Source organism: Oncorhynchus mykiss, chromosome 8 (assembly GCF_013265735.2).
Source record: "Oncorhynchus mykiss isolate Arlee chromosome 8, USDA_OmykA_1.1, whole genome shotgun sequence".
Lineage (NCBI taxonomy): Eukaryota > Metazoa > Chordata > Actinopteri > Salmoniformes > Salmonidae > Oncorhynchus > Oncorhynchus mykiss.
The window spans coordinates 56111488-56399845 of record NC_048572.1 but is presented as its reverse complement, the minus strand read 5'-3'; the positions used below and the strand labels follow the sequence as shown (position 1 = coordinate 56399845).

General features: G+C 42.9%; 3 protein-coding genes and 1 long non-coding RNA gene across 9 annotated transcripts; 2 read left to right on the top strand and 2 right to left on the bottom strand.

Annotated features, from left to right (window-relative positions):
- The first annotated feature begins 13290 nt into the window (after positions 1-13290).
- LOC110530186 (TLC domain-containing protein 4-B) lies at positions 13291-25258 on the top strand. Of its 3 annotated transcripts, none has more exons than XM_021613053.2 (7): positions 13291-13346; positions 15777-15943; positions 16179-16268; positions 16389-16447; positions 16552-16646; positions 22470-22543; positions 23529-25258. In XM_021613053.2, exons 2-7 carry the CDS (start codon positions 15789-15791, stop codon positions 23842-23844), a joined length of 789 nt encoding a protein of 262 aa, XP_021468728.1. In that variant the 5' UTR covers positions 13291-13346; positions 15777-15788; the 3' UTR covers positions 23845-25258. The 3 variants fall into 3 exon arrangements, with proteins under 3 accessions (XP_021468728.1, XP_021468726.1, XP_021468727.1); XM_021613051.2 differs by having other exon boundaries at positions 13307-13671; XM_021613052.2 differs by lacking the exon at positions 13291-13346 and adding an exon at positions 13694-14158.
- Positions 25259-94835: 69577 nt separating this feature from the next.
- Positions 94836-106254, bottom strand: LOC118965531. 4 transcript variants are annotated; one of them, XR_005052916.1, is made up of 3 exons: positions 106135-106254; positions 95628-95774; positions 94836-95515 (listed from the first exon to the last, which is right to left on the bottom strand). It is a non-coding gene; the product is annotated as an uncharacterized LOC118965531 (long non-coding RNA). The 4 variants fall into 4 exon arrangements; XR_005052915.1 differs by having other exon boundaries at positions 106139-106248; XR_005052917.1 differs by lacking the exon at positions 106135-106254 and adding an exon at positions 105404-105558.
- LOC110530183 (polypyrimidine tract-binding protein 2) lies at positions 105469-124755 on the top strand. Its single transcript, XM_021613049.2, has 14 exons — positions 105469-105579; positions 106276-106306; positions 106398-106449; positions 107610-107785; positions 109897-110040; positions 110223-110498; positions 110675-110870; positions 112888-112965; positions 115428-115543; positions 118958-118991; positions 119549-119641; positions 120982-121198; positions 122991-123068; positions 123233-124755. The coding sequence occupies exons 1-14, from the start codon at positions 105572-105574 to the stop codon at positions 123360-123362; spliced, it is 1629 nt and encodes a 542-aa protein (XP_021468724.1). The 5' UTR covers positions 105469-105571; the 3' UTR covers positions 123363-124755.
- A 24895-nt stretch (positions 124756-149650) lies between these two features.
- Positions 149651-285892, bottom strand: LOC110530943 (dihydropyrimidine dehydrogenase [NADP(+)]). The gene is made up of 23 exons (XM_036985742.1): positions 285527-285892; positions 275184-275294; positions 269565-269647; positions 242248-242335; positions 241865-242026; positions 230120-230316; positions 229546-229627; positions 228211-228298; positions 217506-217613; positions 216973-217142; positions 212542-212752; positions 209300-209484; positions 208844-209059; positions 193999-194163; positions 191697-191765; positions 179010-179093; positions 167527-167647; positions 167029-167148; positions 161471-161613; positions 159915-160094; positions 151632-151781; positions 151132-151272; positions 149651-150742 (listed from the first exon to the last, which is right to left on the bottom strand). Exons 1-23 carry the CDS (start codon positions 285554-285556, stop codon positions 150572-150574), a joined length of 3075 nt encoding a protein of 1024 aa, XP_036841637.1. The 5' UTR covers positions 285557-285892; the 3' UTR covers positions 149651-150571.
- Between the last annotated feature and the right edge of the window lie 2466 nt (positions 285893-288358).

The following is a 288358-nucleotide window of genomic DNA, read 5'->3' as shown; positions in this document are numbered from 1 at the left end:
CGGAAGGCCATGAATTCTGAAAACATTCTCGATGATGATCTGTGCCGTCTCTTTAGCAGAAGGAAGCTTAGCAAGGGGAATAAAATGAGCCGCCTTAGAGAACCTGTCGACAACCGTAAGAATAACAGTCTTCCCCGCTGACGAAGGCAGTCCGGTGACAAAATCTAAGGCGATGTGAGACCACGGTCGAGAGGGAATGGGAAGCGGCCTGAGACGGCCGGCAGGAGGGGAGTTACCGGACTTAGTCTGCGCGCAGACCGAACAAGCAGCCACGAAGCGACGCGTGTCATGCTCCCGGGTGGGCCACCAAAAACGCTGCCGAATGGAAGCAAGCGTACCCCGAACGCCAGGGTGGCCGGCTAACTTGGCAGAGTGAGCCCACTGAAGAACGGCCAGACGAGTAGGAACGGGAACGAAAAGAAGGTTCCTAGGACAAGCGCGCGGCGACGGAGTCTGAGTGAGTGCTTGCTTTACCTGCCTCTCAATTCCCCAGACAGTCAACCCGACAACACGCCCCTCAGGGAGAATCCCCTCGGGGTCAGTGGAGGCTACTGAAGAACTGAAGAGACGAGATAAAGCATCAGGCTTGGTGTTCTTAGAGCCCGGACGATAAGAAATCACGAACTCGAAACGAGCGAAAAACAGCGCCCAGCGCGCCTGACGCGCATTAAGTCGTTTGGCAGAACGGATGTACTCAAGGTTCCTATGGTCAGTCCAAACGACAAAAGGAACGGTCGCCCCCTCCAACCACTGTCGCCATTCGCCTAGGGCTAAGCGGATGGCGAGCAGTTCGCGGTTTCCCACATCATAGTTACGTTCCGACTGCGACAGGCGATGAGAAAAATACGCGCAAGGGTGGACCTTGTCGTCAGAGAGGGAGCGCTGAGAAAGAATGGCTCCCACGCCCACCTCTGACGCGTCAACCTCGACAACGAACTGTCTAGTGACGTCAGGTGTAACAAGGATAGGTGCGGATGTAAAACGATTCTTGAGGAGATCAAAAGCTCCCTGGGCGGAAACGGACCACTTAAAGCACGTCTTGACAGAAGTAAAGGCTGTGAGAGGGGCTGCCACCTGACCGAAATTACGGATGAAACGACGATAGAAGTTCGCGAAGCCGAGAAAGCGCTGCAGCTCGACACGTGACCTAGGGACGGGCCAATCAATGACAGCTTGGACCTTAGCGGGATCCATCTTAATGCCTTCAGCGGAAATAACAGAACCGAGAAATGTGACGGAGGAGGCATGAAAAGAGCACTTCTCAGCCTTCACAAAAAGACAATTCTCTAAAAGGCGCTGGAAGACACGTCGAACGTGCTGAACATGAATCTGGAGTGACGGTGAAAAAATCAGGATATCGTCAAGGTAAACGAAAACAAAGATGTTCAGCATGTCTCTCAGGACATCATTGACTAATGCCTGAAAGACAGCTGGAGCGTTAGCGAGGCCGAAAGGAATAACCCGGTATTCAAAGTGCCCTAACGGAGTGTTAAACGCCGTCTTCCACTCGTCCCCCTCCCTGATGCGCACGAGATGGTAAGCGTTACGAAGGTCCAACTTAGTGAAAAACCTGGCTCCCTGCAGGATCTCAAAGGCTGAAGACATAAGAGGAAGCGGATAACGATTCTTCACTGTTATGTCATTCAGCCCTCGATAATCTATGCAGGGGCGCAGGGACCCGTCCTTCTTCTTAACAAAAAAAAACCCCGCTCCGGCGGGAGAGGAGGAGGGGATTATGGTACCGGCGGCAAGAGCTACAGACAAATAATCTTCGAGAGCCTTACGTTCGGGAGCCGACAGAGAGTATAGTCTACCCCGGGGGGGAGTGGTTCCCGGAAGGAAATCAATACTACAATCATACGACCGGTGTGGAGGAAGAGAGGTGGCCCTGGACCGACTGAACACCGTGCGCAGATCGTGATATTCCTCCGGCACCCCTGTCAAATCACCAGGCTCCTCCTGTGAAGAAGAGACAGAGGAAACAGGAGGGATAGCAGACATTAAACATTTCACATGACAAGAGACGTTCCAGGAGAGGATAGAATTACTAGACCAATTAATGGAAGGATTATGACAAACTAGCCAGGGATGGCCCAAAACAACAGGTGTAAAAGGTGAACGAAAAATTAAAAAAGAAATGGTTTCGCTATGATTACCAGAAACAGTGAGGGTTAAAGGTAGCGTCTCACGCTGAATCCTGGGGAGAGGACTACCATCCAGGGCGAACAAGGCCGTGGACTCCCTTAACTGTCTGAGAGGAATGTCATGTTCCCGAGCCCAGGTCTCGTCCATAAAACAGCCCTCCGCCCCAGAGTCTATTAAGGCACTGCAGGAAGCTGACGAACCGGTCCAGCGTAGATGGACCGACAAGGTAGTGCAGGATCTTGAAGGAGAGACAGGAGTAGTAGCGCTCACCAGTAGCCCTCCGCTTACTGATGAGCTCTGGCTTTTACTGGACATGAAGTGACAAAATGACCAGCAGAACCGCAATAGAGACAGAGGCGGTTGGTGATTCTCCGTTCCCTCTCCTTAGTCGAGATGCGGATACCTCCCAGCTGCATAGGCTCAGCACCCGAGCCGGCAGAGGAAGATGGTAGTGATGCGGAGAGGGGGGCAACGGAGAACGCGAGCTCCTTTCCACGAGCTCGGTGACGAAGATCAACCCGTCGCTCAATGCGAATAGCGAGTTCAATCAAGGAATCCACGCTGGAAGGAACCTCCCGGGAGAGAATCTCATCCTTTACCTCTGCGCGGAGACCCTCCAGAAAACGAGCGAGCAAAGCCGGCTCGTTCCAGCCACTGGAGGCAGCAAGAGTGCGAAACTCAATAGAGTAGTCTGTTATGGATCGATTACCTTGACATAGGGAGGACAGGACCCTGGAAGCCTCCTCCCCAAAAACAGATCGATCAAAAACCCGTATCATCTCCTCCTTAAAGTCCTGATACTGGTTAGTACACTCAGCCCTTGCCTCCCAGATTGCCGTGCCCCACTCACGAGCCCGTCCAATAAGGAGAGATATGACGTAGGCGACACGAGCAGTGCTCCTGGAGTAAGTGTTGGGCTGGAGAGAAAACACAATATCACACTGGGTGAGGAACGAGCGGCATTCAGTGGGCTCCCCAGAGTAACACGGCGGGTTATTGATTCTGGGCTCCGGAGATTCGAAAGCCCTGGAAGTGGCCGGTGGATCGAGGCGGAGATGGTGAACCTGTTCTGTGAGGTTGGAGACTTGGGTGGCCAGGGTCTCAACGGCATGTCGAGCAGCAGACAATTCCTGCTCGTGTCTGCCTAGCATCGCTCCCTGGATCTCGACGGCTGAGTGGAGAGGATCCGAAGTCGCTGGGTCCATTCTTGGTCGGATTCTTCTGTTACGGTGCGTGAATGAGGACCCAAAAGCGACTTAACGTAAACAGAGCTTCTTTAATAACAAAACAAACGTAGGCTCAGATGGACCGGCAGATTCCGACAGGACAGGACAAGGTTGCAGCAAACATGACGATAGTCTGGTTCAGGCATGAACAACACAAACAAGAATCCGACAAAGACAGAAACAAAAACAGAGAGAGATATAGAGGACTAATCAGAGGGAAAAAGGGAACAGGTGGGAAAAGGGGTGACGAGGTAGTTAGGAGGAGACAAGGAACAGCTGGGGGAAAGAGGGGGAGAAAAGGTAACCTAATAACGACCAGCAGAGGGAGACAGGGTGAAGGGAAAGGACAGAAACAAGACACAACATGACATAATTAAGGTAACACTTCATCCGATGTACCTCATCAGATGTGTGGCCCCATTTACAGTAATAACAGGTTCAAATCAAATTGTATTTGTGACATACATATGGTTAGCAAGATGTTATTGTAAGTGTAGCGAAGTGCTTGTGCTTCTAGTTCCGACAGTGCAGCAATATCTAACATGTAATCTAACAATTCCACAACATATACCCAATACACACAAATCTAAGTAAAGTAATGGAGTAATAATATATACATATAAATATAAGGATGAGCAATGACAGAGTTGTGTAGGCAAGATGCAATAGATGGTATAAAATACAGTATATACATATGAGATGAGTAATGCAAGATACGTAAACATATTAAAGTAGCATTATTAAAGTGACTAGTGATCCATTTATTAAAGTGGCCAATGATTTCAAGTCTGTATGTATGCTGCAGCCTCTGGGTGTTAGTGATGGCTGTTTATCAGTCTGATGGTCTTGAGATAGAAGCTGTTTTTCAGTCTCTCGGGTCCCAGCTTTGATGCACCTGTAAAGACATCGCCTTCTGGATGGACGCGGGGTGAACAGACAATGGCTCGGGTGGTTGTTGTCCTTGATGATCTTTTGGCCTTCCTGTGACATCAGGTGCTGTAGGTGTCCTGGAGGGCACGTAGTTTGCCCCTGGTGATGCGTTGTGCAGACCTCACTACCCTCTGGAGAGCCTTGCGGTTGTGGGCGATGCAGTTGCCGTGCCAGGCGGTTATGCAGCCAGACGGGTACTATGGTGGGTACTATTGCGGTGAATGCTGAGCTGTAGTCAATGAACAGCATTCTTACATAGGTATTCCTCTTGTCCAGATGGGATAGGGCAGTGTGCAGTGTTATGGCGAATGCATCGTCTGTGGACCTATTGGGGCAGTAAGCAAATTGAAGTGGATCTAGGGTGACAGGTAAGGTGGAGGTGATATGATCATTGACTAGCATCTCAAAGCACTTCATGATGACAGAAGTGAGTGCAAATGGTCATCTAGTTCAGTTACCTTTGCTTTCTTGGGTACAGGAACAATGGTGGCCATCTGAAGCATGTGGGGACAACAGACTGGGATAGGGAGAGATTGAATATGTCCGTAAACACACCAGCCAGCTAGTCTGCGCATGCTCTGAGGACGCGGCTGGGGATGTTGTCAGGGCCGGCAGCCTTGCGAGGTTTATCACGTATAAATGTCTTATTCCCGTCTGCCAGGGAGAAGGAGAGCCCACAGTCCTTTGAAACGGGCCGTGTTGGTGGCACTGTATTATCCTCAAAGCGGTTGGCCTGTAGAACATGCAGAGTTTTTGTAATATGGTTATTACGGAACATGCAGAGAGAGATTTTTGGAATTAGTTTGGTTAAATATTATCCAGAACAAATCAAGGTTTCTGAATTAATACTGTAAGCCAGTTGATGCTATTAGTAATTAGCCTCTTGGAATGCTGATTTGTTTTTGTAACGGAACATATTTATTTTGTGAGCATAAACCATCGGCTAGATTAATCAGTAGTCATATACTTCAGCTCATGGCATAACATTGGATATTAAACCATGTTCAAATCATATTCACTTACGTAGAGGAACCTCAGGTAGCCTAATTGATGAAGGAAATCATGCATGCAGTAGCCTATTAATCATACATGAAGCAACACATTATTAGAGTGTTAGAGTGTTGTAGAGTGTTGTTGAGTGTTGAGTGTTGTTGTACTTTAATTTGATATAATATCACATAAGCTAGCTATGTCATGTAAAAATTCCTCAGCTTGCCTTGAGACTACTCAAGAAAGTGTAAATACTGTATCCGTCAGTGGGAAAGATTTGTGTTGGTGAAAGAAAGCAGGTGAAAAACAGAAAGGGAATCCCACCATCTAGTGGTGATTGTAAACAGCTATATTTTGTATGAACTTCTATTTAACCAGGGTAAACACATTGAGCCCCAGGTCTCATTTGCAAATGTGCCCTGTGAACAATACAGAAAATACAATTATTCACAATTTAAAACACAACATGTATTAAATTATAATATTATAGAAACAATCAAACAAACACATGTATCAATATAAAAATTCCTAGTCTTTCTTCATAACTGACCCAGAGACAACAACATATCCAAATGAAACGTTGCTTGGAGATTATTCCACATGATTGGGGCCTGGTAGGAAAAGGTGGATTTACCCAACTCTGTGGATACACGTGGAGTCTCCTTAAATAACCAATCTTGAAATCTAGTGTAGTGTTCTGAGTTTCTATATTTCAACAATGATGTTAAGTAAATTGGAAGTTTATTGAGTAAGTCTTTATAAACAAAAACAGAATAATGATGTGACCTATGCGTTTTTAGTGAGGTCCAACCAACTTTATGATAAACGATGCAGTTGTGTCAAAACTGTCAGATGTGATAATACAAAGTGCGCTGTGATAAATTGTGTCCAAGGGCTTCAAAACACTGTTACTGTAGCTGGATTCATGTATATAATATCGCCATAATCTATAACAGGAATAAATGTAGACTGAATTATCTGTTTTCTACTATTTAATGAAAGGCAAGCCCTATTCCTATAGAATAAGCCCAACTTAATTCTTCATTTCTTGACTAACTCTTCCAACATGCTTTTTAAAAGATAGCTTTTCTTCAATCCAGATGCCCAGATATTTATAGGCGGGGACACAATCAATGAGGGCACCATCTAACGTAGTTATGCACAAATCAGTTACATTATTACATGATTTGGCAAAAAACATGTACTTGGTTTTACCAGCATTTAGTACCAACTACAGGTCAACCAATGCTTTCTGCAAGGTAGTAAAATCAGATTGAAGAGTCAGAGCCTGAGCCTCCGTAGGTGTAGTAGCATATACAACAGTTTCATCTGCATTCTTGATGAAAGTTAGTTTTGTACAAATAGACCAATGCTGTTACTTTAAATAGTGTAACGAACTGGACGAATAATCGAACCCTGTGGGACACCTTTTGTTATGTTTAGAAATCTTGATTTAACACCAGTAAGTACACACTGATCTGTCTTTTAAATAATTCTCAAATCAGCTACAAGCAGCCCGATCTAAGCCAATCGTAGAGAGTTTCTGAATAATGAAGGTGTGATCCACAGTGTGAATGCCTTGGACAGGTCAATGAAGAGGGAAGCACGGTATTTCTTCGTATCTAAACTATTTATGACATAATTTAAAACCATAGAAGTAGCAGGGATGGTACTATGACCTGGTCTGAACCCTGACTGTTTTACATTCAGAAAAGATGTAGCAATTAAAAGGGATCTAAGCTGAGTATTAATCAATGATTCCAGGATTTTTGCCAGGCAAGTGTAACGGCCGTTGGTGGAAGAAGGTGAGGACCAAGGTACAGCGTGGTACATGTTCATCATCTTTATTTAACTGAACACTGAATAACCAAAACAACAAAAGAACAACCGAAACAGCTCCGTCAGGTGCGAAACAGAAAATAAATACCCACACCACACAGGTGGGAAAAGGCTACCTAAGTATGGTTCTCAATCAGAGACAGCGATAGACAGCTGCCTCTGATTGAGAACCACACCCGGCCAAACACACAGAAAAGAAGACATAGAACCCACAACATTGAATGCCCACCCCAAAATAGAGACATAAAAGGATCTCTAAGGTCAGGGCGTGACAGTACCCCACCCCCCCACCCCACCCCCCCAAGGTGCGGACTGCGGCCGCAAAACCTAAACCTATAGGGGAGGGTCTGGGTGGGCATCTGTCCGCGGTGGCGGCTCTGGTGCGGGACGTGGACCCCGCTCCACCTTAGTCTTGGCCCACTTAGGTGGCGCCTCTGGAGCGGGGACCCTCGCCGCCGACCACGGACTGGGGACCCTCGCCGCGGGCCCCAGCGGCTGGCGGCTCTGGCAGCGCCGGACAGGCGGGCGGCTCTGGCAGCGCCGGACAGGCGGGCGGCTCTGGCAGCGCCGGAGTGAAGGGAGAACCTGGAGGGAGGAGACGGAGAGACAGCCTGGTCCTTGGAGGAGGCACAGGATAGACCGGGCCGTGGAGGAGCACTGGAGGTCGTGAACTAAGGGCCTGCACAACCCGTCCTGGCTAGATGGTGATTTTAGCCTGGCAAGTGCAGGGCGCAGGCACGGGACGCACTGGGCTGTGCAGACACACAGGAGACACAGTGCGCAGAGCCGACGCAGGATATCCTGACCCGAGGAGACGCACTGGCGTTCTGGAGAGCAGGGCTGGCACCATCCGTCCTGGCTGGATCCTCACCCTAGCCCGGCAGATGCGGGGAGCTGGAATGTAGCGCACCGAGCTCAGAGCACGTATTGGAGAGCTGTAGCGCCGAGCTGGCACAGGACGTTCAGGGCTAGGGAGGTGCACAGGAGGCCTGGACGAGTATGGAGAGTTGACTCAGGTGACATCAAATCGTGGACACGCTCCGTCGGGTGGATGTCGTGCCTCATGCACCAACACAGCAGCTCTCTCAATGCTCTCTCCTCCAATCTCCCCATCAACTCCTTCACAGTCTCGGCTTCGCTTCCTTTGCTCACCTCCAATTTCACCCCATAGCCCGGGGCCTGACCAGTCCCATGATCACCACGGTAAGCACGGGGAGTGGGCATAGGTCTCCAACCTGACTCTTCCACACTCCCCGTGTGCCGCACCCAAAAAAGTTATTGGGGCTGCCTCTCGGGCTTCCTTGCCAGTCGTGTTCCCTCGAATCTCCGGTTCCCTTCTCCTGCTGCCTCCACCTGTTCCCATGTCCAGTCCTTTTCTCCACGCTGCTTGGTCCTTTGGTGGTGGGTAGTTCTGTAACGGCCATTGGTGGAAGAAGGTGAGGACCAAGGTGCAGCATGGTACATGTTCGTCATCTTTATTTAACTGAACACTGAATAACCAAAAGATCAACCGAAACAGCTCCGTCAGGTGCGAAACACACTAATCAGAAAATAACTATCCACACCACACAGGTGGGAAAAGGCTACCTAAGTATGGTTCTAAATCAGAGACAGCGATAGACAGCTGCCTCTGATTGAGAACCACACCCGGCCAAACACGCAGAAAAGAAAACATAGAACCCATAACATAGAATGCCCACCCCAACTCACGCCCTGACCAAACCCAAAATAGAGACATAAAAGGATCTCTAAGGTCAGGGCGTGACAGCAAGAGAGTTTGGAAATGGGACGATAATTATTTTAATCACTCTGGTCGCCACCTTTATGTAGAGGAAGTACATGGACCGCCTTCCAAACTCTAGGGATAGTACTTGATATAATTGTCCAGTTTAAAATATGTGTTAATGCTTCCGCAATCAATGGAGCAGAAAGCTGTAATAAGAAGGGATCAAGCATATCAGCCCCAGTTGATTATTTTTACATCAATCATGAGTAGCTGTTGCAACACATCAGAAGTAGACAGTTGCTCCAGAGAGCACAAGGATTCACTGGGGGTTGTCTGGTCCTTTATCAAGTCGACTAGCAACTGGATAGAGGACAAGAGAGCAACTGAATATGTTGGTCATATTGTGGCATTAGCGTTCCCACAACACTGTTTACTTACAGTGCCTTGCGAAAGTATTCGGCCCCCTTGAACTTTGCGACCTTTTGCCACATTTCAGGCTTCAAACATAAAGATATAAAACTGTATTTTTTTGTGAAGAATCAACAACAAATGGGACACAATCATGAAGTGGAACGACATTTATTGGATATTTCAAACTTTTTTAACAAATCAAAAACTGAAAAATTGGGCGTGCAAAATTATTCAGCCCCCTTAAGTTAATACTTTGTAGCGCCACCTTTTGCTGCGATTACAGCTGTAAGTCGCTTGGGGTATGTCTCTATCAGTTTTGCACATCGAGAGACTGAAATTTTTTCCCATTCCTCCTTGCAAAACAGCTCGAGCTCAGTGAGGTTGGATGGAGAGCATTTGTGAACAGCAGTTTTCAGTTCTTTCCACAGATTCTCGATTGGATTCAGGTCTGGACTTTGACTTGGCCATTCTAACACCTGGATATGTTTATTTTTGAACCATTCCATTGTAGATTTTGCTTTATGTTTTGGATCATTGTCTTGTTGGAAGACAAATCTCCGTCCCAGTCTCAGGTCTTTTGCAGACTCCATCAGGTTTTCTTCCAGAATGGTCCTGTATTTGGCTCCATCCATCTTCCCATCAATTTTAACCATCTTCCCTGTCCCTGCTGAAGAAAAGCAGGCCCAAACCATGATGCTGCCACCACCATGTTTGACAGTGGGGATGGTGTGTTCAGCTGTGTTGCTTTTACGCCAAACATAACGTTTTGCATTGTTGCCAAAAAGTTCAATTTTGGTTTCATCTGACCAGAGCACCTTCTTCCACATGTTTGGTGTGTCTCCCAGGTGGCTTGTGGCAAACTTTAAACGACACTTTTTATGGATATCTTTAAGAAATGGCTTTCTTCTTGCCACTCTTCCATAAAGGCCAGATTTGTGCAATAACAACTGATTGTTGTCCTATGGACAGAGTCTCCCACCTCAGGTGTAGATCTCTGCAGTTCATCCAGAGTGATCATGGGCCTCTTGGCTGCATCTCTGATCAGTCTTCTCCTTGTATGAGCTGAAAGTTTAGAGGGACGGCCAGGTCTTGGTAGATTTGCAGTGGTCTGATACTCCTTCCATTTCAATATTATCGCTTGCACAGTGCTCCTTGGGATGTTTAAAGCTTGGGAAATATTTTTGTATCCAAATCCGGCTTTAAACTTCTTCACAACAGTATCTCGGACCTGCCTGGTGTGTTCCTTGTTCTTCATGATGCTCTCTGCGATTTTAACGGACCTCTGAGACTATCACAGTGCAGGTGCATTTATACGGAGACTTGATTACACACAGGTGGATTGTATTTATCATCATTAGTCATTTAGGTCAACATTGGATCATTCAGAGATCCTCACTGAACTTCTGGAGAGAGTTTGCTGCACTGAAAGTAAAGGGGCTGAATAATTTTGCACGTCCAATTTTTCAGTTTTTGATTTGTTAAAAAAGTTTGAAATATCCAATAAATGTCGTTCCACTTCATGATTGTGTCCCACTTGTTGTTGATTCTTCACAAAAAAATACAGTTTTATATCTTTATGTTTGAAGCCTGAAATGTGGCAAAAGGTTGCAAAGTTCAAGGGGCCGAATACTTTCGCAAGGCACTGTATATGACTGGTTCAATGACATGCTATGGGTGAATGGCATACAGTAAAGTAGTACGATACTCCACACGGTTCTTATTTCCACGTTCAACACAACTAAAAACGTGGAAACTCCGAAACCGACCAGTGGAGCAGGCTCCTCAGAGGAGGAAGGGGAGGACCATCCTTCTCAGTGAATGTAATTTGTAAAAAAAAAAGTAAAACATTGAAAAAGTTATCATTTTTAGATAAACCTATACTAAATATAGTCACCAAATAATTAATTAAAACACACTGTTTTAAATTGGTCTACAGTAGCCTCAACAGCATTCTGTTTGGTAGCACCATGGTGTAGTCGGAGGACAACTAGCTTCCATTCTCCTCTTGCTACATTGACTTCAATACAAAACCTAGGAGGCTCTTGGTTCTCACCCCTTTCCATAGACTTACACAGTAATTATGACAACTTCCGGAGGATGTACTCCAACCTATCAGAGTTCTTGCAGCATGAACTGACATGTTATCCACCCTATCAAAGGGTCAGATAATGAATTTAGTACTGATAGTATAAGCTACAGCTAGCTAGCACTGCAGTGTATAAAATGTGGTGAGTAGTTGACTAAAAGAGAGAGAAAGACAATAGTTGAACTGTTTTCAACAAATTCATTTCTTCAAAAATGAAGAAGCAAGAGAGAGAGAGAGAGATTTTAATATTTTTTCACTTTCAGTTTCACTTACTTAGCTAGCAAATGCAGCTGGCTAGTTTAGTTACTCGAACACCTGGCTCAAACAGAGGTATGCTATGTTAGCTAGCTGGCTATGACTATCCAACACAACACCGGAACTCTTCTTGGAAAGTTTTTTTCGCCTGGTCACATACAGCTGATGTGTTGTTCATTGAAGTCCACAAACGAAGGGAAAAGGTGAGAGGAGGAGAGTGCATTGAGGAGAGAAGGAATGCAATGTGGTTGCTATGAAAGTGAACTGTGTTTATGCGTGATCAGAGTATTCATTCCGCCGAATCTGTTGCAAAACGTTTATTAAACGGAAGCAAACGACACAGGGATAAAAAATATCTGAATTTTAGACTAACTGTTGGACTAATGATTACACCCTGGATAAGCTAGATGCAGGCATGAGTGTGCAAGGCGGTATTGAATGTGCCACTGTCTGTCCATGCCACTGCCAATGTCTGTCCAAAATTCACAAATCTATTGGAGGAAGGGGCAGTAGAAGAGCAGCCATCTTGTGAGAAAAGCTGGTACCTCATCGATGGGGAATTCAAGAGACATAACTAGCAGGCCTTGCGCCGTATCTTCGTATGATCTGGTCTTGTGTGAATTTCACAAAAGATTCGTATTGTTCTGCAAGTTTTGTGTTGAGGATCTGTCATCAGGATATAGTCTGTCATCTACATTTTTTCTCCCAACCTGTGTGCACCTACATTGAAAACTTTAATTCATAGGCTAGTTTGTAGCAAACTCATGATGGGTATAGGGAAAACCTATCGATGTGTTACATTGAACTGAATGGAATATGAATGACAGTCATCCATCATGCTGTAATAGAAATAAGGTCATGCTCATGAAAAAAACGATTGTCCTGCCTCATCATAAACGGCTCCGGCCGCAACTGGAATTGACCAATAGGAAACTCTACAAACAATAATGTATGTATGTAGTGGATGTGAAACGGCTGGGTAACGATGCTTCGTGGGTGACTATTGTTGATTTGTGCAGAGGGTCCCTGGTTCGCGCCCAGGTATGGGCGAGGGGACGGTCTAAAGTTATACTGTTACATTGATGCTGTTGACTGGTTGCTGCGGAAAAGGAGGAAGGTCAAAAGGGGGGTGAGTGTAACGGATGTGAAACGGCTAGCTTAGTTAGCGGTGCGCGCTAAATAGCGTTCACTTGCTCTGAGACCTTGAAGTAGTAGTTCCCCTTGCTCTGCAAGGGCCGCGGCTTTTGTGGGGCAATGGGTAACGATGTTTCGTGGGTGACTGTTGTTGATGTTCGCGCCCGGGTACGGGCGAAGGGACGGTCCAAAGTTGTACTATTACATGTACATTTTAACTCTGAGATTATAACAATATGTTTCGTCACACAATACGCACACGCACATTACGGATGTTTTAGGAAGAGCTACCGACGCATATAAAGTTGGGGTATATAAAATACGCCGGAGAGCGTTTGTGTACAATCCACTGCAATGCCAGAATTGTAAAAAGTTTGGACACGTGTCAAGTGGGAACAGGCTGAATATGTTTGTGGCTGAATCCATTTTTTTTGTTAAAGAGTTATAGTCGAAGCCTTCCCTGTTTCTGGTCCACACTCCAGTCCAGTTGGTGGCGGTAATGTACATTAAAGTTGGTTGCCAACCGCCATTAAAAAAAAAAATCCACAAAAGAAGAAGAAGAAGCAGAAGCATAAGCAGAAGCAGAAGCGACATACAGGGAGAGGTGCGAAATGGAGGGAGGAAGATAGATATCTGACTTTAAAAGACAATAGACTGTAAAAACTATTGTTAAAAAAAAAAAAAACAAGAAGTAGCTTACATCTGGGTGCAACTGTCAAACATCAGATGAATTCATCGCCTAACAGTGGCTTTCAAAACAGGCTTAGGCTAAATCTTTTCGGGGAAAAAAAGCCACAAAGGAATAGGCCTAGTCAATCCAAATATAGCTAACTTGTATTAACTTGAGCATCATTTTTCTTTAAAATATGGAAAGTCAGCGTTATGATTAGGCTATTTCAAAGCCATTTCGTGACTATGTGAAAAACAAGGTAAGTTGACGGCGTCACTAGCTAAAGCAAAAGAGTCACAAAACAGGATTGTTTACATTTTCTCCTGCATGAACAAATGCTGAAGTCATTCTAGTCATTTCAGCCCAAATATTTCGCGCTACCAGTTTTACGCGTTTACCTTTTAGTCAATATAAAAATCTCAGCCTAGGTGTAAAGCGGTTGTCCGTATAGCGACCAACTCCTATTGTAGAGCTACACAGCCTGCGTTGCGATGTAGTCATTTTTCCTAAATATGTCGGGCAACCAGTTTTACGGGTACTCTCTTGTACACAGCCTGGGTTTCGACATCACGGGGGATATTTATATATTCGGAAATTATCCTTGAAATGCACTTGTCCTTACTCGCACTCCTGTAGCGCACGTTGACGGGACGGTTATAGGGTGTCATTGCCAGTGCAAGTTACTCCATGTAGCACCTCTACTCGGGGGAATAGCATTGCTTAGAAACTACGACAGTGACTTGAGGGTAAGTACAGTATGCTTCTGTCAATGGTGTGCGATATGCTTGCCTTGTATCAGTTGTCTGCCTGTATTGACCTATCATTATCACACTTAAGTGATGCTATTGTCTTATGGACTGCTGTCAATACAGGAGCCTCATAACCCAGTACTACGGTATACGGTACTCGGTGTCTACTGTAGAGATAATGTTGTATTGTACGGTAGTTATTCGTGCTTTAGTTTGAAAAAGTATGCTGTCTACTTTATCTTAAAACAGGTCAACTGTTCAGATTTCTGTCTGACCACAATTTAGGCTATTCCACAATTTCTTACATTTCCTCAGTCATTGGCTAGTTCAGACAGGTTCACTTGTGATCAACAACTGCCTGACCCAGACACTTGAGAGCTTGGCGAGGTTCCCCATGTTTCCTTTCATTTGTGGAGGAGGGTTGGGGTTTAGGGCTGTGGGGACATGTAGGGGGATCTGCTTGTGTCCCTGTATTTAGTTACAGACCATCAGCGATTTTGACAAAGAGCCAGATGCGGTCAAAGTGTTGATTACAAGTATGATTGGTCGGCCCACTCCTGTTAGCTAAAGGTGAGGTTTGGTTCATTCACCGATTTTCTTAAGGGCACTAGGAATGTTTCTCACCATTTTGAGCAATCCACACTTCTACATGGACATGTTATTCTTAGTAGGGAGTCGAGCAGAATTTGAGTTGTTCAACGATTGAGAACCTCAAAAAACAAGAAATACAGAAACGCTTCAAGTAACTTTTAGGAATGCAGTTTGCCATACAGTTTCACTTCCTCCCAAAATGCCTCCCGCCAAATAAATCCTTGCGTAAAATATGTTCGATCCAGCTTTAGTAATGACAGGTGAACAGAAGATCAGGGCCATCTACTACGCCCCTTCACCCTTGCTTTTAAAATAACGGTTCTGCTCCTGAACAGTGTAGGTCACTTTTGTTTCGGGTTCAGGTCACACTGAGTTTGGAATAATACTGTGATATTGTAAAACTGATAATGAGCTTTTATTGTAAGAGCTGTTTGAAAAGACTGCCTCAAATGTCAGCCTCTTTTGGCAGGATTTTTTTTGGGCTGCTTGGTTACAGGCTGTAAATGAGTTAATAGACCAGTAAGACAGAGTTTCAAACCTCTCTGCCAATAACAGCTATTTTAAAATGTTCCCCTCCCCACTTAGACCACTCCCAGACAGTCCTAGCAAAAGTATTGCATGAGAAATGTTTCTTTGCTAAGAAGCCCCAGTATTTGTATTTTTGCATGATAGTTTTTTTTATTTAAAACAATCACAGTAAGGTACTTAATTGTTACCCAGAAATGTTTTGATGTAGAGATTAAAAATGGCTGCATTTGACCTTTTTTTTTAAGGTGAAATTAATTTTAAAAAGTTGAAAATGAATTCAGATTTTATTTTATAAGAATCTTTAGGGGTGCCAATAATTGACACCTATCCTTTTGAGAGATAAACTATTGCATCTCTTTCTCTGAGTGAGTGTATTAGTATAAAATATCAGTTGATGTAGTCTTGACTTACTGTGCTGTATGTTTTCATATCTCACGCTCCTATTTGACACTCTATGAACTCACATTCCCCTGTCTGTTTTTTCTATCTCTCTCAGTAACGAGTGATCATGGAGAGCTTCTCTCCGCTGGTCCTGTCCATCGCCGCCACCAGCTTTGTGACGTTCCAGTGTCTGTTCCACTTTGTCAGCCCCTGGATCTCTGCTCAGTTCTTTCCTGGGTACCACCGTCTCAGTCCCAGACACACCATAGAGTGGAACTCCAGGTACAGCATCTGATCCTCTGAGAAATGATATTATTGACTATTCATTCTAAGCTCCTATCAGACAACCTATTGTATTATAATTTTCCCAGTTGAAGCATATTTCTGAGCGTAGACACTCTCAAATATCGTTGTCGAGAATTGTCCATATGCGTGGAATCCCACCGCTGCCGCCAAATGTTACGTTTAAGGAAGTATGCTTTTATGAGTATTTGTGTCTGTTTTTTGTGTTTCCTAGAACTGTGTCTACATTGCACGCCTTCATAGTGGGGCTTTTTTGTCTCTACATATTACTTCATGATGATGCAGTCAATGAAGACCCTGTCTGGTAAGAATCTCCCTGACTACTAAGTGTGCAATCCTTGGTAGAATAGTCATATTTTGTACATTTGACGCCATGCTTTCTTATCATCTTTTCAACATGTGCTTTGTGCTATCTTGCCTATAGGGGAGATCCGTCACTGGTGAAAATAAATGTGGCCATAACCTGTGGCTACCTCCTATCAGGTGGGTCTACCACTTCAGACATGTCTAACCGTTGTATTACTTTGCATATTCCCATGGATTATGTTGACCCATACAGTGAGCTATCTCCCTTGTCTGTCTTGCAGATATGCTGCTCATATGTTACTATTGGCGGGCGATAGGGGACAAGTTTTTTGTAATCCACCACCTGGCAGCACTGTATGCTTACTACTATGTACTGGTGAGTTCCTTACTGACCCAGAGCAGAATGTGCAGGCAAGATGGGGAAGGGACATGGGCCAAGGGTGAACACACATGTAGTTTGATGGGATGGGTTAGAGTGGATAACAAAGGTCTGGTCAGTGATGAAATAGTAGAGTTCCACTTTAGTCAGCATTGTATTTGGAACACTTTGATTTACAGTGTTGTTACTGTGTAATTGACCTACAAGTACATTGCTACAAGTGTTATTACTCAGTTTTAATAATTGCAAAACGTGTTTTACTGCAGTATTACCCAGTAATGGAACACTGTAAATTGTTTCCTTCCCCTCTTTGGAAGGTGCAGTGTAAGTAGCTGCAGTTGTCAAGCACTTTTGATATGTTGCTTGTTCAATTGTATCTGTATGATATAAAAATCGCTAAGGATAGAGTTTAAACTAGGCATTGGGCTGACAATTTGAGTTGTATTGAGGAAGGACACTTTGCACTGTCTTTTGTGCATGTATGAGTCAGAAGAAATATCTGGAAGCTAGTTGGATTGAACATCTTTGTTTTTGTTGCGTTTATTGCATATCTTTCTTTATTTGATGTACCACCGAAAGCTAGACAACAGTGTGTTTAGGTAGATAGGTAGGTAGATAGATAGATAGATAGATAGATAGATAGATGACGGTTCACTCTTGGTCCTGTCCTGTGTAGGTGTTCTGGGCCATCAGGTTCAGTGGCTGCTAAGACTAACGATGATGACAATTGGGACCATTTTTTGCATGGAATGTGATGGCTTGTAGTGTGGGTTTCCAGGACACATTCAGCCTAGTCCTGGACTAGAAAACATGCTCAATGGAGATTCGCCATTGAAAGTGCTTTTTTGTACCAGACTGGGCCTAATCTGTGTCCCAGTAAACCATCCTGTAGATTTTCTGTCTATACTGCATGAAGCCTTCTCTTCACTCAGTCTGTAATAGTGATTGGTGCATGCTGCCTTTTTTGCTTGTTTTGACCTTTCAACCCTACAACCTATACAAAGAAAGGGACCTCTCATATATTTCCAAATGACCACTGACTTATTTTAGTAAACTCTACTGGCTAATTACTGGTCCCTTTTTGAGGTAATGTTAGAATGGATTGTAGAGTAAAGGTTATGAAATTGATCATGACATTAACTTATGTCATCCACATAGGTAGTCCATACATTTTTTATTTTCTCTAGAGTGTTTGTTCTCTTTTTCAATGTTGGGATGGGGGCTTTTAATTGTGCCAGTTCTCACTAGTTGCACTTCTGTTTTGTTTAGGTATGTATTTTTTCTGTCTCTCCTCCACTAACGTGTGTGTTTCTGTTAGTGATGCACCGATATAACATTTTTGGCCGATACCGATATCCGATCTTTTCCTTGCCCCCCCCCCCCCCCCCCCCCCCCCCAAAAAAAAATTGTGCGACCTTTTAAGCATTCTAGTACAGTTAAATAGTTAACACACACACATGGACGCAGCGGTCTAAGGTACTGCATCTCAGTGCAAAAGGCATCACTACAGTCCCTGGTTTGAATCCAGGCTATCACATCCAGCCGTGACTGGGAGTCCCATAGGGCGGCGCACAATTGGCCCAGCGTCGTCCAGGGTAGGCCGGCATGTAAATAAGAATTTGTTCTTAACTGACTTGCCTAGTTAAATAAAGGTTACACACACCCAAAAAGTTATTTTGTTGGCATTTACGTATGTCCTCATTACCAGTAAAACATAATCAAAACCTATTTCTTTCACTTACTTGCTGTTTGGTTGTTCATTTGTTCAGTCGTTTCATTCTCAACCAGGATTTCTATGGAACTCTGTTTGGGTCTTTGCATGTCAAAAAGATACACGTCAAATAACACTATTTGACGTGTCAAATAAGCTTGTTGACCAATCAAGACCTGAATGTGACTGCACGTCACATAATAATTTAACGCATTCATGAATTTCGTATGTAGTTATTACACTATCACTCGTATTTCATATGTCACAACGATTCATCGATACGTATGCTATGATGCTGGTAAAGTTGTCTCGCGCACCTACAGTGCTGGTCATAAAATTAAAAAAGAAGCTAGCTAGCTCATGGATGCAAACATAGCAAAACGACAATCTGTTTCAGTAGCTATAGTTAGTTAGCTAGCTAACTATATAACTAGGTGTCATCCTCTAAAATAACCGTAATTTACAAGACAGTTCTTATTTGATTAATTAATGGTGGGCGGACCCATCTATATGAAGCTAGCCACAATAAGGATTAGGCACAATAGTGGACTTTGCAGTTAGCCTTCAAAATAAGAGTATATCATTGACAGTGATGCAAATGAATACAAATAGTAGAATTATGCCATAATTGAATAGATAATGCTAAACGAGGTTGGAATGTTATATAAAATCAACAAAAGACAATCAATCAATCAATCAATAAAATGTATTTATAAAGTCCTTCTTACATCAGCTGATGTAACAAAGTGCTGTACAGAAACGCAGCCTAAAACCCCAAACAGCAAGCAATGCAGGTGTAGAAGCACGGTGGCCAGGAAAAACTCCCTAGAAAGGCTGGAACCTAGGAAGAAACCTAGAGAGGAACCAGGCTATGAGGGGTGGCCAGTGCTCTTCTGGCTGTGCCGGATGGAGATTATAACAGAACATGGCCAAGGTGTTCAAATGTTCATAGATGTCCAACAGGGTCTAATAATAATAATCACAGTGGTTGTAGATGGTGCAACAGGTCAGCACCTCAGAAGTAAATGTCAGTTGGCTTTTCATAGCCAATCATTCCTAGTATCTCTACCGCTCCTGCTGTCTCTAGAGAGTTGAAAACAGCAGGTCTGGGCCAAGGTAGTCTGGGCCAAGGTAGTCTGGTGATCAGGTCAGGGTTCCATAGCAGCAGGCAGAACAGTTGAAACTGGAGCAGCAGCACGACCAGGTGGACTGGGGACAGCAAAGAGTCATCAGGCCAAATAGTCCTGAGCACAGCCCCCACACCACTAGAGGGATATCTTCAACCACCAACTTACTATCTTGAGACAAGGCCGAGTATAGACCACAAAGATATCCCCCACGGCACGAACCCAAGGGGGGGGGGTCGCCAACCCGGACAGGAAGATCACGTCAGTGACTCAAGTGACGCACCCCTCCTAGGGACGGCATGGAAGAGCACCAGTAAGCCAGTGACTCAGGCCCTGTAATAGGGTTAGAGGCAGAGAATCCCAGTGGAGAGAGGGGAACCGGCCAGGAAGAGACAGCAAGGGCTCCAGTGCCTTTCGTTCACCTTCACACTCCTGGGCCAGACTACACTCAATCATAGGACCTACTGAAGAGATGAGTCTTCAATAAAGACTTAAAGGTCGAAACAGAGTCTACGTCAGTCACATGGATAGGCAGACCATTCTCTAAAAATGGAGCTCTATAGGAGAAAGCCCTGCCTCCAGCTGTTTTCTTAGATGTTCTAGGGACAATAAGGAGGCCTGCGTCATACATGTAGGTATGTACGGCAGGACCAAATCAGAAAGAAAGGTAGGAGCAAGCCCATGTAATGCTTTGTAGGTTAAAACCTTGAAATCAGCCCTTGCCTTAACAGGAAGCCAGTGTAGAGAGGCTAGCACTGGAGTAATATGATGGATTTTTTTTTGTTAATTCGACAAAAATCTGTTGAAATCACACTGGATGTATTATTATTTTTTTGATTTGCATTGGGGGCATACTTATTTCACTGTACAGCCTTACCTATGGATTGTGGATCAATGACATGAGGTATCAGTCTACTCAGTGACACCCAGAGAACATTAGCATCGTGGCTCTTATTGCAGGACTCTGAAACAACTGTGAATTGAGACATTTATTGTCAACCTATGTGTATTGAACAATATTCAAGACGAAAAACAATACTGTGTGGATGTTTTTGGAGTCTGATAACTCTGAGGAGGACGTTGAGAAAAAAATATCTTGGGTATTGAGTAGACTGTTACCCCATTTCATTGATCCCCAATCCTTAGGTAAAGCTGTACAGTGCAATATGAATGTCAATACACAATATGCTGACTGGGGAGGTGATTTCCCACAGTCACAGTCCCACGATAAGAGCTGCAACGCTAATATTTGCATAAACTCTTCACAGTTGTGTTCTGTGGGTGTCACCGAGTAGACTGAATCCCCATTCCATTGCTTCACAATCCAACCTTGTTTAACATTACCTAGTTTAAACATGGCATGATTCCACCAATTGTGACCTGCATCACTTTCAAAGGGGCACTTTTATTTTGAAGGCGAACCGCAAATTCCACGATTGTGCCTAATCCTTATTGTGGCTAGCTTCACGACACATAACCTAGTCCAGTCGACCCTCACTAGTCAGATGAAGCTAGCTGGCTGCTTATAACGTTAGCTTTGGGCAACAGGGTTAAGTAGCTGGCTAGCTATTTATTTTCATGAACTGAAGTTCAATTTCAATAGGCGAACAACAACTGGCTACCTAGCTAATACTTACTCACAAGGATTCCTAAATCATTGCTAAGAATAGTGAAAATGACGGCAGTTTCTATTGGTCATTGTTTTCAGGCTGGTTGTATTGGTGCTAGCTAGGTACCAACCTAAAGCTAGCTAACTACCCCAGAAGTTGCGGTCAAACAAATAATGCTTTATTACCAACGCGGTATTGTAAACACATCGTTTGTGGCCGGTGTTTGCTCATTTGCAGACTTTTTTGTACAGCTTTGACAGTGCTACTAATAGTATTGGTGGCACATGGCTTGCACGTGCATATTCAAAACACACAACATTCTCTAATAGAACTGTGTTATTTGACGTGTCGAATTTAAAGCTTATTAACCGCAAATAGTGTTATTGTCAAATAGTGTTATTGTCAAATAGTGTTATTTGACGTGTGTATTTTTTGACACGCAAAGACCCAAACGGCATTCCATAGTATGTTGTGAAGCTAATAGCAGTGTTTAACTCCGGTAGAGCAGCATCTGAACAATAACGTACTTGGTAACGTTAGTGTGTACCGGTGCTCGACCAGTCGCGAAAGCCAACATCACCCAAGACAGAGACCGGTTGATTATCAAGGGCAATGAATTCCATTATCTTGGCTTTAATGGATTTCGCCTGTAATTTTCTTACTCTTTCAAATGACTGCTCGACTTGTTGACTGCTCCATCCACACAGCAGACGTTGTGGGCTAGGTTAGGAATGCTGTGTTGCAGGTGTAGCACAACATTTTATGCGGCGTCATTACATCATGTACCTACGTTATATAGGTATACACATCAGCTTTGACATTGGTTTTTCACATCGGCGTTAAACTAGACATTGGGCCGATACTGATGTTGGCATTTTCTTTTTAGCTAATATCGGCCGATTCCGATATGTTCACCGACATATCGTGCATCCCTAATGTGTGATCAATTAACCTAGTCTTGTGTCTCTAACATGCTAACTATACAGTACATGCAAAAAATGGCCTAAACAAAGAACAGGCCTGTGTCAATTGGCTAGGTACAGAAGGGGGGCCCTTCCTATCTTGTCTGTAGTGGATTCTGTTGTGGTACATTGAGCACATGTTGCCTAATAACAGTATGGACTTACCAGTACTTAGAGGTATGAGCATGCACTGCTGGAATGTTCACCACCACCACTTTTTGTACACATTTTGAAAATGTCTGTGACCCAAGTTTATTAACTGTGTCATAACCCCAGTAAGTGCACCTCAATTTTTCCTTCTTAGAGATCGTACAGTAAGTTTTACGATCATGATTTATCCTGTACTCAAATATTATTGTGAGTACTTCTCTTGCCATTATTTTCTTTGCACTTTGTTCTTTCTCTTTTAGAGCATAGGAATGTTGCCTTATTTTGCTAACTTCCGTCTGGTCGCAGAGCTTTCCACTCCTTGTGTGAATCAGCGGTAGGTAACTTCAATGCCAAACAGACTCATGCACGTGCGCAAACTCGCACGCACAACATTACCTGGGAAGTGGCGGGAACCTTGTAAAGTAACCATTTGGTGCCCTGAATGTATTTGCAGAAGGGTTTTTGCCGTTGGTAGTAGTGCATTTAACCATTTCAGAAACCGTATCGACCCTTAATGTTTAACTACTTATAATAAGTCAGTCCAGACACACCCAGCCAAAAGCTTGTATCGGACAGCATTATTAGAGACCCATGTTTCATACTTAAACACATTTGAGTCACATTTCTAATTGTACACTATTATCCTGATTTGAATCCAACAAAGACAAAATACAGATGCAATGTTAAAGAATTGTACTTCAAATCTTTCAAGTGCTGGGTATATGTGCCTTCAGAAAGTGTTCACACCCCTTGACTTTTTCCACATTTTGTTGTGTTAATTACATTTTTTTTCATCCATTTTTGAATTCAAACAAAAAATAATCACCCATATACACACACAATACCCCATAATAACAATGTCAAAACATATGTTTTTAGAAATGTTTGCAAATGTATTGAAAATGAAATACAAAAATCTCATTTACATAAGTATTGCATAAAATGTCTAAATATGTTTTCACTTTGTCATTATAGGCTATTGTGTGTAGATGGGGGGCCGGGGATCTATTTGAAATAATTTTGAATTCCGGCTGTAACCCACAAAATGTAGAATAAGTCAAGACAGTAGTACAATGACTTTTACCATGTCCCCTCCCATCATGGTGGAGGATTGTAGTGTAGTGATACACATTTTACATAGGGCTGGTCATTGAATACTGGGGACTCTTTCTGAAGGCACTGTATATATGTGTAATGTAGGTGACCTTTCTGGAACAATGCCAGTTGATATCCATGACTCCCATTACAAAGTGAGTTCATATTCAACTCTTATCTCACTCTGTCACCATCCATAACTGTACTAACTATCTATCTTTCAGCTGGTTCTTTGAAGTGCTTGGTTATCCAAAAAGATCATTACCAAATATGGTCAACGGCATTGCCATGACGGCATCCTTCTTCCTGGTGAGGATAGCGGTCATGCCGCTGTACTACAGCCGGATGTATGCCGTGTACGGGACGGAACCCTTCTACCGGGTGACCTTTGGTGGCCGCTGTGCCTGGATGGGCCCCAGTTTCTGTCTAGACATTATGAACGTGATGTGGATGCATAAAATGGCCCGTGGCTGCATTGGTGTCCTGCGTTCTCCTGGAAAGGTGAATGTGGAAAAGCTGCAGAATGGGAAAGTGCACTGAGGGATAGAAAAAGGCAATGGTGGTGTTATTTTATTGTATGTCTGCTTCAAATGGTTCATGGACGTTTTTGGATCAAATGGTTCATGGACTGGAAATGTCATGAGAGTCCCTAGTATCCCGTGACCAGCCCTAGGTAAATTGCCTACCACTACACTTATCTGCCCAGAATACTTACAATTAAACAAGCGCTAAACTCCTCCACCATGATGGGAGGGGACATTGTAAAAGCCATTGGACTATGTCTCCTCTTGGTCATTACAGTTCGAGAGTAAGTGAATGGACGGTGTGATATCATGGATGGAAACAGACAGACAAATACTCTTGTCTGCTGGACCCTTTTGTTTCTAAATTGTTTGTGTCCACTCAAAGGTGTCTTGTGCATATTGCCAAAATGATATGATATGAACGGACATGGACGAGAATGGAAGAGGACCTCACATATTTTTCTAATGTTTATGAAGCTGTAAAGATGGCTCTTGCACAAATATCATGAGATATATATATATATATATATGAACAAAAATAACATATTTACTTACCTAATTACTCATTAAATCTGTGTTTTCACCAGCATTAGAATGTAAAATATGTATATTAATCAGACTCCTACTGAAGTCTCTCTGCTCAGGAGCCTGCTCATGTTTGTAACATACAGTAGGCCTAGGAATTATCAGTCATGTGCATAAATTATCAGGGTAGAATAAGACAAACCATAGCAAACATGCCAGATTGTGTCATTTTATCTCTAGAAGTGACCTTACTGAGTGATTTATGATATCAGCCATGGAAGTGCACTTATGTCTAACCGACACACACACAGTAGAACTTCACACAAGCAACTTTGCAGAGTTAACAAATGATTGATCATACTTCATTATTAACTGTTGAAACAGAGCTTCGTCATGTGAAATCCCTGTTGGATTTCTGGATGAGAATATGTTATTTATCGTGACATTTACAGCCATGGTAGTTTTAATATTTCATTTTAAAAAAACAACACATTTTAGTAATGTACTCTTCTTTGAGTAAGTGATAACTAAATGTCCATAGCTGCTTTAAATAGACTTCAGACCAGATACGTGTTTGCTTGTGTCTGCTGTTGAGATGTCCTGCTCTCTTGTGGAGACAATGCGGGACTGCAAACATTGTATTTCCCATTTTGCCAAGACTGAAAGTACTCGAAGGGAGTACAGTGGGCAAGGCGCATTGAGCAATATTCATAAACAAATGATTGATGTTAACCTTGGTTTGGTGTAATTCGGTCATCACATTGTTTTGTCTATACTTATGGCTACTTTGCCCACCATTATTACCTCCATCTGTTGTAAAAAATAAAATGTAAAAACGTGCTATTATGCATGCGTGTATTTTTGGGGGAATTTGAATTACATTAAATACTTTGATTCACTCACAATCATTTAAACGTTATCCAGAAAACATATGTTTATTTACTGCAGGGGATGTTGGCACGTTTTTCTCATTGGGAGAATCTCAATTGCATACTCGTCGCGTATTCTCTCCTTCTCGAAACCCATTTGAGTAGAAGGTCAGAGGGGTGGGACCTCTGGCTTTCTCATCCAATGGGTTTTGAGAAGGAGGCAAGGAGAGGACGAGAGGAGAATGCAATTGAGATATATTTTGGGGCGGAAGGTAGTTTAGTGGTTAGAGCGCTGGGCCAGTAACTGAAAGGAACGAATTCCTGAGCTGAAGAGGTAAAAATCTGTTGTTCTGCCCCTGAACAAGGCAGTTAATCCACTGTTCCTAGGCCGTCATTGTAAATAAGAATTTGTTCTTAACTGACTTATAAATAGGCATATGTTGCACGTCACTACTTCACAGGAGAAACATTTGAACATTATTTGTTTTAATCGAAATGCTTTCTTTGGCAGAAATGCCTTCTGGAACATTTGAACTTTCATGTGCCTTAATAACAAACGTGTATGCCATCTGTAAGTATGAAGACAATTTTTAAATTACGAGCCTAGTTGAACTTCATCAACAACTATGAAAAGGATAATGCAATAGTATTACCAGGACGCCACCCAGGACAAAAACACTTTGGTGGAAAGCTGCTGCCATGTCATGTGACAAAAGCAGTGGTGTGGCGTCTCTATAAGGAATAGATGACAACACTTGGTATGTAAAGCATAAACAACCATCTTTTGATTATTTAATTTACTTCTGACACGATTGGCACTATTATTAATCTCACGTGACTTGTGTATTTTCAGAGGTATGTGTACTGAGGCTGTCTTCCTTTGGGAATCTGTGGAGAGATTGCTGGTGGTTAAGGACAGAACTGTAACGGGTCAACATCCCACAGCTGGTTGGACTGAATTGAGGTGGTCAGTCACAAATGTAGTCAATTGGATGGGACTTCCAACTTCATTTGTTGATCCCTCTTGGTGACCCTGTTGGAGTCAAGAAGAAGACAATTGACTACTTCAAAATTGAGATTGCCTCAATCGCGCTGTACATGCTGTCACAAACGCTATAATGGTACAGATACAAAGTTGAGTACCCTATCTCTATGGTCCCAGCTCGCTGTGTAGTCACGTGGGCCGCGCGTCAAACAGGCTATTGGCGGACTGCTGTGAGCAAGTTAGCCAACTGTTTATATTTATTACTGTAAACTATAATAAAATAGTTTGTTTCAGAGGATTGACTTATTAAAGGAATAGACAACTATTTCACATAGCCAGCTGTTTTTAAACAAACGTCAAACCGACTTGTGTGCTGATGGGATGGGAGTCCTAACTCCATATAGCACGTTGGGGCGATGAAACGGGAAGCCCACTCTTTTTTTAATTTATTTTTATTTTTTTTAGGAAGCCCACTTATTTTCATGAAGGAAGCGTAGTGGGCGTGAGACCGTTGAACAAGCGTGAACAGGGCGAGACCAAAGCTGGGGAAATGTTTACTTTTGTCACATACACTGCAACATCGCGTTGCTATTGAATAATTGAAGCTCACTAGTTTGCAGACCCTATTGGATTGGTTGTTGATACCTAGCACTACCTAGCCTGCTTGCTATTACCAACATGACGGCAAATCAAGCTTTGCTATTCGGGTTTCCCTGTGGGGGTCTGTTGGCATGGCCCAGGAATTTATTGTACTACTGTGAGGTCACTTCTGCTGATTTATTTAAAGGACAATCTACTTCAAAATGCATGAACATTAAATTATGTTCTCTTCCTTTGAATCGAGGACAGTTTAATTTTATCTCCTGATCTCAATTTCATCACCAGCCAATTCTATGTTAACCCCCAAAATAATTTAGATAGTGTAACATTACTGTATCTTAGCTAACAATTATTACACACATTTTATGAATAGGGTTGGCTTCCGGGATTACAATATGGCTATCTAGTTACCTTGGAGGTTACTCAGATGATTTGATAAGAATCTGAGGAAGATATGTCATTTGTTGCCACTTGTCACTCTGATCTTAAAAGCTTGTTTCAGCAGACATTAAAGAATACAAAATATATAGGGGAAACACAGCTGAATCAGGTTGTTACTGTTTGTAGCCAATAAATCATACAACTAGTCCGAAGATATGTAATTTGTTGCCACTTGTCACTCTGATCTTAAAAGCTTGTTTCAGCAGACATTAAAGAATACAAAATATATAGGGGAAACACAGCTGAATCAGGTTGATACTGTTTGTAGCCAATAAATCACACAACTAGTCCGAAGATATGTAATTTGTTGCCACTTGTCACTCTGATCTTAAAAGCTTGTTTCGGCAGACATTAAAGAATACAAAATATATAGGGGAAACACAGCTGAATCAGGTTGATACTGTGTGTAGCCAATAAATCTTACAACTAGTCCGACGTTAAGTGTTACAGCTTGCGGACTGCCGTTGATACGACGCTGCTAATCAGAACATTTTTGACCAACCTTTACTTACCGATTTTACATTTTCGGAAGACACCGTTGTTTTATAAATGTGTGTCTAGTTGCAAGTGGTACTCCAAAAAAATATTTTGAATATTCTACTTTTTGCACGGTACGAGGTAATCTTAGCTGCCGTATTTCTCGCATTTCCAAACATCTTTGCAGGAACTAGTCATTTCTAAGCACCAGGGTCTCGGCCACATGAAGAAGAGGACACAGTGCGACCCAAACAACACAAACAAATATTTTCCTATTTTCCACACACACAATATGACATTTGTCCCTCAGTACAAAACATGGATTCTACGTTTTTTTTAAAACAAAAGTTTATAACAAAAGAGAAAACAGAAGGTAAATCGAAAATCTTCTGATAACAGACACAAGCTTTAGCTCTGCCACGGAGGGTCAGTTTACAAGTTGATGGTGTTTGCATTTGTCTATCCGTTCTCTGTTGTCTGTTTATAGGCTGTCTTTGTCCCATGTTGCGAGACAAAGCTACTTATAGGCCTACCCCTAGTGTAAACAGTACAACTTCAGACCGTCCCCTCGCCCATACCCGGGCGCGAACCAAGGACCCTCTGCACACATCAACAACTGACACCCACGAAGCATCGTTACCCATCGCTCCACAAAAGCCGCGACTACTACTTCAAGGTCTCAGAGCAAGTGACGTCACCGATTGAAACGCTATTTAGCGCGCATCGATAACTAAGCTAGCCGTTTCACATCCGTTACACTAGCACCATTAGTTGTTCAACATCTGATTCAACAGTTTCCACTTTCAGGGGTGAATGCTTCTGATTGTACAAAATAGGTTCCACCATCGACACACTGTATAACATCAGTGCTTTCATTTGTTTGTTGTAATGTATTTTGGCCTTTCATCTCAGGTGCAATAGCACCACCACCAGAATTCCCTGTGCACAAGGGGTCCGCCCCATCCCAAGTCGAGACCACCACAACCCCCCCCCCCCCCCAGCAGCTCCAGCAGCAGGATCAGCACATCAGAACCGGGCCTATGAGTTTGTGGAGTGCCCCATGAAGGCAGAAGACAGAGAAATGTGTGTCTGACATTGAAATGGCAAACGTAATACGCAAAGCAGATAAATGTTTTTTTAGATGCACTGTGTATTGTTCTTAATACTGTATAATTACAGTACTTGTTACTCCTATAAGTATAATAACTCGGTAATAAGAACACTAACGTGTTATAGACATAAAAAAATAAAAAAAACTGAGGTACTGAATATTGGCATTTGGTGTACTTCCTCTTTTTTTTTATCCAGGAAGTTGTTGGCTAATGGCTAAAATGTATTTAAAACCAGTCAGTTACAAGATAGGAGCTACTACAGAAATAAATACAGAATTGTTACATGATATGCAATGCTTCCATACACCGTTACAGCGGTGGTAATGGAAAGTCAGACAGCTAATTTTCAACAAACCTTTACATGGTGATACTTCCTTAGTTCTCAACTTGGAAGGCACCAGTGTCTCTCCCTTCGCATGTTGCAGGTGGAATGTTGGAATTTATCAAATATTCCTTTATTAAATTAAATACATTTTTGCTTCATGAAGTAATCCAATAATGCATAGGAAGCCATTTTGTCTATTTCTTGTCCATTGGTCAAGACAGGTGAGGTGTCCACCCCAAAGTGCTGCATGTCATGAGCATGACACAGAAATGAAGCATTGCTTTGAATGACATACACCTGGTGTAACTGGAAATTCTTTAGGCTACATCGCATGTGGATAAAGAGAAATAACAGAAAACGATGCGACGTAGCCTACAGAGTTTCCAGTTACATCAGGTGTATGTCATTCAAAGCAATGCTTAATTTCTGTGTCACACTCATGACATGCAGCACTTTGGGGTGGACAACCAGCAACACGCCCTAGGTCAGCCTTTTGATCTGTCAGTGTCCCAGATCCCCTGGGCGGTACAGGTCAGAACTGGGTCTACCCCTCGGAACAGTTCTGGAATGCCATGGTGAGGAAAGGGTGAGTGGACCAATCACAACACTGCTAGAGGAAGAAAAGGGTTTTAGTGCACCATGTAAATGGGTATAGCCAGGCTCGTGTTTGTTTGGCACTGAAAATGGACTGAAACAGGGAGGACTTATGAACACTAAACTTTTTGTTTTGTTTGAACACAATCAATGTACTTTTAACTGAAACTTCAAATAACCTCTGAATGACCAGTACTTGTCATGATATGTGAAATGTATTTTATTGATTTCTTTCTAGGGACTGTCCCTATGGACCCTCCCTGTTATGGTTAGTGGTGGAAAAAGTACCCAATTGTCATACTTGTAAGTAAAGATACCTTAATAGAAAATGACTCAAGTGAAGTATCAAAAGTAAAACATAAAAATAAAAAATCACATTCCTTGCATAAGAATGATTTTCTTGTTTTTTTTAATCAAAGGATAGCCAGGGGCACACTCCAACACTGACATTATTTACAAACGAAGCATTTGTGTTAACTGAGTCTGCAAGATCAGAGGCAGTAGGGATGACCAGGGATGTTCACTTGATAAGTGTGAATTGGACCATTTGTCCTGCTAAGCATTCGAAGTGTAACAAGTACTTACATTATTTTTTAATATATATATTTTTTTCACCTTTATTTAACCTGATAGGCTAGTTGAGAACAAGTTCTCATTTGCAACTGCGACCTGGCCAAGATAAAGCACAGCAGTTCGACACATTTAACAACACAGAGTTACACATGGAATAAACAAACATACAGTCAATAATACAGTAGAAAAAATAAGTCTATATGCAGTGAGTGCAAATGAGGTAAGATAAGGGAGGTAAGGCAATAAATAGGCCATGGCGGCGAAGTAATTACAATATAGCAATTAAACACTGGAATGGTAGATGTGCAGAAGATGAATGTGCAAGTAGAGATACTGGGTTGCAAAGGAGCAAGATAAATAAATAAATACAGTATGGGGATGAGGTAGATAGATGGGCTGTTTACAGATGGGCTATGTACAGGTGCAGTGATCTGTGAGCTGCTCTGACAGCTGGTGCTTAAAACTAGTGAGGGAGATATGAGTCTCCAGCTTCAGTGATTTTTGCAGTTCGTTCAAGTCATTGGCAGCAGAGAACTGGAAGGAAAGGCATCCAAAGGAGGAATTGGCTTTGGGGGTGTCCAGTGAGATATACCTTCTGGAGCGCGTGCAACAATGCAGTTTTAAGAAAATCCTCCCAAAATTACGATAAGATGAACAAATTATTAAAGAGCAGCAGTAAATAACAACAATAGAAGGGCTATTGAAGTGGGTACCGGTACAGAGTCAATGTGTGGGGTGCACCGGTGTCGAGGTAATTATGTGCATGTAGGTAGAGTTATTAAAGTGACTATGCATAGATAATAACAGAGAGTAGCAGCAGCGTAGAAGCGGGGGGGGGGGGGGGGGGTCAATGGAAATAGTCCGGGTAGCCATTTGATTTGCTGTTCAGGAGTATTATGACTTTGGGGTAGAAGCTGTTTAGAAGCCTCTTGAGCCTAGACTTGGCGCTCCGGTACCGCTTGCCGTGTGGTAGCAGAGTGAACACTCTATGACTAGGGTGGCTGGAGTCTTTGACAATTTTTAGGGCCTTCCTCTGACACCGCCTGATATAGAGGTCCTGGATGGCAGGAAGTTTGGCCCAAGTGATGTATTGGGCAGTACGCACTACCCTCTGTAGTGCCTTGCGATTGGAGGCCGAGCAATTGCCATACCAGGCAGTGATGCAACCCGTCAGGATGCTCTTGATGGTGCAGCTGTAAAACCTTTTGAGGATCTGAGGACCTATGCCAAATCTTTTCATTCTCTTGAGGGGGAATAGATTTTGTCGTGCTCTCTTCACGACTGTCTTGGTGTGCTTGGACCATGTTAGTTTGTTGATGTGGATGTCAAGGAACTTGAAGCTCTAAACCTGCTCCACTACAGCCTTGTTGATGAGAATGGGGGTGTGCTCAGTCCTCTTTTTCCTGTAGTCCACAATCATCTCCTTTGTCTTGATCACGTTGAAGGAGAGGTTGTTGACCTTGCACCACACGGTCAGGTCTCTGACAACCTCCCTATAGGCTGTCTTATCATTGTCGTGATCAGTCCCAGAGTCCTTAGCTTAGTGACGCGCTTTGAGGGCACTATGGTGTTGAACGCTGAGCTGTAGTCAATGAATAGCATTCTCACATAGGTGTTCCTTTTGTCCAGGTGGGAAAGGGCAGTGTGGAGTGCAATAGAGTTTGCATCATCTGTGGATCTGTTGGTGCGCTATGCAAATTGGGTGGGTTTCTGGGACAATGGTGTTGATGAGAGCCATGACCAGCCTTTCAAAGCACTTCATGGCTACAAACGTGAGTGCTATGTTTTGGGAGTAATTTAGGCAGGTTATCTTAGTGTTCTTGGGAACAGGGACTATGGTGGTCTGCTTGAAACATGTTGGTATTACAGACAGACAGGGAGAGGTTGAAAATGTCAGTGAAGACACTTGCCAGTTGGTCAGCGCATGCTCTTTCGCATCAACTCAACCTGCCGTGTTTGGAGGAGGAGGAATGCTGCCTATGACACCAAGAACACCATCCCCACCGTCAAACATGGAGGTGGAAACATTATGCTTTGGGGGTGTTTTTCTGCTAAGGGGACAGGACAACTTCACCGCATCAAAGGGACGATGGACGGGGCCATGTACCGTCAAATCTTGGGTGAGAACCTCCTTCCCTCAGCCAGGGCATTGAAAATGGTTCGTGGATGGGTATTCCAGCATGACAATGACCCAAAACACACGGCCAAGGCAGTCTCCAGACCTTAATCCCATAGAAAATCTGTGGAGGGAGCTGAAGGTTCGAGTTGCCAAACGTCAGCCTCGAAACCTTAATGACTTGGAGAAGATCTGCAAAGAGGAGTGAGACAAAATCCCTCTTGAGATGTGTGCAAACCTGGTGGCCAATGACATGAAACGTCTGACCTCTGTGATTGCCAACAAGGGTTTTGCCACCATGTAATAAGTATTGTTTTGCAGAGGGGTCAAATACTTATTTCCCTCATTAAAATGGAAATCAATTTATAACATTTTTGACGTGCATTTTTCTGGATTTTTTTGTTGTTATTCTGTCTCTCACTGTTCAAATAAACCTACCATTAAAATCATAGACATCATTTCTTTGTCAGTGGGCAAACGTACAAAATCAGCAGGGGATCATACTTTTTCCCCTCATTGTACGTGCTCGTCCCATTTATTATTTTTGAACATTAGCTAGCAGAACGGAAGGCAAGGGCAGGTTAGCCACTCGTTGCCTGATCCTCATAAAGCATCCTGATCTCTTTCCGCAAAACCTACGTTTCCTTTTCCAGTGAATCATGGGGATCTGGGCCTGGTCGGGTGTCCGTAGTATATCCGTCACGTCCGACTCATTGAAGAAGAACTCCTCGTCCAATTTGAGGTGAGTAATCCCAGTTCTGATGTCCAGAAGCTCTTTTTGGTCATAAGAGACGGTAGTACTGTGTGCTATTTGTATCCAGTATTATGTGTAGGAGCCGTTTTGGCCTGTTTATATGTTGGGGTTATTTTTTTTACTTGTTTTGTACACTAGAGGGCACTATACGATGGGGGGGGGGGGGGGGGGGGGGGGGGGTCTCTCTCTCTCTCAGGGTTCGATCATGTGAGAGGAGAACACATACAGTTGTTACGTATCACAGATGCAGCTTATAGAATGCATCTCTGCACATTTTCTTTAGGAATGTGTTTTGGAGCTAATGATATTTTATATGCGCAATGAATGGGAACTACACCCAAAAAGAGTAGCTGATCTTTGTGGACGTGTTATGGACAGCTCTCTCCTGTGCAAGTGGCTTTTCATAAGAAATCGGCACTAAATTTTGCGTAAAATAGATGTTAGTATGGAGTTGTTTTAAGTTAAAGGGAAGGAGGGTCAAGATAACAGTACAGATCCTGTAATTGTGGGCTTCTAACATGTATTGAAAGTGTCAGCTCAATGACTAAACGCATGAAGACAATATGAGAAATCATTTGTTCCATAGAAAACAGGTTCATGGTATCATTTGGCTTGACGTTGTACAGTGCAACACTAAACTATGCTTTGTCATAGTTTAGTTAAGTTCAGGGCAGAAGTAATGCTTTTGAACGTGAGTGACCCGGCTCTACGTTTTTAACTGGTTTGGGACTCTGACACCGCCCCCAGTTAGACGGAAATAAAGCAGCCCAAGAGTTAACACACAGGAGTTTTACTTAAATACACTGAGGAAGATGGACATAGGGATGTACATGGGAATGGACATAGGGATGAAAAGTGGTAGTGGAATAGTAGTGGCTAACTATGAAGAACAATATACAAATGTCACACAACTCACTTTGGGCACGCACACCAAGTCCAGAGATATGAGTGAGTCCAATTGTTGATGGGCAGAGCCAGAGATGTGTTGCTCTCTGCTACTTGAGGGAGACTGCAAGTATTGTGTGACCTGCAGAGTAAAGACAATGGGCAGATGTCTGGCCCCCTAGTAACCTATCAGGGCACAGGTCAGAGAGAGTTTGAGAGGAATGATTATGGTACTCCCTAGGCTCTGGTCGTGGGGGAAGGGGAGTGGAGTGTGCAGCTGAGGGTTGTGAAGTGCTGATAGCTGTCACTGGCAAGGAAAGTGGTAACAGCTTTCACAAAACATTTCAACATCTAATTTATTTATATAGCCCTTCTTACATCAGCTGATATTTCAAAGTGCTGTACAGAAACCCAGCCTAAAACAGCAAGCAATGCAGGTGTAGAAGCATGGGGGCGCCAACCCAGACAGGAAGATCACGTTAGTGACTCAACCCACTCAAGTGACGCACCCCTCCTAGGGACGGCATGGAAGAGCACCAGTAAGCCAGTGACTGGGTAACCCTGTAATAGGGTTAGAGGCAGAGAATTAAAAAATATTTTTTATTTTGATAAAACACTTCACAGCCTTGGTTTGTAGAAGTCGGTTGTACATTTCTGTTTCATTCTGCTCTGAAAATGAAGGTTATTGTTCATCATTCCCAGTTTCATGTTAAAGCCAGTAAAATGTATTCATTTTCTGTACTCTTAATTTTAGGTGCTCTGTTGTACTTTTTGATGGATATTTAATATAATATGCAGAAGTAGTTTATTTTGTGCACAACAAACTTGATTTGTGTAGAATAATGTATGTACCAAATTGTCTAATAATTTGCCATGGACCAAAGTTTATAGCTAGTCTAGCAGCCACAGGGAAAATATACATAAATGAGGGTTACAAGCTCAAGTATGAAAGTCAACTCTTTTGACAGAGGTTTTGGTTTGCAGGTGTGCAGAACTAAAAATAGGAACTTGGAGCACATCGGCATATAAACACGAAGAACACATTTAACTGGGTGCTATCTGGGGTCCTTGGAACGTCCATACCCCATTGAAGTTGATCATTTAAATGATAAGGGTTCAGTTAAGGGTTTAGTGTAGGGACTTCCCAAGGACTTGAGATTGCGCTGACCACGAGTCGAAGAACACAGATTTATTTTCAACATTTTGAACGACAGTTGTAATTTGACGTGTCTGAGCTGGCATTGGATGAAATGTCAATTTTATCAGCAATATACTATGAAAAAGATGAATTTGACCTACTTGAGGATTGAGGAACGTTAATGGCTAGCCTAGATGCTAGCTAGGTAGCTATTAGTATTTCACATGTGACGTGTGGTTTATGAGTTACTTGAACACCTGTGCAATACCTTGTTATTTTCACAGCTAACAATAACTTGTATTCCCCATCCAGACTGTGAGGGTTGAAAATATGCTTGGCCTATCATGAGGGTGTTTGTGTCTGCTGGAAGTAACATTTTGCAACATATGGTGTGACTAGTGGGAAGGCTATGGCTAACCTTGGGTGTAGGCAGTTATCATGAGTTGTGGGGGACACATACAGAACGTAGTGTAGCAAACAACAGACTGTCTTTTGTTAGAACTCAAACTTGGCAATAACGGGAAACAGAGGTGTGGGCTCATAAGATATTCTGCCCAGCAACAGCCACACCTATCAACTGGAGCGCCTGGGGCTGGGACCAGCCTGTGCGCCAACGATAGGCTGAGTGAGTCTAAACCACGCTCAGCCTCTACTCTGACAGGCCAGCTCATCAGCGGGAACTACTTCTGTCAGAGTATATTAGAAGAACTTTGTCAAGAACTAGTCAGTTCTCTGTTCTGCCCTGCGTGGTGTTACAGTGAACCCGCATATACGAAAATTGCATTTACCATTTATTGCTTGACTAATAATTTAAAAAACATAGAATATTCTCGGGGACTCCGTGTCACCTTCTGTCCTGATACCAGATTTGATTGACGCAACCATAACAATTGGTGACCCAGAACATGATCTGGGAACCGGACTTCGCTGGAAATTGTCCGGCCGATAGGCCATTACTGGCGTCGGTCGGTGTGCCTCACAAATCCTGACTGGTCAACTAAGAAAGGTAAGCAGACACCTATTGTGAATAACTAAAGTTCTGCATATTGGCATTATCCAAATGTAGTTTTGTGAGACACCTGTTTGATGTAAGTTACCAAATTATGTCGATTTAAAGTTTGGAATACAGACAACATGTGTGAAGTATACGATGATGAATGCAATTTTGAAACTGATCAGATCATTTGTGATATGACAGTAAAGGTAATGTACTACATACTAGGTATCAAGTTTGTTTGAAGTTAATAAGTCAGGGACTATTAACAAGTGTGAGTGTGGGTAAACGTAGGTATAACAACGAATGTAATGTACTAGGTACTGGGTGCCAAGTGTGTATGTGGTGGGTCGGCGAACCTACTGGTATGTATGTGTAAACGTAGGTATAGCAACGAATGTAATGTACTAGATACTGGGTATCAAGTTTGTTTGTAGTTAATAAGTCAGGGACTATTAAGAAGAGTGAGTGAAGTTCTGGGGCTACTCAAGTGTGAACGAAAGTGTGTATGTATGTGTGAATGGGGTTAACAAATGTATGCGACTGGTCAGAACGTGTGAATGAAGTACATTAGATATTAGTCGGCGTACTAATATCAGTTTGGATGATCTGCGGATAACGGTACAGGCAAGAGACCTGTGTTATACTGAGAATGGTTTACTGACTGATTGTAGTACATTGGGTATTAAGTCGGAGCACTACTGCCAAGTTTGAATGACCTGTGGGTAGATTAGAGTGATTTTACATTGGAATGAATCCTAAATTCACATGACAATTTAACCCTAATTTTGTTTAAGTTAAATAAAATAGAACGCAAAATAAACGCTAGAAATGACTAGTCAGGAGGCTGAAAAGGTATTGAAAACATTAAAGTCCACTCTGGAGACCAACAGGGGCAAAAATGGGAACGATTGGAAGAGGCGGGGAGAAAAGCCAAACAGGGAATGGATAGAAGAGGAGAGAGAGAGAGAGAGAGAGAGAGAGAGAGAGAGAGAGAGAGAGAGAGAGAGAGAGAGAGAGAGAGAGAGAGAGACGCTAACTAAACTCTGTAGTGGTGGGGCGTAAGGCAGAGTTGAGTGAAGCAGCTTCAACTGTAAACTTGACCCCCTCCTTATCAATCAAAATCAGGTATTACAGCTAGCTGTAAAAGGCGAAAGGTTGCTGGCTCGAACCGACTAGTTGAGGAATCCGTCAATGTGCCCTTGACCAATTGCTCCTGTAAATCGCTCTGGATGAGAGTGTGCTAAATTACTACAATGTAAAGCTAGAATCCTTAACTGGTGGAACGGCCAAGTCTGTTTGGGATATTACAACAACAAAGAAGTTACTGCAAACAACGAACACAGTTTTCCCCAAGACATCATTGTACATACAATAGAACAGCAGAATATGTACAGATTATTCTTTTTTTTTGACCACACTGCCGGACACTCCTCTCCTCTGTTTCAACAACAAAACAAAAACAAAGGCGCTGGGTGAACAGTGGCGCTGTTTCCTCAAATGCTGATTTGATCTTTAAGACGCATTTGATGTCATTTTATTGATTTTAGACCATTTTAAAGCGGCCAGTAGCCCAAATTTGGCTCACGTCTCTAGAACCCAGAGGGTCATGGAGACATGCACGTTACCATACCACTACAAGGTACCAACTCCAGAAGTGTAGATTTAGACACAGATTTCATGACAATGAAATTCCACACATTTGTGGTTGAGCTCTCCGCAGGTGGACTGTCCTGGGAAGGGGATGTCTGCTGTCGGGTCTCAAGCCTAGAAGAAGCTGTGACAGTGATGTTCAATGTTGAAAAAGTGTTACTCAATTTCATCACAGAATCGTAGAGAAATTAGTTACAGTACTTGACTGAGTGAACAAGCTAACCACCTTAGGCCGTCATTGTAAATAAGAATTTGTTCTTAAACTGACTTGCCTAGTTAAATAAAGGTTAAATAAAATTAATAAAAGGGATGTGTGGTTATTCATAAACCTTAATTAAGTCCTTCACCAATAATTGTACTTTTTCTATACAAGCAAGGTGTCAAATTGTCTAGTTTCTTTCATTTCAACATACAGAATCTGATTTACTTTTTAGAAATTACTCATAAAGGTGGACCATCTTCTTTAAATCTTTGTGTGGTACCACTTGAACTGGACCCAAGGCTGTGACAATGTCAGCCACACACTGCTCATTACCATTCCTGGTCTCCTTCCCCATTAGCAGGACGGGTTTATAAGCAAGTTCATGCAACTCCTGCACCTGAAACACAAACATTAACACACTACACATCTGATCTTCACAGAGAATAGAAAAGTAAGCCAGTGTTTGTATGAATGGGCTCTAGAACCGTATGCTCCAACTGTAGGCCTATACAAGCATCCACCCGTCCAATGATGACAGCTCATTTAATGCTGTCCATCTGCCCTTTTGTTAAATTAAATTAATTCATTTCATATAGCCCTGGTGCGCTAATTTATCTGTATTAGATGCTGTATGCTCTGTTTTATCACAACACATTCTGGTAACATCAAATGATCAGTAATTCAATAAGAACATATTCAAGCAACCCATCTCAAAAACTGCAGAGCCATCTAAAAATGTTCTTGAATGTACAGTTTTGCAGCAGGTATAACTGTCATGAAACATACTAATGTTGCAGAATTGAAATAGGTCTCGCGCTACATTCGAGTCCGCATTTTGAGTGTCTTGGTCTCGTCTCAGACACATTTGTACCCGTTACAGATAACTTAAATGGTCTCGAATTGAGTAAGTCCGAGATCAGGGGCCATATGTACCATATGTATCAAGCTTCTCAGAGTAGGAGTGCTGATCTAGGATCAGGCCCCCCTGTCCATGAGGTCCCCTGGTCCATGAGGGCCCCTAGTCCATGAGGGCCCCTAGTCCATGAGGTCCGCTTGTCCCGATGTGACGGTTCTATCACTTGCCTGGTAGACCCACATCCTCTCTGTTTCCTCGTGTCAAAATAGAAGTCCTGTATGTGTGCCGCCATATGTGCACAAACAAGCGATAAGTTGTGGGGGCTTTTATTTTGACATGAGTAAGTGGGTCTACAACAGACCCTCGTTTGTCTGTTTAATAATGCGTTCCTTTGGATATTTTGTCTAACATTCCCTAAGGTATAATGTCAAACTCTTCTGAACTGTCACCTTGCAGTGGTGGAGAGGCTTGTATATACCAAATATACCCCCGGCAGATGCAACCATGCCGTACTGGTCGAAGGGTACGAGGCAGACAAAACAAGCTAATCCCCCCCACCACTTAAAAAAAGAGCTTGTTACTGAAACCTTTACAGGCCTTGTGTTCCTTGTGAACAAAGATGATTAAGTAAGTATAAGGGACAATCGGTAGAGGATGTTCAAATGTAATTGTAATCAACATTTGTAATAGACAAGGGACGTTTAGGTTTTTGTGTATGTAAAAATGCGTGGCGCTGCTGTTCATGCAAGGGGTAGATAGTATTGTCACGTTGGAACTAGAGGTGCCACTGACCATGTCATCTTATTTGTTTTTGATCTAAAAGGCAAAACGTATCTTTAAGCACTCCTACTCTGAGTTGCTTGATACTGTACATATGGCCCTCTGACTTGACTCTGTCAAATGCACTTGTATTTGGGCAGTTTCCCCCTTTCTACTCTGCAGATCCTCTCAAACTCTTGTCAGGTTGGAAGTCGAGTGTTGCTGCACAGCTATTTTCCGGTCTCGCCAGAGATGTTCAATCAGGTTCAAGTCTGGGCTCTGGCTGGGCCACTCAAGGACATTCAGAGACTAGTCCGGAAACCACTTCTGCGTTGTTTTGGCTGTGTGCTTAGTGTCGTGAACCGTCGCCTCAGTCTGAGGTCCTGAATGCTCTAGAGCAGATTTTCATCAAGGAGCTCTCTGTACTTTCTTCTGTTCATCATATAATTGCAAAAGGGAGTGATGGTTGCTGATAATGGGCCTCTGTACGCCTATGTGAATATTCCATAAACAATTTGCCGTTTCCAGCTAGAATAGTCATTTACAACATTAACAATGTCTACACTGTATTTCTGATCAATTTGATGTTATTTTAATGGACAAAAAAAAATGCTTTTCTTTCAAAAGAACATTTCAAAGTGACCCAAAACCTTTGAACTGTAGTGTGTATGTTTTTTTAAATGAGAAATTAGCAAACATTTCAAAAAACAGTTTTTGCTTTGTCAATTTGTGCTACTGTGATGAGTTTATTTTATTTAAACCATTTTAGAATAAGAATGTAACGTAACAAAATTTGAAACAAGTCAAGGGGTCGGAATTCTTCCCGAATGCACTGTATATATATATATACAGTACCAGTCAAAAGTTGACACACCTACTCATTCATTCAAGGGGTTTTTATTTATTTTCACTATTTTCTACATTGTGGAATAATAGTGAAGACATCAAAACTGTAAAATAACACACAAGAAATCATGTAGTAACAAAAAAACATTTGAGATTCTTCAAACTAGCCACCCTTTGCCTTGATGACAGTATTGCACACTCTTGGCATTCTCTCAACCAGCTTCACCTGGAATGCTTTTCCAACAGTCTTGGAGTTCCCACATTCTGAGCACTTGTTGGCTGCTTTTCCTTCACTCTGCTGTCCAACTCATCTCAATTGGGTTGAGGTCGGGTGATTGTGGAGGCCAGGTCATTTAAATTCAAAATTATGGAATTCAAATACAATTTCTGTTGGCACTGATATCGCTCCATAGACTTGTCTGAATGGTCAAATCGGATTGATTTGGTTTTGGTTTTTATACTGTTATTTGGCATATCTTGTTGCTTGCTAGCTACTCTTGACAGTTTCACATGAAACGGTGGTAGCTAGCTAGCTTTGTAATTGTTTACAAAAAAATGAGTGAATGTGCTAGAAAGCTGCTGTGGCAAGCCATTATGAAAGTAGGATTATTTTATTATTCGAGGCTTAGAGATCTGAATTATTTTGTTGAATATAAGAAAATGGGGATACCTAGTAAATTGTACAATTTAATGCATTCAACTGAAATGTGTCTTCCGCATTTAACCCAACCCCTCTGAATCAGAGAGGTGTGGGTGGCTGCTATAATCAACCTCCATGGTGTCCGGGGAACAGTGGGTTAACTGCCTTGCTCAGGGGCAGATGTTTACCTTCTCAGCTCGGGGAGTTGATCCAGCAACCTTTCGGTTACTGGCCCAAAGCTCCTACCTGCCGTCCCATGAAACTTTGATGATACTTGAAATGATCATTTGTACACTTGACACACAGACAATGGACACAGTATTCAAATCAAACTTTATTTGTCACATGTGCCGAATACAACAACTATAGACTTTACCGTGAAATGCTTACTTACAAGCCCTTAACCAACAGTGCAGTTCAAGAAGAAGAAAATATTTACGAAGTAGACTAAAAATAAAAAGTCACAATTAAAAGTAACACAATAAGAATAACAATAACGAGGCTATATACAGGGGGAACCGGTACCGAGTCAGTGTGCGGGGGGACAGGCTAGATGAGGTAATCTGTACATGTAGGTGGGGCCGAAGTGACTATGCATAGGCAACAAACAAACAGCGAGTAGCAGTAGTGTACAAAAATGGGAGGGGGGTCAATGTATATTATAGATAATACAGTGCCTTGCAAAAGTATTCGGCCCCCTTGAACTTTGCGACTTTTTGACACATTTCAGGCTTCAAACATAAAGATATAAAACTGTATTTTTTTGTGAAGAATCAACAAGTGGGACACAATCATGAAGTGGAACGACATTTATTGGATATTTCAAACTTTTTTAACAAATCAAAAACTGAAATATTGGGCATGCAAAATTATTCAGCCCCCTTAAGTTAATACTTTGTAGCGCCACCTTTTGCTGCGATTACAGCTGTAAGTCGCTTGGGGTATGTCTCTATCAGTTTTGCACATCGAGAGACTGAAATTTTTTCCCATTCCTCCTTGCAAAACAGCTCGAGCTCAGTGAGGTTGGACATGGTGGTGGCAGCATCATGGTTTGGGCCTGCTTTTCTTCAGCAGGGACAGAAAGATCACGTCAGTGACTCAAGTGACGCACCCCTCCTAGGGACGGCATGGAACAGCACCAGTAAGCCAGTGACTCAGCCCTTGTAATAGGGTTAGAGGCAGAGAATCTAAGTGGAGAGAAGGGAACTGACCAGGCAGAGACAGCAAGGGTTTCCACGTCATCTCCTGACGTCCTCAGACATGGATAGACTAATAGTCTAATACTGACTTGTATCAGAGGTGACCTGGCTGGTAAATATTTGATCTAAACCTAAATGAATGACTATCAGTCCCCAACATCATGTCTGTGTTGTTTTCTACTTTTCTTTTGTTCATTGATTAACTGCATGTAAATCGACTTGTACTGAATATCGAAGTTGCGAGACCTCAAACGCAACATCCGTTTTAAATTTCGCCCTGTTTGCCATTTGTTTCCCCTCTGTAGGAATACAGTACACCCATCTCCAGAGAACTGTGAAAGTAGACGTGGATTCATCAGCTAAGAGATGCAAAGAGAAGATGAGGAGAGAGTCTTTAGACCTCAAACAGTTGAATTATGTTCTCAGCTGTTCTGTATGAATGTGTGTCTTAACTTGGCAGTGTGCAATTGGGAATTGTAAAGGTCTTAGCAGTAAATGTGGTCAAGGTATCCGAGACAATAGCCAGCCGACACATGCTCTTCTAAGAACTGTCTCTAATGGTGTGTCCTTGGTTCATTTTATACTGCTCCTCGTCACTCCGTCATCCTTCATTGTGTTTCTTTCTCTCTCTCATTCATAGGATCTCAGCTTTTAAAGTCAAGTAGGTTTTGTCCCTCAAGGAGCTGAAGAGAGTTTGAGCAGGTTGGAGTATTAGAACTGTACCTAGAGTAATTGCCGACGTTGCTGTAGCAATCATGGCTTTGACATGCCGTGCTTTTCCAGACTGGTGCAGATTGTGTGAACTTTTCATATATTTTCCATATGACAGACAACATACGGGACGACCCTAAACATCTGATTAACATTAAGTGATGGGTTACAATTGTGCATTGAAGGTAGTAATTCATTCATTGTTTTTGTTGATTTGATTATTTTGTCATCTTTGACTTTTATACAGTATACCATCCACAAGATGGCGGCAAAGTCTACCATATCAATCAGAGATTTGTAAAGTTGTTTATCTATTCCCTAGTTAAAAAGTTGTGCCTTTCCAATCCTGACAGATTTGGCCCTCCCTCATGTACCTCTTCAACGTGTTGATGATGCAGTTTGATGGTAAATACAATAATGTTAAGGTCGTGTAGAAAAATATTAAGTGGTGGGCAAAACCATGACGTAAGATAGAAGTAACAACATATACCATTACGCTATTCATGTAACTGCCTTTTAGCGCTACTTAAAAGTACTGAACTGAAAGGTTGTTGCAAAGTTTATCTTAAACTGTGGGAAGTACCACTCATCATATATTCCTGCCTCCATCAGCCATAAATAAAACAGAGCCCACAACACAACCATTACTCAGAGTTCTGCGTATGTCAATATCAATTGTTTTTCTCCTTTACAGAAGGCCTGCAAATGAGGCCATTTAAATGTTAGGCAGTGTTTTATAGTTTTATTGATCTCATCTTAAAACAGCTGCGTATTGGAAGATGGATGTCTTTTACATTTCGGAGGCACAACCAATAATATCAGTTTATTCCTGTCCTGCCCAGCCATCGAGTTATTATAATTAGAAATCAGAAGCAGAGAAGTAGTCATGTTGGCTGTTGTACCTATTAACCAGCTGTCATGGGTATCTGCACTGAATACCTCCGGTTGTTGTTAGGAAACCGACTTTGAGGGATTCATAGTGTCACTATCAATGGAACAGGTATAGAATGTTACAGAATACATACGTGTTATTAAACAATGTATAGGTACAGAATGGTATAAAAGTCTTTATGAAGGGTATATTATATAGGTATAGAATTGCACCGGAGAGTGTCTGTATGAATGGTAGATGGGTACAGAATGGGACGGTCTGTAGAATGGTATACCATGGTATACAAGTCTCCTTGTGAATGGTATAGGTAGAGAATGTGTGTCTCAATGAATGCCATACAGGTATAGAATGCTGTAGGAGAGATTGTGCTAGCGAATGGCGTAGGGATACAATGTCTTTTGTTTTTCTCAGTGATTAAACAGGCCTTAATGAAACCCACTCACTCCAGCACCTTTATACCACCTCCTGCCCTGGACAATCAATCCACCTGGCCTGCCCTTTTCCCTGACACACACTCTCAAAATAACACTGCTTAAATGTCACTCAACTACTGGCATTGAATTGGATAAAACAGGGCTTAGAGCAGAGACCGCAGGGCCAGCCGGTTATGAAATAGAGATGATGACAAAAACACTCCCCTAACCCGGACGATGCTGGGCCAAAATAATGATTGATTTATACATTCTTAGAAAAAAGTATTCCAAAAGGGTTCTTTGGCTGTCCCCATAGGAGAACTATTTTGGGTTCCATGTAGAATCATCTGTGTAAAGGGTTATTATTATAAAAACGTTAAAAAAAAAACTTTTACCCCTTTTTCTCCCCAATTTTGTGGTATCCAATTGGTAGTTACAGTCTTGTCTCATCGCTGAAACCCCGTACTTACGGACTCGGTAGAGGCGAAGGTCGAGAGCCATGCGTTCTCCGAAACACGAGCCTGCCAATCTGCACTGCTTCTTGACACAATGCCCGCTTAACCAGCCACACCAATGTGTCAGAGGAAACGCCGTACACTTGGCGACCGTGTTAGCGTGCATGCGTCCGGCCCAACACAGGAGTCACTATAGTGAGATGGGACAAGGTCATCCCTGCCTCCACTAACCCGGACGACGCTGGGCCAATTGTGCGCCGCCCCATGGGTCTCCCGGTCGCGGCCGGCTGCGACAGATCCTGGACTCAAACCAGGATCTCTAGTGGCACAGCTAGTAAGTAACAGCTAGTAACTGTGATGCCTTGGACCACTGTACGTCCCCTGTACTGTGGACAGTTGCTACGATGCAGGTGCAGTCCACTGTTCTGTGGACAGTTGCTACCATGCAGGTGCAGTCCCCTGTACTGTGGACAGTTGCTACCATGCAGGTGCAGTCCCCTGTACTGTGGACAGTTGCTACCATGCAGGTGCAGTCCCCTGTACTGTGGACAGTTGCTACCATGCAGGTGCAGTCCCCTGTACTGTGGACAGTTGCTACCATGCAGGTGCAGTCCCCTGTACTGTGGACAGTTGCTACCATGCAGGTGCAGTCCCCTGTACTGTGGGCCTTTGGTCAAGAGGGTAATACATAACTTTCCCCTGAAGCTGTCTGCCATGAGAGAGGCCTTCAAGGTGAATACTTCAATATTGGAACTATTACGATACCTATAGTAGCAGTATACCAATAACATGCATGTTTCTAGTCGTTACTGGTATACAGCTACTATAGGTATCGTAATAGTTCCAACATGCCATCTCATTTCCTTCTCTGTCCCATATACCCTCCTGAGCAACAAGGAGTTCATTAACTTCCGCCATGACTGGAGCAATGTAACTGGGTGGATAGGCCATTGCTGGCAACAAGGTAGATATAACCTCTGACCTGTAGTGGTCTCAATACCTGTAGTGGTCTCAATACCGACCTGTACTGGGCTCCCGAGTGGTGCAGCGTTCTACGGCACTGCATCTCAGTGCTAGCGGCGTCACTACAGACCCTGGTTCGATCTCAGGCTGTATCACAACCGGCCGTGATTGGGAGTCCCATTGGGCGGCGTACAATTGGCCCAGCGTCATTCGGGTTAGGGTTTGGCTGGGGTAGGCCGTCATTGTAAATAAGAATTTGTTCTTAACTGACTTGCTTAGTTAAATAAAGTTTTTTTTTTAAATGTATAATTCAACTTGAAGGGTAACAACATACTGTACACTCAAGGCTCTATTCAATCCCTAGTGCTGAAGTGCCGCTTTATAGCGCGATTGACAATTAAAGGCAGTGTTTCCGCGGAGACGGCATTCAATACAAATTACCTTTACATTAATCTCGCTCAATCTGTAAAGCTTCAGTGATACAGATTGAATGGAGCCTTAATACTGACTTTGTTATGAATTGCTGTCCCCCTTGCTTCCCCTGAAACAGAACAGGAGAGATTTCTACTCCCTATATGAATAGCTGCTGAAGTAAAGCCAGGGATTAAACAAATCCTACCTCAATCGCTCAGGAGTTGGCCGACCATGGAGTAGTTTCACCACATTTCTTGGTCTATTTACTGTATGTTCAGTGTGTACATATGAATACCATATGGCGCAGTAGTCCCAAACTGAATGACGCCTTACAGATCCAACATTTCAACTTTGCGGACGTCACCGTCACCATGCATCGTGGCAGAGGTTCATTACAGATGTCGCTAAATCTTATCAAGAACTTGAAGTCAGCCCTGGTCAACTCAACACCAACACCTTCACATTAGTCCCATTCAACAACCCATAGGTTTTCAAGATGGTAGGTAAAGATTTAAAACGCCCCCAAAACTCACCCAAACTGTAGGCCATCCCATTCAGATAAGGTGAAAGTCTTTGCAACCCGTCAACAGCCCTCCTCTCTCCTCCCTCTGTTTCACCCTCTCTTCCCATTGAACCTTTACTTTAGAAATAAATAAATATTCATTCATGTACTTGACTGTATGTGTCTGCATTCATTTAGTCTCTCGTGAAGAGATCGACGTAAACATAACTGGTACCATAGAATCTGTGGGGAAAGAATACGATGCGTGGAATAATGAGCAGCAGGGCATTCGGCCTGTAACTTGCAAAGAGAGGTAGAGATCCTCGTTCCGGTCCAGCTCCACATTCTAGCTCTTAATCCCTTCTCTTAACATGTATAGACCCAGAATTTAATCGAGCAGCTGACCAATTACGCAAGTTTTTAGTTCTGGGTTAACCGAGATTAAACATTCATTCAATTCCTCAACATTTTCCAAGGATTAATTGTGTTGCCCATAAAGCAAACCGCACACACATACAGAGTTCTTCAATCTTTATCAGCCTAATGACTTAGTGAATGACAGTGTCATCGGATGTGGCATTTCACCCTGCACTGACTGTGTTGACGCTCTAATCGTTCTCATGACCTGCCCCTCACGGTGGTTCTGATAGCGTGGGCACACACACGCACGCACGCACGCACACATACACACACACACACACACACACACACACACACACACACACACACACACACACACACACCTGCCTCAATTACCCTGGCATTACTGCTGCTCTCCCCATTATTGAGCTGGCTTCTTAATTATCCCTAACTCGTTAGCATGCAGCCGCACGCTCCTGAGGAACGCAGCGAGAGGACGCTGGCCTTTTTAATTAAAGTGGAGTAGTTGTTTTTTACGTGAGAGATAAACGTGTTATTGGCAATTACGCAAAAGGAATTTAAAAAAAGTAGTACAGGACGGGACATAATGCTTCTGATTGTTGGAAAGGGGACATAATGCTTCTGATTGTTGGTAAGGGGACATAATGCTTCTGATTGTTGGAAAGGGGACATAATGCTTCTGATTGGTGGAAAGGGGACATACTGCTTCTGATTGGTGGACAGGGATGGATGAGAGAAATGTTTTTGGATGTCTGTCATACAGTATTGTCTGGCTATGTGGCTTTACATTATGATTCAAGGCTTAGTTTTTGTTAGTTGGTGACTACTGTGACTTCAACTGTGAGAGAAATGGTTATTTTCAATGTTTGCACTTCACAGATTAAGGAAGTCTTATTCCATTCATCCAAACAAACAAGTCATGATTTCGTTGTCAAACCAAGGTTGGCATTTTGCCCTATTGTAAGCTTTCTGCCACCAAAATCTATTTTCCAACACTGTTACTCAATCAAACGCAAAAGCAATCTTATTTTCCAGGAGAAGATAAGACAGCTGCCATGCTTGAGAGGGGTAGGCAAAGATTAGAGAGTCAATTAGGAGAGCGCATTATACCCAAACCACCACATGAGGGGAATGCACTGGTCTACACTGAGTGCAGTGGAGGCTGCTGAGGGGAGGACGGCTCATAATAATGGGTGGAACAGAGCAAATGGAAAGGCATCAAACACATGGAAAATATGTGTTTGATGTATTTGCTACCATTCCTCTTATTACGCTCGAGCCATTGCCACAAACCCGTCCTCCCCAATTAAGGTGCCACCAACCTCCTGTGACTGAGTGTACAAAACATTAAGAGCGCTTTCCTTGACAGACTGACCAGGTGAATCCAGGTGAACGCTATGATCCCTTATTGATGTCACTTGTTAAATGCACTTCAATCAGTGTAGCTGAATGGTAGGAGACAGGTTAAAGAAGGATTTTTAAGCCTTGAGACAATTGAGACATGGATTGTGTATGTGTGACATTCAGAGGGTGAATGGGTAAGACAACAGATTTATGTGCCTTTGAACGGGGTAGGGTAGTAAGTGCCAGGCGCACCGGTTTGTGTAAAGAACTGCAACGCTGCTGGGTCTTTACTGCTCAACAGTTTCCCGTGTGTATCAAGAATGGTCCACCACCCAAAGGACATCCAGCCAACTTGACACAACTGTGGGAAGCATTGGAGTCAACATGGGCCAGCGTCCCTGTGGAACGCTTTTGACACCTGTCCATGCCCCGATGAAATGAGGCTGTTCTGAGAGCAAAGCCGGAGGGGGGCCAACTCAATATTAGGAAGGTGTTCTTAATGTTTAGTGCACTCAGTGTGTTTGCGTGTCCCGTGTGCCGTGTCCCACGTCTCATTGTTAATGACACATAAATATGCGGGTGAGTAATTTTCTGCGCAGTCCTCAATGACTTCTCTATGGGACTCCATTTTGATGAAGTCTTTGATATTCACATGAAAGAGCTGGAATGAAAAAAATAACACAAGTATTCTGTACATAGACACAGTGAGTCGATAAATATTTTAATAGAGCCTGTATCCCTTGCCCCCTTAGCTCCGAATTAATACCAGCTTTAAACTTGAAGGCGATGTGGTGATGCTGGGTAGGGGTGATTGACAGCTTAGGCCTTGAAAAACACATCTATTGATATGTGGTGTGTGTGTGTGTGTGTGTGTGTGTGTGTGTGTGTGTGTGTGTGTGTGTGTGTGTGTGTGTGTGTGTGTGTGTGTGTGTGTGTGTGTGTGTGTGTGTGTGTGTGTGTGTGTGTGTGTGTGTGTGTGTGTGTGTGTGTGTGTGTGAGTGAGAGAGAGATACACATTGAGAGTGTTAGAAAGATAGAACTTGCATGTTTAAACTCTCAGACCGGAACGGTATATGATCTTTAAATGACAACCACCAGAGGACACTGTCGTGCTATACCAAGTGACTATTCCCCCCACAGCCACGGTCACACATATTTGAATTCTGATGTAAATTGAGACTATGGATAATTATGATCATAATGTTTAATTTGGTTTCCTTCAAAACTAAAATGACATCAGACATTACAGTTAATGTAATGAGTTACATCAACGTTATATTTCACATCCGGGGTGATCAGGTGTTCTACCAACCATTGAAGAGGTCTGTGTGTGTGTGTAAGGGTGTTAAAGAGGGCTTATCCCCTCAGTTGTAGTTTTATGTCCCTATATAAAAATAGCTACAAAGTTCAAATGATCTTCGCTGTGCTGTGCCAGCTCAATGGACAGGGCGCGCAAAGGTGTGTAGGTGGGCTATGGAAAGCCACTGGGCGGGAAGAGAATGCTTCTCATCTCTCATCTATGGGGTAGGCTTAGTGAATCATGTGATATGCCTCCGCCTGTAATATTTGATTTTGATTTATAAGGGCGGGGTCTAGTTCACTTTCGAAGCTGCTTCACTCAACTGTGCCTCATGCCCCACCACTACAGAGTTCAGTTAGCTTCTTAGCTAGCCGTACAAAGTGTCAGTGTTATTAGCATTAGCCGATTTAGCTATCTCAAACCAGCTAATCTGTCACAACGGCTATCAGAAATTGGCTTTGCCAAAGTACCCAAAACAAAGGCGAGGGAGAGCAATGAGCAGCAGCAGCGTCAAGCAGCGATGATTCTGCCGAGCTCCTGCTAGCTCCATGTGCAGAGCCTACCCACCTTTCCATAAGCGCCACCAGGATAATGGCTCCACAGTCCCCTCCACCTCTGACGGTTCCTGATGATCTTGGAACAGAGGAGCCAGCCCAGGTTAGCCTTGAATCCTACCCTAGCCGCAGGTTTTCTGTCCAAAAACGTTCCTTTAATAGCAACTGCTTAATAGGAAGAGAATGGCTGGAATACTCGGTTACTGCAGATGCGACATTTTGTTTCCTATGTCGAAAGTTCTGTGCTGGGTCCAATGCTAACGCAGACAAGGCCTTCACCAAAGGCGGGTATTCTAGCTGGAAGCATGTTATTTGATAGTACCAAAGGATTCACCACCACCAGATCCAAGCAAAGGACGACATTATGTACAGTAAGTACAAATCTCCAACAATACATGGTGGACTGTAAAGTGTGCCAGCAGGACAGAGAAGAAGAGACTGAGTTTAAAATACTGTTCTTCAGCACGTTGGATGCTGTCATTGGTGAAATGGCAGAAGGACTCAACGAACACAACAGCCAACTGGTGGAGGCCATGTGTGCCCTTGACCCAGAGAGCCATGACTTTCTAGATGTGAAAAAGGTGAAACCACTGATGGATTTAAGACAAACAGATTTGGTGAAAGCTGAGTTTAGTGTCGCTCACCAGTTTTTGCAGACTGAAGTCGCCCGCTCTGATTCCAATGTGGACAAATGGACCCTATTTGATATCCTGCAACAATTCTCTGGGCCTCTCTCCACTATGCTGACCGTGCTTACTGCACTGAAACATGAACGGACTTTTGGAGTGTTCACAACTACATGCAAGAACTCATTTTCCACTTTGAAAAACGTCTTCAGTCAGCACGGAAGAAGCATGCTACACCTGAGGAAAGCTCAACTAAGAGGATCTTACAAGAAGATTTTTGGGAGAATGAAATGATCGATTACTAAGGAAGTTTCACAGAGCATCAAGGAGGCTGCAACTCTTTGAAAAGTTATGATTGAAACAATATAGCTGGTTGGTTTTTATTTAAAAATATCTTGCTTAGTGTGTAGGGCACTGTCCATGGTGCTGATAGAAGGCAGCAGAGATTTCATGCCATTAAACCTGTTACTTCTTGGTCAAAAGCATTTGAACTTTTGTGTTTTCTTGTGGTATAGCGTGATATAAGCAGACCGATTTACCATGTTTGAAGCAGGCCTTTATAGAGTGGTGAGGAGGAGTCTACCGTGTCCGGAAGCAACTTCAGCCTTCGTTTTCTGGATTCAGGTCCACTCACACATCGTTTTAAGCTTTGTTTTACTATTGACCATTACAGCTGATTTCGGGATTGTTTATATATTAGCTCTCCTTAAATATTTGTAATCTGATGTATTAGTTTCAGTCTCAGAATTTTTTTATCAAACTGATATCAGGGCATAAAAACTACAACCGGTGTCCTGAATTAGCCTAGTGCGCATGTGTGCCCAGCTATGCTCTGAGTTTGTTTTCCCCGGTTTTCCCTGGCTAAACTATGCACGTTTTGGTCCTCATTGCCAAACTTCATGAATACTGCAACCTCAACATCAAAACTCCTTTGCTAGTTATACAAACATGTAACTAAGAAATTTACTGGAAATAAACTTGAAAATGTATTTATTATTTTGTTGAATAGTCATAACACGTTGGAGCTATCTTCCGTGTCGTAAGACAACGGTGGCGAAGGATACATTTCTACTTAACACGGATCCAAGTTCAGTTTTGAGATACACTGGAGTAATTTGCGTAAGGTTAACTGGGCGTTTCTGACTGGTCTTGGAACTGTGACAACAGGCGGCCTCTTCCCGCTTGGTTTCGATGGGATATGTAGTGATTTTGCCAACACAGCCGGATATGTACAGTACACAGCCTTTTACCATTTTAACTGACTATTGTATTTGTTGATTAAATCAGACTTTTTTGGTATAATGAGTAATACTGGAATGTCACAAATTAATTGATACGAGAAAACCTGAGAAAATAGCAACTCTGTTATGGGTGTGCCTCTGGCTCGTCATTTAACATTCAAACAAACTCTACAGAGTGCCAATGGCTACTATGATTGGTTAAATGACTTCCGGACACAAAGGGTTCGCGGAGCTCCTCTTCCTCCTCACTACTCTATAGGCCTATTTATTTGACAAGACGGCTGTGCATGGCTGCATCTCACTGTAGTAGACTGTAGGCAATATTGTGATCATTTTGGATCTTCATTCACCTTTTGTTTACTGCGTTTGTTTACTGTTACTGTAACCAGCCTACATATACAGTTGAAGTCGGAAGTTTACATACACCTTTTTCACAATTCCTGACATTTCATCCGAGTAAAAAATCCCTGTCTTAGGTCAGTTAGGATCACCACTTTATTTTCATGTGAAATGTCTGAATAATAGTAGAGAGAATGATTTATTTCAGCTTTTATTTATTTCATCACATTCCCAGTGGGTCAGAAGTTTAGATACACTCAATTAGTATTTGGCAGCGTTGCCTTTCCTCCTGACAGAGCTGGTGTAACTGAGTCAGGTTTGTAGACCTTGCTCGCACACACTTTTTCAGTTATGCCCACAAATTGTCTATAGGATTGAGGTCAGGGCTTTGTGATGGCCACTCCAATACATTGACTTTGTTGTCCTTTTTGCAACAACTTTGGAAGTATGCTTGGGGTCGTTGTCCATTTGGAAGACCCATTTGCAACCAAGCTTTAACTTCCTGACTGATGTCTTGAGATGTTGCTTCAATATATCCACATCATATTCCTGCCTCATGATGCCATCTATTTTGTGAAGTGCTCCAGTCCATCCTCCAGCAAAGCACCCCCACAACATGACCCACGTGCTACACGGTTGGGATGGTGTTCTTCAGTTTGCAAGCCTCCCTCATTTTCCTCCAGACATAATGATGGTCATCATGGCCAAACAGTTCCATTTTTGTTTCATCAGACCAGAGGACATTTCTCCAAAAAGTATGATCTTTGTCCCTATGTGCAGTTGCAAACCATAGTCTGGCTTTTTTATGGCGGTTTTGGAGCAGTGGCTTCATCTTTGCTGAGCAGTCTATCAGGTTATGTCGATAGAGGATTCGTTTTACTGTGGATATAGATACTTTTGTACATGTTTCCTCCAGCATCTTCACAAGGTCCTTTGCTGTTGTTCTGGGATTGATTTGCACTTTTCGCACCAAAGCATGTTCATCTCTAGGAGACAGAACGCGTCTCCTTCCTGAGCGGTATGACGGCTGCGTGGTCCCATGGTGCATACTATTGTTTATACAGATGAACGTGGTACCTTCAGGCATTTGGAAATTGCTCCCAAGGATGAACCAGACTTGTGGAGGTCTACAATTCTTTTTCTGAGGTCTTGGCTGATTTCTTTTGATTTTCCCATGATGTCAAACAGAGGCAATGAGTTTGAAGGTAGGTCTTGAAATACATCCACAGGTACACCTCCAATTGACTCAGGCTAATTGACATCATTTATCAGAAGCTTCTAAAACCAGTGAAGAAGGAGGGCCATTTCTAGATTGGTGCCAGATCAGATCTGGATGTGCCATGTATGACATGACTACGATAGTAGGACTAATGTACCGTGCTCATCATTTATACTCAGCAGGTGATTACAGATGGTAAAGGCACATCCCTAAGTCTGCTTCTCAAATGACAGCATATAGTGCATCACTTTTCACCAGTCACCCTATTTCCTGGCTTATACTATATAGTCCACTTGTTTTTACCAAGTAGTGCACTATATAGGTAATAGGCTGTAATTTCAGAGGCATCATATCTCTTCATTACTTTGGACAAATGATCATTACCCATGAGGTCACAGTCAGTCAAACGACTGCTGAAACAATCAATGGCAATAACATGAGGTCTGTCTCATTTCACTAGCCTCCATGCCAGGACAATCCCATTTCCTTGCCCCTTTGGCAGATAGAGAGTGTGATAAAACTAATACCTGAAATGTGCGGTATACTGCGAAACAACTTGGCATCAAGTGTTTTCTTGCTTTTCATACTCAAGCGGGCATGCCATATACAACAAGTAATTTTTATTAAGGATGACGTGATATTGGGCTCTCGAGTTGCGTAGCGGTCTAAGGCACTGCATCTCAGTGCTAGAGGCGTCACTACAGTCCCTGGTTCGAATCCAAGCTGAATCGCATCCGGCCGTGATTGGCAGTCCCATAGGGCGACGCACAATTGGTCCAGCGTCGTCCGGGTTTTGCCCGGGTAAGGCCGTCATTGTAAATAAGATTATGTTCTTAACTGAATTGCCTAGTTAAATAAAAAATATATAATTAAATATTGTGTAGGTGTACTTGGCTTGAATTGGCATTCAAAAGCAACTAGAGAAGTTTGTTTGAGGCGCATTGGGTGCTACTGACCCTTCCAAAAATCTGCCTGCTCTCCGTGGCTATTGCTATATATTTTTAATTGATCAGTTCGCGAAAAAGACCTCGGCTTGTTCCTGTAAAGATGGGACAACCTTGTTTCCCTGGCCCCGCTCTGACTAGACAAATCTAATCGGAGAAAAACACATCATTAACTGTGCAGACTGAGAAATACGATTCCCTCTCCAATGTTGTCTGCCACGGAGAAGGTGCAGGACAAAAGTGGGCGGTGCAGGGAAGGTGCTACTTCTCTGTCTGTGGTGGCAAATGAGTTTAATATCTATTAGATAAAAGTCTTAACAAGAAGGGTCTTAAATGCCCCTGTAGTTACATGATAGTTACAAAGGCAGACACAATTTATGCTGTCATTACACTGCAACTACCTATGTAACTGCCGTGTGAATACCTAGGTAGGAGGGACATGTTTTGTGCGGCCAAAAGTGGGAACAAATTAGAACTAAAAAGTCTTTATCCTATATGCCAGGCCTACTTGTACCCAAAACAAATAGCATTTTGTTCCCCTTGCCCAAAAATTACACTATATGCATACAGAGCTGTGAACAAATGGTAGAAGCCATGGTCTAACAGGCTCAGCGCTGCTGAAAAACAAGCAGGATAACAGATTTGCCCTTGAAGATGACGATGTGTTGTGCCTAATTGCTGGGAAGAGGATAATTGAGCCACCTGCCGGCTTAATGAAACATTTTCCCATGTTTCACCTTGCCTCACAGAGACGCACAAATACACACAAATCTGTCATGAAAATGGGATGGAGGGATGCGGAGGAGTAGGAGGGAGGTACTGTGGGCTTTGTCTGAAAAAAAAATCTAATCTGTTTCTAATGCCCTGGCCCAAAATAAAGGCTATGATCCTGATGCTCATGTTCACTCATAGTGGATGAGGTCCTTCTCATGGCTAGACTCTACTGTATAGAAATCTGTTCTAATGTTAATCCTTCACTTTGACAAGCATAATTAGTTTTTGAGCAATTTGAATTGGCCAGGATACAGGTTGCAGTGGGCCATTTCAAACCTCAGGTTATGCAAAAGGACTGCTGTTGTGCAAGTCTAGCTTCTGACATAAAGGTTGCTACCTGTTCTCAATTAATGCAGCAATATGGAGACATATCTCAGTGTTTGTAACTGCTTCCTTGGTCACGACATCTTAAAGCCTTAGTTTACCGAGATTAGATGCTGACTGGATCATCACGCCTCTCTGTCTTTGATGTGTCACTGCCACCCACCAGTCAGCTTAATTGTGGATACCTGGGAAAAGAAAGAACGGAAGAAAACAAAATGAAGACTACTGTCATTGGAGTGGGTTGTATGCCTCAAGAATAAAATGAACGAAAACACATGCCCGCACACACTCACGTGCACCCACACACACAGACGCATGCACGCACATACACACTTAAAACAACCCATTTCACTACACCGATCTGGTGTATGTGACAATAAAATATATACAGTACCAGTCAAAAGTTTGGACACACTCAATCAAGGGTTTTTATTGATTTACTATTTTCTACATTGTAGACTAATAGTGAAGCCTTGAAAACTACGAAATATCACATATGGAATCATGTAGTAACCAAAAAAGTCTTAAACAAATCCAAATATATTTTATATTAGAGATTCTTCAAAGTAGCCACCCTTTGCCTTGATGACAGCTTTGCACACTCTTGGCATTCTCTCAACCAGCTTCATGAGGTAGTCACCTGGAATGCATTTCAATTAACAGGTGTGCCTTGTTAAAAGTTAAATTGTAGAATTTCTTTCCTTCTTAATGCATTCGAGCCAATCAGTTGTGTTGTGACAAGATAGGGGTGGTAAACAGAAGATAAAAACCATCAAGCGCTATGAAAAAACTGGCTCTTATGAGGACCATCACAGGAAAGACCCAGAGTTACCTCTACTGTAGAGGATAAGTTTATTAGAGTTACCAGCCTCAGAAATTGCAGCCCAAATAAATAAAGTAACAGACACATCTCAAAATTAACTGTTCAGAGGAGACTGCTTGAATCAGGCCTTCGTGGTCGAATTTCTGAAAAGAAACCACTACTAAAGGACACCAATAAGAAGAAGAGAATTGGGCCAAGAAACACAAGCAATGGACATTAGACCGGTGGAAATCTGTCCTTTGGTCTGATGAGTCCAAATTTGAGAGTTTTGGTTCCAACCACCGTATCTTTGTGAGACGCAGAGTAGGTGAACGGATGATCGCCGCATGTGTGGTTCCCACCGTGAAACAAGGAGGAGGAGGTGTGATGGTGCTGGTGACACTGTCAGTGAATATTTAGAATTCAAGGCACATTTAACCAGCATGGCTACCACAGCATTCTGCAGCGATACGCCATCCCATCTGGTTTGCGCTTAGTGGGGCTATAATTTGTTTTTCAACAGGACAATGACCCAACACACCTCCAGGCTGTGTAAAGGCTATTTTACCAAGAAGGAAAGTCATAGATTGCTATATCAGATGACCTGGCCTCCACATTCCCCCGACCTCAACCCAATTGAAATTGTTTGGGATGAGTTGGACCACAGCGTGAAGGAAAAGCAGCCAACAAGTGCTCAGCATATGTGGAACTCATTCAAGACTGTTGGAAAGCATTCCAGGTGAAGCTAGTTGAGAGAATGCCAAGAGTGTGCAAAACTGTCATCAAGGCAAAGGGTGGCTACTTTGAAGAATCTTAAATATAAAAAATACTGTTTAACACTTTTTATAGTTTTGATGTCTTCACTATTACTCTACAATGTAGAAAAAAGTATAAATAAAGACAATACCCTTGAATGAGTAGGTGTGTCCAAACTTTTGACTGGTACATTTGTGTGTGTGTGCATGAAGTGTAGATTTTTTTCACACTTCACGCACACACACAGACGCGCATAGACATGCATAGACACACAGATACACATATACACACACACATACTGTAGACACGCTTAGACAGACATAGACACACACAGACACACATAGAAACACAGACACACGTAGACACAGACAGACATACATGTAGACACACAGATACACATAGACACACATACTGTAGACACACGTAGACACGCATACACAGACACACACACTTACACTTCTTAAATGAGCTGTTGGAGTGCCTCACAAATGCAATTTGTCAGCTTATAAAATGGCAGGTTGCTGCAAAGTGATAGTGAATGCGGTGTGTTCACTCTACCTCATCTGAGAATCTAACTAAACAGATACATCACTCTGGATCATTGTCAAACCCTCCAGCCTGCTACTCCCCACGGGGCTTCCTCAGACACTGCCCTTTTAAATACAGCAGCAGCAAATACCAGATAACCACTTCTTCATACGGCACTGGTGGTTGACCTGTTGGTGGGAATTGAACCGTCTATTGGTCACTTGATGGTGAAATGCCAAAAGAAGGAATTTTGCACAAAGGGAAAAAAATGGTTTTGAAAAAACAAAAAATCATGTGTCATACTTTTCAAGCCATCATGTTGACCACGGTATAGACACAGCGGAACAGCCAGCCCAGTTGCACCAATCAGGAGATGTATTACAATTTCGGCCACCATTAACAAGCACTCTCTTTTAAACTGCCAGGGGTACTTACTGTCGGAACCACCAAACAAATGCTGTATTACGAATCTGGCAATAGAACAGGCTGGTAACAGCGGGTATTCTCTGCTTTTACTTCCAACATACGTGTGTATGTGTGTGGTTTTACCATTTTAATTGTTGTTCCTAACAGCAAGAAAGCCATTTTAAGTGTTGTTCACAGTTCATGTAATCTAATTGAGAGTGTAGTTGCATTTCTTTAAAGTAAGATAAGGGACAGCGAGCATGCCAAGGTTTTACTTATTCAGAACCAATGAGACATCTTACTTTAAGTAATTGGTGTGTGACAAATTAGGAAAGGCAAAAGGTTGAGAGAAAAAGAGGACACACGCCAAGACATGATTAAAGTTCATATTTGCCATTTTGAAAAATAGGTATAATAGGTTCTCGGGTTTAAAGGTTTTATAGGGAAGTGAATTGGATCTCTTTGGTATTAGCACGAGGCCCGTCTCTCCACATTGACTCCACTCGATATCGAAAAGTATTAAAAGGCACATTTCCTCATGAATGATCAATAATATGACTCATATAATATATTTCACACTGAGACCAGAAGATCATTCAACACTAAAAAGTTAGCCTTAGAATATGTTAGGTCGGTTTATTTGGAGCAGGGCGTCAATAACTCTTCTACTGAACTCCATGAGATGTTTGCTACTTTCTCACCACCATACCTGTTCAGAAATACACAACTTATTCAACATATTTTATAGTGATGAATAATCTGTGGATATGAGGCAGCAAAACACATGAGAAATAGTACGTTAGCTATTTTACCTGAATATCAACAGCCACTTGACTTGGTTGTTTTCGGGCCAAAGTGCAATAATTATACACAACCAACTTCTTCTCATGAGCAGCAATTCTTAAGAAGAGGTCAGAGGTGAGTAGTTAAGAGGTTTGAGATGACTTCAGTAATATTGTGGTATAGAAATAGCCACACACAGTAGGGCTGCTAGAAACATTCTGTTTACACAGATAGTGAGACCGGTATATATTAATCATCCGTGGTTTGATCTGGCCCGTCTTGACCTCTATGCGAGAGCTCCTTCGAAGCCACAGAACCACCCATATGTTATGCAGACAAATGTGTGTGTGTGAGATGCAATTTGCCTCAGTGGGGGAGCTGGCAATAGGCCAAGTCTCAGCGCACGGCACACTCACCTCTCGCTAAGAGATACATCTCTATTCTGTACTGTACTTTTATCTGTCCGTGAAAGTATATTTAATTTCTTACCGGTATGGGACCTACTATGTGTGCACGCAAAAAATATATATATGGGTCTCATCATAGAATTCCATATAAATATTGTATGGTCTCTGTGGGCCTAGTAAAGATTTGTCATATAACTTTTTAATGTGGCATAAACACAACCAGTTATGACACAGTGTTCCTGTTGGCTACCCACGCACGTTTTGTCAAAATAATTTCAGCATCCAAAACAGAGCACTTTGCACCTGCAATTTGATGAATGGAGAGAGATATCTGTTAGCCGACAAGTAAGCTAAAAGTGTAATGACATTCGGGGATTGTCATTAGGCCCACTTCACTTATAGCCTGAATTGATGCGTCCGCTGTTGTACGGGCGCGTCTCGGTCGATCTCGGCCACTTATCTCCGCCTTGGCAGAATGTTACTCATCAAACAACAACACAATTTGGAGAGGTATACCGCCCATTTTCAAGTAAATTCGCTCATTGTCGTGCAGCTGACAATGTTCAATAATGGTGCCGATAGTTTTCTTGGTATTTTGTTTTAATTGTTGTGATAGGCTCAGGTATGGGATGCAGTACTGGACCATAGCGGATTACTTTCACCCCTGCTGTTATCTACCCTACACTGCAGTTTAAGCGTAGCTTTTCAGTTTACATTTAAGGACTCGTTACAGTAAATGCCTTGCATATGAGCATTTAAACTACATTGAGACCAGATTGTACGGTATGGCAACAGTAGTCAGAGGAATTGGCTAAAACACATTCCGATCTGGGACCAGGCAAGTGCAGTCGGCAAATTCCAAAAACAGAACGTTTACAGAGAGATTCGTTGTTCAGCTTTTTATGAAGGATGGAGAGTCAAATCTATGCATAAAGTACTGTGACGATCATCTCAGCAATCACATTCAGTTGTGCCACAGGCTCATTACATTTCAGTGGACTCTTCAGTTGTTCCACATCAGCGTTGTGCGTCACTCATGATACACATGAACTGGAAGATGAGATGGCATGTGAGACCAGCTCAAAGTAGGTTAACCATGCCAAATGCAATAGCTATACACTAACACACCATCCCCTGTACTGTGGCAGACAGGGAACGTGTGTGTGTGTGTGTGTGTGTGTGTGTGTGTGTGTGTGTGTGTGTGTGTGTGTGTGTGTGTGTGTGTGTGTGTGTGTGGGGGGGGGGGAGGGGGGAGGGGGGGGGGGGGGGGGGAAGCTGTGGTTCACTGAGTGAAAAGATAGCTCTGAGTGTGACTGTGTGAGGCTTGAAGCGGAAAGCTGATGTTTGACAGGCGCTTCGATGCATAGCAAAATTGTAATTATCGTAAACCAACGACAGCGCTTCATTACAAATATTCTCTGTAAAACGCAGTACAAGTGATTTACTCTGTTACTCAGCAAACATGTTAAGATTGCAGCTCCAACGCCAATGTTATTTCTGACGCCATATCGCTGTATACTTTCAATCTGCATTGGTTGTTGAGGACTATCAATTATCGTTGTAGAGAATACATGTGTCCACAGTTTCAGTGTGTTTGCGTGTGCATGTGAGAGACTATTGTCTGTGCGTCTGAATGCGTATCCTGCATATCCGTGTCTTACATTACAATAGACAAACCATCCTCTCTCTCTTTCTATGACAGTTGGCTTGGGTACTCCCATCTCACCATGGGCTCGGTAGTCATTTCTACACTCTAAAAAATGAGGGGTTCAACAAGGGTTCTTCTAAGATCTTCAAAGTTCTTCGAAGAAAATTGCCCCCAAAAAGGTTCTTCCAAGAACCCCGTAGGAGGTGGGGTTCATTGAGGAACCTCCTTAGTTGGTGGGGGTTCTTGCAGGAACCTAACTGCCCAACTGAAACATTTGGATTTGAATGTGAAAGGAGAGCAGGTGCAGGCACTTAACTGAAAAATGTAAAGATCTCCTCAATTTAAGGTAAGTTATGTCCCTTGTATGATCTAAACGTATATTGTTTTATGATGATACCATCTATCTTTTCAGATTTGTGCAAATCTTTCTAAAACTGAAAATGGACAATTTAAAGGATATCAAATCAACAAAGAGGTGAGACTATGTAGGCTATAGGAATATGGTGAAGGCTGTATTGGGTGCAAATGACTGACCTGCTGACTTTTGTGTCTGTGTCTGCAGGTTTACAGACGAGGAGGCATACAAAGGTATGTCAATTGGTATTGGTATGTAATGCAGATCACATTTACCATCCTCCTCCCTTTCCTCTTCAATGAATATCCCATAGGCCTCTACATTATGGACAAGGTATGTGTATGAAAACCATTATCAAAACAGTTTTATTTATTTACCACAAAAAACAGGGTATAAATACTGTCGTGTGCATATTTTGTTAATCATCTGTATAATTACTATTTGGTGGGATTCACAGACTTCACCCTCCCTACACCTCTGATGAATATAACAGGAAACCTATTCGATCACCATGTCCTGCAAAATCATTCTGGCTATGGATACGGAGAACATCAACACATTAACATCAACACGCCAGAGGATATACCCATTGGACTTGGGGCTCTGCTGGGATTTTACCTCATATTTAGATTTTTTATTCTGCTATGCCACTAAAATCATAATAAACACTGAGAACTAAAATATTGTGTTATTGTTGTTATGCATATTATTATTATTATTATTATTAGTAATCTTAACTGGGGGGGGGGGGGGGGGGGTGTATTCAAAAACGAACCCCAAAAAGTTATTCAACGGGTTCTTCGAGGAGCCATTAAAATGAGTTCCTTTTATAGAACTTCTAGGGGTTCCCCCACAGTTTCAATTTGAAGAACCTCCAAAGGATACTCCAGGAACCTTTTCAGAGAGTGGTACAGGGCCTTATGGCTTAAATAAACACTGACAACTAAAATATTGTGTTATTGTTATGCATATTGTTATTAACAATCATAATAGAAGAGGGGGGTAGTTCAAAAAAATGTACCCCCATAGGGTTCTTCAAAAGGTTCTTAGAGGATCCATTAAAAGGTTCTTTGAAGATCATATAAAGGGGTCCCCCATAGTTTCAATTTGAAGAACCCCGAAAGGATACCCCAGGAACCTTTTCTTTTTAGAGTGTATGCCATGCACACTACTACGGCCAAATGGGATAAAAGCCAATGATGGGGTACTTATGAGCCATAAGCCTTCCTTTTTCATAATTCATGTTTATTCTCCTCCTCTGCCAAGCCTCGCTTGCCTGGTCTCCATGCTCACTGTGACTCAGTGAACAAAGATAATGTTAGGCGATGTGTTCAGACAGTCAGTGATTATTAGTCCAGGTGATGGGCGGTAACGTGCAGGTTACTAATGAAATCATATCAGGCTACCTGGATACCGGCCTCTGGTGAGGGATTATGAATTGATAGGCCTAACAATTAGCATATATGCTCAAACATGACTGGCATGCATTCATGTGTGGAGCGCAACACACACGCGCGCACACGCAGCTTTGAACCCGAGGAACAAAGATAGGTTATAAATGTGAAGCATACCAATAACTATAGCTAACAAAAACATTCCTGTTGAAATGGATTTAGAGTCATTTTATACAGTAGAGTAATCCAAGAATCTGAGCTTCCGAATTTTAATAATGAAAGCTATCAGATATGTTTAATTCTAAGAAGCAAAGACAACTTAATAAACTTAATTTGTCAGGCGGCTGCACCACAACGAGATTTTGTTGCTGAGAGTGAAACGTTTCATTTCAGCTAATTCAGATTGGCAGGCATATTAATCTTTCTCTTTTCGACTAAAATCTGCCTCCTTATTTGTGATTCACGCATACTAAATATTTAGAATGTCTCTGAAAAAATTGTCCCACACAATAAATCCTCAAAAAAGCGGGTTTCTGACTGAAAAGTCTTCCCTAAATAATACATTTCCTAATTTATGACTTTAATAATTTGCAAGCACTAGATAAAGCTAAATTATAAATAACTATACTGAACAAAAATATAAACCCAACATGTAAAGTGTCGGTCCCATGTTTCATGAGCTGAAATAAAAGATCCCAGAAATGCTCCATATACACAACAAGTTTATTTCTCTCAAATTTTGTGCACAAATGTCTTAACATCCCTGTTAGTGAGCATTTCTCCTTTGCCAAGATAATCCATCCACCTGACAGGGGTGGCATATCAAGAAGCTGATTAAACAGCATGATCAATACACAGGTGCAAATTGTGCTGGGGACAATAAAAGGCCACTTCAAAATGTGTAGTTTTGTCACACAACACAATGCCACAGATGTCTCAAGTTTTGAGAGAGCATGCATTTGACATGCTGACTGGAGGAATGTTCACCAGAGCTTTTGCCAGTGACCTGAATGTTAATTTCTCTACCATTTGGAGAATTTGGCAGTCCAACCAGCCTCACAACAGCCGTGTAACCATGCCAGCCCAGGACCTCCACATCCGGCTTCTTCACCTGCGGGATCGTCTGAGACCAGCCACCCGGACAGCTGATGGAACTGTGCATTTGCACAACCGAATAATTTCTGCACAAACTGTCAAAAACCGTCTCAGGGTAGCTCAGGGAAGCTCATCTGCGTGCTCGTTGACCTGACTGCAGTTCGGCATCGTTACCGACTTCAGTGGGCAAATGCTCTTCAGTGGGCAAATGCTCTTCATGGATGAATCCAGGTTTCAACTGTACTGGGAAGATGGCATCATGTGGGCGAGCGGTTAGCTGATGGCAATGTTGTGAACAGAGTGCCCCATGGTGCCGGTAGGGTTATGGTATGGTCAGGAATACGCTAAAGAAAACGAACCCAATTGCGTTTTATCAATGGCAATCGAATTCACAGAGATATCGTGACGAGATCCTGAGGCCCATCGTCGTGCCATTCATCCTCCACCATCACCTCATGTTTCAGCGTGATAATGCACGGCCCCATGTTGCAAGGACCTGTACACAGTTCCTGGATGCTGAAAATGTCCCAGTTCTTCCATGACCTGCATACTCACCAGACATGTCACCCATTGAGCATGTTTGTGATGCTCTGGATTGACGTGTACGACAGCGTGTTCTAGTTCCCACCAATATCCAGCAACTTCGCACAGCCATTGAAGAGGAGTGGGACAACATTCCACAGGCCACAATCAACAGCCTGATCAACTCTATGAGAAGGAGATGTGTCATGCTGCATGAGGCATATAGTGGTTTCAACAGACACGGACTGGTTTTCTGATCCACGACCCTACTTTTAAAAAAAAGGTATCTGTGACCAACAGATATATATCTATATTCCCAGTCATGTGAAATCCATTGAAAGGGCCTAATTTATTTATTTCAGTCACGATCGTTGTTAGAATGACTGGACCAGGCGCATCGTGCGTAGAGTTCCACATGTTTTAATAAATGAAACAATACCGAACAAACAAAACGTGAAGTAAATGCAGTGTTCACAGGCACTACACAAAAACAAGATCCCACAAAAACCCAGTGGGAAAAGGCTGCCTAAATATGATCCCCAGTCAGAGACAACGATAGACAGCTGCCTCTGATTGGGAACCATACCAGGCCAACATAGAAATGAAAAAACTAGACTACCCACCCTAGTCACACCCTGACCTAACCAAAATAGAGAAATAAAAGGATCTCTAAGGTCAGGGCGTGACAATTTCAATTGACTGATTTCTTTATATGAATTGAAACTCAGTAAAATCTTTGAAATTGTTGCATTTTGCATTTGGATTTTTGATCAGTGTATTTAACACTCCTATCACTGCATAAACTATGGTTATTAGTTATGAGTAGAAAATCCCCAGTTCATTGTTACTGTTACCCATGTTACTCTTTGTCACGTTCTGACCTTAGTTCCTTTGTTTTGTCTTTGTTTTAGTATGGTCAGGGCGTGAGTTGGGGTGGGCAGTCTATGTTTGTTTTTCTATGTTGGTTTTTGTGTTCGGCCTAGTATGGTTCTCAATCAGAGGCAGGTGTCGTTAGTTGTCTCTGATTGAGAATCATACTTAGGTAGCCTTTATCCACCTGGGTTTCGTGGGTGTTTATTTCCTGTTTAGTGTTTTGTCATTCACCTTACGGGACTGTTCGTTTGTTGTTTATTGTTTTTGTTCAGTGTTCATTTTTGCTTCATTAAATTATGGACACTTACCACGCTGTGTTTTGGTCCTCCGATCCTTCTCGCTACTCCTCCTCAGAAGAGGAGGACGAGATCCCTGACACTCTTAGTTCACCTCACGTGTCCATGGCATGTCAATCATTTGACCACCTAGTGGTAATGGAGTGGACGGGGCACCAAAGTGGACACAGTAGCTCACCCTCAAACACCTCCTCAATGAAACATACTTAAAAAGTGGTCTTCCCCCTACCTTCACACCCTCTCATGACACAGGTCTTGACTCTGAGTCTTGAGGTGAAGTGCTATAACATAGGAGACACACAGTGTACCATCCGGCAGCTTCCTCAATAATTTATACCAGCAGCACAAGCAGTGGGGGGTGGGGGTGGGGGGGCTGTAGTAGGAGACACGCCCGGGGCGACAAACAAACCCAGGCCTGGTAGTTACAGTTGTACTCTCCCTGTAGAGCTCCCTTCCCCTCCCCTTGCCCTCCGTCACTCAGGCCCCCGCCTGGGCCATTGTTCATTAAATGCTGCCTACCACTGTTTCCATGGCACCCTGAAGTGTTCTGTAGAGGAACGATCAAACAGGAAGATGATCATGACAGGTTGAGGCCGGGGTCTGGGAGATGGTCAGTTGACCCGGGTCCTTAGAAAATGCCATAAAGTGAGGGTGTGTGTATGTGTGTGAAATGTTAGATACTAATACTTCTAAAACGAAGCGCAGAGATCACAACATCTGGGTGATTGGTACATTTCTGTGTTAAATTTAATAGAATTTTGACACAGGGTTCATTGTAAAACTGATTTTATATTATGCATAGAGGACATTCAGTAATTTCACTCTTTTTCATTATCATGGGATTTCTAAATTATAAGAACATAAAATAAACCAAAGCAAAGTTGGTAGAATGATTGAATTTAGAATGTTTGGTTGACAATAGCAACAGTGTTGATCTGATAACCATTCTATTTTGTTGCCATGGCGATTCTATTTATATTTAGGATACATTTAAACATCATGATACAACAATTGAACAACAACAATTTTAGTATAATTGAAATTGTTTGTTTGACATGGCCCAAGACTTGCTTCTAATATCCAAGATTATACATTTTTCAACAATGAGCTTCAATACCCAGCGATGGGGGTTGATGCCAGCTGCTCCGCATAGGGCTACCTGCGATGACAGCATCTGGCTCCGAGGATCATTCCTTGGCGATGAGGCCACTACCCAAACTATTTTAATAAGCGTTCGTATTGCATTTAGTCTCCGTTGTTCAGTCAGTTGAGCCTTAAACTCGATGGAAACAGTGATGAAACAGAACATCCATTATTTACTATCTCCACTGTTCACTAACATACTTGATGTGAATGTATCTGTTTGGAGCTAGCTTACAGTATACTGTACTCCTTGCTAGGTACTGAGGCATAAGAAATCTTGAACCCAGATTTACCTTGATTTCGAGTGGCATGCAATTCAGTTCCATGTTCAACAGCACAACATCAGTTTACAGTACAACCCCAACCCAGCCGCACTCAAATCACCCTGGTTTTTACATCCTTTGCTTCTATCTCCGTCTCTTATCTCCCTGTCTTCAAAACGGGCTTATTGGAGCTTTACGGGCCAAACGAAACCCGCACCTTTATTATTTCAGTTCATCGTGGAACCTGTGATAGCTTATCTTGTTTTATGGGGCTAATATAATTTACAGACTTTAAAGCACACCCACCGGTGTCATACTTTAAAGCTTGACTGTTGCAATCAAGCCGTGTGACATGTTGTGATTTAACAAGCCACGGGAGACCCCCCAAGGAAAATGGAGGAAGCGGGGAAATGAAAGGGGAAAATACAAAACCGCATAGAGAAAATCGAGCCGATAAACAGCTGGAGCTACAGCCCAGGCAGCGAAGCCTTTGACGAGCGTTATAGCTTGAGGTAATTATAGAGATATACATCAACCTCGACCATATATTGTGGAACTGCCATGAGCAAAACACACAAAGGGTAAATCAACCTGTCTGCAGAAAAGTTGTCACTAGCCTTATTGAAAAATACTCCGTACATTTTTCTTTGAGTGGGTGGCTGTATTTCTAATCGTCTCTATCAGTCTTGATGGTATCCCCGAGACAATGCCTGGGCTTTAGCTCGGAGGACTAACAAGATTTTCAGATCCCCAGACAACCTCAGGATAACATTTCAGCACTGGACAACAACTTATCATTGCAATTGCAGTGTCGAGTTCAGCTAGCTGCTAGACCCAATGTGTCAATAGAAGAGAGAGAGAGAGAGAGAGAGAGAGATAGAGAGAGAGAGAGAGAGAGAGAGAGAGGACAATGAGGGAATTGCGTTGTTTTGCTTTACAGTGTGCCACAGAGCGATGGCTCCCTTCTGTCAGTCAAGGGAAACGTATTGATCAGTGGGAGGTTCAGAGGGGGCAGAGAGATGACTGGATAAGAATGCCTTTTAGAGAGAGGGGAGGGGAGGGAGAGGGAAAGGAAGGCAGAGAGAATCGGGGGAGAGGAGACGTATAGAGAGGAAGGGAACAGGGTGAGGAGAAAGAAAGAAGAAAGAGAGAGACAGCAAGAGGGAGAGAGAGAGAGAAAGAGAGAGAGAGAGATACTCCACTCAAGCAGACACAGCACCAGTCTGACCTGCCCACTTGATCACAGACCTTTAACAGGAAGTGGCAGCTTGCAAGAAAAACTCATGGTGCATGATGGGAGAAACCAGGCAGACTGGAGCATAGCAGAGCCTCATAGATACGTACGTATACTATATTCATATCTTTAGCTAGAGTATCAGCTCTCTCTCTCTCTCTCTCTCTCTCTCTCTCTGTCTTTCTCTCTCTTTCTCGAGGACAACCTATATAACTCTTTTTTACTACAGACTAACATTATACTGTTCTTTAATGCCAATGGACTATGATATTGAGGAGATGTATTGCGTTCTCATTGCATAATGCTGTGGTATTCATGTGAATCCTCTGCAGCAAAAAGAGAAAATCAATTGTCCAACATTTCATATCCCGACTCTGTTACACTTTTGACGTAATGAGCTAAATCATTTGGGATTCGGCTCGGCCTCTAAATCACGTTTTTATGGTTGTCACAATGGATTTAGGGGAGTGTCCCATGTCCTTTCTCCCTGAATACAAGATAAGGCCTATTCACTCAACATGCAACGTGCCTTCAGAAAGTACTCATACCCTATGACTTATTTCACATTTAGTTGTGTTATAGCTTAAATTCACAATGAATGAAATATATTTTCCCCCTCACCCATCTACACACAATACCCCCATAATGACAGAGTGAAAACATGTTTTAGAAATTGTAGCACATTTATTGAAAATTAAATACAGAAATATCTCATTTACATAATGAGGAACTAACTTACAATAATTTGTCAATAATTTGTAGGAGCACCTTTGGCAGCGATTACAGCTGTGAGTCTTTCTGGGTAAGTCTCTAAGAGCTTTCCACACCTGGATTGTGCAACATTTGCCCATTTATTATTTTAAATATTCTTCAATCTCTGTCATATTGGTGGTTGACCATTGCTAGACAACCATTTTCAGGTCTTGCCATAGATTTCAAAGTACATTTAAGTCAAAACTGTAACTCGGCCACTCAGGCAACTCCAGTGTAGATTTGGCCTTGTGTTTTAGGTTATTGTCCTGCTGAAAGATGAATTCATCTCCCAGTGTCTGGTGGAATACAGACTAAACCAGGTTTTCCTCTAAGATTTTGACTGTGCTTAGCTCCATTACGTTTCTTTATCCTGAAAAACTCCCCAGTCCTTAATGATTACAATCATACCCATAACATGATGCAGCCACCACTATGCTTGAAAATATGGAGAGTGGTACTCAGTAATGTGTTGTATTCGATTTACCCCAAACATAACACTTTGTATTAAAGTTAATTTATTTTACACATTTTTTTTGCAGTATTAATTTAGAGCCTTGTTGCAGTGACTGGGTCTATTGATACACCATCCAAATGTATAATTAATACATTCACCATGCTCTGCTTTTAAAAGATTTGAACCCATCTACATGCATGTGCCCTTTTTTGCGAGACATTGGAAAACCTCCCTGGTCTTTGTGGTTGAATATGTGTTTGAAATTCACTGCTCTACTGAGGTACCTTAAAGATAATTGTATGTGTTGGGTACAGAGATGTACTCATTCAAAAATCATGTCAAACACTATTATTGAACACAGAGTGAGTCTATGCAACTTATTATGTAACTTATTAAGCACAGTTTTACTCTTGAACTTATTTAGGCTTGCCATAACAACAGAGTTGAATACTTATTGACTAAAGACATTTCAACTTTTCATTTTTAATTAGTACAAACGTTGAAAAACATAATTCCACCTTGACATTGTGGGGAATTGTGTGTAGGCCAGTGACAAAACTCTAAATGTTATCCATTTTAAATTCAGCCTGTAACACAACAAAATGTGGAAAAATTCAAGGGGTGTGAATACTTTCTGAAGGCACTGTATATCCAGGGGACTAATACATAGTTACAACTGTACGTTCTATCTAGATTCAGGGGGGATTGGCCTGGGTTGCTGATAAGCACTTTGTCGCAAATGTATTTGTAAAAAGTACTATGCAAATACAATGCGATTGATTCGTTCAGGCATTGAGATTAATATGTACTTCGTAATTCAAGGGGTAGAACCATGGCTAGATAGTCAACTACTTCAACTCACACCCACACTAACACCTACCGTATCAGGTGTGTGACCCCTCATATGTGGAAGCCGTGTAGCACACAGCAACATGGCAAATCGGCCCGAAAATGTAAATGTAATGTCAATTTAAATATATGGCAACTCCCATGCCGGGTTTCCAGGCATCCCAATAGTCTTTGATCTCTGCTGAATTATTCCCCCCGTCGGAGAGTTACGCTTTAACTCTCCTTTCCTACCCAGCAGGTTAGACATCTGTCCACACTAACCGCTGTGTGTTTCCTCCTCCATAAGACCCCACTTCCTCTCTCAATGGGTCCTGAGGACCCGTTTGAGACCATCGAATCCAGGGCCGCAACACTGTAGCTCCTGGCCTCTGAGGTTCCCCTCACTTTGAAGTCCACCGAGCTCTCTCTCTCTCTCTCTCTCCCCTCCAAACCCCAAAACGTATCAGTATTTTACAGAGGGACAACAGCATGGGTAATATGTGCGGTTGGACCTGAGGCTTTGCTTTAACCTTGTTTGCTTTAAAGAGAATATTTAGAGTAGTAGGAAAAAGGATGTGGAGATCCCGAATTTACTGTACACTCACATATTGGCACGTGTTGTCTTACTTGTGTGTTCCGTGGCAGGTTTGATGGGTGTTCGGTTCAGCTTGTCCAATACTCTTTCAGTGTGTGTCTCAATTTTCAAACATTTTATCATGCTTTCTCCTATCTAACAAAAGGCGGAATCAACAAATGCCTATACAACATTACATTTTTTTTAGGGGGGGAGCAGAAAAGAGGAAACTAATCAGTCCAGTATCTCTCCAAAAACACCTGCCTTGCCTGGTTTTCTACTTGTCAAACCAATCCCAGCGAAGAATACGAGAAAATCCTAAGCCCTGTAGCCTGTAACATGGAACAGCATTTCCGCACTGAATGAGCCATTTTGCCACAGAGCATCAGAGAGGTAATAATGCCATTAAGAGCCATTGGGGAGAAAGGGACGAAGGCAAGTTGATCTATTTCAGCATGCAGGCCAGACTGCCTGTCATCTCCTATTTTCTGCCCAATTGACAACAGCTTCTCCGGGTGGCCTTTCTATTCTGGGTTCCTGTCACTCTCCTCTCTCGCTGTATGGGGAGATACATGACCTGAACCAAACCGAACAACGCTGCTGGAGTTGACTGTGAGTCAGCCAGAGCCTCCCTCTGTGAAAGACAGGGTAAATAGAGGAAAAGAGAGGAGACGAGACTCTGATCTCATTGCGATGGTGGTTGGTTGATCTCTGTCTCACGAGGCAAATGCTTTTGTACACTAGGAGATCTCTCGCCTGATTGGACAGAGGTTCAGGGAGGTGAATGTGAAAGTGTATCTTTGAAGAGAGGCTGTGGAGAAGCAGGTGACAATAGGTCGACTGGACTGGGTTGTTCTACAAAATATGCACAAAGCGTATCTTTGTTATGGAGCTAACTTAGTTTGCGCTCATGAAATCTACAGTAGCACTTATTTTTTGCCATTCCCCATTCACTCGTTTGAAGTGGTACATGGATATCCCGAAAGTTACTTCTGAAATAACACACAGGACCATGCAGTGTTGTTGCAGTCCTACACTAAAGAAGTACAATACGACACAAAGGTAGACTTTAGTAGAGGGGGCATCAGGTGGGAGTTGCTGTGTGGATGTGACAAGCACCTGCAGTATAGCTCCTGAATCTTCACCTCCCATCAGTCTTTCAGTGACTAGAGAACCCTGACCTTTAAAGTGGAGCTTTGCCAGGAGGGAAACAGGGACGCAGTCAACGTCAGTCGCATATGTTTACATTGTGTTGTGGTGACAGACCTAAATGTAGCAGGCTTGGTTTGGCAGGGGAGAAGCAATAAAGCGTATAGAAGTGAGAGAACCAGTGAAGTGGACTTTTGTCTTTCTTTCTGCGTTGTCTTTTTCCAGTGTTTGGCATGTAGTTTCATGTAGTTAGGCTTTCATCAGAACTAGTAACATTTTTTTTGCACATCTACATGTAGGATATCAATGAGCAGGAGAACCCTTTGAAGAACCCATTTTGGTTTCAGGTAGAACCCTTATGGGTTCCATGTATAACCCTTTCCCACAGGGTTCTACCTGGAACTAAAATAGTTATCCTATGGGGACAGCTGAAGAACCTTTTTTTTGTAAGAGTGTAGATTCATTCACCTCAGTCGATCTACAAACACATAGCCTAAGAGCTATACCATTGTAATGGTATACCCCTGAAAGGGGGGAAATATGAGACATGATTCACACTGACACATAGCATCAGTGACGAAGCGAAAAAGTATATAATTTTTAGAAATGTATTGTTTGCGATTTGATAGCATTTAAAAGTAGGCCTATAGGGAAGATAGGCTATGTGGAGATGTTTATACTGAAACATATTTTATTTTTTAAAGTTCCTAACTTGTTTGATAAGATTAGTACAGATTTTCTCAGGGGACCCCAAATGGGGCCCGGCCCCAAGTTTGGTAACCACTGTACTAAACTCTCTCTCTCTGCTTGCTTCCTTTCTCTCTCTGTCTCTACTTCCTCCTACATGCATTGCAGGAGGAAGTATATACAGTGGCTTGCGAAAGTATTCGGCCCCCTTGAACTTTGTGACCTTTTGCCACATTTCAGGCTTCAAACATAAAGATATAAAACTGTATTTTTTTGTGAAGAATCAACAACAAGTGGGACACAATCATGAAGTGGAACGACATTTATTGGATATTTCAAACTTTTTTAACAAATCAAAAACTGAAAAATTGGGCGTGCAAAATTATTCAGCACCTTTACTTTCAGTGCAGCAAACTCTCTCCAGAAGTTCAGTGAGGATCTCTGAATGATCCAATGTTGACCTAAATGACTAATGATGATAAATACAATCCACCTGTGTGTAATCAAGTCTCCGTATAAATGCACCTGCACTGTGATAGTCTCAGAGGTCCGTTAAAAGCGCAGAGAGCATCATGAAGAACAAGGAACACACCAGGCAGGTCCGAGATACTGTTGTGAAGAAGTTTAAAGCCGGATTTGGATACAAAAAGATTTCCCAAGCTTTAAACCTCCCAAGGAGCACTGTGCAAGCGATAATATTGAAATGGAAGGAGTATCAGACCACTGCAAATCTACCAAGACCTGGCCGTCCCTCTAAACTTTCAGCTCATACAAGGAGAAGACTGATCAGAGAGTCAGCCAAGAGGCCCATGATCACTCTGGATGAACTGCAGAGATCTACAGCTGAGGTGGGAGACTCTGTCCATAGGACAACAATCAGTTGTATATTGCACAAATCTGGCCTTTATGGAAGAGTGGCAAGAAGAAAGCCATTTCTTAAAGAAATCCATAAAAAGTGTTGTTTAAAGTTTGCCACAAGCCACCTGGGAGACACACCAAACATGTGGAAGAAGGTGCTCTGGTCAGATGAAACCAAAATTGAACTTTTTGGCAACAATGCAAAACGTTATGTTTGGCATAAAAGCAGCACAGCTGAACACACCATCCCCACTGTCAAACATGGTGGTGGCAGCATCATGGTTTGGGCCTGCTTTTCTTCAGCAGGGACAGGGAAGATGGTTAAAATTGATGGGAAGATGGATGGAGCCAAATACAGGACCATTCTGGAAGAAAACCTGATGGAGTCTGCAAAAGACCTGAGACTGGGACGGAGATTTGTCTTCCAACAAGACAGTGATCCAAAACATAAAGCAAAATCTACAATGGAATGGTTCAAAAATAAACATATCCAGGTGTTAGAATGGCCAAGTCAAAGTCCAGACCTGAATCCAATCGAGAATCTGTGGAAAGAACTGAAAACTGCTGTTCACAAATGCTCTCCATCCAACCTCACTGAGCTCGAGCTGTTTTGCAAGGAGGAATGGGAAAAAATGTCAGTCTCTCGATGTGCAAAACTGATAGAGACATACCCCAAGCGACTTACAGCTGTAATCGCAGCAAAATGTGGCGCTACAAAGTATTAACTTAAGGGGGCTGAATAATTTTGCACGCCCAATCTTTCAGTTTTTGATTTGTTAAAAAAGTTTGAAATATCCAATAAATGTCGTTCCACTTCATGATTGTGTCCCACTTGTTGTTGATTCTTCACAAAAAAATACAGTTTTATATCTTATTTTTGAAGCCTGAAATGTGGCAAAAGGTCGCAAAGTTCAAGGGGGCCGAATACTTTCGCAAGGCACTGTATATATATATATATATAGATAGCACCTCTCTCTGTCTCTACTTCCTCCTATATATATATATATATATATATATACTTCCTCCTGCAATGCATGTAGGAGGAAGTAGAGACAGAGAGAGAAAGGAAGCAAGCAGAGAGAGAGAGTTTAGTACAGTGGTTACCAAACTTGGGGTCGGGCCCCATGTGGGGTCCCCTGAGAAAATATATATAAGGGACTATTTACCAGTTGTGCACTCTCAGAGAGTCTGTTGTTTGGGGGATGTCTGTAGACACGGCAAGAGTCGCGGGACAGTTTTAAAATGTCCTTTCATCTGAAATCTCGCAAACACACTGTCATCAGGGTCTCTAGATCGCACTCTCTAGTTGCCTACTTGAGCCGACTGGGTGCTGGGGCAGTTCCTTTCACATCTCAGGCCCTCGGCCCGTGCCGCACGAGGGCGGAGTTAGCCATTTGAGAGAGTGGTGAATGTGCTGCTAAAAAGGCGAATCCGGGAGGCAAATCTGAGGAACGCATGCAAATATAACGAACAAACCACCGTTCATGATTCAACTCATTTCTCAAAGAGGCAGGCACGATGAAACTCAATCAGAATCATTCTGAGCTTTGATCATTGTTGGGAACAATATTTAGATGTTGGGCTGGAGTTGATTTTCATAATTGTGTACAACATATATATTTGTTTTATTATACATTTTTTCAAATTAAACCGGACCTCAGTGTCCTCACATGCAGTTACAGCCATGTCTGTTAGAAAACACGATTAGTCCAAAACTTCTTCATACCACAAGTATCGATTCAGTCAGAGTCCACTGTTTAAAAGGATCGACAATCTCGATCCATCCTACTTTGAGATTCCCTTCCTGCTCTTTTCCTCTCTCCATCATACAGCTGTAAATTGATTTCACACTTAAGTGATAACCTGGCCAATGCCTAGCTGCTGGAGCTCCCATTGTCTGCAGGCAATGCAAATTAATTACTGCAATTAGCTGATGGAAGAGGAGTGGACTGGAAGGGAGGACGAGGGGAGAGAGAGCTGGCTGTACTCTCTCTGCGTGCTTTTGTCACTGTGCTCTCCGTGACTTGAGAAGGATGGCTAAAATTAGCATCCATCTTGTCAACGTTGGAAGGTTCCAGTTGTGACAGAGGTGGAAGCTATACTGTAGGTATTTCTGCTGTACAAAGAGAAAACAAGGAGCTAAGAATGGATCCCTGCTGGACCCCACATATACTTCAGGTTGGATCTAATGTCCAGAATGTTCATTTCCTTGAAAACCAACAATGACACATTATTCCATCACTTGCAGGTGTTATCTCATGCCCACTAGCTGCTGTGCTTAAGTAACTGTTATATTTAAAGGCTTAGGCAGCCTTTCCAAAGACAAATATGTCCATCAGAGGGAGGCCTCATTTGAGACCGAGACGTATTTTAAGCAGTTTCCTGGAACACAATGTGCCGGAGATTTATTTTGATTTGAATTGCTCCGGTGGTACATCTTTCTAATGGAGCTGTGAGCGGTGTGAGTTTGACAATTATCTCTGGCAGCTAAAGAGCGACAACATTGTTTGTCTCCCAGTGGCCTGCAACCATACAGATGACATCAGTCGTTCTGTAGAGAAAATGAGACAATCTCGAAATTACATTCTGTTATGCTACCCCTTGTACAAATATACAAGCATGCATAACACAAGCACACATTTATGGGTTGGGGCTTTAGCTACTATGTAATAAGTAGGTAACAATATAGAGACAACATATCTCCTATTTTATTTGTACAATTTGTATTATGAGTCACACTCAGGATTTAACAATTCAATCTATTTCCCCCCATTGTTTGGAGCATATTTCTTTCTCACTATGTTTCTTTTACATTTGCATGCTCTCTCCCCTCCCCCTCTCCCTGTGTTGTTCTCTTTAATTTCGTTAATCCACAGCTCTCGGCTGCTAATCTCCAAATTAAACAGAATGGTTGAAAGGTCAGCCCAGAACAATCTGCTGAGGCATTATGGATCCCCTGAAGCCTCCTTCCTGGGTGGAACTAATCTCTCTGTGGCCCAGCAGCAAGGGGAGCCCTGGCCCAGCGTTGCGCCCACTCCGTGTTACAAATGACACGCTCCCGACGAGCCAGCCACACTAGGTTAGCCATTAGCAAGAGCGTGGGTGGAGGTCTCCGGGCCTCCTTGACCTCCCTGTGCTAAATGTATATTAGCATATTCCCACCTGTGGCAACCATTATGCTCCAGCCTTGGTTACATGAATTAAGCCTTGTTTGCTGTTAATATTATGCCAAAAGTGATACCTTGGGAACGTTAAAGCGCATTGGTACCATTTTATGTCCTTTAGTGCTTGTCCAAATCCATCTGTATTCATTAGTAGCCGATGCATGATGCTACTGAGTGAACTAAGACTCAAATAATCCATTAGGTTGAAGAATGTTCAGTTAGAATTCCTGTGTTAGGATATTTGTAAAATGATAGGCCAACTACTATTGGGCAATGTCACTTGTTCTAGGCATAGGGATCGATTTTCCTTTAACTCTGGACTGTAATTCTAGTGCTATTAAAACTCTATCGGAAAATCACATAAGCCTCTAACTCCCATTTCCTCCCCTTCTCGCCTTACCGTCTCTTTCACAGTTTCAATTAGAACAAATTGAACAAGAGGGAGAAAAAACGCAAAGACGAACATAAAAAATACACAATTGCTCTCACTCCCTTAGAATTGCCTGTGATGGAGATTGCACTGTAAACCTGCAAGGTACTCCAGAGAAAACATACTCATATAACAGCCACTGAAATCTTGCCATTGTGATTGACATGCCACAAATTTACGCAATTGTTCTCCGTGCCTTCGATGGCGTTGAGTTCTATTAAGCACATTAGGAATTCATGAAACATCAGATCGTAGGTGCATCTGACTAATTACCTGAACACCGTAGTTGGTAAATATAATGTTTTTCCTCGTTGACAGCATATTTTAATCAAGCACGTAATTTGTTAGCAGGAGTTAACATCAACCTGCTTCACCAAGATAAATATATGATGGCGTAACTTTGTCTTCATGGTCAGTGCTCGTATTGACAAAAACAACTCTCTCCTTAGACAACATTTTGCCACATTAGTTATCCCAGACGAGCCCCCCAAAAATCTGGAACATGTGTAACATGATACAATGAAGAGAACCAGAGATGTCACCTTATTTTTGGTTGGCTTCTCTTCCACTCATCAATGTGAACTAACATCGCCTACAATTTTGGATGATGTACAGTTTATTCGGAAAGTATTCAGACCCCTTCACTTTTTCCACATTTTGTTACATTACAGCCTCATTCAAAAATGTCCCTCATCAATATACACCCAATACCCCATAATGACAAAGTTAAAACAGGTTGAAAAATTTTAGCAAATGTATTCAAAACAAATAACTGAAATATCACATTAACATAAGTATTCAGACCCTTTACTCAGTACTTTTTTGAAGCACCTTTGGCTGTGATTACAACCTCGAGTCGTCTTAGGTATGACGCTACAAGCTTGGCACACCTGTATTTAAGGAGTTTCTCCCATTCTTCTCTGCAGATCTTCTCATGCTCTGTCAGTTTGGATGGGGAGCGTCGCTGCACAGCTATTTTCCGGTCTCTGCAGAGATGTTCGATCAAGGGCATTCAGAGACTTTTCCTGAAGCCATTCCTGTATTGTCTTGGCTGTGTGCTTAGGGTTTTTGTTCTGTTGGAAGGTGAACCTTCAGCCCAGTCTGAGGTCCTGAGTGCTCTGGAGCAGTTGTTCATGAAGGATCTCTCTGTACTTTGCTCCATTCATCTTTGCCTTGATCCTGACTAGTCTCCCAATCACTGCTGCTGAAAAACATCCCCACAGCATGATGCTGCCACCACCATGCTTCACCGTAGGGATGGTGCCAGGTGTCCTCCAGACGTGACGCTTGGCATGCAGGCCAAAGAGTTCAATCTTGGTTTCTTCAGACCAGAGAATCTTGTTTCTCATGGTCTGAGAGTCCTTTAGGTGCCTTTTGGCAAACTCCAAGCGGGCTGTCATGTGTCTTTTACTGAGTAGTGGCTTCCGTCTGGCCACTCTACCATAAAGGCCTGATTAGTGAGATGGTTGTCCTTCTGGAAGGTTTTCCCATATCCACAGATTAACTCTGGAGCTCTGTCAGAGTGACCATCGGGCTCTTTGTCACCTCCCTGACCAAGGCCTTTCCCCCTCAATTGCTGAGTTTGGCCGGGCCCCCAGCTCTAGGAAGAGTCTTGGTAATTCCAAACTTCTACCAAGAATGATGGAGTTCTACTGTGTTCCTGAGGAACATTAATGCTGCAGAATTTTTTTGGGACCCTTCACCCAGATCTGTGCCTCAACACAATCCTGTCTCAGTACTCTATGGACAATTCCTTCATCCTCATGGCTTGGTTTTTGCTCTGATACATCTGCGCCTGCCACGCCCTCTACTGCTCATCTTGTGTCTCCCTAACCTGCCGCCGCTCCCCCAGTGCTCTTTCCCTCTTTCTCTCTGTGTGTGGGTGTGTGTGATTTTGTGGGCGGAGGCAGGTGTGTTGGAGTCAGAGCAGATCCCCACCAGCTGCAACCTGTTCCATAATCAAAGACCTCTACAAATATTCAGCCCTGCCATTTCCATGCTGCCAGATCATAACCTCTGCTCAGTCAGTCTGCATTTTTAGCCATTTGTTCCTGCATACATCCAGTTTCCGTGTTGCGGCTGTTTTCCCTTGCCTGAAGCTGCTTTCCTCTCCACTACAGTTCTGTCCTCTCTGACTCTGGTCCCTGTCTCCAGTCCCACATCTCGTCAGTCCTGCTACCCTGTCCTGGACCCCCCCCCCACTCTACCGCTTCCTTGGATTCCTCCCCGGGACCTGCTTACCCAGCCCCAACTCCCCTCGCTCCAGCCTCAGCCTCAGCACCTGGCTCCCTGCAACCCGCCCAAGCTTTCCCTGGCCTGCATCCCATCTTCACCCGTTTTTCAATAAATACCTTGGTTACCTTATCCCAGTTTCCTCGTCTGTCTGCTCTTGTGTTCACCTGCGCCACTCAGCGTAACACTGTCAACTGTGGGACCTTATATAGACAGGTGTGTGCCTTTCCAAATCATGTCCAATTAATTGAATTTACCACAGGTGGACTCCAATCAAGTTGTAGAAACATCTCAAACATCTCAACATCTCAATGCACCTGAGCTCAATTTCAAGTCTCCTAGCAAAGGGTCTATATTTATGTAAACAATATTTATGTAAATAAGGTATTTCTGTTTTTTAAATTCAATACATTTGCAAAAATGTCTGTCCAAACTTTTGCCACTGTGGGGTATTGTGTGTAGATGGATGAGGATTGTTTTTTATTTAATCCATTTTAGAATAAGGCTGTAACATAACAGCATTTGGAAAAAGTCAGGAGGTCTGAATACCTTCCGAATGCACTGTCTCCGTCCATCAGCACTGATGAAAACTATGTGTGGTCCATAGACAAGTTCTTAGAATGAATGTAGTAGCAAATCAACCCACTCATATGCGGTAGTGACAGGGACATACAGAAGCAAATCCCACACACACACAACCAAAACTCCTACCTCCATGCTCGAGCTGATTGTTTTTGAATGTGATGGATAAATACCCAACGTGTTGAACCACTTTTGGCAGACAAAACTACCAATTTCAAATGAGTCCAAGTGGCACCCATTTCCACTCAAACTCTAAACACTCTTTGGGCCACAAATCTCTGTTTTTCATCTAAGAAATAATCACTCTTGCTCCCTCAATCTCTGAATAGTATTTCCTTGCATGAATCACTTGTAGGCTAGGCACACATATTTGAACTGTATTGTTTAATAGGATTTTGAAGAATGTCTTTTAAATCGTATATGCCCATGATTTAAATATATATCGTCAGTGCGTGCCGACCTTTAATAAACTCTGTGTGAATGGGATACATGAACAGTATAAGGAGTAATGGGAGATATTGTGTGTGCTGTGGGTATTGCTCCTCTCTCCATCAGCAAGGTGGAGTCCCCTCATCATCGTGACCTTTCTATTTCACTGGAAGTGATTGCTTCCTCTGCCGCGATGACTCACACAGCTAATGCACCCGCTAAGTGTGTGTGTGTGTGTCTGTGTGTGCGTGCGTGCATGCGTACGTGCGTGCGTGCATGCATGCATGCATACATGTGTGTACGAGAATAGTACATATGTGGTACATTCTGTGAAAGTCAGCTCTTGTGCACGTGTGAATATGTGTGTGTGTTTTCAGGCGTCCTCTCCTGTGTGTGTGTATCCAGCATCGTCTGTGTGAGTGACACAGGAGCTGATGTGACATGGACTGGCTTGAGGGGCTGTTGGAGGTGTGAGGTGTGAGGTCTGGGTGAGAGGACCGCAGCAGTCAGCCTGCCTGGCAGGACTCAGCCACTGAACACACTCGTTAGAGTCCAGGCCTGGTGAGATGATGTGTGTGAGGCAGAGGATTGCATGTGTGCATGTGTGTGTGTACATATACTGTACGTGTGTGTTCGACTTTGCATGTGTGCGTGCATGTATAAATTCACGGCGCGTGTGTAGGTGTGTGTGTGACAGCAGTGAGGCCCAGTATGACTTTCCTCCACAGTGTCCACTAAGTCAAGGAGGACAGTGACCCCATTTCTCAGGCTGATCTCTATGTCCTCTCTCTCTGTCTCTGCACAGGTTGGAAAACCATAATGAGAGGGAGCAGAGCAGAGGGGGTTGGCTTTGGCTTTATGGGCAGGGTTATGGTGTTATTCACATGGAGTGTCGTGTGTGTGTGTGTGTGTGTGTGTGTGTGTGTGTGTGCGTGTGCATGCACCAAGGGCCACATAAGCATTTAATTTGATGACATTGTGGTATTCGACATCGATGTTGAAATTATGGCCCTTGGTGCGCAAATACAAATCATGTTTATTACTATGCAGCTTGTGCTGTTCTGTAAAACACACTTCAAAGGACCAGTGCAGTCCAAACATATTTACACTACCGTTCAAAAGTTTGGGGTCACTTAGAAATGTCCTTGTTGTTGAAATAAACCAACTTTTTTGTCCATTAAAATAACATCAAATTGATCAGTTATACAGTGTGGACATTGCTAATGTTGTAAATGACTATTGTAGCTGGAAATGGCTGATTTTTTATGGAATATCATAAAGATCATTAGAAAACCCTTTTGCAATTATGTTAGCACAGCTGAAAAATGTTGTGCTTATTAAAGAAGCAATAAAACTGGCCTTTAGACTAGTTGAGTATCTGGAGCATCAGCATTTGTGGATTCGATTACAGGCTCAAAATGGCCAGAAACAAAGAACTTTCTTCTGAAACTCGTCAATCTATTATTGTTCTGAGGAATTAAGGCTATTCTATGCAAGAAATTGCCAAGAAACTGAAGATCTGGAACGCTGTGTACTACTCCCTTCACAGGGAGGCCCCGGTGCACAACTGAGCAAGAGGACAAGTACATTAGATTGTCTAGTCTGAGATACAGACACCTCACAAGTCCTCAACTGGCAGTTTTATTAAATAGTACCTGCAAAACACCAGTCTCAACATCAACAGTGAACAGGCGACTCCGGGATACTAGCCTTCTAGGCAGAGTTCAGCTGTCCAGTGTCTGTGTTCTTTTGCCCATCTTAATATTTTTATTTTTATTGGCCAGTCTGAGATATGGCTTTTTCTTTGCAACTCTGCCTAGAAGGCCAGCATCCTGAAGTCGCCTCGTCACTGTTGACGTTGAGACTGGTGTTTTGTGGGTACCATTTAATGAAGCTGCCAGTTGAAGCTAATTTTTCTTTCTTTTTGACAATTTTAATAGAAAACAATCATAGTTACATACTTGTTACCCAGAAATGATTTGATATTGAGATAAAAACATCTGCATTGGACCTTTAAATAGAGAGGTGTTTTCTTCTTTCTCTGCAATAAAAGGATGATATTATCAAGAGCAATAACCTTACAGTATATGTGACTTACTTACTTCCACAGAAGCGCTGGTATAAACTGTAGTCATATGAAGTTAGTGTTAGATTCTCCTATGACCATAATAATAAAAGGCATGAGGAAGTACAGTATATCTACCATGTTCATGGTATCCTGCCACCAATAGCAAATATTGTATTCCCCTGTGATTGGGTCTTTCTTGTGATAGCCTACAAAGATCTAGTGGACAAAATTACCTTATTACCAGTCAGAAGACAGTTCTGTCAAATGGCACTGGTTTCATGGCAAATAATTCATTTGATACTCCTTGGGGTCCTTAGATCGATACTATATCTAATCAAGTGTTCAGCAGAGATAGGTTTGTTCAAGGTTGTTATGCTATGCTCTTATGTATCACTTCAGTTTCAGTCAAATAGACGCAAACCTCTGCACTGGACACAGGAAGCTGTCTACCCTGCTGTCTTGGTGCTGAAACCGAGACAAAGCTGAACTATTCAACAGAGCTGCTTAGTTTTTTTACACATATTTTTGATATAATGATTCTTACTTTTCCAAAGGGGTGATTTAGTACAATAGTACATTGTAGTAGTACAATGCTGTAGTACATTCAAAGTACATCAAATAAATAAACAAACATGCAAAAGGAAGAAGTCACAAACACTTGCCCCACACTGTCGATAGTTTCCAGATAATCTCAGCCTGAAGCACAATTTCATCCCTCCATCCATCTTTCCATCCATCCCTCTATCCATCTATCTATGTATGGATCTGCCTTTTTCTGCAGCAGATGGGCCTCTTAGGCAGGATGGGGAGGCATTGCGGTAACACTGAGCTCCTAAGTCACTCCAGTCAATCACCCTGCCACTCAGCCAGCCTGCCGGCCAGCCACCAGAGCCCATTTCTGCTTCTGTTTCTGCCCTACTCCAATCTTCCACCGCCACCGCAAGGGCCTGGTGGAGAGATAAGGGCCCCAGCGAGCAGACAGACTCATCAACACTGCCTCCCAATTAACTGTAACATAACACCGTGTGTGTGTGTGTAAGGTGTGTGTGTGGAAGGTATGTGTGTGCATGTGTGTGGGCGTGCACCCCTCCCCCCATCCCTAAACCCATCACCGTTCACCAAAGACCCCAGTCAAAACAAATCCAACTTTTGGGCTGCCCCAAAAAAAACAAAAAGCCACAGCACTGATTTAAGCCCTGACAAACAACAGCAGGATATATCAGGACCACTTCAGATGGAGAGATACAAGGCAGAAAGGAAATGAAAGAAGAGAGGGGATGGTGTTTTTTGTTTTGTTTACAACAGTACCTGACGTTTATTAAGAAGTGAAGGCAGGGCTATTGATTCATGAAGACAGAGATAATGTTTGGCACAAAACAACCCTGATATAGCATTACAACTTTATTGACATTGCAATCGATCTATATAAATCAGTGTTTTCTTTCCAAACTGCTAGTTAAATAGTAGATATGCATAACACAGCCTAGCTCAAGGCATTCAGTGAATGTATAAACTGACAAACAGCTGACTGTGAAACGTATGTTTTGCAGGTTTTGCCTGAGGTCGCTGAAACTGTGAAACATGGGGGAGAATGGAAAAGCATTAACTGCTAGGCAACAGCGGAACAGACTGATTTAAATCTCAGGCCCACTAATCAACCATATGTCATGGATTTTACTCCATAAGCTTTAATTAACATTTCCCTCATCTGTGGGTTACCTCCCAGATGCCGGTACATTTCCCTAGAGGCCCAGAGAGGTGCTACTGTTATTTGTTCAGTCTGTTTGGTCCTGGACTTTTCTCTCTGGTGGTTGATTATTATCTACACTACAGCTGTCCATCCCTTGGGTGTCCCCTCCATAAACCCTAACCAACAAACGGAGCACTCCCGCACTCATTCAACAATGATTACGTGTCTGCGTGTGTGTACTTTGGCTAAAACAAATACCCCCAAAAATATACAGTACACAGCCATCTCCATTGTAAGGAAGATAACTTCTGCCATTGCCTTCTACACGGAACAAAACTAGAAGCGCAACATGTAAAGTCTTGGTCCCATATTTTATGAGCTGAAATAAAAGATCCCAGAAATGTTAATTTTTCTATCAAGTTGTGTGCACAAGTTTGTTCACATCCCTGTTAGTGAGCCTTTCTCCTTTGCCAAGATAATACATCCACCTGACAGGTGTGTCATATCAAGAAGAAGATTAAACAGCATGATCATTACACAGGTGCACCTTGTCCTGGGGACATTAAAAGGCCACTTTAAAATGTGCAGTTTTGTCACACAACGCAATGCTACAGATTTCTCAAGTTTTGAGGGAGCGTGCAATTGGCATGCTGACTGCAGTAATCTACACCAGAGCTGTTGCCAGAGAATTTAATGTTTATTTCTTGTTTTAGATCATTTGGCAGTACGTCCAACTAGCCTCACAACCGCAGACCACGTGTAACCACGGCAGCCCAGGACCCAGTGGGTGGGCCTGGCTGCCAAGTGTGTGCGCCTATACCCTCCAAGGCCCACCCATGGCTGCACCCCTGCCCAGTCATGGGAAATCCATAGATTAGGGCCTAATGAATTTATTTCAATTGACAGATTTCCTTATATGAACTGTAACTCTGTAAAATCTTTGAAATTGTTGCATGTTGCATTTATATTTTTGTTCAGTTTAGAAATACTGTAGGGGTTTGGGGTCTCCAGAGGTATCCTATTAAGGTCGCCATTAACTCTTCCTGCAAGATCTTTGGAGTTGCATGAGTCTACAGGCTAAATGGGCTTTGCAATGAGCTGTGGCCATGTTGGTGTCCCTCCAGTGTAGGTGTCAAACACTAAAGTGTGTCTACGGCGATCTGGACCTGCCCAGAAGAATGTTCCTCCAATTAACTCAACTTCCTGGACCTTTATATCCATATATTTCATCCAGTTCCCCACTACAGTGCTAGTGTTTTCATCCATACAGCAGCTCACAAAGAGAAACCAGAAACCGCCCATGCTTTGTGCAGCAATTCAAACCCTTCATTCATCTACTAAACGTATAATATGTGTTTTCAAGGGGAGGATGGGTCATCACTGACTATCAGTGGCAGAATTATGACAAAGGAGGCCTGGCTCTCTGCCTTGCCTTACTGATTTAGGGGCCAAGATGTATTCCGAAACTCCCTAAGGAGTGTATGTCACCACGGCAGCTGAGAGTTCGCCCAGGCATTAATGGGTTTCCTCGAGCAAACAGGATTGGCCACAGCATCAACGGCCATGGGCACAGCTCCTGGGAGATTATGGGATGGTCACAACAGGATAACAGGCAGGCAAAGCAGCTTAAAGCTCAGGGTTTCCCCTCTCTGGGAGAACCACTGACCTGTCGTAGGGATGTGGAGATGGGGTGTGTGTGTGTGTGTGTGTGGGGGGGGGGGGGGGGGGGGGTAGGCCAGGGATAGCGGGGGAGTAGGCCGTGTCTTCTTGACTGTGCAACTCCCATTCCCCCTCTGTGCAAGTGCATCACAGGAAACCTTGCCTATACGGGTTAGTGTTTACACCTCATCACACAAACAGATATTCCCCCGCTACTCTCTCTCTCTCTGCCTCTCAAACACGCATGAACACACACACACACACACCCGTGTTTGTGAGGACTCATCTACTTCAGTGTCTGTGAGGACGCAGAGACACCTTAACAGCTCCTGTTAACAATGATCCTTTATTCCTAACTCTTTTGTTTGGCCGGCTGTGCTTCATTAAGTCTTTGTGGCCCCCGTGGCCCTCCTTAACAAGCTGCCTCGTGTAGCAGGATCACAGTGTGTCACAGCGCAGCTTTAGAAAACCTATCAATGTGGCCTTGAAGGGTTCTCTCTCCTTTCCCCCCTCAACACTCAATGGTTCATCTCTATAATCTATTCTATAACACCACGTAATCATTTCATTTTTGCTGACTGTCATTGGATTCCACAATGCTGTGCAGTATTTTATTTAGATTTTTGTTCTTTAATTCATAATTATCCTTCGATATTATAGGTATCATCTACATTTCTGTCCTTATTCAACCTTTCCAAAACTGTCATTAATTAACTACTGACTTACAACTCTGGGTGTATACTGTAAAGCTCACTATAGTTAACAGGGACAGATGGGGGAGCAATTAGCTAGGTTTCCATCCAATTGGCGAACAGATTCTCATGCGAATATTCTAAAATCTGCTTAAAAACAAGATGCGCATTTTCCCACCAGAGGTGTGTTTCCATCAAATTGACTTGTTGCGCATGATGATGCAGTGCACGTAAAAATAACTTTAGGTTTTACTGCTCTGGGGTTTGATCACTTACATCTTGTGGTCTTGACTCTCAGATGTGCAGAATTGAAAAGCTTATAGCTGGCTAGCTTATAGCTCGTATAAGCCAAAAATATAGACTTTTCATCCCAAGTCCAGGTAGCAGATAATAATCACATATTTATGTAGTTGCTGCTGCATATAAAAACCATGAAGTCTGCCGGAAAGGCCCGAACCTAAGATCATAATTTTGATGACTGACACAGTGAGCCTACTGTAACCTACTGTACATAAACTGGTGCGCACCAAGTTGTACTTCACGTTATAGTATGGAAAGCGGCTCGTGAGGATTTTTCTACAACATTCACAGCATATTGACACAATTACAATCTTTATAGAATAAAAATCTAATTGAATCAATTACACGCGGAAAAACGTATTTGAGTGAACATTATCAAGCCAGCAGCAGATTAAACAAAGTGAATTCTCTCCTCGCTCTCTCCCCGGTTTTAGCTTGCAGCTATAACTGTCTAGCTGGCTAGCTTTCGGATATTTACTAGCCCATACCAGTGACAAACTATGTTATTGATATATGGCAGTACATAAACAAAATCTACCTCCCCTCCAAAGAAAGCCTGTCTCCGGGACTTCTCCAAAATGACCCTAGATCCCCGATCAGAACCATGACCAAAGCTTCGCATTTGAATTTTGCCTGCAGGCAGGCTCTATAGAAAACTCTCCCGGCGCCACAGACACCATCCAACGAGCCATCCACACACACACTCACACACAGAAAACCCAAGTGCAGACAGCCAGCGGCTTCCAAAACACAACTCATGAGGCAAGCTCCAGAAATAAAACGTTCCCATTGAGCAAAATCCACAATCCACCCCTCTAAAGAAAACCTGTCTCCTTTCTCTTAAATGCCACCAGATCCACGATCAAATACATGGCTGAAGCATGTCTGTTTAGCCAGCCATCAACACACATAGACACGCACACGCAGTTTCGGCCCCAGCCACAGGGCTCTATATAGAAACATTGACCTCCATCACGACCAAAACTACTCTTTTCCTATAGGCTTATACTATCTATAGTATGACAGCACCAGCAGTTAGCTACCAACAGCTGGCAGACATGTTAATATGGTTACTTTAGCGTTCGTTAATCAGTGCTATTTAGATGGAAGACGTGAGCTAAATGCAGTAGCTCTACAGCTAGCTAACATTAGCATAGATGTAGCAAACTAGCTCTTTCACTTAAATGGTGACGCCCTGATAATGTTGTCTCTACTGATGCTTCTGGCTGTTTGTGATATCAGCCACGCTGTTGGTAGGAACAGAATCCACTTCGAAAAAAGACAGTTTGATGAAGCCCTCCTTCCATTGTTTATACATATAGAAGTTCTCTAGGATGAAATGTGCCCCGCAGATTGACGAGTAGTCCAATTCGGCCGCATGACTCTCAAAAATGGAAAGGGGGATACCTAGGCAGTTATACAGCTAAATGCATTCAATTGTACAAAACAACGTAATCAGCAATTGGATCATCTCTAACCATTCAGAGTAGCAAAGCCAATGACAAACATCCGCTTGACCCACATGTCTTCTGGCTCTGGCCCAACAACACATCGGTTTATGGGACGAATCAGAATGGTTAGAATGATTTGCTATTCTAGAATTCATCATGGAGGTACGTAGATCCAGACTAATTGCGGAGAAGAAACTAACATCCGTGGGTGTGTCGTAGCGTTTGGCTGGAGCAAGGAGTTTGGGTAGCCAGGCAACTGATGAAGAGCTCCAGCCTGTTTGTCAGACTGTCATTGTTTCTTCCTGGCTTTTACAACCCATGCCCTTGCCACTGATGCTACACTGCGCTTCCAATCCAAACTACCTCAACTCCCAACCTTTCCAGCATCTGAAACCCTTACTGACATTCAACCCACTGGGCACACACTGGTTGAATCAATGTAGTTTCCACATACATAATTTCAATGAAATTACATTGAACCAACCTGGAATAGACATTGAATTGATGTCTGTGCCCAGTGGAAATCTTCATCATCTAAATTCACACCTGTTGTTTGTTTGCATTTTGAGATGATTTTTGAGATTATTTTGTGTAATGAAAAGCGCCATGCAAATTAAATAAAGAATTAGAATTGTATGTACCGAATTAAAAATACAAGTAAAATGGGTTTCTATCACTTTTTCAACTCTACTGATGGTTTTGTCACAAAACATTTAGTTATAGAAAGAATGTGTCCATTCTGTTCTTGGTATGTGTGCTCTTACCCAACAGCTCACAGATACAGTGCAGGTACAGTGGAGCCTACATTATGAGATTATTATGAACAAAAGAGTGAGATCATTTTTATTTGTCAAACGTCATGCAACCAAGCATTGATCATCTTGTCACCAGAGTAAAACCCTCAATGAGCATCAAGCTTATCACCGTGCTCTTTTGGACCAAATCAAATCAAATGTATTTATATAGCCCTTCTTACATTGAGCTGATATATCAAAGTGCTGTACAGAAACCCAGCCTAAAACCCCAAACAGCAAGCAATGCAGGTGTAGAAGCACGGTGGCTAGGAAAAACTCCCTAGAAAGGCCAAAAACTAGGAAGAAACCTAGAGAGGAACCAGGCTATGTGGGGGCTATGTGGGGTGGCCAGTCCTCTTCTGGCTGTGCCGGGTGGAGATTATAACAGAACATGGCCAAGATGTTCAAATGTTCATAAATGACCAGCATGGTCAAATAATAATAAGGCAGAACAGTTGAAACTGGAGCAGCAGCACGGCAGGTGGACTGGGGAGAGCAAGGAGTCATCATGTCAGGTAGTCCTGAGGCATGGTCTTAGGGCTCAGGTCCTCCGAGAGAGAGAAAGAAAGAGAGAAAGAGAGAATTAGAGAGAGCACACTTAAATTCACACAGGACACCGAATAGGACAGGAAAAGTACTCCAGATATAACAAACTGACCCTAGCCCCCCGACACATAAACTACTGCAGCATAAATACTGGAGGCTGAGACAGGAGGGGTCAGGAGACACTGTGGCCCCATCCGAGGAAACCCCCGGACAGGGCCAAACAGGAAGGATATAACCCAACCCACTTTGCCAAAGCACAGCCCCCACACCACTAGAGGGATATCTTCAACCACCAACTTACCATCCTGAGACAAGGCCGAGTATAGCCCACAAAGATCTCCGACACGGCACAACCCAAGGGGGGGGGGGGGGGGGGCAACCCAGACAGGAAGATCACATCAGTGACTCAACCCACTCAAGTGACGCACCCCTCCTAGGGACGGTATGAAAGAGCCCCAGTAACCCAGTGACTCAGCCCCTGTAATAGGGTTAGAGGCAGAGAATCCCAGTGGAAAGAGGGGAACCGGCCAGGCAGAGACAGCAAGGGCGGTTCGTTGCTCCAGAGCCTTTCCGTTCACCTTCCCACTCCTGGGCCAGACTACACTCAATCATATGACCCACTGAAGAGATGAGTCTTCAGTAAAGACTTAAAGGTTGAGACCGAGTTTGCGTCTCTTACATGGGTAGGCAGACCATTCCATAAAAATTGAGCTCTATAGGAGCCCTGCCTCCAGCTGTTTGCTTAGAAATTCTAGGGACAATTAGGAGGCCTGCGTTTTGTGACCGTAGCATACGTGTAGGTATTTACGGCAGGACCAAATCAGAGAGATAGGTAGGAGCAAGCCCATGTAATGCTTTGTAGGTTAGCAGTAAAACCTTGAAATCAGCCCTTGCCTTGACAGGAAGCCAGTGTAGGGAGGCTAGCACTGAAGTAATATGATCAAATTTTTTGGTTCTAGTCAGGATTCTAGCAGCCGTATTTAGCACTAACTGAAGTTTATTTAGTGCTTTATCCGGGTAGCCGGAAAGTAGAGCATTGCAGTAGTCTAACCTAGAAGTGACAAAAGCATGGATTAATTTTTCTGCATCATTTTTGGACAGAAAGTTTCTGATTTTTGCAATGTTACGTAGATGGAAAAAAGCTGTCCTTGAAATGGTCTTGATATGTTCTTCAAAAGAGAGATCAGGGTCCAGAGTAACGCCAAGGTCCTTCACAGTTTTATTTGAGACGACTGTACAACCATTAAGATTAATTGTCAGATTCAACAGAATATCTCTTTAGTGGTCCTAAACAATAGTGGTCCTAAAACGGAACCTTGAGGAACACTGAAATGTACAGTTGATTGTCAGAGGACAAACCATTCACAGAGACAAACTGATATCTTTCCAACATATAAGATCTAGACAAGGCCAGAACTTGTCCGTGTAGACCAATTTGGGTTTCCAATCTCTCCAAAACAATGTGGTGATCAATGGTATCAAAAGCAGCACTAAGGTCTAGGAGCACGAGGACAGATGCAGAGCCTCGGTCTGATGCCATTTAAAGGTCATTTACCACCTTCACAAGTGTAGTCTCAGTGCTATGATGGGGTCTAAAACCCGACTGAAGCATTTCGTATACATTGTTTGTCTTCAGGAAGGCAGTGAGTTGCTGCGCAACAGCTTTTTCTAAAACTTTTGAGAGGAATGGGAGATTCAATATATGCCAATAGTTTTTAAATATTTTCTGGGACAAGGTTTGGCTTTTTCAAGAGAGGCTTTATTACTGCCACTTTTAGTGAGTTTGGTACACATCCCGGTGGATAGAGAGCCGTTTATTATGTTCAACATAGGAGGGCCAAGCACAGGAAGTAGCTCTTTCAGTAGTTTAGTTGGAATAGGGTCCAGTATGCAGCTTGAAGGTTTAGAAGACCATGCAACATATCATCGTGTGGCTCGAAGTTTACTTTGACATGATGGTTATTTCTATCAATATTTGTGCAAAAAGGCATTTCCACCGCCATTTCTCTCATAATTAATTTTACAGACACAACAACAAAAAATCTACCTTGTCTAGCATATTTTGTTTCCATCAGGCCATTTATTTGATTTCTTATCCCGTACTTTACTTGCATAAAAATGTTGGATGGAAACCTGGTTATTGAGCAGTGGTGTAAAGTACTTAAGTAAAAATACTTTAAAGTACTACTTAAGAAGTTTTTTGGAGGTATCTGTACTTTCCTATTTATATTATTAACAACTTTTACATTCCTAAAGTAAGTAATGTACTTTTTACTCCATACATTTTCCCTGACGCCCAGTAGTACTCGTTATATTTTGAATGCTTAGCAGGCCAGGAAAATGGTCCAATTCACACACTTATCAAGAGAACATCCCTGGTCATCTGATCTGGCGGACTCACTAAACACAAATGCTTTGTTTGTAAATTATGTGTGAGTGTTGGATTGTTCCCCTGGTTATCCGCCAATAAATCAAACAAAGAAAATGATGCTGTGTGGTTTGCTTATTATAAGTCATTTTAAATGGTTTATACTTTTACTTGTACTTTAGGTACAAATACCACTTTTACTCAAGTCGTATTTTACTCAGTGACTTTTACTTGAGTCCTTTTCCATTAAGGTATCTTTACTTTTACTCAAGTATGAGAATTGAGTACTTTTTCCACCACTGCTTTTAGACTTTTACTCAAGTAGTATTTAACTGGGTGACTTTCACTTTTACTTGAGTCATGTTCTACTAAGTTATCTTTACTTCTACTCAAGTATGAAAATTGGGTACGTTTTCCACCACTGTTATTGAGACAGAGAGACTGCTATTTATTGAAAGAAATGTAGGAGCTATCATCTCGCGGCGTGCCCTGCTTATGACTTACTGTCTTGCTGACTGCCGTGCTACAAACTTAATTCCCCTGGAGACAGGATTCAGAACCTCTCGTAAATTAAATAAATTAGCACAACATAAAATGCTTTCAAGGTGGCATAATGAGAATAACATTTGAGATGTGGTAGGGACAGCGTTAAAAAAGAAATACCAACAGGTTTGAGGAGTAACTGATCCCTATATGTAATCGGTTACATTTAATCTGATGACCAATTATGTTTTAACTGTAATCAGTTACATGTAATCTGATGACCAATTATGTTTTAACTGTAATCAGTTACATTTAATCTGATGACCAATTATGTTTTAATTGTAATCAGTTACATGTAATCTGATGACCAATTATGTTTTAACTGTAATCAGTTACATGTAATCTGATGACCAATTATGTTTTAACTGTAATCAGTTACATTTAATCTGATGACCAATTATGTTTTAACTGTAATCAGTTACATGTAATCTGATGACCAATTATGTTTTAACTGTAATCAGTTACGTTACCAGCAAAAATACTGTAATCAGATTACAGAAACTTTTGAAAAACTAGAAGATTACTTCATGGATTACCTTTAAATTCAAAAAGGATGTTTGTGAAAAAAATACATTCCCACCTTTCTGTTTTCTCAATGACTTTCAATTCAGTTTTGAAAAAATGCACAAGTTCATGGTTGCTCCACCGGAGTGAGTCTGACCGCTTGTCAGGGACCACAATGATGACACAGTAAATGCATTTGATTTATCGTTTTTGTCTTCTTCTAATGCCTCTTAAGGGGAAAGTAACTGAAAGTAATCAGATTACTTTAATGAGTTAGGGTAATTCAAAAGTTATGTTACTGACTACATTTTTTGACAGGTAACTACTAACTGCAATGGATTACATTTAGAAAGTAACCTACCCAACCCTGAAAACCAAGTAAAAAGGTCAAGAACACATTCGCTCTTAATAAAATAAGTCCTAAAGATATCGAGTTCAGGTTCTTGTAAGAATAGCCCTCATTACCTCGTCATGGCAGAGAGGATCACACCACTCATACTGAACACTGCTTGCTGAACCTAGAAGCATAAGTGAACACTTATGTGTAAATTAGATATTTAATTAACTGAAAAGGTTACAGCATTTGTCTATTCAACTAAGCATCCTTGGTATCTTTTGACCAAAGCCGTCTAAAAATCACATTATGTGGCTGTGAAGATTGCATACATATTTCAGTCTGGTATTGACTACAATAGCTACAATATATACAGTGTTTATTGGTTTAGACGGTGCACGCTTCTTTTAAAAGCAAATAGGCTGGCAGAGACCGTGGTGAATGGACACGTGAATGATGTCTGACATTACTGGCAGACTTTTCAACCTTGCTCTGAAAAACAAGGAAAAATGCTTTCATTCCTAGACATGACCTCACAAAGATATAACCACATCATGATTCTAACTATTGACTGGTATCATCAGTCTGATCTCTTGGCTCACAATGCCACCGAATAAAGAAATATCTGGGAGAGAAATAGCTCTGGATGATATGATAGACACAGTACAAGTCAAGATAAACTTTGACCAACCCCAGCCCAGCTCCAAGATCCATTTGCAGCCCTTGAGCAGAGCTGCAAACCATCAAACACTTCAAGCCGTCATGGCTGGGGGAAAGTGAGTGGCCATAAGAACAGAACTGTGGACAAAGTGGAATAAGAAGGCCAAATCTCTATGGGCACATAAAACAAGAAGGCCAGTAACCTAGTGTCCTTTTCACACACTCGGCCCACTAAAGGAATCAGGGAGGTAATAAGAGTGGTGCCCTGACATTTTAAAACAGACACTTCACTGACCGAGAGTCCATTTCAAAGGCCACTTGGCTTTGCAAAAAAGGAATGGTTTGTTGACTGTAGTTACAGAGGTCTTCTAGAGAAGCCCTTATGTTATTTGGGAAATGTGTGTTTAATTGATCTAAGGACTGGCTTTGTTCCATTTTGCTTTATTGGTATCTTTATCAATTTGCACCAGCAGATTTCGCCTAATGTTTTGACTCGCTTCTTAAGAAATACTGGCGGCCATGACAGAAGCCAAATGTGAGTTGACTTGGGGGTGTGGTTTGATGTGTGTGTTTCTTGGGTGTATCCTTGCCAGACCCATCTGTTAGAACCTTGCCCACAGCTGTTTCCCCCCAGTCAATAACAACAAACAAACCCCCTGCAGATTTGAATAGGTTAGGGAGCTTTGAATTGGTCAGTAGCCTACAGAGTCATGAGAAGAATGCAATTGATCAATTTATGTAGATATTCTAAACTAAATGTAGTAACAGGTCCATGTAGAATAAACAACCCTTTACATAATACCATAGAAGCAGGGTTCTGCTAATATAACACTTTGTATTGTCATTCTCAGCCGATACTATGATTATCTGCATTTTGTCTGGTGGTAATGAGGCTACATGTACCTTGGCAAACATGTCAGAGTGGTCATACCTTCCTGTGTGGTGTCCCAACCTCCCAAGGCAATAGCAAAGTCTAGAATCAATACTATTCATCAACAGCTCTCCTGCATTCACTAACGACACAAATTAATATACCTGCCTAACGACACACATCTGTGAAGCAAATTCAACAAATACTTGTCGTACCTTAAAATGGGGGGACCATGTACAAAAGGTGCTGTCATTTCTAAAAGGTTCATCCGATTTGTATGAAAATACCCTCAAATTACAGCTGACAGTTTGGACTTCACCCTCATTGTCATTGTATCCTTTCAAACTCAAAGTGCTAGAGTACAGAACCAAAATAACAAAAAATGGTCACTGTCCAATGAATTATGGTGCTCACTGTATAAGAAATAAATTCCCTGATCCTCGTGAATACACAGGGTTTCTCCCTCCCCATATTGACCTATACAATTCAATAACAAAAAAAGACAATACAAGTAAATGTTGTCTAGTAAAAATGAAAGGTCTCTCCATTTAGAGACTTTAGTATCAAGCCTGTCACTCCGGACACCATCTTGCAAGTCTCCAAGTGCTGGCTCCATAAATGCATCTGTGAACACATACACAGTCACTGTTCTATTACCAATGGCAGTTAAGATAGGTGATATTTGACAAACAAACATGTACTATGTTGAAGTTTGAACAGGTCAGACTAAACCTACCCAATTCTGGTCTCCCAATCAACGACCGTTGGTGAGCAGGCAAGAGGTGAGGCAAGGTCTTTGCTAACGCCCCATCTGATGCAGCACTCCATCTCCCTCTTGGTCAAACAGTCTTTACACAGCCTGGAGGTGTGTTGGGTCATTGTCCTGTTGAAAAACAAATGATAGTCCCACTAAGCACATACCAGATGGGATGGAGTGACAGGATTGATACTAAAGACTGTTTGACCAAGAGGGAGAGTGATGGCGTGCTGCATCAGATGACATGGCCTCCACAATCACCCAACCTCAACCCAATTGAGATGGTTTGAGATTAGTTGAACTGCAGAGTGAAGGAAAAGCAGCCAACAAGTGCTCAGCATATGTGGGAACTCCTTCAAGACAGCTGGAAAAGCATTCCAGGTGAAGCTCGTTGAGAGAATGCCAAGAGTGTGCAAAGCTGTCATCAAGGCAAAGGGTGGCTACTTTGAAGAATCTCATATTTGGTTACTACATGATTCCCTGTGTGTTATTTCATAGTTTTAAGTTATTCACTATTATTCTACAATGTAGAAAATAGTAGAAATAAAGAAAAACCCTTGAATGAGTAGGCTTGTCACAACTTTTGACTGGTACTGTAGGGCGTCACTAGTTACCACAGTCACAAAGCCCGGCTATTTCTACAATTTCTCTTTTTAAAATGTGATTTTAAACCTAACCCTAACCTTAAATTGCAATATAGCCTTTTACAATATTCCCATAATTATATGCTTTACAGATGTACTGCAGACTGACTGTAGCTCCAGATTGGATTACATTCCGTTACGGTTTGTTGCTCCTAGTTCACTATATTAGTCAGATTTAAATTAGCTACCACGATAGCTGCATCCATTATTTAGTTTCCCCCTAGACAATACAGAATACACTTGTATGAGTGACGAACTAACTACGCTAACGTTAGCTAACTTGCATCACTATCAAAATATATCTACCTACATAAACAGCAATAACGTTATCTAACATTGTCGTTAGCTAAAATATACCAGAGGTATATCCCAGTTTCTCAGGTTATACTCCCCATAAACGGTTGTTGCACACCAAACGCTAGCATTACTGGTGCAGACTTGGGGACCGACACACTCCAAGCATCTATTCTGCATACTAGATAAGGTCCTTCTTCGGCAGGGCATGCAAACCACAGAACTTTGGCTGTGGAGTCATGATCAATCCGTATAGGGTCCGTTGTCCTTTGAACGCATTGCGGACGATGAAACAACAGAGCCCCCATTCAATAAAGGGAAGTGAAATGGGAGGAGGGGAGATTTGCACGTGGATCTTTACAAAAGGGGGCATGATTTGTTAGACACGGAATTTCTAACAAATATTATCCTATTTATACTTTGTAGACAATTTTGACACTAGAATAAAAGTTTGACTCATATCGATGCCACATTTGCCGTTTTGAAATTGATTAGTTGCTTTTTAGGGGTAGTTGCTCTCTAATGAAAAACAAAGTTCAGTATAGATTGGAGCAAACTAGTGCTATTATTTAGAGATTGAAATTACCCAGATCAGAAATGAATAATGACCTATCAAATTGAGAAAAATGTGAGCCTAAACTAATGCCTTAATTTGGTCATCAACTCCAGGGCTTTGGAAATGATTACTTAAATGGGTAAAGCCTTAGTTTTATAAAACACCTTCTGAGGAAAGGGGGCTAATGTAATTGGATAGAGAAACTGCCTGGATGAACACCTCTCATTGATTAATGTAGCAATGCTATCTAATCATATACCCACATCACTAAAAGACAACCCTGTGCTGTTTCCCAGTTTAACAGTTCTCACAAAAAAATGTAATAGCTCAGAAATGATAGATTAAACACTTCAACATACAGAGCCACAGCCTATATTCTTTCCTTTGTGGGGAGTGAATTTGCCGTTTTCTGGTAAAATAATTTTAAAAAAAGTGTCATACTAAGTGTGTCACGTAAACATACAGTGCTGTAAATCATTAACAGGTCTGTGAATTCTCAGCAGTGAAGGTTTATTTGAGGACATTAATCCACTTGACATTCTCCAGTCCCGTTCATCTTCCCTGGATAAAGAAGTAATCTTCAGCAGTGCCCTCTGAGGTGAGCTGGGGAACCAATGGAACAAAGACAGTGTGGTTTTCGTGAGGCAATAAATGAGAGAAAGCTGTAAAAGGAACTGTGAAAATCTAAATTGGGATAAAATATTAAAATGGTCCAACTCATGAAATGAAAATAAAGCAAGCGAATGGTTTGGAAATTCTGTTGATAAAATATGCATTGTATTTGGTTATTTTATGTAATATTATTTTTATGGATTTAGATCACAATAATCAATCTATATTTCCTTGAGTATAATCAGTCTCAAGGTGCATTTTCTGTATCTTGGTAATTAAAACAGAAAGACATTGATTACAAAAAAAATACTGATAATCAATGAAATCCTATTAACCCAGTAAAATGTATTGTTGAGTGGAAACTCCTTCAATTTCTAGGCCTATATGATGTACACCTCTCAGCCTAAAACCTCCCAAGTGACAGATTGCATGGGGGTGTAGACGTAGTGTGTGGGTTTGTATTACTATCTTCGAGGGTACCAGAAATTCTCCCTCGTGGGGACATTTTCCAGGTCCCCAGGAGGACAAAGGCTATTTTAGGACTTAGGGGTTAGAATTAGGGTTAAGGTTAGGGTAAGGGTTAACGGTTTGGGAAAATAGGATTTTGAATGGAAATCAATTCTAGGTCCACACAGGGATAGTAAAACATGGTGCTTTCAATACACCGATTCAGAAACAAAAAAGGGTGGACAGAAACAAAAGGGGTGGAATTGCATACTCCCTGTTCACTTTGTGACTCTGCCCCATTGCAATGAGTGTCCTGAAAATTGGAAATCTATTGGATATAATGACCAATGACTTATACACACACACATACACACACACACACACACACACACACACACACACACACTGCTGTAACCATTGTGGGCTAGGCCTGGGGTGGTGAGAGAACCCATGGCCAGAAAATGTCAACCAAAGAAAAACAAGTATTATACACTGAACAAAAATATAAATGCAACAATTTCAATGATTTTACTGAGTTACAGTTCATATGAGGAAATCAGTCAATTGAAATAAATTCATTTGGACCTAAACTATGGATTTCGCAAGACTGGGAATATAGATAGGCATTTGTTGGTCACAGACACCTTAAAAAAAAGGTAGGGGCATGGATCAGAAAATCAGACACTATCTGGTGTGACCACCATTTTCCTCATGCAGCACGACACATCTCCTTCGAATAGAGTTGATCAGGCAGTTGATTGTGGAATGTTGTCCCACTCCTCTTCAATGGCTGTGCGAAGTTGCTGGATATTGTCAGGAACTGGAACGTGCTGTCGTACGCATCTATCCAGAGCATCCCAAACATGCTCATGGGGGACATGTCTTATGAGCTATTGAAGAACTGGGACATTTTCAGCTTCCAGGAACTGTGTACACATCCTTGCGACATCAAATCGAATGTTATTTGTCACATGCACCGAATACAACAGTGAAATGCTTACTTACAAGCCCTAACCAACAATTCAGTAAAAAAGAAATAAGAAATAAAAGTAAAAAATAATTAAAGAACAGCAGTAAAATAACAGTAAAGGCTATATACAGGGGGTACCGGGACAGAGTCAATGTGCGGGGGCACTAGTTAGTCAAGGTAATTTTTATTTTACCTTTATTTAACTAGGCAAGTCAGTTAAGAACAAATTCTTATTTACAATAAGGAACAGTGAGTGAGTTAACTGCCTTGCCCAGGGGCCGAACGACAGATTTGTAACTTGTCAGCTTGGGGATTCGATCTAGCAACCTTTCGGTTACTGGCCCAACGCTCTAACCACTAGGCTACCTGCCGTAATATGTAGGCAGAGTTTTAAAGTGGCTATGCATAGATAATAACAGAGTAGCAGCAGTGTAAAAGGGTGGGGGGGGGGGGGGGGGCAATGCAAATAGTCTGGGTAGCCATTTGATTAGATGTTCAGGAGTCTTATGGCTTAGGGGTAGAAGCATAGGGACGTGCATTATCATGCTGAGACATGAGGTGATAACGGTGGATAAATAGCATGACAATGGGCCTCAGGATCTCGTCATGGTATCATTAAAATGCAATTGTGTTTGTTATCCGTAGCTTATGCCTGCCCACAGCATAATCCCACTGCCACCATGGGGAACTTTGTTCATAACGTTGACATCAGCAAACCGCTGTCCCAAATGACACCATCTGCCCAGTTGAAATTATTAATCCCTGAAGAGTACACTTCTCCAGCGTGCCAGTGGCAAGGTGAGCACTTGCCCACTGAAGTCGGATATGACGCCAAACTGCAGTCAGGTCAAGACCCTAGTCAGGATGAGGAGCACACAGATGAGCTTCCCTGAGACGGTTTCTGACAGTTTCTTCAGAAATTCTTCAGTTGTGCAAACCCAGTTTCATCAGCTGTACTGGTGGCTGGTCTCCGAAGATCCTGCAGGTGAATAAGCCAGACGTGAAGGTCCTGGGCCGGTGTGGTTACATGTGGTCTGTGGTTGTGAGGCCAGTTGGACATACTGCCAAATTCTCTAAAACGACATTGATAGAGAAATTTATATTAAATTATCTGGCAACAACTTAAAATTTGAGAGAAATAAGCTTTTCGTGGATCTAAATGTTTTCCTCATAATCCTGGACTATCAGACCACCATCTTATTACGTTTGAAATCGCAACAAATAATCTGCTCAGACCCCAACCAAGGATCATCAAAAGCTGTGCTATAAATTCTTGGACAACCCAAAGGTTCCTAGATTCCTATTTTTGATACTGCCGCAAAGCTAACTAAAAGCAGCATTCCCCAAGAGAGGATGGCTTTCACTTCAGCAGTGATGAATTCATGAACTTCCTTAGATAGCAAGTTACGGACTCCTTTTTGAATCTACGTATTTCTCCAAACTCAGTTGTCCTGAGTCTGAACAGAACTGCCAGGACCTAGGATCAATGGAGAAACTCCAGTTTAAAAAAAAAAATCTTGACACATTCATAAAAATAGCAATGTCCTCTAAACCAGAAAGCTGCATACTGCACCCTATTCCAACTACTGAAATAGCTACTTCCTGTAGTTAGCCCTCCTATGTTGAAAATAATAAATGGCTCCCTATCCACCGAATGTGTACCGAACTCACTAAAAGTAATAAAGCCTCTCTTGAAAAAGCCAAAACTCCCATTCCTCTCGAACAAAATTGAAAAAGATGTTGCGCAGCAACTTACTGCCTTCCTGAAGAAAAATAATGTATATGAAACACTTCAGTCTGGTTTTAGACCCCATCACAGCACTGAGACTGCACTCATTAAAGTGGTAAATTACCTTTTAATGGCATCAGACCAAGGCTCATCTGTCCTCGTACTCCTAAACCTTAGTGCTGCTTTTGACACAATCGATCACCACATTCTTTTGGAGAGATTGGAAACCCTAATTGGTCTACACAGAGAAGTTCTTGCCTCGTTAAATCTTATCTGCTGGAAAGATATCAGTTTGTCTCTGTGGATGGTTTGTCCTCAGACAAATCAATTGTACGTTTGGCGTTCCTCAAGGCTACATTTTAGGGCCACTTGTTTTCACTATACATTCTGCCTCTCTGTGATGTCAAATATATCTGCTGTTGGATCTGACAATTAATCTTGATGATTGTACAGTTGTCTCAAATAAAACTTTGAAGGACCTCAGATTTACTCTGGACCCTGATCTCTCTTTTGACCAACATATCAACAGCTTTTTTCCATCTTTGTAACATTGCAAAAATCATAAACCTTTTGTCCAAAAATGATGCAGAAAAGCTTATCCATGCTTTTGTCACTTCTAGATTAGACAACTGCAATGCTCTACTCTCCGGCTACCCAGATAAAACACTAAATAAACTTCCATTATTGCTAAACACGGCTGCTAGAATCTTGACTAGAATGTATTATCATATTACTCCAGTGCTGACCTCTCTACACTGGCTTCCTGTTAAGGCTAGGCCTGATTTTAAGGTTTTACTGCTAACCTACAAACCATTACATGGGCTTGCTCCTACCTACCTATCTCTCCGATTTGGTCCTGCCATACATACCTACATATACTCTACGGTCACAAGATGCAGGCCTCCTTATTGTCTCTAGAACATCTAAGCAGCTGGAGACAGGGGCTTTCTCCTATAGAGCTACATTTTTATGGAATGGTCTGCCTAGCCATGTGAAAAATGCAGACTCGGTCTTGACCTTTAAGTCTTTACTGAAGACTTATCTCTTCAGTAGGTCCTATGATTGAGTGTAGTCTGGCCCAGGGGTGCCAAGGTGAACGGCAAGGCACTGGAGCGACGAACCACCCTTGCTGTCTCTGGCTTGCCGGCTCCCCTCTCTCCACGGGGATTCACTGCCTCTGACCCCATTACAGGGGCTGAGTCACTGGCTTACTAGTGCTCTTCCATGGGTGCGTCACTTGAGCGGGTTGAGTCACAGACGTGATCAGACGTTATATCCTGCCTGGTTGGCCCTGTCCGGGGGTATCGTCCCCCGACCCCCCCCCCCCCCCCCCCCCCATCTCAGCTTCCAGTCTCTATGCTGCAATAGTCTATGTGCCGGGGGGCTAGGGTCAGTCTTTTATATCTGATGTAATTCTCCTGTCCTCAAATCACATTTTATTTGTCACGTGCGCCGAATACAACAGGTGTAGTAGACCTTACAGTGAAATGCTTACAAGCCCTTAACCAACAATGCAGTTAAGAAAAATACAAAAAAATGAAATAAAGTAACAAATAAAGAGCAGCAGTAAAATAACAATAGCGAGGCTTAAAAGAGTAACAGTGACTTATAAAAATAGTAGCAGCCGTGTAAAAGGGGGGGGGGGGGCAATGCAAGTAGTGATTTGATTAGATGTTCAGCAGTCTTATGGCTTGGTGGTAGAAACTGTTTGGAAGCCTCTTGGACCTAGACTTGGTGTGCCGGTACCGCTTGCCATGCAGTAACAGAGAGAACAGTCTATGACTGGGGTGTGTGACAATTTTAGGGCCTTCCTCTGACACCGCCTGGCATAGAGTTCCTGGACAGCAGGAAGCTTGGCCCCAGTGATGTACTGGGCTGCACACACTACCCTCTGTAGTGCCTTGAGGTCAGAGGGCGAAGTAGTTGCCATTCCAGGCAGTGATGCAACCAGTCAGGATGCTCTCCCTGGTGCAGATGTAGAACCTTTTGAAGATCTGAGGACCCATGCCAAATCTTTTCAGTCTCCTGAGGGGGAATAGGTTTTGTCCTACCGTCTCACGACTGTCTTGGTGTGCTTGGACCATGTTAGTTTGTTGGTGATGTGGACACCAAGGAACTTGAATCTCTCAACCTGCTCCACTACAGCCCGTCGATGAGAATGGGGGCGTGCTCGGGACTCCTTTTCCTGTAGTCCACTATAATCTCCTTAATCTTGATCACATTGAAGGAGAGGTTGTTGTACTGGCACCACACGGCCAAGTCTTTGACGTCCTCCCTATATGATGTCTCGTCGTTTTTGGTGATCAGGCCTACCACTGTTGTTAAAACAGCAAACTTAATGATGGTGTTGGAGTCATGCCTGGCCGTGCAGTCATGAGTGAACTGAGCACGCACCCCTGAGGGGCCCCCGTGTTAAGATCAGCGTGGTGGATGTGTTATCTACCCTTACCACCTGGGGGCGGCCCGACAGAAAGTCCTGGATCCAGTTGCAGAGAGGAGGTGTTTAGTCCCAGGGTTCTTATCTTAGTGATGAGCTTTGAGGGCACTATGGTGTTGAACGCTAAGCTGTAGTCAATGAATAGCATTCTCACATAGGTGTTCCTTTTGTCCTGGTGTGAAAGGGCAGTGTGGAGTGCAATAGAGATTGCATCATCTGTGGATCTGTTGGGGCGGTATGTAAATTGGAATGGGTCTAGGGTTTCTTGGATAATGGGTTTGATGTGAGCCATGACCAGCCTTTCAAAGTACTTCAAATCAAATCAAACTTAATTTGCCATGTGTGCCAAATATAACAAGTGTAGACTTTACTGTGAAATGCTTACTTACAAGCCCTTAACCAACACAACTCTCTAGGTAGATAGTGTGGTCTACAGCTTATCATGAGATACTCTACTTCCAGCGAGCAAAACCTTGAGACTTCCTTAGATATTGTGCACCAGCAGTTTACAAATATACATAGACCCTCACCCCTTGTCTTACCAGAGGCTGCTGTTCTATCCTGCCGATACAGTGTCATCGTTCAGCCATGACTCAGTGAAACGTAAGATATTACAGATTTTAATGTCCCTTTGGTAGTATATACATGCTTTTGGTTTGTCCCATTTATTTTCCAGCGATTGTACGTTGGCCAGTAGTACAGATGGCAAGGGCAGATTAGCCACACAAGGCAACCCGATCTCTTTCCGCAATATCTTTTCTGTCTCATCTCTTTCTGGGACGAGGGCCTGTTTGGGTGTCTGAAGTCAATCCCTCTCGTCCGACTCATTAAAGTGAAATTCTTCGTCCAGTTCAAGGTGAGTAATCGCTGTTCTGATTTCCAGAAGCTCTTTTCGGTCATAATAGATGGTAGTAGCAACATTATGTACCATATAAACGGTGAAAAAACAAACAAAATAGCATTGTTGGTTAAAAGCCTGTGAAAACAGCAGCCGTCCTCTCCGGCGCCATTTTACACTTATCTGGTGTCCTGTGAGAATTTAAGTATGCTCCCTCTAATTCTCTCTCTCTCCCTCCCGAAGGATCTGAGCCCCAGGACCATGCCTCAGGACTACCTGGTCTGATGACTCCTGGCTGTCCCCAGTCCACCTGGTTGTGCTGTTGCTACAGTTTCAACTGTTCTGCCCACAGCTATGGAACCCTAACCTGTTCACTGGACTTGCCATCTTGTCCAGACCTACTGTTTTTGACTATCATCTATGAACGTTTGATCATCTTGAAGAACAATCTGGCCTTAATGGCCATGTACTATCTCCACCCGACTGGCCACCCCTCGGAGCCTGGTATCCTCTCTAGGTTTCTTCCTTTCTAGGGAGTTTTTCCCTAGCCACCGTGCTTCTACACCTGCATTGCTTGCGGTTTGGGGTTTTAGGCTGGGTTTCTGTAAAGCACTTTGTGACATCTGCTAATTTTAAAAAGGGCTTTATAAATACATTTGAATGATTATAAATACATTTGATTGATTGTGTATATGGACAATTTCAGCTCATGAAACATGGGTCCACTTTACATGTTACACTTATATTTTTGTTCAGTGTAGTTGTACATTGATGAAGGATCTGAAGTTGCATACGTCATGAATAAGTACTGGTAGTGAGGTCCAGTGGCTTGTGATTGAGTTTTTTGCAGATGGTTTTATTTAACTAGGCAAGTCAGTTAAGAACAAATTCTTATTTGCAATGACAGCCTAGGAAAAGTGAGTTAACTGCCTTGTTCAGGGGCAGAACAGCATTTTTTTTACCTTGTCAGCTTGGGGTTGTTAGCTCGGGGAATCGATCTAGCAACCATTCAGCCCAACACTAACCACTAGGCTACCTGCCAGCTAACAGCTGAAGCTATTGTTTCCCTTATTTTGTTCCCTTGTTTTCCTTATAATGACAATAAATGCAAGTGCAGGAATGTTTTGTTCAATAAAATGCTTTTAAAAAGCTAAGTAGCAAACAATAACACTTGCCTAAACTCATATTCAAAGAAAGTATATCTTTAAAATGTGGAATTAAGCCATACCCACTGATGCACTGTAGATAAGTGGAAACTCGGTTTTGTTCGGCATTTTCCGTCTCTCGGCACACTTCATGACAGCATTTGCGACCATTTTGCTGACGTGCTTGTGTGTCTGAGTGGAGCTGAGGTTTAAAGAATAAATATATACACGAAAATAAACCTAATTCGGCAATGGACGGGTATGTGTTCACGTTTGCATGTTGCTCTTAATTAGATTCGCTAAAGGTTTTAATGTTGCATGGAAATAGCTATTCAATAACGTTAGCAAGCTAGCTAACTCACTGGGCCACGTTTGCCTTCGTTCTGGACATGGTGCCCGTCTGCCACCCATCTTGTTAGAATTACACTAGCTAGCTAATGCGAGTACAGTAGAATTTGACATCGTGTGTCGATTGGTTTAACTAGCTCCCCAGGAGGTGTGATGACTACGCTAAAATTGAGTAGGGTCAATATTTCTGCAAGTTCGTTTGGCTAACCATTCACAATGTCGTGTTGTTAGTCTCAGTATGTTCGCTACTACCTAGCTAGGCGTGCAGGCACCCCTGCGCTTTGTTATGGTAGAATGGCAGGTTTCCTTTGTCTCTTCCGATGAGTTAGGTGGGCACTAGCTATCGTGTACCGCAAGGTCTGATACTCGAATATACTAAAGTAGAATTGGCAATGCGCTTTTATATTCAACCTGTAAATACGATGAATACACATTTAGCTAAATATAACTGAAAGCCAAAACTCACGCACTCTGGAAGCTGGTTTTAGCCTGGATGGATAACGTTAGCAAACCGGTTGGATAGTAGGCGTAGCTAACTTGATTATTAATTGCACACACCCTAGCAATATATATTTTTGTTCCGTTAATTTTCATGTTTCTTATTCAGCATTGCCACTGATGTTGCAGTTGGCGTGAAGGTAAGTTTGCACTTTAGCACCTGACAGGACACTTTCATCAATTGGGAAATGATGTACCAAATATATTAATGTATGCATTCTTATTTTACAGAGAGGCTCAGATGAATTAAATCTCTACAGCACCAGCCCTAACTCTGTGACTGGTGAGCACTTTTTCTCTCCCACCCAGGCATATAGGAAAGTAAAGCTAGAGCCATTCACATTCTAACATATTACCCAGTCAATTGTCATTGACATGTTTTAAAGGCTCAATGCAAACAAAAATGTGATTCCTTCCCCTGTGTTTTACATATATATTTCCACATTGCGGTTGGAATAATACTGTGAAAATTATGATGCCCTTTTTGTGTAAGAGCTGTTTGAAAAGACCGCCTGAAATTTCAGCCTGTTGTGGTGTGATGGAGTGGCTCCCGAGTGGCGCAGCGGTCTAAGGCACTCCCTGGTTCAAATCCAGGCTGTATCACATCCAGCTGTAATTGGGAGTCCCATAGGCAGGCGCACAATTGACCCAGGGTCGTCCAGGGTAGGCCAACATTGTAAATACAAATTTACCGCCTGAGGCAGTAAATTAGTTAAACTAATAAGAGAGTTCCAAACTGCTCTGCCAATAACAGCTAGTTTCCCCCTCCCCACTTGTTGCCCAGAAATGATTTGATGTTATGTTATGTTTAGTATTGTTGCTGCATTGTTGGGTTCAGGCCACTGTACTTGCAGTAGAAATAAAGATACCTTAATAGAAAATGACTTGAGTAAAAGTGGAAGTCACCCAGTAATATACTACTTGAGTAAAAGTCTGTTTTTACATATACTTAAGTATCAAAAGAAAATGTAATTGGTAAAATATATTTAAGTATCAAAAGTATAAATAATTTCAAATTCCTTATTAAGCAAACCACACGGTACTATGTTTTTATTTAATTTACAGATAGCCAGGGACACACTCCCAACACTCAGACATCATTTACAAGTGAATCATTTGTGATTAGTGAGTCCGCCAGATCAGAGGCAGTAGGGATGACCAGCAATGTTCTCTTTTTAAGTGTGTGAATTGCACAATTTTCCTGTCCTGCTAAGCATTCAATATGTAACTAGTACTTCTGGGTATTGGGAAACTGTTTGGGGTAAGCAGTACATTTATTTTCTTTAGGAATGTAGTGAAGTAAAAGTTGTTCAAAATATAAATGGTAAATTACAGATATTCAAAGTATTTGTTCTTAACTGACTTGCAAGTTAAATAAAAATTCAATTTAAGGGCTGAGGACAGCTGATGCGATATATTCATGCATGATGCTTGATTTCACAGCTAACGGCAATGACAGCAGTAAAAAACTGAGAGTAGAGGACAGGATGGAGAGTCCCCCATCCCGGGTGCTCCACATCCGGAAGCTGCCCAGTGAGGTGTCTGAGACGGAGGTCATCGCCCTGGGCCTACCGTTCGGCAAGGTCACCAATATCCTCATGCTGAAGGGCAAAAATCAGGTGAGGTTTGTGGCGGAAATTGTCTTGGGTATTTTCTTTTATGCCGTTATTGTAGTGGCATGATTAAGGCCAGGAGTTTGTCCTTACCATAAAAAGCAGGGGTATGCAACTATGGAGCGGATGTTCGGGGTGCGGAATAATATTATAAGTTGTTCACTGCAAATTGACCATAACTATGCACAAAAATGAGATTTTTTTTTTAAATATACAGAACAAAAATAAGAACGCAACATGTAAAAAGATCCCAGAAATGTTCCAACTTATTTTTCTCAAATTTGGTGCAAAAATTTGATTGCATCCCTGTTTAGTGAGCATTTCTCTTTTGCCAAGATAATTCATCCACCTGACGGGTGTAGCATATCAAGAAGCTGATTAAACAGCATAATCATTATACAGGTGCACCTTGTGCTGGGGATACTAAAAGGCCACTCTGAAATTTGCAGTTTTGTCACACAACACAATGCCACAGATGTCTGAAGTTTTGAAGGAGCATGCAATTGGCCTTCTAACTGCAGGAATGTCTACCAGAGTTGTAGCCAGAGAATTTAATGTTTAATTTCTCTACCATAAGCTGCCTCCAACATCGTTTTAGAGAATTTGCCAGTACTTCCAACCGGTCTCACAACTGTGTAACCACACCAGTGTGTAACCACACCAGCCCAGGACCTCCACATCCTGCAAGATTGTCTGAGACCAGACAGCTGATGAAAATTCTGTCTGTAATAAAGCTCTTTTATGGGGAAAACCAATTCTGATTGGCTGGGCCTGGCTTCCATGTGGGTGGGCCTGTGCCAACCCATGGCTGCACCCCTGCCCAGTCATGTAAAATCTGTAGATTAGGGCCTAATGTATTTATTTAAATTAACTAATTTCCCTATGATCTGTAATTCAGTGAAATCGTTTACAATGTAGCATGTTTAGTTCATATTTTTTGTTCAGTATACAATCATTTCATACATTGAGACACGAGCACATATTTTTTTCTAAACTTTTATGGGAAAACTTGGTGAACAGATATCATAAATGGAACCCATTTTTTGCTGAATTCCTGGTGATTTTAGTCTTGAGTTTTTTTTAAACCAAAACAAACTTGGGGCTGGTTTTCGGTTTGTGGTCCGCCTGTTGCCGATCCCAAATGAAAAGGGATTTTTTTGCATTGATTTTGGCCCTTTGCCTACTTCCGCAGAGTTAGAAACTTGTGTATATACCATTTGTATGTGTCTGCGTCCAGTATGAAGGGAGTTTCGAGGTAGTTTCTCGTACCAATAACTAACTAATGTTAGCACGATGACTGGAAGTCAACAGCAACAGCTAGCATGACTTTTGCGCTACTGCTAATTAGCAATTGCGCTAACCCTAGTTAGCAATTGCGCTAACCCTAGTTAGCAACTTCCTTCAAACTGAAGCAGAGCGGGAACATGGTATGAGTTTCTGACTCATCTAGATGAAGGGCTTCATTGACAATTTTGAAGTTTCCCTTAGCCTCACAATTGTTTTACCATTTTCTTTTCAAGACAACCAGGGCTACAAGTAGAACACAAAACATTTTGACAAACGGTTGCATTCATGACTTTTATTTACAAATAAGGTCCACCAAATCAAAAACTGATGGAAATGGATTCATATGAATGCTGTAAGTACAGAAATTGTTTGCTCACTGGAAAATGAATATCCAACTACTCAGTAACAACTGTGTGGAGTTTGACTGCAACTATGTGAGATTAGTACATTATAGACACTATGTCCTAAGATTTATGTAGAATAACCCCTTACCTTCTCTCAAACCCTGCTCTAGCTAAGCCCTCGTTAATCAGAGGCTAATAGTTGGTATCTACGGATGCAGTAGAAATGGACAAATCCAATTAAATCTGTAGCTCAAACACACAGTTTAAAAGGAGTTAAAGACCAAAATGCGCCTGCGTTACGGTGGGACTCTTGTGTTAAACCTCGCCCGAGCATTCCCTGTTCAGGACAAATGGTCAGGAACTCCTGACCCTAAGGTTTTTTTTTTTTTTTTTTTTTAACCAAGCAATTTAATATTTTAATACTGGGTATAGAACAAATGTTTCCTCTTTTGTCTTTCTTAAAATTTTCCTTTGACCATGTGCAAGGCGTTCCTCGAGCTGGGTACAGAGGAGGCGGCCGTTACAATGGTGAACTACTATACGGCAGTGACGCCTCAGGTCCGCAACGTCCCAGTGTTCATCCAGTTCTCTAACCACAAGGAGCTCAAGACAGACAGTGCTCTCAACCAGGTGAAATTCTGTCCTTTCCCAGAAAATACACCTGTGCATGACTAGTATTGAGTCTCTAGTGTAGACACACAGAAATGTTGTACTAGGCAGCCTTGGCATTTGCGACTAAATCTATAAAAGTGCAGACTGCCATCTTAATTTCTTATTTTCTCTCTTCCTCTCTTTCATACATACCCGCCCAGCGTGCACAGGCTGTCCTCCAGGCAGTGTCGGCGGTTCAGGAGGGTGGCTCTCCCAACTCTGACACCAGTGCGCTGGATAGTGTTCTTGCGCAGGCCCCGAGCCCCGTGCTCAGGATAATCATTGACAACATGTTCTACCCCGTCACTCTGGACGTCCTCCAGCAGATCTTCTCCAAGTTTGGAACAGTCATGAAGATCATCACGTTCACCAAGAACAATCAGTTCCAGGCCCTGCTTCAGTTCAGCGAACCAGTCAACGCCCAGCAAGCCAGGCTGGTGAGCAGGCATTCAAACAAGTAGTATATTCAGTTCTCAGTCAATTTACCTGTTAAAATGAAGGTTGATAACAATTCCGTTTGTCTCCTGGGCTCTCTCTCCAGAATATCACAATGTTGAAAACAAAAATTATAAAAACAAAAAGCTATTTATATTTCATTCATCACTTTTTCCAGTCCCTGGACGGCCAGAACATCTACAACTCATGCTGCACACTGCGGATCGACTTCTCCAAACTGGTCAACCTCAATGTCAAGTACAACAACGACAAGAGCCGCGACTACACCCGGCCCGAGCTGCCCGCTGGCGATGGCCAGCCCTCCCTAGACCCTGCCATGGCTGCCGCCCTCAACAAGGACTCCTCCCTGCTTGGTAAGACCTGCCTCCACCTGTCCAACCATCTTCTCTCTTCTCTTTCCCTCTGTTCTCTCCTCTTTTTTCAGACCTGTCCGGTCAGCTCTCTCCTCTGTATAAAAGTCAATACCACTAAGTGTTTTCTCTCAATGGGAGGCTGGGTATATGCAGTTGAAGTGGGAAGTTTACATGCACTTAGGTTGGAGTCATTAATTCATTTTTTCAACCACGCCTCAAATGTCTTGTTAACAAACTATAGTTTTGGCAAGTCAGTTAGGACGTCTACTTTGTGCATGACACTAGTCATTTTTCCAACAATTGTTTACATACAGATTATTTCACTTATAATTCGCTGTATCACAATTTCAGTGGGTCTGAAGTTTACATACACTAAGTTGATTGTGCCTTTAAACAGCTTGGAAAATTCCAGAAAATTATGTCATGGCTTTAGAAGCTTCTGACAGGCTAATTGACATCATTTGAGTCAAATGGAGGTGTACCTGTGGATGTATTTCAAGGCCTACCTCCAAACTCAGTGCCTCTGTTTGACATCATGGGAAAATCAAAAGAAATCAGCCAAGACCTCAGGAAAAAAAATTGTAGACCTGCACAAGTCTGGTTCATCCTTGGGAGCAATTTCCAAACGCCTGAAGGCACCACTTTCATCTGTACAAACAATAGTACGCATAAACACCATGGGACCACGCAGCCGTCATACTGCTCAGGAAGGAGACTCGTTCTGTCTCCTAGAGATTAATGCACTTTGGTGGGAAATGTGCAAATCAATCCCAGAACAACAGCAAAGGACCTTGTGAAGATGCTGGAGGAAACGGGTACAAAAGTATCTATATCCACAGTAAAACGAGTCCTATATCGACATAACCTGAAAGGCTGCTCCGCAAGGAAGATGCCATTGCTCAAAAACCGCCATAAAAAAGCCAGACTACGGGTTGCAACTGCACATGGGGACAAAGATTGTACTTTTTGGAGAAATGTCTTCTGGTCTGATGAAACAAAAACAGAGTTGTTTGGCCATAATGACCATTGTTATGTTTGGAGGAAAAGGGGGGGGGGGCTTGCAAGCCTAAGAACACCATCCCAACTGTGAAGCACAGGGGTGGCAGCATTATGTTGTGGGGTTGCTTTGCTGCAGGAGGGACTGATGCACTTCACAAAATAGATGGCATCATGAGGCAGAAAAATTATGTGGATATATTGAAGCAACATCTCAAGACATCAGTCAGGAAGTTAAAGCTTGGTCACAAATGGGTCTTCAAATGAACAATGACCCCAAGCATACTTCCAAAGTTGTGGCAAAATGGCTTAAGGACAACAAAGTCAAGGTATTGGAGTGGCCATCACAAAGCCCTGACCTCAATCCTATAGACAATTTGTGAAATAGCGTGTGCGTGCAAGGAGACCTACAAACCTGACTCAGTAACACCAGCTCTGTCAGGAGGAATGGGCCAAAATTCACCCAACTTATTGTGGGGCGCTTGTGGAAGGCTACCCAAAACGTTTGACCTAAGTTAAACAATTTAAAGGCAATACACTCAATTCGTTTTTGAAAGCATGTAAACTTCTGGCCCACTGGGAATGTGATGAAAGAATTAATAGCTGCAATAAATAATTCTCTCTCTCCTATTACTGACATTTCACATTCTTAAAATAAAGTGGTGATCCTAACTGACCTAAGACAGGGAATTTTTACTAGGCTTAAATGTCAGGAATTGTGAAGAATTGAGTCTAATTGTATTTGGCTAAGGTGTATGCAAACGTCCAACTTCAACTGTACATATCTAATACTTTGTAGAGCTAGTAGGTGGATAATAGAAATCTCTACCAGTCCAGTAACACACCACGAAGTGACAAACAAAAGGAGGAACGAGAACAAAATGGGTCACTATATTATCAGCAGTCTGTTCTAAGCCATAAAAGGGCCTTGTCGATTTGCTTAAGCTTGTCTACATTATAACTACTCTCATCCTGCCCTACCCAACGTCTATATTTTAGCCTTTTCCTGTACACTCTGTAGGTACCCCCTCAGGAATGGTAGCTCCCTACTCTAGCGGTGGAGGGTTTCAGTCTTCTCTTTCCTACTCGCAGGGCGGAGGTAACTATGCTTTACATTATCTTTTCTTTCTTTCACTCTCAAGTCTTACCTGGTGTGTCTTGTCTCGGGGCGAAAGAGACAGAAATAGCTGGTGATATAGCAACCACTCCTGTCAGACCAAGGAAGAAGACAAAATGTCTACTAGCATGTTTGACTTGTTTGAAATACACTGAACAAAAATATAACCGCAACAATTTTTATGATTTTACTGAGTTACAGTTTATATATTTGGAAATTGAGAACTTCATTAGGTCCTAATCTATGGATTTGATATGTTTGGGAATACAGCTATGTATCTGTTGGTCACAGATACCTTTTTAAAAACAAAAAAAGAGAACCAGTCAGTGTCTGGTGTGACCACCATATGCCTCATGCAACGTGACACATCTCCTTTGAGTTGATCAGGTTGTTGATTGTGCCCTGTGGAATGTTGTCCCACTCCTTTTCAATGGCTGTGCGAAGTTGCTGGATATTGGCAGGATCTGGAACACGCTGTCGTACATGTCGATCCAGAGCAACCCACACATGCTCAATGGGGGACATGTCTGGTGAGTATGCAGGCCAGAAGAACTGGGACATTTTCAGCTTGCAGGAATTGTGTAAAGATCCTTGTGACATGGGGCTGTGCATTATCATGCTGAAACATGAGGTGATGGTGGAGGATGAATGGCACGACGATGGGTCTCAGGATCTCGTCACGGTATCTCCCTTGCATTTAAATTGCCATCGATAAAATGCAATTGTGTTGGTTGTCCGTAGCTTCTGACTGCCCAAACCATAACCCCACCGCCACCATGGGGCACTCTGTTCACAATGCTGACATCGGCAAACAAGCATTTCGCTACACCCACTATAACCGCTGCTAAATATGTGTATGTGATTTGAAACCACTCGCCCACACAACGCCATACACGGTACGCTGTCTGCCAGGTACAGTTGAAACCAGGATTCGTCTGTGAAGACCACACGTCTCCTGCGTGCCAGTGGCTATCGAAGGTGAGCATTTGCCCGCTGACGTTTGTTATGATGCCGAACTGCAGTCAGGTCAGGACTCTTGAGGACGACGAATACGCAGATGAGCTTCCCTGAGATGGTTTCTGACAGTTTGTGCAGATATTCTTAGATTGTGCAAACCCACAGTATCATCAGCTGTCCGGGTGGCTGGTCTCAGACGATTCTGCAGGTGAAGAAGCCAGATGTCTCGGTCCTAGGCTGGCATGGTTACACGTGCTCTGCGGTTATGAAACCGGCTGGACTTACTGCCAAATTCTCTTAAACTACGTTGGCGGCGGCTTATGGATGAGAAATTAATATAAAATGATCTGGCAACAGCTCTGGTGGACGTGTCTGCATGACAATTGCACGCTCCCTCAATTTGCATCATCTGTGGCATTGTATTGTGTGACAAAACTGCACATTTTATTTTGTTTAAAAAAATATTTTTATTGTCCCCCGCACAATTTGCACCTGTATAATGATCATGCTCTTTAATCAGCTTCTTGATATGCCACACCTGTCAGGTGGATGGATTATTTTGGCAAAGGAGAAAAGCTCACTAACAGGGATGTAAACCAATTTGTGCATAATTTGAGAACAATTTTTTTTGTGTATGGACATTTTCTGGGTTCTTTTATTTCAGCTCATGAAACATGGGACCAACACTTTTACATGTTGGGTTTTCATATTTTTGTTCAGTGTATATGATAGTTGCTTGAGAATAACCAAGGATGTCGTTATGAACGGACTTAGAACATGTGGAATAATGAAAGGTTAGCTTTAGAGTTGACTAACCTTTCGTGTGTCTTGAATATCTTTTGACGGGGGTTGTGTGTGCGTGAGCACGTGTCTCCGTGTGAGTGCACGTGCTCCTGTGAGCGTGTCCGGCCCAGCTGATGATACTGTGGGCATGTAATGCACACTAGCGCATCGATTCCCAAACTAGGGGTTGCAACCCCACGTGGGGTCGCCTGGTTTGAAAATGGAGTCGTGAGAGAAACTCGACAAAAACAAAGTGCTCGGTTCATAGAACCTCGGTACGTCAGTAACCTCTGGTACTAGCCGCTAGATGCGGTTGTAATAAACAGTGGTGCCTGTTTTCCTACTACCAATAGGAGGGGGGGGGGGGGGGGGGGGGGGGGGGGGGGTGTATTCCCTATTGCCTGATGATCTTCTAAACTTCCCAGTACCTTTCTGGTGCATTTCAGTCATTTCAAACCACACTTCCTTCAGATTAGAAAAAAAGCCCCAATTTAAAAAAGATAACATTGGCTGTTGATTGCTTTAGTTTTTTCTTTAATTATTATTATTGATTTATTTACATGGCGGGGTTGTGAACAATGTTTATCAAAATTGGACCAACCCCTGCTGTAGCAGATGGTTGTGTGGTGTGCTTTGCCTGTGCTTGCTCTCTTGTGTCCCCATTTACCATGTTAACGTGCCTGGCTCTCTGGCCATTCCTCCAGGAGCCATCAGTCCTCTGAGTGCTGCGGCCGCAGCGGCGGCTGCTGCGGGGAGGGTGGCGCTCTCCGGACACTCTGGCTGCAGCGGCGTGCTCCTGGTCAGCAACCTCAACGAAGAGGTCAGTAACATCCCCCTTTTCTCTCGCTCTCCTCATACAGGAGGATCTCATGCTTCGCTGGCGTTACACACTTGTTCATTGTTTCTGACATGGACTTAGAGCAGACATTTATTATGGTTGGTATGACTGGTGTTATTTCATGAGTGGAAAGGCTCAGAAGTCTGGCGGGAAATATCCCCATCTGTACAATTTGGCTATTTAGTCCACCCTCACATTTAGTTGCACAAGTACTCAATACCTGCATGGCATTATCTATTACACCCCTTGATCAGTACACAGATCTGAAAATAAATTTTATAAGATGGCTACGACTTAAATGACTACTATATTCAGTGTTGCTCAGTATTCCTTGACTGTTATTCTATAAAGCTCTGCTGCACACACATCTAGTTTAGCCCTTAGAAATGGAGACCCAGTTTTCCTTGCATAACATTTTAAGTGATTAAGACTGTCAAGAGACCCCTAATAACCTATTTCTGGAAAAAAAGTATAATTGACCTGATTTTTGCCATGCAAAACACATTTTGCAACGATTAAAAAATATATATATATATATATATATATATTTTTTTCCCTGCATAAAGACTGACATACACGGGTTAGCTGACAACAAATAAACCTCACAAACGATGCGCACGATTCAATGGGCAGAAGTCTGTGTTGTGATTCTGGAGGAACGGATAGTTAGCAACAGTGACAATAAGTGGCTCGTCTTGGATAGCATATATTGTTTAGACGTCACGTCTATGCAATAATTCGCTAGCTAACCAACAACTTTATCAATGTGTTTTGAGACAAGTGCTCATTGTGCAAATGTATTTGTTTTCAATAGACATGGGCGACAAATATAGTTTACATGTTGTCAACAATCGAACAGGCTAATAACTACACCGTGCGTGAGCGTTGCAAAATACATTTTGAAATCTGTTTAATTATTGCACTAACACTGCTCGCGCACGCCAACGAGCGTCTGCGTTGCCAAGGGCTAAAATAGAAGTCAGTTCTATTTCTGAAGCAGATCGTGCTGCAAGTTCTGCCTCTCCCATCTCCTCATTGGTTTAGAGAAGCAGGTACCCACGTGCCATCTCCTCATTGGTTATACCCACGTGGGTGATTGAAAGACGCATTACCGCCACTGACCTCATTCATCTAATTTATTAAATTTGCCAATCGCAATATAAAGTCAAGAGAAGGAAAAGGCCTGGAAGGAAGAGAGATGACTAGAAACAATCCGGTTGACCGTTTTGTGTGTGGATTAATTGGCGGAGTAGAAGACCTTGTGCATTTCAGGTAAAATAACAACTCAATGTTTATATCCCAGGACAAATGAGCTAGCAACAGCAAGCTAGCTAAATAGGACAAATTAGCTAGCACGTGCAAGCTAATTAGCTAAATTGCCATAAATGTTTAATGCTTCTTGACCTGTCCCCAAATTAATATAATTGGTTCAAAGTTTGTTTTTGATATTTTAACCTGCATGTCGTGATCGCGTTTGGTGTAGGGGGACAAAATACATTTATGCATGATGGCACACGCGTGCAGCCGGTTTGGGTTCCGTGTAAACCAACCCAGTCTGTTTTGCCCCATAGTTGCGCACACTGTTCTGTTGCTAAGCAACCAATCCATCTATATAGACAGGTTAGCTTACAACGTCATGAAAATGATGCGTGCGAATCAGTGTCCAGAAGCCGCACGGTATGATTCTGAACGGTCAGATAGCTAGAAACAATGACAAACAGCCATGTGGGGAATCGTAGGTGTCTCGTTTCAGCTCCTTGTATCCTGTTAATGATCTTGTTTTTGACTGATTTCATGTCAATGCTAATATGGCTAAAAATTGCTAGCTAGCTAATCAACAAAGGTAATGAGGTATTTATGCTTTCAATAAACATTTGGCGGCAACAGTTAACATGTCAACAGTCGATAAGCCAACCCTGTCTGTTTTGCCCCATAGTTTCGCTGCTAAACAACCAACCCGTCTGTCTATAGGACATCAGGCTTTAATTGAAGGGTTAGTCTGAGGGTGTAAGTACCAAGATGAGTGGATTGTGTTTCTCTGTCAAGCGTCATTCACCATGAGGAAAGACCGAAGGGTGGGAATGAACGAGGTTGCACATCCAGTCAAGAGATGTAATGCGAGGGATGATGATAATGATGATGATGCATTCTCACATCGGTGCTCATTTATGTGAATTTTATGTTAGCCTCAGTGCTTGCATATGTTTTTTGTCTCCATAGCCTAAGTCAACTGAACTGCAGTTACTTCTCAGGCTCTGTCTTAGTGAATGGAAGGGCTCCGTTCACTCTCTCTCTCTCTCTCTCTCTCTATCTGCTATGCATTCTGTGCAAATTTTAACCACTGTCTCCTAAACTCTTTCTCTCTTTCTCTCCCTCCCTCCCTCCCTTTCTCCCTCTTTCATGTCAAGTGATAGTCCTTCCTAACTGTCGTTCTTTTCTTTCAAGCCCCCCCTCCTTCACTCCTCTCTCCCAATGCCTTTCTCTAAGCTATGTCAAGTTGGTATGAACTGTGGGGGCTGTACCAACCACTCCCACCCCAAATTTTCTCAGCCACTGTCTCTCTATCTATGCTATATCTATAAATTCTCGACAGAAGTAATATTCTCTGATCATTTCTCTCTCCAAACACTGGGTTTGTGGACTTGAACATGATAAGTTCTGTTTATGCCATAACTTTGTAAGGTGGTTTTCATGTCTTTACCTGCATGCCCCAAACGCTCCTCCTTTGGAAATTGATAGAGGGTAGCGCCCCTGCCACCCGCTTTAACCAATATTCCTGCATTTCATATGCTATCAAGCCTACTTACGTTACTAAAACCTTAACTTGAGACTCTTCTGCATGCCCAATCCATGCCCCCCCTCATCACTATTGGCCACAAACTAGGCTTGGGTGTAAATGTACTCTGCTCCCCCTTTGGTCTCAGGTGTTGACATTTGGCACTATTATTTCCTTGTATGTTTGGGATTAAAGCCCCCCACAGCAAAACCAAATCCAGCCATTTTCTGACCAAACTCCTGCATTTCCAATGTACTGACCTGTTTTTATTTTTGTCCCCCACCCCAACTCTTTGTTTTTGATTTACTCCGCATTGCTGCCCCCTCCCACCCCCCTTCCCCTCGTTCATTCCCACCCTTCCGTGTTTCCCCCTTTGTGTCCTGTCCGCACCCTCCTCCTTTCCTCCCCCCTCCTTCCACACGTTCATGCTTTGTGCCTGAACAAAAATGTTCCTCCTCGGACCAACTTCCCCAATTAACTGCCTTGAACCCATGCTCCATGACCACCTCACCATTCTACGGGAAACCACCCTCCGTTATGGATGATCTGTCCATCTCCGCTCTACCTCCGACTCTTCTCTCTACCTGTCTTACGCTGCTTGCTCTTCTCTCCTTCTAAAGATGGTTACGCCCCAAAGTCTGTTTACCCTCTTCGGTATGTTATCGTTAGCACTCTACCTTTTCCGTTTTTAGTTGTTTGTTCTTTTTACTCCATGTTTTTTGTTTTCTCTATCTCATTTGATTTATGGTTAGTATTTCCATAGTTGAGTAACTGTTTCATGTTTTTCTTTCACGTTTTGTTTAATCGCACATATTGATTCAGTTGAGTACAGATTTTGGCCTTCAAGGCCTCTAGTCTCATCTCTCTCCATCTCACTCCATGAAATAATTACGCTAATGCATGGTTGATTATTTGGCATGTTTTTATTTTTCATTTCACCAAGCTTGTTTTTTGGAGGGATTTTATCAGCATATTCTCTCTATTCTCTCTCTCTCTCTCTCTCTCTCTGTTATAAGGCTATTGTTCGAAGACTCTCTTTTGATTGGTTTAAATCATATGGATGATTGCTCCATCCTGTTTCACGTCTCATATTTAAACTCCCTAAAGCACTAACTTTGTCCTTCATGGTTCACTCCTCCCTCTCCTCTGCCTGCCTTTTGCTCTCTCCTCCTCTCTCTTCCTCCCGCCGTCTGCCTATCATTATAATGAAGGGGTGTACGGTGATGCTCAGCGCGTGAAGATCCTCTACAATAAGAAGGACAGTGCTCTCATCCAGATGTCGGACGGGAACCAGGCCCAGCTCGGTGAGTGGGTTCCCATTTGCCTTTCACATGCGTAGGCAACGGTTGGCAGGCTTCAGAGCATCAGGCATCATGCATCTTGAAAACACGTCATTTAAAAAACTGATTTCATATTATGAGGCGTCTTACCTTGCTTGAAAGTAGCATAAAGCCAAAATCCGACCATATCGTGGAGGCAATTATTGACTTCCATATGCCATTGCAACCAGTAGCCTCTCTCTTATGTTCTATTGGTTTTCAAATCACCTTCAAATCTTTCATTGTCCGGTAGTCATATTAGTAACCCGTGCTAGTTGTTGCATCTTTACTTGTCCTTTATTTTAATAAATATTTTGAATAGATATTTTTATCTGTCAGATTAAACCCCTCCCATGTGCGGTGTGCTGTTGACAAGTGTTTTCCTGCTAACTGCGTTATGGAATGAACATTTGCGCGGCGTAACCGATTGCTTTTTGCGCATTGCCTGCGCTTATAATGTGAAGACATTAAGCTAAATGTTCTGATCTGTTGCATCAGCCTCAAAGCTTTTTAAAGTTGTTTTGTATGTATCCTAGGCCTGCCTACTGGTTGTTTTGAATTTGGATCTATCGTCCCACGACTGTCCCAGAGTCTGTTAGGAATAGTCATTCTTTCTCGCACAGAATGACTCGTCTTTGCTCATCTTGTTGTCTGAGGAAGAATAACGGTCCACATTTAATTTATCAGGTGCGCATCGAAATGTCGTAAGGACGCACACCGTTGCATCCCGTGCATCTTCGAGTTGCATGTTCTGTTAAAATGAATTTCCACAATTTAAATGTAATTAATTTCTGTCATTCTGAGCAGCACCCCTAATCAGGTTAAGTACCCAATGCATATTGATCCGATACATTTCTCAAATTTCCAGTGAATTCAAATCCTGCTGGTCAAATGTCCGGGGCCACATTTTCCTGACGGAAACCCTGTTCCTAACTAATCAGTTAATGAATCAATCAAGTACGAGGGAGGAGCGAAAGCCTGCGAACACTCGGCCCTCCGTGGAATGAGCTCGACATGTCCTCCTAGGTGGATCCTAAAGCAACTCTTAACATTTCTAATACATGGTAGATATAAAGGATATAGACATTTGTATACTGTTAAAATGTTTTTTTCTTTTCTTTTTTCGACAGTGTGCAGGCATCTATCCTTTCTATTAGGCTGTTTTTTTTAAACCTACGCACTTGTGATTGACATTATTTTGAAATAAGGACTATAAAAGAGCAGACGGCGTGTCATGGTTCTCTGCCATTAATTAGAAACAATCTCCACATTAACCACATGAGAAACATGTCACTGTACCATGTTTCCTATGTGCTTTTCCTCAGCAATGAGCCACCTGAACGGCCAGAAGATGTACGGGAAGATAATCCGTGTGACGCTCTCCAAGCACCAGACTGTGCAGCTGCCCAGGGAAGGGCTGGATGACCAGGGCCTAACCAAGGACTTCACCAACTCCCCCCTGCACCGCTTCAAAAAGCCAGGCTCCAAGAACTTTCAGAACATCTTCCCTCCGTCCGCCACGCTCCACCTCTCCAATGTCCCGTGAGTTTGTCTTGTGGTTTGGCTTGATTCTTGTTTGATTCTGTCTAACATTTCATGTTTGTTGTGTGCTAGCTAGTGCATTAGCATGGTCTATGGAGTTCCTCAAGGTTCTGTTCTCGTACCACTACGGTTTTCATTATATGCTGCCTCTGTTACACTACATGACCAAAAGTATATGGACACCTGCTCTTCAAACATCTCATTCCAAAATCTTGGACATTAATATGGAGTTGGTCCCCCCTTTGCTGCTATAACAGCCTCCACTCTTCTGGGAAGGCATTTCACTAGATGTTGAAACATTGCTGCGGGGACTTCATTACATTCAGCCACGAGCATTTGAGGTTGGGCACTGATTTTGGGCAATTAGACCTGGCTCGCAGTCGGAGTTCCAATTCATCCCAAAGGTGTTCGATGTGGTTGAGGTCAGGGCTCTGTGCAATCCAGTTAAGTTATTCCACATCTATCTCGACACAACATTTCTGTATAGACCTCTTTGTTCACGGGGGAATTATCATACTGAAACAGGAAAGGGCCTTCCCCAAACCTTTGCCACAAAGTTGGAAGCACAGAATTGTCTAGAATGTTATTGTAAGCTGTAGCGTTAAGATTTCCCTTCACTAGAACAAAGGGGCCTAGCCCGAACCATGATAAACAGCCTCAGACCATTATTTCTCTCCCACCAAACTTTACAGTTGGCACTATGCATTGGGACAGGTAGCGTTCTGCTGGCATCCGCCAAACCCAGATTCGTCCGTCGGACTGCCAGGTGGTGAAGCGTAATTTATCACTCCAGAGAAAGCGTTTCCAATGCTCCAGAGTCCAATGGCAGCAAGCGTTACACCACTCCAGCCAACGCTTGGAATTGCACATGGTGATCTTAGGCTTGTGTGCAGCTGTCTGCCAAGGAAACCCTTTTCATGAAGCTCCCGAGAAAAAGTTATTGTGCTGGCGTTGCTTCCAGAGGCAGTTTGGAACTCGGTAAAGTGTTGCAACCGAGGACACACAATTTTAACGCGCTTCGCGCTTTAGCTCTCGGCGGTCCCGTTCTGAGAGCTTGTATGGCCTACCACTTTACAGCTGAGCCTTTGTTGCTCCTAGACATTTCCACTTCACAATAACATCACTTACAGTTGACCAGGGCAGCTCTAACAGGGTAGAAATTTGACTAACTGACTTACTCGAAAGGTGGAATCTTATGATGGTGCCACGTTGAAAGTCACTGAGCTCTTCATTAAGGCCTTTCTGCTGCCAATGTTTGTCTATTGAGATAGCATGGCTGTGTGCTCAATTTTTATGCACCTGTCCACAACGGGTGTGGGTGAAATGGCAGAATCCACTAATTTGAGGGGGTGTCCACATACTTTTGTGTGTGTGTATATATATATATATATACACACACACACACAGTATGTTATTTGTTTGTAGTTTTGCTACTGTATTTAAAGGGATACTTTGAGGTTTTGGCAATGAGGACCTTTACTTCCAGAGTCTGATGAACTTGTGGGTACCATTTTGTATTTCTCTGCGTACAGTTTGAAAGATGTTGCTAACTAAAGTTAGCGCATACTGGATACAGAGACCTAAAAATGGTATCCACGAGTTCATCTGACTGGGGAAGTAGATAAAGGGCCTCATTGCCAAAATCCAGAAGTATCCCTTTAAGGGAGGGCTGTAGTGCTGGTTAGGTCTTGCAATACAAGTAAATTGAAGTAGTTTAAAGTGTATCATTGCATTGACATGGCTGAATGTGCTTGCGTTGAGTTTCGCACACTGTTGATTTTGGATTCGACAGGGAGGACGTGACTGAGGAGGATCTGAGACAGCTGTTCTCTAACGCAGGTGGCACTGTGAAGGCATTCAAGTTTTTCCAGTAAGACACTATCTTTTAACTGCCTGTAACTTCTTATCAAATTTAGTCCCAAGGCTGGACCTTGGAACACCATTTGGAATATGCCATCATAATTTTACCACCTGTGTGTGTGTGTGTGTGACTTGATCGTGGTTATCTGATCACGTTCTTCTCCCCCAATATAGAGGCCACAAAATGGCGCTACTCCAGATGTCTACAGTCGAGGAGGCCATCCAGGCCTTGATGGACCTCCACAACTACGACATGGGCAGCAACCACCACCTGAAGGTCTCCTTCTCCAAGTCAACCATCTAGATGAACCACGCCATCACAACCCACCCCAACCCCTTCTCTGACAAATCTCAATGTGTGGTGCTCACCTGTTCAGTCCCCTCGGGGAGACCACAATGATACTCACCTCCTAGGGAAAACATTTGAACCAGTCATTCCTTTTTAGACAATATTGATTATCAAAAGCCCCCCACTCTAGATGTGACTGTAGTTTCTACGATGTCATTGTCGTAAAGCATCACCTGTCTAGGTCCCCTTATCCCTCTCCGCCTTAGTTTGTGTGGTTGGCAAGCTCCCTCCCTATGTTCTTCACGAGAATGAATTGGATTCCCTCTTTTTCTTAGAATGAATCAGCGAAAATGTGCCTTACTCAGCAAAATATTCTCATCGTTTTGCCTCCTTAAGTTTCTAAAAGTGATAGAGGTCTAGGCACATTCTGTTTGGTTGTGGTTTCTGTTTTGTTTTCCCCTCCCCTTTTACGTTACTTGATGTTCACCCATTTGAAATGTAGATTTAATAGTTTTGCTTTTGCGCTTTGTTGATGATTAACCTGATTTAGCGGACTTAGATAAGGAAGCCCATCTCTATTCAGTTGGTTGGGTTGTTTAATCCCAAACAAGTCAAGGCAAGGCCATTTTGTCCGGGTTGAGAATGATTACTGTAAAGGCTGTTGACGCCATTGTACACTTCACCTGCTAAGGATGACTGCTTAGATGTTCCCTTACTGACTGTAAATGCTGTCTAAATGTTTTTCAAACCTTACTTGCGTATGTCAATGTTCCCCTTTTTTGGTCATTTTTTTTTTTTTTTTTCTTTCTTTGATTGAAAATGGCAGTGAATCTTTTTGAGCATGTACTAATGGGTCATGGTAGTAGTGAAGAAATGTTGCTGTTGCATGCGTCCTACATCCAGATGGGCAATGTGTTCACTGGTCAAAGTGAAGTATGATTTTACATGAGGACGGACTACCTGTTGGGACCAAAGTAAATGTGCCTATAGTCCTACTTTACAATTTAATTTAAAAGAAACTTATTTTACAAAAACAAATGTGGATTATGTGTTTGAGAGGGGGAACAATACAAATCAAAGTCGAACCCTCGCAGAATGTTTCTCCTTGATTTCAATAATCTTCTGTGGTGTTTTTTGGTCAAGAATTACCCTTAAACTACACAGCTTCAGTTGAAGCAACAACGACAACAAAAAGATTGGAATGTGTGGGGAAAAGTTATCAATATTTTCTACATGGATTGAGTTTTTACATCTTAATTGTAATTATCAATATAGTTTGGAAAAGGCACGATTAAAAGCTCATTTTCTACCGAGTGAGTCCATGTTTGATGGTTCCTGCTGTGTGTACCTACTCTGATTTACATCTGTAGCATGCTCAATAAACTTTCCTGTAGCTCTATTCACCCTCTTCTGTCTCTATGCTCTCGCTTTCTTTCTCCTCTACACCTCACTCTTACTGTTCTGATTTTCTCTGCCCAGGGTGGGAAATCAAAATTAGTTTGTGGCACAAAACTGCAAACCAGAAGATAACTACATTTTAAAACATATTTACTCAATTTGAATTTCCCACCCTGCTTTCCACTCTTGCTTTACTGAGGTCTCTCTGACTCGACTGTCACTGTATGTTCTCTAACCTCTACATTTTCAGCATGATCTCCTGTCTTTTGCTCGCTCTTTTATCTAAATCTCTGAAATTAATATTATATTCGCCTATTTTAATTGAACTGTACAGTCCTGGCACGAGTGTCATACTGGACCATACTCAACCGTAAGGGATGGAAATCCATTCTCTAACATTGTAATCTAAAGATGTGCAAGGAAATGACCTACACCTGTGGTCTTCAACCATTTCTTGCCCAGGGACCCCCTTCATGCGTTAATAAAATGTCTCGTCTTGTCAGGTCAATGATAATGGGAAGGAGAAGTAATCAACATTTTAAAATGAATAGATGTGGTATATAGTTTATCATTATTTTCACCTCCACATAATTGTAAGTGGAAGTGTAAACTATTAGCTAGAAAGGTAATTCCAAACCATAGAGATAAAGGGACTCATTATAGACATAGTGTCTGACGGCATGGGCAGCGCCATTGAGGCAATTTTGAAGTAGTCCATTTTCTTCACGATTGGTTGATCCCTCCTGGTGATCACGTTCGAAGTCCCACCCAGTTGACTACATTAAAATGATGGAAGACCTCAGTGGCACTGCTCAGCTAGTACATTCATTCTCTATGGTCAACACATTTTCTCTAACAGGAGCTTCCTTGCTCATTAATCCATAAGAGTCTATTCTAAGTAACATTAAAATAAAGTTAACTAGAGATATGTTTTTGTTGTTGCATGGGCTGTGTCTTAATCCACCGCATCTGCCTATGTCGGCCTTCCATATCTGCGGTGGAAGGTGGCCGAGCTACAGCGGAGTTTGTCAGACCAGGAGACATCCCGAAAATCAATCAGTCTTCTCACCTAAACCTCTAGCGTCCGAACGGTTTGGCTAAACTAATATGAGCACTCTATTGAAAGATGAGACTCGCGAATACAACGGTGTTCTCCGTTTTTCACTACGACTCCCACAAGCCTCGGGACTTGTCTGACGATAACACATACAAATGAATGGAAGAATGGTGGTAGTTTTGTGCTGAGACAAATATGTATCCAAAAAAACATTTTCTGAGCTTTCTTATATCTCCTTCAAAATCTTATTCCTTATGATTTTTTGAATGTCTTTTTTACCATTTATGAATGTGTTAGTCAATTTGTTTCTATGGGCTATAGTAGTAAAGCCTATAACCCTATTTGGATGGGATTCATTTTAATCTGAGAGGTAGGTAACATTATGTGCACGAGCCCAAAACACCACATCCTTCATTTTTGTCACTTGCTAATCTGCCATGTCAGTAATATTCACATGGGAGAGTAACAATTCCAGCCAGAATAGCTTACTGTTTTTCAGCAAACATAGGTCCTCTGATAGTACTTACTGCGTGTAAATTCAGTGGCCTTGTGGTTAAAGTGTCAGCCCTGAGATTGGAAGGTTGGGAGTACGATCCCCGGCCGAGTCATACCAAAGACAAAAAATGGGACCCAATGCGTCTCTGCTTGGCACTCTCCATTAAGGAGATACTGTAGATTGGGGGTATGGCCCTTCGATAGATTAGCATCCTGTCCAGGGGTGTACTTGTACATCAAGGTGCCTCATGCTACAGAAACAAGTTATACTGTTGTACCATTGAGAGCATTGTGACTGGCTGCATCACTGCTTGGTATGGCAACTGCTTGGCATCTGATTGCAATGCGCTACAGAAGTTAGTGTGTATGGTCCAGTACATCATTTGGGTTGAGCTCCCTGCCATCCAGGACCTCTATACCAGGTGGTGTCAGAGGAAGGCCTTCACATTTTTTCAAGACTAGCCACCCAAGTCATAGACTGTTCTCTGCTACTGCGTGGTACCAATTCACCAAGTCTGGAACCAATAGGACACTGAATAGCTTCTACCCTCAAGCCATAAGACTGCTAAATATTTAACAAAATTGCTACCTGGACTATTTGCACTGACCTCCTCTTTGCACTAACTCTTTTGCAATAACTCATAAAATATGCCGCTGCTACTGTTATCTTGTTGCCTAGTCACTTTACCCCCTACCCATATGTACATATCTACTCAATTACCTCGTAACCCTGCACATCGAATCGGTACTGGTACCCCGTGTATTTAGCCAAGTTATCGTTGCTCATTATGTATTTATTCCTCAAGTTATCTTTCTATAATTTTTCTATTAGCATTGTTGGGAAGGGCCGTAAGTAAGCACGCATGTGACAAATACATATGATTTGAGATAGGCTCCTGCTACTATAAGCCGTTTTGGCTCGCACAAGTCAAGGCTCGTGCAAGGCTACTTACAGAATTTAACAGGCACTGCTCACGGTTTGGGTAAGAACATGGGAACAAATTGATCACTCAAAAATTTGTTGCAAAAAAAACTGTGATATGAATGCAGCCGACAAATGAATGATCTGTGCTGTCATATATCAGCTTTACAGTGCCTATTTCTCTTTTAAAAGATGAAGCTGATGACATTGTGGCAATGAATTGATAAATTGCCAAATACATCAGTTAATTAAATGTCTGCATACAGTTCATGGTTCTTATTGAAATAATTTGGACTTTCTCCAAATATTCACATCTAGAACAGCCTCCAGGCTTCCGTCGTCACGGTCAATTTTGAATGAGACATTTTCTGGGGGGACGGGTGAGTTTGGTAAAACTAATCCCGTCCGAATTGTCCTCTGGAAAAACAGATGAGCTGGGGTAATAATTAAATAACCAACGTTCTATAGTAATACAAGTCCCACATACTCCAGTGAGTGTAATTTGCTCAATATTAGGAGTTGAGAATTAAAGTTGATATCATTACAAAGAAGATATTCTCATATTTTCTACTGTAGGTATGTCATTCAATATGTGTTTATTTTGTTGTTGCTAGCAATATTCATATAAACTTTTGGACCCCCTGCAATACCTCAGACCCCCGGTTGAATACCCTTGATGTAGACACACTCCCAATGGACCTCCAGAATTGTAATCTGGCGGTCCAAGAAACAATTCTAGAAACATCCAATGGACCCCCAAAAAGGTAATCTCGATCAATGACTAGGGGCTCTTTTCAATCTGTAGAGCTGAAGCATACAAATTCTGCGATAGAAATGTAAATGTTATTTCCGATTGAGCCGATATAAGAAGCGTTTGCCGTGAATACAAACCCCTCTTTAACGATGCGGATTGAATAGAGACTTAAGTATCAACTGTTAAGCAACCCCCCAAGAGGTTTATCCAAGTCCAAGAAGTGTGTCCTAAATCTAGCTATTGGCTACTGTAAGTGATAGCAGGTGGACGTTTATGAGTCTTGTCCTGGAGGCAGAAATGATCGATTTCCCCTCAGATAGACCAGCTGTACAGTCAAAATGGTCTACATTTGCTTTTTGGTCATAATTTAATGTTAGGGTTAGGCAATACGGTTAGCAGTGTGGTTAAGGTTAAGTTAGAAATCAGATTTTATGACTCTGTAAAACGTTAACTTGCTAAGTGGTATTGCAATAATTTGGAACCGTGATTTTTCAAGATTATGCAAATTGCAAATATTTCTTCATCGGTTTTAAACATGGTTTAAAAATCGAATACACGTTTGTGGAAACAGCGCCACTGTTTGCTCGAGCGCCTTTGTTATTGTTTTTGTTTTGTTGATTAAAATGGAGAGGAGTGTCCGGCAGCATGGTCAAATAAATGGAGGAGCACTAAAGCGCTTTAGATACATACATGTGCGCAGAGGTTGCTTAAAGTAAACTGCATTCTAATGTCACCTTTTATGGAAAACAAGCCAAGAGTTTTACACATGCTCTGTTCTTGGGTCTCCAGTGCTGCGTGAGTGAAAAGTTGAAATGGAAGTTATGGACTCCCTCGCTTGCTTCTTTTATGGGAAAAAGTCCACAATGAAACTGACATTAAATGTGGAGAGTTATACCTTTGCATCTGTTGGCCAGCAAGTAGGCTCATAATTTTGATGCCATTGTAGGCTACTGTAGCCTACCATTTGATGAAATGACGATATCACTGGAGTCATTGTGAATCAATTTGTGCCACTTGTGTAGCATATCTGGAGCAGGCAAACGGATAAAACAAATTGCCTATAACTTCAGTTTGTTGTTGTTGTGGCCTTGTGTTATTATGCTATTATTAAGGGCCATGTTTAATTAATTAAATTGTAAGTTAAATTGTGATCATTGTCACAGCTCTATCGCAAATGTATCATTCTCCACATTAAATGTCAGTTTCATTGTGGATTTATCCCTGAAATTAGATGTTGGTTTATCGGGTGCTATAGGCTACCTGTATCTAGCTCAGCATCTAACTCAGCAAACCATAGCAAAATTGAATTGGAATTACAATCCCAGATTAGCTTCAGCAAATTGAAATAACAAGTCAATCTCGCAAATAGGCCATAATAACAGCCTATGATAATAACATACGTTTTACTGTTCTAATTACGTTGGTAACCAGTTTATATATATTTATACAACAGGTGGGTCTAATCCTGAATGCTGATTGGTTAAAACTGAATTCCAGACGGCGTCTATTCCATAAATTGCCACCGGCTAAATCTATGACATTAAAATGCCTATTTTCTCATTTCCATCTGACTGCGCAATCCATTGTCCATCAACCCAACCAAGCAATTTATGAGCTTGATCTCCAGTATAACAAGCATCTAGACATTATCTCACATTTCTTTTAGACTAACATTTAGTTTTCAACAGCAGAGATTTGTATAAAATCTGTCTCTCCGATATTTGCAACATTGTTTTAATATTCAAATTCGATCTCCTGCTGTCCCATAGTAAAGAACGTTTCGGGAGTCGAGTAAAGAGACAGAAAGGCAGGCAGCGTTTCTCAGCCAGTCAAAAATCATGAATCAGCTGGCAACAATTTTCTGGATATATACAACAAAAATATACATTGAAAAAAGGTAAAATGAAACGCAGGTAATTTGCAGTCTTTCCAGCATCAGTTTGAAGTGATTGTGTTACAGTAGCTGTGTTGTTGGCTAGCTCATCTGAACAACAGTGTCCTGACGAGTGAGCACATTTTCTATGCCAGGCGAAATCGCGCCTCATTAGCTTCTTGTTATGGATGCAATCTAAATAAATGTCACTAGAAAACAAATGCAATTGCAGCTATTTTGCTGTTACTCTGGCTGCACTTTTTGACGTAACTGTAAGGTAGCCGTAGTTGGCATGCTAGCAATCAAGGGATAAGAACGTTGCCAACCAGTAGGTCAATGGAACATTTAGAACGAACGACTGAGTCGCTTCCATAGATACAGAACAAAAAGACTGAACGACTGAGTCGCGTCTCTAGCAACCATAGATGTGTGTCTGGACTATATCTTCTGGAAGGATGAAATGGTATGAATAAATTCATCACAATATGTCAATTATTATTTGGATATGTTGGTAATCCATTGTATAATAGTGATAATGCCCTTGAAGCCGGTGTTTGGAGGATATATTGGCAGGGGTGTGGTTAGGCCCAAACACCGCCTTCGAGGGCATTATATATACACACACACACACACACACACACACACACACACAGTTGAAGTCGGAAGTTTACATACAATTTAGCCAGCTAAATTTAAACTCAGTTTTTCACAATTCCTGACATTTAATCCTAGTAAAAATTCTCTGTCTTAGGTCAGTTAGGATCACCACTTTACTTTAAGAATGTGAAATGTCAGAATAATAGTAGCGAGAATGATTTATTTATCTTTTATTTCTTTCATCACATTCCCAGTGGGTCAGAAGTTTACATACACTCAATTGGTATTTGTTAGCATTGCCTTTAAATGGTTTAACTTGGGTCAAACGTTTCGGGTAGCCTTCCACAAGCTTCCCACAATAAGTTGGACGAATTTTGGCCCATTCCTCCTGACAGAGCTGGTGTAACTGAGACAGGTTTGTAAGGCCTCCTTGCTCGCACATGCTTTTTCAGTTCTGCCCACACATTTTCTATGGGATTGAGGTCAGGGCTTTGTGATGGCTAGTCCAATACCTTGACTTTGTTGTCCTTAAGCCATTTTGCCACAACGTTGGAAGTATGCTTGGTGTCATTGGCCATTTGGAAGACCCATTTGCGACCAAGCTTTAACTTCCTGACTGATGTCTTGAGATGTTGCTTCAATTTATCCACATAATTTTTCTTCCTCATCATCTATTTTGTGAAGTGCACTAGTCCCTCCTGTAGCAAAGCACCCCCACAACATGATGCTGCTACCCCCGTACTTCACGGTTGGGATGGTGTTCTTTGGCTTGCAAGCCTCCAACTTTTTCCTCCAAACATAACGATGATCATTATGGCCAAGCAGTTCTATTTTTGTTTCATCAGACCAGAGGACATTTCTCCAAAAGTATGATCTTTGTCCCCATGTGCAGTTGCAAACCATAGTTTGGCTTTTTTTATGGCGGTTTTGGAGCAGTGGCTTCCTCTTTGCTGAGCGGCCTTTCAGGTTATGTCGATATAGGACTTGTTTTACTGTGGATATATAGATACTTTTGTACCTGTTTCCTCCAGGATTTTCACAAGGTCCTTTGCTGTTGTTCTGGGATTGATTTGCACTTTTCGGACACCAAAGTCCTTTCATCTCTAGGAGACAGAACGCGTCTCCTTCCTGAGCGGTATGACAGCTGCGTGGTCCCATGGTGTTTATACTTGCATACTATTGTTTGTACAGATGAACGTGGTACCTTCAGGCGTTTGAAAATTGCTCCCAAGGATGAACCAGACTTGTGGAGGTCCACAATTTTTTGTAATTGTGATAAAGTGAATTACAAGTGAAATAATCTGTCTATAAACAATTGTTGGAAAAATTACTTGTGTCATGCACAAAGTAGATGTCCTAACCGACTTGCCAAAACTATAGTTTGTTAACAAGAAATTTGTGGAGTGGTTGAAAAACGAGTTTTAATGACTCCAACCTAAGTGTATGTAAACCTCCGACTTCAACTGATATATATATATATATATATATCCCTTTTTTCTCCCCAATTGGTAGTTACAGTCTTGTTCCATCACTGCAACTCCCGTACAGTCTTGGGAGAGGCGAAGGTCGAGAGCCATGCATCCTCCGAAACACGACCCTGCCAAGCCGTACTGGTTCTTGACACACTCCTCGCTTAACCCGAAAGCCAGTCACACCAATGTGTCAGAGAAAACACTGTACAACTGGCGACTGCAGTCAGTGTGCATGCGCCCGGCCCGCCACAAGGTGTCGCTATTGTACGATGGGACAAGGTCATGCCCGATCAAACCCGGGTCTGTAGTGATGCGTCTAACACCGCGATGCAGTGCCTTTGACCACTGCCCCACTCGGGAGGCCTCTGGTAACCAGTTTATAATAGCCATAAGGCACCTCAGGGGTGTGTGTTATATGGTCAATATACCATGGCTAAGGGGTGTGTCCTAAGTATTGTCCTTAGCCGTGGTATATTGGCCATATACCACAACTCCTCGGGTCTTACTGCATAATCATAATCAGTCAAAACCTGTTAAATCAACATACATTGATGGAAAATTATCTGGCTAGTTTAATAAGGGCAAATTAATTTTCTTTTGCGACATATTTTTAAACTCACAATAATAATTATTTTGATGGAAAATCGTATTTTACAAATTACGCCGATAAACTCTTAGGCTAGTTTTCCGACCTGTGCGGGTTTTGAGGGGTCATTGGCCTAGAAACTTGCGCTAGACCTGGCAACCCTGCAGATAGACATTATTCCAACTATGGGGCAAAACAGATGTGGTTGGCTTAGATTGTTGACATGTAAACTACAGTGCCTTGCGAAAGTATTCGGCCCCCTTGAACTTTGCAACCTTTTGCCACATTTCAGGCTTCAAACATAAAGATATAAAACTGTATTTTTTTGTGACGAATCAACAACAAGTGGGACACAATCATGAAGTGGAACGACATTTATTGGATATTTCAAACTTTTCACACCAGGCAGGTCCGAGATACTGTTGTGAAGAAGTTTAAAGCCGGATTTGGATACAAAAAGATTTCCCAAGCTTTAAACATCCCAAGGAGCACTGTGCAAGCAATAATATTGAAATGGAAGGAGTATCAGACCACTGCAAATCTACCAAGACCTGGCCGTCCCTCTAAACTTTCAGCTCATACAAGGAGAAGACTGATCAGAGATGCAGCCAAGAGGACCATGATCACTCTGGATGAACTGCAGAGATCTACAGCTGAGGTGGGAGACTCTGTCCATAGGACAACAATCAGTCGTATATTGCACAAATCTGGCCTTTATGGAAGAGTGGCAAGAAGAAAGCCATTTCTTAAAGATATCCATAAAAAGTGTTGTTTAAAGTTTGCCACAAGCCACCTGGGAGACACACCAAACATGTGGAAGAAGGTGCTCTGGTCAGATGAAACCAAAATTGAACTTTTTGGCAACAATGCAAAACGTTATGTTTGGCGTAAAAGCAACACAGCTGAACACACCATCCCCACTGTCAAACATGGTGGTGGCAGCATCATGGTTTGGGCCTGCTTTTCTTCAGCAGGGACAGGGAAGATGGTTAAAATTGATGGGAAGATGGATGGAGCCAAATACAGGACCATTCTGGAAGAAAACCTGATGGAGTCTGCAAAAGACCTGAGACTGGGACAGAGATTTGTCTTCCAACAAGACAATGATCCAAAACATAAAGCAAAATCTACAATGGAATGGTTCAAAAATAAACATATCCAGGTGTTAGAATGGCCAAGTCAAAGTCCAGACCTGAATCCAATCGAGAATCTGTGGAAAGAACTGAAAACTGCTGTTTACAAATGCTCTCCATCCAACCTCACTGAGCTCGAGCTGTTTTGCAAGGAGGAATGGGAAAACATTTCAGTCTCTCGATGTGCAAAACTGATAGAGACATACCCCAAGCGACTTACAGCTGTAATCGCAGCAAAAGGTGGCGCTACAAAGTATTAACTTAAGGGGGCTGAATAATTTTGCACGCCCAATTTTTCAGTTTTTGATTTGTTAAAAAAGTTTGAAATGTCCAATAAATGTCGTTCCACTTCATGATTGTGTCCCACTTGTTGTTGATTCTTCACAAAAAAATACAGTTTTATATCTTTATGTTTGAAGCCTGAAATGTGGCAAAAGGTCGCAAAGTTCAAGGGGGCCGAATACTTTCGCAAGGCACTGTATATTTAGTCTCCAATGTTTATTGAAAACACAATTAAAGTTGCACAATGAGCACTTATTGTCTCTCAAATACATCGTTACAGTTGTTGGTTAGCTAGCTAGCGAATTTTAGCCATATTTGCATAGATTTGACATCAGTCAAAACACCTCAAAACAAGACATGGTATCAAGTACAAGACAAAACTAACTGAAATGAGTCACCTACGATTCTCCACTTGGCAGTTTCTTGTCATTGTTGCTAGCTATCTGGCCATCCAGAATCACAACACACAGCCTTCTGTCCCATTGAAGCGTGTGCATCATTTTCGTGACATTCTGAATCTCAGCCAACCCATCTTTTCTGCTATGCTATCGCACGTGTGATGATGTCAAAGTGAGCGAAAAAAAATACTGTTGTTTACAGTAATTTATTTGTTGCTGTAATATCCCAAACAGATGTGACAGTTTCACCAATTAAGGATTCTAGATTTAAAGTAGCCTCTGGTGTGGCCTCTTGGAAAAAAGAACAAAAACTGCAAAGAGCTATTGCTATGTCCTGTGGCAGATCTAATAAATGTAATTTGAGCACCATGGGGCCAATGTGTACCTTACCAATTTCACAATATCAAGGTGATTTCCAAAAGATTGTAGAACATTTATCTAAGACAAAGATGTTCATGGCACCATCTTGACTTGGGGAAATTGCTGTCTGTCTCAATAGTTGTCAAAGACTGAATAATTCAACATCCCGTTCACTGAGCATATTTCATTAGTGCTGACCTCCATCTCGATCGCATAATGTCAACAGGAGTGAAACAGGTGTCATTTCATTACATACAGGTCAAATTCTCCTCATTTTCAATACATTGTGTTTGTTAAGGTGCATTGCAGAAGCATCAGAGTAGTTTCTTAAAAAACCTTTTGGAGAAACAGCTGGTGGGCAAGACCGCCCCATGCAGTAAGGGCCCATCCACTACTTCTATGTTGTTGACAGTTTTAGTAGAAATCCCGCAAACCCTTTCTTCTTCAGCAGACATCTTCATTCCTCTGCCTCTGACAAGCATTGGTGCTGGTGGGACACACTGCATACATTTATTCACAGATTAAAGCCGAAACGTGGCGAATGGCCCTTTTAAAACAAAATCGAATGGACTTTTATCTATATGCAAATGACTCCTCTCTCATACGTGGTTTCAATAATTAACGTGGATGACGGTTGACACTGGGGCCAGGATGTCTTTTGTCTCACTAGATAACCTGCTCAAGCTGCCTCTCATCTCTGATCGGAAACAATTAGTTTTGTTTGGAGACACAAGCTGGGCTCCCATGTTGCTGGTGTGCTTCTGTATACCTGAGCTATGAAAAGAGGACTGCATCACTCTGTACGGCTTTTGGGGCTTTGTAATTCCCCATCAATACTGTATCGAGACATAATATTTTCTTGAGCACGTTTTTTACATAAAAAAAAAAAATGGCCTTGACAGGACAAAATAAAATCACATGAACATCATATATACACCGTCATTTGAAAAGGATCCAACAGCATGAATTTGACATAGTGAACTCCCGCATCTCATTAAACTGAGCTCTTCCAGCTGTGTCTGAATAGATCAATGAAAAGACAAAGCAAAGCAACAGAAGAGCTCTCTAATTCAGAAGCTCATGAGTTCCTTTGTGTTTGTCTGCAGATGTTCATGTAAAACATTAGTGACCATCAAAGCAGAGGGGCGTGGTTTGAGGCTGCAGGCTTCAAACATCACGAGACAAAGACGGCTACATTGAATTGGGATCTCTTTCTGCATACAACCGTGTCTTCCCCTCAGTACCTCCTTAGTAGGAATTGGGAGTTGCTGTGTTTCTTTGGAGTATGAAAATAGGGAGATAGTGGTGATGAATTCTCCCACTCCTCCTTTCTCTTCTCTTTCTCACTCTCTCGGCCCACACCCCCCCCCCCCCCCCCCTCTCTCGAACTGTTTCTCTATCTCTCTCACTCACTTAACCTGTTTCCCTCCCTCTCTTCTCTCCCGCTCTCCCTGAGCTGCTGACAGTGTGTAGCTGAGAGAGCCTTTTTTTCCACAGTAAAAGTAATCACCTCCATTACCATCTATCAGGGGACCACCATTTAACAGCTGTTTCAGGCAGGCCTCTAAAAGGGAAAATATCTCCTGTTTTACACAGCAGAGTCTTGGACTTAAAACAGCAGGGCAAATGCCTGAGATTGGAACTGGTACATATCGTTTCTTTGGAGCTGATGCTTAGAAAATCCTATTCACTCTACTTCCACAGGACTATTAGAGAGGAATTGTGTTCACCCCTGGAAATGTGGCAGAACAATTAACACACTGATGAAAATGCTTATTTTGCCAATATCATTAATTGGTAATTAATTAGTGTAAGGAAATGGGTTTGCTTCGGGAGAGGTACTTATGCCAAACCCTCTTCATGTTTGGCTGGCACACTGATGCCCTCCTGTTTGGTTTTTCCAATCCCCTGGCACCCAGCGCTGCCTGCCATTCCCGCTCCAGAGATCCTCAGTGGGCATAAGCCCAGGCCTGGCATTGCTACAGACCCAGAGCCAGGACCAGATCATGCTTACGAGCTGGTTATTGTTGGATGCCCCTACCATGCACGTCTTGGATGCCCTGCCATGGATGCTCTAGCTCGCTCCGACAGATTGATTCAATTAAGGGCTCTATTCAATCAGATCAGCTTTAGCTGACATCCGCATAGCGGTTGTTTTGATGGTGTCGGAGGTGGAACTGTGTTTGAGCTGTCAAATCCACAACTGGCTCCCGGCATTATACCTAAAGCGGACATTGCCATTGGCTGCACGGAGTCGCATTAACAGAAATACCATGGAGCCTTGTTTACAAGTTCCAACACTAGAATGTGAAATGTAATTTGAGCGCAATTATTTCCACATAGCCTACACTTTCTCTTTCTGAACTTCTAACGCAACATCCGCTATGCAGGTGTCTGCTATTGCTGGTTCACACTTGATCTGATTGAATCTTGGCCTAAGAGAATGAACATCCCGGTACTACTTGGGAGGAAGCCATTTCTTAAAGCACACGGATTAGATCAATTATTGCTGGGCTCAATGTGAGGAAAGGTAGCATTATTGGATAGCATTATTAAATAGCATTATTGGATAACATTGTAAAACTAACTTTGATAATACAGTTCAAACTAAACAGGGAGGTTTGTTTTAAAGACTAACTTCTCTTGATGGGAAGCACAAACCACGAGTAAGATGGATCAGTCAGCATTAGATACTTTTAACTCACACTAATGAATATTCAGGTGTACTGTGGCTAAAACAATACAAATAGTCACTGTTATGCATGTGTGCTCCGCCTAACAGTCACTCTTAACTCCATTACCCATCCAATCACCACTACAGTTGACACGCCTAGATAACTATTCAGTTGAGTTGAAGCCATCTAGCATTTACAATAAATGATCAGTCACGATGGCTCTCTCCTGTTGTCCTTCTAATTTGCCACACGCCACCATGGAGGAGCATGAACACCTCTCTTTGAGCTTCCTGGTAGTACCAATTACCTGAGGTCAAAGGTCAAGATGCTATACACAGCTCACCGGCAGCTCCAATTTAACACTGTGTCAATATAATTCACTGACAATGGTGATTGGTCAGACTGCAACTTGCAAATGAGTTAACAGGAGCAGTGGTACAATTCCTATTTCCTACTGGTGTTACTGGGAATTATTAGGGAAAGTTTTGATGAAGAATGCATGTCCCCTGTCAAACATCAATGCAAATACAATGAATATCTATTACACAATTACCGTACCGTTTTACAGTGCTTTCAGAAAGCATTCAGACCCCTTGACTTTTTCCACATTTTGTTACGTTACAGGCTTATTCTAAAATTGATGAAATCCTTTTCCCCCTCATTGATCTACACACAATACCCCATAATGACAAAGCAAAACGTTTTTGTTTTGTTTGTGCAAATTTATTACAAATAAAAAACAAAAATACTTTATTTACATAAGCATTCAGACGATGATAAATGGAAACAGGATGCACCTGAGCTCAACTTCGAGTCTCATAGCAAAGGGTCTGAATACTGTCAATATGGTATTTCTATTTTTTATTTTTAATACATTTGCAAAAACCTTTTTTCATTTTGGTATTATGGGGTAGATTGATGAGGAAATGTGGAAAAAGTCAAACGGTCTGAATACCTTCCCAAAGGCACTGTATTTAAAAAAGAAAACATTTAATATCATAAAGTGGATGCCTATAGGCCCATGCATGCAATGCCCTGATGCATTTCGTGCTCAAATCTCAGACAACTGAATCTTGAGGTGGAAAATTATTGTTTTAGGAAAGTAAAAACCAGTAGCCTAAAACAATAGCTTTTGCATATGCTACACATTGAAACACAAGGAATAGTGTTTTTTGTCATATGTTTTAGTTTTTAAGGACATTTAAATGAGGCTGATTTCGTCATTATCCATGATAATCCCTGATATATATATATATATATATACTATACGGTATACAGTATAGACTACAGCATGTTACAAAATAAACTTTCCAGTGACACTGACTCACCCAATGATGGTGAAGCATAAGCTACTCATCCTTGTGCTCGTGACAATATCTCAAGATAAACTAATTTGAAAAACATTGTTGTTAGCTCAGACAGATTAGTCTGTTTTTCCCGTGATTGTATTTTTAAATATTGGAAAGGCAAACTGACAGCCGCAACCAACCATAGAAATTGAATCCATAGATTGTAGTTCCCATTCAAGTCAGGGCTAGCAGCTATTGCTAATGTACCCATGAGTTTAACCTTTAACTGCAGTGGTCTTAATAAGGGTTACACTGTGTTTCTTGGTAGTCTTTAAACAAATCTACTTGGAAAACAAAAGTATACACCTCACATGGTTATGGTCTAAAAAAAGAAGACACCTGTAACATGTCAGATATAGAGTTGAAATGTATTCATTTTGAGTTTGCATCCCAATGTTTAACCTCATATACTGTACAGTTGAAGGCGGACGTTTACATACACCTTAGCCAAATACATTTAAACTCAGTTTTTCACAATTCCTGACATTTAATCCTAGTAAAAATTCCCTGTCTTAGGTCAGTTAGGATCACCACTTTATTTTAAGAGTGTGAAATGTCAGAATAATAGTAGAGAGAATGATTTATCTCAGCTTTTCATCACAGAAGTTACATATACTCAATTAGTATTTGCTAGCATTGCCTTTAAATTGTTTAATTTGGGTCAAACGTTTTGGGTAGCCTTCCACAAGCTTCCCACAATAAGTTGGGTGAATTTTGGCCCATTCCTCCTGACAGAGCTGGTGTAAACCTGAGTCAGGTTTGTAGGCCTCCTTGCTCGCACATGCTTTTTCAGTTTTGCCCACACATTTTCTATAGGAATGAGGTCAGGCCTTTGTGATGGCCACTCCAATACCTTGACTTTGTTGTCCTTAAGCAATTTTGCCACAACTTTGCAAGTATGCTTGGGGTCATTGTCCATTTGGAAGACCCATTTGCGACCAAGCTTCAACTTCCTGACTGATGTCTTGAGATGTTGCTTCAATATATCCACTTAATTTTTCTTTCTCATGATCCATCAATTTTTTTTAAATTTAATTTTACCCCTTTTTCTCCCCAATTTTGTGGTATCCAATTGTTGTAGTAGCTACTATCTTGTCTCATTGCTACAACTCCCATACGGGCTCGGGAGAGACGAAGGCTGAATGTCATGCGTCCTCCGATACACAACCCAACCAGCCGTACTGCTTCTTAACACAGCGCGCATCCAACCCGGAAGCCAGCCGCACCAATGTGTCGGAGGCTACACCGTGCACCTGGCAACCTTGGCTAGCGCGCACTGCGCCCGGCCCGCCACAGGAGTCGCTGGTGCGCGATGAGACAAGGAGATCCCTACCGACCAATCCCTCCCTAACCCGGACGACGCTAGGCCAATTGTGAGTCGCCCCACGGACCTCCCGGTCGCAGCCGGTTACGACAGAGCCTGGGCACGAACCCAGGGACTCTGATGGCACAGCTGGCGCTGCAGTACAGCGCCCTTAACCACTGCGCCACCCGGGAGGCCGATCCATCAATTTTGTGATGTGCACCAGTCCCTCCTGCAGCAAAGCACCCCCACAAAATGTGTCTGCCATCCCTGTGCTTCACAGTTGGGCTGGTGAACTTCGGCTTGCAAGCCTCCCCCTTTTTCCTCCGAACATAACAATGGTCATTATGGCCAAACAGTTCTATTTTTGTTTCATCAGACCAGAGGACAGATCTTTGTCCCCATGTGCAGTTGCAAACCGTAGTCTAGCTTTTTAATGCCAGTTTTGAAGCAGTGGCTTCTTCCTTGCTGAGCGGCCTTTCAGGTTATGTCGATATAGGACTCGTTTTACTGTGGATATAGATAGTTTTGTACCTGTTTCCGCCAGCATCTTCACAAGGTCCTTTGCTGTTTTTCTGAGATTGATTTGCACTTTTCGCACCAAAGTACGTTCATCTCTTGGAGACAGAATGCGTCTCCTTCCTGAGCGGTATGACGGCTGTGTGGTCCCATGGTGTTTATACTTGCGTACTATTGTTTGTACAGATGAACGTGGTACCTTCAGGGGGTTGGAAATTGCTCCCAAGGATGAACCAGACTTGTGGAGGTCTACAATTTTATTTCTGAGGTCTTGGCTGATTTCTTTTGATTTTCCCATGATGTCAAGGAAAGAGGCACTGAGTTTGAAGGTAGGCCTTGAAATACATCCACAGGTACACCTCCAATTGACTCAAATGATGTCAATTAGCCTATCACAAGCTTCTAAAGCCATTACATAATTTTCTGGAATTTTCCAAGCTGTTTAAAGGCACAGTCAGTTTACTGTATGTAAACTTCTGACACACTGGATTTGTGAGGCAGTGAGTTATAAGTGAAATAATCTGTCTGTAAACAATTGTTGGAAAAATGACTTGTGTAATGCACAAAGTAGATGTCCTAACCGACTTGCCAAAACTATAGTTTGTCAACAAGAAATGTGTGGAGTGGTTGAAAAACAAGTGTTAATGACTCCAACCTAATTGTATGTAAACTTCCGACGTAATATTTCTAATGATTTTATTTTTGCCTGTTCAGGCAGGAGTAATATCATTTTGGGGGATTGTTTTCATAGCCTAGTTTTGCAGCATCCCTACTTCCCGTCTTTAATATGTTTTGTTTAGTCTTTTTTTATTTGTTTTGTGTTTTCATTTTTGTGTTTTTACAATTGGTTTGTTTGTTTCCCCCCTTATTGAATTGAATTGAAATCGTAATTATCTATGACAAGCAAGAAAAAACAAATAAATAATTGTTCACAAAAAAAGAGAGATTCTGAGTTTACTGTCATCTTTTTGTCGACTGAGGTGACGTCGTGTACACAGGCGTTGAGCAGTTACCCAACACTGGAAGTCTCTGAGCACCCAGATAAAAGTTCTGAGGGTGAACCCCTGTGGAACTGTCGGAACGACGTGATGTGGCCATCCGATAGTGTTGCCCGATTAGAGAGACACCTAGATGTTCTATTTGGGCACCAAAAATCTATTTTTATGGTTACCTTGTAACCTAACTCGATGACATGGGTTACAAGGGAAGCCGTGTCTTGCACTGCTTGCTCCTGTGTCAGGGAGCAAAGCAGCTAATCATCTATGTCTATGATTCTCAGGAGTGCAAGAGCTGCCTCCACACACTTGTTGAACGTCCGGGGGGCTAGCGCTAGCCCGAAGGGGACAGCGAGTTAGACTGTGCCCTGAAAAGCAAACCTGAGAAACCTGTGTGATGGCAGAATACTTGTGAAAATAAGCGTACTGTAGGCCGACTGAAGTGAACCAGTCGCCTCGGATAGAGTGCGACAGCATGTTGAACGCAAGCATACAGAACGTGAACTTTCTCAGATGGGTGTTGAAGACCCATAGGCCCAGAATGGGGTGCATCCCCCCTCCCCTTATTTTGGGAACTGGGAGTACTGGGAGTAGAAGTCAAAATGGCTGTCTGACGCTGGTATTGCTTTGATTGCCCCTTTACTCAATAGAGAGGACATTTCCTGCTCTAGTAAGAGAACTGGGCGACACCCTACCCAAACAGTTGTTTTGATCATGTGGACTGGGATACAGTGGGGCAAAAAAAGTATTTAGTCAGCCACCAATTGTGCAAGTTCTCCCACTTAAAAAGATGAGAGAGGCCTGTAATTTTCATCATAGGCTACTTCAACTATGACAGACAAAATGAGCATTTTTTTTCCCAGAAAATCACATTGTAGGATTTTTTATGAATTTATTTGCAAATTACGGTGGAAAATAAGTATTTGGTCACCTACAAACAAGCAAGATTTCTGGCACCTGTTCGAACTTATCAGTATAAAAGACACCTGTCCACAACCTCAAACAGTCACACTCCAAACTCCACTATGGCCAAGACCAAAGAGCTGTCAAAGGACACCAGAAACAAAATTGTAGACCTGCACCAGGCTGGGAAGACTGAATCTGCAATAGGTAAGCAGCTTGGTTTGAAGAAATCAACTGTGGGAGCAATTATTAGGAAATGGAAGACATACAAGACCACTGATAATCTCCCTCGATCTGGGGCTCCACGCAAGATCTCAAAATGATCACAAGAACGGTGAGCAAAAATCCCAGAACCACACGGGGGGACCTAGTAAATGACCTGCAAAGAGCTGGGACCAAAGTAACAAAGCCTACCATCAGTAACACACTACGAGGCTAGGGACTCAAATCCTGCAGTGCTAGACGTGTCCCCCTGCTTAAGCCAGTACAGGTCCAGGCCCGTCTGAAGTTTGCTAGAGAGCATTTGGATGATCCAGAAGAAGATTGGGAGAATGTCATATGGTCAGATGAAACCAAAATATAACTTTTTGGTAAAAACTCAACTCGTCGTGTTTGGAGGACAAAGAAGGCTGAGTTGCATCCAAAGAACACCATACCTACTGTGAAGCATGGGGGTGGAAACATAATGCTTTGGGGCTGTTTTTCTGCAAAGGGACCAGGACGACTGATCCGTGTAAAGGAAAGAATGAATGGGGCCATGTACTGTGAGATTTTGAGTGAAAACCTCCTTCCATCAGCAAGGGCGTTGAAGATTTAACGTGGCTGGGTCTTTCAGCATGACAATGATCCCAAACACACCGCCCGGGCAACGAAGGAGTGGCTTCGTAAGAAGCATTTCAAGGTCCTGGAGTGGCCTAACCAGTCTCCAGATCTCAACCCCATAGAAAATCTTTGGAGGGAGTTGAAAGTCCGTGTTGCCCAGCAACAGCCCCAAAACATCACTGCTCTAGAGGAGATCTGCATGGAGGAATGGGCCAAAATACCAGCAACAGTGTGTGAAAACCTTGTGAAGACTTACAGAAAACGTTTGACCTCTGTCATTGCCAACAAAGGGTATATAACAAAGTCTTGAGATAAACTTTTGTTATTGACCAAATACTTATTTTCCACCATAATTTGCAAATAAATTCATAAAAAATCCTACAATGTGATTTTCTGGATTTATTTTCTCATTTTGTCTGTCATAGTTGAAGTGTACCTATGATGAAAATTATAGGCCTCTCTCATCTTTTTAAGTGGGAGAAATTGCACAATTGGTGGCTGACTAAATACTTTTTTTGCCCCACTGTATGTTCCGGTCAGCCTCAGATAACAACATCGACCTATATGCTGACTCAGTGAGTGAGTTTATAAAGAAGTGCATTGGAGATGTACCCACTGTGACTATTAAAACTTACCCTAACCAGAAACTGTGGATGGATGGCGGCTTTCGTGCAAAACTGAAAGCGCAAACCACCGCATTTAACCATGGAAAGCGGTCTGGGAATATGGCTGAATATAAACAGTGTAGTTATTCCCTCCACATACAGTGCCACTGTCGCGGCCCACTATCAAGGACTGTATGCTCCCCTGCCCCCTCCTTCTCCGTGGCTGACGTGAGTAAAACATTTAAGCGTGTTAACCCTCGCAAGGCTGCTGGCCCAGACGGCATCCCTAGCCACGTCCTCAGAGCATGTGCAGACCTGCTGGCTGGTGTGTTTATGGACATATTCAATCACTCCTTATCCCGGTCTGCTGTCCCCATATGCTTCAAGATGGCCACCATTGTTCCTGTACCCAAGAAGGCAAAGATAACTGAACTAAAGGCCCCGTAGCACTCACGTCTGTCATCATGAAATGCTTTGAGAGACTAGTCAAGGTTCATATCTCCTCCACCTTACCGGCCACCCTAGACCCACTTCAGTTTGCACACCGTTGCCATCCAGAAGGCGTGGTCAGTACAAGTGCATCAAAGCTGGGACAGAGAGACTGAAAAACAGCTTCTATCTCAAGGTCATGAGATTGCTAAACAGCAATCACTAACTCAGAGAGGCTGTTGCCTACATTGAGACCCAATCACTGGTCACCTTAATAAATGGATCACTAGTCACTTTAAACAATGCCACTTTAAATAATGGCACTTTAATAATGTTTACATATCTTACATTACTCATGTCATATGTACAGTGCCTTGCGAAAGTATTCGGCCCCCTTGAACTTTGCGACCTTTTGCCACATTTCAGGCTTCAAACATAAAGATATAAAACTGTATTTTTTTGTGAAGAATCAACAACAAGTGGGACACAATCATGAAGTGGAACGACATTTATTGGATATTTTAAACTTTTTAACAAATCAAAAACTGACAAATTGGGCGTGCAAAATTATTCAGCCCCCTTAAGTTAATACTTTGCAGCTCCACCTTTTGCTGCGATTACAGCTGTAAGTCGCTTGGGGTATGTCTCTATCAGTTTTGCACATCGAGAGACTGAAATTTTTTCCCATTCCTCCTTGCAAAACAGCTCGAGCTCAGTGAGGTTGGATGGAGAGCATTTGTGAACAGCAGTTTTCAGTTCTTTCCACAGATTCTCGATTGGATTCAGGTCTGGACTTTGACTTGGCCATTCTAACACCTGGATATGTTTATTTTTGAACCATTCCATTGTAGATTTTGCTTTATGTTTTGGATCATTGTCTTGTTGGAAGACAAATCTCCGTCCCAGTCTCAGGTCTTTTGCAGACTCCATCAGGTTTTCTTCCAGAATGGTCCTGTATTTGGCTCCATCCATCTTCCCATCAATTTTAACCATCTTCCCTGTCCCTGCTGAAGAAAAGCAGGCCCAAACCATGATGCTGCCACCACCATGTTTGACAGTGGGGATGGTGTGTTCAGCTGTGTTGCTTTTACGCCAAACATAACGTTTTGCATTGTTGCCAAAAAGTTCAATTTTGGTTTCATCTGACCAGAGCACCTTCTTCCACATGTTTGGTGTGTCTCCCAGGTGGCTTGTGGCAAACTTTAAACAACACTTTTTATGGATATCTTTAAGAAATGGCTTTCTTCTTGCCACTCTTCCATAAAGGCCAGATTTGTTCAATATACGACTGATTGTTGTCCTTTGGACAGAGTCTCCCACCTCAGCTGTAGATCTCTGCAGTTCATCCAGAGTGATCATGGGCCTCTTGGCTGCATCTCTGATCAGTCTTCTCCTTGTATGAGCTGAACGTTTAGAGGGACGGCCAGGTCTTGGTAGATTTGCAGTGGTCTGATACTCCTTCCATTTCAATATTATCGCTTGCACAGTGCTCCTTGGGATGTTTAAAGCTTGGGAAATCTTTTTGTATCCAAATCCGGCTTTAAACTTCTTCACAACAGTATCTCGGACCTGCCTGGTGTGTTCCTTGTTCTTCATGATGCTCTCTGCGCTTTTAACGGACCTCTGAGACTATCACAGTGCAGGTGCATTTATACGGAGACTTGATTACACACAGGTGGATTGTATTTATCATCATTAGTCATTTAGGTCAACATTGGATCATTCAGAGATCCTCACCGAACTTCTGGAGAGAGTTTGCTGCACTGAAAGTAAAGGGGCTGAATAATTTTGCACGGCCAATTTTTCAGTTTTTGATTTGTTAAAAAAGTTTGAAATATCCAATAAATGTCGTTCCACTTCATGATTGTGTCCCACTTGTTGTTGATTCTTCACAAAAAAATACAGTTTTATATCTTTATGTTTGAAGCCTGAAATGTGGCAAAAGGTTGCAAAGTTCAAGGGGGCCGAATACTTTCGCAAGGCACTGTATATACTGTATTTTATACCATCTATTGCACCTTGCCTATGCCGCTTGGCCATTGCTCATCCTTATATTTATATTCACCCCTTTAGAATTGTGTGTATTAGGTAGTTCTTGGGAAATTGTTAGATTACTTGTTAGATATTACTGCACTGTCGGAACTAGAAGCACAAGCACTTCGCTACACTCACATTAGCGTCTGCTAACCATGTGTATGGTGACCAATAAAATTGGATTTGATTTGATTGGACAAGTCAATACATAAGCAAGAAGGGCTCTGCCAATGAACATTGAACACGAGTGATTAAAGGGCACGTCCAGACACATCATTTCCTAGTTATAATCAGGGAGGGAAGGGGAAGTTATCTGGGACGCTGCATGAAGGCGGTGAGGGAGAGTGGATGCGTGGCTGGGTAGGGAATGTGAATGGCTGACGGATCTTACCAGATGGAGACGGGAGACTCGCTGCCGGAACAGAGAACAGGGCCTCGGGTGTTAGTTTGAACTTTAGGCTGGTGCCTCCGATACCAGCTCATTGAAGAAATAAAAGCCATGTAGATTCATAAAGGGTTTCTGGACACAGCCATTTTCCTGGAGCAGTACTGGATAGACTGCAATGTATATGTATTTGAAGGGTGCACACAGTATACTGGGAGCAAGCTACATTGTTGTCTTTTGAATAGTAATGGTAAACAAACCCGTTTTCTCTTAATGTCAATGTTTCCATATGGTATCCGTATAACCCTCAGTGCAAGGCTGGTACATTTTCAGGACCAAGGACTGAATATTGCTATGTCAAACGTGGTCATCTTGTGAAATGATTAACGTCGGGTTAAAACATCTAAAGTATAGAGATGCTCCACTCTTTTAAAATGGTTTACGTTAAGACATCCGAAAATATGAAATGCCCAATTTCAGCATGTCTGTCCACTCTTTCAAATGAGTACACTTAATAGTTTTCAAATAATACCCTTTCGTTGAGCGACTACCCTTATCCAGAGATGGCAACGATAGCATTTTAATTAACTCAAATTTAACGCTTTACCCAAATACACAGAACTGGGTGTTTGTTTGTGAATTCATTTGGAAAAATGAAGAGAGAAAAGAAGGGGGATTGTGGAGAGATTGCATTAGCATAACAGAGAACACTCGTTGCATTGTTTTGCTTTTTATTCCAATCATAAACAGACAATGTTTTGTTTTTCAATTCTGTTCACGAATTATGAATATGAAATTAGCTTTCAGAATTTTCTCTAAAAGAGCTCACATATAATTGAGTAGGTATCTGGGTAACACTTTATTTAGAGTCTGTAGAGCATCTGATGATGGACTATCAGTAACATCTCAACTAACTATTTACTAACCCCAACCTTAACCCTTACCCTAGCTCTAACCTTAACCCTTACCCTAGCTCTAACCCTAACCCTTACTCTAGCTCTAACCCTAACCCTTACCCTAGCTCTAACTCTAACCCTTAACCCTTACCCTAGCTCTAACCTTAACCCTTACCCTAGCTCTAACCCTAACCCTTACCCTAGCTCTAACCCTTAACCCTTACCCTAGCTCTAACCTTAACCCTTACCCTAGCTCTAACCCTAACCCTTAACCCTTACCCTAGCTCTAACCCTAACCCTTAACCCTTACCCTATCTCTAACCCTAACCTTAACCCTTACCCTAGCTCTAACTCTAACCCTTAACCCTTACCCTAGCTCTAACCCTAACCTTAACCCTTACCCTAGCTCTAACCTTAACCCTTACCCTAGCTCTAACTCTAACCCTTACCCTAGCTCTAACCCTAACCTTAACCCTTACCCTAGCTTTAACCCTAACCTTAACCCTAACCCTAGCTCTAACCCTAACCCTTAACCCTTACCCTAGCTCTAACCTTAACCCTTACCCTAGCTCTAACCCTAACCTTAACCGTAACCCTAGCTCTAACCCTAACCCTAGCTCTAACCCTAACCTTAACCCTTACCCTAGCTCTAACCCTAACCTTAACCCTTACCCTAGCTCTAACCCTTACCTTAACCCTTACCCTAGCTCTAACCTTAACCCTTAACCCTTACCCTAGCTCTAACCTTAACCCTAACCCTAACCTTAACCCTTACCCTAGCTCTAACCTTAACCCTTACCCTAGCTCTAACCTTAACCCTTACCCTAGCTCTAACCCTAACCCTTAACCCTTACCCTAGCTCTAACCTTAACCCTTACCCTAACCCTAACCCTAACCTTAACCCTTACCCTAGCTCTAACCTTAACCCTTACCCTAGCTCTAACCCTAACCTTAACCCTTACCCTAGCTCTAACCCTAACCTTAACCCTTACCCTAGCTCTAACCTTAACCCTTACCCTAGCTCTAACTCTAACCTTAACCCTTACCCTAGCTCTAACCTTAACCCTTAACCCTTACCCTAGCTCTAACTCTAACCTTAACCCTTAAACCTTACCCTAGCTCTAACCCTAACCTTAACCCTTACCCTAGCTCTAACCTTAACCCTTACCCTAGCTCTAACTCTAACCTTAACCCTTACCCTAGCTCTAACTCTAACCTTAACCCTTACCCTAGCTCTAACCTTAACCCTAACCCTAACCTTAACCCTTACCCTAGCTCTAACTCTAACCTTAACCCTTACCTTAGCTCTAACCTTAACCCTTACCCTAGCTCTAACCCTAACCTTAACCGTAACCCTAGCTCTAACCCTAACCCTAGCTCTAACCCTAACCTTAACCCTTACCCTAGCTCTAACCCTAACCTTAACCCTTACCCTAGCTCTAACCCTTACCTTAACCCTTACCCTGGCTCTAACCTTAACCCTTAACCCTTACCCTAGCTCTAACCTTAACCCTAACCCTAACCTTAACCCTTACCCTAGCTCTGACCTTAACCCTTACCCTAGCTCTAACCTTAACCCTTACCCTAGCTCTAACCTTAACCCTTAACCCTTACCCTAGCTCTAACTCTAACCTTAACCCTTACCCTAGCTCTAACCTTAACCCTTAAACCTTACCCTAGCTCTAACCCTAACCTTAACCCTTACCCTAGCTCTAACCTTAACCCTTACCCTAGCTCTAACTCTAACCTTAACCCTTACCCTAGCTCTAACTCTAACCTTAACCCTTACCCTAGCTCTAACCTTAACCCTAACCCTAACCTTAACCCTTACCCTAGCTCTAACTCTAACCTTAACCCTTACCTTAGCTCTAACCCTAACCTTAACCCTTACCCTAGCTCTAACCCTAACCTTAACCCTTACCCTAGCTCTAACCCTAACCTTAACCCTTACCCTAGCTCTAACCCTAACCTTAACCCTTACCCTAGCTCTAACCCTAACCCTTAACCCTTACTCTAGCTCCAACCCTAACCTTAACCCTTACCCTAGCTCTAACCCTAACCTTAACCCTTACCCTAGCTCTAACCCTAACCTTAACCCTTACCCTAGCTCTAACCCTAACCCTTACCCTAACCTTAACCCTAACCCTAGCTCTAACCCTAACCTTAACCCTAACCCTAGTGTCACAGAGAGGAATAAGTTATATTAAACCAGTCTACACCTATAATGCAACTGAACAGTATTTGTGTTCTAAAGAGATATTTTACTCTCATTAATACAACCTAAAAGGCATATGATTGTCTAAAAGGATATATCGCATTAAAATCAATTCCTAAACAATGTCACCAAATAAGACATTAAAACTACACCTAAACCTTTGCTATAAACCCTTAGTTCATTTATAACTGAACTATAACCATTACATCATGATTGCTTTTCATCCCTCTTTGATCAGTGCATTACAATTTCCACTGGTCCAAAAGATAATAATCAATGAACATGATTATCAATACATGCACCTTGAAGCATGGCCGCTTCGCCACACAATGTCCATCAACTCCCAGCAGGGCAGACAAAAATGTAAACCCCACATAGCGAGCCATTGTTTTAGAAATAACACAAACTATTTTGCGTCCGGTATAATTATTTCAGGATAATTGGCTTGGGAATATAAGGTAATTACCGCTTCTGGCTAATTATTCGTTTTCATAATAAAGGTAATTTTTCACTCTTTGCAATTACATAGCCAATCAATGGTGTAAGGTAGACATCGGGTCCCCTCTCTCTCTTCTCCCCCCTCTGTGGTGGCCAGGTATTGCCTGGGTCGTATTCATTAGAGCATGCACAAAAAATACACTTGAAAACATTTTGCAACGGGAAACAATATGACAATTTGTCATTGGTCGAGCCCAGGTAGTCCCTCCCTGTTTCAATTATTTTTCTTCCATTTGGCACATTATGAACACAGACCTGTTGTCTAGCCTTTAGCAAACGGGATTAACAGCTTGAGGCAGCCCCCTCTTAGGCACGTACGCCGTTGGCCTGGTAACCATTTTGATGCAGTCGATGATGGGGCAGACACTGAGGCAGAGAGTGCAGCCGGTACAGCTGTCAGTGATTACTGGGAAATGGGTCTCAGGGTCAAACGTAATAGCCTGCAAAAGAAGAGGAAGCAGAGAGACAGAAAAAAAAGCTATTACATTAGAGCAATTAGTGACTCTCCATCGGAGAGAGAACTTATCCTCTCGATCTACTGGGTGGACAGAGAGAAAAAAAACGAGTCCGCAACACGACCACAACGGTGCAGCAGCATCCGGCCATGAGAACAGGTTACTCAAATAGAGTTTTACAGCACTGTGTAAGTATATCTCGCTCCAGTTGAGAAGATAGTTACCTAAACAAGAAAAGAGAGCTAGATTCAAGTTGAGGGGACAAACAAGACAACGTCTATTTCCCAAACAGAACACTATGTAAGCCATAGGATGCCCTTTTGAGAAACACCACATTCCCAGAAGGCTGTGTGCGTGTGCGTATGTCTCAGTACCTGGTATCCTGAGTCGTTGCAGGTCATGTAACACTTCCCACAGTTGATGCACATCTCCTCGTCGATCAGAGCTATCACCTGCTCCTGGTTGTCCAACTCCACATAGGCCCCGATGTGCTTCAGAGCCCTGGCGATCACATCCTGCAGGGGACACAACAACAACAACAATTACAGTTAGTTACTACTAGTCTGGCAATAACAACGAGCAACAACAAGCAAAGCTAGTTAATGTACTAGTCTGACTGTAGGACAGGAAACGACAACAACATGCTCTGGAATGCTTTATATTCTTTATATAACTAGATATAAGTGTTACCCATGTTGTTATTGGTTTGAAATGACCTTAGAAAGGTCACAACACCCCTTTCATTAGAAACAGATGTACTATCACAAACACTAAAGCGGGAGTCTCAAAACTGCCGACCTGCCAGTGGCCCTATATAAATATATATAAAGACATAGCAAAGTATTATTTGTAATCCAGACAGCCCCTCTCTCACCTTCACAGCAGGAACTGGTTTCTTGGGCATGAACACGCGGGCAACGTTGGTGTCACCCACAAAGTTGTCGTTGACATCCTGCAGTTTCTTCTTGTACTCAGCCAGCACTTCTGTCTTCTCCAGGAGGTAGGGTCCAAAGCTAGGCAGGCTCTGAGAGAGAGGGACAATAGTGGTTTGGTCAGAGGGTATCAGAAAAATGATGGTTTCTTGAGTATCTATACTTAAAAGGTGAGAGCGTCCTTGTATTTCAAAGTATTTTATATACCAAAAAGTGTTTATACTGTGGTACAACTTCAAACAAATAGAGAGAGAGAACTCAACATGGGCTACAGCACACCAAATAGCCTTGTCATAGTAGTGTCAACACATTTGTACCACTATCAAATAAACGATTGGTCTACTATTAATTGAAAATTATAAAAAAAAATATATAGTATTTTTCCCAATTGAAGAACTTTAAAAAGATGGAACGTGCCACCAGGAAGCTGAAATCAATTAAAATTTTGCCAAGACAGGGTTCTGGAGGATGTCTGTGTAATTTGAAAATAATAATTATAAAGCATTACAGCAGCCTGTGTAGTGATTGTTGCTTCCAGCCATCCCAATTCAAATGAAGACAAATGGAAATCAAATATGATCTAAAACATGCAAGTCAGACAGAATGAATCAAGTCATCATCACACTGATTACTATGACCACTGTTTTGCACGTGAATTAATCGGGTAGAATTCTAACATTTACCATCAGAGAAAACTCAATACTCTTGTCTGTTTGAACATTTCCTTTAAAGTGGAAATGTAGACTGAGATAACTCCCCTGCCCTCACGCACAGACACAGCCTACATCCGGAAATATATTCACCTAGTCTAGCGAACCCTCCTCTCTAAAGAGCCATTCCTATTCACAGTCACACTCCATGGCTACATGGCGGCTATGGGAGGAGGAGAACAAGAAACCAGGCTCCAGCCACTCCACTCAGACTCCACTGAGAGTTGAGGGAACGTGCCCTAGAAACACACCTCACCACACACCACTCTGGATGGGCTGGGATATGCTGGTTGGGGTTGAATTTTTTTTATTTTTATGGCAGGCTGTCCACATTGGCATTCAATGTGAGTGCATCGTTATCATCGCCACCACCATTACTACGAAAACCCCAGGAGGAACTTGAATGGGAAGCCATATAATAGTAATTTGAGGCACTAGGTGGTGTGACAGGGAAATTGTGATTTCCTGGAAGGATGATTCATCGTAGAGGGATAGTTTCCTGTCAGTTGGACACTAGCGAAGACTGACTGGCACCAAAATGGCTGCCTCTTTGTCTAACCAAAATGGCACCTCAGTCCTAACAAAGGCTGTCTGTCGGAACTGAACTTTTTTGTGTCGCCGTCTTCACTCAAGGAGACATCTCGATAGAACCTGACCCTCACTTTTCACACGGTCAGCTGTCACTCGCTAGTCTGCCACTAAAAGGACCTAACAAGCCACATTTATTTATCAGTCAGCTCCAGTAAAAAAACTCCTCTCTTGCCTTTGTCTTTTGTTTTTTTTGCGCCACTGACACAACAACAGCGTGAGAAAAGCATAAAAGCCGGAGCCATTCGGAGCTGGGGGCCGGGGCCATCAAAGGCGTCAGGGTGACAAACGCTGGAATCTGTGTGAGCAGTGTTTATTCTCCGGCTAATGGCTGGGTCTGGGGAACGAGGAGACGCAGTAGCAGCCTTGATGTATTTATGTCCCTGTAGCGCTAACACCAGTGGGCCTAGCTACTCTGACTGACTGAGGCTCCGAGTAAAAGCATAACATCAGCCATGCAGGCAGGCAGCAGCAGCCATACTTGGACAGCCCTAATGAATCAGCTGTTATAGCCTCAAACCAGAGCGGCTTGGCAATGGGAGACCAGAGGTTTTAATCATGACAAAGAACAGCTACTGAAATACACACATGTGCACACACACACGCACACACACACACGCACACACGCACACACACACACACACACACACACACACACACACACACACACACACACACACACACACACACACACACACATATATATATACACACACACACACACAAACTCAACTCAGAGACGGGTACAAAGCTAATTAGTTGGATATTTAGCTGGAATCGGAGCTACTGCAGAGGCAGAGCGAGTCACTGGGTTCTTCAAACGCAGAGATTGAAATTCATTTCGAGAAAAAGCTATGAATAGAAGTCTGAGACAGGACGATTGATCAATGTGAGTTTATGGGGAATTGATATATATATATATATATATATATATATATATATATATAAAAAGGAATTAAAATAAAAACTTCAGCAAAATTTCTCTGTGGTTTGTTGGCCCCAATGTGTGAGCCAGGGAGGCCACTCCTTAGCTTCTCTGTGAAGTGTTGCTGCTGCTGCTGGTGGTGGTGTGTGTGGAGCTAACAGAGATGTGACAGAGTGCTTTCAGCAAATGAAATTGTGTGTAAACACCCAGGGAGCATCGTTCAGTGGAACACTTAGGGAGAGCCACGGCCATTTAGAGGAGGGGAAATATCCTCCAATGTAACAGGGAAGAGAGGAACCACAGTCGGAGGCGCTCTGTGAGTGTGTGTGAGAGAGAGAGAGAGAGAGTGTGTGTTTACTCAAGTACTGCGCTATTTCTCTATGGCCATTCAAAATGCCCAATGGATTACAAAACATTCATATAAATAACACATTTCCCATCATGCTGTTTCTGGGAAAATACCCAATCTTTCCTTCACCTGATAAGAATAGGTTATTGAGACCACAGAGCTTCTTTTAACGAAGACAGCAGCCAAAAATGAATCTACACTTTTCTGTTTAGGAAACAACAGCTTTTTATTGGAATATCTAGCCTATGTGGCGTCTATATCTAGCTACTGAAGGTGTACAGGCACAGCCAAAGCCCCCATCCTCCTGGGAAGCACCATGTCTAATTACAAACACAGCTCTCCAAAACACAGGGCGGGTCAATTATCTCACTACCCCTCTAGATGGTAAATCAAACAGCAACTGTTAAAGAAGGAAATTACTTGTGTACTTGGCAGGGAAATGTAGCCATTAAAAGGCAACACTTTGTATGTTGTGAGGAACACATATATAATGCCTTTATAAGGATGTGTAAAATACCTTAGGAGGCATTATTGTGCATTATAAAGCTTCTAAGAATTTTGCAGGTATTCTGACTTTATGGATAATTAACCTCTTTGAAAATGTCAGGGGCAGAAATTTGCCTCGGAGGCGCTCACTGTTCCGCTAGGAAACAATTCAGACTTTCCGGACATCGTAATAGGCGAGCAGTTAGCAACAGGTGGGCGTTTGGTTTGGGTTTGTTTGTGTGGACATTGATCAAATCGTCCTTGTCCGCACATGGGCTTTTAGCTCACGTCAATTGGTCGTTGTTTGGAGAACATACGTTTAAGGTCTATTATGCCTATTGTGAGCCGTTTCAGAGTGGCCTTTCGTAATTGACTGTGGGCTGATATGAAGGTCAGTTAAGTGCCTCTTGTAGGAAGCCAAGTCGTTCAAATGAAACCTTTCAATATACGGTTCAGTTCCACATTTCTGCTCACTCCTCGTCCTTTAACAGCTCAAATGTGAACGCTGTAAAGGCACACACACACACACACACACACACACACACACACACACACACACACACACACACACACACACACGCACACGGATAGACAGATGCACGCACTCATCATTAGCCTCCTTATAGCCATGGAAACCACTGCACACTCACACACACACACACACACACACACACACACTAGACCCCCCGTGGAACCAAAGCTGCAATTCCTACCCCAATCCCCCTTCAACCTACCCTACATAAAGGCGGTTAGGGGACATGCATCATGGGAATGTAAAGCTCTTAAATATGTGTTTGGCTGTGTGAGCCCCTCGGCCCTGTGCCTGGCTAGCTGTGGGGATCTGGCAGCCTAGCAGAGGTAATGAAGCTGTGTCTATCCTCTATCTGCCCCGCCTCAGCAGCCTGCCTCTCTCGCTTGCTCTTTTTCCACTCTCTCTCTCTGCTGCGGAGCATGCTACTGTGCACTGACCATGGCTGAAGAGGAGAGGAGAGTACAGGGGGAGGGGATCAAGCTGGGAAGGAGGGGAGCTGGGAAGGACGAAGGGTTAGGAAATGGCAGAGATTTGGTTTGTGAGATCTTCTTCAATATTTGTGTATTTGTTCAAGTATTAGGGCTTGTGTTTGTGTGTGTGTGTGTGGTAGAAAATGGAGCCTTCATATAGGGTAGGTTGAAGGGGAATTGGGGGTGGAATTGCAGCTTTGGTTCCACGGGGAGGCTGTGTCTGTGTGTGTGTGTGTGTGTGTGTGTGTGTGTGTGTGTGTGTGTGTGTGTGTGTGTGTGTGTGTGTAGTGGTTTTCATGACTATAAGGTGGGTAATGATGTTCTGCTCAATAGAATAGTAGCTCATCTGTGATTCAGGGATGATATGAGGTATGGGGGGATTCACAATGGTGTGCTACACGGCAGACTATCCATGTTAATACACGCATACAAACAAGGCAGAAAAATAGGGTAGTGGTAACAAGTAGATAAATGTTGCTCTCTGCTTTAAAAGAGAATGCATTGAAGCTACAATAAAGAAAATTAATTATATTATATTGATAAATCAATATCCGTAATAAGAAATGAGGGTGTTCATATGTATATAATTGAAGTGATAAACGAATGAGTGCCTTTCTGGGAATATTTCTTTCCCTCAGCCACAGTCTCTCTCTCTCTCTCTCTCTCTCTCTCTCTCTCTCTCTCTCTCTCTCTCTCTCTCAAAACACATTTCCTCTCGGCAGTCCCTCCCTCTCTCTCTCTCTTTCTTTCTCTCTCTCGGCAGTCCCTCCCTCTCTCTCTCTCTCTTTCTTTCTCTCTCTCGGCAGTCCCTCCCTCTCTCTCTCTTTCTCTTGCTCCTCTTGAGGGTGCATGAGGGTAATGCAATACCTTTTCTTCTGTCGCTTGTCTTGCCACATCATAGCCTGTTCAAAATGACCCTCTGCTTGTCCCAAAGTGTGTTTTCATCTATGTGTGTTTGTGTGTGTGTGTGAATGTACTGTACTTTCGACTGTGCGTGTTAATACCTGTATGTGTGTGTGTTGTCTTCCCGTGTGTGTGCGTCGGTGAATCTATGTGTGCCTGTGTGTGTTAGAGCGTGTGTGTATTCATTGAAGGCTGGGAGCTGAGCGGGTCAGCTGTGTGTTGTTTTCTCTGTTGACAGGCGTCGTGTCAAGGTAAGCGAGGCCTGGCTATAGAGACACTGTAAGAACAGCCTTTCCTCACCTCTCTCAATTAGCAGACCGAGGAAATGCCAGCACTGCCGAGGGAACAGTAGCAGGATAGAGAGAGAGAGAGGGAGAGAGAGAGAGAGATACAGAGAGAGAGGGAGAGAGAGAGATACAGAGAAACAGAGAGAGAGGGGGAGAGAGAGAGATACAGAGAGAGAGACAAGTAGAGAGAGAGAGAGAGACTGGATGATGTACAGTGTGTTTATCATGACGTTAATAGTATTGTATTAATATATGTAATGTCCTTGGTTTTCAGTGTCCAGACTGCTATTTGTGCGTAATGGCTCAAATTGAACTAGGTTCTCGACACTTCTCCTATTCTCAATAACTGTGACCGATTTTTCCCATTTTCCCCAACAATACAATACAAAACATGTTATCTAAACCAATCTGTCCATTTTCTATCATATGAGTCTGTGGCTGTGAGTCTCTTTCTCTCCACTTGAGATCACACTGTACAGACTCACACATTGCCCCCTCACCACATCTCCAATCTTCGTCCATGTATATATACTAGAGGTCGACCGATTAATCGGAATTGCCGATTAATTAGGGCCAATTTCAAGTTTTCAATCGGAAATCTGTATTTTTGGGCGCCGATTTGACGATTTTTAATTAATTAATTAATTAAAAGGTAAGTTGCTAGCTAGCATTAAACTTATCTTATGAAAAACAATCAATCATAATCACTAGTTAACTACACATGGTGATATTACTAGATATTATCTAGCGTGTCCTGCGTTGCATATAATCTGACTGAGCATACAAGTATCTAAGTATCTGACTGAGAGGTGGTAGGCAGAAGCAGGCGCGTAAACATTCATTCAAACAGCACTTTCGTGCATTTTGCCAGCAGCTCTTCGTTGTGCTTCAAGCATTGCGCTGTTTATGACTTCAAGCCTATCAACTCCTGTCACTCGCTCTGAGCATTCTAGTAGTTGTTCCCCTTACTTTGCATGGGTAACGCTGCTTCGATGGTGGCTGTTGTCGTTGTGTTGCTGGTTTGAGCCCAGGGAGGAGCAAGGAGAGGGACGGAAGCTACACTATTACAATGGCAATACTAAAGTGCCTATAAGAACATCCAATAGTCAAAGGTTAATGAAATACAAATGGTATAGAGGGAAATAGTCCTATAATTTCTATAATAACTACAACCTAAAACTTCTTACCTGGGAATATTGAAGACTCATGTTAAAAGGAACCACCAGCTTTCATATGTTCTCATGTTCTGAGCAAGGAACTGAAACGTTAGCTTTCTTACATAGCACATATTGCACTTTTACTTTCTTCTCCAAAACTTTGTTTTTGCTTTATTTAAACCAAATTGAACGTTTCATTATTTTCTTGAGGCTAAATTGATTTTATTGATGTATTATATTAAGTTAAAATAAGTATTCATTCAGTATTGTTGTAATTGTCATTATTACAAATAAATAAATACAATTCGGTATCGGCTTTTTTGTCCCTCCAATAATCGGTATCGGTATCAGCGTTGAAAAATCATAATCGGTCGACCTCTAATACACACACGCACGCAGGCACGCACGCACGCACACACGCACACACGCACACACACACACACACACACACACACACACACACACACACACACACACACACACACACACACAGAGAGAGACAAATGACAGACTAATTGTATACTTATCCCCTATTCTCCCTCTGCCTCTATCCTTCATTCATTCGTTCATTCTTTCCACTCTGTCCCTGGTGTGGCGTTGCCATTGAAGCTAGTTGAGGCCGGCCACACAAAGACACCCCGTTGACGTTAGAATAAAGAACTCTCCAGCGACAACATGTTTGAAAGCGCACGCAAGCCTCCCTCGTCTGCCGTGTCGGAAGAATAGCCCCGCATCAGATAAAGGCTTTTCCAATTTCAAATATTCCTTCCACTTTGAAGGGTGTTTATCGCAAATCCAATAATTTGCATATTATTTTCTAAGTGTGTTTTCTGTACTTACTTCTTTTGTCACGTAAAAATGAATGAAAGTGTGGAGGGATAGAGGTGGAATCACACCTTTGTCTGGTTATTGTTTGCTTCTTTTCTCAAGGAGAACTGTAATTGCTTGCGTTATCCTTGCGTTGTTTTAAGTATTGTTTTGATGTCGACGGCATTCGGTTTTACTATGAAGGGTAAATGCGCCATCAAACAACAGAATATGGAATATATGCAAGGAATATACTGTATGGAAATGAGTCAGAAATTGAGGTTGGATTTATACATGTGTGTGTGTGTGTGTGTGTGTGTGTGTGTGTGTGTGTGTGTGTGTGTGTGTGTGTGTGTGTATGTGTGTGTGTATGTGTGTGTGTGTGTGTGTGCATGTGTGTGTCTTCGCCTTCTGCGAGGCAGTATAGTGCAGCCCCTGTACAATATCTTAAGGTTGGCATGCGTGACCTTTCGTGTTTTCTTATGAATTTACACTTTGAGGAAATCCGGGTGGTGACATTTCAAAAACACCTAGCTCAGTCCAATCACAAACAACTAGCCACTAGCCACGAGCCACAACTACCCCCCCCCCCTCTCCCCCCGCATCTCACAGTATACTGGTACACACTAAAACTAAAGTTTGAGGAATTCTTTTGGGAATTTATCTGATCAATAGTTTTACAGCTGTTGTCTGCATACAATATCAAATGGATAAAATGTAGCTACGGTGTATCAGTATTCTGAAGTGCATTTGGTTGACTGTACACTCACTTCTGCAGGTTCAGCTGAAAGAACCAATCTATCCTAAACCATGCTGCACCCTAATCTCATTAGAACCTTTTCGCCTTATCTTTTTTTGGGGGGGGGTAGAAAATCGCTGACGTAGACACTGGCACGGCGCTGGAGATAATTAACATGGAGTTTAGTAGTGTCCCTTTAAGGTTGGATGAGGAAAGGGTTGGGGAGGGACTATCCTGTAACGGCAACCCATGGTGATGATGGTTGGACTCACCTTACCCACCAGTTCCTCCACGCGGGTTACAGGTTTGCCCTTCTGGTGGCGCAGGGTGGGGGGAGACTGTCCATCCCAGCCAGTCAGCTCCTCAATGCTCTTCAAGTAGAGCAGAGCCTTCAGGCCCAGGCAGTAGTCCTCGATCAGGGTGAAGTCTTGGTTCTGCACCGCACTACAAATCTGGAGAAGATGCATGCAGTGGAATGCATTTGTGTATTCGCTAACACACCCAGACAGTTGTGTCATTGTATTCATACACACGTGGAGGTACAATTGTGGGAAATAATACGTTTTCACAGGTTTTTTGCGACAAACTATTGCCAGTAGACACTGGTAGTGCTGTGACGCGTACACATTGCGGGAAAAAAAAAATCTGCCAATACCGACCTTAACATTTTAGTGCCCGCAACTGTATACCCACACACACACACGTACACTAAGCGATGTATCTGTCACCAGGAGGCTATATTTCTAAGAAGTAGCAGAGAAGACACACAGCCGTATGCAGCCTAATGTGTCAAAACCACCGAGGCTTTCACCGAGGGTGTCATCTATTTATGCTACATTATTTGGTGGCATAATGAGTGTGTTCACATTTATTTATTTATAAACAGATTTCTGAGGCTCGGACCCCCCCGCTGAGATAATAGGTTTATTTGCTCTAGCAACTTGTTCATTGTATTATATTAGGATTAGGATTTACATGAAGCTTGTTACTGGCAATCTGTTGCCATAGCAGCCGGGGGTATACACAACCAAAGCGTTGGGTAAATTCCTTATTAGGCAGTGACAAAGCTTTGTGTGAAAGAAGATAATGTTTTTGTGTTGAGGAAGGGATGGAGAGGGGGAGGAGGGACGAGGGAGAGACATAGAGATCGAGAGAGCCGAAAAAGCTCTTTGATGTGATGGCTTCATCTTTCGTAAAAAACAAGGAAGTAAATTCCCTGGGAAGGCGATTGATGTCGATGACGATCACTAATAGACTAATAATCATATAGAATGTAATGCAAGCTTGGAGTTAAATCCTATTAAAAATGGATCAGTGTTGAATATCAGACAAAAGACACATCGACACTAACATGAATGTTCCACACTGAGCTGTTCTCAAGACCTGCTTTAGCCCTCATTTCCCTCATGTCCCTGTGTGTGGTTCAATATCCAATAAGTGTGATTATACTGAAAAACAACATACTGACACACAGCTGGGTACCCAGATGTGTAATCCGATCTGTTTGTGCATTTTTATCATTAGTCCTCATTTGTCATCTGACAATAAATGTTAGCACAACCTAACTCTATCACAAGTCAACTACAGTACAAGTTGACTAGGTACCTATGACAAGCAGATTTAGCTACCAGGCTAGTGGTTAGTGCACTTAAAAAAAAAAGAAACCATTTTGATCTTGTCTCATCCGCTGCAACTCCTCAACGGGCTCGGGAAGCGAAGGTCGAGTCATGCCAATTGTGCGCTGGGCCAATTGTGCGCCGCCCTATGGGACTCCCGATCACAGCCGGTTGTGATAGTAAGTCCACTTTTTGTTGATGTCTCTGCTTACTTGTAGAACAGAAGCTCCAGCGTGGAGGAACTGCAGGCCTGTCTCGGCTGAGTCGATCCCACCAGTCGCTAGGATGGGGAACCCTGGCAGGGCCCTGCCGATGGCGGATACAGCGCGCAGGGCAATGGGCCGGATGGCATTTCCTGTAGAGATGGATCAGAATTCATGTGGAAGGATTAACGAAAAGACTTCCTCTTTAAAAACACATTCTTAGACCTACCTTTCTTATAGAAGATGAGATTAAACCAAACGCATATGTTGTGTAAATAGCAGAGTTTGTCTGTTTCTCAATCTCTCCAGAAATAGATACAGTGTAACATATGAAGAGTACATATGGACAATCATCCAATCTCTATTTCTCACCCACACATGCAGTCATGCAGGCACACACACACACATACATAAACACACACACACACACTTGATGTATGCACAACCACACACACGAACGCACACGAACGCACACACACACACACACACACACACACACACACACACACACACACACACACACACACACACACACACACACACACACACACACACACACACACACACACAGTGTAAACACACTCCCCAATGGGGTCCAATCCAGGCCACTCTATCATTAGTTGGCTGTCATGGGGTCCCTACAGGATGGGGTTGGCTGTGCTCTGTGATCAGGCAGACAGATGGAGACATTTATCACATTACATTTAACCTGGTTCCCCCACTAGGGGGGGATCTCGCTCATTGATCACAGTATAGCCTTGTACACATGTATTTGACCAGAGAGGCTCATACGTACACACGCTGGCAACACACAGACACATCCATATATACTTGAACATAACACACACACACGCACACACACACACACACACACACACACACACACACACACACACACACACACACACACACACACACACACACACACACGCCCACTAGGTTGACAGATAGAGACAGCACCCTCTCTCTCCTCCCATGCTAAATGATCCTCATTAACTAATGCCAGCCTCTGAAATTGGGATGATGAATTGAATCAAAGCATACATTTTTGCATATTCTCCATGGATGGTTAATTGTATACATATTCATGGCTCTTGCTCTCTCCGCCCTCTTTGTTCCTTGGCGCTTTTACTTTCCTTCTCCTCCTCCTCTTCTCTCCCTCTTCCGACTGAAGTCTCCTAAATTGATGCTCTTCTACTTTTGTCTCCTCTCACCCTCTCTGGCTAAAGTCTCCTAAATTGATGCTCTTCTACTTTTGTCTCCCCTCACCCTCTCTGGCTAAAGTCTCCTAAATTGATGCTCTTCTACTTTTGTCTCCCCTCACCCTCTCTGGCTAAAGTCTCCTAAATTGATGCTCTTCTACTTTTGTCTCCCCTCACCCTCTCTGGCTAAAGTCTCCTAAATTGATGCTCTTCTACTTTTGTCTCCCCTCACGCTCTCTGGCTAAAGTCTCCTAAATTGATGCTCTTCTACTTTTGTCTCCCCTCACCCTCTCTGGCTAAAGTCTCCTAAATTGATGCTCTTCTACTTTTGTCTCCCCTCACCCTCTCTGGCTAAAGTCTCCTAAATTGATGCTCTTTTACTTTTGTCTCCCCTCACCCTCTCTGGCTAAAGTCTCCTAAATTGATGCTCTTCTACTTTTGTCTCCCTTCACCCTCTCTGGCTAAAGTCTCCTAAATTGATGCTCTTCTACTTTTGTCTCCCCTCACCCTCTCTGGCTAAAGTCTCCTAAATTGATGCTCTTCTACTTTTGTCTCCCCTCACCCTCTCTGGCTAAAGTCTCCTAAATTGATGCTCTTCTACTTTTGTCGCCCCTCACCCTCTCTGGCTAAAGTCTCCTAAATTGATGCTCTTCTACTTTTGTCTCCCCTCACCCTCTCTGGCTAAAGTCTCCTAAATTGATGCTCTTCTACTTTTGTCTCCCCTCACCCTCTCTGGCTAAAGTCTCCTAAATTGATGCTCTTCTACTTTTGTCTCCCCTCACCCTCTCTGGCTAAAGTCTCCTACAGAAAATGTATGATGGTTCACACTCCCTTTTCAAGCATTTCTTCTTAGGTAAAATTTGAAATAGGCAATCATTTTTGGTTAAGGGCCACATCGTGTTGTAAAAAATCAGGTGAGTTATTTTCAAACTTATAGGTCCATACACATTTCTACATAGGCTACTTTCTATCTAGTTTTAGACATGAAAGAGTGGCCTGGAGTCTTTTTTAAACCAAAATATGAATTTCCCAAAACCTCCCGCGGACCAGATTGAATGGGCTCGCGGGCCGGATCTGGCCTGCGGGCCGTTTGTTGCCCACCCTTGCTCAAGAATATACTTCTTCTCTTCCTTTACAACCGAAAACAAGACTCCCTAAATTTTATCAGCATATCGATTGCGCAACCAGGGGTGGAAAGACCTTGGATCATTGTTACTCTAACTTCCGCAACGCATATAAGGCCCTGCCCTGCCCCCCTTTCGGAAAAGCTGACCACGACTGCATTTTGTTGATCCCTGCCTACAGACAGAAACTAAAACAAGAGGCTCCCACGCTGAGGTCTGTCCAACGCTGGTCCGACCAAGCTGACTCCACACTCCAAGACTGCTTCCATCACGTGGACTGGGACATGTTTCGTATTGCGTCAGACAACAACATTGACGAATACGCTGATTCGGTGTGCGAGTTCATTAGAACGTGCGTTGAAGATGTCGTTCCCATAGCAACGATTAAAACATTCCCTAACCAGAAACCGTGGATTGATGGCAGCATTCGCGTGAAACTGAAAGCGCGAACCACTGCTTTTAATCAGGGCAAGGTGTCTGGTAACATGACCGAATACAAACAGTGCAGCTATTCCCTCCGCAAGGCTATCAAACAAGCTAAGCGTCAGTACAGAGACAAAGTAGAATCTCAATTCAACGGCTCAGACACAAGAGGCATGTGGCAGGGTCTACAGTCAATCACGGACTACAGGAATAAATCCAGCCCAGTCACGGACCAGGATGTCCTGCTCCCAGGCAGACTTAATAACTTTTTTTCCCGCTTTGAGGACAATACAGTGCCACTGACACGGCCTGCAACGAAAACATGCGGTCTCTCCTTCACTGCAGCCGAGGTGAGTAAGACATTTAAACGTGTTAACCCTCGCAAGGCTGCAGGCCCAGACGGCATCCCCAGCCGCGCCCTCAGAGCATGCGCAGACCAGCTGGCCGGTGTGTTTACGGACATATTCAATCAATCCCTATACCAGTCTGCTGTTCCCACATGCTTCAAGAGGGCCACCATTGTTCCTGTTCCCAAGAAAGCTAAGGTAACTGAGCTAAACGACTACCGCCCCGTAGCACTCACTTCCGTCATCATGAAGTGCTTTGAGAGACTAGTCAAGGACCATATCACCTCCACCCTACCTGACACCCTAGACCCACTCCAATTTGCTTACCGCCCAAATAGGTCCACAGACGATGCAATCTCAACCACACTGCACACTGCCCTAACCCATCTGGACAAGAGGAATACCTATGTGAGAATGCTGTTCATCGACTACAGCTCGGCATTCAACACCATAGTACCCTCCAAGCTCGTCATCAAGCTCGAGACCCTGGGTCTCGACCCCGCCCTGTGCAACTGGGTACTGGACTTCCTGACGGGCCTCCCCGGTGGTGAAGGTAGGCAACAACATCTCCTCCCCGCTGATCCTCAACACTGGGGCCCCACAAGGGTGCGTTCTGAGCCCTCTCCTGTACTCCCTGTTCACCCTCGACGGCGTGGCCACGCACGCCTCCAACTCAATCATCAAGTTTGCGGACGACACAACAGTGGTAGGCTTGATTACCAACAACGACGAGACGGCCTACAGGGAGGAGGTGAGGGCCCTCGGAGTGTGGTGTCAGGAAAATAACCTCACACTCAACGTCAACAAAACTAAGGAGATGATTGTGGACTAGTAGTGGAGAGGGTAGCAAGTTTTAAGTTCCTCGGCATACACATCACAGACAAACTGAATTGGTCCACTCACACAGACAGCATTGTGAAGAAGGCGCAGCAGCGCCTCTTCAACCTCAGGAGGCTGAAGAAATTCGGCTTGTCACCAAAAGCACTCACAAACTTCTACAGATGCACAATCGAGAGCATCCTGGCGGGCTGTATCACCGCCTGGTACGGCAACTGCTCCGCCCTCAACCGTAAGGCTCTCCAGAGGGTAGTGAGGTCTGCACAACGCATCACCGGGGACAAACTACCTGCCCTCCAGGACACCTACACCACCCGATGTCACAGGAAGGCCATAAAGATCATCAAGGACATCAACCACCCGAGCCACTGCCTGTTCACCCCGCTATCATCCAGAAGGCGAGGTCAGTACAGGTGCATCAAAGCTGGGACCGAGAGACTGAAAAACAGCTTCTATCTCAAGGCCATCAGACTGTTAAACAGCCACCACTAACATTGAGTGGCTGCTGCCAACACACTGACACTGACTCAACTCCAGCCACTTTAATAATGGGAATTGATGGGAAATGATGTAAATATATCACTAGCCACTTTAAACAATGCTACCTTATATAATGTTACTTACCCTACATTATTCATCTCAAATACATATGTATTAACTGTACTCTATATCATCGACTGTATCCTTATGTAATACATGTATCACTAGCCACTTTAATTATGCCACTTTGTTTACATACTCATCTCATATGTATATACTGTACTCGATACCATCTACTGTATCTTGCCTATGCTGCTCTGTACCATCACTCATTCATATATCCTTATGTACATATTCTTTATCCCCTTACACTGTGTACAAGACAGTAGTTTTGCAATTGTTAGTTAGATTACTTGTTATTACTGCATTGTCGGAACTAGAAGCACAAGCATTTCGCTACACTCGCATTAACATCTGCTAACCATGTGTATGTGACAAATAAAATTTGATTTGATTTGAACCGAGCGGGGGCCAGCTATGTTTATGTCAGTTGGACTCCAGTCCTTTTTTTCAAATTTGAAAAATCTAATGAGTGTCACTTATGGAGGTCCTCCTGGCCAAAAGTAGAAATGTGTGACCCCCCCACTCCTGGCCCTTTAGGACAATAATGTTCAATGACCCAGTCGAAAGGGAGGGGAGGGAGCTGGACTGCCCCCAGCTAGGGGACTCCTGAGAGTATGGAGCTACAGCCCCAGCCATATACACAAGTTACACCAGGAGAACTACACTATGACAGCTGGTACTTCTTGCATGAAATACTGCCTCAATAGTCTCAATCCTCATAATGAAATGCAGGCTGCTTTCTTGACCCTGCGACTGGCTCAGAAGGTGTGTTGGCAGCTGAGAAGGAGGGAGGGAACAAGCAGGGAGAAGAGCGGAGGTGAGCCCGCAGAGAGAGAGAGAGAGAGAGAGAGAGAGAGAGAGAGAGAGAGAAAGAGATAATCATACTACGCACGCACACACACACACACTCTAGTATACACACAGGGGCTTTACACCGACAGACTTGAACACACGATAGCGGACTGTAGCTGTAAGGTAATAGCACTGCTTACAAGACAAAGTGTTTGAGTGTGTGGGTGCGTGTTACTTACCAGACACTCCTCCGTAGGTGGTGCGCTTGCCCTTGCCGATGCCAGGCCAGGGGGTGCTGTCAGCTTTTAGGCCCATCATTCCAGACACTGTGTTGGTGGCAGTGACTCCATCTGCCCCTCCTATAACAACAAGACCACAGTCACTATTGAGCTTGATATTGCTGAAATTCCAGTCATTCAAAAATGGTTGTCTGCTGCGCCTTCCCCTCCACCCCCCATTCTAGAAATACTTCAACCTCCCTTCACATCCTTTCCCAACATGAGGAAAAAAAGGAACAAATGAGAAAAAAGAGGATGGGGGGCAGGGATTTGAAGCTAGGTCTCGTTTCATTTCGGACAGACAACGTCAACAGCCGATTACATTGGATTTCACATAGTCTCACAGTAGGAGTGCTGATCCAGGATTAGGATTCTCCTGTCCACATAATCATATTCATGTCAAAGGCAAAACTGATCCTATATAAGCACTCCTACTCTGAGACTCTGGACTGTCGTTACCTTCGTGTGCAGCCTTCGCAATGTCCACGATGTTGGTGACGTTGGGCGTGAGCTTGGCGAAGAAGGGGATCTTGGCGGTCTGTCTCACCCACCGACAGATGTTCATCACCATCACAGGATCCTATAACAACAGATTCAGGATCAGATTGAGGAAATAAATACAATATTTCACTTCTAGTATAGTATAATAAAGTTGTCCTCTGAAGAGGGGTGTTGCTGGCTCAACATTTTAAAAAGGATGATCTCACCCATTTTTCACGAGTGCTAACTTGTGAAGTTTCGAAAATGTTGACGTTTGTGAGGAATTAGGCCACTAAACCAACCTCCATCTGTTGTAGCATTGAAATGTTTGACAGGTTTTTGCAAATATACCCTTTTTGTCATAATGTAAGCACGCACGCGCACAAACACGCACGCACACACAGCTCTGTCTGAGTTCCTCCTTTAAGCTCTGATGGGAAAGAAAAACACTGTTGTGTCCATACAGGTTCCTTCAAAGACCCTGCAGCTCCACTGTTTTCATAGCAGCTCAGTTGCTCTTTCTCCCTCTGTCTTCCTCCTCCTCTCTCTCCCTCCCTCTCTCCCTCTCTCTCTACCTCTCTCTCTACTTACTACCTTCTTGCCCTTTGTGCTGTTTCAGTGCCCAATAATGTTTGTACCATGTTTTGTACTGCTACCATCTTGTGCTTCTGCCATGTTGGGTTGCTACCATGTTGTTGTCATGTTGTGTTGCTACCATGCTGCGTTGTCATGCGTTGCTGCCATGCTCTGTTGTTGTCTTAGGTCTCTCTACTTAGTGTTGTGTTGGCTCTCTTGATGTATGTTTTGTCCTATATTTTAATTTCATTTATTTTTTATTTTTAATCCCAGCCCCCGTCCCTGTAGGAGGCCATTTGCCTTTTGGTAGGCCGTCATTGTAAATAAGAATTTGTTCTCAACTTGTCACACCCTGGTCAAAGTATTTTGTGTTTATCTTTATTTATTTGGTCAGGCCAGGGTGTGGCATGGGTTTTTGTATGTGGTGTGTATTTATGGGGATTGTAGCTAGTGGGGTGTTCTAGCTAAGTCTATGGCTGTCTGAAGTGGTTCTCAATCAGAGGCAGGTGTTTATCGTTGTCTCTGATTGGGAACCATATTTAGGCAGCCATATTCTTTGAGTTTGTTGTGGGTGATTGTCCTTTGTGTCCTTAGTGTTAGTTTGCACCAGTTTAGGCTGTTTCGGTTTTCATTACGTTTATTATTTTGCACTGTTTGTATTTAGATTCGTGTTGCTATAGTCAATAAACATGGATCGTAATCTACATGCCGCATTTTGGTCCGACTCTCCTTCTCACGAAGAAAACCGTTACAGAATCACCCACCACCAACGGACCAAGCAGCGTGTCAACAGGCAGGAGCAGCGCGAGGAGAAGCGCAATAAGGATTTCTGGACATGGGAGGAAATCCTCGACGGGAGAGGACCCTGGGCTAAACCAGGGGAGTGTAGCCGCACTAAGGTGCAGCGGGAGAAGAAACAACAGGAACAGCCCAAGGAGGAGTACAGTATGGAGTATACTACTTGGGAGGAGATCGACAGGTGGGCGGCTGACCCAGGGAGAGTGCCGGAGCCCGCCTGGGATTCGCTGGAGCAGTGCGAGGAAGGTTACCGTAGAATGGAGGCGGTGAAAGCAGAGAGGCGCTGGTATGAGAAGGCAGCACGGCGACGCGGATGGAAGCCTGAGAGGCAGCCCCAAAAATTTCTTGGGGGGGGGGGGCTAACAGGGAGTATGGCTATGCCAGGTAGGAGACCTGGGCAGACTCCCTGTGCTTACCGGGGGGCTAGAGAGACCGGACAGGCACCGTGTTATGCAGTGGTGCGCACGGTATCTCCAGTGCGGGTGCATAGCCCGGTGCGGTATATTCCAGCTCCGAGTGTCTGCCGGGCTAGATTGAGCGTCGAGCCTAATGCCATGAAGCCGGCTCTACGCAGCTGGTCCCCAGTGCGTCTCCTTGGGCCGGTTTACATGGCACCAGCCTTGCGCTCGGTGTCTCCGGTTCGCCTGCATAGTCCAGTGCGGGCTATTCCACCTCGCCGCACTGGCAGGGCGACCGTGAGCATTCAACCAGGTAAGGTTGGGCAGGCTCGGTGCTCAAGAGCTCCAGTGCGCCTGCACGGTCCGGTTTTTCCAGTACCACCTCCACACCCCAGCCCTCCGGTAGCAGCTCCCCGCACCAGGCTTCCTGTGCGTGTCCTCGGCCCAGTACCACCAGTGCCAGCACCACGCATCAGGCCTACAGTGCGCCTCGCCTGTCCAGCGCTGTCGGAGCCCTCCTCCTCTCCAGCGCTGTCGGAGTCTCCCGCCTGTTTAGCGCTGTTAGAGCCTTCCTTCTCTACAGCGCTGCCGGAGTCTCCCGCCTGTTCAGAGCTGCCAGTTAGCATAGAGCTGCCAGTTAGCATAGAGCTGCCAGTTAGCATAGAGCTGCCAGTTAGCATAGAGCTGCCAGTTAGCATAGAGCTGCCAGTTAGCATAGAGCTGCCAGTCTGCAAGGAGCTGCCAGTCTGCAAGGAGCTGCCAGTCTGCATAGAGCTGCCAGTCTGCATGGAGCTGCCAGTCTGCAAGGAGCCGCCAGAGCTGCCTGTCTGCAGGATGCCGCCAAAGCTGCCAGTCTGCAAGGAGCCGCCAGAGCTGCCAGTCTGCAAGGAGCCGCCAGAGCTGCCAGTCTGCAAGGAGCCGCCAGAGCTGCCAGTCTGCAAGGAGCCGCCAGAGCTGCCAGTCTGCAAGGAGCCGCCAGAGCTGCCAGTCAGCATGGAGCAGCCAGGGCCGCCAGTCAGCATGGAGCAGCCAGGGCCGCCAGTCAGCATGGAGCAGCCAGTCAGCATGGAGCAGCCAGTCAGCATGGAGCAGCCAGAGCAGCCAGTCAGCATGGAGCAGCCAGAGCTGCCAGTCAGCATGGAGCAGCCAGTCAGCATGGAGCAGCCAGAGCTGCCAGTCAGCATGGAGCAGCCAGTCAGCATGGAGCAGCCAGAGCTACCAGTCATCATGGAGCAGCCAGTCAGCATGGAGCAGCCAGAGCTGCCAGTCGACCAGACTCTTCCAGAGCTGCCAGTCGACCAGACTCTTCCAGAGCTGCCAGTCGACCAGACTCTTCCAGAGCTGCCAGTCGACCAGACTCTTCCAGAGCTGCCAGTCGACCAGACTCTTCCAGAGCTGCCAGTCGACCAGACTCTTCCAGAGCTGCCAGTCGACCAGACTCTTCCAGAGCTGCCAGTCGACCAGACTCTTCCAGAGCTGCCAGTCGACCAGACTCTTCCAGATCTGCCAGTCGACCAGACTCTTCCAGATCTGCCAGTCGACCAGACTCTTCCAGATCTGCCAGTCGACCAGACTCTTCCAGATCTGCCAGTCGACCAGACTCTTCCAGATCTGCCAGTCGACCAGACTCTTCCAGATCTGCCAGTCAGCCAGGATCTGCCGAAACCACCAGCCAGCCAGGTAGATTCATCAACCTGCCTGAGCTTCCTCTCAGTCCCGAGCTGCCCCTCAGTCCCGATCTGCTCCTCAGTCCAGTGGGGTTCTGGGTGAGGACTACTAGGCCATGGTCGGCGGCGAGGGTGGACTATCCAGGGACGCGAGGAGAAGGGACTAAGACATTGATTGAGTGGGGTCCACGTCCCGCGCCGGAGCCGCCACCATGGACAGACGCCCACCCGGACCCTCCCTATTGTTTTGAGGTGCGTTCGGGAGTCCGCACCTTAGGGGGGGGGGGGTTCTGTCACACCCTGGTCAAAGTATTTTGTGTTTATCTTTATTTCTTTGGTCAGGCCAGGGTGTGGCATGGGTTTTTGTATGTGGTGTGTATTTATGGGGATTGTAGCTAGTGGGGTGTTCTAGCTAAGTCTATGGCTGTCTGAAGTGGTTCTCAATCAGAGGCAGGTGTTTATCGTTGTCTCTGATTGGGAACCATATTTAGGCAGCCATATTCTTTGAGTTTGTCGTGGGTGATTGTCCTTTGTGTCCTTAGTGTTAGTTTGCACCAGTTTAGGCTGTTTCGGTTTTCATTACGTTTATTATTTTGCACTGTTTGTATTTAGCTTCGTGTTGCTATAGTCAATAAACATGGATCGTAATCTACACGCCGCATTTTGGTCCGACTCTCCTTCTCACGAAGAAAACCGTTACACAACTGACCTGCCTAGTTAAATAGAGGTTAAATAAAAAATAAAACATTTATCAAACTCCTCTCTCTCTCTACTTTTCTCTCTACCTCTCTCTCTCCCTCTGCCTCTCTGTCTACCTCTCTCTCTCCCTCTCTCTACCTCTCTCTCTACCGCTCTCCCTTCCTTATTTCTGCCTCCTCTCTCTTTCTTTGCACCCTTTCTCAGGACACAGTTCTACTTGTTGGCACATATTGTTCACCCATTGGCAGTGGTATTTTGTTATCCTGTGTTAACTGAAGTGAGATTGATGATGGCTGAGCCATATCCCCAAGGTACTGTGGTAAAGGCTGCCTGTCTGTCCACACCAAAGTTATTGACAACCTTGTTAAAGATGAGCAATCATGGCTGTATAACATACATAATTAAAATACTGAGTTGTTTTGTATGCAAAAAAAGGGGGAAATTATATTACTTCATACTAATACAATTGCTCAAAGAAAGACAAGTAATATTTGTTTTTCTCAAAAAGGTAAGGGTCAAAATAATTGACAACCCTAAAGATTCTTATAAATAAAGTAGTCAAAAGTTTGGTATTTGTGACCCATTTCAGGAAACTAGGCGTATGTCACGGGTCACTACTTCACAGGAGAGCCATTTGAATGTAACCTTTTTTTAAATGATCAAAATGCGTTCTTTGGCAGAAATGCCATCTTGAACATGTGAACTTTCATGTGCCTTAATAACAAACTTGTATGCCATCTGTAAATACAAATACAATTGTTAAATTACGAGCCTAGTTGTTTTAGCCACAGAAAAAGTCATCAACCTTACCGCTAGCCATGATTGGCTGAACATGGCGAGATGACTTTGGATTGGTCTGCCGTATAGCACGCTTCTATCTATTTGAGCAGGTCAGTATGAGTAGGTAATCCTATCTAAAAATACTTGTAGTAAAACTGCATAAGTGTTGCTCTCCACTTTCTGGAAGACCGAGTTTTGAAATCTGTGGAATTATAGTATGATAGTTTAGGAGATGGAGAAAACACCTGTCTCCGGATTACATCTTCAACTAAGGGCAACCATGTCATCCGACAGGAAACATGTCTGTCCATGATGTATACGGGTAAGATAGTCTAGCTAGCTACATGTTCATATGTTACACATTTCTAATTTTGACAGAAAAGGGGTTTCATTTCAAGTTAAAGTGTACTGTTAGCTAGCTAACGTTAGCTGGCTGGCTCGCTAGGTAACGTTACGTGTATGATCTCATTATTCATATCTCAGAGCCATTTGCTTGGCTAGTTATAGCCTAATGTTAGCTAGCTAACATTGAACCTTGTTGGTTAGCTATCTGCAGATTTGTGCAGTGTAGTAATGTCATGAGTTGGGATTATGGTTCATTGTTTAGCTATCTACATGTCTTAACAAAAGACTCCACTATGCAAGCAACCATTTCAGGTGAGTTCAATTTCAGAGCACTCTCGTCTGAGTGTGCCAGAGCGCAGAATAACTGATGAATTTACGAACGCTCAACACCCGTTGAATATGGCTGGAGTCAGTAAACATTGGCAAAAAAAGCCAATTTGCCGTTTGTTTAAGTTTTGTTTCAGATCATTTTCTTCCAGCGGAATATGTTTTTAGGGCCTCTCGAGTGGCGCAGCAGTCTAAGGCATTGCATCACAGTGCTAGAGGCGTCACTACAGTTCAATCCCGGGCTGTATCACAACCTGCCGTGATCGGGAATCCCATAGGGCGGCGCACTATTGGCCCAGTGTCGTCCGGGTTAGGGGACGGTTTGGCCGGGGGGGGCTTTACTTGGCTCATTGTGCTCTAGCGACTCCTTGTGGCGGGCCGGGCGCCTGCAGGCTGACCTCGGTCGTCTGGTGAACGTTTCCCCTGACACATTGGTGCGGCTGGCTTCCCGGGTTAAGCGGGTGGATGTTAAGAAGTGCGGTTTGGTGGGGCATGTTTCGGAGGACGCGTAACGCAATGAGACAGGATCGAAATTGGGGAGAAAAAAGCTGTAAAAAAATGAATCAATATTTTTTTTTAACACTTCCCCATTAAATGTGGATGCTACCATAGTTACGGATAATCCTGAATGAATTGTGAAAAATTATGAGTTACAGAGGGACAAAGATCATAACCACAAGACATGCTATCCTCCCCTGTTATTGGTAAGAGTTTAGCATGTTAGCATGTCTTCGGGGTATGATTTTTGATCTTTTTTTATAGTGATTGGTGCCACTATTATTATAGTGACTCAATCTGTGTTTGTGATACTTGTATATGGCAATGTGATTAGCCTGAGGTAGCATTTGTCCGTTGAAACCATTAAAATCTGGGTGATGCACAGCATACTAAACAGCTATTTAACAGTGCAGGTCTTCTGCCCAACGAGAGCCTTTCTCTGTGGTTCTCTAAGTGTGAACTCTGTTCCACTGTGTGTGTATGTGATCATTAGTGTATACGTGTGCGAATACACTTATATTTGTGTGTGTGTGTGTGTGTGTCTGTGTTTGTGTGTCCACCAGAGTGGGTCGTGGGAGGGATGTGGGCGGCATGTGTTTTTAACAAGGCTGGCAGCGAAACACAAATGAGAAAGCCTGACTGGGGGAAGAAACTGGAATGTATATGGATGGGAAAAACTGAGTGATGGAGAGAACACAAGTGAAAGAGGGAGAATGGCTGATTTTATTGTCGTGTAATGTATTATTCAACATGGGATCATGCAAATAAAGCTTCTTTGAATTTGAATGGCAAGTGTGAATAAAAGTTAACAAATACACTGAGTGTACAAAACATTAGGAATAATTTTTAAGCCTTGAGACAATTGAGACATGGATTGTGTATGTGTGCCATTTAGAGGTTGAACAGGCAAGACAAAAGATTGAAGTGCCTTTGAACGGGGTATGGTAGTAGGTACCAGGTGCACCGGTTTGATTGCAATGCTGCTGGGTTTTTCACACTGAACAGTTTCCTGTGTGTATCAAGAACGGTCCACCACCCAAATTGACACAACTGTGGGAAGCTTTGGACTCAACATGGGCCAGCATCCCTGTGGAACGCTTTTGATACCTTGTAGAGTCCATGCCCCGACGAATTGAGGCTGTTCTGAGGGCAAAAGGTGCAACTCAATTTTTTTGGGGTGCACTCAGTGTATATGGCAAGAAACAGAAAATTAGAGATGACGGAGGGAGAGATGAAGGAGGGATAGGAATCGAGAGAAAGGAAGAGGAAGGGAGAGAGAGGCTAAACAGTGTAAATAGCTATGTCAACAGCTGGAGTAATGACAGAGGATTGACAGATCAGGGGAAGAAACAGCCTTTCATGTCCATAATGTGTAGGAATGTTGGAGAATGGGGTGCATCTGCAGTTTGCGAGAAGAAAGGAATAGGTGTGTGTGTGTGTGCATGCGTGCGTGCGTGCGTGCGTGCGTGCGCGCGTGTGTGTGTGTGTGTGTATAAAAAACACTAGTAAGCCTGTCCTGGAAGGCTAAGACTGTGTGTGTTTTAACAGATGATGCGGTAAGAACCTAATGTCCTCACAGAAGGGTGTGATGCTGGTCTGTGAAGCAGGCACACACACTCACACGCACACTCCTGTGACAGCTTATAAAAGACTTTGGGCTGCAAGTGTGTGCTGCAAGTGTGTGTGCAGCAACCAAAGCCCCTGGCCTGCGAGGACCTCTCTCAGCAATGTGGATGTAAAGTACTGCCTCCTGCACCAACCTCCCTTTAGGCCTCCCCTAACTCATCATACCCCTCCCACACGCCACACAAGCCCAGAGAGAGGTGTCCTCCTTGGGAGAGCTTTACATTTTTGATCCAGTGCAGCCTGCATGGGCCAATATGACATATGCTTCCCTTTGTCTCTTTTACAGGGTGGTGGGTGGTGCGGTGAGGCCCAGGAAGACCATCTCGTGGTGTTGAGGGACATTAAGTGCCACTGTATATCAACGGCTCCATAAAAAAAGAGCCTGTGCAGCAAGGCAATAGCTCTGATCCTCGGGCACATCGTCTACTTTTGATCTCGGGGGGGCTTTTGTTTCGGTTTTAACACAATACTTCAATGTGACTCCTGTATTGAGGGAAAGGCCCATCAAAGTGACTGGAGCAGAAGTAAAAGATGGTTTCCTTGCACTGAGCTGGAGAGGGATCTATCCGCGCAGAACAAAGCATAGATCGAATAGAGGAGGGGGGATAGAGTTTTGGAGGCTTTGTGGGCTATGCCTTCAGAGGAGAGGGAAAGGGAATAACAGGAGAATGAGAAGCACGACCATGGACAGCTCCTAGGCCTTCAGAGGAGAGTGAGAGGGAATCGCAGGAGAATGAGAAGCAGGACCATGGACAGCTCCTAGGCCTTGGGGAAGGCAATATGAAGGCATGGTTTTGTATGTAACTATGTACTGCTTTCTTTCTTGGGCCGAGGCTGTGATACCTTTAATTATATGTGTGTGTATACCGTGAGTGTATGCATATGTGTGTGTCTGCACTCAGTACACTATATATGTGTGTATATTCTGTGTGGGGGATGTAGTATCAGTGGACACACACACACACACACACACACACACACACACACACACACACACACACAGAGAGAGACAGAGAGAGAGATATGTTTATTGGACTGCTGATGGAGAAGCGTGCCACAGCCAGCCCCTCTCCCCGTGAGGATCACTAATTTGTTTTCTAAAATTAAAACTGACCTGGGGGCTGTGGTTAATGGCCACGGACATAACACATTAAAGTAGCACACGTCTCCAAAACCCACAAAACTAACTAATTTCAGTTATCTATATTTTCTCTATTCTTATCTATCTACATTTGAAGTCGGAAGTTTACATACACCTTAGCCAAATACATTTCAACTCAGTATTTCACAATTCCTGATATTTAATCCTAGTAAAAATTTACTGTCTTAGGTCAGTTAGGATCACCACTTTATTTTAAGAATGTGAAATGTCAGAATAATCGTAGAGAGACTGATTTATTTCAGCTTTCATTTCTTTCATCACATTCCCAGTGGGTCAGAAGTTTACAAACACTCAATTAGTATTTGTTAGCATTGCCTTTAAATTGTTTAACTTGGGTCAAACGTTTTGGGTAGCCGTCCACAAGCTTCCCACAATAAGTTGGATGAATTTTTGCCCATTCCTCCTGACAGAGCTGATGTAACTGAGTCAGGTTTGTAGGCCTCCTTGCTCGCACATGCTTTTTCAGTTCTGCCCACAAATTTTCTATGGCATTGAGGTCGGGGCTTTGTGATTGCCACTCCAATACCTTTGTTGTCCTTAAGCCATTTTGCCACAACTTTGGAAGTATGCTTGGGGTCATTGTCCATTTGGAAGACCCATTTGCGACCAAGCTTTAACTTTAACTGATGTCTTGAGATGTTGCTTCAATATATCCACATAATTTGTTTTTCTCATGATGCCATCTATTTTGTGAAGTGCACCAGTCCTTCCTTCAGCAAAGCACACCCACAACATGATGCTGCTACCTCCGTGCTTCATGGTTGGGATGGTGTTCTTCGGCTTGCAAGCCTCCCCCTTTTTCCTCCAAACATAACGATGGTCATTATGGCCAAACAGGTCTATTTTTGTTTCATCAGTCCAAAGGACATTTCTCCAAAAAGTACAGTCTTTGTCCCCATGTGAATTTGCAAACCGTAGTCTGGCTTTTTGGAGCACTGGTTTTGGAGCAGAGGCTTCTTCCTTGCGGAGCAGCCTTTCAGGTTATGTCAATATAGGACTCGTTTTTACTGTGGATATAGATACTTTTGTACCTGTTTCCTCCAGCATCTTCACAAGGTCATTTGCTGTTGTTCTGGGATTGATTTGCACTTTTCGCACCAAAGTACGTTCATCTCTAGGAGACAGAATGTGTCTCCTTCCTGAGTGGTATGACGGCTGCATGGTCCCATGGTGTTTATTCTTGCGTATTATTGTTTGTACAGATGAACGTGGTACCTTCAGGCGTTTGGAAATTGCGCCCAAGGATGAACCAGACTTGTGGAGGTCTACAATTTTTTTTCTGAGGTCTTGGCTGATTTCTTTTGATTTTCCCATGATGTCAAGCAAAGAGGCACTGAGTTTGAAGGTAGGCCTTGAATTGTGATACAGTGGATTATAAGTGAAATAATCTGCCTGTAAACAATTGTTGGAAAAATGACTGGTGTCATCCATAAAGTAGATGTCCTAACCGACTCGCCAAAATACAGTTTGTTAACAAGAAAGTTGTGGGGTGGTTGAAAAATAAGTATTAATGACTCCAACCTAAAAGTATGTAAACTTCCGACTTCAACTGTATGTTGTAGTCTTAATAACATCCACAGGCCTAGCCAGCGTAATGATATAATTGTGGTTCTAGTCTTTGTAAGATCTTAAATTCGTGCCACCTCCAGCAGTGAGCTCTGTTTTCAGATGGTAGCTTTTTAATAGGTCATTCCCTGTGGTTAGTTTCTGTAGCATAGCTTTTGTGCTGGGAGGTCAAAGTTTATTGTTAGCATTTCTGGAAGATGTACCAGCAAAGCAGCCGTAATCCCATGCTTATGTGTCATTAAATAATTTCCCTTGCATTGTCTTAGAATCTGAAAAAGATGTCATCCTGTGTGTGTGTGTGTGTCTCCCTCTCTCTCTGCGCCTATATGTGTGTGGCCACTGTCGGTGTGATTAAATGCTATTTCCTTGCTTTAGTTCACGCAGAGGTTACCTGCCAGGAGGCAGAGGCCTGTGATTAGCCTTGTGTCCTTACAGAGGGGGGATCCACACACAGTGCGGTGCCCCCTGCAGTGCTCATCATAATTTATGAGCACTGCAGGGGGCACAATGGTTCTGTCTCGTGTTTAAAGGGAAACAGGCCCAAGTCCCCTGGCGATCGTAAACTGCCAGGGTAAGAAGGCGGCAGATGGAGGAAATCAAGTCAAATCGCAGCATTGCTGTTAGAAAAGCCACCAAGTGCTACATTTGTGGTAGTGATTGGATTTTTTTTGGTTAAGGCCCATTTTGGGGATTTTGACACATTTGTTTAAATCATTTTAATCTGTAACTTTTAAGGGTCTATTACAAGATGAGTGTATGTATTCATCAGAGTGTTTCTCTGAATCTAAAGTGGAATTCTGTAAGAAATATTTTTGGGGTGTAACAAAATTGTATTTTCAAAGCAATTGGCTATGTGTATTGAGTGCATATTAAAGAATGGCGAACGATCGACCCAGGACAGAAAGAGTTGGATGTGGTTCAGCCGTGTTCCACGAGGAATTTAAAGGTCTAAGTAATGAAATGGGTTTGCCAGAGTGTGTGACACTGGTGGAGTGTGTGTGTCAGTGTGATGGTAGATACCTGTCCACAGGCCAGTCCCATGCCCCTTTCTCCCATTCCATGGGGACAGGAAAGGTTGAGCTCCAGTGCATCCGCCCCGGAGTCCTAGACAGAAAAACACACACACAACCATCAGCTGCGTCTGCATCGATGTCAATGGGACATTCAGAGACAATTCGACTTAAGAGTGGAGATTAGGGTTCTCCCTGATGTGATTTCTCTGTGATAAAAGGAAACAAGGGAACATCCCAGCTCGGTTCCCAAGAGTAGTTTTGAGTACATTTTACTGTGACATGTTAAAATCTTCGCATAGCATAAATGATGACTACCGAACATAACAGTTCTCAAGTACCTGTCATGCCATCTGCAAAGAGACAAGTAAAGAAACGACACGACACATCTACATTAGTACCAATGGCGACAGAAATAAAAAACACTGCATGCATGAGCACGGGGATACCGCAGAAAAACACATTTCAAAGACAGACTCAACTGAGATGCGAACCGAGCATTGCAAAGGGAAAACGAGAGCCTAACACCTTTTTAAAAAAAAAACACTCTTAAAATAGCTGTGGAAACTTGTTGTTGACACGTCAAAGAAGCTATAAAATAATGGTGCTGGTGGATGGGATGGGAGAGGAAAAATGGGTAGCGGTGGTTCATGGGAGGAAGGAGAGTAAGAAATAAGGCATTCAACAGGCAATTACACTGTGGAGAAGCGTTCTGACAATGAATCAAAATGGCGGAAGCATCGGTACGATTTCCAGAGACCCTTTATTTCTCAGTCCCATCCAGCATGCTTGCAGAATGTCAGGCCAGCACAATCTATGGCCTTCCTCACAACTGACAGCCATTAGAGAGCAAGAATGAATAATAAGGGTTTTAGCCGTTCTAAAGGAGAAGGGAGAGAGAGTGGTTGGATAGCTGGGTATAGCTATTTATCATAGTCAGCTTTCAGGAGAGGTGGGGTGGGGGGCATGTTGGTCGTATGGACCTCAAACTAAACTCCATGGTTAATTAAGCTAAATGGATGGGAGAGGGGAATGTAATTGAGCCAAAAAGCAGAGGAGAGAGGACAGTTTTCCTAAAAGGGGCTGGCGGATTTCCTAAAAGCGTGCTTTCATCTTTCTCTGTGGGGGAGGGCCTATTTTTGAAAACGGAGGGCAATGAGTAACAAAGTCTGTATACCTGTGGGTCATCGTTCAGGCAAACATAAAACATTGACTGTTCTTATGGACTTGCTCATGCCAAAAAGAATTGTGTGAAAGACAGCATTGCTGCATCATTTGATCGCCTGCCACCCCTAACATTTCCACATACACTAAGTCATTAATGTTGACTAGTTAGTACACCCTGTGGCCGTGAGCTCACCTGATTGCGCCAGTCAACGTAAATGTTATCAGACAGCCTTGGATAGTGCTAAACACTAGACATCAACATTCTAATAACCAAGACAATAGAAGGAAGGGAAGCGCTGCTAGGGTGCACAACAGTATGGCTTGGGAGATAGAAGGTGCTCTTTGGTAAAAGGGGTTAATTGGTCATCAAAAAACAAAGAGGACCAAGGCACTCCTCGTATCCTTTAAATGCTTTTATTTGTATGGCATGTCGAATGGAAATCGAGATTTTAGAACTCGTCTTCGTCAGGGAGTACAACGACTGCCTTGGTCCTACTCACATGTGACCTTGGCGTACAAAGACAGTTACCACTGAATTAACAAATGTTTCCCCATTGGCACAAGTGAGCCCTACTGTCTGGTGTCACACAGTACATCTACGTTGAGTTCTCTGAAAGGCTCCGATTCACTGCTCTTCATCTTTACGCATTAAGTTTAAGCTGTCCAGAATGATGGACGCTGTGTGTGTGTCTGTTTATGTTTGTCTGTGAGAGCAGGTGTATCTCATTTTGCCTGTGAACATCTCAGGGCTCTGCAGATACGCTCCACTTCAGAGCCAGAGACCTCAACACGCACGCCCGCATGCCCGCACGCACGCACACACACACACACACACACACACACACACACACACACACACACACACACACACACACACACACACAGCTCATTTATTAGGGCTGACGTTAACTTCGACAGAGTTTAAGTACCCCAGCTTGATCAAAGCTAAACTAGCCCTCACTATCGAAAATGTTATCACATCAAGGCTGCTTTGATAGACAATTAATCTGGGAAAATAAAAAGCTTTTTTGAATGAATTCAAGGCTGACATTAATAAAGGCCTCTTCAGTTGGAGAGACTCAAAGCTGAAAGACAGTTTGAGTAAGTCTTGTTGGAGAATATCTGTTTGAGGCCTGCTGGCAACAGTACAGCCCCTTACCAGCCCATAAGCTCTTGTGGTTAGCAACAGCCTCACCAGGAGTAAGAGTCTGGCCGTGATAGGCATAACTCACCTCTGTAGGATGTCAAGTGCTTTATAGCTAGCTAACAGTCCCATGTTGGAGGGAATCCATCCGTTACAGTTTTTCTCAATCACATACAAGCAATTGTTGGATCTGTGTTGAGACGTACAACGGAACGGCGATGATCAAATGCTCAAATACATTTTCAGAACTTCTGATCTTGCCTTAGTACCTGACTTGCATATCTTAGACCACATTTAGCAAAACTTGAAATACAAATGTTCTCGGTGAACACAAAATTCATTGTTAAGTGTTTGGTTCACAGAATATAAACACGTTGTTTTCACCAGAAGAGAAACGTGTGAAATTATGTTCTCTGTTTCCAGTGCAGTAGTATCAGTAAATGCTACTGCACAAAATTCTAAATCACCCCGTCAGTATCACACTATGTACAATATATGGAAAGATCTAGGCATTGGGGACTGTCTAATTGTTTGCATTTTTTATAATATTGGGGGCACGCAGAGATTGAAGTTGGGTTACTCCTAAGTCATCAGATTCAACACTGTGACCTTCTAAGCGTTACTTAGGTGTGGATTAAGGCCTGTACAGTGCCTTCGGAAAGTATTCAGATCCCTTGACTTTTTCCACATATTGTTACGTTACAGCCTTATTCTAAAATGTATTAAATGAAACAATTCCTCATCAATCTACACACAATACAGCCTAAACGAAAAAGCGAAAACAGGTTTTTAGAAATGTTTGCAAAAACAGAAATACATTATTTACATAAGTATTCCGACCCTCTGCCGTGAGACTCAAAATTGAGCTCAGGTGCATCCTGTTTCCATTGATCATCCTTGAGATGTTTCTACAACTTGATTGGAGTCCACCTGTGGTAAATTCAATTAATTGGATATTATTTGGAAAGGCACACACCTGTCTATATAAGGTCCCACAGTTGACAGTGCATGTCAGAGCAAAAACCAAGACATGACCAAGGAATTATCCATAGAGCTCCGAGACAGGATTGTGTCGAGGCACAGATTTGCAGAAGTGTACCAAAAAATGTCTGCAGCGTTGAAGGTCCCCAAAAACACAGTGGCCTCCATCATTCTTAAATGGAAGAAGTTAGAAACCACCAAGACTCTTCCTAGAGCTAGCCGTCCGTCCAAACTGAGCAATCGGGGGAGAAGGGCCTTGGTCAGGGAGGTGACAAAGAACCCGTTGGTCACTCTGACAGAGCTCCAGGGTTCTTCTGTGAATATGGGAGAACCTTACAGAAGGACTACCATCTCTGCAGCACTCCACTAATCAGGCTTTTATGGTAGAGTGACCAGACGAAAGCCACTCCTGAGTAAAAGGCAAATGACAGCCCGCTTGGAGTTTGCCAAAAGGCACGTAAAGACTATCAGACCGTGAGAAACAAGATTCTCTGGTCTGATGAATCCAAGAATTGAACTCTTTGGCCTGAATGCTAAGCGTCACGTCTGGAGAAAACCTGGAACCATCCCTACGGTTGTAATGGGTGTAGCTGGTGCAGAGGAGTTTGGCACAGGACAGCAGAGATGCGTAACACAAGTAACTTTACTCAAATATTCCAATAACATGTCGTAATACCGAGCCCACAATAACGGACCGAACATACATAAAACAATCACGCCCAAAAACCATGGGGAAAACAGAGGGTTACATAATAAACATGTAATTGGGGAATTGAGACAAGGTGTGTAAAACAAAGACAAAACAAATGGAAAATGAAGAGTGGATCGGCGATGGCTAGAAGGCCGGTGACGCCAACCACCAAACGCCGCCCGAACAAGGAGAGGCATACTAACTTTCTGTTTGGTCTGCTTGGACTGAAGAGATAAGTATGGTACATCTACATCTGTATTGCTTGCTGTTTCTGTATAAGCACTTTGTGACAACTGCTGATGTAAAAAGAGCTTAAAAATACATTTTGATTGATTGATTGAGTGATTGGTTGTGTTAATCTTGTTAAGACAACCAATCTTGGTCTTTCGATTAATGTACTTGCAATTTTTATTATATTATATGGTTTTGATGAATGTATTTATATTGAGAGAAATCAACAACATTTTGAAAACGCATTTACTGTTTTGCAAAAGGCCACAGAGTTCTATGTCTTGTGAACTCTGTTTGAAAATTGTCAACATTGTTCCAAAAAATGCTTTAATGAGATTGAGAAAAACTGTAAATGTGTGTCAAGTGTGCTACCTCTCCGGCCTCTAGGTCACTAGGCTGCTCGTTATGGCGCACACCTGTCACCATCGTTATGCGCACCTGCATGTCATTAGACTCACCTGGACTCCATCACTTCCCTGATTATCTTCCTTATATATGTCACTCCCTTTGTTTTCTTCCCCAGCCGTAATTGTTTCTGTTTCAGTTTCATGTCTGTGCGTTGTTCGTGTTTCTTGTTTTGTATTATGTTTTCATTTATTTATGAAATGATTCACTCACAGAACTTGCTTCCCGACTCCCAGTGCACACATTACAATGTGACTCGTGTCGTTTTAGGAAACTAGGCGTATGTTGCAAGTCATCACTTCACAGGAGAAGCACTTGAACATAACGTTAAAAAAAAAATCTAAAAGCGTTTTTCGTCAGAAATACATTCTGGAACATGTGAACTATCATGTGCCTTAACAAGAAACTTGTATGCTATCTGTAAATACAAATACAATTGTTAAATTGCGAGCCTAGTTGGTTTAGTCATGGAAAAAGTCAGGAACCTTCCCGCTAGCCATGATTGGCAGAGATAATGGATGGGCTGGACATGCCAAGAGATGAGGTCAGATTGGTCAGCCATGTAGCACGCTTTTGTTTATAACATGAGCTGGTCAGTATGTGTAGGTAATCCTTTCTAATGCAGCGTTTAAAAAAAGATATATCACATAGTAGAACTGCATAAGTGTTGCTCTAAACTTTCTGAAGGACCAAGTTTTATAATCAGTGGAATGCCCGGTGGAAATAGAGTGTGATAGCTAAGGAGATGGAGAAAATTCTGGCGTTTGATTGCAAATATGCAGAGGGATTCGGAAAGAGAACACAGAAGGCTGTTGTATGAAACCTGTCTCCAGATTATATCTTCAAACTAAGGACTACCATGGTATCCGTGACAGAGAGGAAGAAGTGTCCAGCCATGGAAGATAGTCTAGCTAGCTACATTTTCAGATATTATACATTTCTAATTTTGTCAGAAATTTGTTTTCATTTTAAGTTATTCAAGCATACTGTTAGCTGGCTGGCTCGCTAGCTAATGTTATGTGTATGAACTGTGTATTAATATTATTCGTATCTCAGAGCCATTTGCATTACTAGTCAGCCTAATATTAGCTTGCTAACATTGGTAAGCTACCTGCAGATTCATGCAGGGTAGTAATGTTATGAGTTGGGATTATGGTTAATTATTTAGCTAGCTATCTAGCTAGCTAACATTTTTATTTTTTATTTTTCCAGGTAAATTGACTTAAAAACACGTTCTCATTTACAGCAACGACCTGGGGAATAGTTACAGTGGAGAAGTCGGTGATGAACGAGCCAATTGTAAACTGGGGATTGAACCTGGAATGAACCTGGTTGGTTAGCTACCTGCAGCTTCATGCAATGTAGTAACGTTATGAGTTGGGATTATGGTTCATTCTTTAGCTAGCTAGCTAGCTAGCTACATGTTTAAACAAAAGACTCCACTATGCAAGTAACCAGTTCACTACACCTTCTGTATCCTGTGCATGTGACAAATAAACTTTGATTTTATTTGATGTAGTATATGTTTACCAGAGACAGTAATGTGAAGAACATGACCTGCACCAAAGTCAAATTAGGATATAACATTAGGCCAGAGAGTATCCAAGTTAAAAAAATTATCCGGAAGAATGTCCTGCTTTTGTTTCGTCACACTCACAACCATAAATTATTTTCTGTAATTGGCTCGTCATTAACTTGTAAATAATGATCTTTTGTGAGTTTATTTTCCTGTTATAATGAAGGCAAATGAGCGAAAGTGAAGATGTTGTCAGCTATATGATATGGTCATTATTTGAACTGGCAAGCCAGCTAACTTAACATTAGCTAGTTAACTAACAAGCTAGAAACGAACCCAAAGATAGTTTAGAAGGTTGCTTTTATTTGCATGGTTTGCTAGGTTGACATATACAGTACTCCATTCATTCTTAGAGTTTATTGGTGTTAAAATACACTAGTTATGCTATTTTGGACCACCAGGCTGCTGATGTCATGTATTTCTACTTTTTCATAAGGACAACGATAAGTTTGATGTCAGACGACAATAGAATGTTCATGATGTCATTGCGACAACTGTCAATAGACATATTATAAACCAGCCTTTAGTCTTGAAATCGTTGGTTGTTCGGTACATGCCTCATGTGAATCCGGAGCAAAGGCTAAACGGGTGTAGATAAAAAGTGAAGTTACAAGTTTATTAACTTTCAAAGCAGAATTACTTTCCCATTGTTCCTCAACTGTAGTGTATGATATACCATTTTCCATTTTCTAGCTGTCTGTACTTTTATCCAAAAAACAACATTTCAAATTTTGCTACTTAATTAAGACCGAATCGAGCCACAAACACCATTCCCTAGCAATGAAATACTGTGCCACTACTACTACCATTATCAATCACCACAGTGGATTTAGCATGCCTGATGCAAACACAACAGTGTTGGTTTCACATCAATAACCACGAGTTCAATAGGGCTATGTGAGGTGACAGAGCAAAGCTGAGAAGGAACGATAGAATAAAAGATAGATTTCAGAGGCAAACATCCACATCGGAGGAGAAAATTAATAACATTTTTTTTTATTTTATGATTTCTTTCTTTCTCTTTCTTACACTCCCTTACTCTTTCTCTCTCTCTCTCTCTCTCCTTTCTCTCTCACTCTTCCCCTCACTTTCTCCCTTACTCTCTTCCTCCCCTTCTCTCCCTCATCTTTCTCCATCTCCCTCCCTCCCTCACTCACTCACTCAAATTCTCCCTCCCCTCTCCCTAAAATTATGTATTTTTTTTACATTGGATAAAAATGAACTCTGAAACATTGTTCCAAAAAATGCTTGTATGTGATTGAGATAAACTGTAAATACCATTCCCTAGCAATGAAATACTATGCCACTACTACTACTATTATCAATGATCACAATGTTTTTAGCCTTCCTGATGCAAACACAACAGTGTTGGTTTCACATCAATAACCATGAGTTCAATAGGGCTATGTGAGGTGACAGAGCAAAGGAACGACAGAAGAAATGAAAAAACATTTTATGATTTATTCCCTCTCTCCATTACTCTCTCTCTCTCTTTCCATTACTCTATCTCTCTCTCTTTATCTCTCTCTCTCTCTCTCTCTCCATTACTCTCTCTCTCTCTCCCTCCATTACTCTCTCTCTCTCTCTTTATCTCTCTCTCTCTCCATTACTCTCTCTCTCTCTCTCTCCATTACTCTCTCTCTCTCTCCATTACTCTCTCTCTCTCTCCATTACTCTCTCTCTCTCCATTACTCTCTCTCTCTCTATCTCTCCATTACTCTCTCTCTCTCTCTTTATCTCTCTCTCTCTCCATTACTCTCTCCCTCTCTCCATTACTCTCTCTCTCTCATCTCTCTTTCTCTCCCTCTCTCCATTACTCTCCCTCTCTCTCTTTATCTCTCTTTCTCTCCCTCTCTCCATTACTCTCTCTCTCTTTATCTCTCTTTCTCTCCCTCTCTCCATTACTCTCTCTCTCTCTTTATCTCTCTTTCTCTCCCTCTCTCCATTACTCTCTCTCTCTCTCTTTATCTCTCTTTCTCTCCCTCTCTCCATTACTCTTTCTCTCTCTCCATAACTCTCTCTCTCTCCATTACTCTCTCTCTCTCTCCATTACTCTCTCTCTCTCTCTTTATCTCTCTTTCTCTCTCTCTCTCCATTACTCTCTCTCTCTCCATTACTCTCTCTCTCTCTCCATTACTCTCTCTCTCTCTCCATTACTCTCTATCTCTCTCCATTACTCTCTCTCTCTCTCTCTTTATCTCTCTTTCTCTCTCTCTCTCCATTACTCTCTCTCTCTCTCCATTACTCTCTCTCTCTCTTTATCTCTCTTTCTCTCTCTCTCTCCATTACTCTCTCTCTCTCTCTCTTTATCTCTCTTTCTCTCTCTCCATTACTCTCTCTCTCTCTCCATTACTCTCTCTCTCTCCATTACTCTCTCTCTCTCCATTACTCTCTCTCTCTCTCCATTACTCTCTCTCTCTCTCTCTCTCTCTCTCTCTCCATTACGCTCTCTCTCTCCATTACTCTCTCTCTCTCTCTCTCTCCATTACTCTCTCTCTCTCTCTCTCTCTCCATTACTCTCTCTCTCTCCATTACTCTCTCTCTCTCCATTACTCTCTCTCTCTCTCTCTCCATTACTCTCTCTCTCTCCATTACGCTCTCTCTCTCCATTACTCTCTCTCTCTCTCTCTCTCTCTCCATTACTCTCTCTCTCTCTCCATTACTCTCTCTCTCTCTCTCTCTCTCCATTACTCTCTCTCTCTCCATTACTCTCTCTCTTTATCTCTGTTTCTCTCTCTCTCTCCGTTACTATCGACCTCTCTTCCTTACTCTCTCTAAGAATAATAAGAATAAAAAATAAAAGTAATTAAAGAGCAGCAGTAAAATAACAATAGCGAGACTATATACAGGGGGGTACTGGTACAGAGTCAATGTGCGGGGGCACCGGTCAGTTGAGGTAATATGTACATGTAGGTAGAGTTATTAAAGTGACAATGCATAGATGATAACAGAGAGTAGCAGCGGTGTAAAAGGCGATGCAAATAGTCTGGGTAGCCATTTAATTAGATGTTCAGGAATCTTATGGCTTGGAGGCAGAAGCTGTTTAGAAGCCTCTTGGACCTGGACTTGGCGCTCCGGTACAGCTTGCTGTGTGGTAGCAGAGAGAATAGCGTAAGACTAGGGTGGCTGGAGTCTTTGACAATTTTTAGGGCCATCCTCTGACACCGCCTGGTATAGAGGTCCTGGATGGCAAGAAGCTTGGCCCCAAGCTTGGTGATGTACTGGGCCGTTCACACTACCCTTTGTAGTGCCTTGAGGTCGGAGACCGAGCAGTTGCCATACATGGCAGTGATGTAACCAGTCAGGATGCTCTCAATGTGCAGCTGTATAACCTTTTGAGGATCTGAGGACCAATGCCAAATATTTTCACTCTCCTGAGGGGAATATGTTTTGTCGTGCCCTCTTCACAACTTTATTGGTGTGCTTGGACCATGCTAGTTTGTTGATGATGTGGACACCAAGGAACTTGAAGCTCTCAACCTGCTCCATTGCAGCCCGGTCGATGAGAATGGGGGCGTGCTCGGTCCTCTTTTTCCTGTAGTCCACAATCATCTCCTTTGTCTTGATCACCTTGAATGAGAGGTTTTTGTCCTGGCACCACACGGCCAGGTCTCTGACCTCCTCCCTATAGGCTGTCTCGTCATTGTCAGTGGTCAGGCCTACCACTGTTGTGTTATCGGCAAACTTAAGGATGGTGTTGGAGTCATGCCTGGCCGTGCAGTCCTGAGTGAACAGGGAGTATGGGAGGGGACTGAGCATGCAACCCTGAGGTGCCCCTGTGTTGAGGATCAGTGTGGCAGATGTGCTGTTACCTACCTTTATCACCTGGGGGCGGCCCTTCAGGAAGTCCAGGATCCAGTTGCAGAGAGAGGTGTTTAGTCCCAGGGTCCTTAGCTTATTGATGAGCTTTGAGGGCACTACAGTGTTGAACGCTGAGAGGTAGTCAATTAATAGCATTCTTAGATAGGTGTTCCTTTTGCCCAAGTGGAAAAGGGCAGTGTGGAGTGCAATAGTATCATCTGTGGATATGTTGGTGCGGTATGCAAATTGGAGTGGGTCTAGGGTTTCTGGGATAATGGTGTTGATGTGAGCCATGATCAGTCTTTCAAAGCACTTCATGGCTACATACATGAGTGCTACTGGTCAGTAGAGCTTTAGGAAGGTTACTTTAGTGGTCTTGGGCACAGGCACTATGGTGGTCTGCTTGAAACATGCTGGTATTACAGACTCGGACAGGGAGAGGTTGAAAATGTCAGTGAAGACACTTGCCAGAAGGTCAGCGCATGCTCGCAGTACACGTCTGTGAATCTTGTGAATCTTGACCTGTTTAAAGGTCTTACTCACATCAGCTGCAGAGAGTGTGATCACACAGTCTTCCGGAACAGCTGGTGCTCTCATGCATGTTTCAGTGTTATTTGCCTCGAAGCGAGCATAGAAGTAGTTTAGCTAATCTGGTAGGCTCGTGTCACTGGGCAGCAAAACAGTCCTGTAGCTTAGCATCTGCTTCATCTGACCACTTTTTATGGATCTAGTCACTGGTGCTTCCTGCTTAAATTTTTGCTTGTAAGCAGGAATCAGGAGGATAGAATTATGGTCAGATTTGTCAAATGGAGGGCGAGGAAGAGCTTTGTATGCATCTCTATGTGTGGAGTAAAGGTGTTTCAGAGTTTTTTCCCTCTGGTTGCACATTTAACATGCTGATAGAAATTTGGTAAACCAGATTTAAGTTTCCCTGCATTAAAGTCCCCGGCTACTAGGAGCGCCGCCTCTGGGTGAGCGTTTTCTTGTTTGTTTACAGCGGAATACAGCTCATTCAATGCTGTCTTAGTGCCAGCCTCAGTCTGTGGTGGTATGTACACAGCTACGAAAAATACAGATGTAAACTCTCTAGGTAGATAGTGTGGTCTACAGCTTATCATGAGATACTCTACCTCAGGTGAGCAATAGCTTGAGTCTTCCTTACATATCATGCACCAGCTGCCCCTTGTCTTACCAGACGCCGCTGTTCTTTTCTTCCTGTACAGCATATAACCAGCCAGCTGTATGTTGATAGTGTCGTCGTTCGGCCACGACTCCTTGAAACATAAGATATTACAGTTTTGAATGTCCCGTTGGTAGTTTAATCTTCCGCATAGGTCATCGATTTTATTTTCCAAAGATTGCACGTTTGCTAGCAGAATGGAAGGAAGTGGGGGTTTATTCAATTGCTTACGAATTCTCAGAAGGCAGCCTGCCCCCTGGCCCCTTTTACATCGCCTCCTCTTCACGCAAATCACAGAGATCTGGGCCTGTTCCCGAGAAAGCAGTATATAATTTGCGTCGGGCTAGTCAGACTCGTTAAAGGAAGAAAAAAGGATTCAGCCTGCCCGTGGTGAGTAATCTCAGTCCTGATTTCCAGAAGTCATTTTCGGTCATTAGAGACAGTAGCGGCAACATTATGTACAAAATGTCCTTTTAAAGTCTATATAAACTAGAGACCTGCAGTGTTTGTCTCTATACCCTGGTGAAGACAGCTTGGCTGTCAAAACTTTGGTATTCAGTTATTGCATCTGAGCTCCTAGATTGTGAGGCTCTCCTTTTCTTTTTCAAGGTTTCACATCAATAACCATTAGTTCAATAAGGGTTATCTCTCTCTCTCTCACATACTCTCTCACTTCTCTCTCTCTCTATGATTTAGTCCCTCTCCCTCACTCTCTCCCTCGTTCTCTCCCCCTCTCAATCTCTCTCCCCCATCTCTCGCTTGTTCTCTTTCTCTCTCTCCCCCTCTCTCCCTCTCTTTATCTCTCTCTCTCTCTCCCCCTCTTGTGAACTCTGTTTGGAAGATCGACAACATTGTTCCAACATTTTTTTGTATGAGATTGAGAAAAACTGTAAATACCATTCCCTAGCTATGAAATACTATGCCACTACTACTACCATTATCAATCATCACAGTGGTTTTAGCATGCCTGATGCAAACACAACAGTGTTGGTTTCACATCAATAACCATGAGTTCAATAGGCCTATGTGAAGTGACAGAGCGAAGCTGAGAAGGAACGATAGGAGAAACGATAGATTTCAGAGGCAAACGTCCACATCTGAGGAGAAAAAGAACACAAAAAATAGTTTTATGATTTATTCCTCAGTTTGTGAGCACAGTGGGTTTCTGTTGCCTCTGAGACGTAAATCCGATGCTATCTAATGCAAATTTAATGTAAGAAGCTGCTTTTTCTCAAAGAGACCAATGAGGCTTTAAGCCATGAATATGGATGCCGGTCTATTTCAGAGTTATATTCTTTAAGGTATCTGTTAAAGCATTTTTTTTTTTTTACATATTGACATGCATGTTTTTAGAGAAGACAAAGGAACTCATTTAAATCCATTTGTTTGGTATAAAACAGTTGGCCCAAAAGAATGTGAATGGATCAAATTGAACACTCACTTTCTTGACTCTTTCTTGAAGTCCAGCCCTGTAAAGTCAGGTTATATTCTGAACCAACAGACAACACAAAATGGACTCACCTCTGCCATTTTAGTAAGCTCAACCCAGTCGGCTTTGTTGTAACCGCACATAATGCTCGAGATGACAATCTGAAAAAGAGAGAGAGCGAAAGAGAGCGAGAGAGAGAAAGAGAGAAAGAATGAGAGAGAGATTAAGAGAGAGAAAGGGAGAGAGAGAGAGAGGGAGAGAGAAAGAGAGAGAGAGGGCAAGTAACAACTGTGATTTGACCTGCTGTGCCTTATCTTGTCTGAGAGCCTGAGAACACATAGTGGTTTCAAAGACTACACAAACATCTGAGAGAATAACAGAGGAACAATATAATGTGTCTTTCGCCCATCAGTCCTCCGCACTCAATCCTCAACGGTCCTCAGTCCTGTTGTGGAAACTATAATCTACCCATAAAGTAGGGGAGATATAACTCTCCCTTTCATTGCTTTGGATTTTAAAAGACACAAATAGGCTGATCTGTCCACAATGCACAGAGGGACATGCCTGCCTGTGATGTAATTGTGTGTTTGATTTTATAGATCCTGCATCTTTCCATGTCCGTATTGTTGGAGACTTGTGATAACCCTTCATCCTCTTTACCATGGGAGTTGGCTACTGAACTGCAAATATTGATTACGGGCCAGTTGAAGTGGAAATGAATAGCAAACAATGCTACGTTTCTCCCCCTGATCCACTCTCAAGTGGCACATGCTACGTACAGTGTCCAGACTATTGTTGGTGAAAACGTCTTTAGTATCTACACACATTGTTTGAAGACAGAAGGAAAGGGACAAGACAGACAAACGTACATGCAGACGTGCCGACAGACAGACTGACAGGCGGTGTGCACGGCAGTAGAACCGTTCTAGCTGGACCTCATCCCGAGGAGGCGGTTTACGGGGCAGAGTGAATTGCAGCGATAGTGGGGCATGTGTCTGTCTGTTTGTCCGTCCATCCGCCGGCTTGCCTGTCTGTCCGTCTGCCTGTCTGCCTGCGAGGAGCAGAGCCGAGCCTAGCAGGGGGATCCTCCTGTTATCTCTTTAATAATGGAGTAGTGTGAGTAAGTGAGCCCATCCACCAACACCCTCTACACTGCCTCTCCAGGGACCCCCGGCAACACGGCAACTGTCAATCACCGCTGATATGGAGATATTAGAAGAGGGGAGGGTGGGGCTGCACCTTTTCACTTTCTTCCCGCTCCCTCTTTCTCCCTTTATTCTGTCTCCCTCCTGCTCCCTCTCTCTCTCTCTCTCCCTTTCTTCCTGTCAATTTGTCCCTATGTTTCCCTGGTAGTCTCTCTTTCTCTTCCCTTTTTTACAATTCCATTCCTCAGGTGCAGCATTATTACAGGCATGCCCGCTGCCTGTAAAACCTGACACACACACACACACACACACACAGACCACTCCACTCCACAGTCTCAATCAGTCCCCGCAAGGGAGAGGTGTCTCAATCTCCCCAGCCCCTACAATTTTACATCATTTGGGGAGGGCTTTTGTTATTAATCACTCCCCTTCTCTGAGTATTCATTTTGCCGAGCGGAATACGCCGGTGACCTTTAACCTCCGGGAGGCACGCGCTGGGATGAGTTTGGCTCTGCCTTCACCAAGGCCCCTTCAAAGCAAAACAGGTGGACCGAGGATGGCAACCCACAAGGTCACGTCATGTTGAAGATGAGTGTAGAGGAAAACAGGAATAATGAATGGGAATAATGGGGGAGGGAGAATGGCCTTGACCTCCCTGAAATCAATGAAAAAAAATTAATGGATGTCTCTCAATGGGAACTACATATTTATGTTTTACTGCATTGGTAAGTCATTTGGGGAGGATGGAACAAGGGGATGGGCTCTGGCAACCAGGTAAAGGAAATAACAGGAGGATGAAGGTCGGAAGAGATCAATTGTGAAGAGGATTTCTGGACCTGAGCTTGGTGTAGAAGCACAGCAGTGTAATACAGTGTAATCACTGTACACTAAATGGGACAGTCTGACATGGATATACAGTAAATACCCCTACAGGAAACACAAATAATCCCTGAGGAGGTGGGTATTATGTTCAATGAGACAGGCTCACTGCATTTTTCACTGTAATTCATTCTGGACTAAATAAACGTTTGAGTGACATTTATTTAGCTGAAAAAGATTGGTTGAGTCTTCAAATAGTAAACTACAGAACCGAACCAAGCTAAACTGAGCTGTACTGTGCTGGCCTGGTTACGCATCCACCAAAGTTGTTACTGGAAGAAAGCTGAAAAGACTATGTGAGAGTATTGTAGCACAAATCGGTTCCAATAGATAGTGTGAAATGGGCATTTGTGGAAAAGAGTGAACTCACATTCTTGGGAAAGTCTGTCTTCAGCTCTTTGACACCCTGGCACCAGTAGGCAGCCGTCTTCTCACTGATCAGTTCGATGTTGAGGAAGGAGCCCTGTCCGGGGCCGAACACATGACCTGACGTGGTGCCACGCACGATACGGGGAGAAACATTAGTCACCAGGTCCTGTGGGAAGAATCATAGGAATGAGAGAAATTACACTCCAAGAAACAAAATAGCTGACTGTTTTGTTAGGTCAGGCCAGTGATGGAACGAGCGAGATTGATCCATTACCATGAGATTCATGATTTTTTCCTGGCTATAACCGTTCAGTATAATTCAGGCTGTGGTGGAATTATTGTAATCAAAAGGAGAAACTTTTAGATTTCTTCAAAACAATCAACTTTATTATTTAATTACTGCACCCCTGGAGGTGATCACTGAGAACTCAACGAGCTGGTTCGATCCACAGCATTTTATAGCAAAGTCCATCCTCCTTCAGTCTACATGACAAACAACAGATGTATGGAATGGGTCACAAGGTTAAGATTTGCATGAAAGATACTTATAATTCACAGCAGACAGTATCTGCTGTAAAAACAGTTCTCATTGTGTAAAGACCAGGGTCTGTCCCCCAACTCCATACTGGAGCCATCACTCCCTGGTACCCCAGTACAGAAACATTAACTCATGTTCTGGAATGCGGTGTCACCCAAATACATTGTAAATCTTCTAGAGGCCCATCCTCAGTAGAACACACACAGATGAGCATTCTAACAACCCCTTATTCTGTTTCATAAATCAACCATTTGATGCAATAACAGCATTATAACATAATCTTGTAATTTCCACCATAGAGCTCAGAGTTTTTCCTTGTCAGGCAAATTGGTCAACAAAATCACCTGCTAACATGACTCAGCTGCATGAACAACATGACATTACATCTTATGAATAAGAGGGAGGTGCGTGGTCAATATTTGATAACTATAATGTCACTTAAAAAATGCTGGCTTCAATTGTGAATCTGAATGTCATGTTTGAGTCAAAGCCATTGAGAAGAGCTGTTGAATCTAAAGAAGCACCACTCATATTCATGATATACAGTTACTTATAAATTCACCACGGAGACATTGATTTTTCAAGATGTTTCATTCTGCTCTGGTTACTATTACCAATTAGTAGAAACCAATTTGCATAATCTAATAAAAAAAACGAGCCCATATCAAACAATTGCAACAATAACACACTAATAGATGTAATGATATTTGGTTTATGTAGTATCTTTAGTGACAAAAAGTAATGCAGACATAATCTGCAATAGGTTTAGAATCCTAAACTCCTAAACGAATGCTATCGTGGAAAAAATTCAAGAGAGCATCACAGCCAACAGTAGAATTCATTGTGATCACGCATTTGTTTCCCTGTGACATCTGCTGTGTTCACTGCTAATAGCTGGGCTTTATCCACAGGGCAATGTTTGAAGGATTTAGCTCAGCGCTGCACTGTGAGTTCAGTCAACTATGAAGGCAGCTCCTCGCTAGCTAACCCTGATGAAGTGCAAGACAAGTCAGGACAAATTGTTTGAAGTCGGCGAGTAGAAAGGAATACGAATGAGATTAGATAAAGCTCTGGACAGACGTGGGAGCCACGTCTTTCGATGAACAAATACAGGATGATGGGTGAAGGGTTCGGTGCGTTTGCACATACGGAATCAATCACATGAAATAGTAAAGTAATCCATAACTCCAAAACACATAGGCTAGGCTACAGTACCACACACACGCACACGCACACGCAACCACGCACACACACACACACACACACCACCACCACTTAATACATGCACCTGTGAAGAAAACATGGCCAGTAATCTCTGTAACAACATCAAATCAAATCAAATTGTATTTGTCACATGAGCCAAAGGGGGGGAGCGTCAATGTAAATAGTCCGGGTGGCCAGACTATTTACCACCAATCCACATGTATTATTGTCCTCAACAAGGATTTAGATGCTATAGGTTACCGGGTCCTTTGTGTCTGGTTTTCTGCTAACCATTAGGCTATCACAACAGTCCAGGTCAACTAATCAATCCCCACAACCTAGCACCTTTATGAACAGACGTGATAAAGAGTGCTCAGATATCACAGCCACGGCTCTAGCTCCTCCAACACAGAGACAACCAAAGATTGGCCGTCGGCCATGAGAAGGCACATTCCAGGTGATTACCGAACAGCGGTTAGTTACATGGTCTCTTCCCTCAAGACACTATTCTTTCTTTCTGCAGGGAGGAGAAGCGAGAGAGAGAATGATGGAGAGAGATAGAGAAAAAAAATATATATATGTTTTTCAGTTGCACACCGTGCGGCCCTGGCTATTTTTAAAGCTGACACAGAAACCATTCGACCACAATTATCTCTATTACTACATCCATCATTATCGCCGGAGGGAGGAATGTACGTGGCCAGGGGTGGTGGTGGATGCTAGTAAGTGAACAATTCTCTCTCTCTCTACCTCCCTCTCCCTTTCTCTCTACCTCTACCTCTCTCTCTACCTCTCCCTCTACCTCTCTCTTTACCTCTACCTCTCTCTCTCCCTCTCTCCCTCTTCCCCTCTCTCTACCTCTCTCTCTCTCCCTCCCTCACTCCTTTTTCTCTCTCTCTCTCCTACTCTTCATGGTGAATTTAAATCCCTCTCTTTCCCCCCTCACCCCTCTCTCTCTCTCTCCCTTTCCCCGCTCCCTCCCTCTCTTTTTTCTCTCTCTCTCTCTCCTACTCTTCATGGCGAGTTTAAATCCTTCCCTTTCCCCCCTCTCACCCCTCTCTCTTTCCTTTACTCACCCTCTCTCTCTCCCCCCTCTCCCTGCTCCCCGCTCCATCCCTCTCTCTATCTCTCTCTCACTCTTCATGGCGAGTTTAAATCCCTCTCTTTCTTCTCGACCTCTCTTGGCAGATGTTTTTAGTAGTCCACTTGTTGCCCTGTCCTGCCCTGTGCTGGTGGCTGACTTGCCAGCCGGGTCAAGAAGACCAAATGGAACATCACACAGCTCAATCATACCTTCAGCTATAGCTCTGGTGCCACCATGTTCTATCTGTAGGTTAATCACCATGACCCTCGATTGAATGTTAAGCCATTTTATTCTATGTGACATTAGAGGGAGGGCAGCAGGCATATCATATATTGGGAGGTGATTCTACCTACTTTGTTCTGATTTCTTTGGTCCAGACAGGGCAAGTGACCTGCGTGTTAATTTACTTAGAGTTTTTTTTTCTTTCTATTTGCCACTTTGATCTATGCATTTTTCATAAACAATCTGAATCTAATCCTCCTCCCATTTGTCATCTTAAGTGGTTTCATGACCCTGTAAGTTCCGTTTAGAGGGAGAGGCATGCATACTCACGGTCTGGGCAGAGAACAGAGTTCCTAAGGGCTGTGGCAAATTGCTTTCAATATCTCGTTTTTCTCTTTCAATCAGTGCAACTACAGCGCAGCAGCTTTCAGTGCCTGAAAAGGCATGTCTTGGGTATGACCTAAAATTGTCATCTTTTAAAATCAGTCCCTTTATCACTCTGGGAGATGCATTCATGCTCCCTGTGTTTCAAACTTTTTTGGCTCATTTTGGAAATATTCTTGAGATATTCATATATTTGGAAACTATAGGCAAAGAAATGCATCTAGGAATGCCATTTTGTGGCAAAGTGCTGAAAGTGTACAATTGAGCTTCACATATAATATGAAGCGTTTTCTTGCCAAACACGATGCAAAACTAAAAGGTAGCAACAATAACAACGAGAGTGTACTTTGAGTGAAAATGTCATTTTGTGACCTACTTCCCTAACGGTGTTATAAACAGCGACATATCATGGGCAATTTAAACTATTAATTAAAAATGGCCTCCGGCGATTGTTTTACTTTTACTGTTGAAAAGTGATATCCCATTGAAGTACCAAGTCATTTGAAAATGACTGCAAGAGAAATATATGTGCCCTTGCCAAAGGGACTAAGTGGTCATAGTTAACACATTAGACAGAATGAACGCATGCTGACTTCAGTGATAAAAAAAATAACCAAAATGGCGCCTGGTGCTTGAGAAGAATAAATAACATTGCTGAATTCAACCCCTCAGAAGGTAAACATCAGAACGACACTTCAAAAACGACGTCAACAAAGTTTGTGTATCACGAGATAGGTAAGTTTGTCCTGAGAATAGTAAACCAAGATTGACATGATTCTTGTTTTTTTTAATTCATGTGATGCAAATAATGAGCTTCACACAATTACCATAAACAACAAGCAACCAGGCAATAAATTAGCTTCTCGTACAAAGAAGGCTAAACTCATAAAAATAACACCCACTGGTAATAGACAAGCATTAAAAAGTTTTTTGTTACTGTAAATCTAAAAAAGTTTTGACATCTATAAAGTTCTTCCCACACACTGGTAAGTAGGCAGACTTTCACAAACATAGAATGACCAATTACATAAATCTCTCATCTGTAAATTTAGACCTGCTTTTCTTATAATGATTTAAGTTTCACACATAAACTATGAGACAGGGTTCAGCTGCCAGACAGTTGTTTTAATTAGCAAACAAAGCGATTTAACTCTTCAGTTTTCAGGGACATGGAAAAAGTGACCCTTACATAAAAGGCCCTATTTTGACAAGGCAAGAAAGGCGCTAGTTTCGTTTCAACAAGATCCTAATACTCAGTGCTTGTAGTGGAATCAATTGAGATGCCTAATTATGTGGTGTGTGTGCGTACGAACACATGTTCTTTTGTGTATTTAGGTAACGCTATGGAGTTACTCTGGCCTGTACCTGAATACCTGTGCTACACCAGCAGCAAAGGCCTCTGGGAGGGGGAGGAGCCACCCACACTGCATCCCCTATGAGATCACACATAACAAATTGGCACTAATTTCAGGAAGATGGCCGCCTAGTCTCTGGCCCTGTATCGATTTCCCGCCTCCTTCTGCCTTCTGGACACATGCGGCCATCAGGGACAGAGTGGGAAGATGCTCACTGCTCACGTCTGATGAAGAGCAGGCAGCAGACGGACAGTACAGATGGGAGAGGCTTAGCTATAAATAGGGATGACATCTAGAAGCCGGATGGTTGACTGAAGAACAACACTGAGATCCCACCACCAGAAACGGAAAACCTTAAGGGGTCAAGTTGAATTAAATACGAATAAGGATACGTTATACATTTAAACAACCAGGCGGAGGTTGAATGAAGAGAGGATGATCTTCGTATCTATCTTATATGCACGGATGGTAATCCTGACATAGCGTAAGGTACGTTTTCATTATTGAGTATGAGGGAGTTCTTGCTACCTATGACTGAGAAGTATATGTTCATTATTGAGTATGAGGGAGTTCTTGATGACTATGACTGAGAAGTATATGTTCATTCTAGAGTATGAGGGAGTTCTTGATGGGAGTTCTTGAGTTCTTGATGACTATGAGTGCAGAGCTATTTCCACATTATTGTTACCTTCTGAGGGCGGCCTTTGTGACACTTGTAGTTTGCAACAGCTAATTTGAGATACACATACAGTATTTCACATTATTGGTTAGAGCAAACAATATCTATTATTGTTTCTCAGCCCTGCCATCCTCTGCCTTTCCATATCTCTGCAGTGCATCTCACACTTACCCCTGTTTCTTCTGCCTATCAATGACAGTTTCCTATCTATACCACCTAGCTAACACCCAAAGAGACAAAACAACGGGAATGAATCCATTCACCAACCACTGCCTGCTATTCTAGGCGTACCCCTAATTAAGCATCTAGCTTAATTAGACAATTTACTGGGTAATTAGTAGGCAATTAGCTGACATCTCTCTGATCTTTGCAGTACTGACTGCTTTGACAGCTCGGGCTCTGTGATATACGCTCTGGGTCCTCGCCAGCCTATGGCCATTTTCACTTATACTGCAGCTCAGTGGGGCGGAAATGGCACCTTGGTGCTTTGCCTGATTAAATATAATGTAACTGCAGGGGATACACATCTGTTTCATGGCCTGGAACATCCTTCCCATCCCATTTCACCGGCTCCACCGGGAACAGTTTTGACCACTGTTGACAGTCTGACAACGCCATCAAGAAATGCCAATGATCATCCAGCATAATTGTGCTGTAATGACAGGGGAGATGGGGAGACGAGGAAATGTAGAACGAAGCACTAGCACTTCCAAAATGGCCTTTTAGGTACGTTAATGTTTGGAGGAAACGTCTCCATCCTTACTCATGTGATCAAGTAGGTTGATTCTTTGACCTGTCTATGCTGTGTGTGAGAGACTATACTATACTGAACAACAATTTTAATGCGTTACAGTTCATACAGTTGAAGTCGGAAGTTTACATACACCTTAGCCAAATACATTGAAACTCAGTTTTCACAATTCCTGACATTTAATCCTTGTTAAAATTCCTTGTCTTAGGTCAGTTAGGATCACCACTTTATTTTAAGAATGTAAAATGTCAGAATAATAGTAGAGAGAATGATTTATTTCAGCTTTTATTTCTTTCATCACATTCCCAGTGGGTCAGAAGTTTAAATACACTCAATTGGTATTTGGTAGCATTGCCTTTAAATTGTTTAACTTACGTCAAACGTTTTGGGTAGCCTTCCACAAGCTTCCCACAATAAGTTGGGTGAATTTTTGCCCATTCCTCCTGACAGAGCTGGTGTAACTGAGTCAGGTTTGTAGGCCTCCTTGCTCGCACATGCTTTTTCAGTTCTGCCCACAAATTTTCTATAGGATTGAGGTCAGGGCTTTGTAATGGCCACTCCAATACCTTGACTTTGGAAGTATGCTTGGGGTCATTCTTCATTTGGAAGACCCACTTGCGACCAAACTTCTGATGTCTTGAGATGTTGCTTCAATATATCCACATAATTTTTTTTCCTCATGATGCCATCTATTTTGTGAAGTGCACCAGTCTCTCCTGCAGCAAAACACCCCCACAACATGATGCTGCCACCCCCGTGATTCACGGTCGGGATGGTGTTCTTCGGCTTGCAAGCCTCCCCCTTTTTTCTCCAAACATAATGATGGTCATTATGGCCAAACAGTTCTATTTTTGTTTCATCAGACCAGAGGACATTTCTCTGAAAAGTATGATATTTGTCCCCATGTACAGCTGCAAACAGTAGTCTAGCTTTTTTTGGCGGTTTTGGAGCAGTGGCTTCTTCCTTGCTGAGCGGCCATTCAGGTTATGTCGATATAGGACTTGTTTTACTGTGGATATAGATAATTTTGTGCCTGTTTCCTCCAGCATTTTCACAAGGTCATTTGCTGTTGTTCTGGGATTGATTTGCACTTTTCGCACCAAACTGCGTTAATCTCTATGAGACAGAACGTGTCTTCTTCCTGAGTGGTATGACGGCTGTGTGGTCCCATGGTGTTTATACTTGCGTATTATTGTTTGTACAGATGAGCGTGGTATCTTCAGCCGTTTGGAAATTGCTCCCAAGGATGAACCAGACTTGTGGAGGTCTACAATTTTTTTTCTGAGGTCTTGGCTGATTTCTTTTGATTTTCCCAATGAGTCAATGAGGTTGAAGGTAGGTCTTGAAATACATCCACAGGTACACCTCCAATTGACTCAAATTATGTAAGTTAGCCTATCAGAAGCTTCTAAAGCCATGACATAATTTTCTGGAATTTTCCAAGCTGTTTAAAGGCTCAGTCAACTTAGTGTATGTAAACTTCTGTCCCATTGGAATTGTGATACATTGAATTATAAGTTACATAATCTGTCTTGTAAACAATTGTTGTACAAATGACTTGTGTCATGCACAAAGTAGATGTCCTAACCGACTTGCCAAAACTATAGTTTGTTAACAAGAAATGTGAGGGGGGGTTGAAAAACAAGTTTTAATGACTCCAACCTAAGTGTATGTAAACTTCCGACTTCAACTGTATAAGTAAATCAGTTAATTGAAATAAATTAATTAGGCCCTAAGCTATGGATTTCACATGACTGGGCAGGTGCACAGCCATGGGTGGGCCTGGGAGGGCATATGCCCACCCACTTTGGAGCCGTGCCCAGCCAATCAGAATAAGTTTTTCCCCACAAAAGCGCTTTTTTAAAGACAGAAATACTCCTAAATTTCATCAGCTGTCCCAGTGTCTGGTCTCAGATGATCCCACAGGTGAATGCCAATTGCACGCGCCCTCAAAACTTGAAACATCTGTATCATTTTGTTGCGTGACAAAACTTCACATTTTAGAGTGACCTTTTATTGTCCCCAGCTAAGGTGCACCTGTATAATGATCATGCTCTTTAATCAGCTTCTTGATATGCCACACCTGTCAGGTGGATGGATTATCTTGGCAAATGAGAAATGCTCACCAACAGGGATGTAAACAAATTTGTGCAGAAAATTTGAGAGAAATAAGCTTTTGTGCGCATGGAACCTTTCTGGGATCCTTTATTTCAGCACATGAAACATGGGACCAACACTTGTTGCATTTATATTTTTGTTCAGTATATGTGATCATGTGTGCAGTCTGCGGTCAATCCATGTTCTAAACAAACATATCCACCTTTACTATTGCAATCATTCAGTTCGGTTTGATCAATCGCAAGGGGAGAGAACCTTGGATAGGTTTGTGTGTGTCTGGTGAGTGTGGTGTTGCATGAACTCCAGTCAATGACCCGCACATGAAACAACATCAAACCTAATTCATTATCTCTCTTTTTTTTTTTAAACGTGTCGATGAAAGCCGCTCATGACTCCAGTTCAGTTTGATTAGTGAGACCTCCTGGATGGGAGCCAAGGCAGCCCTTAAGTTTGTATTATATTTATCTAACCTTTATTTAAATAGGCAAGTCAGTTAAGAACAAATTCTTGTTCAGAATGACGGCCTACCAAAAGGCAAAAAGGCCTCCTGCGGGGACTGGGGCTGGGATTAAAAATAGAATAGAGATATAGGACAAAACACACGTCACGACAAGAGAGACACCACAACGCTACATTAAGAGAGACTAAGACAACAACATAGCATGGCAGCAACACATGACAACAACATGGTAGCAGCACAAAACATGGTACAAACATTATTGGGCACAGACAACAGCACAAAGGGAAATAAGATAGAGACAACAATACACTTTGAATGAAGAGATGGAGATAAAACTGTTAATTTTGACTGTTTTTTTGCAGCTCATTCCAGTCGTTAGCTGCAGCGAACTGAAAAGAGGAGCGACCCAGGGAATGTTCGTGCTTTGGAGACCTTTAACAGAATGTGACTGGCAGAACGGGTGTTGTATGTGGAGGAGGAGGGCTGCAGTAGGTATCTCAGATAGGGGGGAGTGAGGCCTAAGAGGGTTTCATAAATAAGCATCAACCAGTGGGTCTTGCGACGGGTATACAGAGATGACCAGTTTACAGAGGAGTATAGAGTGCAGTGATGTGTCCTATATGGAGCATTGGTGGCAAATCTGATGGCCAAATAGTAAAGAACATCTGGATGCTCGCGTGCACCCTTACCTGACGATCTATAAATTACGTCTCCGTAATCTAGCATGGGTAGGATGGTCATCTGAATCAGGGTTAGTTTGGCAGCATGGGTGAAAGAGGAGCAATTACGATAGATGAAACCAAGTCCAGATTTAACCTTAGCCTGCAGGTTTGATATGTGCTGAGAGAAGGACAGTGTACCGTCTAGCCATACTCCCATGTACTTGTATGAGGTGACTACCTCAAGCTCTAAACCCTCAGAGGCAGTAATCACACTGGTGTGGAGCATTCTTCTTACCAAACCACATAACCTTTGTTTTGGAGGTTAAGGGCAGAGAAAGCTTGTTGGAGACTAAGAAGACTTTGTTATAGAGCGTTTAACACAAAATCCTGGGAGGGGCCAGCTGAGTATAAGACTGCATCATCTGCATATAAATGGATGAGAGAGCTTCCTACTGCCTGAGCTATGTTGTTGATGTAAATTAAGAAGAGGGTGGGGCCTAGGATCAAGCCTTGGGGTACTCCCTTGGTGACAGCCAGTGTCTGAAACAGCAGATTTTCTGACTTTATACACTGCACTCGTTGAGAGAAGTAGTTAGCAAACCAGGCCAAAGACCCCTCAGAGACACCAATACTCATTAGCCGGGCCCACAATAATGGAATGGTCTACTGTATCAAAAGCTTTGGCCAAATCAAGAAAATAGCAGCACAACATTGCTTAGAATCAAGGGCAATGGTGACATAATTTAGGACATTTAAGGTTGTAGTGACACATCCATAACCTGGGAAACCAGATTGCATACCAGAGAGAATACTATCAAGAAAGCCAGTTAGTTTATTATTTACACGTTTTTCCAACACTTTTGATAAACATGGCAAAATAGAAATTGGCCTATAACAGTTAGGATAAGTTTGATCCCCTTCTTTAAATAAAGGATGCACCGTGGCTGCCTTCCAAGCAATGGGAACCTCTCCAGAAAGGAGAGACATATTAATAAGGTCAGAGATAGGCGATGATAGGGGCAGAAACCTTAAAGAAGAAAAGGTCTAAACCATCTCACCCAGATGTTTAAGCAGCTCCTTTAGCACCTCGGACTCAGTGACGGCCTGCAGGGAGAAACTTTGTCGTGGGGAGGCGGAAAAATAGGGAGGAGCATAGGGGCTAGTCGCATTAGAAGGGGTGGGAGATGAGGAAATGTTGGACAGGCATGGTGGCATGGCTGAGTCAAATAGGAATCCTGTCTTAATGAAGTGGTGATTAAAGAGCTCAGCCATGTTCTCCTCAGTAACAACCACATCATCAACCTTAAGGGACATGTGCAGCTGTGAGAAGGAGGGTTTATTCTACAGGTCTTTAACCGTTTTCCAGAACTTCTTGGGGTTAGACCCACAGAGAGAGAACTGCTCCTTAAAGTAAGTAACTGTGGCCTTCCGGATAGCCTGAGTGCACTTATTTCTCATTTGGTTGAGTGAGAGCCAATCAGCCTGAGTATGCGTGTGCCAAACCTTTTGCCAAATTTAGGTCTTGGTCAGGTGGTTTAAGCATGTCCCAATTTAGGTCACCTAATAGGACACATTCAGACTTCTTGTAAGGGGCCAAGAGAGAGCTTAGGGAAGGTAGGGTGCAGGCCGGTGTTGATGGTGGACGATAACACCCAGCAAGAGTCAACAAAGAGCTATCTGAAAGTTTGATGCTTAAAAACAGCAAATCAAATTGTTTGGGGACAGACTTGGTGGAGACAACCGAGCACTGAAGCTGTTGATTGGTAAAGATTGATACTCCACCACCTTTGGAAGATCTGTCTTGCCAAAAAAGGTTATAACCAGAAAGGTTAACATCCGTGTTCAAAACACTCGTTCTTAACCACATCTCAGTAATGACCAACATGTCTGGATTTGAGCTGTGAACCCACATTTTCAATTGATACATGTTAGGTAATAAGCTACTAGTGTTAACGTGCAGAAAACCCAGGCTTTTACAAGAGCAGAAATCAGTGAAGAAGATATCAGAGCACAAGTCAGAATTGGTGCTAGCAACAGTAAATGGGCCAGGCTGTACATGCACATTTCCAGATATCATAAGCAGTAATACAATCAGGGCACGGCAGAGGACAGGGAGAGCTCTGCAGTGTTGATTTATGACATTTAAATGACATTTGAAGGGCAACAAGATGATATTGTACAGCAATTTCATCAGGTAACATGAATACAAAGCCAGTGAGAGGTGGTGAGAATACAATGGAAGGCCAAGAGTCCATGTAAGCAATAGAGAGTCAGAGTCCCGAGTGTGGGAACAAACATAGTCTGTCCCACGGTTGGGTAAACAAGCAAGTTTAACCAACTCTCCCTCCTTGGGAGACGTAAGTCACACACACACACACACACACACACACACACACACACACACACACACACACACACACACACACACACACACACACACACACACATACACACACACACACACACACACACACACACACACACACCAGTTAGAGAGGCTAATTGAGCCGTAAGGGTTCAAACCTCTTCAGATCCATGTGCTCCAGCTTCACAAGACGCAGTGAATCTACCTGGGATCGTCTCATCACATCAATCGAGGATAGAACTGGTCAGTGTTCAGGACCGCGACCGTGACCCCTTCAACAGCAGCCCAAGCTGCTTGACTGTCATGTCACTCAGTGATGAGATGTGGTTGAGACAGGGTTTACCAACAGGTTTACCAGGACTCTGGTCTGATCCCTATGTCCTTGATTTACATCCCACGGTAGAAGCAATCCTCGCCAGAAGGGAAAAAAACATTTACATATGCAATGTAGTTCATTAATTATAATGAATGGAAGTGCCGCCTGCAAGTTTAAGCGAGTGGGCTTCCGCTGTATCGCGCCATACGGCAATTAGCTATTCCGCACACGCACACCGTGTTAGGATATTTCCATATCCACTGTGACAATCAGGCCATGCGCCCTGAATGCTATCGACGCGGAGCGGCTGGGGTGTTGCGATCAGGGGGGGAGGGGGGGGGGGGGGGTTTGCTTGGCGGGTAGGGGGAGAACAGGATATTAAAAAGAAGTCCCTCATGTTTAGGGTATAATGATGGAACAGAGGAGCACTGTTGACACAGTACTTTCTTTATCCTTCTCAGGGAGAGAGACAGGAGAGGCTCAGTGCAATAGTTTGACATACAAAGCACATAATAGAGTGCAATATGATTTCTGTTTACAGAGATATGAGCTGGGGGCGAGCTGCTGGGCTGCTGGTAAGCAGGAGCTATTGGGGAATAGTAAGGCACATGGCACTGACATTGACCAGTATGAAGAGCAAAAGAGCGGTAGTGAGTGAAAAATGTAACACAATGCTACTGTACACATTCCAAATCAAATCCAATTTTTATTTCGAGAGCACATTTCTGACGGGGGGCTGTATTTCAAAGTGCTTGACAAATAAAATGAGTCATTGAGAGGGAGGAAGTGAGGTTAAAAATATAGATTTTGGCCAAAGGCTAACTTGCAGAGTCCAAGGTGTTTTAATGTATTTGTCCTGAAAATACATCTACAGGTTCCATGTGAGTAGGGTGTTTTTCAATGCTCAAGGACATGTACAGGTTAGTGAAGTAGTAAAGCCTGCACAGCAGGATCTGTACAGCACATGCCTTGGAATGTGGACCCAACTTTAGAACACTTTCAGGTTGGAGGAAAATGCCTGAAAAACATTGATACTCGTTGAACTATCCCTCTAAGTAGTGTTTAAAGGGATAAACAGACATGATGTTTAGAGGCAGGCTAGTTGCAACTGTAATAATCACTTTGGATTTTAAAAAATTAAAAAAAAAAAAAAAATACAAATAAATCCAATGTCTATTGAATTACTCTTAGTAGTTGGACCATCATCCAGGAGTGTGCTTCTTGAAAAACTGTCACTCTTAGCACTATAGATTCAAGTCCTTATTTATTATTTTTCAGGCAGAAACCAATTTCTTAATTGAATTTGAAAGCTTGGTGAGACTTCCACCAATTAGTCATAATAGATTTTTTTTTTTAAACGTTCGGAAAAAGCATGGCACCTTTTGGCCTAACCAAATACTCTAACAAATTCTCAACCGTCTGGTAACAGATTTCCACTCAATTTCACACGAGATAATAATTTCTTCACCATAGTCGGAGAAAAAAAAACCTTAATGTGAGGCTGCACCTGATGCACTACCCTAATTGTTGCTATAGCGATGCCTTACACAACTCCGAACAAGCGCTCCTTGTTTGGTCTCTCTTTTTTTCAGCAAATGTCCATTTCTAACTTCACTAATAAAGAGCTGCCAGCGAGAACAGAGCAAACAGATGTTACTGATTAATTTCCCCATCACTAGAATTAGAAAGTAAATTAAAACAAAAGATTTTCTGCTGGAGCTCAATAAGCAACTAATGGCTTTCGCTCTCTCTCTCTCTCTCGCTCTCTCTCTCTCTCTCTCTCTCTCTCTCTCTCTCTCTCTCTCTCTCTCTCTCTCTCTCTCTCTTCTTTCTCTTTTTTTCACTCTCCTGTCAAGAGCAAATGTTACATTGCTAACAAGGCAGATGCATCTTGTTCTAATGGGAGCGTGTTGGTTTAGCTGGAGTGTCTGCCACCTGATGGTAGCTCATTACCGGGGAGCGTGAGGAGCGCTTTACTGCATTCCTTTATGAGTTATTAGGGCTTTATTAATGCATACGCCTGTGGATGGAGGCTGCTTTTATGTGCTACCGTTATGACTTATCGGAGCCTTGGCCAAGGTTAGACAGGCTCAAAGACAAGGCACAGAGACACGCAACGGTCTGTTCATAACGCTTAGATGCTCAACACTGCTGTAACACTGTGAAACATTTGCATGCACGCCTATGTCAAAAACGTCAGCGTTGCCAAAAACGTCAGTGTCGCTCCTGGATTTGTCGCTAGAAGTCGCTAGATGACGTTTTGCCGTTGCTGCTATGACGTCACGGCACCAATTTGCCTTGCTGTGGCACAACTGCAGTCCCCCGATGTAGCGTTTTCGCTGCACACCACCTCTCCTTGTGCTTCCATGCCTACATGTGCGCCCTTGCTGCAACTTCTGTTGCACAGACAGCTTCTCCCACTCTCGTTTGCTGCAGAATTGCGTGGGGAAAGTTTCTAAATGCTATCAAAACCATAGAAATCATCTGTTCCAAAACTCCCCAAAGGCAACCTGAAAAGTAGCTGGATTTGTCGCTAGTCTCTTTTACCAATAAGAGTCGCTGGAGGGGTCTGAAAACTTGGTAAATATAGCGACAATGTCGCTAAATTGGCAGCACTGCGCGCACACACACACACACACACACACACACACACACACACACACGCATGCATGTGTGCATCTCTCTCTCTCGGTCTCTGTTTGTCTGTACCTTGTCCAGTCCAAAAGTCTTGGTGAGAGCGAAGCCCCAACCCTGTTGGAAAGCCCTGCGGATCATGGCCGTGCTGGTGGTGGGGGGAGCACTGGCCAGGCCAAAGGGGTTCGGGAAGGTGATGCCACACATCTCTACACTGATGTCCACCATGTCGATGGCACAGTTGAACAGAGGCAGAGCGGGGGTGCTGTCCACTGTCTGGCTGTGGAGGGACTGTAGGGAACAGAAGCAGAATTGCAACAGGTTTTTAGGAAGGCATCATCATTATTGTCTGTGCGGTATTCATTAGGCACCAAATAGGGTAAACACAGACAAACAGGGAGGGACTAGCTGGACATGTCCAACAAGAAATGTTTCCATTCTAAAACGTTTTGCTACGGTGTGCAGTAATGAATACGACCCATGTATAATAGCCCATTCAACTCTGCAGCTGGTCATAGTTGTCCCACCCACCTGGAGGTACTTGTGGATGTGCCAGGAAGCCTGCTTTCCGTCATTGACAGACTCCACTGTGGTGTTGGCCAGGCCTGCGATGTCTCCGCCAGCAAACACCCAGGGCTCACTGCTCTGCATGGTCTCAGGGTCTAGGTCTGGAGTGCCCCAGCGGTTCAGCTTGATGGGAGCCATGGCATCCTGGACTGTTTAGAATGAGACATAACAGACATGGTTAATATGACATTATTACAATAGAAAGAAGTCCCCAAAGTTCAGGGGTCAGCACATAGCAGCGGGAAGATGTTTGGGGGTTGGGGTGCTGAGAGGGATGTTTCTCGCCGTGCTGCAGATGGCCGTATCAGTTTGCTAATACAGGAGTAGTAAAGGCCCAGTGCACCACTTTTGTGAAAAACTTTTTTTTATTATTATTTTTTTCAGGGGGTGCTGCAGCACCTTGAGCACCCCTAGTTCCTGGGTCAGCAGGTCGTGTTATGTTTGTAAAGGAGCAGAATAATGAATGTGTGTACTGTATAAGACATCACAGGGGGGATATTTGATATACTGTAACTTATTCTTTATTGATACTGTCCTCTTGTTGTCCCTCATGGTACTGCATTTGGACTGACAGTTCAATGATCATTGTAAGTGGAGGGTCCATCACACAAGCACCCTCCCCCCCCCCCCCCCTTTACTGTAGGAAGGCTGTGGAGTGTGACATGTCAGAGACTCCTGAGATCTTCTCCTTAAATAACATCACTTCTTCCACAGACCTCCACTCTATCTCTCTGGAGATAACTCCACTGACAGATGCTGATTGCTGAGCTCCATTAGTGAGAAGAATCCATGCTGTCATATGGGCCTCTGCCAGGCAAGACTACACACACACGCACACACAAGCACGCACACACACACACACACACACACACACACACACACACACACACACACACACACACACACACACACACACACACACACACACACACACACACACACACACACACACACACGTAGATAGACAGACAGACAGACAGACAGACAGACAGACAGACAGACAGACAGACAGACAGATTGACTGCCTCCTCTGTGAGCTGGTGATTCATACTGTACATCTACTAGCTAGGTAAGTATATAGTGGTATTTATCAATTAATCCACTATCTGCCACTATCTAATATGCTATCAGCATTTATTAGTCCTCTACTTTACTGTACAATGACTGAGTTGAAACTCACTGTATCGGAGATTTTTGATGACAGATAGTGATACCGAGACACTGGTCAAGGCACCTTCCTGTAGGCTATGTAGCCAACTATACAGTATATGACATACAGTGAGCTCCAAAAGTGTTGGGACAGTGATACTTTTTGTTGTTGTTTTGGCTCTGTACTCCAGAACTTTGGATTTGAAATGATTCAATCCATATGAGGTTAAATTGGAGACTAACAGCTTTAATTTGAGGGTATTTTCATCCATATCGGGTGAACCGTTTAGATATTACAGCAGCTTTTGTGTATATTCTCCCCATTTTAGTGGACCAAAAGTATTGGGACAAATTCACTTATATGTGTATTAAAGTAGTCAAAAGTTCAGTATTTGGTCCCATATTCATAGCACCTAATGATTACATCAAGCTTGTGACTATACACAAACGCACAAATATCATACCTCCCCCAACATTGCTAACCTCCCCTGTTATTGAAATGGTGAGAGGTTAGCATGTCTTGGGGGTATGATATTTGTGTGTATGTAACTTTCTCACTCATCATTATTCATGATTAATTCAGGAATATCTATAATCATGGTAGCATGTGTTTACAATAAAAGGGACTCCAAAATGACACTACATGATTTACCATAAATGTCTATTGTGCACAAAATTAACTGAAACACAACCAAAACAAACAGCAAATGCATCCAACAAGTTTGTAGGAATATGGGACCAAATACAAAACTTTTGACTACTTTAATACACATAAGTGAATTTGTCCCAATACTTTTGGTCCCCTAAACTTCTGTAATATCTAAACGGTTCACCCGATATGGATGAAAATACCCTCAAATTAATGTTGACAGTCTGCACTTTAACCTCAAAGTCATTGTATCATTTCAAATCCAAGGTGCTGGAGTACAGAGCAAAAACAACAACAACAATTGTCACTGTCCCAACACTTTTGGAGCTCACATTGTACATTATGCAAAATACATGACATTCAACAACGATTCATCTATGCAAGTATTAATATAGTATGTGAGTGTCACATATTGTCAAGCGAATGGTCTAAACCATTCTAATAGCTGCCTCCTGTTTAGGCTAATATTTGGTTGTCCGTAGACTAGGTTCAATCACCCAAAAGGTCTGGATGATCTTAACAACATACACAATAATCAACACGATCCTCTCATTTCCAGCTTATGGGTTGTAACCAGCCCTCCTCCCTCTGTGGGTGATTCGTACCACACACCCTGCTGAAATCTTCAATCTGCATAAGTACAGATAAGTGGAGCCACAGAGAGGTCAGAGATCTCAAACTCAATTCCTGAAAGGGCTGGTGTTTGTTTTTGTTCTAGCCCAGCACTAACACATCTGATTCAGCTGATAAAGGTTTTTAGTGAGGACAAATTCTTTGTTTATTAGCTAGATGAAGCGTGTTAGTGCTTGGTTATAACAAAAACATGCACACTCACTGGCTCTCCAGAAATGACATTTGACACCTCTGAATGCTCTATTTCTCTATAGATTGGTGTGAAAGAAATCCCATACAGAGTTTCCAGATACGTGACAGGCCACCATACAGGCAAAGGGAAGTATGGAGAATGGATTCTGGGGAGAGCGATGAGTGCCCTGTCCCGGCAGGCTGTCTGCTGGGGCACTAACACTGTAGCTAATCTCTTACAAGACCTTGGCTGCCACAGATGACAGAGATCGCTTAATGCGAGGCCAGTGTGGATTTGGATGAAATGCCTGGCACGTTCTTGTACGGCACGTTTAGTGTAGAGGTGTTCGGCGATTGAGAAATCTTGATTAGACCACACCTAAAGTGGAGCTGTATTTCAAAGTAATGTACTGTCATGTATTTTAATGTAATACATATTTAGGGTCTGATCATCAACATTCTGCCAGTACTCTGCCAGTTATGTAGGTACTCTGTTTTATCAGGTCAATCCTTCAACAGTCACTTCTAAGGGTACTTCAATGAAGGGGGCATGTTTGAACATTCCCCTTCTGTCAGACCTGATTCGCCTTCTATCAGACGTTACTTTGAGGGTCAGTCAGCATGGAGCCGAAGGCGCTGATGATATAATCGGCTTTGAGCCGGACGATCTGGTCCTCGTCCTCCAGCCAATCGCCGCGCTCCGTCTGCTCGGTGCGGCAGAACTGCAGGCCGGCCACTCGGCCGTTCTTCATGATGACCTCACGGGGGAACAGGAAGGGAAGAAACTCACACTTCTCCTCCTTGGCCAGCTCCATCTGAGGAAATGGAGAATTTTTATTTGTATTTTTACATTGTCCTAAGTTCTCAACTTCACAGCCTGCAGAACTTTCAAGGATGACATGTGTTTTGAAACATGACAAAAGACGTTTAGATGGGATGTTGATGCCACATTTAATGCGGTTTAATATATCCCTTAGTCTAAGGGCCCGGGGCTGGGTTTCTACTAAGCAAATATTTGGAATTGTTTTAACATGGCCATACCAAGGATAATTTAGCTTTTTGAATTTACAGACCCCTGTAGCCACATAAAAAAATACAGCACTTTCTACATAATTCTGTAGTAAACTATACTGTAGTTTGCCTCGATCGAGTAGCGCTTACTATAGAATTCTGTAGTAAACTTGTACTATACTGTAGTAAAGCCTCGATCGAGTAGCGCTTACTATAGAATTCTGTAGTAAACTTGTACTATACTGTAGTAAAGCCTCGATCGAGTAGCGCTTACTATAGAATTCTGTAGTAAACTTGTACTATACTGTAGTAAAGCCTCGATCGAGTAGCGCTTACTATAGAATTCTGTAGTAAACTTGTACTATACTGTAGTAAAGCCTCGATCGAGTAGCGCTTACTATAGAATTCTGCAGTAAACTTGTACTATACTGTAGTAAAGCCTCGATCGAGTAGCGCTTACTATAGAATTCTGTAGTAAACTTGTACTATACTGTAGTAAAGCCTCGATCGAGTAGCGCTTAATATAGAATTCCGTTTTTTTTCTATACGCCACACTTGTCATATAGAGGTCATATTAGTTGGTCGCTCAAACCGTTTGAACGCTACACACAAGTTGGCACATCGGCAGTACTGACTTCAGACAAGTCCGTTGAGTCTGTGAAGCTTGTGGGGGGGGTGGGGGGGGGGGATCACAGAGCAAAATGAAGAACAGCATCGTGTTTGTGAAAGTCTCATCTATCCATAGAGGGGTATTCATTTGTAGGCCAAACGGTATGAACGATAGATGTTTCTATGAGATTTTGGGGACGTCTCCTGGTCTGACAAACGCCGCTGTAGGTTCTGGCACTTTTCTTCACAGATGCAGAAGGCCGACAAATTGACTCAGCCCATGCCAGAAAACAGATATCTCTGAAACACTGATTTTCACGGGGATTTGTTTTATTATGCTAATTACATTTCTGCGCGGGGGTGGACATCAACTGGAGGGGTAAGGTCAAAACCTCTGAATCGCTGAATCTGTTGATAACCCAAAACAAAAACATACTTTATTTACAGGCTATTTATGTTCATCCAGAGCCAATTTTCACATCTTTCTCCCATTCCCCCAGCTATGGCTTTCTTTGAATTCATGATCAAACTTGAGGAATTCCGCAGAGCAGCTTAAAACCAGTCAACGACACAGGTCTAATTACTGTGTCTGTCCACAGCGGGTGCACAGTAGGGGGACAGACAGGCTGCTATAATGGCCATCGTTCCCCCCTGCTGCTGTTAAGCAAATGAGTTCAAAATCCTGGGCTCACGCGGTATAGTCACCTCACTGCCACCCCTGGTATAAAAACCTTGGCCGAAGATGTCTCTGTTCTATTATATTGGATGTTACGTATGTTTGAGGCCTATACAGCTATGTGAGTGCCTTCGGAAAGTATTCACACCCCTACACATTAAAAATACACCTGAAATGTCTTGAGTCAAGTATTCAAGCCCTTTGTTAAGGCAAGCTTAAATATGTTCAAGAGTAAAAAATGTCACATCAGTTGCATGGATTTCAAACAGATTCAACCACAAAGACCAGGGAGGTTTTCCAATGCCTCGCAAAGCACTATTGGTAGATGGGTAAAAAGAAAATAGCATTGAATATTATATGGTGAAGTTAATGGCACTTTGGATGGTGTATCAACACACCCAGTCAATACAAAGATACAGGTGTCCTTCGTTGCCGGAGAGGAAGGAAACCGCTCAGTGATTTCACCATGAGGCCAATGGTGACTTTAAAACAGAGTTTAATGGCTCTGATTGGAGAAAATTGTGGATGAATCAACAACATTGTAGTTACTCCACAATACTAACCTAATTGACAGAGTGAAAAGAAGGAAGCTTGTATCGAATACAAAATATTATACAACATGCATCCTGTTTGCAACAAGGCACTAAATTAGTACTGCAAAAATTGTGGCAACGCAATGAACTTTTTGTCATGAACACAAAGTTATGTTTGGGGTAAATGAAATACAACACATTACTGAGTACCACATTCCATATTTTCAAGCACAATGTTGGCTGCATCATGTTATGGGTTTGCTTGTCATCGTTAAGGACTGGGGAGTTTTTCAGGATAAAAATTTTTAAAAAAAATGTAATGGAACTAAGCACAGGCTTAGAGGAAAATCTGGTTCAGTCTGCTTTCCACCAGTCACTGGGAGATGAGTTCCCCTTTCAGCAGGACAATAACCTAGAACACAAGGCCAAATCTACACAAGTTGCTTACCAAGAAGACAGTGAATGTTCCTGAGTTACAGTTTTGACTTAAATCTGCTTTAAAATATATGTCAAGACCTGAAAATGTTTGCCTGGTAATAATCAACAGCCAACTTGACACAGCCTGAAGAATTTTGAAAAGAATACTGGGCAGATGTTGCACAATCCAGGTGTGGAAAGCGCTTAGGCCCCGATTGCCGACCCGAGTAAAAGGTGTGTAAATGGAATGTAGTTCCTTTTTTTATGAGCTTTTCTCAATAAGTTTTCTGACTTTGAACTTAAGCATGAGAATAGCATGCTATTCACCCACTATTCGTTAGAGGTGGAGTTAGAATAAATGAAGGCGTGGCAGAGGTGTGTCTACAGATACGTCGTATTCTGACCTTGACTTAAGGTCAGAGGGAACCATAAATAAGCTGGCGCGAACCAGTCAGTTCCAAGTGGAAAACGCATTTTTATTTTTTCCCCACCAGACATAACAACATTCTCCATGCACTGTCATTTATAAATTAATAAGAGCTATTGATAAGAGCTAGGTAAATTAGTAATCTGTATGGAGAAGGGGATTGTAAATACACATAGCAATTGTTTTAGATCATTTTTCTTTAAGATCCCTGGAGACAAACTGAAAATCACATCAACAATGACATGAATTGTGGCCCCTTTTCCAATGTGAAACCGCATGAGAAAATCTGTTGGCCGGCAAGTGGGAGAGTTTTCAGCGGTTTAATTATATTTATTCAGAGCCCGCAAGGTAGCCACAACTGCAGAGCCCGTTTTGGGACTGAATAAGATAAGTCTGACTACCAAATACTGAGAAGTGCGTAGGAAAAGTGTGCCTAGGAAAGGCATAAATTCCTAAGTCATTATGATGTATTGTGTGTCGACGGGTGATGGGGAAAAAAATCCATTGAATCCATTTTGAATTCAGGCTGTAACACAACAAAATGTGTATTAAGTCAAGAGATATAAATACTTTTCTGAAGGCACTGTATGTACCGTATGTTTGAAACTCACTTTAAATTACCTTTCTTTCTTAGTATCCTTATTTTTATTATGTTCTTTCTGTTTCCATGGTATCAAGGCTAATGACGTCACAACCGGCTGTGATTGGGAGTCCCATAGGGCAGCTCGCAATTGGTCCATCGTCGTCCGGGTTAGGGTTTGGCCGGGGTAGGCCGTCATTGTAAATAAGAATTTGTTCTTAACTGACTTGCCTAGTTAAATAAATGTTAATTTAAAAAAAAAATGTAAGTGATTGTTCAGAACGATTAAAAAATATATATTATTGTTTTGTGGGAAAATTCCAGTTTCATAATCCACTCAAGTTGTTTTTTTCTTTTTCTTTCAATTAAACAAGTAAGACATTTTTTTACAGTGCAATAAGTTGTATTACTTTTTCAGACTTTTTCCCAGGTAAGACAGAGGACAATGTGAATGGCCATGAGCTAATATAAAGGGAAGATTAAAGCCACCATAAGCTTCCTATCACTATACAACAATCAGAAATAGTTTTGTGAGTAATTGAACGTGGTCAGGTTCTAGGTGTATGCTTTTAGGGACACGTTCTACTGCATAATTCATGCACTGAAATCAAAGGAAGAGTTTGGGCTAAAATAAATCTCAAATTATAATGCTGCCCAGGGCCCGTTTTCAAAAAGCATCTCAGAGTAGGTGGTCACAATCAATACTGTGGTCAAAGGAGCATGGGTCAGAAACAACTAAACAACTAAAGCCAGGGTCTGAGAAGCTCTAGCTTCATATCCACCTCTTCGGGGACGGCACGGATGTTAGTGAAGCCCTTCCTGAAGACCACAAAGACCCGGCGAGCACCGCAGCGCAGGGCAGAGGTGGCACAGTCGAACGCCGTATCACCGGCACCTAGGACAATGACCACGCCACGGAGCTCGGGCAGTTGAGACTTACAGCTGCACATGCCTGAGGGAGAGAGAGTGGGGGAGGACGAGGGAGAGAAAACAGAGAGAGAGAGAGAGACAGAGACCGTGATGGACAGAGGGAGGTTGGAGAGAGGAAAGAGAGAGCAATAAAACCAGGTAGCTCTTTTACCCTGCTCTTACGTTTCCAAACGCCAAACATGTTTTCATATCAGTAGTACTGATATGCGTTTGCTGTCTGAACACTTATTATTCCTGAACTGACTGCGCCATTTTTGATTGTCAGACAGGCATCTGATTTCATTTATTTGAGTCTAAGTACACACCTGCGGAACACAATGACAAGTGTGCCTAGCTCTGTGTGACTATGGAAGTCACTTTCTTTATCATTTCCTTTAAGATGTACCGGCTTTACTGGCCTTGGCCACCAGTGGCAGGAAGTCCTTGGATGTGTAGAATCCCTGGTCCACTGTCAGCCCCTGGAAGATCTTAGCCTTGTTTGCCTGGGGCAGACCTGTTCCAAACCAAAACCATCACCAAGAATGAGCTGGTTAACATAGCAGACATATCCATCCATCCCTGAACCCAACCATTTCCAACGTTCAGTCATTGTTGATGAACTCCTGGAGTAAATTATACAACATTGGATTTTAACAGATCATGACAATGTAGTGAGGAAAAAGCATTTGTCAATATTGTACTGAATCTATGTGTTCAATATGACTTTCATAAGCCCCTTCATTATGAGATGAGGACAGTAATAGTCAAACTCGTGTTCATAAAACCCACCATTTGAATCAATAAATTATTCCAGTGAGAGAAGTGGAACAGTAAATCAGAATTACAGACTAATAATCTCTTGGTTAATCATTTTCATGATGTAGGGTTATAATCGTTGTAAAATATACAATGGGATTCTCTAGTACCTTGTGATTGAGCCAATGAGAGCCAATAACGGCCCACTTATGAACTGGAGCAATAACTAGGGAATACTGTTATCCTATAGTCCTCAAACGACATAGCTATAATATACACTGAATGTCCAAAACATTACGAACACCTTCCACAGTTGTGTGGTTGATGTGGCTGGTTGATGAATAGTGATGAACGGTGATTGATGGGCTGTGAGTGATAGTACATCAATGCTTGAAGGTCAATCTGGATGATTACCTCAGAACCCAGAGTCACTTGGTACCGCTGACTGCATGTGTGTGCTGTCATTTACAATGTCAAAGGTCGCTAAGAACCAATCCGATCTCTTTATGTACATATTCTTGTTCAATGTATTTCTTCAAATCAAATAGGAAGACTGGATAACCATGGCAGGTCAATTTTTGATTGCGATGGTATATTTCTGTGAGTGTTTTTTTATGTTATCTATCAATGCTGCAAATGTTTCCTTTCCTTCATCCGCTATTCATTACTTGACAAACCTTTCTCTAATACATAAACAATCCAAAATGTTAACCCCCAACACCCTTTTATGTTGCAATTAAATTCCATGCAGTTATCTTTTTGTACAAAATAATCTGCAGTTTAAATTTAAAGACCTTGCCTGGGGTTTCAGTTATTAGGAACGAATATTAATGATCTTAAATATCATAGTTTATTCAAAGAAAGACAACCTGAGATTCACCTCATTCAGAACACAAGCGTTAGAAAGAAGGCATCGTTCTGGAAATGTTTTTAAAAAAAAAATCTAATAAAGTATTTCTGAAACTACAAAGGATGACATTTGTTCTTCAGACAAATAACTGTGTACAAAGCAAACTGGATTTTAGTTGTGTCTGTTGCTGCAAAGGCAATTTCCTGACAAAGAACTCAATTACCCCCTGGGTAACTCTGAATGCTTTAACACACATACGGTATATCACTTATCAAGCAGAGACAACAGTGTCCGTAACAACATCTGTCCAAGTGATATTTCTTCACCTTCTTTGGTATAGCACCATCTTCAAGGAACTTGGTAACACTTTTTCTACGAGCAGCTCGTTAGACGATGTTACCAACACAAGCGTTAGTGCATAAAAAACAAGCTCGGGAGGACAGGAAGTGGAACTCTAAGAGTGTTACATGTCTACATACTTTTCAATGAAAGAACAGTAATTAAAATACATAACCGTGTCTAGTATGTAGACTACCTATCTACTGTACTAGAGAACATAACACAATGTGCCACTGCTAACTGTGCTTAGGACAGAGAGATCCTCCAGCAGAGTAACAGCATGTTCACCCTCCTCGGTGGCAACACTGACAGATGCTCCATGCTCACTCAGTTGGTTTTATACACCAGGGTGTCCATTTGCATTCTGTGCCAAGATAAATAAATTAAAAAAAAGAAGAAAAATGCTAAGAAGGGAATGACAAAGTGGACTTTCACAATAACACCACTGCCGGTGACATCTACTTCATGAGTAATGCCACCTAATTTTTCAGGTGTGTGCATCCCATTTGACTGGGGAAAGATGCTTTGGCTCCGGAGTCGGGCGGAGAGATTCTGAAGTGAAGGGAGGTAATGCCTCTGAGGGTCATACATCATCGCCTTTCAAGTGGCTTCTCGCTCACTCTGAATATCTCCCTCTCTCTCTTTGTCTCTTGTCTCTCAGTGCTGGGCTCTGCTTGGCCAGCCCTCGTTTATCACGAACTATCGCCCACTGTGGCTTTGGCTGACGGTGGGGAAACAGCAAAGAGAGTAGTGATACTACTGTAACGTTACTGCCATTTCTCTGTAGTTCTGTCAGGTCAGGTACCCATGAGTATTGGGCGAGTCACTGGCCTTGTGTGAACAGCTACTATGTACTGTATGTTTTGTTACACTAAAAAACAACTCATTTTATGCTATGGGCTATGTTTACTTAGGCTATACGGTAAGCATAACGTCTGTTCATAACCATATTTTTGACTCTTTTTGTGGTGCACAGTAACAACAATATTTGCCAAAAACAGCAGCCCCTCCATACCTGCTCGAAACCTGTTCGATGGACTTTATTTCTTTATTTTTTACACCAAAGGCTCTTTTTCTTAATTTGATGTCCTTAATGCACCTCTTTCATGCTATTTCCAGCCACAGCACATCCGTGTGCTTCCTTTGAACCTCACTGTTGAGAAGAGCTCCCATCAAAAGCTTGTTTTTATGGGAAATGACATTGGTTCGTACAAAGTAACATTGCGTGCATTGCAGAATTTGTAGTCTGTACAATCTGCCTGGCTTTATGCCTTTGAAGCAAGCCATTTTTGAATAAGCGCCATCTGAGAAAGGATCTTGAGATTTGAACAATTGGAACAAGAGAGTGAATCACACAAAGATTCCACTGCTATAACCACCATCAGGACCATCAGCAACACAACAGCAGTGGTAGGTAAAACACTGCACGTGTTAGCCAGCGCACTTAACTGCCAGAGAAATAACCCTTTGCTCTTCAACCTGCTCTAACATTCTGAACAGTGGGGAACATTTGCATGTCAATCTCAGTAGGGGTTTTGACATTTAGAATAAAAAACAGAACTGGTAAAAAATTTCACAGAAACAAGACTCTTTCATTTTCTTTCTGAATTCCAATTTCTTCACGTTCTGCTATGAGAGAAGAAAAAAGAGAAATCCCCGAATAGTTGAAAGGTAACTCCATGCTCTAATTACCAAGCCACGCACCAAAAGGTTCCAAACATAATAAATACTATGCAGCTTCTTTTCATTACAATAAAGGAAAGGCACACACACCACATAGCTAGGCCTCCCACCAGGGTTATTTGAATTTCCTAAAATCAAATCAATATAGGCATGGCAGAGTGTATTCTCTTATATCTCTAAATATAGAATTTCATTTGAAACCAAATTACTTCCGCCTAGCATCTCCCTTCACTTGTGTGAGTAAGAACAAGGTATTTCATGAGATAAGGAGCCATACTGTTAACTATGGTCACCAGACTGTGCAGAGGAAGAGAAGGAAAGTGACAGCGGCAACAGGAGACTATATAGAAGTGAGAATGAAGCCCCTTGTTATACTGTCTTGTTACGAGAATAAGGGAGACAAAAAAGAAAGGAGAGAAAAACTAATGAGGCAGATAACAGAGGTGTGGACTCAAGTCCCATGACTTGGGACTTGAGTCACATGACTTGGGACTCGAGTCACATGACTTACGTATGTAATGACTTGAGACTTGACTTGATAGAAAATAAAATGACTTGAGACTTGACTTGGGCTTGAAGCCTCAATATACTGGACTCAACTATGACTTGAAATTGATGACTTGAAAGGATCTAGCCAGATTTTACAACACAGCCTCTGTGGATTACTCTCCACGCAGCCATAGACATTAGCCTAGACAGTAGCCACACCATCGCACCTGAAAAAAAAGGATATTTGTGAGGAAGACAGGGGCTATCCAGTTGGCAATGAGAACTTCTGTAGGCATGCGGCCCTCCAAAGTGATAGTGCGTGGTGCAGGTTTTACATCCGTCTTCTGCAACCTCCACAGCAAATCAGGGCCGTAGCCAGGGTGTAAGTCCCATTTCAATACATTTTAAGAAAGTACAAGCTAATTTACTGCATTTCTATACAATTTCAAAAATGACCCCAATCATTATCAAAATGGTTGCTGTAGTTTCATCACCTCAGTTCATCCACAAACACACAGCCTATGAGCTATACAATTAGCCGCTACACATTATTACCTCACGTTAACTCATTAAACACTATAATTTAATACATAGAGATGGTTCTGTTCGCAGAAAAAGTATATAAATAACAAAAGGTAAACAAATATCTTTGCTTTACAGAACTTTTTGTTGTTGCAGTTTTACAGCTAAATTCTTGCAATTCTACACATTTTGCCATGGGGTGGGGAAAAAATGGTGTTCTCTTTTAGAGTTCCACTTCCTGTCATACACAGCTTGTTTTATATTCTAACGTTTGTGGTGGTAACACTGTCTATTGAGTGAGAGTGACTAAAAAAAATCAATGGTGGGACCCCTGGAGGTTAGGGCTCCTGGGCTCGTGCCCTGCGTGTCTGGTCGGTATTCGGCCATGATTACTACGTTTAGATAACTAGACTAATAACAATCAAAACAAAATACAGACATGGGCTAACTGAGTGACTCAGTGAGTGACATATACATAACAAGAGGAAAACGGTTGATGCACAACTCAATTTTGAAATGGCACATTGTGTATTCTACTATTCTAACTTTCAACAATTGAGACCCCGACTGAGTTCCTAACATTACCAGACCTCAGTGTCCTCACATGCGGCTTTGGCTGTAACGACAAGCTACATTTAAGCAGCGATTGCACGTGTTTGCGCGGATGGTCGCCAGCTTTGCACCACTCCTTTTTAGGGGTCGCAGGTCAAAAGGTTTGAGAACCACTGAGCTAGCGAACGTATTGCTGATTTGCTGTACAGCTATAGAACCGGGTGCAGCACAAACATCCAATCGTAGAGAGAGAGAACTGCCATGACTAAACATGCAGCTCCAAAAAATGGTTTGGTGATCAAGAATATTTACTGTTTACCTTGTAAGCTCACCAGCAATGTGGCATCACGCTACAATTACTAGCGTTGGCCTACCGGTCTGTTGGTATGAAACTGGTTCAAATGTAGAATTGACTTATGAAGCATGCATTTGAAATTTGTTGTTAAAATGTATTATCACATAATTAAAATATGTTGTAGACAAAATAATGTAAAGGGCAGCCTAGCAGCCTCAATAAATAGACAAAGATTTGTAGTTGAACAAGTTATTGCATGGATAGATTATTATAATTCTTTTTTTTACTTGACTTCAAAAAACTTGTGACTCGACTTGACTTGCTCTTAGAATGCACGACTTGGACTCGAGACCTGACCCCTTCTACTTGGGAACCCATTCTACTTGGGAACCCATTCTACTTGGGAACCCATTCTACTTGGGAACCCATTCTACCTGGGAACCCATTCTACCTGGGAACCCATTCTACTTGGGAACCCATTCTACTTGGGAATCAACTTGAGACTTGGACCTTGTGACTTGAATAATAGGGACATGGTCTGGCAGATAAATATATGAAGTAGACAAAGACAGAAAGATAGATCACCACAACTGTGGGTTTCACTACAGCATTCATTGCTACAGTAAGTACTGTGCAGTAAGTAGCTCTGTCTCACTTTAGTCCCATTGAACACCAAATGGAACAGACAGAAATGTCAGTCTGGTGAAATGGGAAAGGTAGTGTTAAGAGGATAACTCCCACTCTCTCAGACAGACCCTTCATCGTGATTGCAGAGGGGCACCGTGGCACAGTGCGTGACTTATGTAGCTGGCATACTGGAGATTTTAAGAGCCTCCGGTGCCATCCGTGTATTATCAAGTCAATCAACCTCCTGTACATATATAGTACCTTCCGGACGTATTCACACCCCTTGACATTTTCCACATTTTGTTTAGTTACAGCCTGAATTTAAAATTAACAAACATTTAAAGTGGATTTATGTATTTCGAAAAAGAAAAAAAAAATCATGAAAACTGAAAAGCTGAAATGTCTTGAGTCAATAAGTATTCAAACCCTTTGTATGGCAAGCCTAAATAATTTCAGGACGAGTCACATACGGTATGTCACAAATAAGTTGCATGGACTCACTCTGTGCACAATATTAGTGTTTAACATGATTTTTGAATGACTACCTCATCTCTGTACCCCACAAAAACGGGGTCCCTCAGTCGACCAGTGGATTTCAAACACAGAATCAACCACAAAGACCAGGGAGGTTTTCCAATGCCTCACAAAAGACACCTATTGGTAGATGGGTAAAAATAGAAACAATGAACATTGAATATCCATTTGAGCATGGTGGAGTTATTGATGACACTTTTGATGGTGTATCAATACACCTAGTCACTACAAAGTGATGGTGTCCTTCCTAACTCATTTGCCGGAGAGGAAGGAAAACCCTCATGGTTTCGTCATGTCCAATGGTGACTTTAAAACAGCAACCACAGCTAACAGCAACCCCAGCTAACAGCAACCCCAGCTAACAGCAACCCCAGCTAACAGCAACCCCAGCTATCAGCAACCCCAGCTATCAGCAACCACAGCTAACAGCAACCCCAGCTATCAGCAACCACAGCTAACAGCAACGACAGCTAACAGCAACCCCAGCTATCAGCAACCACAGCTAACAGCAACCACAGCTAATGAAGTCACTGAAACCCTTAACAAAGAGATACAGTCTGTTTTGGAATGGGTGGCCAGTAATAAACTGGTCCTGAACATCTCTAAAACTAAGAGCATTGTATTTGGTACAAACCATTCCCTAAATTCTAGACCTCAGCTGAATCTAGTAATGAATGGTGTAAGATGAACACGTTGAGGAGACTAAATTGCTCATTTGATTTAATTTATTAGGATCCCCATTAGCCGACGCCAATGGGGACAGCTAGTCTTACTGGGGTCCGACATATAATGAAAAGGACATGACAGACAGAAGACTTTTCAATTTACATACAGTACATTAACCAGATTATAAACTGTCATGGTCAAAACATAGGTTCAATGGTTGTAAAGATGGGGAGGTCTGTCCGTAATAAAGAGATGCTCTGTTTTGTTGACACCCCACTCCACAAAGCAAGTGCTGCAGGCTCTAGTTTTATCTTATCTGGATTATTGTCCAGTCATATGGTCAAGTCCTGCAGGCTTTAGTTTTATCTTATCTGGATTATTGTCCAGTCATATGGTCAAGTCCTGCAGGCTCTAGTTTTATCTTATCTGGATTATTGTCCAGTCATATGGTCAAGTCCTGCAGGCTCTAGTTTTATCTTATCTGGATTATTGTCCAGTCATATGGTCAAGTCCTGCAGGCTCTAGTTTTATTTTATCTGGATTATTGTCCAGTCATATGGTCAAGTCCTGCAGGCTCTAGTTTTATTTTATCTGGATTATTGTCCAGTCATATGGTCAAGTCCTGCAGGCTCTAGTTTTATCTTATCTGGATTATTGTCCAGTCATATGGTCAAGTCCTGCAGGCTCTAGTTTTATCTTATCTGGATTATTGTCCAGTCATATGGTCAAGTCCTGCAGGCTCTAGTTTTATCTTATCTGGATTATTGTCCAGTCATATGGTCAAGTCCTGCAGGCTCTAGTTTTATTTTATCTGGATTATTGTCCAGTCATATGGTCAAGTCCTGCAGGCTCTAGTTTTATCTTATCTGGATTATTGTCCAGTCATATGGTCAAGTCCTGCAGGCTCTAGTTTTATTTTATCTGGATTATTGTCCAGTCATATGGTCAAGTCCTGCAGGCTCTAGTTTTATCTTATCTGGATTATTGTCCAGTCATATGGTCAAGTCCTGCAGGCTCTAGTTTTATCTTATCTGGATTATTGTCCAGTCATATGGTCAAGTCCTGCAGGCTCTAGTTTTATCTTATCTGGATTATTGTCCAGTCATATGGTCAAGTCCTGCAGGCTCTAGTTTTATCTTATCTGGATTATTGTCCAGTCATATGGTCAAGTCCTGCAGGCTCTAGTTTTATTTTATCTGGATTATTGTCCAGTCATATGGTCAAGTCCTGCAGGCTCTAGTTTTATCTTATCTGGATTATTGTCCAGTCATATGGTCAAGTCCTGCAGGCTCTAGTTTTATCTTATCTGGATTATTGTCCAGTCATATGGTCAAGTCCTGCAGGCTCTAGTTTTATCTTATCTGGATTATTGTACAGTCATATGGTCAAGTCCTGCAGGCTCTAGTTTTATTTTATCTGGATTATTGTCCAGTCATATGGTCAAGTCCTGCAGGCTCTAGTTTTATTTTATCTGGATTATTGTCCAGTCATATGGTCAAGTCCTGCAGGCTCTAGTTTTATTTTATCTGGATTATTGTCCAGTCATATGGTCAAGTCCTGCAGGCTCTAGTTTTATCTTATCTGGATTATTGTCCAGTCATATGGTCAAGTCCTGCAGGCTCTAGTTTTATCTTATCTGGATTATTGTCCAGTCATATGGTCAAGTCCTGCAGGCTCTAGTTTTATTTTATCTGGATTATTGTCCAGTCATATGGTCAAGTCCTGCAGGCTCTAGTTTTATCTTATCTGGATTATTGTCCAGTCATATGGTCAAGTCCTGCAGGCTATAGTTTTATCTTAAGTGCTGCAAAGAAAGACCTAGTTAAGCCGCAGCTGGCCCAGAACAGAGCGGCATCTTCATTGTAATCAGAGGGCTAATTCTAATAATATGCATGCAAGTCTCTCTTGGCTAAGAGTTTCGGAAAGACTGGGTGGCCAGTAATATGCGGAAACACTTCATGTTTTTATAAGAAACATTAAGGTGTTGGAAATTCCAAATAGTTTGCATAGTCAACTTACACACAGCACGGACACACACACTTACCCCACTAGACAGGCCACCATGGGTCTTTTCACAGTCCCCAGGTCCAGAACAAATTCAAGGAAACGTATACAGTCTTATACAGAGCCATGAGCGCATGGAACTCCCTTCCATCTTAAATAGCGCAAGTGAACAGCAAACCTGCTTTCAAAAAACAAATAAATCAACACCGCACGGCACAACGCCTCTCCCCCATGTGACCTACTTGTTGTGTGTATGTACTGACATGTACAGCATGTGCAACTGATCAAATTCCACCAAATCAAATTGTATTTGTGACATGCTCCGAATACAACAGGATACAACCTTACCGTGAACTTACAAGCACGTAACTAACAATGCAGTTTTAAGAAAAGAAAGTAAAGAAAATATTTACTGACTAAAATTATAAAAGGAACACAATAAAATATCAATAACGAGGGTATATACAGGAAGGTACCAGTACTAAGTCAATGTGCAGGGGTACAGGTTAGTTCATTGATGTAGTATGTACATGTAAGGTAGAGAGAAGAGATGTAAGGTAAAGTGAAAGATGCACACACACACACACACACACACACACACATTACATGTTAATGTTTTTAAAAGTATGTCAATGACTAAGTATTTTGTCTATAATGTATTTTTCCTTATGTGTCAGTAAGACTAGCTGTTGCCATTGGCGTCAGCTAATGGGGATCCTAATAAATCAAATCAAATCAAAGCAGTTACAGAGTTTAATGGCTGTGATAGAAAACTGAGGATGGATGAACAACATTGGAGTGACTCCACAATACTAACCTAAATGACAGAGTGAATAAAAGGAAATCTGTACAGAATTAAACATATTCCAAAACATGCATCCTGTTTGCAACTAGGCACTAAAGTAATGATGCAAAAAAAATGTGGCAAAGCAGTTCACTTTTTGTCCTGAATACAAAGCTTTATGTTGAGCACAAATCCAATACACCACATTACTGAGTAGCAGTTTCCATATTTTCAAGCATAGTGGTGCCTGCATCTTGTTATGGGTATGCTTGGGGAGTTTTTCAGGATAAAACATTTATGGAATGGAGCTAAGCACAAGCAAATCCTAAAGGAAAACCTGGTTCGGTCTGCTTTTCACCAGACACTGGGAGATGAATTCACCTTTCAGCAGAATAACCTAAAACACAAGGCCAAATCTACACTGGAGATGCTTACCAAGAAGACAGTGAATATTCCCGAGTTGGCCGAGTTACAGTTTTGACTTAAATGTACATGAAAATTATGGCAAGACCTGAAAACGGTTGTCTAGCAAAGATCTACAACCAATTTTACAGAGCATGAAGAATTTCTGAAAGAATAATGGGCAAATGTTGCACCATCCAGGTGTAGAAAGCTCTATAGACTTTCTTAGAGACCCAGAAAGACTCACAACTATAATCGCTGCCAAAGGTGATTCTACAAAGTATTGACTCAGGGGTGTGAATACTTATCAATACATTTTCAAAAATGTCTAAAAACACGTTTTCACTTTCCCATTATGGGGTATTGTCTGAAGACGGGAGCGAGAAAAATATATATTTAATACATTTGAATTCAAGCTGTAACACGACAAAATGTGGAATAAGTCAAGGGGTACGAATACTTTCTGAAGGCACTGTACATCTGAAAGTCGTTGAATTTGAGTAATTCGTCCTACTCTTAAAAAAAAGAGAGTTGCTTTGCACAACAAGCTACACTAGATCACAACACATTGTATGTAAGGTAAGAAATGATATGTGCAAGTGACTGACCAATTCCAATGAAGACAGCCTGGAATCCCTCGTCTTTCAGAGAGGTCAGGCTCATCCCGTTCATACCCAGTCCCTTCTCTAGGACAACCTGAGAGGAGAAAAGTAGCACGTTAGACATTTTAGGGATTTTGTGCATTTGCCACTGTATTATTAGCTGTAAGTTAACTTATTTACTGTAAGTTAATAATCAGTGACATTTGTAATTACAACTAGCTTAAATAAATAAACACAACGAAATAGAAGTACAAAGACAATAGGACAATGGTCGGATAGCATTAATCTGGGGTTAAGTAACTACATGGAACAGGGACAGAGGACACAGTCACAACAGCGGTCTATTTGTTTGTGTTTGTCACTGGTGTAATAGAGTGAAGTCCTTCTCATTTCCCCCACACTCTTTCTCTCAATTCAATTAATTGAGAGGCCATCGTAATGGGATTCATTTCTGGAGATGAATAAAGCCTTGAAGTAATTGGTCAGAACACAAGAAGAAATATCTACCTCCCCTCCCTCCATCCCTTCGCTTCGATCTAGCCAACCTCAAGGAACGCTGTCTCCCTCGCTCGCTCTTTCTTTTCCCCATGTCTCTCTTTCCTTTCTCTGTCCGTCTTTCTTTTTCACCCCTTTCCCTCTCCACCTTCTCTCTCTCTCTCTCTCTCTCTCTCTCTCTCTCTCTCTCTCTCTCTCTCTCTCTCACTCTCTTCCCTTCTCCTTCTCTCTCTGTCCCCTGTCAAATAAATAAACAATTAAGAATAAATCAAATTAATCACGGTCAGGTGAGCTGGATGAGTAGTATTGATTGGCCCTTTCCCAGGCCGTGGCATTCAGACAATGACCAGATGGATGCCACTCGCCGGAGGAAGTCTCTTTGTCACTTAGCTTCCCCCACCGTGGCTTCTAATTGTCTCCTTCTGCCCTGTCCCTGTTTGTTTGTTTGTTTAGGGCTTTCTATTGTCGTTATTAATGTCACTGATATTTTCCTGGTGAAGGGTTCATAGCTCTTGACAGTGAGAGTGAGACTGCTGCGTGTGAGTAAGCATTGTGTGTCTGTGGTTGGGTGAATGTGCGTGCAGTCAAGTGTGTACCAGCGATGAGGTGTGTGTAAGCAGTCAGGTGTGGTGAGATGGTGTGTGTAAGCAGTCAGGTGTGGTGAGGTGGTGTTTGTGCACACGTGTGCATTCGTGTGTGCTTGCGTTCTTGCTCGTGTGTGCATGTGCTTTCGTGTGTGTGTGTGTGTGTGTGTGTGTGTGTGCGCGCGCACATGCATTCGTATGTGCACGTGTGCTTGCTTTCATGCATGTGTGTGTGCGTGTGCGTGTTCCGCGGGCTTATTACCTTCACCCCCAGGTCTTTCATCAGCTCAATCTCAAACTGCACCACCTCATAGGGCAGTCGGAACTGAGGGATCTCTGCAGTACTGAAACAGAGGAATCGAGGAAGAAGTGAAACATTACCAGTTATTAATCACTAGCTATCAATCAAGTAAATAAATCATCAATACGAATAATATCTGGTCCACTGGATAACTTAGCTAAGGCTTTTGTACAAAGGTCTTATCTCTGAAATGGAGTGCCACGGTGTCAAAATGGTTGTATGTAAAATAATTACCAACAGGATTGTGCATCCATTGGTCACATCCTGTATAATGCGTTGAGTTAATGTAGAAGCAGCATAAGGAGTTCATACGCGTACACAGTATTCCATCATGAATTGATATGACCAGGCATTATGTACAGGATGTCATCCTTATAGAAGTGTTATGTGAGCATCACGACTGTGGCTCCAAGTAGAGTGCATTGCAATTTCCCCCTTCAACATTGAGTGACCTCACACACAGTACAGATAGACTCACATCTAATTCAATTCCTAAGTCTCGGGAAATGAGTAATAATGAGTGCAACCCATCTACCTCAAGCCGCCGATATATTTCTGTTTCTCGAACACGGTGATGTTGTCATATCCCAGTCTGGCCAGGTAGGAGGCACAGCTGATGCTCGCCGGGCCGCAACCAATCAGAGCGATCTTGGCATGAAAGCTCTCCGGCATGTCATCCGGAGGCGGCAGGTCAGGGTTCCGCACCTGAGGAATTCCCATTTTGCTGAAAACCTGGAATGAAAAACGACGGAACGACGTCTTAAGAAGAAGAAAACAAAACATTTCCAGTATCCGTTTGACAGGCCAGGAAGAAGTTCATATGGACTTGACATTTATGGTTGTCACATTGGACAAAGGTCAGAGCCCTGAGTGGGCTGGGATTTTAGTGTGAGGGGCATTCCAAAAGAGGAATTGCACATTAATATGTGACATTTGATATGAGAGGAACTGACAAGTTGAAATTGAACAAAATGATTACAGTCCATCTTTAACCCCACTGCTACTTGTTGAGATGGAGGACTGATGCTCTCGATGGTGGTTCTGTCTTGAGCCATGCTAGCCAGTCTGCAGTAGTTTACAGTATCATAACTCTATTTTCCAGGGAACCTCTGACACACTATGGCAGTTGTATTATGTGGATACTATGATAATGGTGCATCATTTATGTGCAGCTACAGAATGTGAGCTGAATAGCCTGCATATCGGATGAGCAAAGTTGGCAAAATTACATACGTGTATTTTCAGAATGTTTGGGTATTTTTTTTTATTCTGCAAGCACCTTTCTCCTGTACCTTTAGGGAACCTGGGTACTATAGGCGTCCAGCCCGGTATCAGCATATAAGCGTCCATCTGGTACGATTTTGTTAAAAGATTAGCTTCAAGGAACATGATGCCAAAGTGAATACATTGCATTCAATGGGGTGAAGATTAGCCTCACATTATTGATGCCTAGGGAAAGGCACCACGGGACATGATGCATAAATGAATACATTGCATTGAATATTTTTTAAGATACTTTTGTATGTTGCCTGTAATAAATCATAATTCACGTACATGTTATTCAATAATAAGGAAAAACTATATTCTCCGAATGCATTAGATCAAACACTGAATGGAAGGGAGCAGTCTACTGTAAGATATTATGGCATAAATACAAACAAAATACTGGTTGACATCTTTGAAATAGAATCAAGCTAATGTGAAACGGCCCATCCCAACGGGGGCTTACGTGAAAAATAATTAAAAAATGCTTGTTTTTACAGATGACAAAAGTTCAGATTCTGAGCTGCAAAATGGTATTTCAAACAATGATGTTTTGCACACCGTCTCCATGGTCAACCCCTATATTATCTCAGCCAATCATGGCTAGCTAGGAAGGATCCTGTCATTCACCCTATATAGCTCAATGTTTTCTCCTTGGCTAAACGTGTCTCATAATTTAAAAATGTTCATGTTTGTATCTGCTAAGACCCGTCCCCTTTGTTACTGTTGCAACATTGGACAACATTGTCTGTTTAAGCGAAAGATCAAGTGTATTTTTGTGCATCGGATGCATCTCAATCCACCGCATCCACCTACAGTGCCTTGCGAAAGTATTCGGCCCCCTTGAACTTTGCGACCTTTTGCCACATTTCAGGCTTCAAACATAAAGATATAAAACTGTATTTTTTTGTGAAGAATCAACAACAAGTGGGACACAATCATGAAGTGGAACGACATTTATTGGATATTTCAAACTTTTTTAACAAATCAAAAACGGAAAAATTGGGCGTGCAAAATTATTCAGCCCCCTTAAGTTAATACTTTGTAGCGCCACCTTTTGCTGCGATTACAGCTGTAAGTCGCTTGGGGTATGTCTCCATCAGTTTTGCACATCGAGAGACTTTTTTCCCATTCCTCCTTGCAAAACAGCTCGAGCTCAGTGAGGTTGGATGGAGAGCATTTGTGAACAGCAGTTTTCAGTTCTTTCCACAGATTCTCGATTGGATTCAGGTCTGGACTTTGACTTGGCCATTCTAACACCTGGATATGTTTATTTTTGAACCATTCCATTGTAGATTTTCCTTTATGTTTTGGATCATTGTCTTGTTGGAAGACAAATCTCCGTCCCAGTCTCAGGTCTTTTGCAGACTCCATCAGGTTTTCTTCCAGAATGGCCCTGTATTTGGCTCCATCCATCTTCCCATCAATTTTAACCATCTTCCCTGTCCCTGCTGCAGAAAAGCAGGCCCAAACCATGATGCTGCCACCACCATGTTTGACAGTGGGGATGGTGTGTTCAGCTGTGTTGCTTTTACGCCAAACATAACGTTTTGCATTGTTGCCAAGAAGTTCAATTTTGGTTTCATCTGACCAGAGCACCTTCTTCCACATGTTTGGTGTGTCTCCCAGGTGGCTTGTGGCAAACTTTAAACAACACTTTTTATGGATATCTTTAAGAAATGGCTTTCTTCTTGCCACTCTTCCATAAAGGCCAGATTTGTGCAATATACGACTGATTGTTGTCCTATGGACAGAGTCTCCCATCTCAGCTGTAGATCTCTGCAGTTCATCCAGAGTGATCATGGGCCTCTTGGCTGCATCTCTGATCAGTCTTCTCCTTGTATGAGCTGAAAGTTTAGAGGGACGGCCAGGTCTTGGTAGATTTGCAGTGGTCTGATACTCCTTCCATTTCAATATTATCGCTTGCACAGTGCTCCTTGGGATGTTTAAAGCTTGGGAAATCTTTTTGTATCCAAATCCGGCTTTAAACTTCTTCACAACAGTATCTCGGACCTGCCTGGTGTGTTCCTTGTTCTTCATGATGCTCTCTGCGCTTTTAACGGACCTCTGAGACTATCACAGCGCAGGTGCATTTATACGGAGACTTGATTACACACAGGTGGATTGTATTTATCATCATTAGTCATTTAGGTCAACATTGGATCATTCAGAGATCCTCACTGAACTTCTGGAGAGAGTATGCTGCACTGAAAGTAAAGGGGCTGAATAATTTTGCACGCCCAATTTTTCCGTTTTTGATTCGTTAAATTTTTTTGAAATATCCAATAAATGTCGTTCCACTTCATGATTGTGTCCCACTTGTTGTTGATTCTTCACAAACAAATACGGTTTTATATCTTTATGTTTGAAGCCTGAAATGTGGCAAAAGGTCGCAAAGTTCAAGGGGGCCGAATACTTTCGCAAGGCACTGTATGTCGCACTTCCACATCAGCGGTGAAAGGTGACAGAGCGAGAGCGGCGTCTTCTCGCAAGATCGTCTGCAGTGTCCGAGCGGTTTGGCCTTGAAACGGTTATGACCCCTCTATGGAATGATGATACTGCCCCGGTACCAGTTGAAAAAAATGGACGGAAGTATGTGGAGACTGTTGAGGGCCAAAAATAAGGATTTAAATACACATTAAAAAACATGTCTAATGTTTCCTGATCTTTCTTATACAGTATCTCTCAGATAAAGGACAGACACTTTTTTTGGGGGGGGGGGGGGGGGGGGGGGACTATCTGTTGTTCCATGTAGTGAATCTGTTATTCAATGTGTTTGTATAGGCAAATAGCAGTAAGGCCCAACATTTAAAAAAAAAAACATTTGTATCAAATAATATATATATATTTTATACTTCAAGGGCTTAAAATTCAAAATCAATAGCTAAATTATCCTTCGTATGACCTTCTTAAAACAATTCCAGCCCCCCCACCCAAATAATTATTCACAATGACAGCCTACCCCAGCCAATTGCACGCCGCCCTATGGGACTCCAATCTCAGCAGGTTGTTATCCAGCCTGGAATTGAACCAGGGTTGGATAACTCTAGCAATGAGATGCAGTGCCTTAGACCACTGGGCCACTCGGGAGTAGGGGATTAGAGAATGGGGAGAGAGAGAGAGAGAGAGAGAGGGAGAACAGCTATAAAAACCGACAGTGTTACGCAACTAATAAACGTTGGTTTGATTTTGTCTGTCTGTCTGTCTGTCTGTCTGTCTGTCTGTCTGTCTGTCTGTCTGTCTGTCTGTCTGTCTGTCTGTCTGCCTGTCTGTCTGTCTGTCTGTCTGTCTGTCTGTCTGTCTGTCTATCTGTCTGTCTGTCTGAGTATTTCCCCAATTTACCCATTGCAGCTTTATCACCACCGTTTTTGCCTTCAATGCATTGTCCTGATTTATGTTAACTCCCTTTACACACATCTATGCATCAATACCTTTACTCATATATTTTTGTATTGACTTAAGCATCATGCCACGTGACTAATCACCCTCCATTGAAGGCAATGTATTCACTTAGGCATCATGTCCATGATACCTTTCTCTAGGCTTCCATAGTGTGATGCTAATCTCTCCCCCATTGTAAGCAATGTATTCACTTAGGAGTCATGTCCGTGATGCCTTTCTCTAGGCTTCCATAGTGTGATGCTAATCTCTCCCCTACTGAATGCAATGTAATCACTTGGGAGTCATGTTCCTCGAAGCCTATCTTTTTGCAAAATCATACCAGATTGATGCTTATCAATGATATCATGTTGTGGCGTCCCACTGTCCCTTACTCAGCTACACTGTTGACCTGGGATGTCCTGTGACAACTACTGTGATTTGGTGTTCTTGGAAGCAATGTTTCTTCTGGCAATTGGACCGCTTGAAAAAAGATTTAGACAGGACCCGTAACAGGTATCAGTATTGGTAAACATGAATATACGGAGACAATCTCCGGGTATACCTGACCAATATTGAAAATTCAAAGCCCCTTTGCTAAAAATATTTTTTGAATACTGTAAAATCTAAGCATACAAAAGGAACGCAGAAAATATCAATATACTGTTGAAGTCGGAAGTTTACATACACTTAGGTTGAGGTCCTTAAAACTCGTTTTTCAATCGCTCTACAAATTTATTGTTAACAAACTATAGTTTTGGCAAATCGGTTAGGACATCTACTTTGTGCATGACACAAGTAATTATTTCACTTATAATTCACTGCATCACAATTCCAGTGGGTCAGAAGTTGCAGGAAATTATATCATGGCTTTAGAAGCTTCTGATAGGCTAATTGACATAATTTGAGTCAATTGGAGGTGTACCTGTGGATGTAGTTCAAGGCCTACCTTCAAACTCAGTGCCTCTTTGCTTGACATCATGGGAAAATCAAAAGAAATCAGACCTCAGAAAAAAAAGTAAACCGCCACAAGTCTGGTTCATCCTTGGGAGCAATTTCCAAAGGTACCACGTTCATCTGTACAAACAATAGTACACAAGTATAAACACCATGGAACCACGCAGCTGTCAAACCACTCAGGAAGGAGACACGTTCTGTCTCCTAGAGATTAATGTACTTTGGTGCGAAAAGTGCAAATCAATCCCAGAACAACAGCAAAGGACATTGTGAAGATGCTGGAGGAAACAGGCACAAAAGTATCTATATCCACAGTAAAACGAGTCCTATATCGACATAACCTGAAAGGTCGCTCAGCAAGGAAGAAGCCACTGCTCCAAAACCGCCATTAAAAAGCCACACTACAGTTTGTATCTGCACATGGGGACAAAGATTGTACTTTTTGGAGAAATGTCCTCTGGTCCGATGAAACAAAAACAGAGCTGCTTGGCCATAATGACAATTGTTATGTTTGGAGGAAAAGGGGGAGGCTTGCAAGCCGAAGAACACCATCCCAAAAGTGAATTCATCGGGGTGGCAGCATCATGTTGTGGGGGTGCTTTGATGCTGGAGGGAGTAGTGCACTTCACAAAATAGATGGCATCATGAGGCAGGAAAATTACGTGAATATATTGAAGCAACATCTCAAGACATCAGTCAGGAAGTTAAAGCTTGGTTGCAAATGGGTCTTCCAAATGGACAATGACCCCAAGCATACTTCCAAGGTTGTGGAAAAATGGCTTAAGGACAACAAAGTCAAGGTATAGGAGCGGCCATCACAAAGCCCTGACCTCAATCCCATAGAAAATTTGTGGGCAGAACTGAAAAAGCATGTGCAAGCAAGGAGCAAGGAGGAATGAGCCAAAATTCACCCAACTTATTGTGGTAAGCTTGTGGAAGGCTACCCAAAACATTTGACCCAAGTTAAACCATTTAAAAGCAATGCTACCAAATACTAATTGAGTGTATGTAAACTTCTGACCCTACTGGGAATGTGATGAAAGAAACAAAAGCTGAAATAAATCATTCTCTCTACTATTATTCTGACATTTCACATTCTTAAAATAAAGTGGTGATCCTAACTGACTTAAGACAGGGAATTTTTACTAGGATTAAATGTCAGGAAGTTGAAATGTATTTGGCTAAGGTGTATGTAAACTTCCGACTTCAACTGTAATGGCAATAGGAAAAAGAAGAAGAATAGCTCATGATCTACAGCAATCCTATAAGTGGACCACAAAAAAATATGAAATACCTAGGATGCTTAATAAGTGACAACAAATACACTGTATGAAGATATAACTGTAATCCAATTAAATGGAACAATCTTCACATAAATCATACAGGCAGAATAAACCTTTTCAATGTTTTTGTATTTATCGTCAGTAATACCAATTACCCCACCAAAGACCTATACTTGGTCATAACAGACTTCATATGGGAAAATAAAATGTATAGAATAAAAAGGAAAGTTTTACATCTTCCTAAGTCTGAGGGTGGTTTTAGCCTTCTAGAATTGTATCAACTCCTTACCCAAGTCTTTAACTTGTGACATATAGTCTAATACACCAAAGAGGAACCATCGGTACATATTGAAGATGTGCGTGCATATCCCCAGAATATTTGTACGCGTCTATTTTCAACGGATAAAGCTAAGAACATTAACAATGTCATATTTAACAACACTATAACAATATGGAAGAAAATGAAACATATTCTACAATAACCAATATTACTCTCTAAAAACACAAACCTATGGAACAGTCCTTGGATTGCTTTTCAGAATTCACAGATAAATTGGTCCACGTGGAAAACTAATAGCATAGAAACCGTAAATGACTTGCAAACAGGAAAAACATTTATTTCCATGACAGAATTGAAAAGCAATGTTGGACTGACCCATGTAGACATTTTAAAATACATGTAACTTAAAAGTTACATGTCATGAAAATTATTTTTGAAATCTTTTGGACATCAGAGCAACCTTCTTTGAGTCAGAAAAGGTAAGATAGGTAAGATATACAAAACCTTGCGGAGAGCATATCAAATTGACAATCTCTTAGATTATTTTATTTTAATTTATGGAACCAAGACTAAATTTAAAGGAACCGATGTTGGCACAAGGTGGAGGGAATGTTGTAGCATAACTAACGAAATTACAGTTGATTAAAATGTATGCTTAATCCAGTATAAACTAATGTATAGAATTTATGATACAAGAGACAGAATTCACAAATTCTACAGCACAACCTTGGAGTCATGTGTAAAACTAGTAATGACTCGATAAGCCATGCTTTCTGGGAATACTATAAAGCCCAAAAGTTATGGGCGGAGCTGGAAAGTTGTCAGACGTATTACAATATAAACATATTTTTAATTTGTCTGTTTGCATATTTCAAGACATGGCATTATGGGGGTGTAGTGAGATACCCAATGGGCTGGACAATTCTCTTCTCATCACTCATCTTGAAAAACGTGTACTAAAACCGTGGAAATCAGTCAATCCACCATCATTATTAACACAATGTCAAAATGGAATAATTTATCATTGAAGGGTTTGAAATAAAATAGAATGGGCGACCGAGAAAAACTAATTGGTACAATTTAAGGCCATGTGCCAAACAATAACGCAGGCACTAGGGAGGGGGGTGTGGCCAGGCACTAGGGATGGGGGTGTGGCCAGGCACTAGGGATGGGGGTGTGGCCAGGCACTAGGGATTGGGGTGTGGCCAGGCACTAGGGATGGGGGTGTGGCCAGGCACTAAGGGAGGGCGTATGAACATGCAGGTCTGGGCAGAGAAAATGGATTCGTTGTTTGTGTGCGTCTGTAAGTTGTTGATCAAATCTGTATGTTTGTATGTGGTGTGGATATTTTTGTACTTTTAAAAGTTTAAAATAGATAAACTCTACCAGTCAAAAGTTGAAGAACACCTGCTCATTCAAGGGGTTTTCTTTATTTTTATACATTTCTACATTGTAGAACAATAGTGAAGACATCAAAACTATGAAATAACACAGGGTGGCTATTTGAAGAATCTCACATATGGAATCATGTAGTAACCAAAAAACTGTAAAACAAATCAAAAAGTATTTTATATTTGAGATTCTTTAAATAGACACCCTTTGCCATTATGACAACTTTGCACAACCTTGGTATTCTCTCAACCAGCTTCACGAGGTAGTCACCTGGAATGCATTTCAATTAACAGGTGTGCCTTCTTAAAAGTTCATTTGTGGAATTTCTTTCCTTCTCAATGCATTTGAGCCAATCAGTTATGTTGTAACAAGGTAAGGGAGTTTACAGAATATAGCCATATTTGGTTAAATTATTATAGCAAGAACAGCTCAAATAAGCAAAGAGAAATGACAGTCCATCATTACGTTAAGACATAACAGCAACTCAATACGGATAATTTCAAGAACTTTGAAAGTTTCTTCAAGTGCAGTCACAAAAACCATCAAGTGCTATGATGTAACTGGCTCTCATGAGAACTGCAACAGGAATAGAAGACCCAGAGTTACCTCTGCTGCAGAGGATACATTTATTAGCATTACCAGCCTCAGAAATTGCAGCCCATTTAAATGTTCAAGTAACAGACACATCTCAACATCAACTGTTCAGAGGAGACCAGAAAGAAACCACTACTAAAGGAGACCAATAACAAGAAGAGACTTAATTGGGCCAAGAAACACAAACAATGGACATTAGACTGGTTGAAATCTGTTCTTTGGTCTGGAGTTCAACATGGAGATTTTTGGTTCCAACAGCTGTGTCTTTGTTAGACGCAGTGTGGGTGAACAGATGATCGTCGCATGTGTATTTCCCACCGTATAGCATGGAGGAGGAGGTGTGATGGTGTGGAGGTGCTTTACTGGTGACACTGTCTGTGATTTATTTGTAATTCAAGGCACATTTAACCAGCATGGATACCACAGCATTCTGCAGCGATACGCCATCCCATCTGGTTTGGGATTAGAGGGACTATCATTTGTTTTTTAAACAGGACAATGACCCAAAACACACCTCCCTTCATGCTGTGTAAGGGCTATTTTATCAAGAAGGAGAGTGATGGAGTGCTGCATCAGATGACCTGGCCTCAACAATGCCCTGACCTGAACAAAATTGAGATGGTTTGGGATGAGTCGGACAGCAGAGTGAAGGAAAAGCAGCCAAAAAATGTATATGTGGGAACTCCTTCAAGACTGTTGGAAAAGCATTCCAGGTGAAGCTAGTTGAGAGAGTGTGCAAAGCTGTCATCAAGGCAAGGCGAGGCTATTTGAAAAATCTCAAATATAAATATATTTTGATTTGTTTAACGCTTTTTTTGGTTACTACATGATTCCATATGTGTTGTTTCATAGTTAAGATGTCTTCACTATTATAATACAATGTATAAAATAGTGAAAGTAAAGAAAAACCTGTGAATGAGTAGGTGTTCTAAAACTTTTGACCGGTAGTGTATATTATTTCTTTTAAAAGCTCTGTGTCTCCATCAGACCTCAATCGAGGAAATGCTGTTTCCTGTGTGTATTAGAGAGCTAGCCTGTGGAGCAAGTGTGTGTGTGTGTGTGTGTGTGTGTGTGTGTGTGTGTGTGTGTGTGTGTGTGTGTGTGTGTGTGTGTGTGTGTGTGTGTGTGTGTGTTTGTGTGTGCGAGAGAGAGAGAGAGTGAGAGGGAGAGCGAGAGAGAGAAAGAGAGAGAGAGAGATACAGTACATTTAAACATTCTTGCAAATGTATCAAAAATAAAAACAAAAATATCTTATTTACATAACTATTCAGACCCTTTGCTATGAGACTCGAAATTGAGCTCAGGTGCATCCTGTTTCCATTGATCATCCTTGAGATGCTTCTACAACTTGACTGTAGTCCACCTGTGGTAAATTAAATTGTTTGGACATGATTTGGAAAGGCACACAACTGTCTATATAATGTCCCACAGTTGACTGTGCATGTCAGAGCAAAAACCAAGCCATGAGGTTGAAGGAATTGTCCGTAGAGCTCCGAGACAGGATTGTTTCGAGACAGATCTGGGAAGGGAACCAAAAGATTTCTACAGCATTGAAGGTCCCAAGGAAACACAGTGGCCTCCATCATTATTAAATGGAAGAAGTTTGGAACCACCAAGACTCTTCCTGGAGCTGGCCACCCGGCCAAACTGAGCATTCAGGTTGAAAGGGCCTTGGTCAGGAAGGTGACCACGAACTCAAGAGTTCCTCTCTGGAGATGGGAGAACCTTCCAGAAAGACAACCATCTCTGCAGGACTCCACTAATCAGGCCTTTATGCTAGAATGGCCAGACGGAAGTCACTCCTCAGTAAACGACACACGACAGCCCGCTTAAAGGAACCAAAAGGAACCTAAAGAACTGACAGACCATGAGAAACAAGATTCTCTGGTCTGATGAAACCAAGATTGACCATAAAATAGCTGTGCAGCGACGCTCCCCATCCAACCTGACAGAGCTTGAGAGGATCTGCAGGAGAGAAGAATGGGAGAAACTCTGCAAATACAGGTGTGCCAATATTGTAGCGTCATACCCAAGGAGGCTTGAGGTTGTAATCGCTGCCAAAGGTGCTTCAACAAAGTACTGAGTAAAGGGTTTGAATACTCATGCAAATGTGATATTTCCATTTTAAAACATTTAAAACAAAAATGTCTAAAACTGTTTTGCTTTGTCATTATGGGTTATTGTGTGTAGATTGGTAAGGGAAAAAAAACAATTTAATACATATTAGAATAAGGCTGTAATGTAACAAAATTTGAAAAAGTCAAGGGGTATGAATACTTTCCGAATGCACTGTATATAGAGAGAGGAAGAGCGAGAGAGGGAGACAGTGAGAGAGAGTGTGTGTCTTCGTGAGTGTGTGTGCATACATATGTGTTTGTGTGTGTGTCTGTGTGTGTGTGAATGCATGTGTTCCTGCGTGTCTTCTAGCGTGTGTGTGTGCGCAAGCGTTTGTGTGTGTAGAGGCAGGATAGGGATCTCAGAAGGGGTTATCTAATCATCAGTCTGATAAACAACCGTGACCTTTCGCATTTGGGGAGAGAGGAGCTGTCACTCTGTTGGAGACACACGCTTTACAACCCTGAGAAGGAAGGAGAGGGACATGGGAGGGGAGGAGAGGAGAGGAGAGGGGAGAGGAGAGAGGAGGGGAGCGGAGGGGGGAGGACAGGGGAGAAAGGAAGGGGAAGAGGGAAGAGGAGGGAGGCGGACAGGGAATAGAATGAAGCAGGAACAGCGAAGAGAGAAAGGAAGCAGATGGGGAGAGATGACTGAGTGTTTTTGTTCCGACTACTGCTGTGGGCTCAATGGAGAGCAATGGAGAGCAGTGGAGTGGAGGGGTTGGAGGAACCTTACATAGAGAGCTGTGGTGGCTATATCTGGACATTTGATACAAGCAGCACTTCACAAATTGTAATGCAATATTGTAGCTGAAAGTTCTTAGCCTGGGTACTAGTCTGTTTGTACCAACAAACATTTGGCATATGACACAGAGTGGAATGTTAGCAAAAAACAGGTCTGGATTTCAGTCTACAAGGATTTTTGCCTAGAACAAAAATCTGCAAATGGCTTTTTCTAAAGGTTCAATACTGAGGTCAAAACTCATTTTCCCTAAATATATTAGGGCAGGCTACGTTACCTCCATAGCAAACTGCTGCAGGCCCCCAATGTTGATAGGTCCTTCCTCGGAGGCGAAGAGGTTGCAGCCCCCCACACAGAGCTCCGAGGTGGGGCACACCATCCCACACGTCAGCCCCAGGGGGTTGTCCGACAGGATGGCCTTGGCCGCTCCATAGTAGTTCTGACAGAAACAAATACACACACAGGCATGTTGATATTGCAGCAACACAGTGGAGGTGAAAGAAAGGTACCGGTTGAATTGGCCAACTCTATAGTAACTATACATGCAGTTAAAAACGCATTCATCTTTGTGTTAAGGTAAATCATATAAAGGAATTTGACGATATACAATGTCTATGCATTCCTATGCTGTATGTCCATCAAGAGAAAGTGCTTTCTTGCCTTGTTTGAGATGCTGGTGATGAAGGACTTGATCTCCAGGTTGGTGGGGCAGCTCTTCTGGCATGGTGCATCAGCACATTTCAGACACCTGTGGGGATGAAAACATGATTACATTCACAATATACCACTCACCTAAAAATGACAATAAATGATTGTTCCAAAGCATTTCAGATACCTCATGTATAATATTTGACTCCAAAGAGTTTCTCTGTTATGATATGCCCCAATAATAAGAACAGGCACCACTTTTTGCATCAAAGGCACAGATGATACCATTGCATTACTATTGTATTGATACCATTGTATTAGTAGCCTATGTGAGGTTGTGAAGAGTAACCAATCATCCGACAGTCCTGATTGGACGAAAGAGATGTTGTGTGTGTGTTCAGTGGTAGCCCATGTATCTGATGCTGTCTGGACCAAAATAATATAACAAGTTGCCACCGCAGCATTTGATTGATTGATGACAGCAAGCATTAGGCCTCCCTTGATAAAACAATCGTCAAAGAATTAGCCAATCAGCCTACGCTTTCCTACGCCATGGCTGGAGATGAGGATTTGGATTTATTTCTCTGTACGGGCCGATGCTTATGACAACGAATCTGAACTAACCATAAATGAATATGTTGTGCCACTGGCTGAGATGATTGAAGTTCAATATGTAGCCAAGATGTAGCCTAGTAGACTCTCGTTAACTAGCTCGCTAGCTTAGCTTGTCCATGAGAGGAAGTTAGGCAAGCAAGCATTTTAGCTAGGTAGCCTATGACAACAACAACTACAAGTGCACTGTATGACAGAGCCATAGACTGCTTTGCCAACATGAAAGAGAGACATTTGTTGTTTTACTTGTGCCCGCACGCACGCACGCACGCACGCACGCACGCGCACACACACACACACACACACACACAAATCAGTACCATGGACAGCCACATGATATTTAGAAACATTGATTGGACTGAATTGTTTTCGGCATCTTGACATTTGCTTTCAGTGTATTAAACTAAGCCTGTACACTGAGTGTGAAAAACATTAAGAACACATGCTCTTTCCATGACATAGGTGAATCAGGTGAATCTATTTTAAAACCAGTGTAGGTGAAGGGGAGGGGACAGGTTAAAGAAGGATTTTTAAGCCTTGAGACTTTTGTGACATGGATTGTGCATGTGTGCCATTCAGAGGGTGAATGGGCAATACAAAATATTTAAGTGTCTTTGAACAGGGTACGTATTATGTGCCAGGTGCACCAGTTTGTGTCAAGAACTGCAACACTGCTGGGTTTTTCACACTCAACAGTTTCCTGTGTGTATCAAGAATGGTCCACCACCCAAAGGACATTCCAGCCAACTCAATGAATCGAGGCTGTTCTGAGGGCAACTCGGTATTAGGAAGGTGTCCTTAATATTTTGTACACTCACTGTAATCGCCTTGTTGATTTGATGATGTTTAAATGTTTAAATTGAAATGGTACTGAAATAGCGGAGGCAGTGCTCCTGAAGTCTTTGTGCTGACTTGCGATATCTCTCGGGTTCTAAATCAATAGTTGTTTAGTAAGCTGTCAAAAAACATTAACTTGCTTGACCATACTGTAATTGATATAACGGTTTGTTACATGCAATATTTGCTTTGTGGACTTCACTGGACAGGTGTTGCTCTCCGGTTTTGTGATGAAATAAATATATGTTTTCATTGAATTTATTCCTCCACTGTGTGACTGTCATCTTTTTGTTGTCACGGCCTTATTGTATGTCACGTGGCATGTGAACGAATGGATTATAGAGCAAGCAACGCAATTATCACAACATCGTTTTTTTTTACTGGCTTGGCTCAGTGATTTTACCCACACACCGCTACTGGATGCAACTCTAATAACGATTTGAAAAAAGTTGCATGAAAGGCATGTGCTCTGCTCTGTTTCTTGCACAGGCTGCACACACTTCATCAGTCTCTCATTCACAATTTGACACACACTTTTTTAATAATCTCACCAATCAGAATATCGTCAATTTAATCTGGTCTTTACATACAGCCTACTAATACATGTGTGGAATTATTTTTGACTCAGAGTGGCCCACCACAACAACAACAAAAAGAACTCGAAGTGAATGGAGAAAGCGCTTCCTGTGGTTACGTTTTTAATATACCAGGTAGGCTATACCAGTTGTAAAGTATATTAATGCGCTTGATTTGAAGAGTTTAGCAATAGATAGGCTATAGCAGCATGAGAAAGCTGGGATCCTTCTTTAAATAGTGGCCAGTCAAAACTCAGTTTTTACACACGATTGTGCAATGACTGGCCTTATAAGAACACATGTATAGGCTCCGTAGGCTACAGGCTCTCCAACCTCGTTCAAGGATGTCCTAGGCATATATGCAACACTTACAGTTATCTAGCCACTACATGATGCATGGTGCATGTTGCATGGTGCATGTTGCATGGTGCATGATGCATGGTGCATGCGATTTGAAAGAAATCACACAAAAATGCATGCACTCTTTCTTGCCTTAGTCTGCACACGCTGGGCATCATTCACAAGTGATAATATTCTCACCAATCAGACTATCCTCAATGTAATCTTGTCTTTACATATACTAACTAATGTATATATATATATATATATATATATGAAATGAAATTAGTTTTGATTTAGAATGGGCCATTGTCATGTACCATGGACAGGGGAAAAATACATCCGTATGCACTTGGACGGCGAATAGAGGACCCTTTACCTGCGGTTCATTTTCGTTCAAGCCAGGTTGGCTACTCCGGTTGTAAAGAGAAGCAATGTGCTGAGTATTAGGAAAGTTGAGAAATATATAGAGTAGGCCTAGTTTATAAAAGGCTGATGGGATTCTCCTCTTTTTAATAGAGGCCATCACAATTTTCTTACACAATTGCATAGCCTATATACATTTTATACAATTCATGCATCAACCAGCTATGAAGAGCTGGCTCTCTCTGCACAACATGCGACCCTATTCCGCTCATTCTTTGAATGCCAGGGCTCTCATGAAGTGTTTGATTAGATTTTCTATTGCATTTGCCTTGATGTCAGAGTGATTAGAGGGACAATAGAGAGCTGAGTACCAGGCCATTAGCGATTGGCCGTTAGGAAGTTTGGTAGGCTACTAATGACCATCAGCGGCATCAGAGCGCAGTTTTGGAGAAGCCTAGTTACCGTGACTCAAAGGCCAATGTAGAATTTGACTGCGGTCAAGATTCATGACTGCCGGTGTGGCGGTAATACGTCACCGTAACAGCCTTAAGCCCTTTGTCTCCATGGAGACAGTGGGGTCCAAAAACAAACGACTCCGTAATGGTGGTGGAGACGCCATATTGGTAGACAACAACACGCTGTCGCTAAATTATACATAGGTTAATTTGGCTGGGCCTGATGAAATATTCATGAAGTAACAAAATGGATGCAGCGCTGCCAGTCCTGTCAAACGACAAGACCTCAGAGAGATAGAAAGAGGAAAAGAGAAAGAAAGAAAGCAGGAGGCGGGACTGAGCATGTGTGCTGCCTATGTGAAGCTTGTTTTGTGTTTCCCCTACTAAACTAGTCAAAGTAAACAGCCTTTAAAAATTGACAGGCTTTGGTGAGGATGCATTTTGTGTTTTTTTGTTTGTTTAATTAATTGCCGTTTCTCTTTACTTTTACCTCATCAAATAAAGATGCATAATTTCGAACACGGGAAAACTTGCAGATGAAATATCCTCTCTATCCCTTTCTTTCTTTCCCTCTACTTTTCACTCTCTCCCTTTTTCTTCCACCCCCCCCCCCCCCCCCCCCCCCCCCTCTCTCTCGCTCTCTCTCTCCCTCTCTCTTTCTATTTGTATGGAAACATTGAAACATTAAAATCGCAGATGACACAGCCACAGCAGTCACTTCAGCTTTCCTGACCAGCGGCTCTCCAAAATGTCAAGTGAAAATAACTCACAGGCAATCCTATTTGATCAGGAGTTGTAAATGGTCTGTGGCAGTGCGTGCCAGGATCCTGAGTACCACTAACAAAGGGTCTTTCTCTGAGCCACTCTGAGTAGAACACCTGTGTCTTTTCAGGTCATGATTAAAGGCAGGCACAACACACAGACTTCCAAATGCATTCTTAATCACATTAAATACGAGAGAGAAAATGTGTACCCACAAAGGGTATAGTTCGATGGTTTATCTGGAATCCATCCTTTGTAGTGAACCTGTTGTGAGTGCTCAATAAACATGTAGAAGTGGGGACTGAAATCCACTAATATGACCTCGTAATCAGGGCTTGGTTCAAAGTCGATAGATTTACACGGATGTCGCAACTCCCTCAATGTAAACTCCTTAGGTTGAACTTCAAAGGACGAGTTCGCTGAGTGGTTAAGGTGATGGACTACTAATCCATTGTGCTCCGCACACGGGTGTCCGACTCCCATTCCTGTCACACAACATTTGCTCTTTAGGGGCTGCAGGTAGCCTTGAGGTTAAAGCGTAGGACCAGTAACTGAAAGATTGCTGGTTTGAATACTGGAGCCGACAAGGTGATTTAAAAAAAAACAATGTTGCTGTGCCTTTGAGCAAGACACTTGCTCCAGGGGTGCTGTACAATGGCGACTCTGGCTGTGACCCCACTCCCTGATGGTGTCTCAGGGGGAGTTTCCATTACAGGACAAATATAAGCACCCCCCCCCCCCCACAAATTAATATTAAATGAAATCACCCTCAATTCAGACAAACGCCAACTTTTCAACTTTCTAGAACTATTATAGATTACTCTCATAGGGATTGGAGCACACACAACACTATCACAAATAACCTTGAGCAGAAACATAAACAAATTCTATCCCAAACTAACCCGGGAGAAAACAAAGACGAAGACAGCGTCATAAAACGACAGAGAAGCGTCCACCCTTAAGGCTGTACTATATCTCAGCACACCAAGGCAATAATACTACAGCCTTTATTACAGAGTGGTAACTATAGCTAAGCCCCCACAGCTTCTTGCACACACACACACACACACACACACACACACACACACACACACACACACACACACACACACACACACACACACACACACACACACACACACACACACTATAGGTGAGCCCCCTCCCCAGCTTCTGCCTGTCTCAGGACGTCTGATGGATGTCTTCTCACCGCTGCCTCCAGTCTCTTGCATTATTAACCGACCAACCGGGGAATCTCCTCAAACATCACCACTCAAGGGTACCAGCCTTATCTAACCAATCAGAGACAGAGATACAACAGCCTCAGTCACAGTCATAGGAGTAGTCCCGGATCTGGATGACACAGAGCTCTGGATGACAAAAAGCCTATAAAATATTCACCTGATATTGGTCTAATATTCTGAGGGGCCCTACCAGAATTGTATATTACAATTGCTTAAAAACTCAGTACAGAGGGGGGGACACCCAAGGACACCTATTTCCATGCTGCACACCTAACTTCCAACGCTTCCCATGGCATCTCTAAACAACTCTTCTCTTTCCTGTGAACACAACAATCAAACAATTCTAGGCTCGTCCTCTCCTTGTTCTCTTTGATTCAGCAGCCTGTTCTATTATTTATGGTGGCTTTGTTTTCAGGTCTTAAGATGTGTGGCAAATGAGCCACAGAGGGAGGTCAACTGGCTCCTGACCCACCATTATACATTCAACTCAGGCTCCTGCATTAGACTCCAACACCTTGTTAGGTTGCCATTGTGGCGCCATCTCCAACTGTTGTCCTGCACTGTCTCTGTGTGTGTGTGTGTGTGTGTGTGTGTGTGTGTGTGTGTGTCTGTGTGTGCGTGTGTGTGTGTCTGTGTGTGTGTGTGTGTGTGTGTGTGTGTGTCTGTGTGTCTGTGTGTGTGTGTGTATGTGTGTCTGTGTGTGTGTGTGTGTGTGTGCGTGTGGGCGTGTGTGCGTGCGTGCGTGCGTGCGTGCGGTACTCTATACCCTCAAAGTGCATTAACATGTAGCACGTTATGCTATCTGGCTATCTGATACTATTTTGGCTTAGCCCTGGGGATTTGATGGAAGAGAGAGAGAGAGATTATGGCATGTTTAAGGGATGTCAACGTAGCTGTCAGAGCTGTCAGGATGCAGTAGACTGGAGGTCCATAGAGGAAGAAGGTCTACCAGCTGCACACAACGCCCACTAAGCCTGGCCCTGCCATAGGAGACACACACCGTCGATTCTAATGCTAGGACCAACCCCACACCTGCTGCCCACAAGGGAGAGCTGTGGTGTGTGGGGAGGCGGGTGGTTGGGGGGGTCTGTGTGTTGGGGGTGTGCGAGGTGTGTGTCTGTGTGTATGTGTGTGTGTTCGCCTACAGCAGTGCCTTAATAAAGCATATTTAAAAGGCAGCTATCCTTTATTGTTCAGCTTTAAATATTCCGTAGGCTGTATGAGGAACGTGTATGAGGAACATCACAAACCATACTCACAGTTTTTAGGCCACATAATGAGACATTACAAAAACAGACGTATATCGCCACATTTTCTCACTTACATTCCTTGAAAGCCATTGAAATGAGTAAGGCACACTTTCTTTCCACAAAAGTATCATTCCACAATAAACAAATACACCATTACAGACTAGTACTTGGACATGAATGAATTAAAGTGCTACACAACCTCTTAGAGGACCAAAGACCCTGGGGAAACCCTTCACTCCTTCAGACGGGACAGGGGACACATTATAAAAGCCATCGTCACCAATCGTCATAATGAGAGCCCTGGGGAACACGCGTGGAGGGACGAGACCGTCCACTCCAAAACCAGGCGCTGTCATCATAATTACACAAACTGCCTTACGACGTGACCAATTAAGACTGGCTTCAGTATAAAATAAACCCTCCTCTTTCTCTCTGTCTGTCCTGCTGTCTATAGCTACTCGTGCTGGGTACTAGGGAAGGGGGAAAATCAGTGGAAAGGGACACTTTTTCTTCTCTTCTTGTCATAATGAATCCACCTTCCTGGTGTGATGCCGAGGAGAAGAGAGGTGGGGGACTTCAGTCGCAGCAGTAATGGAGTCTTTGAGGAAGACGAGGTGTTGCTCTTCCTAATTAGTGACAACGTAATGTCTCAGGGACTAATGATGGCACCTTACTTCAATCACCAGGGATATCAATGCCTTTCAGTGTCTCTGTGTTGAAAGCCTTTTTGTCTGGTCACAACTCACAAGTCTCTGATGGGTCCTTAGCAGCTTCAAATGCTCACCGTCAATTTTTATAAAGGAAAAAAAGATGTTCAAAAACCGAGCCAAATGGCAATCCCTCTGCAAAAATACAGCAAAATGCTGAAAATAAACTACACGTCAGTGCACATAAGACACACATATGAAAATACACAGAAAACATCAAAATACACAGCTAAAAGCAACAATGCGATGTCAAAACAAGCTGACATTGAGGTTAAAGAAAATCCATTTATTTACTTTTGGACAAAATCTAGATGTCAATATTCTTGTAATGCTTTTTGTATAAAAAAATTTAAAAGTCTCAATTTGAGCACATTCTGAATTTGCGGTTAATCGGGATTCATCACAGTAAATTCTAATCGTTCAACAGCCCTAGTATGTAAGGAAGGATAGACTCCTTTATCCCGTTTCTGTTCTGTTTCCATACTGTTCTTTACTAAATAACCCATGTAAAATCCACCTCACCTTTAATTGTACAACCCTGTTGCAGGCAGTGGCGGCTGCTGTTGGTTGAATACCCGGTGCTAGGAGAGGAGGGGTGGTGGTTGGAGTTTATCAACAAAACAGCATGACAGAAATATGATGCCAAGTTTTCAAACTACCAATTGTTTTTGTGAAGATATATAAAGCGATGTGTACATTTGAACATAAATGCATCTATTTCACGTTTGCATGTCCAAAACCGAATGACCACTGCTGCCTATGCAGCCACTGAATAGATTAGATTATAGTTTTTAGAACAAGCAGCCAGCTCACGAACAAATTAGTGCACCAGAAGCAGCGAAAATACATGATCTAACTAGGGTATAGATTATCGTAATGTCACAAAGCATGATGCACTAGTAACATAACTTTAATTCTCAAATAACTTAATTTTGCAGAGTTAGTCAATAAAGTTAGTCAATAAAAATAATAAATACATACATACAGTGCCTTGTGAAAGTATTCGGCCCCCTTGAACTTTGCGACCTTTTGCCACATTTCAGGCTTCAAACATAAAGATATAAAACTGTATTTTGTTGTGAAGAATCAACAACAAGTGGGACACAATCATGAAGTGGAACGACATTTATTGGATATTTCAAACTTTTTTAACAAATCAAAAACTGAAAAATTGGGCGTGCAAAATTATTCAGCCCCTTTACTTTCAGTGCAGCAAACTCTCTCCAGGAGTTCAGTGAGGATCTCTGAATGATCCAATGTTGACCTAAATGACTAATGATGATAAATACAATCCACCTGTGTGTAATCAAGTCTCCGTATAAATGCACCTGCACTGTGATAGTCTCAGAGGTCCGTTAAAAGCACAGAGAGCATCATGAAGAACAAGGAACACACCAGGCAGGTCCGAGATACTGCTGTGAAGAAGTTTAAAGCCGGATTTGGATACAAAAATATTTCCCAAGCTTTAAACATCCCAAGGAGCACTGTGCAAGCGATAATATTGAAATGGAAGGAGTATCAGACCACTGCAAATCTACCAAGACCTGGCCGTCCCTCTAAACTTTCAGCTCATACAAGGAGAAGACTGATCAGAGATGCAGCCAAGAGGCCCATGATCACTCTGGATGAACTGCAGAGATCTACAGCTGAGGTGGGAGACTCTGTCCATAGGACAACAATCAGTCATATATTGCACAAATCTGGCCTTTATGGAAGAGTGGCAAGAAGAAAGCCATTTCTTAAAGATATCCATAAAAAGTGTCGTTTAAAGTTTGCCACAAGCCACCTGGGAGACACACCAAACATGTGGAAGAAGGTGCTCTGGTCAGATGAAACCAAAATTGAACTTTTTGGCAACAATGCAAAACGTTATGTTTGGCGTAAAAGCAACACAGCTGAACACACCATCCCCACTGTCAAACATGGTGGTGGCAGCATCATGGTTTGGGCCTGCTTTTCTTCAGCAGGGACAGGGAAGATGGTTAAAATTGATGGGAAGATGGATGGAGCCAAATACAGGACCATTCTGGAAGAAAACCTGATGGAGTCTGCAAAAGACCTGAGACTGGGACGGAGATTTGTCTTCCAACAAGACAATGATCCAAAACATAAATCAAAATCTACAATGGAATGGTTCAAAAATAAACATATCCAGGTGTTAGAATGGCCAAGTCAAAGTCCAGACCTGAGTCCAATCGAGAATCTGTGGAAAGAACTGAAAAATGCTGTTCACAAATGCTCTCCATCCAACCTCACTGAGCTCGAGCTGTTTTGCAAGGAGGAATGGGAAGAAATTTCAGTCTCTCGATGTGCAAAACTGATAGAGACATACCCCAAGCGACTTACAGCTGTAATCGCAGAAAAAGGTGGCGCTACAAAGTATTAACTTAAGGGGGCTGAATAATTTTGCACGCCCAATTTTTCAGTTTTTGATTTGTTAAAAAAGTTTGAAATATCCAATAAATGTCGTTCCACTTCATGATTGTGTCCCACTTGTTGTTGATTCTTCACAAAAAAATACAGTTTTATATCTTTATGTTTGAAGCCTGAAATGTGGCAAAAGGTCGCAAAGTTCAAGGGGGCCGAATACTTTCGCAAGGCACTGTATATACTGTGCCTTCAGAAATTATTCAGACCACTTGAATTTTTACACATTTTGTTACATTACAGCATTATTATGAAATGGATTTAAAAAAAAAGAATCCTCAGCAATCTACACAATACCCCATAATGCCAAAGCAAAAACAGGTTGTTAGAAATGTATGCACATTTATAAAAAATAGAAAACATTAGACCCTTTGCTATGAGACTCGAAGTTGAGCTAAGGTGCATCCTGTTTCCATTGATCTGTAACGTCTGCTTCCAGCTCACACTCTCAAACACGTAGATCCCCTGAACACAGCTCACTTTCCAGCCCACTTTCCAGCTCACACTCTCAAACACGTAGATCCCCTGAATGCAGCTCACTCTCCAGATCCAAATCACCTGAATTATGATCACCTGTTCACACACCTGTATGTCATTATCACACACTAGTTAGTTAAGTTATTTGCCCCCCATCATTGTGAGGTATTGTTTGCTTTGTGACACACTTCTATTCAGAGTGCTGGTTTTCCGTAATTTAATCCTCCCATGTATGATAGTGTTGCATGCCTCACTAATGGAGCCTTTTGCCTATTCCCTACCTGTACTTTAGCCTATCGGATTTCTTGTTATCAACCTATTGCCTGATCTCCAGGACGACGTTACTAGCCTTTTCCCTGCATGTACTGTTGCCTTTTTGGACCCCCTGTGTATGACCTTCTGCCTGCCCCTGGACCCAGCTACCTGCCTCCTCCTGTGGTCCTTTACCAATAAACACCTGCTGTGCCCTGTGCTTGAAACCGGCTCTCTGTCTCCCATCGTGTTCATTACAGAAAACCTCACCAAAAACGACAGATGGACTCAGCGGAGCTACAGCTACGTCTAGCCCGACAGGAGGGACGAATCGATGAACTGCGACCTCCTTCACCAGTCCATTCCTGCTTCACCGATATCAGGTGCCACAGCCTCCTCTTGTTCATCTCCCCCATATCCATGCCTAATAAATACTACAGCTCCCCAGGGACTTCTCATGCAATGTAACCTGTACATAGACCATCACCCCGATGACTTCAGCACTGACAAAGACAGGGTGGACTTCGTCATCTCCCTACTCACAGGCAAAGCTCTGGATTGGGTCACAGCCCTGTGGGCCGCTCAAAGTTCTGATCTGTTCTCTGAATCACGTTTCCATGCCCTCTTCAAGGAGGTGTTCGACCATTCAGTTTCAGGTCGTCACATCGGGGACCTGTTATGTGAGCTGCGACAGGGCTGTCGCTCCACCACTGAGTATGCCCTTGAGTTCCGTACCATGGCTGCTGGCAGTGGATGGAGTGAACCAGCACTCCTTACAGTCTACCGGAGGGGTCTTAATCGGGAGTTACAGATCGAACTGGCCTGCAGAGGAGATTTAACAGACCTAAATCAATACTCCCGGATGTCCATAGGCAACCTACTGGTGGACCGCCGACCTATACAGTCGCCCATGGCCTGTGAGTCTTCCACTCCCTTCTCTCGTCCACCATAGTCTAATAGCCCTGAACCCATGCAAATCGGCCGCGCCCCTCTCACACCTTCCGAGAGACATCAGAGGTTACGTGAAAACCTGTGCCTCTATTGTGGAGAGAGTAACCACCTACTCAATAGCTGTCCGATTTGCCCCCCCACGAAGGGGTGTTCACAGCCCCTCCACTTCCAACAGGGTAAGCATCTTTACATTTTTAAATATTACCAAAAGGCAGTTTGGTACCCCGGCTCTTCTTTCTGCTAATGGGACCACTCAGTTTGTGGAGGGACTAGTGGACTCTGGGGCCGCAGGTCATTTCATTGACGAACAATTGACACACCACTTAAGAGTCAAACTAATCCCTGTTAATCCTCCCATTAGGATTAATGCGCTGGACTGACAACCTCTCGGAACTGGTCTCGCATGACCGAAAGTATCACCCTTCAGATTGACCTCCTTCACTCTGCGGTCATTCAGTTAATGGTGTTGTCTTCGCCTAAAGAACCCCTCATCCTCGATCACCCATGGCTAGGCCTTCATGACCCTGCCATCTCCTGGCGGAAAGGGGAACTGCTGTCATGGTCTCCTGCCTGTTTTAAGAACTGCGTCAATCTACTCTGTCGAGCCACCTCCACAGAAGGATCGGAGTCTGCCATTCCAACCCACATCCCACCTGTATAAGCCCAGTTCCAGAGTGTCTTCAGCAAAAAAAGGTGTCCATTCAGCCCCCTCATCGCCCGGAGGACAGCTCGATCGACCTCCTTCCTGGGGCATCGCCCCCTAAGGCTCGGATCTACCCCTTGTCCATCCCAGAGAATGAGGCTATGGACATCTATATAGAAGAGGCCCTCAACATGGGATTCATCTGTTCATCGATGTCACCGGCTGCATCCAGTTTTTTTTTGTGAAAAAAAATGATGGTAGTCTCCGTCCCTGCATAGATTACCGACCCCTCAATGGCCTTATCATCAATAATCGCTTCCCTCTTCCTTTGATTCCGGCTGCACTAGAACAAGTTGGACAGGCTACCATCTACTCTAAACTGGACCTACGTAGTGCATACAACCTAGTCCGTATCTGAAGTGGGGATGAGTGGAAGACGGTGTTCATCACCGCTAGGGGTCACTACGAATACCTGGTTATGCCCTACGGTCACACCAATGCTCCCGCAGTCTTCCAGTCCTTCATGAATGAAGTTTTCCAGGACATGATCAACCAGTTCCCCATCGTGTACATTGACGATATCTTGATCTACTCTCCCTCCATTGCAGAACACGTACAGCATGTGCAACAGGTCCTCCAACGGCTACAGGACCACCCTCTTTATGTCAAGGCTGAGAAGAGCGCATTTCACGTCACTACGGTAACCTTCCTAGGTTTCGTGTTGACACCAGGAGGGGCCAACATGGACGAAGGCAAAGTCACGGCTGTGCTTAACTGGCCCAAACCTACCACCGTAAAGTAATTACAATGTTTCCTAGGATTTTCCAACTACTACCGCCGGTTCATCCAAAACTGCAGCAGCACAACTGCTCCTCTCTCAGCTCTCACCAGTCAAAAAAACCATACCCTCCAATGGACCGACACCGCCCTTACTGCATTTCAGACCTTGAAATGCCTCTTCACCTCTACACCCATCCTTAGGCAGCCAGATCCTACCCTTCCTTTTGTTCTGGAGGTTGATGCATCCGAGGTCGGCGTAGGAGCGTTTCTCTCTCAGCGTGTACGGACACCTCCCAAATTACACCCATGTGGCTTCTTTTTCAAGAAACTGTCACCCTCAGAGGAACTATGATGTTGTGAACTGAGAGCTCCTCGCCATTAAGCTGGCTATCAATGAGTGGCGCCACTGGTTAGAGGGAGCTTATCACCCATTCCTTGTTCTTACCGACTACCTCAATTTGGAGTACTTAAGAAGTGCTAAGAGGCTCAACCCCAGACAGACTCGCTGGGCACTCTTCTTCACCCAATTGAACTTCAACTTCACCGTCAGCTATCTGCCTGGCAAGAAAAATGTGAAGGCTGATTCCTTATCCCGTCTATTTAACTCCCCCTTTTCTATTCCAGCTCCCGATCCCAACCTGACTCCGTCTTGTGTCGTGGGACCCATACAGAGGGAAATCCAATCAGCCGTCCAAGAGCCCCTACGTCACAACCCAGCACCTCCCGACACCCCTGCAGGTAAGACCTACGTTCCGGCGTCCATCAGGCCCCAACTAATGCAGTGGTGCCATACCCCGCTGAGTTCTGGCAATCCCGGGATCTCCCGATCCACGGAGCTACTGACACGCAAGTTCTGGTGGTCATCCCTAACAGCAGACGTCTGAGATTACGTTCTTTCCTGTCCTGTCTGTGCATGGGCGAAGAGCCCTCGCCAACTATCTACCGGTAAGCTCGAGCCGTTACCTACACCACACAGACCATGGTCCCACATTGCCATGGATTTCCTCACTGATCTACCAGACTTCGGGCTTCATTACTATTTTAGCTGTAGTGGACCGGTTCTCCAAGATGTGCCGCCTCATCCACCTACTTTAGCTGTACAGGCAGGGAATCGGATTTCCTGTTATCAACCTATTGCTTGATCTCCCGGACAACGTTACTAGACTTTTCCCTGCCTGTACTGTTGCTTTTTGGACCCCCTGTGTAGGACCTTCAACAGCCTCAGACCATTTTTCCTTCTCCACCAAACATTACAGTTGGCACTATGCACTGGGGCAGGTAGCTCCCGGAATCCGCCAAACTCAGATTTGTCCTGTGGGAATGTTAGATGGTGAAGCGTGATTCATCATTCCAGAAAATGTGTTTCCAATGCTCCGGAGTCCAATGGTGGTGAGCTTTACACCACTCCAGCCTACGCTTGGCTTGCTGATGGTGATCTTGGGCATGTGTGCACCTGCTCAGCCATGGAAACCCATTTCATGAAGCTCCCCACTTACAGTTATTGTGCTGATGTTGCTTCCAGAGGCAGTTTCGAACTTGTTAGTAAGTGTTGCAACCAAGGATAGAGGATTTTTAAGCGCTACCAGCTTCAGCACTAGGTGGTCCCGTTCTGTGAGCTTGTGTGGCTTACCACTTCATTGGCTGAGCCATTGTTGCTCCTAGACATTTCCACTTCAAAACAACAGCACTTACAGTTGACCGGGGCAGCTCTAGCAGGACAGAAATTTGACAAACTGACTTGTCCTATGACAGTGACACGTTGAAAGTCACTGAGCTCTTAAGTAAGCCCATTCTACTGCCAATGTTTGTCTATTGAGATTGCTTGGCTGTGTGCTCGATTTTATACACCTGTCAGCAACGGGTGTGGCTGAAATAGCCGAATCCACTCATTTAAAGGTGTCACGAGTCCGACCGAGGGTGTTTCCCTTTCCCGGGCAAGTGGCGCTCGGCGGTCGTCGTCACCGGCCTATTAGCTGCCACTGATTGTTTTTCCTTCCCCTCCTTGTATGTTGAGTGGTAGCACCTGTGGATGTTTAATTAGTTTGTCTTTATTAGACAGCCGGCCCGCCTGGTTGTTGTGCGGGATTATTTCTATGTAACCTTCGGCTCTGTGGTATAGGCACGTGTTAGTGTCCGGTCGGGATTGTTTTCCCATTTGTACATTTTGATTCCCTGTGTTTTGGGAACGTAACTTTTTTGTGAGCACCCTGTGGTGCGTTGGTGCGATTAAAAGACGCGCAGCATTGAACTCTCTGTCTCCTGCATTTGACTCCACACCCACGACACCCGGAGCATTACAGAATCCCGCACCTATCAAATTGAATGGAGTCAGCAGGAGCAGCAGCCAACCCTCTCCCATCAATGGAGGAACGGGTTCTCCACCACACCACCGTCCTTCATCGGATCGGATCCGCGATGGATAAAGTGATGGAGAGAATGGACAGATGGGAGAGGAGTGGGCTCCTCTCTCCACCTTCGGCACCCACGGTTCCGGACTCCCCATCTCCCGACTCCAGCACCCTCCGTCTGACGCTACCGAGGGCTTATGATGGAGCGGCGGCGGGTTGCCAGGGGTTTCTGCTCCAGCTGGAGCTATACCTGGCCACCATCAGACCCACTCCCTCAGGAGTAGAGAGGGTGAGTGTCCTCATCTCCTGCCTCACGGGTCGTGCCCTGGAATGGGCGAACGTGGTCTGGAATGGTCCAGACTCAGCGCGGGAGCACTACCCAGAGTTTTCCCGCCGCTTCCGTGCTGTGTTTGATCACCCTCTAGACGGCCGAGCGGCGGGAGAACGACTATTTCACCTCAGGCAGGAGAGGAGGAGCGCCCAGGATTACGCGCTGGAGTTCCGGACCTTGGCAGCCGGATCTGGGTGGAACGACAGGGCCCTCATGGACCACTACAGGTGTAGTCTCCGAGAGGACGTCCGCCGGGAGTTAGCGTGTCGGGACACCACTCTGTCACTGGATCAGCTGATTGACATGTCCATTTGACTGGATAATCTGCTGGCTGCCCGCGGGCGTTCAGAGAGGGTCCTGTGCGTTCCACCACCCAGCCCCTCCGCTCCCATTCCGATGGAGTTGGGAGGGGCTGCGCCGAGGGGTACCGGAGGAGGAGGCCTTCCCTGCACCAACTGTGGTCGGAGAGGACACACGTCTGATCGGTGCTGGGGGGGTCCGTCTGGGAGTAGAGATGGCAGGCGGAACGCTTCTCGGTCACCCCAGGTGAGTCAGCATCAAACTCACCCAGAACCCCCTGTTGGCCACATGTTTGTCTTAACTTTTTTCCTTCGCTTTTTTCCCTCTTCCCAGCATAGGGCGCTAGTCGATTCAGGCGCAGCTGGGAACTTTATGGATTGCGGACTCGCCCTTAAGTTAGGGGTTCCGCTGGTGCCAATAGATTCTCCTTTCCCCGTGCACTCCCTAGATAGCCGGCCATTAGGGTCAGGGATGGTTAGGGAGACCACGGTCCCACTGGACATGGTGACGCAGGGGAATCATAGGGAGCGGATCAGTTTCTTTATTATTGATTCGCCTGCGTTTCCAGTGGTGCTGAGGACTCCCTGGCTGGCCCGGCACAATCCTAAAATTTCGTGGAGACAGGGGGTTCTCCAGGGGTGGTCAGAGGAGTGTTCTGGAAGGTGTTTGGGAGTTTCCATCGGTGCCACGTCGGTGGAGAGTCCAGACCAGGGTTCCACGGTGTGCATTCCCCCCGAGTATGCCGATTTGGCAATCGCTTTCAGTAAAGTGAAAGCGACTAAATTACCACCTTATCGACCGGGAAGGGATTGTACGATAGATCTCCAGGTAGACGCTGCGCTTCCCAAGAGTCACGTGTACCCGCTGTCCCAGGAGGAGACGTTGGCAATGGAGACATATGTCACGGAGGCGCTGGGACAGGGGTACATTCGGTCCTCCATTTCACCCGTCTCCTCAAGTTTCTTTTTTTGTGAGGAAAAAGGAGGGAGGCTTGCGTCCGTGTATCGATTATAGAGGTCTAAACGCCATCACAGTGGGGTATAGTTACCCTCTACCTCTCATCGCTACGGCGGTGGAATCGTTCCACGGAGCGCAGTTCTTCACAAAACTGGATCTCAGGAGCGCGTATAGTTTGGTGCGTATTCGGAAGGGAGACGAGTGGAAAACCGCATTTAGTACTACATCAGGCCACTATGAGTACCTCGTCATGCCGTATGGGTTAAAGAATGCTCCAGCCGTTTTCCAATCCTTTGTAGACGAGATTCTCAGGGACCTGTGCGGGCAGGGAGTGGTGGTTTATATCGATGACATTCTGATCTACTCGGCCACTCACACCGCGCATGTGTCTCTGGTGCGCAAGGTGCTTGGTAGACTGCTGGAGCATGACCTATACGTCAAGGCTGAGAAATGCGTGTTCTCTAAACGAGCCGTCTCTTTTCTGGGATATCGCATTTCCACCTCGGGGGTAGTGATGGAGGGTGACCGCATTAGGGCCGTGCGTAATTGGCCGACTCCGACCACGGTAAAGGAGGTGCAGCGGTTTCTGGGTTTTGCCAGCTACTACCGGAGGTTTATCCGGGGTTTTGGCCAGGTAGCGGCTCCCATCACCTCACTGCTGAAGGGGGGCCCGGTGCGTTTGCAGTGGTCAGCAGAGGCGGACGGAGCATTCAACAAGTTGAAGGCGCTGTTTACTGATGCGCCCGTGTTGGCACATCCGGACCCCTCTCTAGCATTCATAGTGGAGGTGGACGCGTCCGAGGCTGGGGTGGGTGCCGTGCTATCACAGCGCTCGGGTACGCCACCAAAACTCCGCCCCTGCGCTTTCTTCTCAAGGAAGCTCAGCCCAGCGGAGCGTAACTATGATGTGGGGGACCGGGAGTTGCTAGCGGTGGTTAGAGCTCTGAAGGTGTGGAGACACTGGCTTGAGGGGGCTAAACACCCCTTTCTCATCTGGACCGACCACCAGAATCTGGAGTATATTCGGGCAGCTAGGAGACTTAACCCACGTCAGGCAAGGTGGGCCATGTTCTTCACCCGGTTCCGATTTACTTTGTCTTATAGACCGGGCTCCCAGAACGTGAAGGCTGACGCACTGTCCCGCCTTTATGACACGGAGGATGGGTCCACCGAACCTACTCTCATCCTTCCCGCCTCGAAGCTGGTAGCCCCAGTGGTATGGGAGGTGGACTCGGACATCGAGCGGGCGTTACGGGCTGAACCCGCGCCTCCTCAGTGTCCAGCGGGGCGAAGGTACGTGCCGCTTGGTGTTCGGGACAAACTGATTCGGTGGGCTCACGTCCTACCCTCCTCGGGTCACCCTGGGGTGACAAGGACAGTGGGGAGCCTTCAGGGGAGGTATTGGTGGCCTACGTTGGCTAAGGACGTTAAGGGTTATGTCTCCTCCTGTTCAGTGTGCGCTCAGAGTAAGGCTCCTAGGCACCTTCCTAGAGGGAAGCTACAACCCCTCCCTGTTCCACAGCGGCCATGGTCACATCTGTCCATAGATTTCCTAACCGATCTCCCGCCGTCTCATGGGAACACCACGGTTCTGGTGATTGTGGATCGGTTCTCTAAGTCCTGCCATCTCCTCCCGTTGCCCGGTATCCCTACAGCCCTACAGACTGCGGAGGCGTTATTCACCCATGTCTTCCGGCACTACGGGGTGCCGGAGGACATCGTTTCTGATCGGGGCCCCCAATTCACGTCCCGGGTATGGAGAGCGTTCATGGAACATTTGGGGGTCTCTGTCAGCCTGACCTCCGGTTATCACCCCGAGAGTAATGGGCAGGTGGAGAGAGTGAACCAGGAGGTGGGTAGGTTTCTGCGGTCGTATTGCCAGGATCGGCCAGGGGAGTGGGCACGATACATTCCCTGGGCTGAAATGGCTCAGAACTCACTACGCCACTCCTCTACTAACGTGTCCCCTTTTCAGTGTGTGTTGGGGTACCAGCCGGTCCTGGCACCATGGCATCCGAGCCAGACCGAGGCTCCTGCGGTGGAGGAATGGGTACAGTGTTTGGGTACAGTGCCCCCGTGTTTGTACCGGGGGACAGGGTCTGGCTCTCGACCCGAAACCTACCTCTCCGCTTGCCCTGCCGGAAGCTGGGTCCGCAGTGTGTAGGGCCCTTTAAAGTCCTGAGGAGGATAAACGAGGTGTGTTATCGATTACAACTCCCTTCCTATTATCGTATTAACCCCTCGTTTCATGTGTCTCTCCTCAGGCCGGTGGTAGCTGGTCCCCTGCAGGACAGTGAGGTACCGGAGGTCCCTCCCCCCCCGCTGGACATCGAGGGGTCCCCGGCGTACACGATCCGGGCCATTCTGGACTCAAGACGCCGGGTGAGGGGCCTGCAGTACCTCGTGGACTGGGAGGGGTACGGTCCGGAGGAGAGGTGCTGGGTGCCGGTGGGGGACATCTTGGATCCCTCCATGTTGAGGGATTTCCATCGCCTCCATCCGGATCGCCCTGCGCCTCGTCCTCCGGGGCGACCTCGAGGCCGGTGTCGGCGCGCTGCGGGAGCCGCGCGTCAGGGGGGGGGGGGTACTGTCACGAGTCCGACCGAGGGTGTTTCCCTTTCCCGGGCAGGTGGCGCTCGGCGGTCGTCGTCACCGGCCTATTAGCTGCCACTGATTGTTTTTCCTTCCCCTCCTTGTATGTTGAGTGGTAGCACCTGTGGATGTTTAATTAGTTTGTCTTTATTAGACAGCCGGCCCGCCTGGTTGTTGTGCGGGATTATTTCTATGTAACCTTCGGCTCTGTGGTATAGGCACGTGTTAGTGTCCGGTCGGGATTGTTTTCCCATTTGTACATTTTGATTCCCTGTGTTTTGGGAACGTAACTTTTTTGTGAGCACCCTGTGGTGCGTTGGTGCGATTAAAAGACGCGCAGCATTGCACTCTCTGTCTCCTGCATTTGACTCCACACCCACGACACCCGGAGCATTACAAAAGGGGTATCCACATACTTTTGTATATACAGCAACAATTAAAAGTTTGGACACACCTTCTTTATTTTTACTATTTTCTACATTGTAGAATAATAGTGAAGACATCAACACTATGAAATATCACATATGGAATCATGTAGCAACCAAAAATGTGTTTAACAAATAAATATATTTGAGATTCTTCAATGTAGCCTCCATTTAACTTGATGACAGCTTTGCACACTCTTGGCATTCTCTCAACCTGGAATGCATTTCAATTAACAGGTAATCTTGTTAATCCCACCACAGTGTCCGATTTCAAATAGGCTTTACAGGGAAAGCACCACAAACAATTATGTTAGGTCAGTGCCAAGTCACAAAAACACACACAGCCATTTTTCCAGCCAAAGAGTGGAATCACAAAAATCAGAAAAAGAGAGAGAATTAATCACTAACCTTTGATGATCTTCATCAGATGACACTCATAGGACTTCATGTTACACAACACATGTATGTTTTGTTCGATAAAGTTAATATTTATATCAAAAATCTCAGTATACATTGGTGCGTTATGTTCAGTAGTTCCAAAAACATCCGGTGATTTTGCAGAGAGCCACAATTTACAGAAATACTCATTATAAATGTTGATGAAAATACAAGTGTTATGCATGGATTTAAAGATATACTTCTCCTTAATGCAACCACTGTGTCAGATTTCAAAAAAGCTTTACGGAAAAAGCAAACCATGCAATAATCTGAGTACGGCGCTCAGACAACAAATACATATATCTGCCATGTTGGAGTCAGCAGAAGTCAGAAATAACATTATAAATATTCACTTACCTTTGATGATTTTCATCAGAATGCACTCCCAGGAATCCCAGTTCCACAATAAATGTTTGTATTGTTCGATGATGTCCATCATTTATGTTCAAATAGCTACTTTTGTTAGCGCGTTTGGTAAACAAATCAAAACTCACGACGCACGTGAGACCAGACAACTAGTTGCAGACGAAATGTCAAAAAGTTTGTTACAGTCCGTAGAAACTTGTCAAACGAAGTATAGAATCAATCTTTAGGATGTTTTTTAACATACAACTTCAATAATATTCCAACCGGATAATTATTTTGTCTTCAGAAAAGCAAAGGAACGGGAGCTACCTCTCATGTGAATGCGTGTGACCAGCATGTGACTGCTGGCAGACCTCTGACTCAATCCCCTCTCATTCGGCCCCCCTTCATAGTAGAAGCCTCAAACAAGTTTCTAAAGACTGTTGACATCTAGTAGAAGCCTTAGGAAGTGCAACATGACCAATATCCCACTGTATCTTCAATAGGGGCTGAGTTGAATATCGACCAACCTCAGATTTCCTACTCCCTGGTTGGATTTTTTTCTCAGGTTTTTGCCTGCCATATGAGTTCTGTTATACTCACAGACATCAGTCAAACAGTTTTAGAAACTTCAGAGTGTTTTCTATTCAATACTACTAATATTATGCATATATTAGGAAAAATGACTGAGGAGCAGGAAGTTTACTCTGGGCACCTTATTCATCCAAGCTACTCAATACTGCCCTCAGCCATAAGAAGTTAAAAAGTTAATTTGTGGAATTTCTATCCTTCTGAATGTGCTTGAGCCACTCAGTTGTGTTGTGAGAAGGTAGGGTTGGTATGCAGAAGATAGCCCTATTTGGTAAAATACCAATTCCATATTATGGCAAAAACAGCTCAAAAAAGCAAAGAAAAACAATAGTTCATCATTACTTTAAGACATGAAGGTCAGTCAATACAGGACATTTCAAGAACTTTGAAAGTTTCTTAAAGTGCAGTCACAAAAAAACAATCAAGCGGTATGATGGCTCTCATGAGGACCGTCACAGGACAGGAATACTCAGAGTTACCTCTGCTGCAGAGGATCATTTCAGTAGTGTGACCAGCCTCAGAAATGGCAGCCCAAATAAATGCTTCACAGAGTTCAAGTAACTGACACATCTCAACTTCAACTGTTTGAAGGAGATTGCGTGAATCAGGCCTTCATGGCTGAATTGCTGCAAAGAAAGCACTACCAAAATACACAAATAATAAGAAGAGACTTGCTTGGGCCAAGAAACACAATCAATGGACATAAGACCAGTGGGAATCTGTCCTTTGGTCTGATGAGTCCAAATTTGAGATTTTTGGTTCCAACCGCCATGGCTTTGTGAGACGCGGAGTAGGTGAACAGATGATCTCCGCATGTGTGGTTCCCACCGTCAGACATGGAGGAGGAGTTATGGTGTGCGCTTAGTGGGACTAGCATTTGTTTTTCAACAGGACAACAACCCAACACACCTCCAGGCTGTGGAATGACTATTTAACCAAGAAGGAGAGTGATGGAGTGCTGCATCAGATGACCTGACCTCCACAATCAACGACCTCAACTCAATTACGATAGTTCGGGATGAGTTGGACTGCAGAGTGAAGAAAAAACAGCCAACAAGTGCTCAGCATATGTGGGAACTCCTTCAAGACTGTTGGAAAATAATTCCAGGTGAAGCTGGTTGAGAGAATGTCAAGAGTGTGCAAAGCTGTCATCAAGGCAAAGGGTGGCTACTTTGAAGAATATGAAATATAATTAGACTTGTTTAACAATTTTTTACTACGTGATTCCATATGTGTTATTTAATAGTTTTGACGTCTTCACTATTATTTTACAATTTAGAAAATAGTAAAAAATAAAGAAAAAGCCTTGAATGAGTAGGTGTGTCCAAACCTTTGACTGGTACTGTAAGTATGCAGACCATTTACGCAATACTTTGTTGAAGCACCTTTGGCAGCGATTACAGCCTTGAGTCTTCTTGGGTATGGCGCTACAAGCTTAGCACACCTGTATTTGGCGAGTTTCTCCAATTCTTCTCTACAGATCCTCTCAAGCTCTGTCATGTTGGATAGGGAGCATCGCTGCACAGCTATTTTCACGTCTCTCCAGATATGTTAGATCGGGTTCAAGTCTGGGCTCAGGCTAGGCCACACAAGGACATTCAGAGACTTGTCCCGAAGCCAGTCCTGCATTGTCTTGGCTGTGTGCTTAAGGTCATTGTCCTGTTGCAAGGTGAGTCTTCGCCCCAGTCTGAGGTCCTGAGCGATCTGGAGCAGGTTTTCATCAAGGATCTCTCTGTTCTTAGCTCCGTTCATCTTTCCCTTGATCTTGACTAGTCTCTAAGTCCCTGCCGCTGAAAAACTTCCCCACAGCATGATGCTGCTGCCACCATGCTTCACTGCAGGGATGGTGCCAGGTTTCCTCCAGACGTGATGCTTGGTATTCAGGCCAAAGAGTTCAATCTTGGTTTCATCAGATAATCTTCCTTCTCATGGTCTGAGAGTCTTTACGTGCCTTTTGGAAAACTCCAAGCGGGCTGTCATGTGCCTTTTACTGAGGAGTGGCTTCCGTCTGGCCACTCTACCAAAAAAAAGGCTTGATTTGTTGGAGTGCTGCAGAGATGGCTGTGCTTCTGGTTCTCCCATCTCCACAGAGGAACTCTGGAGCTCTGTCAAAGTGACCATCGGATTATTGGTCACATCCCTGACCAAGGCCCTTCTCCCTCGATTGCTCAGTATGGCCCGAGCGGCCAGCTCTAGGAAGGGTCTTGGTGGTTCCAAACTTGTTCCATTTAAGAATGATGGAGGCCACTGTATTCTTGGGGACCTTCAATGTTGCAGAAATGTTTTAGTACCCTTCCCCAGATCTGCGCATCGACATAATCCTGTCTGAGTTCTACGGACAATTTCTTTGACTTCCTGACTTGGTTTTTGATCTGACATGCATTGTCAACTGTGGGACCTTATACACTGTAGACAGGTGTGTGCCTTTCCAAATCATGTCCAATCAATAAAATTTACCACAAGTGGACTCCAATCAAGGTGTAGAAACATCTCAAGGATGATCAATGGAAACAGGATGCACCTGAGCAACATTTTGAGTATCATAGCAAAAGGTCTAAATACTTATGTAAATAAGGTATTTCTTCTTTTTTTTTTAAATCAGTTTTCGGTTCATCATTATGGGGTATTGTGTGTACATTGATGAAATCCATTTTGAATTCATTTTAGAACAAGGCTGTAGTGTAACGTAACAAAATGTTGAATAAGTAAAGGGGTGTGAATACTCCCACGACTGTTATAATTAGTGACATAAAATGCAATTACAATGAGCTTTTTGCTTTAGCTCCATCTGCACATGACAGAGAAGATCTAGGCTCACGTGAGGAAGTAAGCCGTCTGGCATGAGAGACTCGTTGGGAGGGAGACTAGAGCAGACCCCAGAAGTTCTGACTGAGTGCATATTTGAGCGCCTCAGGACGGTCCACTTACTTTCTGCTGTGGAATCCTGCGATTTCATTGGGGGGTAGTTCCCCCGCATAGCAGCCAAAACAATCCAAGCAATGTTTGTACGGCTGGGCACCCTGCTGCTGTTGCTAGCAGAGTCACTGAGTGGTAGAGTAGTAAGTAACTGAACACAGCTTGTTTTGAACCAGAAATATGTGCACATTTACCACACTTATGTGCATTTAAAACAATCTATGAATGATATAATACTGTACATCAAGGGTTGGATCCATTTCAGGGAACAGAATCAAAATACAGAAAATAACAAAATGATTTGTGGAACAGAACCCGAACTGAAAGTGATCTATTCTGTTCCGGGAACAGAACTGTTATTTTAAAAGCATGGGAACCAGTTATTATCGCTACTTTACATTCCAGACATTCTTTTCCAGTCCCACAAAAATTGCAACAGTGCATCTATGCAAAGCCCTCACTCTGTCATTCAGAAACGTATACCAGCATCTGCTTGTCAGCCCGAAATGTTGTGCCAGTGGGTGTGTGTGTTTGTGTAAGCTACCTCCCGCTCCCCTCTGAAGCACAGCCTCCTGACAACGTTACAAGCGTAATTCAGAAATTAGGGAGATGTTTAATTAGAGAAGAATGGATTTACTTTTTCAATGCTAATTAAGGATAATATAGTTATCATGTTTCACATTGGATTTCTTAACCACGATACAAAAAGGTAAGACGTGTTTTGAATTCTAGTGTTGCTCTACACACAAAAGCCTGTTAGTTAGCTAGCTAACGTTTGCTCTTGTCCAATGGTAAACCAACTCGGAAGTTCAAAGATTTTCAAAGTTCCTCAATAGAAGCTGCTCCGCCATAGGTATAATTCTGTGGGCCAAATTCAGACAATGCATGTCAAAACATGATGCCCTGCGCTTCAAAGCAAGCTTCCTCCATCCTCTCTCGTTCTCTCCTCACCCTCAAAATGTTAGTTGCATCTCACGCTCTACACTGTGACTGACAGCACAGTGTGTGTGTGTTTTTCTTTTGTGATTAAACCATGCTGTTATTGCAAAATACAATTTGCTCTTAATGACTTCTCTATACAGATTAAATCACTTACCCTCTACAGAGCAAGCTCTATCAGCACTGATTGGTGGAGTAAATTAATGTTGAGCTAAATTGTAAAAATACACTACCGGTCAAAGGTTTTAGAACATCTACTCATTGCAGTCGCAGTAAACCATCAAGCGCTATTACGAAAATGGCTCTCATGAGGACCGCCACAGGAATGGAAGACCCAGAGTTACCTCTGCTGCAGAGGATAACTTCATTAGAGATACCAGCCTCAGGTGGAAATGTGTCCTTTGGTCTGGAGTCCAAATTTGAGATTTTTGGTTCCAACCGCCGTGTCTTTGTGAGACTCGGTGTTGGTGAACGGATGTGTATTTCCCACCGTAAAGCATGGAGGAGGAGGAGGAGTTATGGTGTGGGGGTGCTTTGCTGGTGACACTATCTCTGATTTGGCTACTTTGAAGAATATAAAATATATTTTGATTTGTTTAACACTTTTTTGGTTACGATTCCATATGTGTTATTTCATAGTTTTAATGTCTTCACTGTTATTCTACAATGTAGTAAATAGTACAAATAAAGAAAAACCCTTGAATGAGTAGGTGTTCTAAAACTTTGGACCGGTAGTGTATATATATACTTCAGAGGTTTTAAAAGGAACAGAAAGGAACGATATAAACCGGTACTGTTTCTGGTTCAAACCGGTTCATAACTTTAATTGCAGTGGAATGGAACAAAAAAAAGAATGGTTCTGTTCAGAACAAAACTATTGGGGAAAATATGATGTTCCAACCCCTGCTGTATACATCACTTCCTGGATCCTGGATGACTCAACATAAGTAATGAGAACAGGATGTCAGCAAGCTGCAGCAGTCCGTGGCCACTGACAACACACCCCACCAGCCCTACCACCCACCCACCCTCCCACTCAACCCCTCATCTCCTACCCTAGGAGGTACAAGCACACACACACACACACACACACACACACACACACATACACACACACACACACACACACACACACACACACACACACACACACACACACACACACACACACACCCTCCTTACCCTAGGAGGACCACTCCCCGTCCCCTCCCTCTCCGACTCTCCAGCCCTTCCTTTGCCTTTTACTGTGATCGTGTTGAGATAAAGGCACGGGCTGGACTTTGATGTCAGACGTTATTAGCTGTCAGGGAACCTGCATCTTTCACTAGCATTGCAGGGGCCCTCGCCCGCTCTCACATGTAGGGAATAGTGGGGTATGTTGAGCCATTTTTTTTTACATTAAGCATCACTCTGTCAAGGCAAATATAGTATTCTTTCTAATAAAGATATCTACATTTATTTTTTAGGATGTTGTCTATACCTGGAAATAATCAGAGTTCATGTAAACATAATAGTGTTGAAAACATAGCTCAGAACATAGAAAACATAGTGGACAAGGTAAGTTGAGCCGTAACAACCCAACTGACCTTACAACTATGCTGGCTGTGTTGACTCAGCAAACAGAGGGAAGCATAGACCAACAGAATAAAGTTCACTTTCACTGTTTCAAAATAGTTCCGAAAGGTATTGATCAAACACACTCTGTTAAAAGAACTAGTGTCATCTTGTTTCAAACCTGTGAATCTTATTGGCTGCTCAAACAGAACTCACAATGATAAAATCTTAACCGTATACAGTACTTTATTCTAGTAAAATGGCTTATGGAACCATTATTATAATTATTATATTTCAGTACAGTCTATCTATATGTATGTTTTGGTCATGTAATGTACTTCTACTTATGACAGACTTTGAGATGTATGCATGTTATTTGTCACTGTGGAATTAAATCGGTCCTTGATGTAGCTAGCCATGTGGTAAAGCAAACATCTTCAGACAAGAGAACAGATTGGCAATCTTGTCACAATGTCAAAGGTCTCCCTCCTGTGATTTCCAATGACTGCTAAATAAATCTTCAGCTCTAATTGCAAACACCCTTATGAGTCAACGCTTAAAGTACTCCAATACTGCCTGGGGACTCCCATAAGCATTATTTTCTAGCGAGCAGCAACAAATGAAACATTTACATTTTTTCCCAGCGTGCAGCCAGGCTTGGCGTTTCCTGTGTTTAAGAGCCAAGACGCTGGCCTCGGGGGAGGCCTCCCCTTCAGACAAATGCACCCCTCCGAGAGGGAGAGGCTGAATGGTGGCTATGAAACTCATTTGTTCCTCCAATAATGAGGAATGACTTAGAACCCACCCCCACCCCCCACCCCCCATCCCCATCCTTCCATCACCACTCCTGTCATGGCAACGGGGACGTTTCCATGGTGATCCCCCCTCCTCTCTTCTCCTCGCTTCCTCCTCTCACCTGAACGCCTCGCGGAGTGCCCCCCGTTCGCTCAAAGTCGTGTGCTTGATGTCGTCGAAGTTGTTCTCCAACTTGACGCAGCTCTGGAGAGAGAGAGAGAGAGAGAGAGAGAGAGAGAGATTCTATATTAAATACTGTAGCATGATGAGATGACGAGTCCATCCTTTGAAACAGAGCCATGAAAATACTATAACAGCTGAATACATTCTAAACTAATACATTACCATAGAGATTAACTACGATTTATATATATGACCTTTTAGGAGGATTAGACCACTGACTAATGCACTATAGCTACAGACCTCTTATGAATTACAAGCATTTCACTGCACTCCCATTAACATTTGCTAACCATATGTATGTGACAAATTAAATGTGATTTGATTTGATTTAAATTCCCTGTTTCAAATAAGGAGGATTAATTTGTGCTATTTAACATGGTAACACGACACGGTTTACATTATCTGGGGGGATTTTTTATTGAGATCCATTTTATAACGTATACAAAGTCCACCATACGCCGTTTCCTTCATCCAATAGCCTAATACAGTTCAGGCCCAGACTCAGTTCACTGACTTAATCCTCTTGATGACTCACAATGGGAGAAAAGACTTGAGAGAGAAACCCTTCAAGTAAATACAGCCATCACACTAGGCCCATTTTTGATTAAAGAGCAGGGAGAAGTTTGTGTAGGGAGTGGAGAGGAGTTGCGTAGGGAGTGGAGAGGAGTTGTGTAGGGAGTGGAGAGGAGTTGCGTAGGGAGTGGGGTGGGAGACTTTATAAAGCTAATGCATATATCATTTTCTTCCTCCTGTCTCCTACCATTAAAAACACCGGAGGCACTCGGGTAATCGATATGCACGGTGCCTAGTGAAAGTCTACACACCCCTTGCACAGTCTTCACATTTTGCTGCCTTAAATCTAAACAGGGATCAAATTACATCCCCCCCCCCCCCCCCCCCCAGACTACACAAGATACCCCATAATACCAAAGCGAAGACACGTTTTTAGAAAATGTTGGAAATGTATTACAAATAAAAAACAGAAATACCTTATTTCCATAAGCATTCAGACAATTTGCTATGAGACCTGAAATTGAGCTCAGGTGTATCCTGTTTCCATTGATCATCCTTGAGATGTTTCTACAACTTTTTGGAGTCCACCTGTGGTAAATTCAATTGATGTGACATGATTTGGAAAGGCTCACACCTGTCTATATAAGGTCCCACAGTTGACAGTGCATGTCAGAGCAAAAAACAAGTTTGAAGGAATTTTCCGTAGAGCTCCGAGACCGGATTGTATCGAGCCACAGATCTGGGGAAGGGTACCAATCAATTTCTGCAGGGTTGAAATTGGCTTCCATCATCCATTCTTCTTAAATGGAAGAAGTTTGGATCAACCAAGACCCTTCCTAGAGCTGGCTGCTTGTCCAAACTGAGCAATCAAGGGAAGAAGGGCCTTTTTCAGGGAGATGACATGGTCACTCTGACTGAGCTCCAGAGTTCCTCTGTGGAGATGGGAGAACCTTTCAGGACAACCATCAATCAGGCCTTTATGGTAGAGTGACCAGACGGAACCCACTCCTCAGTGAAAGGCACATGACAGCCCACTTGGAATTTGCCAAGAGGCACCTAAAAGACTCAGACCATGAGAAACAAGATTCTCTGGTCGGATGAAACCAAGATTGAACTCTTTGGCCTGAATGCCAAGCGTCACGTCTGGAGGAAACCTGCCAACATCCATGTATGAAGCATGGTGGCAGCAGCATCATGCTGTGGGGATGTTTTTCAGCGGCAGGGACTGGGAGACTATTCAGGATCAAGGGAAATAATAACGGAGCAAAGTACAGAGATTGATGAAAACCTGCTACAGAGAGCTCAGAACCTCAGACTGGGGCAAAGTTTCACCTTCCAACAGGGCAATGACCCTAAGCACATAGCCAGGTCAACGCAGGACTGGCTTCGAGACAAGTCTCTGAATGTTCTTGTGTGTCCCAGCCGGAGCCGGGACCGATCAAACATCTCTGGAGAGACCAGAAAATAGCTGTGAAGCAACGCTCCCCATCCAACCTGACAGAGCTTGAAAGGATCTGCAGAGAGGAATGGGAGAAACTCCCCAAATACAGGTGTGCCAAGCTTGTAGTGTCATACCCAAGAAGACTCGAGGTACTAAGTAAAGGGTCTGAATACTTATGTAAATGTTATATTTCAGTTAAAATGTTTGTAGAAATGTGCAAAATTTTAGGTTGATGAGGTGGTTGATGAGGGAAAAAAACGATTTAATCCATTTTAGAATAAGGTTGTAACATAACAAAATGTGGAAAAAGTAATGGGGTCTGAATACTTTCCAAATGCACTGTTCGTCCGTTGTTTTTGTCAAAATTGCTCAAGCTCAGTAAATTTGGTTGGGAATCATTAAATGGACAGCTATATTCAAACATTGTCTCTGGGTTACACTCTGTGTTGTGTTGTATAGGATTTGACCCAAATCTGTAGTTTTTAAATCAGAATAAAAAGTGAATATTTCTACTGTGTTGTCTTGCCGTATTACTTAACGGTCTTGATGCAAACAGAATGGAAGATTTAGAGTTTTTTTTTAACACAGGCTAGAGTGAATGCAATATTGTTGATCCATTTGTATTTCTAAGTATTGTGGTGGCAGCATCATGTTATGAGTCTGCTTGTCACCAGCAGGGACTGAGGAGTTTATTAGGAGCAAAATAAATATGAAAGGAGCAAAGCCCAGGTAAACCCCCCCTAACTCATCTGAAGACCTAACCCTGGGATAGAAGTTAATTTTTTTCTGCGGGACAATTACACACATTTGAATGGCAAAGAGGTGTGGAGTGTTTCTGAATGGTCCAGACTCCGCCCCGACTTAAATCTGCAAACAAGGTTTGAATATTGCTGCCCATCAATGATTCCCAACCAACTGAGCTTGAGGAATTCTGATAAAAAACAATGGATATACAGTGAGGTCTGACATTATTGACAACCTTGATAAAGATGAGTGAAAATGACTGTATATCATTCAAATACTGAACTGTATTGTATGCAAGAAATGAAAGTGAAATTCAAATCAAATGTTATGTCACATGCCCTAACCCTTAACCATCAATGCAGTTTAAAGAAAAAATAAGAGTGAAGACAAATATTTACTAAATAAACTAAATAAATAAATATTAGAGCAACAATAAAATCACAATAACGAGGCTATGTACAGGGAGTACCGAGTCAATGTGTGGGGTTACAGGTTAGTTGAGGTAATTGAGGTAATATGTACATATAGGTAAGGGTAAAGTGACGATCAAATCAAATTTTATTTGTCACACGTGCCGAACACAATAGGTGGAGTAGACCTTACCGTGAAATGCTTACTGACGAGCCTTTAACCAACCAATGCAGTTCAAGAAATAGAGTTAAGAAAATATTTACTAAAATTATATTATTTTATACTAATACAATTGCTTGGAGAAAGAGACTTTGTTTAACAAGTAATATAATATTTGTTGCGAAAAGGTAGGGGTCAAAATGATTGACACCCCTGTTTTCAATACCTACTTTTTTTTGTGACCAATTAAACATTTCTTTGTGGATTTTGACGTGTTCTTGGGGTGATTGTGTTGCTGGAAGATCCACTTGCGGCCAAGTTTCAGCCTACTGCCAGAGGCAACAAGGTTTTTGGCTAATATATCCTGGTACTGGGTAAAGTTCATGATGTCATTGACCTCAGCAAAGGCCCCAGGACCAGTGGAAGGATATTAGCCCCATAACATCAAAGCTCCACCACCATATTTTACAGTATGTATGGGGTTCTTTTCTGCTCATGCATTCTCTTTTCGACTCCAAACCCACCACTAGTGTGTGTGGCCAAAGTGCTCTATTTTCATGTCGTCCAACAAATGTAAATGGCTGGAGTTTGCTAAACGGCATTGACACTTGGATATGAACCGGTGCTCTGGTCAGATGACTTGAAAATAGAGCTCACTGTGTTGCTCTAAGATTCGTTTTTTTGGATGGTAGAATGATATTTAAAATTATTCACAGCTGTATTGGCTGCCAAAGGTGCTTCACCAAGTATAAACTCAAGGCTGTGAAGACGTACGCAATCAATACATCCTCATTTAGTATTTAGTATTAGTATTTAGTATTTAATATTAGTAAGCGATAGGAAAATGTTCTAGAATTGTTCTTTCACTTTGAAAATGTGGAGTAGGTTGTGTACATCGATAGGGGGAAAAAAAATCTAATTTAATCCATTGTTAGATTTTCTTTCCTACCCCACATTCAAAGTGTAATATATTGAGCTTTGTCGTGGTGCTGCTAGGAATAACATTAAAAGCTGCGTTAACAGTACTTCAATTGTGACTATTATATTATGTTTGTGCTTTAGGATGAACTAATAATAACGTGTTTGGAAAAATCAACACCAAAACACTCCATGTGTTCCCGTTCAAACATCTTGTTGCTCTCGCTCTCTCATTCCCTTCCCTCAGGGAACCCATATTAGTCTGCATATTGTAATCAGCTGTTTTGGAGGGTCCTGCTATTGCTGTGCTATCCTGTTATGGCAGGTAGAGATTTTCTTCCCATGTGCAATTACCTTCCCCCCCCCCCCCCCCAATCAACCTTGCCCTCTGACCTCTTGGATAACACAATGAATACACTTGCCAGTCTGCCTTAATAGAATTAGCCCTTACAAAACCAACACCTCTGTGACATCTCGCCCGGGGGGGTTACAAAGAGGCACAAGCTTTTCATTTAAAAAAAAAAAAACATTGCCAATGCCAATTTAACATGTTGAGAGTGAAGTGCGGTGGACAGCTGAAAAGGCTGTAATGTTTATGATTTAGGGCTTGATTCTGTAAAGTCTAACATGTTAGCCGAGCTCATTTGTGCTATACAATACAATATACTGTAATTACATTTCCAATTACAACCGCCAGCACAGGTCGCCACTGGGATAACCAATGACATTTTCACTGAAATTACCAGTGTTGCATTTATAGTCTGCAAAGGATTTGTCTAATCCAACATCTAGAGACCCTATTATTAATAATTAGACAAAATGCTTAGTGTTGGGAATTGCCGACATAATATAAGCATCTTATTAATATGGGTTTCTATGGAAACGAGATTGTTCTATTTATTAGAACAATCGCCATACGGCAGAGGGGAAAAGCATAAAAAATGTGAATTTGAAAATGGTTTTGAGCCTTGACTGAGGCTGGAGCTATGAGACGATAAGCAGAGGAAATGTGCAATATTTAACCGATTTAGGGCAGCAGCTGCTGGGTATGGTCTTTCTGATTCATGTCCCATTAAAGCTGATACTTCAGGCTGTTGATAGGCACTCCAAAATATTTCAATGAGGACTGAAGAGGGAAGCGTGACATTAAGAATGATTGGGATATGAATGTAACTACATCATCGGATCAGGGCTTTTTTTTCTCACTAAGTGACCTCTCCAGAAAAAACTTTGGGCCCTAGTTATTTTTCCTGGGCCTACAGTTCTTTCTGGGGTGGGTCACAGGGTCAGGAAAAATGTCTGGCCCTAGAGATGAACATGGAGCATAATGAAAAACAGTTTGTATAGAGGAAGGAAAGATGTCAGACTTACATCACAGCTCTTCTCTGGGTTTCTCTTCCAGTGTTTCCTTTCTGTCTTCTTGGCGCCCGTTGAGTGGATGGCAGCGTGGGTCTGCACCCTCGGGTTCAGAGACAGGATACTCTGTGGCACATTGAGCATGGCTCATTAACACAGGGCGGCTTATTGACCCAACACACTATTGTGAAATAGACAATTCGTGTCTGATTCACAATAAGCTGTGAGAGTGGGTTGCAACACCACAAAGGTCTCAGTCTTGAGTGGGTTTGAGAGTAGTACATGTGAGGAAATGCAGGTTATATTGGAAGAAACAGAGACGTAAAAAGGAGAGAGCATTGAGGCACATAGGAATTGTTTTAGGCCGAATCGTTAATGGTAAGAAGGATTTTTTGTGTGTGTTTTAGTATAGCATATGTTTACCTTTAGGCTACATGTTTATATGGAGAGAAAATGTCAATTTCTACACTAAAAAAAAAATCATAAAGTAAATCATTTTAAAATGTAGCCTGTGACACTTTGCTTCTTGAAGGTCCAATATCTTGAAAACTTGACTGCTGACATGCAAAATATTATGGGACTGTATCAACAGTGGACTAATACAAAAATGCTCAAAGACAGTTCTTTAATCGATTTTCCCTTTAACACTGATTGTGCTAAAACACCATCGGATTGTAATATCAACCTGTATTAATTACACAACACATTCATCTAATCCATAATTCCCAAGCAGGCAAATGCACCGTGAAACAAGACCCACATTGAGGCTGAGTACTAGATTCTCATCCTGTGAGGTATCGTTCTCTGACACCCATTGCCCATTGATTCACGGTTGCCAGTCAAATGATCATGGTATGAGCAAGTCTTTCAAGATGGACACAAATGTAGAGCAGGGTCCTCTGTTCAGATGGCAAACACAATTAACAGCCAAGCTAACTGAGGGAGAGGAGGGAAGTGGGGGGCATAAACAGAAAAGGAAACAGCTATCACTGGCACACTAATACTCATTTCATGCTCTTTGTAGGGTGAAGGGGAACCATGTCTGCATTAGTTTCAGTACACACGACTAGCACAATCAGATAAAGGGAAGAACAGAAAGGCCAAGCGCAAATTGAAATGAGCCACTTTTGGTCCTGGTGCTGAACTGAGACTTGAAGGCAGTTTGTGAGGCGGGTGCCAGCCGGATAATACCATTAAAGCTTGAAACACAAAGCAAGCAGATCCAAGATGTCATTCAACAGAGACCCGCATACCAATGAACTCGGATGAAAGCCCTACAGCTCTTAGTACGTTTATAAGTAGAGTGTAAATTGTGGTACGCTGTTATCAAATGTTTCAGAAATAACTTTTTTGTCTTGTCAATGTCTGAATGTTTTTCAGGTCATGACACACACAACAACAATGAAACGGGGCTGCTATCTGCAAGTTATTTTCTTTCTTAGGTTTCAGTGGGGGAATGAACAGGTCAGCCAAACCTGAAGCAACAAGTTGCACTTCAGTGAGAAACTGAAGTGAATCTATTATTAAAGCCACTATCAATGTATGTCAGGGACGTATAGAGAGTACACGCTGTATTCTGCCTATGGCACAGTGCCTGTTGTGTGGAAACAGTTGCATTATCTTGAGATGCGGGGCATTTGTTGTATTCTTTATCAGACTTTGCCTATGATTCAAGTTTCATTCATTTCTATAGTTAGGCTACACCCTAAAAACACCAGAAAATGAACCAAGCACAGTTATGAAAATAGCTTTCATTAATATTATATGATATTGATAACAGCCCTCTATTTTATTAAAGAGTAAGAATACATTATCAAACAAATAATTTGGGGAAGTGTCTTGCTATGCCTTTAGGGTAGAGAAAACCATTCCCGCAGGAGGAATCCAGATACAATTTTAAACACAATTATATTCTCCTTTCCTCGCAGTCCCATGAGGAGCAGTGGAGGCTGACTTTATCAGTCTCCACTGATCACACCCGGCACCCACATCACTAATTCCACAGAGTCAGTAAAATCACAATCACACACTGCAGAAATTAGGAAGCGATGTCAGCCGTTTAGCAGTGGTATTTAAACTCTGGACTGCTGATGCTAATGTTTCGGCCATTGAGCGGCTTGAAGCCACCAATCGGCCATATTGGCACTCCATAGTAGGAGCAGTCCTCCATAGGAATGAATGGAATTCTACAGTATTTCAAATAAATGCTTCAAGGACAAAATCATAAGTATTTAAGTATTTTTTTGTTATTGTAGTGGGAACAGTAACATTAACATTATCTCAGAATGCCATTTCGCATCGATTGTATAATAATGCTAAAATATATGTATCTGGAACTTGTCTTTCAGCATCAGTAGAACACGCCTGACTCTCCTCCACCAGTCAAACCCAAGAAGAATGGTCTAATGCCTCCCATCAAAAAGAGAGCTGGCCCATGCAAGCAAAGGCAGCAGCGCAGTCATCAACGACAGTACATGCACCATTTCTTCACCAACTACGAAATTGGGGAAATACGTGTGCACCTGAATTGCGAGTGCACCTGAATTGCGATAACTGCAGTGGCCAAAACAATAACAAGTTTGTGCTCTGGTATTGTGCCTGGCGGACAATGCACAAGCTCCACCGCAGTCTGGACCTTCACTTCCTGATCACAGGCCACACCAAGTTTGCCCCCGACTGGTGCTTCGGCCTCATCAAGCAGCGCTTCAGAAAGAACAGAGTGAACACTGTCTGAGATTGCTGGTGTTGTGAAGGACAGCACTGTGACAGGGGTCAACATCCCACAGCTGGTTGGACTGGAGGATGGTACGGTGCTGGTGGAAAGCTACGGCTGGCAACAACACTCCGTACTTCAGGCCGCTGCCACAGATCAAGCAGTACCAGCACTTCAGGTGAAAATAATTTTCATTGCATTGCATGAGGTTATTCTTCTTATCTAAACTTGTGAGGTGAATTGATGTTGTGCAGGATTGTAATGCCTTCTGATTTGTTGTTGTTGTTATTCCCTGTTTTACAGCTTTGTAGCCTGGTGTTGTCGCCAAGGAGATTTCGGACTGTCGGGACCAGGTTTCAGCTGCTGCGCAACGCTGACATCCTTCCTCCCATAGATGACATCCTTCCTCCCATAGTCTCCCATAGACCTGTACAAGCACGACCTGAACTGGACACAGCTAGACAAACTTATATTTTTGAGAAGATCAGGGAGTTTTGCAACTAAGTCAAGGGCAGGACAGAAACAGGCTCCCCGAATATAGATTCCCTTGTTCATTCGTGGTTCGGACGGACCAGTCATCAGCACTATCTGCAGTGCCTCTATTCAAATGACTCTCTCCTAACACGTAAGTTGTTGCTACACTTTTTTTTGTTATCCTGCTGCTCAGCCACTTTACCCCTGATTTTATGCATATACAGTAACTACATCGTCCATCACTGATATCGTTATTGATATTGTTCTTGTACATACTGTATAGTTGATTTTGACGTGATCTATTTCTGATATTGCGATTATGCAAGTAACCATTTGGCTGTACCGTTTAAACATTCTGTAGAGACCCATCCACTTAGCAAGACTTCTAAATATAAAATGAATATTGATATGTGTGGACGTAACATGATTTTGTGACATACCACAACAATATCAAGTGTCCACCACATAAATATATGGTGCATCCACATAAATATATGGTGAATCCACATAAATATATGGTGAATCCACATAAATATATGGTGAATCCACATAAATATATGGTGAATCCACATAAATATATGGTGCATCCACATAAATATATGGTGAATCCACATAAATATATGGTGAATCCACATAAATATATGGTGAATCCACATAAATATATGGTGCATCCACATAAATATATGGTGCATCCACATAAATATATGGTGCATCCACATAAATATATGGTGCATCCACATAAATATATGGTGAATCCACATAAATATATGGTGAATCCACATAAATATATGGTGCATCCACATAAATATATGGTGCATGCATTTGTTTATGTACACCTCACTCAGGTTTCAACTCAGGTTGCATGGCCTTAACTTATGTATGGAATACTATGTGATAAGTGCGTGTGTAACAGTATATAAAGTATACTAATGTACTGGTGTGAAGGCATTTGGGCAGCGGTCAAATACTTTTAAGTACTACTTCATTTTTTTTTTGGGGGGGGGGGGGGGTATCTGTTCATTACTATTTATATTTTTGGCAACTTTTACTTTTACTTCACTACATTCCGAAAGAAAATAATGTACTACTTTTTACTCCATACAATTTCCCTGACACCCAAAAGGACTTGTTACATGTTGACAGGAAAATTGTCCAATTCACACACTTGTCAAGAGAACATCCCTACTGCATCTGATCTGGCAGACTCACTAAACACAAATGCTTAGTTTGTAAATGATGCCTGAGTGTTGGAGTGTGCCCCTGGCTATCAGTCAATAAAAAAAGAGAGAAAATAATTGTGCCGTCTCGTTTAATCTAAGGAATTTGAAATTATTTATACTTTTACTCAAGTATGACAAGTACTTTTTCCACCACTGGATGTGGCTGGGGGTTCTAGCATTTCTTTCACATGACCCATCAATTTAGACAAGTGTGTCTGGGTAAGTATTATCTAATATTTATAAAATATTTTTATCTTAACACTTTCTGTTTACCTGGAATTGTTCTTTATTATAGGCTACTACCACTTTTAGTCTTAATCTTTACTACAATACTCACTGTTTAGCACATGACCTCATGTGAATCTTTAAAGAGATGGGTGAGGCTGGCTTAAGAGGGTGTGAACAATGCAGAATGGGTGTAGACAAAGGAGAGCTCTCCAGTAGGTACCAAAAATATTCAAATGCCCTTTTCCCAAAGGTGAGTTGACAACTGTATCAACTTTCAGAGCAGAATTACTTTTCCATTGTTCCTCAAAAATGTTGTGTATGATATACCATTTTGTCTGAGTCTCTCTTTTTATCCAATGTAAAATATTTTGCTACATAAGACTGAATCCAGTTGGTGATTCACATATATAGTGCCAGTCAAAGGTTTGGACACACCTACTCATTCAAGGGTTTTTCTTATTTAAAAAAAAAATACATTGTAGAATAATAGTGAAGACATCAAAACTACAAAACAACACAAATGGAATAAATGAGTGAACAAAAAAGTGCTAAACAAAATAAAATATTTTCAATTTGAGATTCTTCAAAGTAGCCACTCTCTGAGGGATGACAGCTTTGCACACTCTTGGCATTCTCTCAACCAGCTTCATGAGTCTTGAACAGTCTTGAAGGTGTTCCCACATATGCTGAGCACTTGTTGGCTGCTATTCATTCACTCTGCGGTCCAACTCATCCCAAACCATCTCAATTGGGTTGAGGTTGGGTGTTTGTGGAGGTCATCTGATGCAGCACTCCATCACTCTGCTTCTTGGTCAAATAGCCCATGGGTCATTGTCGTGTTGAAAGAGAAATTATAGTCTCACTAAGGACCCATCAGACCAAAGGACAGATTTCCACCGGTCTAATGTCCATTGCTTGTGGATCTTAGCCCAAGAAAGTCTCTTCTTATTATTGGTCCTTTAGTAGTGGTTTCTTTGCAGCAATTCGACCATGAAGGCCTGATTCAAACAGTATTCTCTGAACAGTTGATGTTGAGTTGTGTCTGTTACTTGAACTCTGTAAAGTATTTATTTGGGCTGCAAGAGTTAACTCTAATGAACTTATCCTCTGCAGCAGATGTAACTCTGTAACTCCTGTGATGGTCCTCATGAGAGCCAGTTTCATCATAGCTCTTGATGGTTTTTGTGACTGCACTTGAAGAAACTTTCAAAGTTCTTGACATTTTCCAGATTGACTGACCTTCATGTCTTAAAGTAATGATGGACTGTCGTTTCTCTTTGCTTATTTGAGCTGTTCTTGCGATAATATGGACTTGGTCTTTTACCAAATAAGGCTTCTTCTGTTTACCACCCCTATCTTGTCATAACACAACTGACTGGCTCAAACGCACTAAGGAGGAAAGAAATTCCACAAATTAACTTTTAACAAGGCACACCTGTTAATTGAAATGCATTCCAGGTGACTATCCCATGAAGCTGGTTGAGAGAATGCCAAGAGTGTGTAAAGTTGCCATCAAGGCAATGGGTGGCTACTTTGAAGAATCTCAAGAATAAAACATATTTTGAGTTGTTTAACACTATTTTGGTTAGTACATGATTCCATATGTGCTATTTCATATTTTTGATGTCTTCACTATTATTCTACAAAATAGCAAAATAAAGACAAAACCTGAGTAGGAGTGTGTGTGTTGGCAGGGGGGGGGGGGGGGGGGGGGGGCTCAACACTGCGACCCCTATAAGTAATTTAGTGTATACATAAGTCATTGTTCACTCATAGGTGTAGCCTACATACATTCAGAGATAATTTTAGTTGGACACCAATGATCCTAGTAATAGGCTATTGCAGTATGGTATTTTTTATCTTACTTTTAGGTTCAACTTCATGAAACTGAGGGGGTATGAAGAATAGCACAGTGCAAACAAAGAGCTCTGTCAGTCTCCCTCCAATTTCCCCGAATGCCATTTTGAATCATACTTCAAACAAACTTGACTAAGGTCTCAGAATGCCCAGAGATCAGTACAAGAGACCCCAGCCACTCCCTCAGAGATTCTAGTCTTTCATAAAAGTAGCATATTTCCTCCCCGGAGCTGGATAGTTAAACATCAGCTGGCAATTCACTGTCTTATTGCCCTGTGTCTTCACCTGGAAATCGATAGATGAATTTCCACATATTGATCCGCCATGGGTGAGATAAAGCAACAGTATCCTTCTGCACTGCACTGGGGGCATTCAGCAATATTAATTCAGTTCCAACATCTGATGCAGTGATACAGGTTATGGGGAGTGTAGGCTGTCCTGCTTGGGTTCATCCCTGAATATCGCTGTATTTAACTAGAAATTAAATCTAACAAAATCGCACAACTAAAGGACATGGCCCAAGGCCAAAGGCCCAATTCGATTGAAACCAGTTTATAGGCTAAAGCAACGTAGCATTTCTCGCCTAGGGGGAGAAAGCATGCTTGAATCAATATTAAGTTTGTTCTCTCCAGTTGCACATAGTAAAATATAGTGGCTCTATTATTGTAAACAGAAATCCAAATATACTCTTTCAAATTGCAAGAAAAAGAACATGATTGTGATTGGATAAATGCCCCAGCCAAGGGGACCTTATCTTGCATGAGGAGGAGGGCTGAGTTGAGGGTGGGAAGAGTTGCGGTGCAGAAGTTCAGAGCACCACACGTCCCTGACCTCACAAGCTGGGCCAGAGGGTACTTAAACACACGATACCGGGAGGAGGAGGAGGGCTGTCACCTGTGTTCAGGGGAATTATTTAACTAAAGGAAAAGGGGACAGCAGAAGACGGATTATGTGTGATTTAGCTCACTGTTGGGCGGAGAGAGAGAAAGAGAGATAAGAAGATGGGCGGAGGAGTGGGAGAGATGGGGTGATGGGGGGGGGGGGGGGGGGCAGTCTCATGTTGGCAAGTCCTGGAATGATCTGTGACTTGCTGATTGATTAACAGAGCAATCAAAGTGAACTTACCCAGGAGCTACATTTGCTAGGCCATCTATTTACATGTCAGTGGTTCTTTGGCGCTGCACACAATATAGAGCCACTGATTCCAATAGGTTAAAAGTTCTGCGATAGGTAGAGCGAGATTAAGAGAAATAAGTGTATGTGTCAGGTAATCACCATGAAGAATCACGTTTAAAAGGGATAAGAGGAGAATCATTGACAGAATCACTGTAAAAACTTCCCAGCAAACAGTGAACGTTCCTGCAACAATTGTTTGGGTGCATTTCTAGAATGGGTTATCGGAACGTTCAAAGAGAAAATGTTACATCCATGTCATGGTACCATCCCTAGCTGGGAACATCTGTCAAATGAGAGACTGTTAGAAAGCTATTTTGACCTTGTCAGAACGTCCCTAATGCCAAGGTAAGCAGATAGTTCTTGGGGTCTTTATAGTGTCAAATCATGTTCAAACCTCTACAAACAGGTCAGCAGACACTTTTGTGACGATCACAACGCCACAATACGCCCGAAACAGAACATTCCAGGAAATTAAAATGTCCTCTTGGTTATTGTTGAAGAGATAAGATAAAGATTAGCTTGGCTATCGGTTCATGACCTCTTATCTCCAAGCACACTCTGATGCAACGCCTGTACATCCCGCCTGCATCACCTGAACCTCGACTAACATTCTCTCTTTCTGACTTTATGCTCTTTGACAAATGTGTAAGATGTGTAAGTTCATGTTTTTGTGATAGATTCCCACCCTATAGCCCTATGCTATGCTTTACTCAAATGGTTAAATCACTGGGTTACATATCCTTGGGATCCTTGGGATACAACACGTCATGGGTATAGTGTCACCATTGCCATACATTATCAATGAGTGGCATACAATAAGCTGAAGGGAGGGACGTTGTGGAACATTAAGCTTATATTGCAGTAGGCCGACATTAAAAGTGCGGTATATATATCACGTGGGTGATCACTCAGCTGGGGTATAAAACGTGCAGTGCCTCCAACACTTGTAGGATTATTCTAAGGGGTTTCATGCTTAGACTTACAGCCGTTAAAATCCTAGACGTTGACACTGAGGCGGATGTCTGCGAGACACACGTTTCCTTGTCATAATTTAAATGGCAATTTTTGGTGCCTATGTTGCCAATATCCTGTCCCTGCACTTGACATGATAGTCCTGTTCTGTAGGCTGGCCTGGCAGGGTTCAGGGCCAGACATAAAGTGTATAGACCTTTCTGTAAGCGGACACATTAATCTCATTTCTAACAAACACTGATGGCCATCCTAGACATTTTTAATGAATCCATGAGCACACACAAAGGTGCACGTTTAGCTTTCTCACAAAGGCAGGATATTAAAACGAGACGTCTCCAGCGCAGCACAAGATGAACGGCCGGTTTAATTGCCCCGCAGACGGCCGTTATGATGACATTTAGTGGGGTATTTTCGACAGCTGACAGGAGTCATTTAGACCACGTCTTAAGCGCACCCTGACACAGCCAAGGTCACATGAGTGTTGTCATAACAGCCATTATAGAAATGCTAATGGAGGCCGTCACTTACCCCGGCACACTCTCCATTCAAATGTCTTCAATAAAAGGAAGTCTACATGTCACCTAGGCAGAGGTGTAGGTATTGTCAAAGGATGTTATGCATGCCCATCCAGCGGCATGTCTTGGGTTGGTTTAATACAATGACGTATTCAGTAATACCAGATATTATTGTATAAAGCTCATATTTTTTAGAGGTTATGTAGGCCTATGTCCCATCATTGATTACAGTATTTGCAAGGTGAGTCATACTAATTTACAGGCATGGATTATACTCGGCCTTCTGGTCAAATGGCAGATACAAAATATCCTTATTCCTGTTTTTTGTTGGTTCAGTCTACATAAGCTGTTTTGCCTTTAGTAAAAGTGGCCTATGCATGGTATTGATAAAAATAAAATAAAATGTGTAGGCTATCGAAGTAGTGGAATCCCCAATCGACTATTATTACAATGTTTAGGACAATTCTTAAAGCAACGGTTATTGGTTTGTAAATATTTTTTCCCCCATCAAAATAGATAGGCATAATGTAATCATGCATCTGGCTGCCCTTGCGCAGTCCATGGTGCTGAAACTGCAGTGGTAGCTACAGAATGATTGGCTAGTATGAGAAGGAAGAATGAATTTTCGTGCTAGCTGATGAGAAGCTGTAGCATTGTAGCTGGTTTATTCATTTATTTTTTACAATTGCATTGCCTGAACAAGGAAAATATGGCAAAGTAGTCGGCAAACATCCGCGCAAAGCTTGCATGTGCTCTCTTAGACTGAAGAAAGGGTCTCGTGGTGTTACTTGATCTAACACCTTGCTCAAAATAACACTACTTACTACCTTACTTACTGACTGACTTTATTGTCCCCATGGGGACATTTTGTTGCAGTGTCATGTACACAGTATACTAGTTTAAGGTAAGTTCTCTTTCTCCATGTAGCCTAAAAAAACAAGTAATAAAAAATCCCCCCCAAAAATACCTCCATAAATTGTCAAACCTGAAGAGTAGGCTAATTTGTAAATTCCTGCTCGCTGCTCCAATCTATCTAATTCTAACAGTTTGTCAACCCAGATTTATTTACAACATGGCTCAAGCCGGTAGGCTAAACACTGCGCATAAAAAGTAAAGCAAAAAGACACCTCACTCCCAAAACCAGGGGTCGCAAATTGAGATTGCAAGTGAATAAAACAGATGAACAACTATAAAATCATGTACCTCAATGTCCGGAAGGTCTTTACTCAGCATGTTTCTCTTTTGGTCATTTGTCTGTCAGGTAAAAGTTCAAATAAACCGTCAGGTTTGTGTGTTCAAAACTTCTCTTGCGCTCTGTAGTAGCTTATTCCCGGGCAGACTATTCCATTCGGAGTTCGAATGCGCTGTCTGAAACATCAAATATTTATTTCAAAAATGTGCATCCAGTTAAACACAGCAGCACATATGTTGTCCATAAAGACTGTTGTGTTTCTTTGGACCAATAATCATTTTGTTAGTTTGAAATGGTGGCGCCAGACATGTAATCACACTGATAAGGGAGTTTGAAAGGTTGAAGTTTGTTATGAGTCCATTATAAGGCGAGGAGGGGGCACATAGCACACTGGGCAAAACACACACACACACACATATACATACTAATACAAGTGGATGCTTTGTCCAGGGTCACATGTGCACCCACTGGGCAAAAACTGTTTTTTTCTGCTTCATTTCAACCTAAAAAGTAAATGTGATGACTGTTCAAACAAGGTGGAAAACCTAAAGTAAGGGAATTTAGTCTTTTTTTTCACCCGACTGTTTTACCTAAATCCAATGACATGGTGACATGGTGAATTTACATTAGTTGACAACTCAACCAAATGTAAATCAAAACTAGACTTTGAACTGACATCCGTTCCCAGTTGGTAGGCTACTGTAGGTTGCTGCGTTGGTTGCTGCCTTTCACCACCACGGTTTTCAAGGACAGTTGTGCAACCCTGGCCATGTGCAATAAAAGAGCTGTGATTTGTCTTTCAGCTGCAAACAAAGATATTGGAGGAGACACACCGTCCAGGGGCCTCATTTATAAACGTTACGCTCATTTATAGCGTAAATGTCACACATTTCTGCGTGCACCATTTCTGAAAAGTCTGCTCACATACAACAATATTAGGAATTATACACTTGGCACATGCCATACCATACATAAGCATGTTTCCGGTTATAAATCAGACCTATCATAAAACTGTGCGTGGGTGAACGAGAAAAACTCCCTGCATTTACCTTTTATGTTGACAATAACGTCCTTGGCTTTATTTGCGGTATTATTTGGAACTATTGGCATTAGGCCACGGCATGCAAACAACTAATTGTTGTTCAATATGTAGTATAGATTACTGGATAGATTACTGGGTTTCTATGGTCTGCCTTGGTATACGTTCTAAGATGCGCAATGATGTCATGTTCCTATAGCACACCACACGTAGCCTACCCATACAGTCAACTATTTCACGTAAACTATCGGTCTATTTACTGTGTTGTTAGAATGTTTTACTCTTCAGCAGTAATGTATGCTGTATCTGGGAAAGGACTGTCCGTTTCTGAAAGAGCAAGTTTCTGAAAAGCAACTGCAAATGTTTTGGACCTGTTAGCAGAACGTTTGAATTCATGGACTGATGGACTGCCAGCGAATTCTGAAACATTGTCTAAGGCAGGCTACTAAAATAGAAATGCAATTACAGTACTGACAGTAGGTTACTAGTAGTGATGCACCGATATTACATTTTTGGCAGATACAGATATCCGATATTTAACATTTTAGTGGCCTTTTAAGCATTCTAGTACAGTTAAATAGTTAACACACACACATGGATGCAGCGGTCTAAGGCACTGCATCTCAGTGCAAGAGGTGTCACTACAGTCCCTGGTTTGAATCCAGGCTGAATCACATCAGGCCGTGATTGGGAGTCCCATAGGGCGGCGCACAATTGGCCCAGTGTCATCCGGGTTTGGCCGCGATAGGCCGTCATTGTAAATAAGAATTTGTTCTTAACTGACTTGCCTAGTTAAATAAAGGTCACACACATACACACACACCACACTGACCAAAAAGTTATTTTGTTGTAATGTCTCCATTACCAGTTAAGCATAATCAAAACCTTTCACTTATTTGCTGTGCTGTTTCATTGTTCATTTGTTCAGTAATTTCATCCTCAACCAGGATTTCTATGGAACGCTGTTTGGGTCTTTGCATGTCAAAAATAACCCTATTTGACGTGTCAAATATGCATGTTGACGAATCAGGACCTGAATATGACTGCAAGTCACATAATCATTTAACGTGTTCATCAATTTTTTCCGTAGTTATTACACATTGATTACACTATCACTCGTATTTCATATGTCACAATGATCCAGCTATAATGCTGGTAAAGTTGTCTCGTGCATCTACAGTGCTGGTCATTTGGTTAGATGCAAACAATGTTCTTCACCCCAAAACAAAGCAAAACTACATAATCTAGGTGTCATCATCTAAAATAACCCTAATTTATAAAACAGTTATTGTTTGATAAATGGTGGTCGGACCCATCTATGTGAAGCTAGCCACAATAAGGATTAGCCACAATTAGTGGTTAGCCTTCAAAATAAAAGTATGGCATAATTTGACTATTTGTGTTCATTTCTATCACTGTCAATAACATACTTTTATTATGAAGGCAAACCACACATTCCACTATTGTGCCTAATCCGTATTGTGGCTAGCTTCACAACACATAACCCGGTCCAGTTGACCCTCACTAGTCAGATGAAGTTAGCTGGCTGCTTATAACGTTAGCTTTGGGCAACAGGTTTAAGTAGCTGGCTAGCTATTTATTTTCATGAAAATAAGTTCAATTTCAATGGGCGAACAACAAGTGGCAACCTAGCTAATACTTCCTAAGCAATTCCTAAATCATTGCTAAGAATAATGAAAATTACTGCAGTTTCTACTGGTCATTGTTTTCATGCTGGTTGTATTGGTGCTAGCTAGGTACCAAGTTAAAGCTAGCTACCCCAGAAGTTGCAGGTCGAAAAAAT

What these genes read in the sequence shown, in the direction of transcription:
- LOC110530186 (XM_021613053.2), top strand. Translation starts at nt 15,789, where the DNA reads ATGGAGAGCTTCTCTCCGCTGGTCCTGTCCATCGCCGCCACCAGCTTT. An exon ending in ACCATAGAGTGGAACTCCAG is followed by an intron (nt 15,944 to 16,178) that starts GTACAGCATCTG and finishes TGTGTTTCCTAG; the next exon opens with AACTGTGTCTACATTGCACG. An exon ending in ATGCTTACTACTATGTACTG is followed by an intron (nt 16,647 to 22,469) that starts GTGAGTTCCTTA and finishes TTTCTCTTTTAG; the next exon opens with AGCATAGGAATGTTGCCTTA.
- LOC110530183 (XM_021613049.2), top strand. An exon ending in ACGCCCAGCAAGCCAGGCTG is followed by an intron (nt 110,499 to 110,674) that starts GTGAGCAGGCAT and finishes CACTTTTTCCAG; the next exon opens with TCCCTGGACGGCCAGAACAT. An exon ending in AAGGCATTCAAGTTTTTCCA is followed by an intron (nt 123,069 to 123,232) that starts GTAAGACACTAT and finishes CCCCCAATATAG; the next exon opens with AGGCCACAAAATGGCGCTAC.
- LOC110530943 (XM_036985742.1), bottom strand. Translation starts at nt 285,556, where the DNA reads ATGCTGAGTAAAGACCTTCCGGACATTGAG. An exon ending in ACCCAGAGAAGAGCTGTGAT is followed by an intron (nt 269,648 to 275,183) that starts GTAAGTCTGACA and finishes CTCTCTCTCCAG; the next exon opens with AGCTGCGTCAAGTTGGAGAA. An exon ending in TGGGACTGGCCTGTGGACAG is followed by an intron (nt 167,648 to 179,009) that starts GTATCTACCATC and finishes CTGTTGTTATAG; the next exon opens with GATCCTGTGATGGTGATGAA.